The following is a 211,210-nucleotide window of genomic DNA, read 5'->3' on the forward strand; positions in this document are numbered from 1 at the left end:
CAATTCACACTGAAGCACAAGTAAATATATCCATCCATCCATCCATCATCTGTACCGCTTGTCCCCATGGGGGTCGCGGGCGGGCTGCAGCCTATCCCAGCCGTCATCGAGCAGTAGGCAGGGGACAACTTGAACCGATTGCCAGCCAATCACAGGGCACACAGAAACAAACAACAATTTGTACTCACACTTATGGGCAATTTGGAATGCTCAATCAGCCTCCCATACATGTCTTTGGGATGTGGGAGGAAACCGGAGTTCCCGGGGAAAACCCACGCAGGCACGGGGAGAACATGCAAACTCCACACAGGGAGGGCCGGAGGTGGAATCGATCCCATAACCTCTGAACTATGAGGAGGACGTGCTAACCAGTGTGCAGCCATGCCGTCACAAGTAAATAAGATATAATTTTGAGCCCTGCTTGCTGACCAGGGATGGGAAATCCAGGTCCAGAAAGTAACACCCTAACATAGTATGGCTTTAGCCACAGGTGCCTTTGCTCAACCGCCAGGTAAAGCAGCTAATTTATAAGCTCATCAGTGGCCTGAACTTCCCATATCTGATGGTGAAAATCAAGACTATTTTTAATTTTTACTCCAGCAGAAAGGGCAAGGCTAGAAGCGTGCTATATGACCAAAAAAATCTCATTTGATGTTTCTATTTCAGTCTATATTTGACAGAGTATTGCATGTCCATACGCCTGCTTTATGTGCATGAAGCAGAAAAGTCATGACCATTTTGCACCAATGCCATTCATTCATTTATGTGAGCTGCACTAAAAAAGATATTTGTTCCTCCCCTCATATCAGGTACAATCTCATTGAAGGTACGTCACCTTTATTCAATTATCATAACTATCCCTTATAAGTTGCATTCATGTCTTGAATAATTCATCATGCATAATACTGGTAACCCTGTTCAAATGATGATGGAAAATAAAAATTCAAAGCCTGCTCGTCATCCACCCGTTAATTCCCTGCGTGCATACATTTCTATGCTTCTATATGTAAGAAAAAATGAATACAGAAATCCCAAGCAATTGTTTTATCTATGAATGAAATAACTGTGTTCTGTAAAGGGTTATTATTCTGGCTGGTGAATGTGTCAAAGATAAAGGTTATTTTTGGAAAGGCAAATGAACACATGATGACTATTTTATTGGTTGGTTTGGCAGAAATGTCTGCTAGAAAGAATATTGGTTCCCGAATTTAGATTCCTCCAGTGGCCCGCAAGCTGTAGTTGTTCACAAAATAAATGGCAATAAATTATTATAATTATTATTATTAAAATGTGCCCCTCCCTGCCTCACCTTTGGGTTAACTCAAATCACCGACGTGATTGTGTTGTATAATCTTATAAATCCAAAAATAAAACGGGGGGGGGGGGGGGGGGGGGGGGGGAACCAAAGGGCCGTAATTGAGTGAAGTCCTACTTTTCCAAGAACAAAAGCAAAATTTAGTCATCCAAAGAATTTACAGGTGGCCAAATTGTTCATTTTTTTCTTTTGGTCTACATGTTGAAAGGGTACGTTTTAATTTATTTTAGTTGTATGTTGTGTATCAATGTTTTCACACATTCATTAGTGGTCAAAGTTGGAAAGGGTATATATAGTGTTCATTGGATTATTGCGAGGGCAAAACAGGCCTATAATAAGTAAAATCCGCGAAGTAGAGTTTGACATTTTTATTATTTTTTGGGGGGGAGGAGGTTTCCGCCTCTATTAAGCCATTTAACTGTACAGTATTCTTGGTTCGTCACTTCATTGTCAAACAAATAAATAAATAAATACATAAAAGTTGTTGATTAACCTGCAGATTTAAAATTGTGAATTACATTGTTCATTTTTTTGCATGTTGTATAGTTTCAAAAGGAGAAACTCAGCACGAAATGGATATGATATAGGTGCATGAAGATTCAGAGCGAAGCAAGGCAATCACATTGTTATTGTCTGTTGAAGGGCTGTTGAAGGTCAAAGCATGGCTGAGCAACATCTCTCCCCTCCCCGCTTTCAGACTAATGTCATTCAGACTCGTGTTCCTGTTGATGGACTATCGCCATTCTCTTTTCACTTTCCCGTCAGCCTGTGAGCAAGAACCAATTGGATCAATTCACCCTTCTCAGCCTTTGATCTGAAGCACGTATGCAGGCACTGATGAAAAAAGAAAACAAAAAAAAATGAATTGTTTTTATGAGGTATCACGGCATGCTATCAGTCAAATAAAATGACTCATTTTAATATCTCTGTGAGGAAAATAAGAGTTTAACGATGTGTCAGTGATATCATTTAATGTATTCAGCTTTAATAGTACACCTGAGACCAATTAGATGGTCACTGTCACAGCACATCATTCACTTAGGGTTCAAGAACATCCTACATTCTACCCTCACAAGACATGAATGGACTGCGCAAAATCATTATTGTGATTTTCATTCATCAGAAACCATCATTTTTGCGCTTAAACAAAAAGTGCTGTTACCGTTCTTCAACATGCAGAGTAAAATCTACAAGACCATAGCACAAAAGATATAAAAAAAATTCTGGAAGGTGCCCCTCAACAGTTAAAGGTCATCCATCAATCTGAAGCAGCATACGTGTAGAAGAATCTGACATACTGCAGCCACTGACAGCCAAAGATCCATCATGATTAAATGATCCCTGCATTTCTGGCAATATAAAATTGTCATTGAATCAATTGACCACAAGACCTTAGAGGGACAGGAATTGACCAAACTCATTTTTGCATCTTCGCTGCTGACTTGCAAAAACCCTTAAAAATACAACAAGAAAAATATTAAATGACAAAACAGATGATCTCAATTTCCTCTATGGGCAAGTCACTTAGGATCCTCGTTAATTAATCATATTGCGTGACAATGAGAGCTTTCCCTCAGGTGATGGACACATTTATCCACTCACACAGCCAACGGAAATGGCACTTTTTGAGCACTCCTCCATTTATGTACACTCCAAATGTATTCATCATTTTGCCATCAAGCAAACCCAACACCTATAAATTAAACGAAATACCAAAAGGGCTAACTGAACCGGAGCTTTTCAGATTTACGTGTTATTTCTTCCTTCTTCTTTATTTTTACTACAACTGATACATCTTCATTTTTGAATTGGACCCAAAAGAGCAAAAGTTCAAAAAAAAAAGGTGCAAGAAGATCCAATGGGTAAGCAGCACCTCTTTTCTTTCTTTTGCTCAGCAGCATCTCTTCTAAAGTTAACTGCTCTATAACAGACACTTTCATCAGTATTGAGTTGTGTTCTGTATTTCAACATGATCCAAGTGGACATGTGCTGTAAAGGAGAGCCACTCCCTAAGTGGATGCTAATGGTTCAAACGCAGACATGTAGCATTTTCTTAAGACGTGAATGTTTCATTTTCCTTCCTCTGTCTCTCAATTCACTTAAATTAATGGTTATACATGTCATAGATGCACGTTAAATGAGAGGGCTGCCAGTGGGTGAGTTTGAAAGCAAAAGAAGAACAAAAACCTAATGAATTGGCTTTGCTTAGTCTTCTGATGGGGAGAGTAATAAACAACATGCTTGAATCAAAGTCAAAGTCAAAGTCTGCTTTATTGTCAATTTCTTCACATGTCAAGACATACAAAGAGATCGAAATTTCGTTTCCTACTATCCCACGGTGACAAGACATAATACACATTCAAGTAAACAATACAATACAAAAAGTAAAAATAAGAAGGCACATACAATGAATAATAAGAGATATGAATAGAATGAATAAGAGCAACTTGGTGGAAATGGTGCAATTGTGCATACAGTAGACGGTCAGTATAATAGCGCAAAAGTACAGGAGGAAAAGTCCAAGCGGAGTAGTGCAAGGCAGCCGTAGTGGCCCAAAAGGCCAGGACGTCATGTAGCCGAGGGTGGAGGGGGGAGAGGGGGGAGAGAGTTCAGGATCCTAACGGCCTATGAAGCTGTTGGTGAGTCTGGTGGTGCGGGAGCGCAGGCTTCTGTACCTCTTCCCAGAGGGCAGTAGATCAAACAAAGTGTGAGCGGGGTGACTCACAATCGTGGTCGCCTTGCAGGTGAGATGGTAGGTGTATAAATATCCTTCAGGGAGGAATATAGAATAGATGAACAAGATTCTAAGAAGGAGCCATGACAAGAAAATGGGGTCAGTCGGGTCAGAACGTCTTCCAGAAAGATGCTCATGCTGTGTTCAGGTTGAACTCTGTGGGCCAGCAGGAGCACTCAACCAGTGCCTGGCTGATCTATAAGATGAATGATAAAATGAAAACCTTGGAAAGATAATAGACTTCTATTCTATGGTGGACGGATCAATGGTGGGTTGGTCAGAGCAGAGCAGAAAGGAGACATCCGCTACAGAAGGGTCACTTGCTTATCAATTATCTTGAATTGCGTAGGGCAAGCAGTCCGACGGCTTCAATTGCTGTCTTTTGCACACAGAATGGAAAACATAAGAAAAGGGGTTCTCTGCCCCCTTATGAAAGTTCATTTTTTTCCACACTGAGCGAGGGATGGAGGGTTGTTCTCTAGGACTGATTAGGGGTCTCGTCGAATTTCTCGAAGCTCTATAGAGGGGCAGAAGGGAAGTTGATCTGATTTTTAAAAAAATGCTGGTCAAGAGTATCAGAAACAAAACACAACAAGGCATTCATTGAAGGCAGACACTTCCACAATGCTGGAGCGAAAAGAGAAGAGGATTTTATTTCACCAGGAACTTTGTTCTAGTGTTATGGAAATGTACATTTAAAATAGTGAATTGAAGCTTTAGTGTGGTGAGGGCCTTTTCTTTCTTGTTTAGAAACACTTAAACTAAGCAGGATTTCTATGTGTGCGTGTGAAGGTCACTACAATTGTATTCGTCAAAGTGCACAGAAATCTGTTTGTCTGTGTTGTCCACACTGCTCATTCTCAACAGAAAGCTGCTCGTTCAACAAAATGTTCCCTTGTATGAGACATTGATTTCCTCTTGAATGGATCCCAATCTGTATTACAAAGACTGAATGGAGAAACACAAGAGGCAACTATGTAATCTCAAGAGGTGCGAAAGTATATACATATGACATAGAAAGTGGTCTGGGGGTGAACGGGCGACACCAAGAATGTCACAAGCAGCAAGAGGGGAAGTGTTCCCATGGCTACTGGCTGCTTTCTGTTATTTTCTCCCACCCGCTCAGTAATAATGGTTTGAAGAGGAGTTCTGGCTGGGTCCGGTATGGATGCTGGAACAGTAAGACCTGGTCCAGATGGTCTTTTCTCTAGTTTTGTGGTGAGCCCCAGGGTCTATGAGTAGATAAAGGGGCCCTGCTCCCGGCAACGATTTTTCATTGTGGACAGATTGCAGAACATAAACACAAAGTCGAACAAACAAGAAAGGTGTAATATACAAAGTTTGGTCACCATGAGCTCAGTAGTTATCATTTATGATCAATTCAATACCATCTGAATGTAAGGGGCATTCTTTGATTTACAGTCATAACTAGTAATTGTCTACTTTTTCTCAAACAATGGTAAAGTTTTCCACACGGGACATGAGGCTTTAGGAAGAAATGTTCCTTTGTCCAACTTTTCCACATCAACACACGTCCTGGAGCTTTTCCCAGCCCATGTTAAGCCTGAAAAGCTCCATGTGATACAATGAAATTCATCATCATAGCCTGCCTCTGACCAATTGGGCGTAAATGCTGCCTGCCAGCTGCTCCTCTCTTCAGACACCTCTCCATGTCAATGTAGCCTCTGAGCACCGCAGGTCTCTTGCGACCCAACCTTCGCCCCGCGGCTTCGCACTCATCTCCACTGACAGCTTGTTCCCACACTTCACTTGGTGGTCGTGTAGTAACAAGTTTCACGCATAGAATCACCCCAGTCACCAAGGCACCTTTCTCCTCTGTCATGACCTTTACTTTTTGATCAGAAAGATTTATTTGTTTATTTGTGGTCCGACTCGCTCATTGACTGTATTGGCCCGAATATAAGACGGTGTTTTTTGAATTAAAATGAGACTGAAAAAGTGGGGGGGTCGTCTTACATTTGGGGTCTAGACATTATACCCATTCACAATGCTAGATGGCGCCAGATATCTTTAAAGCGAATGCTGAACTTAACTCCCCAGGCCAAAGCGAACCCCTGTCACAAAGAAAAAAAATAAAAATAGCGGTAGTAGTTTGCATTATTTTATTGCAATCTTTTTCCTTATTCAGATTTGATTCAAGACTACAGTTACAGTTAGACTTCACTTTGATGGTTAATGCAGTTATTGCAATTTTGTTGTTTTATCACAGTAGATTGGTTTATTTACATTTAAAAAAACAGAAGCCATTCATCTCCAAATGTGATTGCACTTTAGTTTACATATTTAAATGTTCAGATATTAAGATGTGATAGACAGTATTTGCATGATTTGAATGAGGCAAAACCACATGCTTTTTCTCTTGAATATATTGTCATGATCATTTGTTTCAGATGCACTGTAATTATTTTCAGTATAAAAATTAAATTTGGTGTTCAAAAAGTCTTTTTTCAAACTTGAGTCTTGAAAAAGAGGGGGTCGTCTTATAATCACAGTCGTCTTATATTAGGGCCAATACGGTACTAAAGACAATAGTGAAAGCAGCATCACTAACAATAAGCACTATGTATGCCAAGTGCAGTGATTCAAGAAGGAAAGTCACAAACTCACATCCAAGCAGTAATTTACTTCAAATCATCCAAGTACAAAGAAAAGCTCTGGTCATATTTACAGTACAGTACGCTACTCTGCAAGTATTACTGATTGAGCCCCCAAAAACTGTCATACTAGGATACTGTTGATTAATGCTGAAAATGCTTTTGACTGTTTATATAGTTCTCCCCCCCATTAGACTAAAGACTAATGATTACGCCAACTTGATGACTTTGAAAGTTGAGCAGCTTGACTTTGGCCTTTAGATGCCATGTAGTTCTAAATGATGTGATAATGTACTTGTCATAAAAAGGACATAGACACTCTGATGGATTTTTTAATTATCATTTGAACATGTGTTCGAAAAATGCTTAAAGTACCACCACAGCAGCTAATTTCCTCAAAGTAAGCACATCTGCCATAAACTGTAATTAGTATAATTAGGATATTGAAGGAGAAATTGAGTGACCTGCCTGGACCATGTGACAATCCCAGGAACGACTTGCAACAGTGGCCACTTGTAATTACATCCATTATCTAAATGTGGGTGGCAAGGTCATAAATGGAAAAACATGCACACGTGCATTCACACTCACACAAACAAGGGAGTCTATTTCTTACTGCAGAAAGAAATTGGTTTTGTAAACCGACACAACAAACATTGTTCAGTATATCAAAAACAAAGAAATGTTTTGTGAGAGAAAAAATCACTCAGAGGTTATGGCAGATTTGCCCTTTTCCTTTACATTCAGCCATGTTGACCTTTAAAGACCATCACGGTTTAATGACAATCAGGGCACTTAACAGAAGAGCCCAATTTCAATGTAACCTTTTACCAAAGCTCTTTTTTTGAACTGATGAATCTCAAATGAAGACATTATCTCATCCTCATACAATTTACATTTCTATACTGCCACATAGACACACTGACTGGCAACTTGTGTGACATGATCCCTTTTTGATCATGATGATGATGATGATTATTATTATTGTTATTACTATTATTATTATTAGTAGTAGTAGTAGTAGTGGAAGTAGTAGTAGTAGTAGTAGTAAAGTCAAAGTCAGCTTTATTGTCAATTTCTCCACATGCCAAAGACACACAAAGAAACCGAAATTCCGTTCCCCCCTATCCCACGGTGACAAGACATGGCTCACAACAGACAAACAGTAAACAAGTATAACAAAAGCGTGCCGAATAAATAATGAATAAATAACACAACAATAAATAAATAAATAAATAATTAAGAGGAGCACAAAAAGAAAAAAACAAAAAAGAGCAAGTGCGCGTACAGCAGACATTCCCGAAAATAGTGCAACAGTGCCGCACGCTACGCAGAAGGGGGTAGCGAGTTCAGGGCCCTAACAGCCTGGAGGAAGAAGCTGTCGGCGAGTCTGGTGGTGCGGGAGCGCAGGCTCCTGTACCTCTTCCCAGAGGGCAGAAGGTCAAACAAAGAGTGAGCCGGGTGACTCACATCTCTGGCAATCGAGGTTGCCTTGCGGGTGAGATGGGAGGTGTAAATGTCCTTCAGGGAGGGAAGCGAAGCACCAATAATCTTACCAGCCGTATTCACTATGCGCTGCAGGGCCTTCAAGTTCTGTTCAGTGCAGTTACCACCCCAGACAGCGATGCAACTGGTGAGGACGCTCTCAATGGTGCCACGGTAGAATGTAGACAGGACTGCCTGAGGAGCACATGCACGCCTGAGCTTCCGCAGGAAGTACAGGCGGCGCTGAGCTTTCTTTGCCAGTGACGAGGTGTTCGCGGACCAGGAGAGGTCCTCACTGATGTGCACCCCCAGGAACTTGGTGCAGCTCACCCTCTCCACCACAGCACCGTCGATGATCAGCGGCAGGTGTGTTTTGTGACCCTTCCGGAAGTCAACAATGATTTCCTTGGTCTTACCGACGTTCAGCAGGAGGTTGTTGTCCCTGCACCACGTGGTCAGAAGGTCAACTTCTGACCTGTACCGAGTCTCGTCGCCCTTCGTGATGAGACCCACCAGAGTCGTGTCGTCAGCAAACTTCACTATGCGGTTGTCGCTGTAGGTCGCAGTGCAGTCATGCGTCAGCAGGGTGAAGAGCAATGGACTGAGCACGCAGCCCTGGGGGGCCCCTGTGCTCAGCGTGATGCTGGCGGAGATTTTGTCGCCAACACGCACCACCTGAGGCCTCTGACAGAGGAAGTCCAGTATCCAGTTGCAGAGGGAGGTACTGAGGCCAAGCTCGTCGAGTTTGGAGATGAGTCGCTGCGGCACAATGGTGTTGAAGGCAGAGCTGAAGTCCACAAACAGCAACCTCACATATGAGTCCTTTCTCTCCAGATGGGTGAGGGCCGAGTGGAGGGCAGAGCAGATGGCATCCTCAGAGGACCGCTTGGCACGGTACGCAAACTGGAAAGGGTCAATGGTGGGGGGGAGAACGGACTTGATGTGCTCCAAGACCAGCCGCTCAAAGCACTTCATGATGATGGGCGTCAGTGCCACAGGGCGGTAGTCATTGAAGCAGGACGGTGCAGGTTTCTTCGGCACAGGAACGATGGTGGCAGCCTTGAAACACGAGGGGACGATGGCCTGCTGCAGGGAAACGTTAAAGATGTCCGTGAAGACACCCGACAGCTCCCCAGCGCAGTCCTTCAGCGCTCGACCCGGGATGTTGTCAGGGCCCGCCGCCTTACGGGTGTCAATAGCGGCAAGCGCCCTCCTCACACCGTCGGCAGAGAGGCGCAGGGGCTGCTCGTGTGGGGGGGGAGTGGTCTTCAGCGGGCAAGTGCCGTTCTGGGCGTCGAAGCGAGCAAAGAAGCGGTTCAGATCGTTCAGCAGACGGACGTCGCCCTCACAGCTCCTCGGCGCGGGCTTGTAGTCCGTGATGGTCTGAATGCCCCGCCAAAGGCTACGTGCGTCCTTGCTGTCCTTGAAGTGGGTGGAGACCTTGCACGAGAACGCCTTCTTCGCTTCTGTGATGCCTCGGGACAGGTCGGCCCTCGCTGTCCTCAAGCCAGCCTCATATTAGTAGTAGTAGTACTACATATTAGTAGTAGTAGTACTACATATTAGTAGTATTAGTAGTTGTAGTAATATTAGGAGGTTAGGATCAACAGTTTACGCCGTACGTATGGTGTACAAAAGGTTAGTTGTAATTGGCCCTAACTTTTTTTCTTATAAGGGTTTTTCTCTTATAACTGCAACCTCATCATATAGGATTAGTTGGTGTAAGGCTATCTCTGCATTACTTTATATTTTTGTATTTCTTATTTATATTTATTATATATTTTTAGTTATTTATATTTTTTTACATATTGTTATTATCAGGTCACCACTAGAGGACAGCGCTGCTCTTTCATCATTACAGTAACCTTGAATTTCAGTTTTATAAAGCTTACTTTATAAAGCCAAGCAACTGTCAGTTGAGTGGCAGGTTAAACAAGTTAAACATGGAGGGAATATACACTGGCTTGAGGGCTTTCCTGTTGGTTTTTTATCGGCTGCAAGGGGAATAATGTTGAAAAATATACCTATGTATATGTGCTGTAACATTATAAACTGGCAAAGTGGACCAGACAGAAAGTAAAGTTGAGCGGTTCCTGCAGGTTTTGAAAAAGAATCCTTAAAATGTTTTGACTGTGCTGAAAGCAGGTGAGATTTTTGTTGACAGGCACGAATACTGAAGAAAAATCCTTTGGTGACACTCGATTTACTTAATTCGGACATTTACATTGATTGTGCATGATTAAAGTGTAAAAGTAATGCTTATCATTTGAATATTTTGGGGGGAAAATAGAGAATTATTTCAATTGGCTACATTTTAATCATATGCAACCGATAATTAAGGACCATATTTTCAGGAATTTAAGTAGCAGTTTTTGATCATAGTTTGGCCAGGGGTGCGACTTATACTCAGGAGTGACTTATGTGTGAAATAATTAACACATTATTACATCATTTCACGTCATTTTTACACTAAACCGCAAGTGGGCGCTCTAGGCCTGTGTTGATAATTGTGTTGATGATTCTGACGTAAGCGATGTACAAGAGGAAGCGGCGCATCTTCTACGCATCTTAGAGGAGTTGTTTAAAAGTGACACAGAAGATGAAGATTTATTGTATTTATTGATTTGGAGTGACATGAATGGTTTGGTAAACTTGTTTGCATGTTATTCATGCTATAGTTATCAGAATAACTCTTAATATGCTGTTAACATACCAGGCACGTTCTCAGTTCGTTATTTATGTGTCATGTAACTTTAGCATACCGTACAATTATTCATCCTGTTCCCTCAATTTTTATTTTAAATTACCTTTCAAGGTGACATGTCTGTTCTTGGTGTTGGATTTTATCAAATAAATTCCCCTCAAAAAATGCGACTTGTACTCCAGTGCGACTTATATGTGTATTTTCCTTCTTTATTCTGCATTTTATGTCTGGTGCGACTTGTACTCCGGAGCGACTTATAGTCCGGAAAATACGGTAACCTAGTAACTCACAGAGTGATGGAGTGTTTGACCAAGGATGAGAACATACTACAAAGTACTTCAACACATGCACAAATTGTCAGATAATAGTAACACATCAGTTCCAAACCTTTGTAATTTATTCATATACACTTACTTATTTTTTTCAGTGTTTGATTATCTGATGTTAGGACCTGCGGCCAGGGTGAAGCATCTACAACAAGATCGAAATTCTCTTGTTCAATATTGTCTATTACAGACCAATTTAGCACTGTGTATTTATATAATATTACTATACTATAACATTACAGGAAAGGTAAATTGTTCATTTTGCAAGGATGTTCGACTTGGATCAAAATAGTATGCTCAAATGTAGTTTCTACAATCAAATAATAAGGTAGTTTGGTAGTGCTTAGTTTTGACGAAAGGCTATCTTTCAAACATTTGTCATTCACTTTATTTTTTTAATTTTGTGGGGGAGGGACACAAAAATGTCACTGGTGAAATGACTCGCAAATGTGTACTCATTCCACAACTTAACATGTCTGTATTGTGAAACATGCTTGGTCTTTCTTTTTTTAACAGTGTAAAAAAAATTGATTGTGCAAATGAAATACACTATTAGAAAAAAAAAACGTTCTGGCGTATGACTTCTTTGTCGTGACAATTGGAAAGCAGTAATTTAAGTGAACAAGGGAATTCGAGGAACTCCCAGACAATGAAGTCATATTTTCAGAGAAAACATGCTACTTGAAGTGCTTGCGCAATGTCTTTCTCAAGGTCACCGTTTAGCCTGCCATTAAATTTTTCAACTCGATTTTTTTGGCCTGTGGTTAACAGTAATGCCATCCAACTAATGAATAGAACCAAATAAGAGAAACTAATTTGATCCTTTAAAAAGATTGCTTGCATCTGTTTTAGCAATCGGAGCACTCCTTAAATATCTCATCATGTCATCAATCACGCATTCATTCAAGTTTTGGTGACAAGCTACAACATTTTGACTGATGATATCCAATACATCATCAAATAGTCTTCCTTCAAAAATATCAGAGTGATTTTTATTGACATTCATTTAGAATTCATCACTATTACTGAGGATATACAACAAAATTTTCTGGATGGGACACTTTCCAACTTTCTTTCTTATACATTAACAATAGTTCTCGCTTTTTGCACGTTTTCATTCTCAAGAAGACAATGGAGAAACTAGAAAAGTAATTAGATCTTCAGAAACTGATTTCTTGTTGAAGTTCAACACTTGTTTTGTTAAACAATAGTTTATCAAATACTGTACAACAATTGCCTTAATATATTTTTGCTGCTTTGCATTAAGTACATTTTTGTGATGCTATGATTTTGCTGACCTGGTCTTGTTGCCCCACATTGCGTTTGACTCCCCAGAAAAGGAAGGCTTATTGTTTATTTGCAGTATAAAATTTGGCCCGTGACTTCAATCCAAATCTTATGTGATCTGTCGGCTATTTGAAGACGAATGAACTTTACATTTTGTTTTATGGATGTCATCAGCCACAACCACATTTTGTATCTGTAATCCAACAATGCTGTACTTTGCCAAAATGTTTGTTGCCCAACACTTGATTGCTGAAATGTTCTCAGATGATTTGAGCACTGTATAACATCTGTGAGAAAACATCTGGTTTTACAAACTGCCGCAGTTTTACAGCTCATAATGTGATGTTTCTTCACAGTGTTCAGTTTTGTGGTTATTTTAATTAAACGTCTCCTTGCTAACCCTGCTATGCCTTATAGGCACGACAGCAATTTTATAATTAATTAATTTTACATTATTCCTTAACAATGAAACAGTTAGTGTGAACAATTGCATTTTTTAAGCTAAATAATATAGCACAAGTTGTAATGCACCAATCCAAATTGTCCCTTGGTGTGATTGTGACTGGTGGTTTGTCTTTGTGTGCAGAAGATGGATGGATAGTTCAAATGCTATGGTAAGGTCAAAATCACAAAACATGGAGGTCTTACCATTTCCAAGTGGTTGAGTGAATTTTTTTCATAACTACATTTATCAAAATGACCTATTAATTTGGTGATTTTCATCTGAGTGTATTGAGTGATATGTTTCTGGCCAGGTATTAGAAAATGATGGGCTCTACCCCTAAGGGGCTTGATATGTATAAACAAGTAAATATGCAATACAATACAAAAAATACACAAAATAGATTACGCAAATTCTTGCTCAAATCAGAATGCTTGTATTTGAACTACTGAATATATATCTTGTATAGGCGGCACGGTGGCACACTGGTTAGCACGTCCGCACTGGTCAACACGTCCGCCTCACAGTTCAAAGGGTGCAGTTCGATTCCACCTCCGGCCCTCCCTGTGTGGTGTTTGCATGTTCTCCCCGTGCCTGCGTGGGCTTTCTCCGGGCACTCCAGTTTCCTCCCACATCCCAAAAACACGCATGGTAGGCTGATTGAGCACTCCAAATTGTCCGTAGGTGTGTTGTTCGTCTCTGTGCCCTGCGATTGGCTGGCAACCAGTTCAGGGTGTCCCCCACTCACTGCCTAATGACTGCTGGGATAGGCTCCAGCCCGCCCGCGCCGCCCGTGGGGACAAGCTGTACAGAAAATGGACGGCTGGATGGATGGATATTTTGTATATATTTATTTTCACATGATTTAGTGACAAAATAGCAGCTTTCAGCAGGTGTTGCAATTCCACACCACCATTCGTCGATTCCATATTGTCCAATTAATACTTCTCTGCTGGTGTCAGTCAAAAGTGAGAGTTGAAGGCAAAATATTGGACTTTATTAAAGTTTTACCCTGCATGTCTACGACATGTCATTGGATGAAAAGCCCATTACTTTACGTACCGGATATGACCAATAGCAAAGATCTGCCATGAGAAGTTAATTGCAGAGAAGAGTGTGAATGATTTATTTTAATCAAGAGTATAAACATCAGAGAGACAAGAAATATACTTGCAGGCAACATTCGTGGCTACGCCCACGTTTTTCAAAGTGCAGCCAGATTGACAACAATTTTCTTTCATTTTCACAAGGGGGAGATTTGGCTATCTTCCTTTCCTGGATCTCAAAAGAGCTTCCTGTCATTGAGTGACTCAACTGAATGAGGGGAAAGATTCCACTGGTTGGGGAATATATCTTTCTCACAGTAAAACTGCACTACAATATGGCCAAACTCAAATCACCTGAGGCTAATGAAAACTTTTGAAATTCCCCCAACTGTCCAAAGTTTGAGAAAAAAAAATATTTTATTCACAAGAACATTGAAAGCTTGAATCTATCTTTCACACCCTAAAATTCATGGTGCGTCTACTAACAGGAACACTGGAACTGACTCAAGAGCTCTAAAAACAGAAGAGTTGATTGGCCTGTTTTACAAACGTTAAGCAAAATACTGTGAACAACAATTCGTTTGGGGCTTGGGTATGCACAATGATCTCGACCTGACAATTTGTTGCGACAAACCCCACCACAATGAACCACAGGAATAAAAGTAGGCAATTTTTGTTGTTAGATGTTATTTTCTATTTTGGCCTATTGTTTGTTCTTCAAATCTTGTAATTGAAACTTTAGCATGTAGGTTAGTGGTAGAAAACAGTACGTTGTTATGTACAAAATGGGTCTTGGTCGTAGGATCGCAACTATGTTGTAAACCAGGGGTGTCAAACTAATTTTTTTCGTGGGCCGCATTGTAGTCATAGCTTCTTTCGTGAGGGCCATTATGACTGTCAACCCAAATAAATGTATGAGCACCTCATATTATATACAGTAAAAGCTACAAAACAAACTGACAAATAACTCGTTTTCAAATCAGACGAGTAAAAACTGGTCATATATTTAAAAAAAACAGATATTATTAAAAGTGAAGACAATTTGCAATTCTAGTAATGACACACGAATTTGATGCACAATTTGTCTTCGCGCGCCACATAAAATGATGTGGCGGGCTGTATCTGGCCCCGGGCCTTGAGTTTGACACCGGTGTTGTAAACCAACAACAGTCTTTCTTTTACTCTATTAAGCGGACAATGATTAAAATCATTTTAAATGTTTTGTGTTAAAGTGAGAATACTGTCTGACACAAGGCGCAAAGAATTAGAGATCATACTTTTATAGTATGTTTTTGAATTAAGTGATTTTCCTCATCATGAGATGCTCTTTTGCATGTCTTAACCAATGGGGCCTTCAGAGTGCTCCAGTTCTCTGTTCAAGAAAATTTGTAACCTCTTGGAGCATGTATCATCCATCTTCCAGGTCAGGCCCACATGTTTCTAATCTAGTACTTAATAGTGCATGTCTTCATGCTTTCACAGAGGTGAGGGAGCCAGCAAACTAACACGAAGGACATGCTCTAACCTCTGCATACCCTCTATAACATGGCAGCTGAGAAATATAGAGTACCCCTTACTGTTGCATCCAGGTGGTCATCTTATAGAATGTAGATTTGCACAATCTTGAAACCTTTTTCAAAGTTTTCAGAGCTGGCCAACATTATTCAACAGTGCTACTAGACCGCCATATACTATGACCATACACTTTGACCATACACTTTGAATCAGATAGACTGTATGACAAAAACATGCTACATGCAAAATATGTTCTCTTAATAACTTTCATTTCGAAAATAGAATTTTAAATGCACTTATGTAATGAAAAATAGCCACATACTGTAAGATTTTTCCAGTGTACAAAGCCTCTGTTGCTTAACAATTGCAATTCAAGAACAGTACAAAACTGCTGAACAAAAAAAACCACCATTAAGTGCAATAACGAATGTATATTTTTTTCTGAAAAATACACTCAAAATGTTTATATTACCAAGATAATATTTTTTCACAAAGCCTCTGTTGCTTAACAATTGCAATTCAAGAACAGTACAAAACTGCTGAACAAAAAAAAACACCATTAAGTGCAATAACGAATGTATATTTTTTTCTGAAAAATAGACTCAAAATTTTTATATTACCAAGATAATATTTTTTCACCCATGCACAAAGTTTTGCACTTTATTTTTGTGCTCAGCACAAAAACAAGGCCCGAAGTGTTAAATACTCTTTTCATTTTGCAATCGTTTTGCAATAGGTTCCAAAAAGCTTGGAAAGGAGGATGTTTACCACTGTGTTAAATTACTGTAGAAGATTTGTAGATGGAATTTTTTCTCATTCTTGCTTGATCTACAACCAGCATTAAGGATGCATTCACAGTTGTGCAAGCCATGTTATGGGCACAAACACCCCCCCATCCCATCCCAGATTCAGGCTTTGTAACCTTGATAACAGCCCAGATGGTCCTTTTGCTCGTCCGCTCGGGAAAACCCTCACTACACCAAGGATTTCTAAAAACAATTTGAAACTCGTCTGACCACAGCACACTTTTCAACTTTCTCAGTCCATCCCAGAGAAGATGGCAACATTTCTTGGTGTTGTTGATAGATGACTGTCACTTTGCAGGGTAGACTTTAAATTTGCATTTGCAGATATAGCGATGAACTGACAAACTGACAAAGTGTCCCTGAGTCCATGTGGCAACATATTTTATACCATGATGCCGATTTCTAACGCAGTGCCGCCCTAAGGATCGAAGGTCACAGGCATTCAGTGTTGGTTTTTGGCTTTCCTGTTTAGATTTCTCCAGATTGTCTGAAACCTTGTTTGCAATTGTACGTTGAGAAATGTTATTCTTGAATTGTTGGACCATTTGCCCATGCAATTATTCACAAAATGGGGAACTTTGCCCTATTCTTGCTTGCAAGCCTGAGAGCCTTTTAGTGATGTTCATTTTCTGCCTAATCATGGCACTCACATGTTTCCAGTTAACTGTGGAATGTTCCAAACAAGTGTTTCTAGGACATTCCTTAATCTTACCGGTCTTTTGTTGCCCCTGTTACAGCTTTTTGTTTTTGAGACATGTTTCAGGCATCAAATTCTATATTATTTGTACATCAGTTTGAATATTGTGTATCCTGCCTTTTTCTGGAAAAATATTTATTTTTCTTTGTGTCTTTATTTGAATTTTACACATGATCCCAAATTCATTGGAATTAGGCTTAATATATCAAAACAGTGAATGTAGCTTTTTGGAGATTTTTTTGAGCCACAGTCATATGCCCAATGGAGTATTTACGGTTCTCCCACTACTTTTACTGAAAGCATCTACTCTCTAATTTTGTGTATCATAGCACTGCAGCAGCAACTTTGCAGACAACAATTGCCTGGTAAACAAGCTGAAACATTTGATTATTAGATACCTACTGCAGTCTGACAATGTGCAGTCTGCCCTCCACCCTGTGGTTTACCTACTTAAATGATTACATCACTTCTCCACCACACATCATGCACCAACACATCTTTTAACTTGTCCCGCATTCAGACTGACACATTCAATTTTGTTATTGGCACCTGACTGTGAGTAATGGCACATGGTCTGGCATAAACATGCATTACAACAAACATATCTACAAGGCTGTGGTCTAACACTGCTTTTGTTGTCATAAGTCTGATTCAGCAACAATGAGAAAACATACATGAGTTCATAAGGGCTTTTCTTTCATTCAGGTCTACATAGATATTAAAATGAAGAAGGTCTGGTCAGGCACGACATTTGATAGGATGGAAAGACTTTTTGCTCCAATGGTTGCAGGAATTCTAAACAAGAGGGAAAAAGGTGCTTTATATGGACTACAGAATATTCTCACAGAAAAATACAGTAGGAACAATTACACTGTCCATGTGGTTACACAGTGTCTGAGCCTTCTAAAATTCTTCAGAGCAGTCAGAAGGAGGAGAACACGGTTAGCTAGAGAGCACTCAAAGTTGCTGTTGGTCAGTTTAATGACTCTAGCAGTTAAAGTATGCACAGCAGTCTCTGCTACTGTCATTAGGGGGCCGCCATGCATGGCAAGAGGGAGAAAGCTAACACTGCTTCCTCTAGGTCTGTTCAGGAAAATGGAGGAAAAAAACAAAAGGAGGTCTCAGAAAGGTGGAGGCTGAAACAATAAATTGTTCACAAGAATCATTAAAAAAATAATAATCAGTTACTGGTAGTCTACTTTATATTATATCGGTGGCGGAGGGCCAAAACTTTCAAAAGTTTTCATTTTGATGAATTTCACATTTTTTCCAAAATCCATTCTTTTGGTCAGTCCTGACATGTGGCTGTTGTTTTCACAAATTATTGACCAATCTTAAGAGAAGAAAATGATTTGCTTGAGTCTTGTTCATGATGTTTTTGGGTCTCCTGAAAAGTGATTTTGGAGAAAAGAGGATTCCACCGATCTCTAGACCATAATATAGTAATAATATAATAGCGCAAACTATATCAGAAGTAATTTCATTTTTGAACCAAATAAAGTAATTGGCAATTTAGTAATGGGGCTGGAGCATTAAACAAACAAACAAACAAACAAACAAACAAACAAACAAACAAACAAAAAACATTTACACAAGTGCCTTTTGTTGGATAGTAGAAGAATTATTCGGAAATCCACTAAGAAAAAGAAACCCCATAAATTACAGAGCAAAAAGTCCAAAAGTTGTGACAATAAACAAGTGGCACAGTATCACAGTAGCATCATGACTAACATTAAAATACCGTAATGTAGTTGGCTTAGGTGTTGATAAAAAAAAAAAAACAAGGCTGGTTTTATTCCTAAAACTGATGCTGAAACCACTGCAGCATTATGAAGACTAACATTTTGCTTAAATATGGAAGAAAAAAAAACTGGAATTAAATCACCATGTATACTATTCAAATTGTTGTACAATAAAAGTTTAAAAACAAAGTTTGTTGTAAATGCAAGTGTATTTAAAAGTCATAAATACAACTGAACTGTACTTAGGCAGGTATTCTTTTGCATCCATAAGGCCACTTTAAGTATTGCAAAGTGACTTATCTTAAAGGTGATGGGTTTACGTACACACAAAACATTACGAAAGCTTGAGTCTCAGTTTAAAAAGATGTGCTCACCGCAGAACATTTAGAAGAGCACTGCAAGTTGAAAATGAAAGTTAAAGTCAAAGGATTGCAAACATTAGTGTAGAAAATGAAATGTGCTGCAATTTAGCACTCTTTTGCAGATAAAATTTAGGCTTCATTTGCATGCAGAAAACTTTCAGTGCAACAAGTATTCTGCTGTATCATCACCAATTTATCGCCCGTAAACTGGCGATTTCAACTTTTCAGACAAAGTGAAGTACGTACTACATGCACAAGATTAAACATTGGATAGATTTACTAAAACTCAGTTTTCCAGATGGTGCTCTTCTCTTACTTAGCACTTTTTCTAACTTGAGAAGCAAAATTACAATTTTGTAAACCTCAAAGCTAAACTTGAACAAGCTGAGAACTGGAAAACTCGTGCTCTTTGCTCTCGTATACAATGAGGCCAACAAATTAATGTTGTGAAATAATATTAACAACATTGTATGCCTGGTGTTTATTTTTGACTAAATAATGTGAGCACACTAGTTGCATAAATGACTGCCTTATTTGGACAAATTTGACCAAGATGACAAATGCAAGTATCAATTTTACTCCAACCAGAAATTGTTACATGATAAAGTTGATTTCTAAAGCTATTGTGAAGATGTAATGCAAGGATATTGTGGCATATTGCCAAGAGAGGAAGGAGTGGTGCTACATGCAGAGCGGTATAAAAGAGACAGTGGAGGAGTGTGCTGAAACACACTGAAGAGGAGGAGAGACTTGCAATAGAGAGAGAAAAGAGGAACAAGAAAAGGAAATACCAGCCCACAAACAGGTAAGACAATGTCGCGTCCCAACTAATTGACTCCGAGAGGCTTATGTAATACTTTACTAAGATTTTTTACAGTACATATTCCTTGCACGAATGGGGAAATCATCCAAGGATCTCATCATTTCATAATATTGTAAATTTGTCTCACCTGCGTTAAATTGTATTTAAAAATCAATATATGCTTTTTGTTGGTGGCAGAGCTGCAACTAGTTCATTAAATGTCTAAAATGAGTACAGATGTGATGAAATGGACAGAGTTTATGTATTTATGATGCTTAAACACAAACTTTTGTATCTTAAGTGCTTCATAAGTGGATGCAGAAATGTTTGTGAGTCCCCCTGACAAATGGTGATGGCTAACACAGATGTGAAATTTGAGTGGGGGCTTCAGCAACGTCTTGTTTTTTTTTTCTTAATTTTTTTTTTTTGTCCCTGCCCTCCCCGTACAGATCTGAATCCATGCTCGAGCCATGTTCTAAATGTCAGAACGTTTGTACGATGAATGGAACTGGTTTTAATGTCGTTGTTTTTTTTCCCCCACCGGAGGTGACATTCTGCTGCTGGGCTCTGTCATTTTAGGGGTTCCTGGTATAAAACATTCACTACCAGAGGTTGAAAGTTTGATGGTCATATACAAAGGCAGAGGGTGACAATGCTATTGAGACTACTCCTTTTCATGGTGGGAATCAGCCAAGCCACAGTTTTTTCAGCAAAAGGTGAGTCATTCACATAACTCACTTGAAATTACAAAGTGAAGGCATCACGTTCACTTGTGGGAGCAGCACTTCATCACCAAACTGCCAGATTACACTTGTGTTTGCAAAACAAATACTTGCGTTCACGCTGACAACTTTGCCAAACATTTGACGATATGCAGGTTATCAAAAGATACCATTGATAACATTGTTAGCTAATGCTAATCTGTGTCAACATTGGGAATCTGCTTACTTTTTCTCTTTGACATGAACATTTTTGAGATTTTATACAATTTCTCATTAGATGACTAATATTACCGTATTTTCCGCACTATAAGGCGCACCAAATTATAAAGCGCACCTTCAATGAATGGCCCATTTTAAAACTTTGTCCATATATAAGGCGCACCGGATTATAAGGCGCACCTTCAATGAATGGCCCATTTTAAAACTTTGTCCATATATAAGATATATACATTTGACCCGCGGGTCGAACTTTGGACACGCCTGCTGTAGTGGGTCAATATTGGTCCATATATAAGGCGCACCTGATCATAAGGCGCACTATCGGCTTTTGAGAAAATTGGAGGTCTTTAGGTGCGCCTTATAGTGTGGAAAATACGGTAACAAAAATAGTACAAAAGTGTGGTCGGGATACAGATTAGCATAATAAATCACATCAAATTGACGGTGTCTTACAGCGCTATGGGGAAGGAAAGATTCTAGCACATCTATGACCCACTCTCACGGTAAGGTTTTTACACCCTACAAGTGTCTTTATGGTGAACTCTATCATTCCCATCAATGTGATTTCCGTGCTTGTTCAACGATCTATAGACAACTACGAATGGACCACATGGTTCAACGTGGACCATCCTGGAGGCCGTGGGGACTACGAGCAACTGGATGCCATTCGCTATTACTATCGGGCCCGTGTTTGTGAGACTCCCAGGGCGCTGGAGGCCAGAACTACCGATTGGGTCCCAGCTCGTGAAACTGGGGAGAAGGTGCATGCAGACCCAACTGTGGGCTTCTGGTGCCTCAATGAGGAGCAAGGTTCAGGACGGAACTGTTCCAACTATGCAGTCCGATTCCTTTGTCCTAAAGGTTTGTTCTCAATGCTACAGATCTTGATATCAAACCAATCTTTCACTTTGACTGGATGAATGTGTGATTGTTGAGTAATTGGTGTAACAGTTACTTTGTAGTGTAGTACAGCTAAAGCTCTATTTCTTATCAGGCAACAGCATAAACCTTCAGGATATTTGGAGTCCGTGGTCAGATTGGGATCCATGTCCTGCCCTCTGTGGTCAAGTGGGAGTCCAAATTCGCTCCAGAAGCTGTAGTTCTCACTCAATGCTTTGCAATGGCCCAAAGGTAGAAAGCAAAGAATGCAATGGACCACAGTGTCTGGAAGGTAAGATCGCATTGTTCGGTTAAAATAAATTGTTTATTTAACTATACCCAGAAAGTGAAAAATTCTCTCTGTTGGGTAATCTTCAACATTGGTCTGTAAAATGTTCAACAACATTCTTTTTTACGGTTCCCACAAGATTAATCCTACAATTCACTTTGGTTATCTCTTGACCAGTCGCTATAACACTCCGCATCTTGCAGATGTACATTATGTACCATCGTGAAAGCATTGCCGTTTTCAGTAATAGTTTTGTAATACAGCCTGGATTGTCAGAATTTGAGTATGATGGCAAATAGAAAATTATAACTGACTAATTGACTGTGGCAATTCTTCATTTCTTTCAGATTGCTCCCTACATTGTGCAATGGGAAAAGTGAATGCAGAGTGTGATGCATGCATGTGTGAAGAGCACATCTTGCTGGGCTCCGTTCGTGGTTCTGGAGGTCTTATTGCTAAGGGGGCTGCAATTCTTGGCTTGAAACTCCTCACCCTCACAGACCACAATGGACATTTCCGGATTCCCGGGGTCTGCCCAGATGGCAACACCACATTGACAATCAGACTGCAAGGCCACGCCACCCTGAGCGTTATTGTTCCGAAAAGCTCTGAGCGTACCACGGTCCTCAGCATACAGCTCAAAAGAACCGGTACAGTAAAAAAAATAATTTAAGTAACTCAAAAGTGAAGTGGGTGAAAGTTGATAGGGATGTTATTTTTTGACACATGTCAGAAAAGCTTCACGTGTTGAGCAACCCTGAGAGCAAGGCCAGGAGAGAAGGACAAACTGCTGCCTTCTGCTGTAATGTGGCTGGAACACCACAGCCAGACAAGTACCAATGGTAGGACTTGATATTTTAATTCAAATGTATGTGTACCATAACTATCACTGTCTTTTCAGGTTGTTTTTATTTTCTAATCTGTCCGTTTCATCTACAAAGGTTCCACAACAATAGCCATTTAGCAGGGAACTCTGAGAGCACCTTGGTTCTTAAAAACTTGCACCCCGAACAAGCTGGAGAGTACTACTGCCGGGCAAGTGGTGAATCGGGGACCATCAAGACCAAACCAGCCCTGCTCAAAGTCATTGGTATGTTACAGTTTACTTTTAGAATAAATCATTTATAATGAAAGGCCGCAATTTGTTGAGTTTATAAAAAAATAAAACAAATCTAATGAAATTGGAATTTCCTTTCTCCCTCAGGCAAAAATAGCCAATCATGCAATCCCAAGCCTGAATCTCATCTCATACGTCTTCCACATGACTGCTACCAAAACAGCACAAACTCATTCTACCACGATGTAGGCAAATGCCCCACCAGCAACTGTGTCGGGCAGTTGGACAATGGAATCAGATGTAACGACAAAGTGGCATACTGCTGCGGTGTGGCAAAGATGGAGGAAAGGCACCTAACGTGCCAAGGCTACCAACTACCCACCATGGTTGTTACTCAATGCGGCTGTCAGAAATGTGTTGACACCAAGGCTATTGTGCACGGGAGAGCTGTAGCCGCCGACAACGGCGAGCCAATGAGATTTGGCCACATCTTTATGAATGGCATAAGAATCAGCCGTACAGGCTACAAAGGTACATTCACCATCCACGTTCCTGCTGACACGGAGAGATTAGTCCTGACTTTTGTGGACAACATGAATAAATTCATTAACACCACAAAGGTACTCCCATTCAACACCAAAGGAGGTGCTGTTTACCATGAAATTAAGCTTACGCGTAAGAAGGTTCCTGTGACTATTAGCTCATTAGAAACCAACACACTTGAACTTGGGGAAAAAGAGGGACAGGAACCAATGGCTCACATTCAGATTCCTCCCAACTCCTTCTATAAGGAGAATGGTGAAGTCTTTGTGGGTGACGTGAATGCCAGCGTCACATTTCTTGACCCCAGAGATGTTTCGACAGCGGCTGCAGCGCAAAGTGATCTCAACTTTGTAGGGAGTGAAGGAGATACATTGCCACTGAGAACCTATGGGATGTTTTCAGTTGACTTCAGAGGTGGGGAAACCAACGAGCCGTTGAATGCAGGTGAGGTGAAGGTGTTCCTGGATTCTTCCCACGTTACGATGCCTGAACACCTTGGAACCATGAAGCTGTGGTCGCTCAACCCTGATACGGGCCTGTGGGAGGAGGAGGGAAGTTTGGAGGTTGAAAAAAAATCAAGAGGAAAAAGGGAAGAGAGAACTTTTCTGATCGGCAACATGGAGATCAGAGAGCGGCGACTTTTTAACCTGGACGTCCCAGAGAACCGGAGGTGTTATGTGAAAGTGAGGGCCTTCCGCAGCGAGCGTTTCATGCCCAGTGAACAGGTTGAGGGAGTTGTAGTGAGTCTCATAAACATGGAGCCCACGGCTGGCTACTCCACTAACCCTCGTGCTTGGGGACGTTTTGACAGCGTCATTACAGGTCCTAACGGTGCTTGCCTTCCTGCTTTCTGCGATGAGCAAAAGGCAGATGCCTACTTTGCTTATGTCATGGCCAACCTCGGAGGTGAAGAACTCGAGGCTGTCCATTCTAGTCCCAAACTCAATCCAAATCTCATCGGAGTGCCTCAGCCTTACCTAAACAGGCTGAACTACAGGCGCACTGATCACGACAACCCGAGACTCAAGAAGACGGCATTCAGCATTAACTTAGCAAAACCGAGTCCGAACACAGCTGAAGAGGCCAACGGACCTGTGTATGCATTTGAGAAATTGAAAGAATGTGAGGAGGCACCATTCAGCGCTGCACATTTCCGCTTCTCACGAGTAGAAGGAGATCGTTACGACTACAATACGGTGCCATTCAATGAGGATGACCCAATGAGCTGGACAGAGGACTACCTCAGTTGGTGGCCTAAGCCAATGGAATACCGTGCGTGCTATATCAAAGTTAAAATCAACAGTCCACACGAGATCAACGTACGGTCCCACAATATGGGGGGGACTCACCCAAAGACAGTGGGCCAGCTGTACGGTCTCCGAGATATCCGAAGTATCCGTGACATGGACCAAACGGCGGTGTCAGCCGTTTGCCTCGAATTCAAATGCAGTGGAATGTTGTACGATCAGGAACGCGTCGATCGCACATTGGTGAAGGTGATTCCGCAGGGTAGCTGTAAAAAAGATCATGTCAATCCACTCCTGCAGGAGTACCTGGTGAACCATCTACCACTAGCTGTTAACAATGACACAAATGAGTTCATCATGCTCGCACCTCTCGACCCTCTCGGTCATAACTACGGAATTTATACAGTAACAGATCAGGATCCACGCACAGCGAAAGAAATTGCTCTCGGACGCTGTTTTGACGGTACCTCTGATGGCACTTCTCGTGTAATGAAGAGCAATGAGGGCATCGCGTTGACGTTCACTTGTGGAGATCGCGAGGTGACCCGTCAAAGTGTCTTCCAGGTCCTACAGAACTCGCAAGGTCAGACAGTCGCTAGTGCGGGGAGAAATGAAGGGAGACAAAACCGCCGTCGGCAGAGAGCCAATGCTTTGCAAAACAGTCAAAGACGGAGCACCAGAGATCCCAAACGAAGAGGCACAAAGACCAGAAGCTAAACGTCACCGAGGGTCATTACCACTCAGGAGTCACAAATGCAAGTGTCCAACAATCTTGATTTGGTGCAAATATTAGACAATAATGTTTTATAAATTAGCTAAGTATGTAGCTACAAATGCTTAAGTGACTTTCTTGATGCCATTCAAGTTTATTCAATGTCATTATTATATGTGGTTACTGTATTTACTTGAAACTGTAAATATAATATTTATTACTATTAAATCATATTGCAAAAGGTTTGGGTTATTTTGGTGATTCCAGCAAGACATTTGTTTTGACCAGCGATTTATTAAATTAGATGATTAAAAAACACTGCAGCAGTCTGTCAACACAGTAGCCAATTACCCATGTAACATTGAAACTGGTCAAGAGCTAGAAAAAGGAGAAATAGCCCAGATGATAAGATACTGTGGGGGAGGACCCCTAAACCCCACACCATGTTCCTCATCACACTTGATACAAGCCTGCAGAAGTCGTAATTACATGTTATGCCATTTTGGCTGAGCCAACGCTTTCAAGGACTAGTATAGATCAACTTGGGAGAGCAAATTTCATTTGCACTGTACCAACAAGTAATAAATACTCTTGCCTGCAATTGTTTGAGAATATCCAGAGACGTGGCAAGACAATGGCTATCAGGTTTTTAAGCCCAAATTTACCTGTATATTTCATTAACCTTCCCTTCATTCTTTCAGCAAAGATAGTGTGCTTTCTGTAAATTTACATTCTCCACTTGTATGTCAGTTTCAGGCCCCCAGAATAAAACCTCTATAGTTCAAAGCATGAATAATGGGTTGAATAATTTGTATTTGGCAACCAGTTATAGATACTATATACTCATCTGGAAGAGAACCATCCTCAAGTGAGATCTAAAATATATACATGACATTCCGGTTTTAGAATTTGCATAGAACCTCCTGTTTCTATGTCACTACATGTATAACTGTAATACTGAGTCTGCTATTGGACAGTAGCAACATTCCATTGAAAATGAGCTCTGAAAACAGACAACAGCAGTTACATAGTATCCTCTCCCTTGAAGCAGGGTCACCCAACAGATAAAACTAAATTAATTGTGTGAGTCCAGGCTGTATGAAGAGAAAGAAAAGGCATTTCCATATGTGAGAACATAAAGAAAAAGTGAGACCGGATGCTTCCAGTACAGTCCCTGAAGTCACTGAAGCAAGATGAAGGGGGCAACACACAGTTCTGATCTTCCAGGATGGCACTGGACAGCATAAGGTAGAGCTGCAAAACCCGGGATTGGAAGGGGAACAGGACTATTGAATCGGAGCCTGTGTCACATGAAGTCCTCGTAGTCTTGAGCATAGCCGCCCTCAAAGCCGCCATAGTCCAGGTCATCTCGCATCTGTGCTTTCAAGCCACCACCAGGTACGACGCCTTTCTTCTTTTTTTTCCCTTTGTTTTGCTGCAACAAAAACAAGTTGAAGTCAATTATTGTCTCTCGTTGGAAGATTTGAGTACCTCGGACATATCTATCAGTGGCACATATCACGGGCCTTTCTCATAATGTAACATGGAACCTCCAAAACAGGCCATCATGGAAGTCTTGACATTTTTTACTTTAACCAAACATGAAAACATTTGGAACTGCCATCACCCAAGAAGACGAAATCTTAGTTTTAGCTTGTGCAAATTTAGCAGTACTATAGGCATGAAAATTTGACACTGAGATCATTCCCAACGGAAGCGTGTCCATGTTTAACAAATATTCGTGAACGAACAGAGGTTGCGATTCGACTGTTGAGACCTACACCACAATGATTTATTGAAAACATAGAAAAATAGTTATTCATGCCAGTAAATTTAATTGTTACTTGTTTAAGAAATTGGAACATAGTAAAGTGACTCGTGTTGTGGGGCTCGCTTGAGGGGGCACAAATGGTTTAACAGTGCCCCCTAGCAGTCACAGATCTGTATAATAATAAAACAAAAATTAAAAAAAAAGAGCAGTCGCAATTTTTTCTTACCTTTTCTTGTTTCTGTTTTTCACTAAGTAGAACTGAAAGGGAATTATTAACTTTTTTCAAATCCTCCACTTCCACTGCAAAAAACAACAAAAATGTGTTCCAAGTTAAATAGGTCTGAAAATCTGTTGATGGACAAGATTTTCAACATATTTCCACCTGAAACAAGGGCTTACATGAAATACAGAGCTCCCGAAACAATGAATCCAAGAAATTCGAATAATGCACGGATTTCTCAAACTGGGATATCTTTTCTTTCAGCAGTTTTTCAAACTCTGTGAATTCCTCTTTGGAAGATGGACACATTGCATCAATTCCAGCAACGGAAGAGCCGCCAACTCCTGAAAACAGAAACAGACCCACAGATGCAGTTGAAACAAATGATTTATATTCAAGCCATATTTGTAATTTTGTTGTTGAATGTATCTTCTGGCTGGTAATGTCAGAGCAAAGTATCAAAAATCGTCTCAGAGATAACAAAATGGGAGCTTGGAACGGGAAATACTTCAGGCTTACCGAAAGCATCCTTTGCTAACTCCAAGTCTGCATCTTCCTGAAGCTTCTGCACTTTTAACTTCTGTGCCAGTTGTTCTTCGGGGGTAAGTTCTTGCTAGAAAAACAGCGGGCACAAGATATCACTTCAGTGTTGTGTATAACAGTCATACACAAAAGCAAACAGAGAGGGAAAGAACTCACTTCCAATTCTTTTTCTTTTAACTCCTGCTGTTTTTTCTTTAAACGGTTTTCCCTTTCTTTGATCTTCTCACTCAATTTTTTCTTTTCGGAAACTTTTACCTCTGAAAACAGATATTCAAAAGAGTGATGAAAAATAGCGGGTGTCAGAACTGCCGAGGAATTTATATATATATATATGTATACCAGTCGTGTTCAGTTCTTTTTTCTCCTCCTCTTCTTCATCATCCCAGTTGTCCTGCAAAGAGAAAGAAAGTCAATTACCATCCTAAGAATTAGCAGGCTTCAAACTACGGCATTGAGCATATTAAAAGCAGTTGGAGTCAGTATCAACTACCAGCAAAATTGTTTAAGTCTTTAATTCCAAAATCACGCACAACCACATTAGGAAAACTTGGACAATCTAATTATTTGAAGTAAAAAGTATGATTGCCATGATTATTGAGAGTTTATTTGACCAGTACCAAAATATTACAAAATGAACAAGGTCTCAAAGTAAATTTTCACTCTTTCAAACATATTAGAAAATGCTTGTTTCGGCGTTACTAATTTTACTCCACTAGGGGAATGATTCTAGTAATAGAAGTTGGACGTGAAATCATCAGTTTCTTTCTTCAGGCACACATATGGCACAGAAAGATGAACAATTGAGGAGCCCCACAACGAGCAATTTCCCTGACACCATGGCAACATTCAGGTAAAAGCCACCTGCACAGTCGCAGCAACTCAAGCGCCACTTCCTAAAAATAAACGGGAAAGTTCTGGAGCTAACGTAAGATGTTGGATGAGTCATCAGAACTGATGATTTCATGTATCTTAACTGCTGCTGCTCGCGTTACCGAACTAGCACCGCACGATCCTTTCGTTCAGCAGTCTATACAAAAAGCACATGCTCAACATTATAGTTCATGACAACCAACTTTAGACATAGATATGTCCCTCCTTAAGACAACGTATTCGTTTATGCCCTGATAGCGTTGAAGTTACTCCGCATGATTTCAAGAGATAAACTGAAGCGAGGCTAGCCAGTATGATAGCAGGTCTGCTAGCCAACCGGATGGCCCAACAAGAGATTAGCTAGTTTGAATTATGTTAGATCAGGCCGAAAGACCGGGGTAACTATGACTAACTATAAAGATCTGCATTTTGCCATTCAGAACAGCTAGAGAGGTTGACAATATTTCTAATTGTGACGAGTAGCCAAGCACATAAGCGCATCGTTAGCTGCACTTGGCTTAAAACAGCAAGTCCCACATGTGGTAGCAGTCGGCTAACTTTAGCTTAACTGCGTGGGTAGCGATTGACTGTCACACTGAACCTGCGGTGAAAGGAGCCAGAATGGCCGGAGCGATAGTCCGATGGCACATTACACAGAGTGTTTGAAGCTCAACACAACGCTTTGGGGCGACCGCTGTCAAGTTCACCCACTTTGACATCGTCCTCTTCGTCTTCGCCTTCCCATTTGTCCAGTGGCGCCTTTTGATTCGGCTCTTGCGACTCGAAGGTTTCAGCGTCTGAAAAAATGACAGTAGAAAATGTGTAAGCGCCAGCCACATACGATTCGGGAGTTGGGTAACAAAGAAGCGATCGATGGGCTCGGTGTATCAAAGTGAATGACGAGTGAAAAATGGGGAGGTTGCTATCCGCTCCGAGTTAGTTCCTTACCCCAGTCCGCCATGTTGGCTGTGATGCTAAATGTTTGACAGGCAGGCAGGCCGGCTGCTCACTGCTGCAGCCCGCTGGTTACGTTCACTCCGCTCCCACTTTCTAACACGTCATCGAAATGAGCTCACTTGGTAATGTCGCCAGTCGCCACTTTCCAAGCGAGAGCCAAAATTCCAATCCTATTCATCACCGTCGCTTGTTTTCTGTCCTGTCTAAACGATAATGAAAGTAGATCACAGTTTCGTGTTACCCCAAAACAGACGAGACAGACTAGAGGACGTCAGAATAACGTCACACGTTGGTCGTACTTTTCTCATAAGTGTTTGTTTTATCTGTCAAAGAGAAGACAGTTTTTGTTCAACATTACTAAACCTTTAAAGTGGTTATTGCCCTCATAATTTACAATTTCCAACATTAATACTTGAGGACAACAGGAATATTGTTGGCAAACAGAATAACCTTTTCTTTATACCGAAAGCAGATGTCACCAACCCAGGTGATTTTTCTCTCCCAATTTTGACCAATAGATAGGGAATGGCTGAGAAATTAATGTACAAATATATTTTTCAAATAAAAAAGGGGCTTCGCTGGGTCGACAGGCTACACCACAGGTGTCAAACTCAAGGGCTGGGGCCAGATACGGCCCGCCACATCATTGTCAGTGGCCCGCAAAGACTAGTTGTGTATCTAATTCATGACTAAAATTGCTAATTGTCTTCACTTTAAAAAAAAAAAAAATCTTTTTAAAATATTTGCAAAGTTTCCACTAGTCTAATTTGAAAACGAGTTATTTGTCGGTCTGTTTTGTAGCTTATACTATACATAATATGAGGCGTTCATACATGTATTTGGCAGTCATAATGGCCCTCCGAAGGAAACTGTGACTACAATGCGGCCCATGACAAAAAATGAGCTTGACACACCTGGACTACACTAAACCCAGTGTAGCGCCGCCCCTGTACCAGCTTTTCTGATTATTGTTAGGGCCTGACAGTCCTAAACACTTCTAAAAGAACAAATTTAGTCAAATGACATTATAAATAGCTAATAGGTTATTATTCTTAATTAAAACACATTCATTCCCTAGTACGTATTTGTATGTCTTGGACTTTTTTTTTTCATGTGGGAGGTTAAAGGCGAGCCTGAGGTTTACTGGTATTGGATGAAGGTTCTGATGTTGATTTAGGTTACTGAACATGCTGACAATTTCTCAATAATCAGTGGTGATGCACAAGCCATATGTATTCACAAGAGACACATCTTTAAGGGACTGGTAGGAGTAAGACACAGTAGATAAAAGAGATGATAGAGATAAAAAAAATTAAATGTGAAGTTTAGTTTAGAACTCGCCTTTGTTTTCTATCCTTAAGTGCCCCTGAATAATCAAACCATCTATGCTAAAAGTAGAGTTTAATAAACCTGCTGTTCGAACCGATATTACTCGGGCACATCTAGTAGAACTGGCAAATGTGCAACTAGTTTATAATGTATATTCATTTATCCCATCTTATTTTACTTACTATAAGTCTGTTATGAAACAAATGGTGTTTGCCCCAGTCACACTTCCTTTCAATTGCAAACAGGGGCAACAAGGTTGTAATGAATTTGGACACTAACCTGCCACCAAAAATAAAACAATGCATTGATTTCAATTGAATTTTTATATTTAATTCAGTTTCAGCACATTATAGGAGTGTATAGATATTGTTTTAAACTTTAACGTAACATAAACATGGTATTGCATATAGTTCCCCAAAATAAAATTTTTGTCTGTAATGCTACATAAAATCTACAAGTTCTTGAATGTCTTTATTCATTGCTTTTTTTGTCTGTAATTCTTCATGAAATCTACAAGTTCTTGAATGCCTTTATTAGTTGCTTTTAAGAGTGTCGTTTCCCTGAGTAGACACAGTACAAAACATGACAGTCTTATTATTTGAAAGAAAATCAGAATGTTTTGTAGATTGATAATGATTTACGAATAAATACATTTAAAAACGACTGCATGGCATACACCTGGAATGATTTAAAATGAATTATTAGTGCTACTCAAACCTTACTGATATGTAGTAAGACACAAATGAACAAAATTGGTCTCTTTAAACAATGCAATTCAATGTCAGATATAAAACACATTACGCTATCGTTTGGTAAATTACTACAGTACTAATGATTTGTTCTTGAATACTTGAATACCTGTAACAAACCTATTCATGTTGATGGACTAAGCATACTTGTGCATTTAGCAGTTATACTTTTAGAAGTTTAAAGATACAAGCGGTAAGGTTTTGAATAATTTACATTCTACACAAAGACCTGATGGATCAGTATTAGAAAATCTTACTACCATGGGAGATATTGGAAGACATTTCTAACAACATTCAGTCTCTACTGGGCTTAAAGCGGGGCTAAAGAAATAATTTATTGATATATTTTAGAATATCAAAATAAAGGGCTTGTTACTGTTTTTTTTTTTCTTTCTTTTTTTAATTTTTTTTTCCTTGCCCTTCTGGGTATTAACATCAGGCCATGTCGTTAATTTTTGTCGCTCATGGGTATGTGAAGCCCTTTGAGACGTTTCTGTGGTGAAGGTTTATATAAATACATTTGAATTGACTTTGGTTGTGTGGGTGCCTCCTGATCCAGCAGGGAATAGCAATGTCACGAAGCAGAGAATGTCAACTCAGGCTGGACCATCAGTGCCATCAGCAGGCCCAGGATCAGGTACAGAGAGCTGGGACTCAGCGTCAGTCCCTGTGACCTCCCTAAAGGAGTACATTCAAATCATTGCAAATATTCACCTGTTAAATATCTTTGCATATTACTGAACATCTACTTTAATAGAGTGCCTAAACTTGATCAATGTGTTCCATTAATTGTCCAGCGATATTCCAGTATTGCACATCTTTTTAAGCAAACAGAAACATTGAATTCATGCACTGAAACTCATGAAACTCTGAATTATTATGGGTAATAGGGCATGATGACACACAGAAACGTACGAAAAAGTAGAACTAATACAGATGTGAGAGTGTCTTCACCTCTAAAGTCCACATGCCTGTCCTCCCAAGGCGTCAGCACCATAAAGAGAGCAGTTCTCTGAACATCTGACAGAGCCATGATTTGCTCCTCTGTTACTGCCGCAGCTTGCTCATGAGAGAACATACTGATCTGCCGCTGATGGAACACAACCTGCACGTGGTACACCGTGAGGACAACAAAACAGAAGATGGCGGGAAAAAGAAAAAAAAAAAACTTGGTGAAGACAGAACAGATAAAGACCTTGAGGTTAAAAGATAAATTTTGATTAAAAAATAAGTCAACTTACAGCAAACTTATCAGGTGGTATCATTGAGATAGCCATCGGTGTGATTCCTTCTATCTGCTCTTTCACCAAGGCCGACATGGCTATATCTTCGAGACCAGCTGTGAAAAGTAAGTGGAAACAAAGATTTAACTTCTTCACTGTCAGCCATTTTAGAGCATTTTGACATTTTCAAGAGCACAGGATACAGTGTTGTATGTTGATTTCATACACACCAAATGAAACAATAGACTCCCTCTTCTCTCCCTCAGAAAAAAAATGACAGTCTTTTTCTGTTCTTTCTTCAAGGTATACTGTTTGATAGATACTGTTTGTCCCAGTGGACTCACAAACAGTCCTGATGTCAGATCCAAAATGGAGAAATTTTAAATTCATAATGGTTGTTCGTCTCGGTGCCTTGCGATTAGCTGGCAACCAGTTGTGTGTCCCCTGCCTGCTGCCCGATGACGGCTGGGATTGGGTCTAGCACACCCGCAGCTCCCGTGGGGACAAACGGGACAGATGATAGATGGATTGTGGAGCAGTATCAGATGCTCGCTCACCCGCCCTCGTTGAAAATAGGAAATGAAGAACGATGTCTCTAAAGTGACAAATTTCTTTATAACACAGCAATTGGGTCCATCTGTGGTTTTGATGTATTTTTTTAAATGATGATGATAATGTATTATTTTTGATCAAATGTATTTTAAGAAAAACTGACAACCTATGACCCTAATGATGATAATGGTCGTTATTTATAAACATAATTACAAACCAGCAATATAATGATAATCCATTTCAGTAAGTTACTCAAGTAGAGCAAACACAGTTTGCTATAGAGTAATGAAAAATTTGGAATTAAGAGACAAATTGTTTAAGAGACACAGGAGGTGAATGCTCTATACCCGCCAAAACTCCAATTTCAATGAAGACCTCCATATCCCATGAACTGATGGGTCCAAAAGCCAGACTGTGGGTCAGCAGGCCTACCAGTGCTGACAGCTGTTCTTCTGAGCAGGACAGTTTGAGCTGACCCAGCCAGAGCACTGCCTTGCTGAAACCACCAGGGGGAGACACAGTCAATAAGTGATCTTGAAAATAATATAATATGTTTATTTGCTTACCTAAACTCAACAGCATTGAAAGAGCTAATTTCTGTTACTTTAGCTCCACACACCATGTAACCAATTGCCACCAGTGTGCTGGAGTCAAGTTGGCTGGGGTTCAGCTTGGTGGAGTTCAATGTTGTTGTGAACAATGCAATCAGCTAGGAAGAAAGAAAGCGTCATCACTCTTCTAACCATTTAAAATACAAATGTAAGGGATTTGCGTAAAGCCAACCAACACAGTTGCGATGATAAAGGTCAAGAGACATTGTGGCAAACCGAATAGTTTTCCTATTGCTGTAAAGGATGCTAAATTGGCTTGGAATGACAACTGAAAAATACACGACTTGTATGTGTTATTCACTTTTAGACTGAGAATCTTTGAACACCTGAAACTGGTGATTTTTAGGCCAACACAGGACCACACAATTGCAACAAATCATTCTTGAATAAAATTATTTATATTTTGTTACTTCCTACTCCTCCATTTGAAATAAATGTATTTTCTTACTTTATAAACACTGTAGAATACTATTTATTATTGTACCTTGTCTCTCAGTGATGGGGGGGGGGGGGGGGGTGAATAAGTCCATCCAGACTCAGTCTAGCTGGATGAATTTTTATCAAGGGCCACTTTGAACTTGCGGCTTCCCTTGGAAGGCCGTTATGACAGTGGCACCAATTATATCCGTTCATCCATCTACTGAAGTAAATGCATTCAAGCAATTACCTGTTTCTTGCTCCACTCACTGATGCCGCCCAAAGCAGCGATGCTGCTCTTTTCCGTCAGTCGGAGCATACGGATCTCCTCTGGTGACATTTCCAGGGTCAGTCGGCCCATCTGACTGATGACGGACTGGGAGAAGTTAGAAACTGGGCCAAACATCTTCATTCCATTTTATTTGGACAGCAAAAACAGACAGAATGCCAAACAACAGTTTTACTGCCCATTGCCGTGTACGAGATAAAACAAAAACGAAACAACATGGGATTCTTACTTGTTTGACTTTTTCGAAGAGTTGGCTGCGTTGATAAGATGCAAGGAGGGCATCATGGCCAATCAGCTCCAGACAGTTTGTGAAGGCTGATGGCGACATGCTTGTCAGGCTGCTAGTGGTCCAAGCAAAAGGAGCTGTTGTCCGCAATATCTCACAGGTGGGAACCATAGGAGCCGCTGCACAGAAAATAAAAATGCCAGATGTGATGGATGGATGTAATGCATAATCTATAGAACAATGTGTAGAATGATTTCATTTTTCAATGTTCATTCATTTGAAAAAAAACATGAAAAAGAAATTCTATTACATAAATGTACATTTTTTTATATTTTATTGTATGTCTATTAATCGTCAATTATATCACATAAGTCACGGCTCACATAAGTCACAGCTTTTTTGCTGAAGAAATTACTTTTAAGTTTGTATAATATAGACTCTTTGGGGCACTGTGGTGCTTGTGCTTAAAAAATTAATGCGGTTTGAATGTAAGTGGTTGCAATCTATTAGTTCACCACTGGATGACACTAAAATCGACATATCGTCCCTTTAACTAAGGTGCATTCAATTACAGTAAGTACATTGTTTTAAAATACGACAGGTTAGAGAACCAAACTGATGCTTACGTGACAGTGGATGTATCTTTAGGAAACCTAGAAAGAACTGAAGAACAAATTGCTGCTTTTCAGCAAACCGCCACTTCTCACTCTCATCTAAACAGTGACGACCCACGACCCCACGTTCCCACTGACGCTGGCTCATGAACAGCTTCTCAATACGGCCAACAGTCATCAAACCCTGTTGCAAGACAAAGATCAACATGGTGACGCACGGATGGTTTAAAGAATACCACCTGATCCTGACACCTCCTGGTCTAAAATTACAGGCTCTCTTTGTGTGATGGGTACTATCAAGTAACAATCTAAACACCTCACTGTGGATTTTAGACCTGATACAAGAATTGTGTTTCATGCAATTTCATTGAAGACCAAAGAGCTCTACTATTTTTTATAATTTTCTTTAACTGTCTATTATTTACAGCATTAAACTCACCAAAGAAATCTTCTGCAGTTGGTCTTGAGGAAGGAAAAATAGAAACCGGTCTATCTGACTGAGTGTAGTCTGATTCCAGGTCTCCATCGCAGGGCTGTGGGGGAAAAATAGACATATCACACTGCTCTGTAAACAGCCCGTCGTCCTGTAAATAACATTAAAAACTCCTTGATTGACTTGAATTCAATCTTGTTTATACCCAAAGACAGCATCTTCCAGCAGCATGCGTGCCATGATGTCCATCTTGCTGCTTCTGTAGCACAAGGTCTGGAGAAAATTTAGATTGTCCACAAAGAATGTGCGATCCAGCTGGACAAAAATCTCATCAGAAACAAACGTGGCCATAATGTCTAGAGAGCGGAACTCCTCCTCTGTGTACATTCCTGTGTACATGCCCTGTGAACACAATGAAATAAACACATAAGTGACCTGACTTTGTAATTTGAAAGAATCTACCTGGGAATGTACTAACCAACTTCTGCAGCATCCTATCCACAAGAAGCAACTGTGCTGTTTTTGACATTGTGAAAAATGGAACAGGGTCTTCAATAATCATTTTCCGCAAAGTGTCCATCATATTTGAAGAAAACTTTTTAATGGTGCTAACCCTGCAGAGAAACGACACAACTTAATATCTTTAGTTGTTGAATGACTTGAATGATGGGTTTTTTTTTTTCCCCTTGTCATGATACATCAGTGAATTTATCCATTCCGTTTTCGCCAGGGTCACAACTAAATGGAGTGTATCTCATCTGACTTTGACAAAGAGGCTGGCTACACGCTGGACTGGTCCACAGACAATCACAGGGCACATAGACAAAAGTAATCATAGTATATTCACACCTATGGACATCAAGAATCTTCAATCTAGCAGTAATATTTCTGGAACGTAAATTTAACTAGTTCTGCAACTTTGATAGAAAAAATATTTTAGGTATATTTACACATGGAAATCCAATTCAATACATGTGGGTACCTTCTTTTCGAGTAAAAATATTGCTCATGATTTCGAGTGTATACAACACTGACTCTGTCATGTTGTTTGTTGAAGCAATCAAAATATAGAAACTTATGATGCACTGCAGTTCAACAATTTTAGGTTCCCACTTACGGCATGGCCAGGGCAATCTCCACCCCCAAATCTTCAAGCAGCTCAGAAAAGAACTCAAATTGATAGAGCTCCTTAATCACACACCTTTTCTGCATAAGGGAGGAAACAGTCATTAAAGTGTATTCTCGATTGCATGAGGTCAGAAAACAGACGAGCCAAATTTCTTTGCAATTTTTCACAAGGTTTTACCAGTGAGGTGTGCAGAGGACTGGGCTGCTTTCTGAGGAGGGCCAAAATTTCCCTCACTGCTGCAGGTGATGTATCTGCCCTGATGTACCTCTTCAAGGCTTGGCAGCTCACGCCCTGTCCGAGCATCCCAAGACTCCTGATCATGTAAATGTCACAAACACACAAATATGATCTGTGAGTCTGAAAAATCCCAACACACTGGTCAAGATAACACAGCAATGAACTATTATACAATACAGTGTTATACACAGACAGTATAAGATGGTGTTCAAATGTAATTCTATTTTTTAAAATATACTTACAAAAAATCACTGTGAAGATTTGACTTTGAATTCAGCTCCGATTTCAGTATCGCTTTAGCCTAGGGAAAAAATATGAAAACATTTTATGGTGTGTTAGGTAATTGTGGCTACTTGCAATGACTTTCCATCATCACTCACTGTGATGAAAAACAATGAAAATTGGACTTTGTTGTTTCAGAGCAAGTCGATTTACAGCAACAGTGACATTACTTTGCAATTTATTAATTTAGTAACTATTGGACACACAATAGCTGATTTTGACAAATCTACTCGGGGCGTTATTAATATGGCCACATTTACTACGTCAAGCAATGCTGAAAGGAGTTGAGCTGTGTGAAACCTGCTGTGTGTTCCATGGTTTAGTGGATGCGCTGGAGATGTTGTTCATTAGTGGGCGAGCTCTGGGCAGTACACTAAGAAGTGGAGTGCAACAAAGCAGTGGCTCGACATCGTCCAACCAGTCGATCACCTCTGGAAAGCCCTGGTCAGAATAAAGGTAAAGCATAAAATGATGGATCCTGGTAACCTGTGCTGCAAAGTTGGCAAGGTCTGGCATAACAAAAGAAAAGAAAACTGCAGCAGTAGCCCGTCGTAAAGACTTTGGAACCAGAAGCTCACGGATATGTCTCATTTTACCCATAATTTGGTGGCAATGGCATTTGCTTGTGGTGGAGTGAGGCCTGCCGAGTGTTGCGCCATATCAGGTAGTGATGACAGCAGCCTGTCAGATGTCAGCATCAATAACGTCTCCGTCTTTACTCCCACGGCAATAGAGCCGAGATCCTGGAGGCGGCCTGGAGCGCTCAGCTTGACAGGGTAAGAGAGCATGGAGGTCAGGACAAAAGCACTGCAGCGCAAATTTTGCTAAGAAGTTTCATTTTGAGAAGACAAAAAAAAAAACTTACTGTGTCAATAGTTGACAGCTTGTCAACAATTATGGAAGCCTGCAATACATACAAAATGAAACATCAATAAAAAGTGAACATCTAGAGGTCTCAAAATATGCTACAACAAAATACTGTAGTGACTCGAGTTTTTTTACAACGGCAAAATTAAAAAAAAAAAAATTCTATTACACACAGGAAAACAAGAAAACCAATTGGTTTATCTTATCAGTAGTGTTTAAGTGCGCAAAGGTTTTGGGTGTAGAATAATTACATATTCTGCAAATGAGGCCAAAACAGCATCTGTGAGGCTGAGACAAGAGAACCAAGCCTCTTGAGGTCCAAGAACTGACATGCGCCTCATCCTGTAAAATCTCGACATTGTGTGCACCTCTTTACCTGTGCAGGAGTGAAAGACACTGCTTTGAGGCCAGGAAGTGCTTCAAGTAGCTGCGACGGGGAGAGGCCCTGCAGGAAAGTCGCTCCCAGGGAGGGCAGAAGGTGTGCAATGTCTGCCAGTCTTTTTGAACTGAGTGAGGATGGGCTCTTTAACTCAGTGCTGTTCAGTAACAGACTGGAGGTCTGCAAGGAGGACATGTGAAGGTCATTTCATTTCAAGAATGAAATCACGTTAATGAAACAAAATAATGAAGGCGGCTCAAATCCATGCGGCTGTTCCTTACGAAGTGACTCGGTAGGATGCGTCCGTCATGTGTGCAGTTCATGATGACATCCCAGATTACTCTGAAAGCCTGACTGCCTTGGTATGCCAGGAGGTCACTTGGCTCTGCTAGGCATGAGAGACTGCCCAGCCTAAAATCACAGACACAGTCAACAGCCCAATTGTGCTGGAGAATGTTCATATGAATACTTATTGGTTTGTGCAGTTGGTCGCCAATAAAAACCTCAAATGCAAGAATAAATATATTGTTAAATTAATGCCTTTCTTAAAATGTCGAGCATAATTGAACATGCCAATCTTGGTCGAAGAGTTTTGAATGAAGCTGTCCTTCAGGTGATGGATGGATGGATGGATGGATGGATGGGTGGATGGGTGGATGGGTGGATGGGTGGATGGGTGGATGGGTGGATGGATGGATGGATGGATGGATGGATGGATGGATGGATGGATGGATGGATGGATGGATGGATGGGTGGATGGGTGGATGGGTGGATGGGTGGATGGGTGGGTGGATGGATGGGTGGGTGGGTGGGATGGATGGATGGATGGATGGATGGATGGATGGATGGATGGATGGATGGATGGATGGATGGATGGATGGATGGATGGATGGATGGATGGATGGATGGATGGATGGATGGATGGATGGATGGATGGGTGGGGTGGATGGATGGATGGATGGATGGATGGATGGATGGATGGATGGATGGATGGATGGATGGATGGATGGATGGATGGATGGATGGATGGATGGATGGATGGATGGATGGATGGATGGATGGATGGATGGATGGATGGATGGATGGATGGACGGATGGATAATTAGATGCAAATAATATACCTCTTTAAGTGTTTGGTGAGTTTACAGTACACCACACGAAACATTTAAAATAAAACCCAACACAAAAGCAAGGTGTAGAAGTCATGGTTGATACACAAAATGTTGCAGTGGACTCTGCAGGATTGCCTGACCTGATGAAGTCGTGAGCAGTCAAGTTTTTGTAGGTGCCAATGATGCTCTGTGACACAAATTCCTGCTTCAAGGAAGTTAGGCTGTTTCTTTGCAATACATCCAGTCCATCCAATAACTACAGACAAACATAATGAAATAAAAATTAGAAACCACAGTTGTGCTTAACAGAGGACAATCCTTCACCAAGATAAATTCACAAGAAAATTAATGACATCTTTTGTTTTGTTTTAATGGTTACGTACTACATACCCATGTCCCACCACAAGGGTATGCATTTTGTCATAGGCTTGAAGCATTATTTGTGATAAACTTGAGGATAATTTCTGCAATGTAAACAACGGAACTACGGACAATTTAGAGTCTTACATTTTTCTTACACCCAACATTTTCAGGGGATTGGAGAAGAAGCTGGAGTACTGGGTGAAAACCCACACAAGCAGAGGGCGAACAAGAACATACAACTGCAACTTATATTTTGAAGTATACAGTATTCTAATGTGATGATATATTTAGAAATAAACTGCAAGCTCAATCAAGGGGAACACAAGGGTTGTGTAGTCTGTGACAGGTAAGTCTAGCCTGAGACAAATCCAAGTGACAGCATCAGGTTTCCCAGTGTGGTGTCGCAGATCAGAGGACTGTTACCTGAGCAGGTGAGAGGTGTTGGAAGTTGTGGAAGGGCAGGTAAGTTATCACATTTCCAGTGTCCCTGATGAGTGACTGATGAGCAGCGGTGATGTTGGAGGGTGGCAAAATTTTACTGTACCACAATCCAAAAGCTCGCTGCTGATCCGCAGACATATGGCCCAAGTTGTTGTTTATTGTTTCCCTCCTGTGAAAAAAAAAAAAACATATCAATGTGTACAACTATGAGACAGAAGTAGTTAAATTATTTTTTGGGGTGCATTCAGGTAAAAATCTGAAATTCTGAGCATCAAAATTCATCAACAACAACTACATCAACAAATAGGTGTAAACTGATATATATATATATATATATATATATATATATATATATATATATATATATATATATATATATATATATATATATTTTATCTTTGACTGACATTGTTAGACGAGTATAAATAACAATGTTGTGATTTACAGTTATGTCGAATAGTACAGATTCATGTGATAATATTTTAATATTGATATTTTGTTTATTTAGCTACATGGGGCAACTACAACCACAATAAAAAAAGATATTAATTGACATTACCAAAACAGATTTGAGGATTATCATCATTGCAAAACGCAAATACATTATAGCCTACATATGCCCCATGTATACGTAGGATCTCATCTGAACGTGCCTGTGCGCCGCTTACTGATGATTGGTGACGAACGTGACTGTGTTTACTAAATACAATAAGTAAACATTGCATCTCTTACACATTAGGGTTATTTTGCAGAGAGGGCAAACTGTAGATGTCAGTAGGACTGGCTGCCTTCAAAAGGGGAGCCAGCTCCGAAAACAGATTTACATCCTTTGCCAGATGGCTCTTGAATAGCACAGATGCCAGGGTGGACACGTAGTTATCTGTCAGCTGGGGTAACACAAGTAATGCCAGTTGTAAGTCGACAGAAGTGGGACATCATTTGTACTGATGAAACCAAGGAAGAAGGGGAACAATATAATCACCTTCAGTGTATGCTTATTTCTTGTATAGTATTGGAGGATCAGCCTGATGGTTGTGAAGTGCAAATCACTAAGCACTAACTTTAAGCTGGCCAATGGTATGTTGAAGTATTCCTACAAACACAAAAAGTAAGAAATATATATTTTAAAAAAAAGGAACAAATCATTCAAGATGTAGCTAGTACGTACCTTAATAATGAGATATTCATGACTGGTTCCATCCCGGGCCGTCTGCATCAAGTTAGTCAGTATTGTCTGTAAATAATCACAGCAAGAATTTTTTTGGGGTGATCTCACATATCATACTGTAAACCTAAAAGGTCAATGTGCTTCAATTTACATTGGCTTACTGTGTGAATGCTGTGTTTTTGTCACAAAAAGTTATTGTTTGTGACAAAGACAAAATTAAGTTGTAAAATGACACATTCATTTTGTAAAGAAAGAAAGAAAGAAAGAAAGAAAGAAAGAAAGAAAGAAAGAAAGAAAGAAAGAAAGAAAGAAAGAAAGAAAGAAAGAAAGAAAGAAAGAAAGAAAGAAAGAAAGAAAGAAAGAAAGAAAGAAAGAAAGAAAGAAAGAAAGAAAATCCAAATGAAATTGGGAAAAGCAACTCGAATCAAATCAAGGCTTGAGTGAGTTGTTACATCCTTGAAATTAACCTGTTAAGGGAATGGATAATCTTAATATACCTCAAATATGAAAGTGTATCCACCTTACCCCAAAACACTGCAGCAAGACCCTCTTTTTTTCAAAGTTGTTCTCCCCTTCAAGATAACGAACGACAGAGTCCAAGACGCTAATTCGGATGTTCTTGATGACATGGAGAGAAGTGTTCTGAATCTCTTCTATTGCTAGCAAGACCACAACAGAAGTGCTAACAGCTTGTTCCAACACCGCAGCTACAGATGGAGTCAGTAGATGCCCCATCCTGGATCTCAGACTGTCGGCCAAGCAGTGTATAATCAATCGCATGACCGTGTCCTGGCTTGCCCCTGGCTGGCAGACTGCGGTGACATTAACAGGACAGGTCCAATTGAAATGCTTCAATAATTCTTTGGCCAGACAAAGTTCCTCGGAGGTTTTGTTACTTATGGTCGTGTGGTTGGTGTATGTGGAGCACATGGCGCTCACCCACATGCTCGAGGGCTCATGTTCCAGCAGGAAGAGAAGGGCATGATTAGAGCAGATAGAAGAGACAAAGTGGAACTGATCATGCTCCCAGCAGAGGGTCAAAAGCACAGCATCTGGGAGGGCTACGCTCCAGGTGGTATACTGGCACTCCTCCGCAGGGTCGAATCCTGTTCCATCACTGTCTCCCTCCCCATCTTCACCTTGATTTGAATGGTTGGCACAATACTTAATCAACCAAGTGTTGTCTTGGTTAGTCATCAGGTTCTGAAGGACTGTCTCATCGGAGCAGACTTTGGAGGTGAAGTTTTTTGGGTCCCTTTCAGCGCAGAGAGCCAACTCAGTCATGTCAACAATGATCGGGTGAGTCCATTCGGAATACTTGCACACCTGAAGAATACAAAAGAAAAATTGTATCCGCTCATTGTAGTCCTACTGATTGAACGGATTGAGACAAATAAAATACACACCTGTGGTACACACTCTATATCCTCTGTTTCCTTGTCTGCGCACACAGTATTCAGCCATTTATTGTTGGGGTCCTGTAAGAGCTTTTCAAATAAAGTCACTTCACAGCAGACTTTCTTCTGAAAAGCAAGCTGGTCATACTGCCAACACAGTCCGACCACTGAATCATCCACCTGTCGATCCTTCCACGATTGGTAGTCGCACCAGTCCGAAATACGAACAGGTTGAGGAGCCATCGTGGGTGGAAAAATCAAAGCGGTGCTGCAATGATCCTCAAGCCAGGCATTGTCCTGATTACTTAAAAGGCGATTTAGGAAGGTTCTATTGGCGCAAACCTTCTCTGCAAAATCCATGGGCTCATTGCGTATGCACTGTGCCAAGACATCTGTTGTAATTTGCATGACATCTTCCCACTTGGAGTATTGACATGATAGCGGATCTGGGCCGCGAAATGGTGGTGGAAGTGACACAGTTGTGCAGATTGGCATGAACCTTGCATTTTCTGGATTGGAGAATAACAACATGAAGAAGCCAGTATGCTCACATATGAGTTTTGTAAGTCTTGGACTGTCTAGGCTAATACAGAACTCCAGCAAATTTGGCTGTACCGAAACCGTAGGTTGATCAATCCACTGCTGGTAGACACAAAACTGATCCACCAGGTAGCCGTGGTCTGCTGTGGAATTTGCACAGTAGCCATACAACCAACTGTTCATCTGGTCTGAGAGCAACTTCCTCAAGAGTAAGGCATCATTGCACACATGCTTCACAAACTCCTCCTGTTCGTTGTCGCTGCACAGAGATACAAGGACGCCATCCACCACCTGGTTTTCTAACCAGCTGGTATAGTTACACACGAGCTGCTGGAGGTTGGGGGCATTTCTGGCTTGTCGGGGAGGTGTGAGCGAGACGAGTGGGCTGCACTCAGATGACCTGCCGAGGAACGGGGACACCAGTGCTTGAATGACATAGCACGTATTGCTCCATAGCAGTTCGATCTGCCGGGTGTTGAGCAAACTGAGCGCCTGGCACAAGGAGAGCACGAATGTAGACGCTTGTTCTCTAGATCCATAGAGAATTTCACCACAAAGTGTATCGTTGAGCTCAGAAAATGTTTGCCGATCACATCGAAGCAGTATGTCATGACTATTATCAATGGCTGCCTCTGGGAGACCGCGTTCGAAGGAGGAAGAATTCTGACATTCTGGACCAGGATATGTGCACCCGGTCTGTTCTGGAGTCAGGAGGTTCTCCAGAAGGATATCAATAAATGAGTTGGTGAAGTACCAGCTCACGTTGTGGGTCATTCCCCTAAAAGAGACAGATTCAACAAATTCATTCGATCCAACAGCATACCATTGGTATGAGCTCTATTCTGGGAAATACGTGTTTGACTCTTGGACTGCTAATATATGAAAAAAGAAAAAAAAATCTTAAAATGCTGAAGAAAATTTCAATGCACACAAACTAAAAAGTGTTTTGTCAAATGTTCTCTCCATATTACATCTATATTTTGATTGTGTGTGTTTGTGTCAGCTGTATGTAGATTTTAGGGAAAATGCACTCATCACTTACCACATTATGAGTTGTTTGAGATCTCCTGAAGTCATGGAAAACAATGAAAAGGGATTAGCGATACATTTCATCAGAGAAAATATTGCTGAATTCAGACTGACATGTTACCTTGTTCGCAGCTTTCTCTTTCATTTACAGATGGAATTCTTACTCCCAACTGCAATGCTATTTTCACATAGTCCATCGGTACTTGGATTAACATCGCCATGATATTAGAGGTGTAAATAACAGCAGCATCCACCACACCACTTAATGCACTTATCAAAGTTGCAGACAGTGGCAAACTTTTAAAAATGCTTAAAAATGTCTGCTGGAAGCTGCTCCATGTTGTAGCAGCTGATTCTCCCGTCCTGAGATAGCCGCTCACCGTACTATGATCTGCATCTTCTGCATCACTCGGGGAAGAACATGTCTGCGATCTCAGAGATGATAAGAGTATCAGCAACGGTTTACCCAACTCCAAAGAAACTGACTTTGTGAGCTCTGCTTTCACTCCACAATCTTGTCTCTCGGATAAAATGCAAACTAAAGTTTTTGGAAGGTCATCCATGAGCCCTTCTCTTAGCAGTGGTTGGAAGATAGAATAGACATCCATCAAAACATGTGGATTGAAATCTGTGGAGGAAGTCTCTGTATTTGCGTTTTCTCCAGAAAAGTAATGAATCTGATTGATAAGTCTTTGGATGTCTGTTTCTGAACTAGTGGTCTGGCTCATTTTTCGTTGTACTAGTTGCGGTTGTGGACTCACTCGATTGGCATCACTTATGATCCCTGTGAAAAGATAAGGAAACACTCGTGTCAACTAAATTGATTGGGAACTCATGACTGATTTATTTCAGATGACACCACAAAAATGGAAGTCAAAGTTATAGTTGCATATAGAATGGAAATGTGTGAGGCACCTAGCACGGAATCACACTGTGTACTGTTCCCAATATTTTAGTTACCTTATACATGTGAGTCACAATTTTATATAGTTTTCATGATGCAGTTCAGTTCTAATCAAGTAGTGAAAATGACCCATTTAGTAACTTACAAATGCAATAAAGCTTAAGTCATATGCAGTTCAGAACCACACATATTAATATGCGAGACTTTAACCCATACGACTGACACTGAATTGTGAAGCCATTTTTTCCCATCAATCGTACACGGCAAGAACGTTTGTACTTACCTAATAGGATGTACACCGGGAAAGTAGCCCACATTGTTTGGGATTAACCAGCGACCCCCGACTCCACAAAAGACACTGAAAAGAACGTACTCAATTCCCGCTGCCGAATAATGAATGTTTATACAGTAACTATTCCGTCATGGTTAAGATGTGTGACTTCCATGATTCGGAAGTTACTCTCCTCTATATGATCCCGACCGTCCTACAAATCTACACCTGCTCTGGGAAATTGAAAACTGGTTGAAAAGGGGCGGGTGCGAAATAAGGGCCGTGAAACACAGGCCGGATTTGGGCAGTAAGACATTATGAAATATTAACGATTCAAGTTGTGTCGTGGGAAACCCGAGTCAGGAAACACCAGACTGGCTGCAGGGACTGATGTGACATGTGCCTCAAGGGAGTCTATCCATGAGGAGGAGGAGGACGAGTGGTGGTGGTTGATGAGGCACGTTCTTCCTCGCGTGTGCATTGTCATAGAACTCGTACTCATATTTAAGGGCATTTGACTGAAATGACAGGATGATAGTTCAGTTCCTCGGCAGAGAAGAAAGGGGACAAACAGCAATTTGCAGGATCAATGAGTAGCATGCACTTTCTTGAAGGAATACTCAAAGTTTTGTGATGACATTTCGCTTGCACTTAATTATGCTGAAGATATTGTGGTAGGCTTGCATTGGAAACGTCCAATTACGCAGGCTTCAAAATGCACCCGCTGTAAAATTAGGTTATTTTATTAGTTCACCGCTAGATGACACTAAATTCTAGACATTATACCTTTAAGTTCACAATTAAAAGCTAAAGTGCATTTTTAGTTCATCCTGAAAAACTAAAAAGCCCAATATGCAGACCGCCCTCCAGAACTTTCTCACATGGTCTCCAGGAAAAAAAAACAAGAACAATGAGGCTTTTAACTTTAAAACTTTGTTTCAGAAATTCAATGTAACTGTATATACACTTTACAATAGTACATAGCCTAGTGGCTAACAAAGATGTCTTAAACATTTAAATACATCTTCTGCACAAATAATTCTTACAAGTAAAGTAGCATAACATGAGATTGAAGGGTACGGGTGGGGGGGGATTATTACTTTTCAGAAGACTTTACTTTTAGCAGGAAAGTGCCTTGACTAAAATTTAACTCAGGACTTCTGCCACAAACCAAACTGTATCCTCTACATGCTAAGCTTAACAGTTTAGTGACATTGGGCTAAACTAAACAAATATTTTCAAGAGAAAATAAAACACTCCATCTGAAGTTAATCAATACAGTTTAAAAGCTGATATAATAAACATGCCTTTTTAAAATCCAAGATACAAAATATGTTTCCTTACTTTAAGGATAAAAAACACCAGGCTGGATGTATTATACCACACCAAGTGTACAATAAACTTGTAATGCACATGAAAAGGAGCTGGATGACACGCATTAAATGACTCTCCGAGTTCCTTCAGAAACAGCCGTGAGAACCATTCAAACTCACAGCCGTCACACAATCTCTCAGTGAGGTTTGCATACAAAACGTTGGCTTAAAGAATTGGTGGGAGATGTGGGCACCGGGGCGGCGGCTCAAAGTGCGTGTTCTTTTTCGCATTGTTCAAACCTTCACTTCACTCTCCAATGCTTCCATCTAGTTGTTCTAAAACTTGAGGATTTGTAAAGACACCTGCGACTTCCGCCCTTGCACAATTTACATTCAGTGTCTAGATGTCCACTCATCAGTACAAGTATACCTCATTTTGCTCTGCACCATTTGTCAGGTTATTTGTCGGTCTAAGCAATTCCCTAAAAAAGTGCCCCCGCCCCCAGCAATTTCCAAGTTATCTTTTTGCCGCCCCCTAAATTTTTCCGCCTTTGGGCGGGGGAGTGAGAGCGCTGGAATGGGCGGGAAAAAAAATGCTGAGGCGGAATTTTTCGATGATTTTGCCACCCCCTAGATTTTGCCACCCGAGGCAGTTGCCTAGCTCGCCTAAGTTGTACAAGAAACACAAGCTCAATCGAATTCCTGGAGCGCAAAAAACATACGACGCAAAAGGCAATAAGGGCCAGGTGCTGAACAGATGGCAACTGCCTCTGATATCTGCCTACCTGCAACAGCGGGATTTGCTTGGCCAGAGAAGAGCAAGATTCATCTGGCTCATCTAACACACTGGACACAAATGAATGCAAGTGCACAAATGTGCGGGAATGCCTGGTGCTCTGCAGGACTCTGTGGTCTGATTGTCTTTTTTTTTTTTTTTGTCTAACCATTAACTGAAAAATGCTACAAGCTGAGAAATGAATCGTATGGCACGATATAGCAACCCAGACCAAAGCTGTCAATTTGTGCCAGTAAAAATATAAAAGCACTTTGATACAAACCTTAAACAAAACATTGCCCAGTTATCACGATACATTGACAAGAAGTTGGATTAAGCAAATCACCGCCATGATGCACATTTGTCCTGTCTCATGAGCAAAAATAATAATAAAAAAAACGTTCAGCAAAAATCATTTCCGTGTACAAGCATACATAAAAGGTGCTCATCGAGACTGACCGAGAGAAAATATGTTGCTGGTGCCATATTGGCTGGTTCGAGGTTTTGACCAGATGTCGAGAGACACTGGCCGCGCTACATTGTCAGTATGCTATTGATAGCCATCAAATTTCACTTCACAACTGAAAGACACAGCCTGTGATTAAGACAGAATACTAGATTACAAGTAAAGGACAACACTGATTGACAAATCAAATACTGCAACATTAACTTGACACATCACTTCCAACATGAATGCCCTCAAGCCTTATGCAACGCAATGGATTCTACCAAATTTCCTAAAGGCGCTCTGCTGTGTCTACGATGAAGATAAAACCTTTAAGCCTCAGAGAAGAAAAATGTGCCGACATTCCTTAAAAAAAAAAAAAAAAAATTCTTACATTTATCGTTAACATTTTCGTGCCGCCTTTCAAAACACTTCAAAGGTGAAGCACTAATTACAAAACAGACATTGGTTTACCAAAACAAATAGAACAATACAACCTTGGTTCACCTACAGCGGAATGCATCAGATTGAACAGGCTACTAAATTTGCCAACCACTAGATAACAGACTTGGTGTGAGTGTGGCAAAGAGTAAACACAAATGCAGATTGATTTACAGGCCAGTCTTTCCTGTGTAGACTGGAGTGTCGATAGCTTCAGCACCAGGGGATGAATGGTTTGGGTTCAACGCCTCAGGTTTGAGTTCCTCTTAACAGGTGGTATTTGAGAGCCACAGAGAAAGCACCAAAACCTTGAAAAAGTGTGGAGATGATAGCCCACTCCACAGCTGAAGAGTCCGTCAAAAAGTGGACTGACTCAGACTTCAAAATGTCTTGTTGCATGTGTACGTTAAGAAAATTTCATCCAGTTCTTTTAAAAACAATTTTTCTTCTGAACAGATAGTGTTTTTTGAAGCAACAGTAGATTTTAAAAAACAAAACAAAAAATGAAGCGACGATAATTTTGTTTTAAGCGGCTTTTTACACACATGGATTTCAGTCCTTTCTTGTTAAGCCCCATCTGAGATGAGACAGTGCAGTTCAATCAGGTGGCAACATGTCATGAAGACGAAATCTCTCCCGTACATGTGGCCGCACATCCTCGTCCTGTTGAAGAAGTAGTAACACAGGTCAAGGCAAAACAGTTTTGCATAAAAACTCAAGTTCAAGCTTGCTGGTAGAGTCAATTAAAAAAAAAAAAAAAAAAAAAAGAAAGACATCCTACCATCTCAACCAGCTTCTCAAGGAAGGGCACCAACTTCAGCAGCTCGTTGTCATTCTTGTCCATGAACCAGCTCTCAATAGGAATTCCATTTGACAACTGTGTGGGAGTTACAAATTAAAAACTTCACTGTGTTTGTGTCATGTTTAATGCTGTGAAAAAATAAATGGGAAGTAGAATAGTTTCACATTTTGGGAAAAATGGATAAAACTAGTTAAAAGCCGTCACAATGTGTCTGATTCTAGTCTGCTTTCTGCATGATGGCATAAAAATCACCAATGTTTAAAGAACACGTACGTATATAGTCTATAGTTCAAAGACGACCGATGGGATTTCAAATCTGTGTGAAACAAAAGGCAATTTGATCTGCTTTTTTTGACAATGTCATCCTATTTGATGGTCAAACCATTAATTGGGGAATGGTGGATTAAGACCAAGCTCACAATTCCCTTACATGACCAAACAGCCAACTGTTGACTAAAAGGAGCTACTGTCACGACACCAAGGGACATTCTCAGATCAGCTTTTTTTAAAACTAGGATTCAGATCACATAATATCTTTCTGGTCACCTGATATGCAAAGGCTTGTGGTGAATTATCAATGATGATGGTCTTTGATAGATCTCTGCCAAGAATGTTGAGATCCTTGATGTAGTTTCCTTGGACACAGACACAATGCTCCCGAAACAACCTGTGTCTACAGTTCCCGTCAGGAATGACAGGAAAGAAGGATAAATTGACAAGGTCAGAGAATAATTCAGAAAACACAACCACATGCCTACTTACAATCATTATAACGAAGAAAGACCATACCTCACTAATTGCTTCTTGGGGTCTAAGATGTTGAGCAGTTTGTCCGCGTAAACCTTTTTAGATGCCGTAAAAAGGATGATCTAAAAAAAAAAAAAAAAAAGTGGTCAGGGGGCAAAACACCATTGTTTCAAATCCAATGAGGTAAGATGAAATAAGTAATAGTCGCGCTATAGTTACCTCATAGATTTGTGACATGCGTTCCAAAAACTCTCTAAAAAAAGGTCTCAAGCGCACATATACCTGTAAAGGAGAAAACAGTCACATGTGCAACATATACCTTAAATCTTATTGGTCAACATGATCATATTCTTGCTTTGTTTTTGAGAGTACCGTGGAGACTGACATATCAGCATCTTCCTAAAACCTACGGATTTTTTTTTTTCCCCGAGGGGGACAAAAAAAAAACTTGATTTGTTTTACTAAGAATGTAACTGATTTTACTGTAGCAATTTTAGCAAAGAAGGCCAGCATCAGGAGATGTTTAAGGCTTTTTTTTTAAAGAAGGTGGTGATATCTCAACATGAGTGACAAGTAAGCAGGCTATCCAAAGCTGTTTCTAAATGTGGATTCAGCCACCTCTCCTACAGGCCTAAATAGGGCATCAGTTACCTGGTAAATGACATCTTGAAAGAGTACAGGGAAGGTGAGGGCGGCATCCTCCAGCTCATTTAAACTGCAATGGACCAGCGTTTCATCCTTTAAGACATTGAATGAATGAATAAATAGCCTACATAAATCCATAGAGTCATTAAATCTTGCATCCTGGAACTGACCAGATCAAGGACCAGAGAGAATTCCGGTGTGCTACGGGTCTTTAATGGAAGGGCTGGTTTACGAGTGAGCTGCTCTTCTGTTAATGGAGGGACATGCTTGATGAAGAAATACCTATAAAAAGACACAAAAACGTGGTTCAGTTGACCATACAAAGTACTTCGACCACAGTACAGTTAAGGCAAGTCCAAAACAAAACAAAATATAAACCACAGAACTAGATTGCCTTTGAGGTATTGGAATATGCAATAGCAGAGATAAATAATGGCGTGGCTCCTTTCGACTTTTCCCCAAAGGGGTCGCCACAGCGAAACACCCGTTTTGTCCAGATGATTCGCATGAGAAGTGTTTAGAGGTCCTTAAATGTTGATGACTATAACTTGCACTCACGGGTCAAAGACTTCCCAGTCTTCATCATAGGATGCTTCTGGTGGTACTGCAGTAGCAGGAGGGTTCATGTATGTCAGATCTGGACTGGAGCCTGGAGCTGAGACCACAGCAAAAGTTGTTTATATTAAATGAGCGATCAACATACAAAAACAAAACACTGAATAACTCTGCATCTCTCTCTAAACACTAACAATGAATTTTGTTCATAAACACACTTTACATTGCTATGTGACCTACCAGTGAGGGGTGGAAGGTCATCAGTCTCTCCCTGCTCTGCTGTGTGGTATCCAGCAGGGATGTGAGGCGGTCGCAGAATTGGCAGCTGGGATACACTTGAGTAGATGTTAGTGGTGGTGCATTGTTCCTGTGTTGATGCCGCTGTTCTGGTGGGCGTTTCTACACTTTGTTCCATTTCCAGCTGCTTGACTATTTCCTCAGCTTCCAATGCCTGGTCTGGAGAGTCAGATCCCGTTGGGACTGCAGGGAGGGTGGGTAAGCATTTTAATACTTTAACCGGACAACAAGAAATAATGCTACAGTTCGGATGGCACAATGGTATTATCATAGGAAATGTTATTTAAAAAAAAACAAAAAAAAACAAAAAAACAAAGACTACCATTTTTAGCTGCTGAGAAGAAGTTGAAAACAGGAGAGAAGATGGTCCCAAGAAGAGTTGTCCTGGGAGGGCTTGTGGGCACTTCAGCAGCAGTTGTCTCCTCCAGACTGCCATTGGGCTTCTCCTTACTCCTGTCATGATTGGTCACTGCTGCAAAGCAATTGATATGATTCAAACAACATTAAACACATGACTATTAATTTTAGTAAAAAAAAAAAAGAAAAATAGTACAACTTTTCTCTGTGCCACTCACATCCGTTGACAGAACCTTTTCTGTCAATCCTAAGGGAAGTGTTTGTGTCTGGAGTTGAGGTGATCAGGTTGTTGTCCCCATCACAGTGGAGGCGGGCCTTCTTGGCTGGGCTCTCCTGCTGCACCTTAACACACCAACAAAGTCAGATTTCTTTTTTGTTTGTATTAAAAGAAAAGAGTCAAGAGAAAATGCATTATTATTGAAAACAAATATTCTCAATCAAATTATTCTTCTATGTGGTATTTTTTAATCACAATTATTAGCTTTTGCGTGTTAGAAAGAAATTGGTAAACTTATTGTACACAGTGAACCAGTATGGGACCATCCTCAGGCAGAGCTCAAGAATTTTAAATCAGAGACAATAATAATTGTGGGGAAAAAAAAAATCATTGTGGTGTCATCTTATTACATACATAAGTTGGTCTGTGACCATTAAATATATTTAGACTATTCAAATAATTGAATGATTTTTTTTCCATTAAAGTATATTAAAAAATGTTTAAAAACTATATATATTAAAAAAAAAAATTCCCCCTGATTACTATTTATTATTAAATTACATTGTTTATTTGGTGTTGTTTAATGATTAAAAACAACAATTAAGCAATATCACACTACATGGATTGATATAATCACCAACCTTCTTGAAAGTTTTGGAAGTGATTCACTAACAGGGTCAGTCAAAGTAAAAGCAGAAGCAAATGTCTTATTTTGATTCAACCCCCCAAATATCTAGTCTGTTTTCACGCAGGACTAGACGGGGATGTAGACAATTTAAATGGGCTGTAAACAACCACTTGACTGTTGTCGATCAATGAGATCACAGATTAGTCGTCAATTAAGATGACACTTGTCTAAAATCGTCCTTATTACCTTAACATTTCCTCTGATGAACTTTTTGATAGTTGAGAACAAGCCCCTGCCACCACTGGTAGGAGTATCCTCTTCCACCTCTGAATGCTTTCGCTTGCTCCGAGACGGGCGAGGAGCCAGACTGGGGATCGGCTGCTGAGACGCCTTACGCATTCTCAGCCTCATCGTTGTCAGAGTCACATGTAAAGCTGCTTCAGAAAGAAAACCACTTTCCGAGTCAAACAAGAAATGAGAACAATTTACAGAAGGAATGAACACAATTGAATGACTGTTTTAGCTGTCGAGGATAGTATATTTCATGATGCATGTAGTACTGTCCACACACAATTTGTCCATCCTCACTCTTTTATCTCTTTGATGCCCTTCATGTCTCCTTTACCAATATACAAATGAATAGAGCCAGAATCCCAATAAAGTCTCAATAAATTTAAGTCACAACGCCACTCTCGATTCACTGTGACCATCTCTTAACACCCTTACTATAAGAACTGTTGTACACAATACTCATCTGCATTAGCCAGATGAAAATACAGGGCGAAAAGATGCCCAGATGTGTGTAAAAAAATGCCCCACACATGGTAAATGCATGTTGCAATATAAAATGGTATTATATTTTATTAAAATACTACATTGGACTGAGATTGCACCTACTAAAAGCGGGCACCACCAACACAATACGGAAGGGGGGTGGGGGACGTATGGGGAAACATTAAGTCTGGTAGTTGTCACAGATTATGACGTTAATGATCAAAGTCAAAGTCAGCTTTATTGTCAATTTCTCCACATGCCAAAGACACACAAAGAAACCGAAATTTCGTTCCCCCCTATCCCACGGTGACAAGACATGGCTCACAACAGACAAACAGTAAACAAGTATAACAAAAGCGTGCTGAATAAATAATGAATAAATAACACAACAATAAATAAATAAACAATTAATTAAGAGGAGCGTAAAAACGCGTACAGCAGACATTCCCGAAAATAGCGCAACAGTGCCGCACGCTACGCAGAAGGGGGTAGCGAGTTCAGGGCCCTAACAGCCTGGAGAAAGAAGCTGTTGGCGAGTCTGGTGGTGCGGGAGCGCAGGCTCCTGTACCTCTTCCCAGAGGGCAGAAGGTCAAACAAGGAGTGAGCTGGGTGACTCACATCTCTGGCAATCGAGGTTGCCTTGCGGGCGAGATGGGAGGTGTAAATGTCCTTCAGGGAGGGGGGATCACTGTTTATATAGTGGTCGCTTCATTTTGCAAATGAAATTGAATACTCAGTGTGGTATTTGAAAAGAGGACTCTTGAAATGGCACCAATAGAGGATGCTTGGTGGTCATAGTATACAGCAAGTGGAATAAGAACCTGTATTATAGCTTTTAATGTATTTTTTAGAATAAATATTTGGTAGACTCAAGTTAAAAAAAAACCAAAACACTTAAGTAAATATGCCAATTTTAGATTAAACTGGAAGTTTTGACATCTTGGGTTGACTTCTCGTCTAAGTGTACTTTATTTTAATATGCCGCCAAACAGAAAGCTACCAAACTGCTTTTCAATGTTTCTGACATTCTATTATGTATGTACATTAAAAAAAAAAAAAACGGCTTAAGTTAGACAAATGCTTCTTTGACATTTAAAATAACCAAAACGAGAGGGCGTATCTGTGTATACTTTTGTGGGACTGGTTTGCCTTGCTGCAAACATCTGGATGTATTCAACATCCCATTTCACTTACATCACGGCAGCCGCAGCTGGCTTGACTTTCAGTGGTACACTAAAAACAGACCACAATAGATCTTACACCATATACATTGATGATTTCATATGGATTGGAAAGTTGTTTTAATTTAAACAGTACACATACTGTACATTGAATTTGTGATTTCAGCCATACCTGACTAACACACGGCAGACAACAATAGTAACCTTTTTTTTTTTTTAGGCCTGTGCACATGGAAAACTCAAGACTGGGAAGACAAATTGTAAGGGAAGCCCAACCTCTTGTGCTTGCGTAACAGCAGCAGACTGGAAATGTGTCTGGACATATCCAGAATAAGTAAACTTAGCAATTCATAACAAAACCTATCAAATACTGTAATAATAATAATAGTCATAATATTAATAATAAGTTATATAAATAGCAAATGGTATCTATCTATCTATCTATCTATCTATCTATCTATCTATCTATCTATCTATCTATCTATCTATCTATCTATCTATCTATCTTTTTTAAATACATAAACTGCATAAATTAGACATGAACTGACACTTTGACCAACCATAGCCACTCTTCAATTCTGTACTTGGTCTTTATGTGCAAAAGCCCTGTTGTATTTGCTGCTTTTGCTAAATTAACTTCCGATTTGTTCGAGGTCCCTGCATAAACACCAATAAGACTGCAGCTATCAATTTCGGATCATGCACCTCGCAAGGGTCCTGCACATTTGCACTGTTGCTAGGGGGAAGCAAGTGAGCGGGAAATAGAAAAATGCATGCTTCCAACAGACGTTAGCTACGGCGGTCGCGTGTCTCTAGGAATCCGGCGTGTCTCTAAAATGTATGCATCGACAAACCACCAAATCCCCACCCATAATCCCTTTTCACTCTTATTCCGATTGTCCAGCAAATCACCACAGTCGGTTTATTAAGGAACATATAACATTCAAAAGCTGAACGCGGGTGGGTTTACTTTCTTCGGCGCAACATGTAACTAACTCTGCGGTCAAGTTGAGACCAACTTGGAAGCGTTTACGAACAGGACGAGGGAATAACTTCAAACGAAGCCCTGAAGCAAAACAAGCTAATGTTCACCAGCTAAAAGCACGACCAAGACAATGCGTCATTACGAGTTCTACGAAATAAGACTAACTTGGCACTTGTCTGTGACAACTAGCGGTTTATATCCTTTTGTCAATTGCCATGTCGTTTGATTAGTGTGACAATTGTGGTTGAGGCTGTCAAACATGGAAGTCGTTGCTCCCGGTAACATCGGGTAAATTATCATAGCATCTCATTCACAAAAAAAAAAGACCGGATGGTTGTTTTATTCGGCAATCCAGGCAGGTATACTTGTGTTGTTTTAGTGAGCTACAAACATAAATGGTAAATATGCCTTCTCGCTGGCTAACTAACAGCCAAGTTCAGTCGTGGAATGCATCTGCTCGCTTTCCCTACAGCAAGTTACAAGACACATCTGCGGGTCGCGACAACTATGCGCCTTCACGTTATGTAAATGTTATTTTATGCTCTCGTGGGTGAAGCCAGTGACGTTGGGATTTAGTCACGGTAGCTCAAAATGAGTTGTATCCATGGAAGGCCGAAGTTAGCTTCTCGAAGCTGTTGCTTAGCTTAGCACAATTAGCATAGAGCCACCTTAGCTTCCTTGGGGGGGAAAGAACTGCTTCAGGCTAGCAGATGTGCACAGGCAGGAAAGGCAAATATTTTGGCTGTCGTCAGCCAACATTACATAAAACATGCGGCAAAAGGCAGATGGCTACTTACTTTGTGGCGTTGCTTGATTTTTCGAAATAAGCGCTCACGACCCGAATGCCATCATAGCGACTGACTTGTTTTCGGGTAGTGTGGCTGGATTTCTTATCTACTCAATGGCCGTTTCTGAAATGACACACCGTTGTTACCAGACGCCATTTCCCGCCTCTGCTCAGGCTCTGCGAGGTAAATACCCGTATGAACACAGACACGCCCCCTTACCTCTCAAACACAAGCCAGTCAGTCTGCAGTGGTGCCTGGAGCGCTTGCATCATCAAGGTTGCCTACTTAAGCACGATTTGACGAAAATATTGCTCCAAATGATATAAAATAGTGTTCCTGCAAAGTACAAATGGGATCAGTTAAGATGCAAATAGATGCAAAAGAAAAAAATAATAAGAGGTGCACATGATGTCAGAGCCTTGTCCAAACATTTTCCTCTGAGTGCTGCATACAAAAAAAATAGAAAGATGAAAGGGCCACTTTGATTTGTTTTTCAACTTATAAAAATGTAAAGCAAATTATACAAAGTGTTTGATGTAGTTATTTCTGGAAAAACTGTTACATCATTTCTGGTAAAGGTGATAAGGTAAATAAATAGCTGAGGATTTTATTTCGCGTCATTATTATGTTTTTGGGGTGGCCTGTGGCGCTGTAATTCATTTCAGTAGACCCCCTTTCCACATTATGAACCAAAATATGTGCAATCTGTATTAAGAAAACCATACTTACGGACAATCACAAGTTGGACCTTGACACAAGGCAGAATGTAGAGGAAAACATTTTTGTTTCTGAAAAAGAATTTTCCTCATTCTCCACATTGTTATGAAGAGAAATTATGATACTATTTAGTTGTAAATGTTTGTCTTTGGACAGCTAGAAAAGTTATAGCTCCCCCCTGCTTTTAGAACAGCTACAAAAAAGGTCCCCAGGCTGTAGTTTGGACACCACAAAATTAGGTACACAAACAGCATAGCTCAAACTATTGCTTCAAGTATTGCCACCGTTGCAAAATTAACTAAGCAACATTTACAGTATTTTTCTATGCTGAACCATTTTCAAGCTACAATTTTTCAAAACAGTGATATGAAAACTGAAAATTTTATTGAAAAAATGCACTTGTCACCTAAAGAGTTAATCCTCAGTAACATGGTTTGTTCATCATCATCATGGAGAGTCTAACAAGCATGAACAGTAATCATTTAGAGGGCCACTTGTGTGTTCACAAAAAAATGATTTAATAGACTGTAAGCAAAGTCCTTGGCATTTCAAATGCTATCCCACCACTGTAAACCTAAAACTGAAGAATCATTCTTGTAAGTGTCCAAAAATTGTGGTAGAGTCCAAATGTTAGAATAACCTCTTTGAAACATCTCAGCACGGCAAAAAAAAAAAAGTTCCACTGTCGGTGTAAACTATGCTATTTTAGATCACTCAGCTATGAACGGAGGAATTCAGTCCTACAGCAAAATAGTCGTCCAGGTATAGACCACTAGCCTAGATAGACTAGTGTCCTAGCCTAACTCCATTACCAATTCACACCAACTGATTATACTGTATATTCTTTTGTCTTATCCTGTGAAGTAACATTATTCAAATTCACCAGTAGTACTAATCTGTTTGTAGGGGTGGTCCATGGCACTAATGATGCAAGCTGTAAATTCGGAATCATTCTCATGTCCAAATAAGAAAGTCCTGATATTTGGATGAAATTTTACTGTACAAAATTCACATTCAGAGAATGTCGATGGCTTGATGTCGCTTTCCATAATCCACAGCCCGATCTCCTTGCATATCCCGATCATCATCATCTAGAACAAAAGGGCAAAAGAAATTAGAAATGTTTGAAGGAGGCATAACTGCACACAAAAATACTCCGATGCTGTAATTAAATAGGATTTCATATGGGGTGGGGGGGAATCAATCATTGTCAAATCAGTTATGTTGCATATGAACAATACACAAAACATGTAAATCAATCATAAACACTGGCAATAGTTCACATTTAGTTGTGTCCGAACAAAACAGATAAACTATGAAGGAAAGACAAATTAAAACAAAATGTGAAACAAAAAAATGATAATGGCTGTGAATTTCAATGTTTCAAATTCAAGGAGAACAGACATGCGCGCACCAAACAAGTGAACTACTTTTATCTAGTAGATGTGGCTCAGCTCAGACAGGTGTGATTGCTAAAAATGAAGCACAGGCAATAGATGGTGAGTGAATCACATTGACCAAAGTTCCTTCCTCGGTCTGGTTTCCTCAGTTGTCTTACGATCATTATTGTACTTTTTTTTTGTACTCATTCCGCATTGCGCATCTTCTTCGAGCCCAGAAATATGATGATGGATTCAAGGACCAAACTCATGGCAATGTGAGCTACTCTAAGCACAAACTGCTTGGAAAAAAATGCTACGGGGGAGGGAGGGTTGGCAGCAGAAGAGGAGTGGAGTGAGGAATGGTGAATACACATCTGGACAAGCAGTCCAGTCCCCCTGCCTGGCTCACCTTGAACGTCTTCCTCCCCACCATCACCATCCTCTTCCTCATTGTAGGCCAGCTCAGCCTGCTTGTCGGCTTCGTACTCACCCACATTGCCATCGTCCCCATTGTAGTCCGCTAGCTTAGAGCCATGTTGCGGATCTACTGGGGACTCGATCTCGTCAAAGAACCGGCCTGCAGGAGGCAGAGAAGGGGGCCTCATCAGGAAGGGAGAGAAATGAAGGCAAACAAAGGGATAGGAGTGGTTGAAATAGTGCAGAGGGGTTCAGGTGGTGAAGCGGAAAGGGGATGTGAATGGATATACAGTGGCTGATGAAAGAAGTGCTACTGAGCATTACAGTGACTTTTTTTTTGTCTTACATGAGATCTGCTTTTGCTTAACGCAGCCCTACGTTTGCATTTTATGGAATCAAATACTGTTTGTTGACTTGACTTTTGTCTTTAGAACAGCATGCTGCTCTGGAATAATTGCGTGCAATTCTGACAACAGACTGATACATTTACTGAAAGTGTATTATAAGAGTTTAGAACAGTGGTTCTTAACCTGGGTCCACTGCGAAGGTCCGAACACATCTGATTTATCGTGTAAATTCGTGATAACACATCTGAACTGTTCTCGCAAAGGCACACTGATTTCCAAGTATGTAATTTGTTGTGAGTTCATGCATTGTGTTGATTTTGGTGATGATCATGCACGGCTCATTTTGTGCACCAGTGAAAAACATCTATCTATGTCTTGAATTTGATTTCTTTTTTTTCCGCTAAAGAGGAGTTCGGTGAATGTGCACATAAAACTGGTGGGGTTCGGTACCTCCAACAAGGTTAAGAACCACTGGTCTAGAAGGTGATGACTCAACTCTGGCTTTTATTTAGGTATATACTGGTATACATGTACCAAGTAGAACTGTATCTACTTCGTCTTGCAATACATTCTGGAGACTGAAAAGTAATGCAGGGCCAGAGGACTAAATGGTGCTTTCCCCTTAGTGTTGGGGTGAAAAAAATACCACTATTATAGTTGATAAATATTACCTATATGTGATAGTATAAAATGTGATCATATCCGGCATGTTGTTGTTCAGGATTTTGGGGATATAAACATGTCAGCAGTAACATGTTTCCAACAAGTACACCCAAGCCATGAACTAAGAACAGTGGGGGAAAAAAATGATGATGGGAGGTGAATACAGTACAGGGTTTTAAGCAGGATACTGACATGTAAGGAAGGCAGAAGAAAATACTTTATAAAACAGGAAAGAGGAGGAAACTGGTTGCGGAGCAGAAGCCAGGAACTAGGAAAGGATCTTCTGGGTGGTGCCACGTGTCCCCTTCTTCAAAACCTGTCACCCCAGTCTGATCCGTATGGCTGAAGCATCATCGCTGAGAATCTTCACTTTGGGACTTTGAATCCATCATAATGATAGCTCATGAAAACGTTTTCTTTCTTTGATTTATGTCCCATGACAGAATATGTAACCAATTTGGAAATAACCCACAGGTTCCAAGATAAAGGGTACTAGAAGTTGCTTGAAGTCATAACTAAACATGTCATTTAGAGACCAACAGAAAAAGGACTGAAGACTCATTCGATTACCACTAAAGTGTCCAGCTAAATACTATGTCAACATAGTCTTGTACACACAAGTCATGTACTGTACTAGTGTAGAGCACTAGTACTTGGTGGAGTACAAAATAGACTGCAATGGGCAGTTTTCTATTCACACACCCGGCAGACATGACAGTAGCAGAGTGCAAAACCAACAATAATAGCTGTGCCACCATCCAATTATAGTGTTGCACTTGCTACCGCATCCATTCAAAAGCAAGTATTTAATAAAAGTGTCTTAGGTCATACTCACTTTGGTGATGGTGGAGTGCCCCTGCTGGAACTTGGTCTTTGTGATGTGGTTGGATGGGTTTGGGTACCTGGGCAGGGTTGGCAGGCAATGGAATCCCCTTCAACCGTTCACCTGCTGCTTTGACATCTGGGGCTGACAAGAAAGAAATTGATTTTCCTCGGATTTCCCAACACGTGCATATTATGGATTTTTTTCCCCTCTCTTCAAATGATTGTAATCATCAGTAATGGAACGGAGTGCATATTTTACCTCGAAGTTGTCTTTGCTGTTCACCCAGCTCATCTGCTTTGATATCTGACTTGTCTTCAAAAACGATTGGTTTATCTGCTAGGTTGATGACACCTGGGGCGGCAATCACAGCTGCTTGGCCTTCCCCTCTGTCCTGCTGGAGTCGGGGTTGGTCGAGCGACAAGCCAGGTACCCCTGGGCCATCAGCTGCCCCAATACCAGGTCCAGCGTCGACACCCACAACCGCATCGGGAGCTTCGAGACGCTTCAGAGTGATGGCTGGCTTCTTCAATTCTGTCAACAAATGACAAGGCACCCCGAGAACATCTAAGAAAATGGTACCGCATTGTCCAAACAAGAGACAATGATCCTGACAGCCTCTTTGTATTCCCATCTATCCAGTCAAGTCGCCTGTAAATTTATTTTTTTGTTTTATTTTGATAAGCATTTATTCAGACACTCGTGAATTACTTACCAAATTGTACTTCATCAAGTTTTCCCACCTCACTGTCTTCAATACCAGGCATGCCAGCATCACTGCCTGGCTTACCCATGACATCTGTCAAAGAATATGGAATAATGTCAGTTTATGTGAATATAAAAAAAATAAGTGGAGATTTGGGACAACCTAATCAATCCCGTTTTAATGAACACAACACAGTGCAGACTGGTGCTGAGGTATTCTTTTTACGGTTCATGATCACCACCTGGTTGGGAGTCTATATTGATGTTGGGAATTAAACATGAGACTACTGACTACCGCCTACAATTGACTCCCAATGAAATGCACCTACCCAAATGAAATGGTATTGATGGCACTGAAGCAGTTTTTTTTTCATTATTCATTTTTTCCCCATTAAAAGCACTAATAACACAATTTTCACATCATCATTCCTCACACAAAAGACAGGAGGTAATAAATATTCTTGTCTTGATAGCTTGTTGACTGTGGTGCATCTGAGTTTAGTATGCATTATAGTGTTGTTTTCCAATTTCCGAGATTTATTTAAGCTTACTTGCTATTTTACCAACAGTTCGCATTGACTCTATGCATTGACTCTATGCTAAATGTAACAGTTATCATCAGTACCTTTTAAATCTGGAGTGTCACGCCGGCGATTTGCCACTGTGTGGCGCTCTTCAGCCAGACCCAGAGCTCCCTCAGTATGTCTTCCCGCCACTACGCCTTTTTGACCGTCAATTGCATTCTAAAAAGTTAACAGAAAAAAACAATAGAAACACTATACAGCAAAAATACAATAAAATCACATTCTGCAATATATAGTAAAAGCTGGTGACACGTCGTTTAATTCACTATGAAATAAAGACAGATCATGTGAGAAAATACGAACCCGCCTCAGCTTTACAGCTTCCTCTTCTAGAGTCTTCTTTGATTCTTCATACTCACTTTTTAACTGTGCAATCTGACGTCCACACTGTAAACTATGCAGTACACATGCAAGGGTCAATTCAAAGATTATGCATGACGATAAATAACATCTAAATCTGATTAGAGTGGGGTTTTAATGAGAAAGCTGCATCCTAAACTGAAATAATGAAATAAATAACTTAATAAATGATCAGTGACAGTGGACTAATCTGACTGAACACTGCAGCATGATTTTTTTTTCCACTCTTAAAATGTACGCAAATGGTTTGAGGAGATTCATATTAGTACATTCATTACTGAGTTAATCTCGGATGATGTAAAATTTCTTAAGTCGTGCAGAAAACTGAAAGAAAGTTCAAAAGAAAGAAAGCAGAAATCATTGCCATACCTTTCATATTCCAGCTTTCTCTCCAAGGTGGTTCTATTCTTTTTAACTTCTCTTAGCTGATCTTCCTGTTTCATAAATTCTTGCTTCAAATCATTCAGTTGCTCTGTTACACACAAATAAATAATGGTTTTCAGTGGTTAATTCTAGAAATGGGCATTCCATCCCAGTTGTTGAATGTCACCGATGGAGGGACGAGGAAGTTATTTAAAAAAAGTTTTTGTTTTTTTTGTTGGTCTGTGTAATCTTCACTAACCAGGTCAAGTGCTGATTAACTTCTCAATTTGTAATGCTAACGTTCATTGGGGAATGCAAAGTGAACTGTGGTGTGGCGTGCGAGTTTGATTGCATGTTCACTTGCTTGTGAGGGTGTCACTCCCACCACATATACCAGACAAGAGATTGTTTAAATAAGGGGGGATAAGTACCACTTTGTTCACTTCCAAAACAACAATGGACAACATAGCAACCACACCTTAAGTCCTGCCCATCTCTGGTTAATTCATAGAACTGTATATAGTACCTGGAATAAGCAAGTCAGGTCATGTTTGATTGTGCCATTTTGCTAGACTTACCTTTCAGCCTTTGGATTTCGGTCATTTGGGCTGAGAGGTCACCCTGCATCTTAACCTTGAGAACACAGACAACAAAATGTAAAGAAAGCGCCTTGTGTACGACACTGGTTTTATTCCATTTTTTTATTATTGACTTATTTTAATCTTACATTTGTGGTGCTTTACACAGTACAGCTCAAAAGTCATGAGTTTTTTTCTATTGTTTAAGAATCACCATAGACAATCATGATGCCGTGGCACACTGGTGTACTATGAGAAATGGGATGCAGTAGGTACAAATTTTGCTTTATTTGTCAGAAAAATTATTATTTATTAATTACAAATATATATTCATCTATCTATGCCCCGACTGTATAGGATTCGGGACTACAGGTAGTTCTTTCAGGCAGAAGGAACGTCTAGCCTATGCGTGACCAAGTTAATTAATATTGTTGGTGTCAATGTTGCAAGGAATAATCCAACTAATATAATTGTGTGTGACACGACTACATTTTGTGTGCATAGGCCAGTGCTCAATTGAGTGTGCCGTTTACTTTACAGTGGAATAATTGCTGTCATTCAATTCATTTCTATTATGCAAAATGCCAATTGTAAGGTATGGTGAGCTATTTATGCATTTATTTGATAGCCTACTACAGCACTGAATTGTCCATTCATTAATTATGCTTGATTTTTTTACCAGTGCAAGAAATTCAGCACAGAATGACTGTTACTACCCAAGCAATTCTGGCTTCTACTATTGTGGAAAATGCTTACATGGGCATGGTGTCATAAAATATTACACGATAGTATATAATAGTACATATTTATACAATGGTATTACCGCTTTTCCTCAAGATGCAACCTCCACGCAGTAAGGCCGGAATCGAAATTGAACCTTCAACCTCTGCACCGTGCTAACCAGTGAACCACCGTGCCGCCCACCCCAAAATTATACTACTATAATTAGTTTTCAAACAGAACAAACTTATTTAAGGCTGTAAAAGGAGGGGCAAGTTTGTACTGTAACACTTGGGGTCCTTTTTTAAAATGAGATCTTCTTAGATATTTTAAGACACATGGGAACATTTTGGGAAATGATGCAGTGTGTCTTTTTCTAAACAAAGCACCCCACACCACATGAAGGCAAAATGACTAAATGTTTGAGCAGAGCAAGTGCGAATAAAGTTTTTCAGAGTACCGTATTTTCCGCACCATAAGGCGCTTTGGGTTAAAAAGGCGCAGACTCAATTTCTGGGAGATTTTCTGTACTTAATTCAAACATAGTGCATTATAGGGCACATGCATGCCATGACTTATGTTAAGAAAAAAAAAAAAAACATCACGGGAGCAAGGCAGTCAGTTCCGTTGCCTGGTAAGCATCTCTTAGTCGATGCCGTTTTAGAGGGTCCTAATGGTTTGCACAAACGATAGTATTTATTTATCAATGGCGGCAGGAGGTACGTACTTTACATTTATGTAAAGTCCGGTGATTGGTTTACCGCCCCGATCTACGTAAAACTTAATGTCCTCTGATTGGTTCATCGGGCCTACATATTACATACTCGTATATTATGGAAGTCACACAAAACAACTTTACAGATTTTGGAATTCGGTCCACACACAAGGCGCGCCTTCGATTTGAGAAAATTTAAGGCCTTTTAATGCGCCTTATGGTGCGGAAAATACGGTAAGTGTGAAATGTGACCAAATATGACAAATAAGTCATGAGACTTACTAAACTTAAGGCTCAGTGATAGGTGCCCCAACCTTTAACAAACGTACTGATACAACACCAACAAGGAAGTCCATGTCTCTGTTTGCTCATCCACCTGTTGGCAGTGTAAGGCGTGTTGGTGGAAAATCTTTGGATGGGTTCAGTGTCACTATACCTCAGAAGAGTTAATTTATCATTTGGAGGAGTAATTTACTCAGTACGGCTAATCGTTTGACATTGATGTGCTAACAGTTTGTAAGTCATCCAGTGTAATAATAATTTAAAAATAAAATCCTTTGGTCAAAAGCTGTAAAAACCAAAGGGTCACGCATACAGAAGGAGTACCATTGATGCATGCTATTGTACTCCTAGTTTATACACTGTCCAGCCTGAATAGAGTTTTAAATGTCATACAGAAAACGTGTGAAATAATCCTGCAAAAGCCAAAAACATTACATGATATTGATGGGATTGATTCTTTACTCAGCCTGTGAGGAGAACATTTTCTTGGGAAATAAACTAGACATAACAGGCCTTCTGTACAGATAGAAAATGTGGTCAAGGGAAATAAAGCATGGCTAAATAAAAACTTTGGTACAACTACGTGTACTTTAGTGCTGAATAAAACCGAATTGCACATGGGGGCTCCGGGACACTACCTTTTCGTCGGTGCACTTTTTGGCGAGCGCGTCTCGGGCCTGCAGCTTGCCCTCCATGACGCTGTAGTCTCCATCCTTCTTGTCCAGCTGCTTTCTGTGCGTGTCCACCTGCGCCATGAGCTCAGAGTTGCGCTTCTCCAATCGGCTCCTCGCCGCGTCCGTGCGCTTCACCCGCGACTGCACCTCCACCAACTCATCCAGTAAGCGGCCGTGCTTGCTGGATACGGTCCAGTAGTTGAACGCTAGTATGGCGATGATCGCCATGAGGAAGATGAGGATGAAGGACGGGAGGCGGCCTCCTCGTCGGTTTGCGCCGAAGCCGATCATGTCCGAATAGAAATTCTAACTGTCACTTCAGCTTTTGACCGTGTGCCTCAAAGAGAGTATTTCCCCGGCGTACGTGACATGCCGTGTGTATGCGGCAACCGTTCAGAAACACAAACCTCGCACGCAAATCATTAATGGCCAAGACTTCTCACATCTCTCATGCTTCCTTCTTCGTCTTCCTTCCGCATACTGGGCATCTTTCTTCAAGTCCGCCCAATGTCAGACCAAGAAGGACGTGGCCTAGCCCAGCTGGCAGGGTAACACTGCACAGTAGACGAGACGTGGAAGTGGATCTCTGCACTGCTCCGTGGCAGAAGCGCGAGGACGCGCAAATGATACAGCTAACTGGAGCTATATAGCATTAGCGGACGGTTAGATCTTTTCACCCAGATTAAAGAAGAAATCGCCCCAGTTATATTTCAGGGCTTTGATGCAAAAATTCAATACGAGTGTTGATTTTTTTCCGATTGCCAATCCACGTTAGCCCCCAAACCATTACACTGCAGTCCGACTCTCGAGACAGCTCCTTCATTAGCATCAAAACAATGCGTGGAAAAGCGAACAAAATCGGCGGCTATTCCTTGCAAAGTTTCGCGCGAAATTGATTTCGACCCGAGTTAATACAACCCGTCAAACCCACGCAAACCTTCAGAATAAGCGCCGAGATAGATCACTGCGCTGTCTTCCGACGTCTGATTACGGTCCAGTGTCGAGTTAGATGGAATAAACAGAACACAGTGCGCTCGCGGGAAATACTTTCAAAATAAAAGCTGTAATTGTGATTTGTGTGTTACGTGGCACGGAGTCTGCGTCGTTTCCGTTGAAACCAGACATTACAGAGATGTGCATGATTTAATATTACACGACCATTTTTATTGCATCACATACTTTTTCACGTACTTTGGTGGATGTAAATAAAGCTGTAAAGCTTGTTCGAACCAATTCTCTGTATTTTTCCAAGAACAATAAAACTGAATTCTAAAAAAAAAAAAGAATTAAAAGCCTCCTTTGTTTAGCAAAGTACTGTCTCTTGACAGCTGAAATCCAGATCCATTGGCATCAGAATGATGAAGAGAGAAAAACAGTTTCAGCTCATGATCCAGTGACAAAATTTTTGAAAGCAAGCCCAGTGCAATTTAACATCTTTCTGTTGTGATTGGTTGGCGACTCGACGTTTCTCAATGTATCAGTTGTTAAAAAGTTGCTGATCCTTTTTGCTTTGTCCTATTATTATAAGTTCATTCTGTCATAAGCCTGATTCCATAACGTATCGGTTGCTATGCAGTTGCCGTTTCCCTTATATCCTTTGTCCTGTTGTTATGTCAACCTTTATTCTATTTTACAGTATTTATATAAGCTCGGGTTACTCTGTGACAAAATGTCAGGGCATTGAGCTTTCTTCGCAAAGAATATCAAGCTTTCTTGAATGCCCAGCCCTGCTTTCTGTTGATACTTGATAAAGACTTTTCAACTTTTGTGTCATGTCTCCTTCTGGGCCCATATCCAGCTCCACGGGACACATTCATGGTTACAGATCTCAATAAAAAAATTCACCATGATGTCAATTTGACACTTCGACTGTCAAAAGCCATGTAGGGTGCAGTAAAGTGCCAATAGTAACAACGGGCATTAGTGGTGACATTTTATATGCAATGCTTGTCATCATTGACTTTGGCCAGGAAAACACAAAGCCATTATCTGAGCACAATAAACTACATTACCATAATTTTACAAAGTCTCAGCCCTTTATATTCTCCTAGCTGTTACTGCTTTGACATCAGATATAAGGCATCATATCAAGATAAGTATTATTCAAAGCTACATATTTGTGCCAATTTCATTTTTGACCAGGACGATATTTAAGAATACATGGTAGGCTGATTGAGCACTCCAAATCGCCCCTAGGTGTGAGTGCGTGTGTGGATGGTTGCTCGTCTCTGTGTGCCCTGTGATTGGCTGGCAACCGGTTCAGGGTGTCCCCCGCCTACTGCCGATGACTGTTGGGATAAACTCCAGCACGTCCGCAACCCCCGTGGGGACAAGCGGTATGGATAGCTGGATGGATAAATAAATACATAAATAAATATATAAATACAATGAAAAAAATCACTTGATCATTGATTTTTAATACCACACTATATTTACCATAATTTCAGGACTATAAGATTTCTTTTAAAACACCTGCGGTGTGGATTATTTATGAATAAAACGGGATTTTCTCCTAATTTTAGCTGGTGCGATTTATATTCGGGTGCATCTTATAGTCCAGAAATTACGGCATATTAATATAAAAAGATGTAAAATCCCATGTAAGTGATTTTGATATTGCAGATATTTCCATGACAGCAAAAAAAATATAAAAATAAAAATTTAGGTGACATAGCAGGAGGCAATGGAAAAAGCACCTGGAACTATTGTCTAAAATTTAGTAATTCACAAGATTTACAACTTTCAATGGAATAACAACAAGAATCAAAAGATACAAACTCATCTTTTATTGGAACACTGATAAGAAATATAACACTGAGGTAAGTTAAAATGTTTGTAATGTTTTTGAACCAGCGGCACCACAAAATATTCACCACCCCATCAGTAACAGTTCCACAAAATCTTCAAACATTGGCTCATTAAGCCCGTTCTCTCCAGTTCACAGTTGAATATTTTATATTTATAATATTCTTCCTGTTTTCACACAAGGACAAGAAAAATAGCAATACAGTCACACAATATCGTTTGTCTGCGAATGACAGATCCCAGCTTAGCGGCAATTCGTTTCATTTTGATGAAACTCAGTGTAAAAAAATCCCCTGAGGGAGAAACATTCTGTTTTCTGATGAGAAAAAAAGCCACTACAGACAGGCAGGCTCAGTTTGAGTTTGCTACTATTTCTGCTAATGACTGTGCACACACTCTTGTGGCTCCAGGAGATAAAGTTTGAGCCTCTTCCCCTTTTCTTACGCCACAGTCATACAGGGCAAACGTGACCTCACGATGCCAGACCGCTTATGAATTTCTACACAGCACAGTGTAGCTGCAACATGAGCACTTTGGAACGCCCTCATAGCTTAGACACGGGTCCTTGTGAAGATGCTGGTCAGAGAATAGTTTCCCTGCACTCAAGGCTTTGTTCAAATGAAGGCGAGTCCAGTGAATTGGTACAGGTGTCAGTAGTTGGAGGGAGACATTTGGGACGGCGCATGGAAGGGGAGGAACTCAAAGCACCGCAGCTTTGGAGGTGAAGATCTTCTTGATCACGTTTCCTGGGACTGCCACTGATGCACTGCGTCATCACCTGGGCACCGACATAGAAACATGAGCATGTTGCCGCGTAACAGAGAAACTTGAAATACAATGACCAACAAACCAGAAGTAATACTAATATTGACTTAATTTGTCCCGTGAGCCGTAAACAAGCTGTTAATTCACAACAATTATTTTGTCTCACTTTGTAATAAAGATTTTTTTTTTTTTTTTTTTAATTGTAGAGAAAAACTGGTTTTACAACGTGTAATTAAGCACACAATTGTGTAGGCATTGGTGACTGTTGCTCTCCTTGTTTTCATTGCACGTGCAGCGGCATGTCTCGACCTCAAATCTTGGCTTGCAACAACACAATGTTAAACATGTATCATAATTAAAAAACAACTTCTGTAAATGCACTTTTAAGTCACTGTATCTACCATGCTTTCGTCAGTATAAATACTGAGAAAATTCCAGAGTAAAGAGAATAAACCAACGAGAATATTAGTTGCAATTACCACACATAAACACAAACGCACACGGCTATAGAGAGCGAGAGAGAACCAAAAAGTTAAATTCACCTGATCTATGACATTGGCACTGAATATGGCCTCCTCCATGTGTTTCTCATCTGACTTGATGACACACTTGATGTTGTTGACAACTTGCTGCACTTCAGGAGGTAAATTGCAGCTTGAATGCTCCAGGAACTTGGCCACCAATATTTTCGTGTCTTTATACATTTTGAGGTCTGCCAGTGACTGTGGTCGTTCATGTGCTTGCAAAGCTCGTGTTTTAAGGTGGAGGTCTATTTTTTTGCTCTCCTTTGGCTGCTTCTTGGCAGATTTTGGTTTGCCTCCAATCCCTTCCGCTGAAATGCCCGATTGCTCTGGAGATGAGACAAATGATAACAGATGTGCATTGGGAAAGAAAAAAAAAATTGTAACAGTTTTCATCTTTGGTGCAGCTCAATTGTAAATCTACACATGGTGCGGATTAGTATGAAAAGGGCCTTGGTTTATTTCCATATACTGATTTTGACACAAACATACTGTATATAACAATGATTAGTTAATGCGCATTAAAATATGAAAGCGACATAGTGTAGCAGCACCCTTGCCATCCATGTGTCCATCCGTCCATCCAAACCCAACTGCCCGCCCGCCGAGCCCATCTGTCCGTCCATCCGTCCGTCCGTCCATCCATCCATCCATCCATCCATCCATCCATCCATCCATCCATCCATCCATCCATCCATCCATCCATCCATCCATCCATCCATCCATCCATCCATCCATCCATACACCTTACCTTGCTCTGGTGATGTACGAGTGGAATCCCCACCTGAAGCATTAATTGCAGAGGTGGAGACACAAGACTCTCCTGAAGAGGGAGACAAAGAGCAACATAAAATGTGAATTTAATACGTCCACTATAATTAGCTGGAGACAAACTATGTGTTTTGACAGTAACACGTGGGTGATATTGTTGAGATGCAGTTTTGAGGTGAAAAACAAATCTCTCTTACTTCCAGTAGTGGAGGAACAGGAGATGGGGTCACTGGTGGAACGGACAATACGTGCCAGCTTGCGGTACCTCCTGGCGGCGCGGAGCACTCGGGGCCTCTCTGCGGGTGAACGCCCACTTTGAGATGAGGTAGAGGGGGGCTGTGAAGTCGAGGAGGCGGACCAAACACTAAAGCACAACCGGGGGCCTCGTAGCCTGCTGGGAGGGGATGGAGAGGGAGAGGGAGCTAAGGGACTGATGGCTAATGTTCCCCCAGAGGACGCCACTGAGGTAGGGGAGCAAGGCTGCGGAGGTGGAGAGATAGCGACAGCCAGCGGGAGCTTCCGGCTCATCATTCGTGCTTTAATGAGGGAATGCGGAGATAATTTTGGAGGCTCTTCTGGTAAATGCTTGGCTGATGCAAGCTCATCACAAAGATGCATAGAGGGCCTACGTTCCTCATATGCACGTGAGTTGTCTGCAGAATCCTCTTGATCCAAATTGCTGTAGTTTTCGGAGGACCAGTCCGGGGAGCGTTCAAGGGACTCTTGGGTATGTGAGGACTCACTGAATCCAGTGTCACTGGGGCGAGCGTCCGTGTTAGACAAGCCATGATGGCAGCGTATGCGTGTACAAAGCTCAAGGCTGATGCAGCTTCCGTCGGTCGGTGCAGTGTGTTGCGTGCTGTATGGAGAGGAATCTGAGCCTTGGACTTCGAGGGAACACAAGTCCTCTGAGGAGCAAGTGTGGTCGTGATCAGCAACTTCTGACACCATCAGGGATGTGCTGTCTACAGAGGCTGTGACATACATGATCAGTAATAAGAGACAGACATATTTTTTTATTAAAGTGTTACCTTGAGTGCTGAGTCCTGCTGTTGTATTTCTGTCACATAAACTGGATTCAGTCGCCTGTTGTTCGATACTGGTGGTGACCTGTCAGGAGGAAATTATTAGCAGAATAACTTTGTTTTTAGTTTTGCTAACTGTTTTAGTGTGATCATTTTCCAATGTGCCTTTTTGGACGTGTGTAAGACCAGTTGAGAAAGAACCTTGGGTCTTGGATGTGGTCTTCAATAGCAAACAAAAACAGTAGGGGGCACTGTAAGACCACCATCGCGTCATGACGTTCTTTTTCATCTCAAGGATAATGGAATAACAAGCTTCTAATGAACACGCAAGATGGTAACAGACATGCTTCTTGTTCTCTAGAATTGTTATTCTTTTCTCATTTTAATCAGTATCTGAATTATAAACTGCTGCTATTTGCCGGAATCTGCAACTTATTTGCATTTAGCTATTCTATTTTGGTTGGGTTTTTTTTTGGATCAATTTTATATTTAGATTTGAGCGCAGTTAATCAACATTGAATTTCAGAGTTGATCACATGATAATTTGGAAATTGGAATGAGGCACAAAAAGAAAAGAAAGCACAGTGTGGCAGTCTTTAAGCTTGTATTTTTAGCTGTATAAAATGAATTCAGGGAAAGTGTTGCTTTCTAGGGAAAGTTCCTGAAAATGTTCCAAATTAGCAGCACAGAATGTTGAGCTTGACTTGCCTCAGAATAAGACTAAAGAATAAACTGGCGTCAAAAAGTGTACTGAATGGTTTAGTCTGTCTACAATTCCATACATTTTAAGATTTAGAAACAAACTGCCTTTGGTATTTTCTGTGGTATAGCACAAATCATTTTTTTAGTGTATTACCTATGAAAAAAAATGCGACTTATAGTCCGAAAAATACGGGACTTGAAAAATGGGCAGGGAACAAACATCGGATTGGCACTGCTCTCAACCAGCCAAGCAAAAAGCCTTTTGGGGAGGTAGTGACTGTTCTCACCTGGCTTGCAGGAGTCTGCCCCACCACAGACTCATATGGTGGGGGCAGGTCAGTTGGGTATAGTGTCCCGGGGCTGTTGATGGGCACCCCATAAATGGCACTAAAGGGAGAATGGGGGAAGTCCAGATGCAGGCCTCTGTATAGAACATAATGTCATATCATCTGACAGAGCAGACATTTTGGTCGCTAACAGCCAATCAGAATGAGCAACGTTTTACATACCGCAATCAATAGCACATAATGTGTTAAAGTCATATCTGAAAAGCACAATGACTCTTATTTCTTCACAATATATTTGCCTCTTTTATCTTAAATCTGTTCCGCTTTGTTTTTTGAATATGTTTTGCCTTTTCATTTGATGAAACCATGACTATGATTTGTTTCTGAAAAAAATACTTCAAGTGTTGCAAAAACTGTATTTACTACTTCTATGTCTATAAGAGTGAAATATAACAATGGCAGTCAAGTATAAATATTATATACCATGCCCAAATAAACTCAAGTGGACTAAGTTGTACATCAGCACATAGAGCATAAATGTTTTCGACAGGGTTATTTTCTTGAAAGGTAAGGATATTCATATAAATCAAAAAACACATTTACGACAGAGGTTGGGAGAAAAATTGAACTTCCCCTCCTTGAATGAGCAGCAGCCGCGACCGTCATACCGTATACCAGTGGTCGGGAACCTTTTTGGCGGACAGAGCCATACATGCCCAATTTTTTAGGCTAGATACAATTAAATGCATGCATTTTAATTAAGACCAACAATTTTTTTAGTGTACTATTGTATTATTTTTAATAACGTCACCAAAAGAGCCATATCTGGCTTGTGAGCCATAGGTTCCCGACGCCTGCCGTTATACCATACTGCATTTCGGGAAGCACCTTATAAGCAATAAAAATAATGGGATACTAATGAGAGGTCTTTTGTTTCTCACCTTTGTCCATCCATTGATGGAGTGCATGTGTACTCAGGGGGGTAGTAAGGCGGTGGGGGAATGGGAGGAATAAACTCATCAAAGTCCAGTGTTTGGTGGAGAATGGTTCCATGGGGAGTCATACAATCAGCATTTAGCTCTCTTGTTCGGTGCGGCATAAACTGAAATGCAACAAAAGAGACACGGTCTCGTTAAAGAAGGCCCTGTTTGTTATTTCAAACCATAAAGTCCCCACACCATCTCCCTCAGTTATTAAAGTTTATTTTGCTGTTGTTTCAGTGATGAAGCGCTGCCAAGCTGCAGTATGATTTCAACACATTTTTTTTTTAATACAATATTTGAAGTGCGGATGGAAAATGGCAAATATGGACTTTTTCAAGAGGTCAATTTCTCCGCAAACAGTCTGCATTTATGCTTTTCCCAGGATTGCCTTACGGTTAGGTGCAGTATCATTTGTTTTTCTGCACAGAATATCATTTTGTACCTATTTTATATCTGTGCAGTCAAATTAAATAACCATTTTTGGTGTGAAAATTAACTTGATCATGTTAATTTCCCTCATGGCGAGGGATATTAAGCAGTTGCTAATCGTTTTATTGCTCCACATAAAACGACAGGAAAGGTTTATCCTGAGAATAATGCAACTGCGTAGAACAAATGACGAAAGGTTGAAGCATTCTATGCACATTTTCATTCTACTGCAAGAGGACAGGACAGTGGTCCATGCGGCAGCTGTCATATGGCAAAAACTTAATTATCTCTTGCAGGCTTGGGGCAGACTATGGGAATCACATTGTGTAAGTCAATTCAAAGAAGATAGCGATCATTTTGCCGCTGAAAGCATAACGAAAAACGAAACAAAAACAAAACAAAAAAACCCCACCTCCCATTGCAATTGTCCACACTCACCATCTGCAGCACATCAGTAGAGACAATTTGCATGCAGCACATGGCTGTCGCGAGGGCACAAACAATAGTGGAGATGACGTTAAGGGCGCATACGCTGAACAGCAGCTCCTATGAGAGGGTACAGGAGGAGGAAATGATGAGATGATTGAAAAGGAAGAAGATAAAGTACGGATGTCAAATTAGCACAGGAAGCGTTCACTGTATCTGCAAAGCTATAAAGAGCAGTCAATGCAACAACAATACATAAGGTGTGCAGTATTTACAGAGTGGTTGGCCATTAGCAATGCAAAAATTTTGTTTAAATACTCTGACACAATACATTTTGAATGCCAAAAGAGTGAGTTAGAGAAACAATTGCTGAAAATTGAAAGTATGAGCATTATATAGTTCTTACAAGGACCTCCATAAACTTTAACTCAAAACTCGACTACAATGACAGTGCAAGGTCAAATGTAATAGTATAGTCTATTATATTGAAGGACTAAACTCATGAACAATTGCCATCATAGTCTAGCCAATGGGAAATGTGCCCAACTGCTAGGAGACTAAGGAGGACTCTCTGAAGCTTAAAATACATAGACCTTGAACCTTTAATAACCATTATATGAATGAATTTCCTGGTGGGCACCACAGAAAAAAACACCTGCATTGACATTGGCTCAAAGAATAGAATTTGCCTTGAGAAGACTGATAAAATAATCGAGTATGAAAAAAAAATCAGAATTAAAAAAAACATTGGAACAAACACTTCACTAATGTAAGGACATTATATACATGTAGAGCAATGTCTTTTCCCAACTAAGGGGGAAAGTGGAGCCTATGCATGGGTTTTGTGTAGCGCCTTCAAGGTCAGTAAACCATACAAATTGTAAAAAATTCATAACGATTGCAATAGTGATCACCTTTCTCAGCACGTCCATGGCTCTGAGCTCTCCGATCTGGCATGCATGCTATAATGTTGTCCATGCGTATGCTGTCCATAATGACACCATACAAAACAAACTGAAAAGTGTTACGGACATGATTACCACCCAGAGATGTCCTATAGTAAGACAATCAAGGGAGAGATTTTCACGAGGTCAAAAATCTGCTCTTTAACACACAAGTTATTGCAATGCTCCAGCTCAATGATGAATTACATCCCCAGTCCTGATTTTAAAGCTGTCATTGTTCTATGCACCAATTAGACCCACTAAGCTCTGCAAAGGGGAACCGGCTCTTGTGAAAGATATCATTAGTATCAGAAACATAACCGTCGTGCGTAATGGTGAACACTCAGGGGGAGCAGATCATGACAACTTCTGGTTTGACATAACTCAACAGCGCTGACTACTTTGACTCCTAATAAAGGTTTATTGCCCTGATTCTCATACCTCTTTGAATGAGGAATGTTCTCTATGATAAATGCACTTGCTCTTTCCCCTTTTCAAAAGCATGCTTCATCCTGAGGAGTCTTTTATTTGGTTATCAATGTTTTATAATCAATCAGGGTTATAAAAAGAATGGCTATGATTGCCGTTATACAATAACGGCACACTGGCAAATGTTGTATATCATTCTTGCTGGCTCAACAGTCGAAATAATCTTCCGAGATCATGCGCTTGCAGCCAAGCCAGACGAGTTATGTCCTACATGCTAAGAGGTTTGTCACTTGGGGAAAGAAAAATGCTGCTGCCATTCTTCACTTCCTCCCTAATTAATCTGCGACTGGAAACAGTACACACATGTTCCCATGTGGAATGTGTTGCACAACAACAGTTCTGTCATGAAAGAGAAAGTCAACCCCAAAATATTCTTGCTAAGAATATGTTCTTTGCAGCCCAGCAAGTCGAAAAACAATGTTTTAATTCATGATTTGTTTGTGGAATATGAATTAATCCAGTTTAGGGGGCAGCCATTTTGCGGGTGAATTTTGCTGCTTAACTCATCAGAAGGTCGTGTTTAGACTAGTGTGTGTGGGGGGAGGGCATGTGTAACATGATGAAATTTTTGCCTTGACTTCCCCTTTAACGGACTTGATACCTTTCCAAAGAAAATTATTTTGTGAGATTGGAGACCATTCCAGTACTTAAAGGACTAATCATCTACTAAATCTTGTCATGCAATATTGTGATAGCCATGTCCATTATGTGCGTACAGCAACATCCATGTTCTGCTCGGGCACAAATAAACATTGAAGAGGTTTGCATTGAGAAAATACATCCGTTCGTTGAAAGCATGTTGATTTCTATTGGTAAACCATTTTACATGGATGTAAACTATGCATCGTTGGAACCCTGAACACACACACACACACACACACACACACATACACACCTTGAGCCGTAAACGTATGGTATTGCAGTCCCTCAGTGGGTTAAGTTTCAGCGTTTCTCCGAGGTTGTTGCAGCTTGAACTCTGTTGCTGTAACTCACAGCAAACACACACTCCATCGCTGTCAAACTTGAGCTAGGATAAAAGGAGGAGAAAATGACAATTTAGCAATATGCCCATATCAGCCATGGTGGTCTACAAATATTGTGGCAGAGGGTGGGGTGTTGTGCTTAGTCTTTCGAATAGTAGAAAATCGTACTGCTGTTTTACATCGAAAGGGCAATTGCAAAGGGATATGTGTGTGTAACAAATGAGACACAGCGAATAATGAAATATGAGGAGCTACTCAGGGAGGCATTTAAGTCGAGCACACCTCTGCAATGTGTCCCAGATTGAGAAAGAGCAGGACATGAACCCAAAAAGAATGGGTTCATTAATTTGGGGAAAAGGGATTTTATTTTTCCTGACTTTAACCTTTGTGTTGTCTTAATTATGAACAATAGTCCATTACGTTTTTATTTCAATATATACCATACCCTGACAACAGATGGGACCAACATGGCTCCTCAAATTAATTCCATATCTTACCAATGGGAACCATTCATCCTGTTGAAATAGCATAAGCAAAAGCAGCCCTCTTGATAGCACTGGTACTGTTAGTGTGGCTCGGAGAATATACTATAGGGGAATCCATCACATAAAATGGTGTGTATTGTGTTGAAGATTATTTTGGCAATAGATTAGCACTGTAACCTTTCTACCTCTCTACCTGGATCCTTTTGTCAAGAGTAATAATTTTTTTTTCAGGCCCTCTTGTCATGCCAAGCGCAAGTCGAGCACAAAGCGCAGGCTAACAGTGAGTATGGGTAGAATTGTCTTTTTTTTTTGGTATTTTTGCAGACAGATGCAGGTTGCAAAGAGGGTGTTTGCGTTGTTGTGGGAGGAAAAACAGCTGATTTGTTTGGAATGCAATGGAAAGCACTTCCCTCATTCCCTTTAAATTCTTTAAATTTGAATTGATTTCAACTCTAATTCAGAAGGATTTATGCATGTCGTTGTCATATTTATGAATGGAAAACAACCACACACATCCATAGAGCACAGAATCTGTATGTGCCTTGATCAAATCCTTTAATATCGGCTTATACCATCTGCACCACAACTGAGACCTCCTTTTTGCTGGTCTAAATTCTAGTCTCCTTACTGCAACCAAACTGTCAGGTTACTTGTAATAGAAAACAGTCACGGTCCACCGGAAAGGCCGGGAAGGCGCAACGCCGACTGCCAAATTATCAATCACGGAGGACATGTTTTTTCTGCAGCGCAAAACTGAAGGCGTGGACCTGTCTAATGCCATCATTGTGGAATTTATACACCATGTTTTTTCTGGATGGGTCTTCTGGTCATACAAAACATGCGTGTCAGGTTCATTTTAGACCCAAAATTGGGTAGGTGTGAATTTTTCTGTAAATATTAGCTCAAAATGTGAATAAAGTCTTTGTTCTATGTCAACCGTTCTGTCTTGTCTGAGTGGTAAGCAGTTCAGAGCGTACTTCAGCTCTCACCCTCAAATAGAAGATGGATGAATAGATGGAAGTTGGAGAGTAGGCCCTGGAGCGGCCTCATGTGATCTTACCAGCTGACATTCTTCCAGCGAGTTGACCATTTGAGCATTCTGGCAGGAGAGAATGGAGCCTGCCAGGTTGAGCATCACGCAAACTGCTGACAACAACATAAAGAATGTGATCTGCAAGACACAGGAGGAACAAGGGAAAACAGAGGAAGGGAAAATGTCAAGCATCATGTCGTCTGCTATTTATTTCTTCTATCATGCTCCTGCCACAATTGGGACTGAACACCAAAGTGAACAAAAATATTTTTTCAGTTATATTCATGCGACTGATTGGCGGCAAAGAAAATGTGCAAAATTGCAGCTTCGCTACCTTCTTCAAAACCTTCATAAGATGCATTTACATAGCACCAGGAGATTGTTATAATTAATGTTATACATTTGGTGTTACATTCATCACTTCATTTCTATCTTTCACCCTGTTAATTAGTACTTCTCAAGCCTTTTCCTACCATGTTTGAAAGGTGTAGATTTGTGACCCAGTGAAATCCTTAATTTGTACTGAAGAGAAGCATCAGGCAGTTATCAAGCACACACACGCATGAATGCACGCACACACACACGCACACATGCAGAAAACTACTAGTATTTCTTAACAATGATAGAGCAGTTGAGCTCCCTTAACTTGTCTTAACACAGGGCAAAAGGCTTTTGTTTTTATTTCCAAGCTGACAGCCCAATGGATATAAATCGCTTGGACAGAAATGTGGCTGTTCAATTCAAGTATTTCAAATTACAAGTCAAGTGTAGCAGAATGAGTTTTTAAACTGACAGTGGACAGAGTTGTTAAAGTCAAAGTGCAACTCAGGTATGAGTGTATAAAGCGACAACTTTCTACTGTGAAAGTAAAACTGCGGCAAACAATTGTACCTGCAAATGTTAATGGACGTAAAGTTGTTAAGTGCACACAAGAAGAGAAAGAGAGCAAACTGGTGGAGGAAGTAAGTGGGTGAAGAATTTGACAGACGGATACAAGAGAAGTGCTTTTCACAGAAGCAGAGTCGGAAATCTGATTAGTAAAAAATAAAGTCTACTGGTTTTAGTCGAAGGTGAGAAGAGCTGATAAGACGAAATTTAACAAACAGGAAAAGAAAAAGAGGCCACTTCTTCATTATGGGTTTTGATTTATGCATTGGGGCAGCCATATTGGAGCAAAAATTATCTCAACACTCTTGGAGGCATCCATCCATCGATTTTCTAAGGTGCAGGTGAGTTGGAATCTGTCCCGACATTTGATTGATGTCCAATTTAAGATGTGTTTCCAAAGAGTTTTGGTTTGCATGATGTTCACTGGAACAATTTTGAGAGGTACAGCGTGCTTGACTCTGTTTTACCTGGAATGAGTTTTGGATTATGTTTCAGCGGAAAAAATACATGATATAAAGTCAGAAAATATATATTATATAATAACTTGGTACAGATTGCACGGATGAGGGTTTTTGTGTGACCTCTGGTAATGCAACCCTGCAGTGAGTACCCTTTTCCGCAGATGATTTTGGTTAATAATACATCAGCTTGATGGCCACAATTTCCGGATGATGTGATTACAAGGTTAAGGACAGTGAGACACGAGAGCCACAGAGACCTTCTAATATCTCCATCTTCAATGCTTAATGTCCGTATACAATTAGGGAAGAACCTATTTTAGAGGACAAACACATAAAAAATGTGTCTGGATAAAAATGAGTAACTCCTGTGCCATAAAAAGGACCAGTTATTAATATTTGACCGGTATGACTCAGAGGGACAAAGAGTCTGGACAATCCTTTCATCTGACACCCTATCATTGATATTTTACATTCCAGGTGATTTATTTGAAGTTGTGATGTTTTTTTTTATTTTTTATAACAAATATTGTCTATGACCGGTGGGATGACAAAATATGCTACATGTAGGAATAGTGTTTTAGAATTGAAATGGATCATATTTCACCTTTGTATATTTCAATTCAGATATTTGTGGAGAAACTAAATGCGAGTCAGTCTACCAAGAAATACTTTGTGCTAGACTGTATCAAGAGATTGAGCTTATGAGTAATAAAAGTAATAAGATTTCTTGATCCTCCCCAGATGGCTGCTATGAATCAAAAAGCCTGCAAGAGCGATTGTGCCAATGGAGAGAAAAAAAATCCAAAATGCTTGTCTCTTTTGGTATAATATATTATATTATTGAAGAAAACTCATTGATAAGCATTACCCTAACCTCTTGCCAAAACTGTTCGGCTAGGCTTCAGTTACAAATTTTACTCATCACTTTCATAACAAAAGCATGCAGTTTTTTCTCAACCTTCGTTTAAAGTCACTAATAAGCCCAATTGTGTATGCTTTGTTATTTAAGGTTGTAAAACAAAACATTTCAATGGGTTTATTGTCTAATTTTCTGTGTTGTTTTTGATGATCATTTTCAACTCCTGCTTTTACTGCCCTGCAACAAAGTGGACATATTCACCGATTCATTTTCATCAAGTTTCAGTAGGTAAACATAGCAGCTTCCTAAACAAATGATGAATGGGTGAATGAATGAACGAACAAATTAAATCATATTGAATAAATAAATAAATAAATAAATAAATAAATAAATAAATAAATAAAACTGTTTGAGGTCCTCTGAGCTTGTTACAATAAAACACGTTTGGACAGTTAATAAGTTCCATACTACTTTTGTCGATCGCATATACAACAATGGTAAAAATAATCCACAATAAATCATTGAGGTATGCAGACGAACAGTCCTCTCCTGGCCAATGTGACCTGAGGGTCACCTCCATATCCTCCATCCTTTTCTGTGCTGGGATGATTGTCACACATTGTGGCACACCAACGTCTTCTTCTCATTACAATGTATGATCACGTCATACCATTTAGCCGCTTGTCATTAATTACTGCAGAGCTGCACACTGCATGCCAAATGGGAAAATACACTTGAGGAGCGTGCGGTAGATTTACACTGCATGTCATCTTCACACCATTTAACACTCACGGCAGAGGACAACACACCACAATACAATCACTATTAATCTACATGACACCCACTCATAGATTACAGTCCAAGACCCAAGGTTCAGGTGTGTCATTGTGATTCTCCATATCTGTCACAGGATAAAATAATTTGGCTTTGGCAGTTTTGGTAGCTGTATCCATTTTACAGGACCAAACGGTGTTTTGGATTAGAAGGGTTTCAAATATACAATTATGAGGCATAAACATGTATGAGTTGTGATGTGTTTTGGAGTAGAATTTTAATCAATGTCACTTCAGAAAGTCAGATTAAAGATAAACATTTAGAGCTCACGCCAACAAAAAGGCTGTTACAAGTTTGCAACAAAAATAGACAATTGTATTTCTGCAATAATGTCTATTTTCCTTGCTCAAAGCCCGTTTCATGCATTGCCGCTGTTTATTTAAATCAGACAAAGTGAGCTATAAGATGTGAATGATCTCACTGCGTGATCTGGAATTTAGGAAAAATCTTTCAATTCACCAATAATGAATATGTACAAATTATGAAATGCAATGAAATTGGTGAGGACACATTTCCCATGTAACATGTTCTGTAATTTAAATAGTCAGTCTTACTGACATGGTCGGAGATGTTTTCACGTGATATTAATGTAGTAGTTTGTTGTGGTAGAGAAGAACAACGCATCATCCTGAGATCATGTGAGTGTTCTAAAATTTTGATTAATCTAGCAAACAGGCTAATAAAGCACAAAATTAGTGTTTACAAATAATGCGTACTGATTGAAACATGCATATTCTTACTATCATCCTTTAGTTTTTACGTCAAGTACAAGTTTAACGCAGGTGGGTCAGATTTAGATTTTATATTTTTAAACAAGAGCAAGAGCACATCAGTGTCTTCATGAAGCTCAACCACCTCATAAACTCAACAAGCCACGATTTAGTCTGCAGCAGCACTGTGACAGCACTCATTTCTTTCCAATTATCTCTTGTCCTCCAGAGACATGAGCAACGTTTTGCTGAAACTCCACATACAGCACTGCTCTGATTCAGAGCATCCTTGGCAAAGGACGGCTCGTGATGTTTGCCCACAATATAATCCATATGCAATTAAATACTCTAAAAAGCTTGAAATCAAATAAAATGCATTGGGAAAACAACCTGAAGGGTAGGCAAAAATCAGTAAAGAAAACAATGTGGCCCAGCACCCACTTTTACAAACACAAATCCAAGATTGCAACAGCTGGTTGTCATCGTTCTCCAGATAAGTGCTAACTTTCTGCCATATTTCCTCCCCCCATCCAGAGCCTTGGTGTATATTTATGTATCCAGGAGTGTGAGTGTGCGCGTTAAGGCATCATCAGCAGGATTAGCGTTAAACCGAGTCAAGTGACCTAAAGCTCAAATAAACAGCGTCACTGTTGATTCATGCTCCCAACGGCATAACCCAAGGGACATAACGACCTCCTTAGACTCTCTAATCCTGCTGGGGAAAAACGTTCTTTTAGGAAGATAGGACAATTGAAATCCAGGCATTTATGAACCCTAAATAAATTAAAGAGAAGACGAACGCACTGTTCTACGAGTTAAAATACGAGGAGAAACTTAAAAAGCTCCCCTACTTACTGATAAGTAAGCTTTACCCCCTAGTTCTAAAATGACCAATCATCATCAGGCCCGGAGTGTAACCGAATACGGCATTACATAATCAGGAAATTATTCTGCTACACTACAGTACAATACAGTACATTTAGAAGAAAAAAGAATTCACACTGTAATTTTAAAGAATGTGATGATATATATTTTTTGTTTTAAACAACAGAGGTACACATCAAGCACTAAGAGTTGCTAACATGGTCACTCTTTTAAAAAGAATATATCCAGTATATAGGCTAGATTTGTATATGACGCAGAAAAAGGAAATAAAACTACCGTGTAGTATATTTATTTCTGCCAGCTGTGAATATAGGCTTTGCATGGAGCACAATAGTTCTTGCTACACTACTATAGTAATAATAATTAGTGTAGCTTCTAGATTTATTACACACCTAACTTAAAAAAATGAACATACATATCTTGTTGGCTACATTTTAAATTAAATATTCATTACAGAAAATACCAGACAACACTGATATTTCTTATTAGGATTTTTGGCATTAGAGAATTCTCATCATTGAAAGTAATCATGTTACATTACTTTAATATACTGTAATGGTACTTGGATTACATTGCTGACAACATTTTTAACAAATAACTAATTGTATGTTATGCATTTCTGAAGTTATGCTCCAGTGTTCATCTTGCCTCCAACATTGCTGGGTGTGAAACAACTTGAACCCTTGACCTCAACCCATTGAAAGACCTTTGGGATTAACTAAAACATCGATGGTGGACAAGGAGGCCTTCACTCAGCTCCAAACATGAGTGACCTCTAACGTTCTTTGGGATGAATAGACAAAAAATCCCACATACACACTCCAATATCAATCACTGAGTATGAAGTAGTACATACGTATGCCTAATTTTTATTGCCGGCAGCATGGATTCAGTTCCCACGAGGTGACTGGTGCTGTGAGTGTTACGTAAATTGAAATTTTAATGGGAATCTTACAGAAGGAAAGCAAAAGCGTACTGCTATAGTTGCAAATGTGTGGAACAAGTTCAATATTCTCTTCCTGTAAATATGTGGCAAAGTTCATTATGGCAATCCTCTGAGATTGAAAACCCTTTTTTTGCGAATACCTGCAGTCTTAGCTCCTGTATTTATGAATAAAAACGCTTCAGGTGGAGATCTTAGCGTAGTTCCTAAATGTACTTTGCACGTGCTGATCTCCAGCATCCGCATGCCAGGTTGGCTGCACGACTCACTCTGTGGTGAATTTAAAGGGAATGAGGGGGGCCGCTACGATTGCCCAGGAGCTGGTTGCATTCCTTCCCACAACGGCGCAACCGCCCTCTTCACACCTGCATTTGTCTACCAAAATACTAAAAGAAACTCATACGCACAGTAAGACTGCACTTTGCACTACACTTCGGGCTCCAGATGTGTTTTTGCCGTTGAGTGACAGATGGGGAGAGGGAAATAGCAAACACTTTTAGATTGAGTGTATCCACCTTATTCCCGAGGGCTCTCATGGAGAAACGATTGTGTGCGTGTCTTCCTGTAAGACACTGGATGTTTAATTTTGGTATTTGATACAACGCTTTTTGTTTCATGGATTTGAATGGGCTCCACCCCACCCTCCTTTGCGAAACCATCATGAGCCCTTCACACAGCTCCCTCAAGTCTGAAGCAACAGAGTTTGGAAAGTAGCATGTACCTTGTTGCTGCCCCATTTTTATTTACGCTATGCATTGATCCCTCGCCACATCGCGCTTCACCTACTACAGCATCGCTATTTCGCGGGTTTATAAGTGTTATTTACTCTAAAGGTACCATACATCCACAGAACAGTGTGGGAATGGTTATTAAGGGAATGGGAAAGGTTTATGTAGTGTAAAAGTATTGGGGAGGGTTTAAAAGCCTTAATATTGTGTACTGGACCACAATGCAACGGGAGATTTATGCGCAACCATGACTCACATTGGTTGCATGATTGCATGATTTACAGCGGGTGTGTTAATCCTGAAGGTGGACACTTTTTCATTGTTTAACAAGGTAAACCACACCTATAGCAGTCAACAAGAAACACTACATTTGGTAAATTTCAATACAAAATCATGTAAATTCATAATTCATAAATAATATACTGTTTCTATTTCACGGATCTTTGTTTATTGCGGGTTCACTAAACATAACAATAAACGAGGGATCACTGTAGTATATATATAAAACATCGGTTTGGGTTCATACTGGAAGTCACAGCCCTAATTGACGCAAATGCTCATGAGGCGTACAAATAAATTGGATAGGTTTTGATGTGTAGTTATGTTGACAGCTTGTCAGACTGTATCTCCACTGGGGATGATGGATTAGTGCCTGTGGTTGAAGACATCATCTGGAAGTAACGCTCCACCCTTTTTTATTGGCAAATGAAAAACGAGTCCCAGTCTAGTGTGTATCACTTACAATATTTTTAATTTGATAACGTATTCAAGAAAGCAAAAAGCAGGGAAATAGCAGGAATCATCCAGAAAGGAAATACTCGTGCGTATGAGAGCTTGTTGAGTTGACCTCTGTGCCAGTGCTTATGTGTATCGATCAGAACAGATGGTGAAATGTGGTATCACCCTAAGGGTCAGAAGTTGATTAACCTCTACTTCTTAATATTTTCATCAGCCTCTGACCTCTACAGAACGCAAGCAAATAGACGTAAGGATTCTGTAATGAGAGGGGTTGTTCAAATGAACCTTGTCACAAACCACAGGAGAGTTGCATAGTTTTAAAAAAAATATTAGGCAATCTTATTCACATTAAAGTCAAAATTGGTATTTAATGATAATAACATCAATCATTGCATTGCTTTACACATCATTTGCTTGGCAAATTAAATGTTACATTGATTAAATTCAGAAAACGGAATCAATTACATTTATTAGATTAAAGTTTTCACAAGCCTTTCAGAGGACTTCATTCGGCCAGAAATGACAAAGGCCTACACATTGTATGTCTTCTCATCTTGATACCATCTCCTGCACTTGAAGCTACCAAATTATTCGGTCATCCTCATCTGTCAGGAATTGCAGGATCTGATAACTCTTACTTATCTGACCCCTCTTACTGAGTATTAAGTGGAGTCCCTTGAGGTTCAGTGAAAGAGCCGTTGCTTGCTCCTTTTCGCAACAAATTCCCTTTGCTTGATTTCCCCCATCCTTTCTGAATCGATGACAGTCAGGAAAAGAAACAAGGTAGACCTCTACCTGTCACTGTTTGCATGCTCTCAAACTTGTACTAACAAGACAGAGCTGCACTTTGTGTCCTCCTGAAGGTGATTGACCTCTCATAGACCTTTTCCTCCAATTTGACAACTCCGCAATGCAGGTTTCCTAAAATGTTTCCACTCTTGACCATCAACTGACCTGTATTAGCCTCATTTCTGGAGACCCCACATGACAGCAGGGGTCACCATGTTGTCAGTTGTCCGCCATTTTAGAAACCAGCCACCAGCAATTGTGATTACAAAGGCAGGTTGAGCAATCATTTGAAAATGTATACTTACTAAGATCCATTGAAATAATATTTCATTTTATTTTGACATGTTCCCATCTCATCTAATCACTGTTAATAATTATTGTCAGAAATTATTAACATGACCAGTGTTTGCACTTAGTTGAATATCATCAATAACATATCACATGGCAATTTGCAAATTGATTAGTTTAGCAACGTGCGTAAAACTGGTAGCTCTTTGCATTAATCTGAACAAAAGAAATCAATTTCAGTTTCACAAAGATTGGTGACCGCGGCTGTACAGTATCCATTATATTTTTCCCATGAAAGAACACCTAAACCTCCTAGTCCTTGTAATTTCCTGCCAGTATTACTCTGTCCACTCTATCTTTATTTTTTCATGCCCATGCTGAACGCTACATATATTTCTTTCCCCCAGCTCATCAACCAGATTCCCACAGACACAAAAAGAATGAAAGCTGATATTGCTGTAAAGTGGCGCCAACCTCACCTTCTATAATCTCATTCAGACGGCATCCGTATTATGTACATTTAAATATAATGAACAAAAAATAAGAAGGATTAGAAACTTTCAGTTTTAATTTCAGGGTTGAATGAAATGTAATGTAAGCTGTTATATTTGCTAAAACATTTTTCTGGTGCTGCCTAGATCATGCTGCTCTTGCGTTTTGGAGCTATCAGATAAGGAGGCCTAGCTAATTCATATTCTAATTAATACGGGGCTACATTTCCTGCTTCTTGTGCCTCAGGGGAGGACATCCTTCATGAGGCATTATGGTGAGCCAAAAGCTTTGCATTCACTCAGCCATGCTCTGTTACTCTCTGCCCCGGCTTCCACTGAAGCACCTCTCATGCTTTGGTCCAATTGTTTACCTGTTATTTTCTGACATTTTAACCAATACAGGTAGATTCCTATTAGTGAGGAATTACTGATAATCGTGTGTGTCCTGCAAAAAGGGGAAAACAATGGGATTCATCATGTTCCATACTTGTCACATCAGGGTCCCTTTCACTGTTCTTATATGACATGCATTCATTTGAAAAACAAATTAATTATTATATTTAAGGAACTTGTGCCTCTGCAGCAGAAAATGCACGAAAGCTTTTTCTCAATCTTTGAATTCAAGCACCAAGTGGAAGTATAAAGTTGCAAGCATATGATTAAATTCCAACTAGGACTGCAATTAGGAATCATAAGTGTACTTGTACACCAGCTGTTTGCTGAAAAATTAATATGTGTGTGTTTCTCTCTAGGAAACAAAGTATAGGACTGAACGACTCTTATGATGTCAAAGCAACGCATTTATATTTTACGTTTTAAATAGATGTTCCTGGTGCATAACAAGGGAATTCATCAGCCCCAATTTTTTGCACCTATTAATTAGACTTTTTTTTTTCTTTTTACTCACTTTGGCCGTGAGGTAACAAAAAAAAAAAATTGAATCAGTCTGGGTGAATCCTCAAAGCACTTTTATGTATGTCAAAAACATTTCTGCCCAACAATATTTTATATTCTATATATTATACATATTTTCATATTTATTTTCTAATGTGTGGACATGTGTGTGCATATGTTAGGTTTCATAGCCTAAAGAAAATACATTTAGGTTTGTCAGTAGTAATACTGGTAAGATCACGTGGAATTAGAATACCAGCATGCACAGCACAAACCTCCACCAAGGCTGAACTGCAAACAAAAGTGAAAGTGGCTGTGTTGTGAATACATTTACTTCATGCATGCTGCTCCTGTAAAATTCCTTCAAGGCTATACGATCTGTCTCACAAAATACCATGCACTGAACTGATTAAAATGTATTCCAGCATCCAGCCAATATGGCTCCCCGGTCCACACTTTATGACATAAATGATGCTGTTAGAAAATGCTGTCACTTGAACCAGACTGGGACAGACAGTAGAAATTGGTTTTTAACTTGCATTCTAATCAGGACAAATACATGTTTACTGACAGACAATCTTTCAGCACAATCATCCTCCCTACTGCCCTCCCACCGGAGCAGACCTTAAGCATTTACACAAATCTTTCTGAACATAAAGTAGCAATACATGTAAGTATTTATTTTATTCTCAAGAAAAGAAAAACAGTGGGAAATTGGGATCAATCATCATCTATGGGATGTAAAAACCAACTCATGGGATAGCTGTAAACAAATATTTTTGACACAAATAATCCATATTAGCAACACCCAATGCACAATTACAATGAAAAGCAACACATTTATAACTACACTACAAATAATTAAATCAAACATTTACAAAAAAGCCATTTTGCCGTCGTATTAACACTTTTGTTCTTGTGGTTATTTTGAGGGTCCATTCATTCAGCCCTAAATTCACATTCACATGAAACGTAATTTAGAGGGTTCTTATTCTCTGAGATCCTGCACAAAAAGCTATATTAGAGGCATAACACTATGCGATGAATCATTTGCCTTTTTTTTTCTTTTTTAGTGCAGAGAATCCAAAGCAAAAAGAAAGCAAAGCAAAGGTGGATCGTGTGTCATTTTACATAGACACCCAGATACCGCAATCAAATAATTCAATGCATGCCAAGTGGATGGTGACTTTACTGTCAATAAAGGCAGAGTTAATGAGTGCAGAGTGTTTAAACAGTCACCTGAAAAGAAAAAACAAAACGCAGCTAAATCCCTTTTTGTAAAAAGGTGACAGCGTATTCACTGAATGGATGTTTTTGACTGGTGAGAACCCACGCAAGGATGATGTTGAATGTAAAATGGTCTTTCAAATCCTGCCGAACGCATATGATTCTTGTATACATGTGGGAATTAACAGTTTGACGTTTCTTTACTTGGCTCGTGAGAGGATTCCAAGTGAGTGGTTGATTTGAACTTCTTGTTGGCAGTAACTACACACAATCACTCTGCAATGTGAATTGCTTGGAGATAGATGCCTAATTGCTCTGCTAATAAGAAATACCCCAAATTGTGTCCTACTGCTCATTCTGAACAGCCACTGAAGGAATCAAAATGATTGCAAATTACCAGCATTGATTATTATCTAATTAGTGTTGACAGTAATTAGTAAATAGATTGGTTTGCTTTTCTGGTCTTGCTCAAACCTAATTATTGTAAGTTAATAAAGGACATGACAGTAAAATATTGTGTGATGTTGGGAATTCTGCCAAATTGTTATCAATGGAGTTACTCACGGTCTTACTTGTGGAAAACCTGTACGGTAACTGGATTGATGGAAGGTCTAAGATTTGGATTGTGTACAAGTGCACAAGAACCATTCCATTTAGTATATATTATACTGTAACCCTGCTCATTTACTAGAAACCAAAACATACTGATTACTGTATTTTCCGCACTATAAGGAGCACCTAAAAACCTCAAATTTTCTCCAAAGCCGACAGTGCGCCTTATAATCAGGTGCGCCTTATATATGGACCAATGTTGAGCCACTACAGCAGGCGTGTCCAAAGTCCGGCCCGCGGGCCAAATGTATATAGCTTATATATGGACAAAGTTTCAAAATGGGCCATTCATTGAAAGTGCGACTTATAATCCGGTGCGCCTTATAGTGCAGAAAATACGGTAAATTTCATCCATGGCGGTGGTAATAACGGCCTTGATTCATCCAACAATTTGTTTATAGGAAATTGTTCGCGCTCAGCGTGTTAGCGAATTTCGTTGATGCGTTTTGCATTTGGTCGAGGCGCAACATTGGTGCACGTCGGTGAATTTCAGCTACGATCACAGAAATAGTGAAGTGAGGCTAAATTCACGTCTTGCTGGTTTCAAAACTGCAAGTTTACTCCTTTTAATGGTGATTTATTACTGAAGTTTCTTATGGCTCGGATGGAAAAAGACACTTTTATTAAGTCACTCAAGCATGTATCACAAACCTGTCGAAGTACCAGCGGCAGCTAAGATGCCCCCGCCACACTACCTTGCATACTTATTGGTGCATGCATGGCTGGATAGGACTCTGTAGGCCTACTCTTGACACACACAGACAGCCACAGAGAGAGCAGCAAGCGAGCATGCTACAGTCAATTCATTAGACTGTGAAATATGGCTGATAAAACTGCGTCCAAACCACAATTCCCTGGTTTAAGACAAGTGACCGCAGAGCTCTCATTCAGTTAACAAAAGACTACAAACTGCAGAAACAAGCCTTGAATGCCTCTATTTCCCCCAAATATTTCTCCCCATGACACCAAGCAAGTGAAGCTGTATAGAACCAAGTGACAAGAGAGCAGTGCTTATTTGCGCTGCTAAACAACAGCCGAGAAAAAAGCCATTATGATTGTGTCCGTATTGTTGAACACCTCTAATGAAAGCCCGTCTGCTGCATTTAATTGTATTATTGTTATTCACGCTTGCATTTATCCACCTGTGTCTCTTTTTTGACAGTCCAGGATAAATGTCAGCATTTGTATTTGTAAATATTTTAGAAATAGTTGCTGTGGCACCTATGCACTTGCCACATGGGCATAATATTTACCTTGCATGTGAAACTTATGTATGTATGTATGTATGTATGTATGTATGTATGTATGTATGTATGTATGTATGTATGTATGTATGTATGTATGTATGTATGTATGTATGTATGTATGTATGTATGTATGTATGTATGTATGTATGTATGTATGTATGTATGCATGCATGTACCCATGTATTTTCTGGGTTGAATAGCTTTCGGTTTGATTTTGTATCTGTGTTTACTATTGAGGAACTGTGCAGGTTACGCCATTGAAGGAAAACAATAGCTGACTTGTTTGCTTGGTTTTGTTTGCGTTGCAGTACTTGTGTGTCTTTAAAAAGAGACAGAATGATTATAATACAGATTACTTTCTGTTCTAGTGTTTCTACAAATTACATTTCTGAAAGAGGCTACAATAATGTTTTTTTCTCTGGAAAGTCACACTTATAAAGCACATCACAGCCACCTCGGCAGCTCTGAGTGCTTAAAAATCATTATGTAGTTTCTTCACCATATTACCAAGAATTTATAGGGGACTATAAATATTTAAGAACAGAATAATTATAAAGAAGACACAAATAAGAGATTCGAACAAAAATATGAAAACAGCATGTTTTAACTTTTTTTAACCTCTCCAGTACTATTGATGATGACAATGGTGGTGTTCAAAGCAAATTGTAGTATCTAAAATATAGTGCCTGTTTCTAGCTGCTATCATTCTACAAGTCGGTTATAATTTCAGCATTACACAGAAGGGCACTCAGTGGAGTGCAGCTCTTTTTTAGTCTATGTTAGGTGGCCAATAGCTGGCCCAGAGCATAACATGCGATGATGGGATGAGGGAACGGTTTCATTTATTGGAGAGCAAAAAGATAAAAGAGAAATAAAATATTGGAATGTAACGATTCGGATAATGTGTGTATGTGTGTGTGTTAAATGATATTATACTTTCTGATTCGAGTATGACTAGCCATGATCATTTGAATTCTTGGGTAGGCATAACATTATCTCTTGTACGTAGTATCTCAATTTATTTCTACACAATTCTGGCAAGAAAGTAGCAAACTAACCAATTCCAAATGGCATAGCATGGGAGAAAAAGAGAATGACATGGTGGTTTAGGATGCACAGGGGAAGTCGGTATTGCCATTCTGAGGCCACCATTGGGGCTACCAGGAGCCCAAAGCAATAAATTGGTCCACATTTAGCTGAGGCTGGCCCAGCTTCAATGTGGAACTGCAAACACACTCAAACTAATCCCTGCCTGTCACAGAGAGTGCAAGAAAGAGGCTTCCACAACCTGTCAAACTGGCCTTAATTTGGGTGATAATGTTTGGAATGATTTAATCATGAGAGTGCTTTAAAAGATGGCACTGTCATCTAGATTGTTGGTTATTGGTCACTGGACCATTTTGTTTCTCACATTGTATATCCTCCTTCATCTTGTAGTGCAATGTTTAACGTTGTCAGGGTCATAGGATGACGCACAAAATCTCATAAACCCTCACACTGCCATCACAACAGGGTTGCCAGGCCTCCTCCAGAAATATAGTCCCAAAGGAAAGTCTTTGGAGATGACTGCCAGTTATAAAGTATGTGTGTTGTGTGCAGGATTAACTACATCTTTGAAGATATATTTGTGTGTGCGTGCTGTTGTGACCACAGAGTGGGCTTTATGTGTTTGTATTTTTTCATGAGAAGTCATTCTGTTTGTGTGAAGCTTGTAAGAAAACAATGTACACTAATCCAAAACTGAATTTTCTTGCAAGAAGAAGGAGCGTGTGAAATTGTCTGTTTTATGTACAGCACTTTGTTACAGCTGTGATTGTTTAAGTCCTCTTGAATTAAAGAACAAATCAACCCCAAACCTTTATTTAGAATAATATGTTGTATGTGCTCCCACTAGTCTAAACATGCCATTCTGATTAATATTGCATATGTGGAATATGAGTTAAGGGGGAAAATTCACCAGCTTTTATCTCAGGAGGAGGCCATTTGAGTTTGAGTGGTCTCTGAACGCAGGTCTACTGAAGAACGCAAGTGAGAGGAAAAGGAAAGAAAAGAAACCTAGATACTAAAATGGAAATTTACAAACACAAAAGCGCCAGCCGGCTCATGGCTGAGCCAGGAGGCTCGACCTGGACCGTGTCACAATGCCCAGAGGTCGGCTTGTTAGAAAGATTAGCAGCAACGTATTTCCAGCGAGGACCCTTCAGCCGAGTGTGGCCATTTAAAACACCTTTCGGATAGGCGGCAGAGATGGTTCCCTATGCGTGGACTTCAGGGGAAATGTAATTCAAATCACCCCGTACCAATTTCATCTGATTATCTAACAACGTAGGAACAATTCAGATCCATTTAAATCTTGGTGCCAATTGATAGCTGTTTTTTTAGATTTTAAGCAATAGTTTTTTTGCAGTGATTTGCAATTGGGAAATTGTGATCTCTTCCTTCTGTGGTGTGTCAAATGTGTGTGATGTGTTAGTAAGTTTACCACACTTCTGTTCCAAAATACAGTTAAATCTCTTCAGTTTTTTTTTTTTCAGGGGTGAATTGTAGCACTGACATTATTTTTTAATACAGTTCCATCAACTGCCAACGTTGGGCTCGCTTTACCCTCCCTCTACGTAATGCTGGTGTGGATTAAATGATCCAATTTGACATTCGTGAAAAGGTCACTAAACATACATGAGCGTGAGCCTGTGAATACCATAGGAGACTGACTGTACTTTGCCTGACTAAACAAAAAACAGCTTTTCTATTCACTGTTCAACTAACAATGAGTGATGGCTGTCACTGGCCAACACAGCTGATGCGTGTGAACAGGACCGGTGTGTGTCTGTGTGTGTGCGTGCGTGTGTGGATGGGTGGTATAGCCATCTAAGCTTACCGACAACCGGATGTGTCTCTACTCCATTACAATGATCGTCAAACACAAACATTAGATTCTATTATTAAATTGTAAAACAAATATTCTCCCATCAGCACAACCGTTCTGAGAGTATTGTAATTGTTTTATTACTATTTATAAATGTCTGTGTCTTTTAAGCTATATCACTGCAGACTACACTTCACACGACATTTTTGTTTCCAAGCATCACTCAATTTACTTCAGCCACCCATTTTCTTTACATCTTATCCTGTTCAAAGATGTGGTTGGATTAAAGGTAATGCAAATCATAAGAATGTTAGCATCAGTATGAACAAGTCACCCAAAGTTACTTCTCGTTCTAAATTCACGAATGACAACTGTGAGAAACTCTATTAGTTAAGACAATCTGTCTATATGAAAGTCATTGAGCAGCCACATGTCAAAGACACAAGACTGAACACAATATGGAATATTTGGGTGAAAAAAGAATGCATTGATGATGTGACTCACTAGTGGCGACTATTCCAGGGTGTAGTCTGCCTTTCAGCCAAAATCAGCTGGAATAGGTCCCGGATCCCAATCACCAGGTACAGAAGAAGCAGTATAAAAAATAATTGGAAGGAATAGCCGAGCCAGAATCTACCATTGGCCACAACGCAATGTGAGAGACGTGTGGTCAGGGCAGCCTGGCCTCCCCGACATGTGAGGAGTGTAAAGAACAAAAACCTAATAATGATTACATTAGTGTATTTTCCATTTTTGTTCTCTGGTCTGTGTTTTACATTGATTTTCTTTTTCAACCCAATGATTTCATAATTTCCTGGGTGGGAGTCATTGCGCTCTTCATGCCTCAAGCAACGAGGCTCACATTAATGGACACAGTTATTGGTGTGTGCCCTCCCTCACACAAGACACATTGCTGTTGCTCTTTTATAACGCTAATATCTATGTTTTACCACACATGTACAGAATCGGTGTAAGGCCTTAAAAAGTTATACCTGCCAGACAAAGCCTGCCTGTCAGAACAGAAGATTATCATTGAGCAACCTTCACCAAAATGTACATGACATATTACCATAGAAACCAAAGGAAGAGGACAGGGGTGACACTGCCGCCAACAATGACACAGACTATTCTGGGAAATTGCTCATGCTTTATAAGGATAGAAAAGAAAGAGGATTTAACTGTGCTGCAATGAAATATGTGAATAGAATGTTTCTACTCTACTATCAAAATGGTGGGATATTGTCTTTGATGTGAGGAGCTGCTATGAATCAAATCTCTTCTCCAGTCTAATATTACACAAAGGCGAAGGAGGAAAGCTGAGGGGGAGGGAGACAGAAATGTGAGTGGAGAGGATCTGCTTAGCTGGGTGATAAAACTAAAGGCAGCGAGACTGGCAATCTGCAGAGAGAGCAAGGGGAGAGAGAGTGAAAGAAAGAAAAAGTGCAAAAGAAAGAGATACAGAGATGAGGAGGCTCAAGACAATGTGCTAAAGCTGCAGAAATCAGATGCGATTATTTATGGCATTACGAGAGCATGAAATAGAGTTGGAGGAGAGACTTTTTTGTGAAAATTACGGCACTATGAAAAGAATGACAGAATGCTCAAATATACATCTACTAAAGGCAACTGATCTCACACAGGGGAAGGGAATGTGGAGGTATTTAGACACAAAAATATTTTGAATCAAAGGGTGTCAACGGGCTTACCAATGATCTGTACGTGCTCTATTGAAGTGACTTCCTTATTGGATTTAACTTTGGACATTGACTTGACCTCCTACACCTCCCTTATTTTGGTGACTTAATCTTGACCGCAAGTGAAGCATCACAATAAAAGGCTCCCTCTTGTGAATCAGTCTGTGAGATTTTCTGTGCAGCATGGAGGCGTTCGGATAATACTCACCACCAGTGAGAGCGGCCTCTTCCATGACACCACGCCAATAAGCCCAGAGAGAAGAACCTGGAGGAAAGAGGACACAATAAATATTGAAATGGGCAAAAAGGAAAACACATAAAACCAAGGGTGAGCAGAACAAGAATACAGTCATATTTACCGTAAATTTCGGACTATTAGCCGCTACTTTTTGCTCAAGTTTTTAACCCTGCGGCTTGTAGTCCGGTGCGGCTTATCTATGGATTTTTTTTGTGATTTTTGTGATAACTTGATCACTTTTCAGCCCAACAGAGAGTGCCATCTATAGGAGTCCAAAAATACAACTGGCTCATGAAGCAAATTTGAAGATTTATTTTCGCATCTCTACTATAGTCATCTAATGTACTCGCTCATGTTATCAAAACGTGTTTATTATTTCAGAAATGGCAAAGCTGTTTTCTATCCTGCTTCATCTTCTATGAAAAGCCAGCACGTTTTTTTCATTTGACTCCTGTTTTGGCTCATGTCATTCAAGTTCTGTTTCTTGCTCCTTACCTGCACATTGCGCTTTTAAAAATTATCTGTAATGTGTCAGTCCTGCACGCTCATATTGACGTCACGAACAGTGTGAAAAAATAGCATGCAAATGTTTCATTCTGACGCAAACACACTGTTGGAGAGCTTCACAAATTTAAGATGTGATTAGACTATTGTGTATGTAAAATTAATGTTAACATATTCATCACCGCAAATGTCCAAATTACAATCGTTCTACAGAAACCACAACCCGTGAGGATAAATTAAAATGCAGTCTGACCACATCTAGTTATCTGGTTCATTCTTTAATGTTGTGACACTGACAGGGAAAAATAAATTTGATCAATATGATAAGCCAAGCCAGTCTTCTCCGGAGCCACAAAATGAATCAAATGAATATTTTCACAGACCCAGCAGAGTAGTTTTACGTTCGGTTTATTTACTGTAGAGTAGCAGTTTAAAGGGCAGTGAATAAGTAATATGAAGGGCCCTCAGAGGACAGCAACATAGGCCCATGCGTGTACTGTAGGCATATATAGGTAGGCGTTTATGTTTCTTGCTTAAGGGAGACCTGATGTATGAGCAGAATTCATGCGATGGATCTGGTTTCATCACTCACAAAAGGTTTTTCCCCTTACAATACATAACGGCGTAAATCACCAAAACCTGGTCTGCATGGTCTACTGAAGCATATTAAAAAAAGAGTTAATCACTTTATAAGTAGAACTGTAAACAATGAAAAACGTAACATGATTAAAAGTAAAGTTGCACTGACCTTGATAATCAGTAAGATCTGAAAATTGTTTTGCACCTGGACTGCAGAAAAGCTTTTAGCCTCTGAGGAATACTGTCAACAAGATAATGAATTAAAAGGATCTCAAAATGAGTCCTGCAAGGTGGGAGAGGGCACTTAACTACAACACTGCAATAAATAATTAGCCATTGAACTTCGTTATAAATACAGGACCATATTTTTTGTATCAAGACAATCTACAGTATGTCTTAAGATTGAAGTTAGATTCTATAACCATACTGACAACTGACAACAATTCTCTGCATCTGACACATCCTAGAGGAGCAGCGGGCAGCCTTTGTGCTCATGGGGAACTATATTTATATCTTTTGTTAGCACCTGGCTTCAAATTAACCTTGTGTGTTTTTGCTGTCAACACACACACACACACACACACACACACACACACACACACACACACACACACACACACACACACACACACACACACACACACACACACACACACACACACACACACACACACACACACGCACACACACACAATCGTGTGTTTCTGTGTGTATTTTACATTATATTACGACCGACCGACCAATTGACAGACCTACCTACCTACCTACTTACCTACCTACCTACTTACCTACCTACCTACTTACCTACCTACCTACCTACCTACCTACCTACCTACCTACCTACCTACCTACCTACCTACCTACCTACCTACCTACCTACCAATTTTTTATTTTTTTTTCAGTTGACAGTGAGTGGCAAAATGGCCGCACACTGAAATGGATAAAAATAGGTGTGTTTTGCTGCTAAGTTCATATTGCACAAATGCAACATTGATCACAATAATGTGTTTAAACTAGTTGGGCTGCATCAAAAAATTATTGTAAAGAAAATGTTTTAAATCACTTTTTAGCCACTCCCTGCACTAGGTAAATGTGTAGCAATATCAAATGTTCTCAGGTTTTGGCTACATTGGAAAAATACTCAAATGATATCAGTAAATATGTCAATCATAAGAGCATTGTTAAATGTAAACTAACATTAAAACTGACCATTAGTATCTTTGTGAAGGCAGCTGGTTACCTGACTTTGTGCCTGGAGCATACACGAATACTACTATTGAAAAGATCCCAGATGAAGGCGGGGAAAGAATGAGCGTTCCGAAGAATACACACAATCAATATTATATTATTATAATAATAGATTTATATGATTAATTATTAACAAATACATAAACGATACATCAGAACCGCAGAACTAAGCGAAATGACTCAAGCAGTAGGATGAACAGGACATTTCAATGAGGTCACTGTTATACCACTGTAATCATGTCCACCCATCTTGATCTTGTATAAATGTCATAACATTTAAACTCAATAACTTTTAACATGCTCAGAAAGTGATTGTTTTGGGATCAATTAGACCAGAGTGAAATGCAAAACTGCATCATGACTCACAAGCTACTTGGCATCCACTGACAAGAACGGGACTCAGTGGTGCCAAGCCAAATAATTCTAATTTGGATCACCACAAAATTGAACACCTTCATACATACTGTACCAACACTGTGAATGTGACTGAATTGTTGTGAGGATTCATGTACGAGGTGGAAAAATAAAAAATACAGTGGAAACAGCGTTTTTTTGGTTTGTTTTGAAAGCAGGTCGAAGTTTTTACATTTTACAGTAACAGAAAATAGTACTATGTTACTTTAATTAGCCAGTTTTGCTAATGGACTTCCTTCTAATCTAAACCAATCCATATCCGACAATGGAGACGCTATCAACAACAGCAAAGCCTAAGCAACCTTGATCCTATGCATGTTGCCAATCAAAGAAGCCATTACGGAGAGTGAGCCTTTAGAAAACGGGGCCCTCCTTAAACATCACCACAGCTACAATGGATGGAGAAGTGTGGTTGCCTTGGTTACCACATACTGGCCATTTGCCAGGATCGTAATGATTTCCCATCAACTGCTGCATTGACAGAAGCAACCAGGTACCATCTTTGGTTCAGATGCTTTTTGACGCTTCCGTTATCAGACACACGCACATTTCAACATACGCACACTAAAACACACCACCGCCATGTCATGAAAATAGATTTCAATGGAGCCAAAATAGGCTGATTACCTCCTGACACATTTCTGCAAGACTTCCTCCATAGAAACTATTAGACACCTGTTATTGCGTAATTCTCCTTTGTGTCTGAATGTGTAGTGTAACAACATCTGAGCGCTCACGTTTTACAGGTTCTGCCGCATTGCAAGCTTCGTCACTTCTGATATATTATGATGGGTTGCATTATGATTGGTTGGGATGCTACCTCCTGTGGAACGTACTCTGATGATTATAAATGTTGGTGAAAATAAATAACTGTTGTTTCCCGCTGTGATAAATGTTCCTCGGTAGACTGTCCCACTTTGTTAGCGCATCATAGAGCTGAGGGTTTACCATGTTGATTACAATTAATTACAGAAACCGCAACACATTCAATCGCACTTTTCCATTTGGGCACCCCAGGCCTACTGTATCAGCTAAATGCAAAACACCAGAGCAAACATTAGTGGCAACCCTTCCCTTACGGGCAAGACTGCTTTTTCTTAAAAACTGGCTGAAAGCTGAGCTAAAACTCCGATTGTTACCCCAAAGTCCAGTATATACACGTATCTATCGAGCACCTCCGTTGCCTACCTTTCAGGACACCTGTTATGTGGGAGACAAGATGCGTGTGAGGTTGCATGCGTGCACATCTGTTTTTTATGCGTGGGTGGCTTTGGGCTTTGTTTAGCTTGATTTTATTATGCACTGTAAAGCACTTTGTGTGGCATGTTAAGGTGTGAAAAGTGTTATCTAATCTAATTGATTGATTCTTTTTTAATTAAAAAGTGTTTCTTTTGTTCACTTATATGAATTTTGAAGTAAATAACTCAAAATATGCTTAGAAAACCATGATTTATTCAATCAAAATGAAATGAGATTACAATGCATCTATATTTGTTCAACAATGGCAAGTACACAAATAACTTTAAACAATAGCAGCTCAAAATGCAAAAGCTCCAAATGCATGTGCTCTTGCATGTGTGCATGTGTCTGTCTTAATATGACAAATAAGACAAACAAAGGTGAGCAGTCAGCTTTAAAGCCGGTGAAGCAATTTTAGCTGCGGCCTTGAAGTAACCTCTTCTGGCAGTGAATATGGTGAGCTCAATGTGTGTGTGTGTGTGTGTGTGTGTTGAAAAATGCTACAGTATTTTCATTAAAGGTATTGGCCGAGTGTATAAGCGTCAAGCATGCACGCAGTGGATGAAGCGGGAAGTGATTCAACGCCGCTTGTTTTCTTGAGCTCATGCTGACAGATTGAACAGACGAGAGCGTTTGGTTTCCTTGTGTTCTTGCTATTCAAACACAAGGGCCCCCATGCCCCAACATCCTCCTCCAACTGTAGTCCTATTTCTCACCACCCACCACCTGCTTCTGCTTTGGCTTCCTAAACCCTCCCCCACCTCGTATCAGCACTCTGCTTTGGATTCTGAGCCGCACCTCAGCGAAGTTGCCATGGAAACAGGGGGACAACAGCATGTTCGCTGCTCCTCCAAGGAGGCGTGGCATACCCATTGCTACTGTCTTTACATTCATCATACCTACATGTCCAAAAACCTGTGTCAAATATTGGTAAGAATCGGCACCTCCTTGTTGGGCACTTTCTAGCAAAGGATGAGGCACGCATCACTCTCGAGCAGTGATTCCCACCAGTGGGAAATTATGCATTTCATTGTTATGAAATTATTTATTAACTACGGATAATGCATCTTGTGCATCCATCTGTGTCGGCCATATGGGATGAAAAGCAGAACAATAAACCAATCTCATGTTCAACTAGATTAGAGATTGTCAAAAGGTGGTCCACGGTCCCTCTCATGGACCGTGGCAGGTGGTCTGCGAAATTGGAAATTGAAAATAATTGTAATGTTTTTTTAAAAATAAAATGGATTTATTATTTAGACATGTTTTATTTTCCAGATTCTTCTGTGTCTTCCTGGAGGTGTTTTCACCAAGTGTAGCAAATTTGAAGAGAGTACAAACCACCAACCAACACAGGGGAACCATCAAGCAAAATTACAGGGGGTACGAATTCTAATTACCCCCCCCCCCATTTTAAAACGGTTAACCCAAGACATGAACTGACTTTTTCTGTATCTTCCTGGGCATGTATTCACCGAGTGTAGCAAATTTGAACAAGTACTCCCGCCCCCCCAATCAAAGTTAGAGGGTGGTACTCATTCTAACAGAAGGCCTATTAGAATAAGTCAACCTGTGAAAATAAGTACCACCCTCCCATTTTCAGATTCTTAGCCATCAACTGTTTCTAGTCAAGGGTGATTCTTAGCCAACCAAATAGTCTTCCACAGAATGGCTTGGTTATAGAGTGATAAACTTTAATCTTGAAGGTGGTGCGTTCAATCCTCAAGTCAATTTAGACTATTCATTTTCCAGCTAATTCTGTGAATCATCCATTTGGAATATTATTGACACAAGATGATTGTTTCAAGTCAACTTTTTGTGACATTTTAATTTGTTGCTGTCATAAGTTTTTTTTTCAAATGGGTGTTGTTTTAAAAAAAAAAAAATCTGCTTCCTGACAATTTTTATGGTAGCTATTGTGACCCATTTGGGTGATTTACACAGGAGAACAGTGACATAACAGTTGAAGAAAATCAGTGGTCATTTTACGAGAGACAACACCTGACATACAAAAACTACCAAAGTCTTAGAATCAAATCCATCAAGTGCTCCTCTATATATTTTTAGAGCCTGTTTACAAAGAATAAAATACACTAGTGGCTCGGGAATACAACAGAACAAAAAAGTCATATGTTAATACAACTTGAAACTGTCATAGCACAAGAATATACCTTAAAAACATTTGTACAAATCACATTTGCAATCACCGCCTGCATGGACAATTCAAATGTAGTTAGTCTGTAGTTTCACAGGGAAGACAGCAGTACAATATGAACAAGCCATCTTGGGTGAGGCTTTGATTCCTTTTTTAAACTTAGCACTTACTTCAGCAAGTGCAGTATTTTTACTAAGATTCAATTGGTGATGGAGCCTCTATCCTTGGCATCTATTGGGTGAGTTGAGTCGGGGTCGAGGACTTTGCTCTCTTGATGCCGTGGTCATACTCTGTACTACCTTGAAAATTTTGCAGCATTCTCAAGTGTTATAAATGTTCCGATTTATACCGCCTTTCATTTTCTTTTCGTGTGATTTGCTGGCAACCCGTCGGCTGGGATTCGCTCCAACTCACTCTAATGAGCACAAGAAAATGGATGGATGGAAGGATGGATGGATGGAAAAATCTTTATCTCTACAGGAGGATAGTTAAGATAACTCTGGCTCGAATGTGCTGCCAAAGTGTTCGTGTTGGAGGTGAGAACAGAGCGGTTGGCAACAGTAAACAACACTCGCGTAAACATGTTGAGAAGAGAAACGATCTGACTGCCTGGGCTCGACGTGAGGGAGAGGTAATAGAGGAGAAGCTGTTTGGTAGCACTCCTGGTGCCTTGTCTTCACGATTGCATCACCACACACACACACACGCACATGCGCTTCCAATGTTCTGCAGTGACTCGTGTCACAAGAGTCACCTTTGATGCGGTTCTGCGTTTTCTTTGCAGAGATCAAGGTACCTCTCCTTGGTGGAGTTGTAATAACTACATCCCTAGGAAGATGTATCAAAGCTGAATTGAATCAGAATGTGAAGGTGCAAAGCCAAGAGCAGTTTTTTAGTTTTCCTCGAAGACGACATGAACTTTTATTACTGCTCAAGGAAGAAAGTCTTACAGTAAGAACAGAAAAGAAGAATAAATGAATCAGTAGACGTAAAAAGAAGTATTACTGGGGCTCATTGTTTTAATGCATGGTGCCAGTTTGCATACCCTCATATTAAAGTTGACAACTCTTCAGCTTTTATATCAAATTAAATTTCCATTAGATACGCCTTTTAGAAGATTGAAGCTTTTGTTTGAATCTGACATTCTGTCTTGTTAGGAAAGTTATTAGAAGACGTGAGAGACAGGAGTGCTTTGTTGCCAAGGTGGGTCCTATTGGTTATTCAACCAATAAAAATGACTAAGCTCGGTTCCATATTTGGACTTTTGTCTTGATTAGTTGTGACCCGAGACCTGACAACTGTCATTTTCAGTCAACAATGAGCGGCAAAATGGTCCGCCCAAAAGAGATAAAAACAGATGAATTTTGCTGCTTAACTCATATTCCACACATGCGATAACAATCAGAATGCCGTGTCTAGACTAGTGGGGGCACGGACAACATATTATTGTAAAGACATTTTTGAGGTTGACTTACCCCTTTAATTTCATCCGCAATTATATAAATGATATTCCAAGGAGATTCCTAACCAGCTTTGCCTTTCAGTCTGTTCATCACTGTGGCAGACAAAAAGAGGCTCCGACTACTAAAATTGCTCTTCACGAATGTCCCACTCTTACAGTCCACCAGAATTTTTGTCACTGTGAACTTTCACTATTCAATAGCACAGTCCTCCTAAATCATACATTTTATTTTGAAGTGACATCTACACTATGATTTGTATTCATCATTGTATATAGTCCAGACTCTCATTTGCATACAGTGGTGCATCGCTCACCAGAGTGGTCTCACAGAAAGAAGGCTATAGGACGGGAGGGACTAAGTCTTTTTGGTGCGTTACAACATATTTGACCCACTTATGTAAGGTTGAGGCTGGACACATAGACTTCAGCTTTCTGTGACTCAGAACACAATAATTGGTAGAAAATGGATGGACGTTTGAAGGAGCAAACGGGTGATCACAGGAAGTTCATGGTTTAATACTCAGTTAAAGAAGAAACGCATGATGGATACCTTTGGGCTCAAGTGATTGTAAATGGTGAGCAAAAGGTCACACACTTGAGCGGTGCGCTGCGGCAATACGGCCGCACATCCATCCTGGATATGACTGCAGTGGCACCGACAGCTGAATCAGGCATTCAGCCCACTGCTGACAGGACAATCCTGCCCCGCAGCCACACTCATCTGACTGCAACGCGTGGCAAGCGCACAGAGCGTTTGTGTGTGAGGAGGTGAGTTACTGCTTTGCTGGGTGTGTAAATGATATCCTCCTCATCATAAAAGACCTGGCTCTAAATCTGACCAGAATACCCTTCTTTTAAACAGAAGCTTTTGTTCATTATATAAAGTTACTGATGTAGAGTATAACTTTTTAGGCACTATTTTGGGCATGTTTTAGATATAGGATATACACAAAACAAATAAATGCTCAGAAATGTCATTAACAATCAAAAACGATGGAGGAAGATGCTGGTGATGTAACTTAGTGTCAGTAATTGATTAGCTTTTAAGTATCATAAATAAATGTCCTATCCAAACATTAAACAAAATCAGGACTGGTCCTCACTCTAATCTACTTTGTAAAAGGTTTAGGACAGACATCTGCTGTGAACTTTGTGAATGTTTCTTGAATAATTGCAACCTGTCAACGGCTCTCTCACACCACAACTTCGATTCAATTCTCCAATTCAAAAGAATAAAAATACCAAAGCGTCTCTCACAATTTACGTCATGAACTATTTCATTCTATAAAAGGTGTCGGCCTGAAGCTTCCCTTTAAGCGCTCTAATTTATCAGCCGCACACATATGGCATGATAAATCACAGGAAGGAAGTCTTACCCATGTTGTGTCACCAGCTTTGTTGGAGCATATTTTTTTTGCAGCGCCAGCTAATGATTGGACCAAGTGGGAAAAAAAGAGTTGACACTTCCGGAGACTTCGGCAACGAGGATTTTGGTCTCGCTAAAAGGGAAACACATCTAACAGTGAAGATTGTACGACGGAGTGGCAGCTGGCGTTTACTGGTGTGTATAACTATGATTAAAGTGACAAGCTTTGGTGCCACTGTGACTCTGCTTTAATCAGTTAACCAAGCTTTTATGGGCACAGCTGTGCCTGGTTTACATTTTATTTTCACAAAATTGCCAAGTCATAATGCAGTCGTTAGGAGTCATAGTCAGACTTAAAGAAATTTAAAAGAAAAATAAATAACTAAAAATAGCATCTTACTAATATTGCAAAAACAACATACAGTCCAAGAACAAGATTTTTCAAAAAAGCATTTTTAAAAAATCTTTCAAAGACATTCATTATAGGTATGTGGGAGGGTGCATAATTTTTAAACCTGTATTTAACACTACACTTTAACATTACACTTCACTTCTGTTGGCAGGTTATTCCATTTGCGTGCAGCATAATGGCCAATTGCTGCTTCACCGTGTTTGTTTTGAACTTTGGTTTCCACTAATTGACCAGAATCTGCAAACCTCAGAGCCCTACGAGGTTTATATAAAATTAGCATTTCTTAAATGTATTCAGGACCCAAACAAATAGACCAGGAGCAGAACCTGAAAGTCTATTGCTTGAACATGACTTACTTGTGCCACCATTTGGAAAGATGCATGTTTCGAATGTCATTCTCTGTAACAAATGAATGCATGCGTGAACAACCACACTCATGTATATTTATGAAGAGTTTCTCCCATACTAATTATTACCATGTGAAATCTAGGGACCTGCTCCCATTTTCTTAGATTCTCAAATAGGATGAAATGCTAGGGTTAAATTTGTTTATGTAAGTATTTGTTGTTGTACTGTAGGCTTACCACTTTTTTTTAAATTGACATCAGTTGAACTACTTTGCACCAAGGAGAAATACAAACACCTCAATTCGCCAAAGTAGCAGCACAAATCAATGTAAATTACTTTGGGAGAAAGCACTGCTTCACTGGTGGAGGATTTCCATTACTGCCCAACAATATTGGTCTTTGGGGACTATGCGGTCATTTTGGTTATTGATTAAGTCATAAGAAAAGATAGCATCAATGTGCATCAAGTTTAAATAATAACTTAAGGAAAGGAAAAGTCTTACTATCTTACTATCCATTTCACATCACTGTGTAAACCAATAAAATCCAAGATCAAATGCAAGAGCTGCACCTTTTTAGTTGAAGATTCCAGACATGAAGAACTTCACTGCATCATACTGAGTAGTATCAAAAACAGCTGAATGGGGTTTCCAAAATATTAGAGTGAAGTAAGACTGTCCATTCATGGATGTAAACAATTATTATGAATATTTGAAAAATCTTAATTTTGACCTTAATCCAAATATTGACCGCACGTAAACGGGGTCCCCGTCAATCCTGAGTATCTCTATGAAACCATTTTTTTATAAACACGTATATCAGATTGCAGCAATTTACCTTCAGTGACCTGTGAGTGTATATGAGCTCACATGTACAATTTGTTACTCTTACAACCCACCGACATATAGGTCAGGCTAGGAATATATGTAACATATTACTATTTAATAAAGGGATTATGTTTGTAATCCCAGCGGTTAGCAGCTCCACTGCAGCATGACCTTGTCATATCTGTGTGAAACCACGCATGTAAAGACTGCACAGTTCCAAGCTGCGGGGATCATCTGAGATAGACTGTCTATTGCAAAGTTCGCAGTGATTTATTTATATCTGAATTCAAGCAACACATTAAGAAGTATGTGAGAGTATCTCTTAACACTTGGCACAGAGTCTTTAATGAAATGCAAGTACCGTAAATGCCAAATGCAAAGGATCAATGCCCTGTGCAGCCATTTTTAAGACCCTTCTGCACCACCACAATGCTGAGTAAGAATAAAAAGACTGTGTTGTCGCTCATGAGAGAAGAAGGGCAACACGCTGCTGGGCTGTGTGAGGACATGTTAGTCTGCGAGCGCCATCATCGGCTGACCTTGACGGGTGTCACAGCAGGAGGTGTGAGCGTGTTATAAAGAAAGGACGAGAGTGACACATTCTGTCAACGCTTGTCACCATGTCCATGCATTTGTATCACACACATCTGGAAGATTTTGTCTTGGTTTAAAGAACAAATGCACAGCAGCACTCAGGAGAAGGGTTAACGTTGAGGGAGTGGCTAATTAATTCAAGCAATAAACAATCTAAAGGTGCACTAGATAGCACGCTTTAGTACTGATGTTAAAAGTTGATATCATTTTATACAGTAAACAATACACCACAAAGAGAATGTGCCAAATGCTGGGTTAAAAAAATCTATTTACATCTACTCATTAGTAATCATTAAATATACGGGAGATGCCTCATTTTACCAAGTACAGCCAAAATGGCAGCACATGTGCCAAAATGCGATGATTAAATTGCAAAAGAAAATCCAGACTGTCCGCTCACTGCAGCAAAATGAGGAGAAAGCAGTGACAAATAGAGGCAGAATAGGGCTTGTCACGTCTCCTGGGTGGAGCAGCTTGTCCATCAGTGCCACTTGCCATTCTTGCTTTCTTTGTTGAAATTCGCAATAAACCTCTCTGGGAAGATGGTGAGATGCACAAAACAGGTTTATTGTCACGGAAACATTTGAAAATAAGGCAAAATAGGAGGTGATTTTAAGAGTTGCTCACTAAATGGGGAGCCCCATGGAGGGTCACACGGGCAACAATAACAGAGCATTTTTTGCATGTCTTGGTGTGCAAGATTGTGTTGAGGATTTACATATCTTGGGGTTGTGTTTTTTTTAGGCTGGGGTGTTTCTTGTCTTAGTGCTTTGTTGTGACGCCAGTTCAAAGTCAATCTCTGCAACGAACTGAAACATGCTCTCATGTCAACTTTCAACCCACCAACCCGTAAATATGTACCATAAATATGTTTTAGAATGTTTTTTTAGAATGTGTCATTTCCATTATGTATTACATACCATATACTATATATATATATATATATATATATATATATATATATATATACACACACACATATATATATACATATATATATATACATATATATATATACACACATATATATATACATGTATATATATATACACACATATATATATACACCCGTCCTTCCATCCTTACATTATCTACTGCTTCATGTCATATTGTTAGTCTATTGCATTACTAGTGCAGTAATGCAAGACTGCATAGTGACATTAAATATGAGTAGTCATGTAAAAAAAAAAATATATGGGTAAGAGGATAGTTGGAGCTAAGTGTCATGAATCCGTCCAGTCTAATTTCCTTTTGGTCCAAACAAAAGAACAAGAAAGGGATTGTTTTGTGTGACTACAGACCTGAGTTGTCAAAATACATTTTTTTTCCTCCAGGAGCGACTAATAAGAAAATGTTCAGAGCAGCTTAAATTAATACACTACCCTCTGCAGAGTTAAAACCCTTTTACCATTTTTTTAAACTAGCTTTGATCTCATAAACGTTCTGCCTGTCTGTCATTTCAGCCCTGAAACATTTCTCATCACACTGATCTTTTTGTCCCATGAGTTCTTACTTGACTGCTTCATGTTGGACAGGGACATACTGAAGTGTAGATGTGTCACACTCACCTCCCTGAAATGATGCTGACAGGCCACTGAGACTCCGTCTGTGGTTACCATAGTAACCAGCTGTGATAACAGCCCAATCAAAGTCAATGTTGAATGTCAATACTGCTTCTGTTAAGCTTTTCATTGCATCAACATGGATCCATTTCCATTTGGGTTCACACCGACAAAAGCAAATTGGAGCTGTGGTGCGCAAAACATCATTACTGAATCGTGTCCAGTGAAGCTGGTGGATTTAGCAGTATTTGGGCCTTTTTTTTTTCACTCCCAACCTATTTACTGGTCTGCTTCAAATGTTATGGGAACATGAGGAACTGTCAAATAGAATATTTCAGAACGTTTGTTAACCATAGCTAGCAAGAGACTTTCACAAGGCTGCCTTGAAAGCAAGCAACACCACATTGCTTTGTGCTGCCAGATGACCCACCAAAAGGTTTCGATTTAGTTTTTCACATTCCTTCAAAAAGATCTAAATTAATACAGTGGGACCTGTGGGTTGAGTCGATATCATAAATTATTGCGCGGAGAAAATCGCGAGAATCTCTAGCAGCATGGCAGCCTCCTCTCAAGGGGCAGATTGGGAACCAAACATCCATCATGGGGTTTGTGGAAAACATTTTCTCACAGCGATGTGGAAAATGTTTGGTCAGATTGTCTTTGATTGGAAAGAATGGCTAGCCTCCTTCTAGACTACAGGCACACTATCCATTTCATTGTCAAAAGATCACATCTACACCATTAATCTGAACGTTTTATTTAGATAACAGGGAATCAGGAAAACAAGGAAGCCTAACAGATTGCAAGTCAAACAGCATCAGTCACCACAACGGTAGGCTATTTGGAAGACATTTACCAGGACCAAAGTCTCCTGAATTAATTAGTCCTCAGCCATCAACTGTCTGAATTTCCCCATCTATTTTTGAATCAACGTACCCATTGAAATGTAAATTATGCACACCGCTGGGTTTCCCTTTCAAACAGTTGACCTCACGTATAATCTTCTGTTCGACTGACACTTCACACATTCAAACTACAGTGGCAGAAAAAAAGGCTAAAAATCATTATTTAGGCCTTTTACCCTGTTTTTGTAACCACTCTGCCTTGGTCAAATGACAGAGAATGCTTCATTTACGGTATCCTTGGAGATCGCTTGTGCTTTTGCCACCAAGAAGTAAGTGTGAGGTCATGGTGAAATGTCCTGACATGATAACACAAGTCATATCTGTTGGTGTATAGGCCACCAAATAAAAATGAATGTTCTGTCGTAGTCCTGTGCAGATTGACATTATGGTACAATTAAGAACTCAACAAGAACGTTTAATCCCCACAAAAAACGTTCCTTGATAGGACAAGAAATTCAGAATCACATAATAAACGTTTAACCTAAAAGTGCTTGGTATCGGTATCAGATTTACTTGGTATCGATCCATACCAAACACTTTTTCTGTTTATTGTTGTTTTTTTACTTAAATATGGCCATTTAAAGTGTCATTTATTTTATTTTATTCCTATTTTCATGTTTTAAATATGTTTGAAATCAATCAATCAATCAGACATCGTACAGGTCTAGAATATAGACCGCCTTGATGAGCATAAAGAAAACTAACCCAATGTCTTAAAACCTTCTGCTCTGGTAGGGAATTATTTGTAATTGTGAGGGTAAGGTCTAATCCAACATGAGGCAACACAACCAAAACAATTTAAGATAAAATGTACGGTGCATTACAGGAAACTAACTTTTTCCTGGAGTGAGAGGAGGATGTAGCAGTGTGCTTCTAATGAAACATTTACTCAAAATCACATAACGCTGCAATAATTGCTGCACAGTTTGAAATTTGCATAAGTGCACTTACACACACACTTTGATGTGGAAGGTTCCTAGCTGTGATAATAAGCACTGTTGGGGGAATATTGATTGGTACAAGCAAGTGTAAAGACAGCATATTTGGTGTCTGTGCGCTGCAGCATTGTGATTGCGATAGAAACTTGTGCTGAATACAAAATGGTAGACTAGTAGGAATTAAATATAAAGAACATTATTTAGGGACGTAAACATGGTTTAATCCAAGATGTAACCTTAAGGTATATACTGTGTTAGCTCCAAAATTCTTGCATCAGAGCTTGAGAGAAGATCAAGCGTTAAGCCACCTTTGCTTTTTAGACTAAATCCTGCAAAGGCGTGACTTTGCAGCAACTGCGTAGGCTTTTACAAAATGACTTGGCATCCCACAATCAGATGTGTGGCATTGGTGCCAGCATCTAGGTGAACATTCATAACACTCGCTGGACGAGAACCCAGTGAGAGAAGTGAATGTTTAACAATTCGTATAGGCCAGACATGTCCAAAGTCTGGCCTGCGGGCCAAATCCGGCCCCCAGTCAGATTTCATACAGCCCGCAGCTTTGGTCTTATAATGTATTATTTATGGCCCACCTGCACTGTCAAACTGAATAAAATTTTTAAAAAAATCATGAAACTTGAAACTGTAATTCCTCCTATGACGAAAAGGTGGTAGCACCTCAACCCCGCTGATAAAGTGACCCCGCTGATAAAGTGAAGCAGCTCCAAGCTGAACTGGCATCACAACAGTGATTCTTCACACGGGGCTGTGAGTCAAAAGTAAATCAAAAGTAAATATTAATATTAAATATTACAAAGTGGCCATGTTAATACTGTTGATGTTATGAACCTGTAGACGTGACACAAGTCCCAAAGATCGTCGTCACACACACACACCTGGGTGTGGTGAAATTTGTCCTCTGCATTTAACCCATCCCCGTGTGATTTTGATCCATCCTCTGGGGGAGAGGGGAGCAGTGAGCAGCAGCAGTGCCGTGCTTTGGAATCATTTGGTGATCTAACCCCCCCAATTCCAACCCTTAATGCTGAGTGCCAAGCAAGGAGGCAATGGGTCCCATTGCTATAGTCTTTGGTATGACCCGGCCGAGGTTTGAACCCACAACCTTCCAGTCGCAGGGCAGACACTCTACCACTAGGTCACTGAGCTACTATTATATACTATTACTTTCTGAAAGCTATTGTAAATGACAAGAGCAAAATCCACGTTTTTAGTTTTAATAATAACAGACAACTTTGCATTACTTATAACTCCTGTTTAAAATGTTCATGAGGCAAAAATAATTTTAAACTCATGTAAATTTAAGGTATTTCATACAGTTTGTTCAATGTTGTGACTCTTCAGATATGAAGGAAAGGCAGAATTTGTGTTTTAAGAGTTGTTCACATCTGCCCGAGTGGCTTATAATAGGTTATTTTGTCATTCGAAAAGTAAAGGCAATTGTGACTATGAAATTTGTTTTATGACAGTGTGTATTTGCATGAAATTTTTGTAGTTAAAAAATTTCCGAAAAAACTATTGGCCCCTTCACTTTATCAAATCTGGCCCTCCTTGCAAAAGGTTTGGACACCCCTGGTATTCACACTGACAACAGCTCTGTTGCAGCTCTGATACTACTGACGGCAGATCATACCACTCAGCATCAGTGTCGTTTCTTCAAAAGAGAACATTTGCAGTTTTAAAAGGCTGCAGCACACATTATGCCTATAAAAGTGTAGATTCAAAGTGGGTGGGTGAGGCCTGGGAACCAACTGTAACCAAAAGAAATGGGAGGGACATAAAATACCAACTTAAAGAACTCATGGCCTAAATAATAGCTTCCTCGTTTCACACACAGCAGACACACCAACGGATTTCCCTTCAACCCCGGTCCTACAGGGCAGGATCAAAATCAGCAGACATTCCTCTTAGTTACTCCTCTCCCTTCCCAAAGTGTAAACCCATTCCGATCTTTCTATCTATCCAAATGCTTCTTGCATGCTATGCTATTTTGCCCCAAGACAGCTTTTAGCACTATTCTCTTACACCACAGGTGACAAACTCAAGGCCCGGGAGCCCAGATACGGCCCGCCACATCATTTTATGTGGCCCGCGAAGACAAATTGTGCATCAAATTTTTGTGTCATTACTAGAATTGCAAATTGTCTTCAATTTTAATAATATCTTTTTTTTAAAATATTTGACCAGTTTTTATTCGTCTGATTTGAAAACGAGTTATTTGTCAGTTTGTTTTGTAGCTTTTACTGTATGTAATATGAGGTGCTCATACATTTGGGTTGACAGTCATAATGGCACTCCGAAAGAAGCTATGACTACAATGCGGCCCGTGAAAAAAATGAGTTTGACACCCCTGTCTTACACCAACAACAAGGGACAATTTATTTTCTTCCCAAAGTGTGCAGCACACCACTATGGAAATAATATAAAGATAAAACCTTATTTTCCCTTTCACAAAACACAAAGTGGAGACCGACTAAAATAATATCATCATCATAATATCAAACTTTCACACAACTTGTGTGAACGTTTGTGTGTCCCAATGATTCTCAGCACTAGGTTGTCAGCTTCATGTGTCACTCAAGTTGGTGTCAATGAGGGAAAAAAAGATCTTGCTGCAATACCACAGTGGGGTGGCGCTGACTACATTAAAGGTGCCAAATCGGATCACTGCCAGACTTTGACGAGTATTGTGCGCGGGCGCGTGTGTGTGTGTGTGTGTGTGTGTGTGTGTGTGTGTGTTGAATGCCCAGCACCCCTGCTAATCTGGTGACCTTTTAGATACGATTACCAGCTGGTAGAGGAGAGACCTTTTGACCCGGATCGTTTAGCCGAAATGCTAATTTATTATGTCAGATCACACAGCTCACTGGACTCCAATATTGACACACATATTGCTTGAGCTGCGGAATTACATGTTGTTTTAATAACTCATTCTAAAACAAAATGACAGTGGAACCGACTTGTAATAAAAAAAGAGAAGGTTATAATAATGGTGGACCAGGACACCGCTAATGTTAAAATGAGCATTACTGGTGAGGGTTGTATGGGGTTCCCATTGCAAAAAAAAACAAGCTGTTTATCTCTTACATGCTGCTAAAATAAATTTTTAAAGTGTTTATTGACTTTAATGACTTTGCCCACAAATGCTTATTTATCCCCATCAATTTGTATTCGGCCACTGTGGCTTGAAGGTATTACAATTTGCGACAGTAAGAGGAGTCAGACAGCAAAGCATAATTGTTTTATCAATTTTTGAAAAAGCAGTATCTGTCTAGATTTAAGTTTGACAATTTCTGAAAAAGCACTATTCGTCTAGATTTAAGTTAGATTTTTTTCCAACGATGTTCGATATCACTATTTTTTTTCAGACTGATACCAGTACAAGTACTCAACTCTTATCAAGTAACCAAAAAACACTAGTATTATTTTGATACTTGAACTTTCTATTCAACCAATAACAAATCATTTTAAACAAAAACCTTCCATTTTGTTCTGACAAAAGGCATTTCATTCTGTCTGTAATAGAGAATGTAATTGCAAAATAAAACATAAATATCTCCAAAGTACAAAAAAAAAAAAAAAAGACAACTCCTTGAATTTTAATCTCTGTTCAAAATAAATTGAAGTCCAAAATATTTCGGGTTCAATTGTTGAGAATGACTCAATGAAATTGGCAATGGGTACAGTCCTAGCTTTATAATACACACATATACATGGTGAGTGAACAAATAAACACATTTTGGGAAAAATACAATAATAATGCTTTCTAAGCATGAATATAAACCTTAAACAAACATATACTTACAGAAAGTGCATCTTATTGGAAAAAGAGAGGATTGCCATGGATACATATTAGTATGGGCCGCCCCAATACCTTAGAATATAAAAAGGGCCTCATACATTTTTTAATTGAATAAATTATATCTTTAGAACATTTGACAAATACATTTTTATGTTTAGTGTATAAATTTCTGTTCTTGACACAAAAGCTGGATTTACACTGCATGTCAGGGCTAAATTTAATATCTGCAGTGTACCCAATTCAGCAAGCCCAGCATTTGAAACTGTACTGTCTACTCTGATGTCCCTCAATGAAGGCAGATTTCAATTTCCGACTGAAAAGAACGCGCGTTTGAACATTTAACTGCATCGTGGGCAGCACAGTGTTGTTAATTAGCACGTCTGCCGCAAAAATCTGAGGCTATGGGCTTAAGCCTAGCCTCTAACCGTCTTGTGTGGAGTTTGCCTGTGTGGGTTTTTCCACCCACCATCGATTGGTCGATTCTGCCTCACACCCAAAGTCCGCCGGGATATGGTCCACCTCACCTGCTCCCCCAATAAGGACAAGCGCTATAGAAAATGGATGGATAGATGATGTACAATGTCCTACAAGGCTGCGCCTGTCTTGATAAGAGCAGACTGACGGAGAATGCGTCTAAAGCTATCTATGTTTGAAGAGTTACAAAGCGATCAGCTGCACTATCCACATTGAATTGCCAAGACGTTTTGCTCCATACGTTAAAGTGCCATCAAACACAACTGCTAATCATAGAACAAAGAGCAGAGCAGCAATGCAGCGTCAGCTTTGTTCCACCTAGATGAAGTTAAGGCTTGTGCAATATTGCAGACGGAAGTCAAACACCTCAACAAAGGTGTGTGGAAGTGCTGATATCTGAGGTGGGCACATTATGACCTGTTGCAGCACGCCATTGAAAAGATGTTTTCATAAAGTCTTGTTTGAGGGACAATGAAGTGCATGTTTCTGTTGCTTCCAGATTGGATGAAAGACAAGTTGCTATTTGCTTTCGTGTGAAAAAGGGAGCATATTAGATGTAAACATCCTGAGTGTATGTACAAGAATAAAAAGACATTCTTTGACTGATAAGGTGACCAAAATGCTCACAAATGTGATCGTTTGACAGACTCTCACACAACCCTCCTCTCTCCATCCTGGCTTGGTTGTGCACACAGGAGGCTTAGCTTGACCCTGTGGCCTTTCCATTTCAACGATCTGCGTGCAGACCTGCAGGGCCGCCGGGCCGAGGCTGTTTGTAAAGAAGTGCAGCATCAAGCATTCTGCCCGACACATCCTGAACTGCAGCTGGGTCAGACTATCGCATGGCCACGCAACAAACAAAAGCATGCTTAGGAAAGAAAGAGGAGGCTTTACCGCAGGAGAGCTGTGATGGACTCGTGGACGAAATATGTGTCGCATTTGAAATATAAAACAATATCCCCCTCGCCCCCAAACTGTCATAGTCACTGACTAATGTTTTCATTCATCCCATTTGTTTGTTCTCTTCAGTTATAATCATGTTCCATAACTTTAATTGACTGGTCTTAACAATAATCAGCAGTTCTGATTGGGCACAATGTATTCAATTTATAAACTCTTCTTTTCATCAGGATTTGGCTTCATTCCACACCACAATTTCTAAATCATCAAATAGAAAAAGTCAAAAGATCAAAATCTGGTTTACACTGTTACCCATAATTATGCTTCCTCAAGGAAAATTGAATTCATACTTCATATTTTTGCTGCACACAACTCAAAGAATAATTACTCGTGCAGGTATGCCAAGAAAAATATCAGTGTGGAGAAGCGTGCAAACAATGCAGCAGCCTATGAAAAATAAAACAATAAAATGCATACCAGTAAATGTCATGTCTTAAAAAAATACCCAACATACGAATATCAATGCCTCGTCACCTCAGTATTAATGTTGCTCTGGCAAACTGAAAACTGATCATTTCAAATTTTCAGTGCGTGTGTGTGTGTGTTAACAAGAACAACCTGCATTTTCCATCATGCAAGTGCTCACTGGTAACACTGGAGTACAGTAGGGATACACTGGAGGGTCCTTGGGGTAATGAGAGGCAGCAGGCAGCATTCCTACTTATTATGGAAAGATGCTGCGGGAAAGTGAATTATTGCTGCAGAGCGACGCCTTAAGCGCTTATTCTCTGACATCATCGCACACCGCTTTAAATACACTAGTGAGGTCACCGCAAAAAAAAAAAAAAAAAAAATGCCACAGGGTCACGAAAAGAATGAAAGCTGACGCAAAGCCTGCTGACTGAAGGGGTTGCCATGAATCCACTTGATCAATATTCACATGTGAGTGAGATGGCTTGTATCTGAGGAGCCTTAGTTGACAGATGGGGATTAATGGCTACATTAACACAACACAATACACAGTGGGGGAAATGCCTCTCTGACCGTGTCAATCACAGCTGAGCATTATTAAAAATGCAACTATCAATAAAACATGCATCGATGGTGGAGGTGGACATATGCTCTGACCATGACGGATCAAATGAGCCTTGTGGGGGAAGCATGTGACTGCTTAACCCATTGCTGCATTCTGATGAATGAGCCCAATCTAAATTATTGCAGCCAAACATTCCCAGTGGCCTAGTGTTGAAAAGACAAACTGCTATGGATAAAAAGTTGGCTCGAGTTGTCTGAGTAATTTATGCAAAACATCATGGCTAGCTAACATCGCACTATTCATCTCTCATCGTCAAAATGAGCATGTCTGTGCCAAGGAATCCAAACAAAAGATAAATTCCCTCAATGAACATACTTCAAATCCTGCAACTTCTGTTTTTGAAGCAGCTTGCCTGTTGAAATATAATTTATGCCCGGAATGCTGTCTTTCTTCCTAGCAATTTATACAATTTACATGTAACATCTCCTGAGCAAACTAATGTCTTCTGCAGTTAGTACCATAAATTTCGGGAAATGGACATAGTTCTCATCCTTTTTGGCTCTGACGGCATCTTCCACAGTTTCCACGTCAAACATTCCAACTGTGGCGAGAATAATATCATCATTAATATTTGCCGAATCACTCCGCGTTGGTCAGATGATGAAAGTTTAGTTTACATGTGATGTCACTTGAGCTATTGATCCTCATAATAAACGCTCCCTCAGCCTGTCTGACAATCAGCATGTCTGCATTCAAGAGCTTCATTTTCAACCACCAGCAGCATATTTCATCAGAACTCGGCCTTGTGCAGGATAAATTGGTGTTACCAACTGTACATGCTGCAGGGAATGGAGGTAATGAAGCAGATCATTATTAATGATTCTTCTGCTGAACAATGATGGCAGCACCCAGACACTAAACAGTCAAAGAGAGACAATATAAGACATTTAAGACATACATTTGAGAGCGTGAACCTTCCACGCAAATAAAATGTCATGATCTATGTACATGTAATAATGATCAATGATGTGTGAAGAAATAAAGTGGATCAATCAATCAATCACAATGAAAATATTTGTTAAGAACCCACGGCCTAGAAATGAACCTTTAAAAACAGCATCTTTACTTTTCTTTTGATGTTACGACAATTCTAGTTCAAACAATGCCACAGCTTGAAAATATCTGTCACGTGAGCTGGCACAGCCAAACTCTCACTGCTGCACAAACATCTCAGTACTTCTAATCATTGGTGTTCCAGTCTAGTCCAACAATGTTTTCCGTCTCGCTCTTTTTCTCGAGGCTGGCTATCAACCCACAACTCCGCTCGGACAGCCGTCACTTCCGGTCGATGTCAGGTGGTGATAAAGGGTGATTCGGTACCAGGCTCATCCGACAGACGCGTTTCTGTGCTGTGTCTGGCAAGCAGGTTCACCTGAGAGCTTTTGGCTGTGAAATGACTCTGCCCTGCTGGCTTTGGCCCATGAACGACATGGCGAGCCAAAGGACTTCTGCAGCTGTCAGCAGCTGACATGCGGAACAAATTACCATCAGCATCTCCATAAATTAACTCCGAAATGATCCAAACATATGCACTGCCTCTGTCTAGTTTTCTCTAATAGGGTTAAAGTAAAGTCCAGAATTTGTTGCTGGCTTTTTCTCAGTGTCCAATGATGCACTGTGGTGTAGGGCTGTCACTACAAAATATTTTTAGAATCAATTATTTTGTTTATTAATCCATAGATTAAAGGAATAATCAGATATAATTTTTTTTAAATGAATGTGTATTGCAGATTTGTTTTTCTCCATCTACTGTTGGTCATCGTGTATCGTTTAGTAATAGAAACAACTAAATAAAGATTCAACAATATCGCCCAAGAAAGATTAATGTTGTACTCACCGAACTGATTAAGTTACTGGTGCAGTTTTCTGAAGTAAAAGCCATTTGAAAATGTTTTGATTCAAACACAAAATATAATCTGTTTCTTTTCATGTATTACTACAAGATTAATGAAACATTTCTGTTGAGAGACTGACCTGAGGGGACTTGGATAGTGTTTCGATTACTTGAATATTAAAATTGTCAATTAAGTCAATTACTTGTCGATTAATCGTTTTGGCAGCTCCACTATGGTGACACTTTTATCCAGTTACTAGGTGTTGAGTAATTTGGTTGTTGAGCTCACATTTTTTGGACTAGCAACATTGGTGAGTGTATTTTTTTCATCGATAGGAGGCAATTTTAGAAAAAAATGCAAAATTTACAATTGCTGTAATAATTTTTGAAATGCAAAAAACACACTCCCGACGTTGGACAAATTTTCTTGCAGACACACACAAAGACTGTGTAGAAAGTCTGTGCAGGTTAAAAAAGTATTGTTGATTTTTGGCCATTCTGTGCGCCATGTTTCAGCACAGAGCATCATCAGATTCTGCACTAATCTGCCCATGTATGTTTGTGTGGGATACAAAGCACTGCAAAGGGGATTGTTGGGACTTGTCGGAAAGCTCGGCAGCTCATGGTCCATAAAGGATCAGACATGGTGTTCATCTGGCTATTTATTTAACAGCTTTAAACCATAAAGCAATCCTCTTTTCAAAATGGATTCCGGCCAAATATCACAAGTCAAATTTATAATCAAATGCCTACCACCTTATATTGACATTACTATGAAGCGCATTTGTCTGCAGTGGCTGTTAATGTTGTCAACACAAGTACACATAGTTTAACGGGTTTGTTGAGAAGCATTTTGTCACTGCTAGTTAGTCTGTAGGAGGACGCATCAATTTCTATTTCTAGGACATAGTGTCAAACTCAAGGCCCGGGGGCCAGTTATGGCCCGCCACATCATTTTATGTGGCCCACGAAGACAAATTGTGCATCAAATTTGTGTGTCATTACGAGAATTGCAAATTGTCTTCACTTTTAATAATATCTTTTTTTTAAATATTTGACCAGTTTTTACTTATCTGATTTGAAAAGGATTTTTTTGTCAGTTTGTTTTTTAGCTTTTACTGTATGTAATATGAGGTGCTCATACATTTGGGTTGACAGTCATAAAGGCCCTCCGAAAGAAGCTATGACTACAATGAGTTTGACACCCCTGTTCTAGGAGGTAAAGTGACACATACACACAAACACGCGCTCACGTACATCAACTTGCTCATTAGCTTAGTTCAGCCACATGTCAAGACGAACCACTCAGATCTAAGAGGGACAATTGTTAACTTGTGTTGAAGGGTGGACATTGTGGAGTGCAGTGCTGTGACTAAACTACCGCTGGAGAACAGCATCACAGTCTGCAGCTTGACAATAACACAGACCCTCACCCAGGGTCCAATAGCACCTCACACCACAAACATGCATATTTGGAGGAGACATGCCATGACCAGACTGACAAACATGCATCCCAACAAGCAGTTGTTGGGACATAAACTTGAGTCGGCTCCTCAGGTTTGTCAAATAAACTCCAAGCACCCCTCCTGAATGCATCTTGGCCTTTGCACTCTGACCCCTGTGGCTACTTCCTATTCCCTTGTAACTGTACCCTCCCGCACACATGTGGCTAGGAGCACATCCTCACACACAAACACAGATGGCCCTGATGGCACCAAGGAGACCCTTACTCTCTCCCCCTCCTCATGCACTTCGGCCCAGTGCCTCTATAATTAATGGTGTGGCCCTGCACAGGGTCTCTGGCAGCAAATCAAGGAAATGTGCGCTCATAAATACAAAAAAACACCATGAAAATTTAACATGGAAAAACACAGACATTCTATTCTAAAAGGAGCCCATTTATAATCTGTTTAGCATTTACATTATATGTCAATATGTGTGTGGTTCATTTGAACCAGTGAACATTTTAAAAATGTTTTTACAGTATACTTAAGTGCTATAGTGTGGGGGAAAGCTCACAACCTATTAAGAGCAAACACTTTTAGGAATGGATGGATCCACAAATGGTAATTTTACATTCACACTTGTGAAATGTTGCAGTCAAAATGGCAAGCAATAACAGATTGGAAGATGAAGTCCTTCAGTTAAATGGCCCTCAAGTGTTACAACTTGGAGTAGCACATTTCTTGGTGGGGAAATAGTGCAGTCAAATTTTGGGGTCACACAACAACCAGTTCAGAACATTCAAATGTTACTTGATATTTTTTACAAACTAGAACAACTTTTGTTTTTTTAAATTTCCATTATTTAGAAATTTAAATAAATAACAGGGTGACCAGCCTTGAACTGCGTTCGTCCTTAGAGGTTCTAAGAATCTATACAGAAAAGAAGCAGTATGTCATCACCGGTGCAAACTAAGCGTCCAATGAGATGATGATGCAGTCTGATGTCATTCCTATTGTGTTTACAGCCATATTTATGTGATATTGGAAGATTGCTATGATGTCATCCACTGTGCTACTTTCTTTGCCCTTTCAGTGATCTCTCCCCACACTCAAGTAATTTTTTTTCAAGGAGTTGCTATTTTTTTTGTGCAAAGTTGTAAGAGTGCTGCATTGTAAGTGCTATTGTAATATTTATTCAGTGGCATTGACACCATGCCCAATGTATCAGAACAATTCTCTTCCACAATATGGCAAATTAGTGTATCAATTTTTTTTGTGGTGTACCTTAATTGGCTACATTAGATCAATAAAGGTTGGGAAATTGTACACAAAAAATCTTGATGAAATACAGCAATTTTTAAGGACTTAAGGAAGGAGGAGGGAAAAAAGATGTACTCACGGAAAAACCAGCCCAAAAAGGGCAAGAGTGTCGCACCCTGGGAGATGTGGTTAGAGCGAGAGCTGCGAAGCTGACGGCCAGGATGAGGCTTCCCAGGACCATCTGAGAGACCCCGAGGGCCAGCATGATCCGGGTCCGAGTCCGGTATTCCCTCAGACGAGAGAGGCTGCGGGACAGCGACGCCGGGCTGAGGGAGCCCTGGCCGCCGATGACCGCCCGGGGCAACGCGTTCACCGGCATTGTCCTTAAATAAAAGGTGCAATGCAAAGGTCGGGCGAGCAAGAAAGAGAGGAGAAGAAATCCCACAACACAATTAGGTGAACGGGGAGAGTGGAGGTCAAAGCACGATGTGGTTGCTCTCCACCAATTGAGATGCTCTCCAATTAGCGTCGAGCTGCCGTGAGTGGGAGGAAAGAAGAGGCGAGAGGATCGAGTGGAATCAGCACCAGCTGCGTAGCGTTACATTCGAAATCCAAAAGAGGGTTCCATCAAATTCCTTCTTAGCTCTGACGAACAAGCCATTCCTCGTTAGAAAAGTCACCGAAGGCGCACCACAGAACCAACCTTGCACCATTGTCACGTTGCCATGCTGAAGATAATAGATGCGTGGATTCAAAACACGGTGCAGCGTGGACACCATCCAGCGTATCCAGCGTATCGAATGCTGTCGTAGAATATCCGCAATTGAGCCTTTGGTGCGCAGTTGTTGGAAATGTGCCACAGTGCGTCTGTGCGCATGCAGCAGTGGGAGCAAGGCTGACTTACTACTGTGGTGACGGAGGAGGGAGGGAAGGGGCGTTCGGAAGTCATGTGTGTGCGAAGAGGTGCTGCTGGTGCAGCATGAGAGCTTTTATTCCCGGCGGATGAAGTTAGGGAGCATTTTTGGAAACAAAGAGAAGAATATGGGCCGTTTGAATCCTGCTGTGATGGGAACAAATCTACAGGCTATATTGTGCAAATTATCTATCTATCTATCTATCTATCTATCTATCTATCTATCTATCTATCTATCTATCTATCTATCTATCTATCTATCTATCTATCTATCTATCTATCTATCTATCTATCTATCTATCTATCTATCTATCTATCTATCTATCTATCTATCTATCTATCTATCTATCTATCTATCTATCTATCTATCTATCTATCTATCTATCCTAACACACACACACACACACACACACACACCAACACGTGATTTTAAAAACTGATTTTCAGGTTTAAAATTGGACCGATCCAATTTTTTGCAATAAAACAACCCAATTTGTTGGGTTGTTTTGTGCAAAACAAAACTGGATGGGTTGTTTTTAATCCAATATTTTCAAGGGTGTATGTTTGTATATGTACACCCTTAAAAATGCAGCATTTTCAAGGGTGTATGTATGTAGATGTACACCCTTAAAAATCCTAGCGGTGCGTGTCATGAATGCAGTAATGTAGAGTGTGAGCGTGGTGACCCCAAGTGGAAAAAATAATACCTGCACCTCATATACACATACTGGGATTGTGTACATAGATTTCAAATGCAAAATAAATATACGGTCGCTGCTTTGTAGAGTTTGTATGTCTTGGGCATGGTCTGGCACTCAAACCTCACGCAATAAACATTGCTGTACATTATTACTACTAGTGCTGTGCATCACCATCAGAAGGCGCTTCTACTTCTACTCTATTAAATTTAAACGAAATTCTTTGTCATGTTCAGCAGAGGGCGTCATTCATTTATTCTTAAAAGAGTAGAAAGGGTCATAGACTGCCATTTGCGCTAAAATATTTACGTGCCTTGCATGCACGCTTTTGAGATGAGGCTATTTTCCCATCCAGATTTCTGACACAACTAGAAATTTGTGTCCAACCATCAGCAAGGCATGATTCTTATAATTCCCAAAATGTGCAATCTTCATGATTAGAAAATACATAATACTTAATATGTGAAAGCAACTTGCAATAGAGTGGTTCTCAGAAAGTGTGGTCCAGTTTGCTGGTCTAAGTCATATGTAAGCGCATATCTAAGTGAAAATAAAAAGTAGGAAATATCTCTGTGAAATATTTCATAACTTTGTTGCAGGCTGGATTTTGAAATTATCTGGTGGCCGTAATAGTGAGCTCAGTACAATCTGCGGGTAAGATTCCATGAAGGTCACTGTCGGTCGACGGGCACTATGAAGGTGGGCAGGAAAGATCACCATTGCATTTTAATGCTCTGGTCCGAGACAAAAGATCGCTTTAAAAATTGATTTGCAGGAATGCAGGATTCTTACATTTCAATTCACAATGAGAAGCGGTTTGGCTAATGAATGAAGTTCAGAGATTACCGACGCCGTCTCGTGGCCACAATTGTGAATTGCGTGTTGAGGCACCAATGGGAGGGCGGAGCACCTAAACAATTGGTGCATACAGTTACACTGCAACAAAAAATGAAGCTTTGCAAATATTGTGCAAGCAAATCAAGGTGAATCTTTAAAAAATGCCAAGTTAACTGGAGCTAAATATAGCTGCTTAATGCTGGAAGTGACATCTTATTTTAGATCAATAAAATGTTTCACTTTGTAAGAAAGAGAGGGACACCTTTGCCAAACGTTACTTTAAAATGATTTTATTTATTAATACAGTGGTATACTTAAAATTGTGTTGCAGAGGAGGAAAATAATAATAATGAAATCAGCCACACGTGAAGAGCTATTATCCGATTAAAGCTGTGTTAAGTCTAAAAATAAGATGGTACTGGTGTGCCATATATCAGTAATTGTCTATTAGTACAAAAATACATTTAAGGGCACACAATACAGCATCCAGTAGTGAAAGGAACATTTTGGGAGTACAACTTTTGTTTTGAAGAAAGAAAAAAAAATTCAGCCCAAACACTTTCCTGATCCTTAAGTAGCCATAAAAAGACAATTTCCGATGGTAATTGAACGAGAATATGTTGGTAGAAAAGATGTCATGTAGTATACTGTCGGGTTCAACATTTCAAGGCTCGAGGGTATAATCCAGAATACAAAGATGATCATATTTCCTTGTTACTCTTCCACTTTTTAAAATGTTTTCGCTACATTTTATACAAAAAGAAAGAATAAAAAAAAGTTCATTTACAAACAAAAGAACCAAGGCAATATGCTAGCATTATTTACAGTCACTCTTCATCTTCTTGTGTTTGTTGTTGTAAGTAATGCATAGGAGATAAAACCAACATACATTTGTTATCCAATCACAACCATTACTGTGTGCTGAATCCGAGTTTGCTTATACACTGGATTAACAAGAACGGCAAACCAAACAACACGAGACAGTTACTCATCATAAATTATTGTTTCCTTCATGAAAAGAAGTGAATGAGCTCCAGATAAGGCATCACTGCTTATTGTGTTTGAATGCAAGAGTGCAAAAAGAGACGACTGGAAACAAATGTGAGGAAGCAACGAAGGAGGCCACTGGACCTGAGTAGAACGACATGCATAGATCTCCCTCAGGCTGGAAGGAGTGAGAACAACTCAAGCTACAAGGTCTCACCGGAAGAAAAGGCGCAACAGAGGAAGAATAAAGGTTAAAGTGTGCTCCTTGGCTTTTAGATCCAGCTGACCTGCAAACTCCTTCGACTGCCTCGTCTGAGACTCAAACTTTCACCACATTCCCTCAAAGTGGAAGAATATGGATACATATTATATTCAGTCACCTCAACTGAAAAGTAATAGGAGGTTGAATTCAGGACAAAAATGCATTATACATTTTATCTAGACTACTATATATACTGTATGCATATATAGCATAAATACACCGACACAGGTTTGTAAAATATGTTCGCTGGTGGCGCAAATTGGAAAACAATTCATCCATGTATACGTATATAAAAACTTTATTGTACTGTATGTATAGATAGCAATAATCTTCAGTGGGGGTGGGGCGGGGTAGGGGGGGCATGCATCAGTGGTTTTACTTCATCAAGACTTCATTTGATGGCAAAAGTTTGTTTCTTCAGCGCCTGGCCGTAAACAGCACTGACTGGATCTTCACGTCACCGTCGGGAATTGGAGAGTGCAGCTGTCAATGTGTATGTGTCCATGTTTATCCACTATGGATGCATATTTTGTAACATCACACCTGCTGCCCCCTTACTTAAAAGTGGTCGATGAGCACAGAAACACAGTTGGCTCCCACCAGGTAGTTGGGGTCTCCAGGGAGAGACTTGTTCTGCCAGTTTTTTGGGTCACCTGAGAGGAATGGGAACAAATGGAGCAGATGGTGAGTTATAAGAGTCTTTTAGGATCTATTAAGCTCTAATGGCTATATAAGCACTCCCTCTTCGGAGTTGGTTGTATGGAACAATAACTGTAGAATGAATCCATCAACTACTCAAGTGGAGCTGCAGAGCCTGATTGCATCTCCTGCCTGCCAGCCATATTTGGAGAGTACAAGACAGTGGCTCACATCCAAACACTGGAGACACTCGAGAATAGGCAAATCATTTCATCTTTAATGAATGTCCCCCCCCAGCCTCTTGTTGACTCAAAATTCAACCTCAGTCACGATGACGACGGCGTACCGCAGTGTCAAGTCATCCTGAATTATCTGTAGCCTATTTCTGGAAAAGCATTTCTGAGTGAACCGTTTTGCATTTCTGCCTCATTCGTTACCTAACAGTGGTGCTTATTATCATAATAACCACAACTAGTTCTCAGCGGCTGTGTTAAACAACGGGAAATAAAAAAGAAAAACATGACCACATCTAAATGACAACGTGACATAGTGTTGAACTACTGAGAGATTCGCTGCTCATGCACAATGTCCCCACTCTCCTAAAGTTCACCAGTTTTACATGGCCTGGGAAAAAAAAAAAGCGTGATCAGACAATAAGGCACAAGGAGGAGCATCCATTAGTCGCAGAGCGCTGTAAAGAAGGGCAAGAATAGTGGGGACACGATGTAAGAGGAAAGTCACAGAGGGGACACGAGCAGGCTGGAGAGTGGCCTTGCCTTGCAATAAGAGGATTAGCACGCAGCCTGATAATCCTTCTCCTATTCAGCGCAACAACAGAGCAAAGCAGCATCTCATTCATTCTCATTCTTAAAATGAGGCTAATTAACTGCTAATCCTAACAACGGCCAAAATTACCACTCTTCGTGAAGTAACTCTGATTTCTTTGCAGGAGTTGAGCTTTTTACTTTGCTATAATTTGGCTTCTGCACACTGCGTTTCTAATGAACTACAGGTCTTTATTTATGGATATTTGTAGCTCCTGGAAAGGTAAATGACAGACTATTAAAAAAAAAAAGGGTTTTGGAAACAAGCACAAAAAAATTGACATTCAAGGGAGGAATTTCCAAACCCTATCTTACCTTATCTATGCATCGCGACATATATCCTATCCTACAACAACTATTAATTTTCTGTATCGTTTATCCTCATTAGGGCCAAGGGAGGAATGGTCGTCAAATTTAATTAAGAGAACTATAAAGGGAGGTCTTATGGCCAGGATTTGGGTGGCTGTGTGAGAGGAAAGAAACAAGAACATGCAGTTTTTATATCACAAACACACACACATGCTCGCATGCACATACACATACACATACAATATATTAGGGAGTATCAAGTACCGATACCAGCCTTATTTCAAGGTTCTGGCCACCTTCTTGTGACAGTTTTATGATCACGAATTAGAAGACTAAAAATTGGTCATTAAATTAATGCAATTTTCAGAAGAATTGCTGCATTGGCATATATAGGTCTTTCTTTGAAACTTCATTGTCAATACATCATTGTTTTCTGGTGAAAATGTTTTATTTATCAAAAGTCTATACTATCATTGGTATCGGTCTGAGAAAGTGGTATTGAGTATCCATTTATAATGTATGTGTGTGCATGTAGGTATAATAAAAGTCAAGTCAATTTGCTCCTGCATGCATATATATTAGGAAAATAAGTGAGGTTGATTGATATTTAAGCCCATAAAAATAAGTAGACCTACTAATTAGCTTCATTACAATAAAAAATAAAAGGATTTGACATAAAACCAATGATTAGTAAATGACTTGCAATATGAAGAATGAAAACGGACTTTGATGTGACAAAGATAGGCAAGTTGGCAATTAGAGAAAATGAGTGATAAAAAGTGAAATGGATTCAACTAAAGCCATAATGATACTGTATGTAAATGAAAGGCAAGATTTATTTCCCCGTAGACTGATTCTTTTTCCAAAATCTCACAAAACATTGGTGAGAAAAATACAAATAATAATAATCACAACTAAGGGGAAATGATTCAAGTGACCCCAACAGTCAAATAGTCACAGAGCCAGCCCAAACGACCCCAGAAGAACTGAGAGAACACAGCATACCCGACGAGGAGTCGGAGGATTTTAGAGCAAAAGACCAACCATCAGGGGTCATTGACGCACAGTGAGGTAAGCGCAGCTCCACAGGCTTCAAAAACTTGAGGCCGTGAGGTCCACACATCACCAGAGGGCTCAGCAAAGTCTCCCCTGGAAATGACAGAGGAGAAAAAAACCAATAACTCATTTTTAACAATTATTATCTAATAATTCAGACATCAGAAGATAAATGTTCACTTATTGAACTGAACAGAAAGGTAAAAACAGTTTGCACCACCCAAATGATTGACATCTACAAATTAGATTGAATGAAATTCTGCTGGTATTTTAAAATGATCCCACACATGCATACATTCATATAAGCATTACAAATGTATGAGTACAGGGGTAACTCATGGAATGACAAAAGGTGATCAAATATTTTACAACAGACTGCTTATATGACAAAGGACAATGCAATGATGAACAGAAACAAAGAGCGCAAGAGTGACTACAATCTTTTTCATTTTGTGACAATGCTACCTTTCTCCTTGTCAAGCGGAGGCAGGATGCTGTTATCTCGGCAGACCTTGAAGTAGATCTCCTGCTCTATGCCTTCAGGAATGGCACCCTGAGGGATAATGATGCTGACGCCCGTCTCGATGGAGCTCAGGACACCACCGTTGCTGTTGAAGATACCCCGGGCAGTCGCAACCACAGTGTGGCCCTCATCCTCATCGTCGTCATCCTCCAGGGCAGTGGGGCTGGAAGGCAGAAACATTTGTCTCCAATGGAATACATTTGATTCCATCAACGAATGATGTGATTGGTTACCTCACGGGAATGGCCTTGGGAACAGCGTTGACATTGTTGTGCTGATACTTAGAGCGATGGTCCATTGTACGAGTGAATGTATCTAGGCCACTGTCATGGTCTGCGTTGTGGGACTGGGAGGGCTTTGCTGGGCTTGCACTTTGACCCTGTTCAAAACCAAAGTGCTCCATTATGTACTTCACCCATACCGGATATTAACGATGGGTAAATGAAGCTTCAAAATGATTCATGAACCTGTTGTTGTGTTTACTTAGACCTCTAGATGGCACTTTCTGTTCACCGAAGAGCTGAAAGCTCACCGACTTGCCATTCCTTAAAACCCTCACTTTAAACCAACATTGCCATCTAGAGAAGTCAAAGAATACAACTGGTTCATGAAGCTTCATTTTCCCATCACTACCGGATAGTACATAAACTTTTTCCTGAACAAATACAGCTACCTGTAAAAGACATTATTTCTAAAAATAAAATACACATTTTAGCAAGGGGTAAAGCAAAGGAGAAACATTCACATTCACACTGAGTGGTAATTGAAGCTGTACTGCAGTTTGATGGGTGAGCAGACATTCCACTGAAGTCACTTGAACTTTCTACACACTAACAACATTAGTCACACATTTTGAAAGGCTGCTTACCTTTGAGGCCATATCTGGCTTGTCATTGGGCAGAAGGTTGTGGTTGAATTTGGGACTGTCGAACTTGCGTTCAAAAGGCCTGGCAGACGCTGTGTAGGGTTTGGGCAAATAGCGGTTGTAGCTTGATGCTGGTGGAGCCCCGCTGCTGGTGAAAGTTTTCAGAAGCTTTTCACTTGTGCCATTCACTGGAGACTTCTCAGGAAAACCTTTGTGAGGCAGCAAGTTGCTATGGACAGTGTCCTCTCTGGAAGGAGGCTTGGCTGAGGAACAGTTATTAGAGTTACTCTCATTACCCATTTGAATATGCTGAAACACGTGTGTGTGTTTTATATGAAACTGGCAGGATGTGTCATACCTTCAGTTAAGGGCTTGGGAAATGTGGCTGGTGGCAAAGTTGGTGTCAACTGGGGTACTGGTTCATATCTTTTCTCTGCTGTACTTGGTTTCTCCACTGATTCTGTTCTGTAAACATATAGAGAAAACCATCAAATTAAAGAAAACTCAATGAACATTCAACTTGGACATAAAAATGGAGATTGAAAGTGAAATGGATATCTGAGTGATGGATTCCGAACCCTGCTATAAAATAGCTTCCAGAAATGTGATGTAAAAGTTAGACTGTAAAAAAAACATTACCAAGAACAAAAAGACAAAACTCAACAAATAACTAGCAAGGGTTGGATTTTTTTTTTTTGCACGTTATGCGTCATTAAAATTTGAGAAATCCCAGTCTAATTTGTATATACTCGTGACATTGCCAGTAAATCTGGTGTGATGGGTAAAAGCTTTTGAACAAATGGGGTCAAAATCACAATGCTCCCTTGAAAATTACCTGGAGAAGTTGTGCGTTGTTTGTGCTTGAGTTTGAGGTTTGGCAGGGCCAGTCTGAAGTCTGTCAAAGTAAGAGAGCTGTTTCCTATAGTAGTCTTCATCCTCATCTGGGTCATAATGGTTGGCACGCACAATGTCATCAGCCGCTTTGGACTGAGGCTTCTGAGGCTCTGGGACTCTAAGTGGGTAAACAATGCAAAGAATATTACAAAGAATGCAAGGAATTCAATTAAAATGAGTCAAGTTGGGCATAGTAATTAAAGGTCTTTCAAGTATTACCCTGAAATCTCAGCGTGCCAAAGCATGAAAAACAAAGCTTACCTAAAGCTCTTTTCTGAGTCCAGGTTGCTCAAAGAATTAGCTTTTGGGATGATTCCCCCTGCTTTCAAGGGCAAATCTGCAGCCTAAATTAGCAACACAAAAGGCCATACGTGTCACATGTACGTATATTTGATACAGTAGATGTTCCCAATGAATAGAAAGAAAGCCACAAAAAGTTTACCTTGTTTGCAGATGGATCCACCGTATCTCTGGCTCGGTCCACAGACACCGAACGTTTGTTTTCAAACATCTTGACTCTCGTTAGAACAGACTGTGGTTGCATGGCAGGGTCATCCTCGCGTATCTCTTTTCTGGCAGTGTCGGGCTTTGAAATGTCTGTAGTGGAAAATGAGTTGACCTCCACTTTTGGAGGCGATGTGGGGCTAGTGTCAGAGTTTACAGGAGCTGCGTCATACGGCTGAGGTTTGTAGCCTTTTACGTGCTGTGTTGGTCCCTGGTTGTAGGAAGGCCGTTGGCCGCTGGGAGAGCGGACAGCCGGAGAGTGTTGAGAATCTTGGTTGTAGTGGAGGTCTGGAGAAAGCGGTGGGGGGTCATCGTAACGGGCGGGCCCAGGAACTGTGGGTTTACCATAGCGAGGCCGTCCGTCGAATCCCTGCTGAGGCTCATCGAAACGGAGCGGAGGGGTGTACTGAGACTCGGGGCCATCGCTGTATGGCAAGCGTGGATCGTAGCCCTGTGAGTCGGCAGTCGAGTGTGTGTGGACGTAAGGGTTCCACTGTTGCTGGTCGTAGAGAGGCACACTGTTCTCAAAGGGCGGAGAGTCATAGTTTCTATACTTTGGTTCTACGTAACCACTTCCACTGTTGACATCAAACCGACTTGGTGGGTGGTCATAATCTCTGTATGGTTGCTGATCAGGGTGGTATCCCTGTTGAGGGTTATAATTCCCAGGTTTCAATCCAGGACCGGGTCTCCCTGTGCTGTCTGGGCTATAGGGAGCCTTTTGAAACATCTACAAATACACAACAAAGAATACGGTTAGCGGCATCACAGAATCCACCGAAGTACTACACAATTCATTATAATATGAAAGGATGCAGTAAATGAAAATATTAAAAGTATTTTCTGAAATTAATGACAGAAGGAGGAAAAAATTGGGGAAAGACCTGCAATAGAGAAACTGAGAGGGAGGGGTTACTTGTCAGATAATGTATTAAAACAGAAATCACTGTCCTTTCAAATTAAGCACTTACTGAAGGCAATTGAAATTATATAGCAAACCAAATACTGTAGTACATAACAATGGGATACATTTTTAGCCAAAACCTTTCCAGATTGACACTGTATTATATATAGTATTTGTAGTTGTTATAGACCAGCCTGGCTTGATATTGCAATTATTTGATATAATTTGGGAAAATGACACCCACTGTTTTACAATAACATTTAACATAACTTGCACATAAGAAAATGCACACATTTCAAAGCCTGGTATTTAAGAAGCAACTGTTAATTTTCCAGCCAAATCTGAAATCTCTCACCCAAGCTTTTAATATACGATTGTTGCACTAAACACTAAAATTGCAGATGCAGCGGTTGGAAAATCAACGGCTACTTTTACAAAATCAATGGCTCTGCTTTATCAGCATTAGGAAAATACAGCACAGAGATCTACTTCTAGTGGCCATGCAAAGAGGGTCAACAACAGTGAGTGCTGTGAGACATTCGCTACGTCATCTAACACTCATTGTTGCTTAAACAGCATTTGCGTACACATGCACAAATGTAAACGCACGCACGTTCACACACAAAATTCAAAGTCTTCTGTGCAGCACGGTGGTCAGCGGACATGCAAGGGGGCGGGTCACACAGTAGAGACAGATAAGCGTGGCGGCAGGAAGTAGGCAGGTAGACAGGCAGCAGCAGCAGCATCAGCACAGGCGGTCAGTTGGGTCATATCGAGCTGAGCTGGACCCAGTCACGGAGCATCCAGAGGCAGGTCAGTGGGATACCTTTGCTTCTGAACTGGCCAGTCCAGACTGTCTTGGTTCTGATGTGACACTCTCAGGGGCTAGCTCAGGCGTGGGCCTCTTTAGTGAGCCAGCCTCTGGGTTGGGGCTTGGTAGCCTGTGGTGAGCTCCAGGAGGCTCGCCGGGGCTCGGGCCCCCTACAGTTTTTACGGCAGGGGTCACTGTCTCAGCCAGGGGCTCAGGGAGCTGGGGGTTGCTAGGGATGGCAGTGGCTTCTGCTTTCTGTGAAGTGGTTCAAAAATGTTTAATAACACGTGCTGACACTACTGTGCAGTGCAAACTAGTGTTAGTGTTGTCATGGCCTCTCTATAAGCTAGCTTGCTCCTAGTTTGTGCTTTACGGTTTACACTGATTCCAACAGCCAATCACCTTGCCTCCACACTTAGTTGTAGCCATGGTTAGGAATTAGGACACATTTTCAATTTTCGAATACACTAAGCTTGGCTTTAATTCTATGGTAACAATACAGTAACGTATCCTTGTCCCTTTTTATACTTACTTAACAGATACTGTAATGACAAACGCTTTGATTTGGGGAATCTGTGATAAATACATTTCACAGCAACGTTCGAGTTACACATTTTTTTTTTTTCCCAACATGCACACAATACTTTCTGGTATCAACACAGTCCCAACCACAAGTGTAACAAGAGTAGGAAGTGCACATAGGTGAGTACTGTTACAGACAATTGGACAAATATAGGCTTGTTTTCCTAGTGAGATCAGTAACAGTCATATACACGTGGGACAACTCTTGGTAATACAGAATACAAGAGGAAAAGTGCATATTAGGCTCTAAGGTTCTAAAATGTAACACACACACAAAGATTAGTCAACACGCACACACGAAAAGGTTAAATGACTATTGTGGTGGTAATAGATTTTGTGTAATATCTTTTTGTAGTATGGTGATAAATACCTGACCTCCAAAGATTTGACTTTCACACTGATATTGCATTGGAACAATAAAAGCACACAATAACTGTAAAAATAAACAGGAGCCTTCAATAGCGCCTCCAGAACACCCTTCGTACGCACACCACGTCCTCCAGACAACAGGGAAGACGCACAGCTCTCAGAAACGCTACCTGCTGCGGCGCCGGGGCCTTGAAACCAGCCGGGTCGATGCGGTTCAGGGGGTCCGACTGCAACGCGTGCTGGTAGCCGGGGTAGCCAGGTGGTTCCTGGATGACGGGCGGGTCCTCGCGGACAGGCTCAGAGGAGCGGGTGATGGCGGGCCCCGTCGGAGGACCCACATCGTCATTCAGCGTTTCGTCCAGCTCCTGGTCGGTGTAGGCTCCGCCCTCCGTGTCCGTGTCCTCGTAGTCAGAGGTGTGGCGGCTGTCGGTGCTGTACATGGAATACTCACTGCCCGGTGCCGACAGGTAGGACAGACGGTCATCATGGATATCGAGACCATCCTCTGCTGCCCCGTCAGCCTGTGACACATTGAACAAAAGAGAAATGGTACACTTGCTGTAAGATCACTTTATATGAATGCAGGTTTTGAATCTTCTTCCCACCATTAAAAGACACATTTTGTGTTATCACTGTATTTCCAATGCGGTGTGAAAATGACAATTCTTGATGAACCATAGCGTGCTGCACGGTCACCTCCTGAACTGTATTGCTTGTTGAAAACATGGCTTGTATGTGCTTTACCTTGCCCTCTGAAACCCACACCAGCTGGTTTTGCTGCTGCTGAATTATTTCCTTGAGTGCTCCAAACCATCCATCGTTCATGTTGTTCAAGTTTATAGTTGCTGAACACACAAAAAGCAGCAGAGGCAAAAAATTCATTTCATTTCAAATCTACGGATTCTTCAAAAGCCTGGGCAGGGCAGGACACGTGCTTTGGCAGGAAAAGCAAATGCTAGAGGAAGTCAAAAAGAGCAGCAAGCTGCAAGTGTCGTGATGACACACAGCAGCCCATGAAATGTACATAAATTTACTCCTGTAAAATGTTACAATTTCCCCTCCCTTTGAAGAACACATTATTAATATTTCCCCAGAGGAACTCACTAGTGAAAAGATGGTGATTGTTCTTCCTCAATTTTAGGGCTCGTTCATAGAGTTTCCTGGCACTCTTCCGAGACTCTGGGCAGAGTCTGGTTCTCATGTTCTTAACACCTTGCTTTGTGTCAGGGTTGAGAAACACCACAATGGGATACCACTGCGCGTAGTTCAAGCGGTCCACTGCATTTGGAGTGATGTCCAGCACGGCATGCTTGTCCTTATAAAAACATCAAATCAATAACAATATTTTCGGACATATTTTTCTATTTTCAAAATACGTACATGAGAGTCTCTTGAAATTGAACTAGCAGTCTAAGAGAGCTCTTAAAATTACAGTTCACCTATTCACGTCTAGTTAGTGTATTCCACTAGAGGGCAGCAGTGAAATGCTAATAATAGAGCAATCAAATGTCATTGACTGGTTTTAGATCAGGACGCTCTCTCACCCGATCAATTATCTGTTTGATGGTGTGCAGGCGAATGATGCCAGAGCTTTTGTGGTCAGTTCCGGCATCCCTTGGTTCACTTTCTGTAAAAGGCAAAGAGACACTGTAACCATGTCACATCAACACAAAAGATAAACAGTCAAGGCAGGCAGTGCCCATATTAGTCATCCTTGTGGCATGCGGTTGTCGACTCCCATAAAAAGAACTGTAAAATACAGAACAATCATCTCTGTACAGGAGAGGACAAGTGTTTATGAAAACAGATGTCAAGACAAAATAAGGATGGCAGCCAATTCATGCAATAGCCATTAGATGTTTTGGATAGATGAATGAAAATGACAAATGGTTTGTAGTGACTTGTGTACGTGCAAATGCAAATAAGGTGAACGAAAAATCCAGTAGTGTGTTTTGTGAGAAACACTGCTATGAAATAAAGAAGCAGGAGGGTCATTTGGCATTAATGACAATACATAGTCACTGTAAACTGCAGAAATGCGTCGTTTATGATTCACATAAGAAATTATGTTCTGCCTGGAAACACAAGGTACTAAAAGGGTGGTTTTCTCATGACGACGCTAAGTATACTGACTCATAAAACACGGTACATAAAAGATTTTTAATAAACTATGGAGCTCTAATAGGGTCTTTGACTATTACTACACAACCACTTTACAAAAGAGAAGTCAGATATTCTACAGATATTCAAAAAAACACCTCTAATGGTGCATAAATAATGGTGAGATGCCTCTTTCTTAGCTCAAAACACACTGACGTAAGATTCTGATTTCAGTGTGTGTGTGACCTCAGAGATCCTTAGACATCACAGCGCCATTTGAAGTGTCACAATAGCTGAACTGATATACCGGTGGATGAAGCAAAATGGATGTGGAATCTTTTTTAATGTATGTTGAACTGCTGTCAAATAACTTGTTTCCTTTTAGTGGTGAGATTGTGCCAAAAACAAAAGTAAATTAGTCTAATTCCAAATATTTTTAGCTCAACTCGATAGCCATCATCAATTAGTAAACGGAGGGTGTGTATTATTTTGTGACATCTAGTGTTGAATTAATAGAATCCAATTACCTAAATTCAAAGCGCAGGCATTTTGAAGCACGCGCACTACGGTGCCACCGAAAGAACATATGTCGCAAGCCTACCACAATGTCTTCAGCAGAGGTGCAAGCAAAATGTCATCACAAATGATGTCTAGTATTCTCATAAGTGATGAACTAAGCGCATTGCATTTGTTACTTGCTGCAGTCACTGATTCAGAAAGTTTTGGGATTCGCTGTGTTTGTCCCCTACGACAATTGGTAGCAGAAAAATGGCGGCAATGTCAGCGTCCTGTACGGTATGTAATGAAATTAGAGATTACTAGACCAACAATGATATAGATGTATGTTTATGTGGTAGAACATTGATTTAACTGAAATTGATAGTGGGTTTTTAAAACATTAATAAGTTAGATTTGCATGGATTAGATTTGAAATGTAACTGTGTGGTTGCAAAACTGATGTATCTTGCAAGTCCCATGGCATATTAAGATGCAACTACCCTTTCACATGAGAATGCCACTCCATTTCCCCCCAAATATTCTTGCAATTAGGTTAATGCAACTTCAGTAACAATATTACAAGTGCAAATCCATCCATCTTGCCAATTTTGTGTCGTGCCACACAATAGCTAAACCCTAAGAGGAACGGTAGAAAACTGATGCATATGAGTGAAATATCTTTGTTTGGTTTGTAATGTTTGGTCATGGCGAATCATCGGCAGGTGGAGAGAGGCCCAGGAGACCTCTTAAAGGAGCTTTAGAACTATACCTCAGCTCATACAGTCTTCAAGATTGTAAGTTAAGGTAATATGAGCTACTAGTTAGTGTATTACGTTTTGTTAGTGGCACGTTTCCCGCAATTATTGTTTTACCAAGTTCCTAAACGAATTGATGGTGTCCTACAGATCTAAAAGCAAGCAATCCATTTACGAAATGCTTGCTGATTAATTATCGGCCATTCTTTAAATCAAATAAAACAAAAGTAAGTTGATGCACTCAATGACATACTTTCTCCTCCTTGTTGTTGCTGTGTTTCTGAAAAGAAAATACAGTTACACAAAGATCACTAGAGTTACGAAGACACAAATCAAGAAATGGAATCATTTCTTATAGCGGTTTGAGTTAGGTATGGTTCTAGCTTTGCTCACTTGGAAGTCAAAGCACACAAATTTTTATGACACGTATCAAAAACATTACACGTTAAAAGGGGTGAGGATGCTTACTTATGTTGTTTTAAATGTTGAAAAAATGACAGCTACACGTGAGAAAAAACAATGAATAAAAAGATGCCACAAAAACAAGACCTGGTGATGACCACAGGGTTAAAACATGAGGGGAAAAAAAAAATTCTGTAAAGAATATGATCAACGTCGAGATAGTAATTGACAGTATAGGAATAATTAGTGTTCCTGTTCAAAAGTGAAGTCTAACAAAAGTACATTACAAGTATATTTGGTGTAATGGTTTGGAGTAACTATCTTTCTCCTCCACCGATCTTAAAAATCAAAAAGTCATTTATCAGTAATTTGTTTGTAACCCTAATTAATTGACTTAAGTCAACTAGTAAATACAGCAGTGTTAAAAAAATCTGGAGCATTTAGTCAGAATCTTGACAATGAGAGAGCTCTGAAAACAAGGGCAATGACCCAACACTGATTTCAACATCTGTTCCATGCAAGGTGATTCACAAAATACATTTGAGCACAAGCTCAGATTTTAAGAATAAATCTCTTACACTGTACACTTTAAGAGGCGAAAAGGGGGACTGGTTGTTGATCACTTACTTGCTAATTCAAAGATATCAGGCTCCTCTCTGGCCAGCTTTTCCCTTGCAACATCTGCTATTGGCCCAAAGATGACCACTGGCCTCAAGAATCCAGCTGTTTTTAAACAAGACATGAAAATTATGTCAATAGCTAATTAGATGAACCGAGAATTTTGTTATACATTTAGGTATGAATTAAAAAAAATAGACACCAAAATAAAATAGTGACATTCATCTGGTTGAAACATCACAAGCAATTCTAATACCAAGAAATGTGAATATTAATATTAAATGCTTTGACCTCTACTTACCTTCCCTTAGTACCACCCTCTCATAAGCAGGGAACTTAGTCTGAACTGGCTGTGCTGATAAGTCCTCCCTGCTCTTCCGCAAATTCCTCTTTGAGCTTCGCAAGCCACGGAATCGCCAGAAATCTGCTCTGTCACCCCCTGGTGTTTTGGGAAGGGTGTACTGTACACTGGACAGCTGCTCAGCCCTGAAGCAAAGAACAGTAGGCTCCGTTGTCATGATTTGAAAATCATAACTAGCTAAACTAGACTTTATTCTACATTTCAAGGTAATTCTACTGTACATCTGAAAAACTAGAATGACCAGTAACTGCAACACTTCACGTAAAATGTATATATATGGATAGATATTTTTGGAGCAAGGGTCTCCAACCTTTTTTTCACCGCGGACCGGTTCATACATTTGGTGAATCTCCAAATATTCAGCGAGTGTGTGTGAGTGTGTGTGTGGGGGGTAATGTTACAACAATGACCGCGAGTCCAATTTTTTCCCCCTTCAATATTGAATGGCTTTTTAGCCTTGCGGTTTAGCTTATGACACTCACAAGGAACTTATATTTGTTGACTAATTAGTTTTGCAGGCATCACTGACTCAATGGCGAGCCGCTTGTCGTCTGTGGGAACCACCTGTCGTTGAAAATCCATATTTCAAGCGGGTCTTCTGGTATTCTCAGCAACTTTTTATTTCTTGGGCATAGGCTCTTGTACTGACACCGCACTGGGCCATTTCCAGATTGCAAACAAATGTTTCATATACATCTGTTCATTTTGCTTATTTGTTTAGCTTATGGATTCAATATTGGCTTCACACGACAGAGACAACTTGACAATCGTCAAGAGTGAATCAGACATGGATGCAATGGAGAGAATCCTGCCACGTTTCAAAATAAAATATTTTTCAGCCTCGGATAACAAAAAAAAATATTAACTTATTATCTTTTTCTTTCATTTGGTTGTGAATCTACTGGTTTAGAACACAGGCATCCAACAAATCAACTGTGTTATGTTCATGTTTCACTAAGTTCTTGTCAATATCTGCAGGCATGACTAACCTGTTTGAAGTTTTGAATACATAAAAACAACCTACATACTAACAAAACAAGTGCAAAGACTGCAAGTGTCTCAGATTAACCTAAGGTGTGATCTGAGACTTACCTGTTCTTGTTGGGTATGATGCCCCTCTCTACCTCCTGATGGTTCTTGCCAATGCGAATAGCAAGCCAGGAGCCTAATTTGCCATTGTAGAGGGTGTCTACCACTCGGAACACCTCGCCCTTGTTAAAGCTCAAGCCATATGGGGACTCTTTTTCGTATTCAAAATGGGTGCGAATGTAGAAGGAGTCGCCCACGTCTGACTCCACTATTCTCCGATACACTGGTGATAAAACAAAATGACATTGTGAAATTATTTTAGTATGCTGGAACAGATGGCTTATGTGTTTCAAGTACTAATAACTCACCATCTTTCTTCTTCTGAGCAAGGATTGTAACTTCCTCTCCCTTTGGGAGATCAAGCAGAAACAGCACTGCCTCTTCTCTAATTATATTGGCAAAGTCTACATTGTTCACCTACAGGTACAAAAACATAAAGTAGTTGTCTAGCACCGTAATCATTCTTAACAAATAAAATAGTTCATTTTCTTATTGTCTTCTTAATTGGACATTTCATTGATGTTTTTTTGTTCCCCTATAGTGGATGAAGGAAAATCTACAGAAAAACAGTTTTTAAAAATGATAATTATTTCAAAAGTCTATCTATTTAAATAAATGTTTGGACTGTTTTGCATCATAGGAAAAGAGTGCTAAATTGGAAACCTGTTTGTCATCAGAAGCTATCAAATCCTCCCCTACGACTAAGCTGCCTCCCCCTCACGTCCCGCTGCCCTCCCAAACACAATAAGTGATGTTTATTGACTCTGCTTGAGGGCCAGCAAAGGAAGCAGAAACACATGGGCTGAATCAGTGAACTTCTGAACGACACCTTTATCCTTCCCAGAAACAGGACGACTTGATGTCTTTATCTCCGGTAAAACACCAGGAACAAAAAAGCAACAATTCGAAGATGGAAAACAATGTCCTGGAAGTCTTTACATGTTTGTGCAGCACAATGGGAAGAACATGCGCAAACACAGAAAGTTATCTGTGCAGGTGGCGGGGAACAAAAAACATTGCATATCCAGCTAATATAGGCGTTCATAAACAATTATATGAGCTTCAATTATAGTCCAAAATGTCCAATATGGCAGCATATAAGGTATGTCATTATTTTGATAATTAATGGGATTAATCCTTTTTCAGGTAATCAGATGCCATTGATATTTGCACTTTTATTGGTTATACACACTGACTGATTAAATGCTAGAAAAGGAGACCCGTTTGTTCCTTTAATACGATGCATTTGCCAGACAGAGACTTTCCCTAATACACTATTATCGGACTACATTTTCGAGAATGTTCTAATGGATTTATGATTTCTTATGTCCAATATTTTCATTGCTTTGACAAGCCACTGAATTATTTCATGCTTTTTAGCATTACAAAATTTGTGCGAAAAATGTTGACTTAAATTCTGCAAGCATAATCATTTGGAACTTATTGCAGGTTGTACAAACAGTGCATTTGAGAACTGAATTCAATGGCGTCATCCAGTCAACTGGCGCTCAGTCAAACAGAATAACTGCTCAAGAGGTCAGAGCGCAAGAAACACTCCTATTGTTTGTTCATATTGGACACAAGGGGAGCCTAACACAAGGCACAGCTAGGCAATGACTCACAAACTGACAGATCAAGTGCATTGTACTCTTTTCCCAGTACCATTGTAGTGATGGAGTCCAGTGGATTCATTAAAGTTTGTGTAGGCTGCTACCACTTGCTAACCACCAGCTGTTACTCCCACTATGATACAATTTTGAAAAGGAATTTGACTAATGATACTTTCCAGAGACCTTAAATGTGAAACATAGACAACGATTCAGCTTCATGAATGAATGAATCATGCTTCTATGTAAGACAGTCCTACTCAGCTCAGAGACAGATGGCTGGAGGATTTTCTTTTTCCTGGAACATTTCTGACTTGTTGTTCAGTCCAGGACAGTGTTAAGAATGTTGTTAAAAAGACAGTAGCACCACTACTTTCTGTTCTAAATGTTTCAACTCGAACGTAATTCATTCAAGTGACTGCAATGCCCCCCCCAACCTGAAACCATGTTAAAATAGTAATATCAACTTAGTTCAATGATTTTTGCCCTAAGTAAATTTAATGTCAGCATGTGTGCATGTGCATGATAAGAGATTGTTGAAGTGCTTAGTACCCTGAGAATCTGGTCCCCTTCTTCCAGTCCTTCCTTAGCTGCAGGACTGTCCTCCAAAACTCCGGCTACAAAAATTCCAACATCATTTCCTCCAGCCAGCCGAAGTCCGACACTCTCACCCTTTTTGAACTTGACCAGTTTCATACTTGGCCTAAAATAGAAAATTGATGGTCAGATGGTACTTGGCAAAAAATGTGCATACATTAGAAAAGAGAACACGCACGCTTAAATTTGCTCTGATAGAATTATCATTACTCATCCATTAGGCAAGGGCTGGTTACCCGTTTGATAATTTACCGTGGTTTAAAAAGGCAAATTTTCAATAACTGGTAAACGGTAGTGAGCTTTTTTTTTTTTTTTTTTAAGAGGACTCCATAGGATTGCTGTATACCCCAGTAAACCCCCCCCTCCCAAAAAAGAAACAACAATTATTTTTCTATTAGTATTTTGCCATCATAATGCTATATTTTTTTCCACATTTATTTATTTATAATCTCGGAAGACGGTTGCTGATTCCAGGCTTGACTGAGCTTTGTGTGAGCAGAGAGGATATTGACCTGAGGATACTGTCATCATGAGCGGCGCTGGGCACAGGTGCATCAGAGGGGCTGACTGGCAGGTCCACATCAGGCTGGCCAGGCTGTGCATACACAGGCTTTGGTTCTGCCAAAATATAATCAAGAGTAACCTTCATTAACAGCCTTCATTGAGATGCTCTAAACCAGTGCTTATTATTTTCTGTTATGCCACCCCAGGAACAAGAAAATATTTCACACCCTTCCACCTTTCATCGACTATAAATAGTATTTATTTGTCTATAAAATTGTAATAAGTACACTTCTGCATAAATTGTATCCTAGTAATTAACATGTTCCCTTGCTGACAGGTTTCATGTCCTCCCGCCCCCTCCCCTTCTTTGCCAACGACAACACAGGCTTGAAGATAAAAGAGGGAAAAAAAACTATGTACCAGGCAGCGGAGGTAACTGACTGTCATCTCTGGAGCTGGTTTGGTCACTGGCCTGAGACAAGACACCATCATCAGCGCTTTTGACTGGCATGGACATAACAACCGGTGGTTTAGATCGCTCCTCATCTCGACTTCGATGGCTGAAAGAAACAAAAGGTCCCAATTACATGACTGAAATCTCAACAGCAGAATAACAATTGGAAGTTTCTTGACGTTTCTTAAAGGGTTGAATTTGGTAAATATACGTATATATAATTCAATCGCAATAGCAGAATCAACAAGACAGAATCTGTTCTCTTAACATAAATGTGGTTAAAAGTGAATGATTACTGGTAGAATGAAAAGGTATTTTCTTTGTACAAAGCATAGCAATAGCAGAATCAGCAAGACAGAATCTGTTCTCTTAACATAAATGTGGTTAAAAGTGAATGATTACTGGTAGAATGAAAAGGTATTTTCTTTGTACAAAGCATCAGAAAATAACCCACTCCCCCAAAACAAAGGACAAGTCAACTTCATTCAATTTTCTATTCATCGTGGAAAGAACAAACAAGGTTGGACTGTACGTATGTCCGTGTATGTATTAGAAGAGAGAGGTGGGCGGCGCTGGAGGGGGTTGGGAAGAGTGTGAGGCCTACAGAGAATGGGCTGTGCTACTTAAAACAATAGTTAAATTCCAATCTCATCACATGACTGCATGCAGGAACACAGCACTGGAACTGTACTAAGAGCCCAAAAGAACTTTGAAGAGGCAGACTAAACCACAAGCTACAATGAAACCACTATTTTAATGTGATACTGACACAATTATATTATTGTTTTATATTTTTGTGTCTTTTACACCCAAGAATGCCACTCTTAAGCTATTTAAGACATCCTTTCCTCTGACCTCAACTAATTTTACACTGACCTGTGCATATTTCTTTTACATCAGAGTCAAGATCAACCACAACAAAAGTGTACATTATTACAACACAATTTCTTTTGGAGAAAAAGCGCACAAATGTATCCACTGCGTGTAATGCTTGTATGATTGAAAAACATGGCAAAAGATGGACAGTGAGAGCTGTGGCTTGAATTATTTCACATGATCAGTACAATGCAACATATTTATTGAAGGAAAGCTTAATACCAAACAGCGTGTTTTTAAGAACACTTAGTTTAAATAAGAAAATAATAGATAGAAATAATACATTTGTACTGTTAGCAAAATTCAAAAAAAATTAAATGAAAAAAAGCTAATTACGGTACTCACACATATGTCTGGGTAAACTGCACCATGACACTAAAGTGGCTCTGGAATGGAAGTCCGTGAGAAGCACGATTGCTCCTACTCCCAAAATAAACCCATGCCCAATAGGAGATACTCTGTGTGGATGGGAGTTTTAAATAATTTGGCCCATTCAATAACACTGAAGATGTTTTGTCCAAAGGAAGAGAATGCATCTAAGCCCTGCAGCCAATCAGGTTAAGCAAACCATCTGTTCTCCGGCAAAGCACTGTGGGAAGTATGTCAAATTCCTTTTATCCGACTGTAACGGAGAGATAATAAAACATTCTCTTACATCACAATTTAGTGACAAGCATATTGTTATTCCCTCTTCCACCGCTTCAGCCATAAAAACATGAAAACTGGAATAAACTAAGACTCTGATTACATACAAACGACGGCTTGCTTCTAGAGTTAAGAATTCTATGGTATGTTATACTTACGGACATGCGATTTGTGACCATAACTTTATATATTGCAGTTTTAGCTCACTATTACAAATGTTTTCTTGCTATTTCTCTTCCTTCTAAGTTAGACCAGTCAAAAAATTTGAAGGAAAATTTGTTTTACAAATACAAAGACCATGAACAATAGAAAACTCATCGCCCCAAAAATTGCAATGAGAGGCGTAACCCCCCAAAAACTCAAACTCTACTTGCAGATTTTCTCTGCAGATTTTGTCTATTACGAGCTATTTTTAGAATGTAATTCTCACAATAAACAAGGGACGACTGTCAATAAAACATATATTTATATGAAAATAAATAAAGGTTACATAAACAATGTAATTTAAAAAATGATGCATATGATAAATGATGTACCACTCTCAATAAATTAAACATTGTAATTTAAAAAATCATGCATATAATATCGGCTGAATATATTGTCATGGATTAGTATCACGTGAGTATAGCATCAAAGGAAAATCAAACCGAGCACCGGTCGACCACCATTCTGCCCGCAAGTTCAACAATTTGACTCAATACAATGAACTGTCAAACTACACTCAGCTGGTCCATGTCGGTTATTGACCTCTTGCTCTCTCGCACTCTTTTCTCATCCAGTGAGGCAAGGTGACTTCGACAGAATGTATTTGCAGTTTAGAAGCACATATCACAGATGAAAAGTTTCTAGCATGTTGATAAATCACTGCTACTGGGACATTTAAAAAGGATCTATGTCCTTTTCAATGTTCAACTACGATTTACTCTGTCTTCCATTAGGAAGTACTCAGCATTGGACTAGCAGTTCAGGCAACAAAGTGGACAGGACTCCCTTGATAAAAAACTTGTTTGACATAAACAGCCATTTTTTAATCAAAATGCTACAGGCCTCTTTGTCCCAAATAAGTCACCAGCCCCAAAAAAAAAACTGGGAAAAAAAACACTTCCTGCATGCTTAGTATTGGATTCAAGTCATAATGAGTTTGACTATTTTCACACTAACTCCTGAAGAATACTGTATTGTCAACTGTGACTATAAACTGGCAACTGACTGTCTTGTTCAAGCCAGGTGGTGCATGGCTGCTTAACAAAAATGACAAGCCAGTTTCTCTCCCCAGTTTTGTTTTCCCATCTTCCCCAAAGCCGCCAAGAGCTGTGCCAACAAGATGTTTAATCTGTTGTTTTTCACTATGAGTTTTAAATGCTCGGTGCCAAACAATCTGATTTAAAGGTAATGATCTGATAGGTAATAAAATCTCTTGGCAAGCGCATCATTCTTTCTAGAGTATTTATCTTGTAAGCTCACCCGTGCAACCAATAATTTACATTACGTTAGTAAAGGTTATGAAAACTGTCTTGGCAAGATTAATGAGTTGAACAGAAGATGTTTATACATGTCACTGACAACAATTCAAAGTGTTTGGTTGGTTTTATGTTGGTTGAAATGGTTTTGCGGTTTAGTCAATCACTTTCAAACACAGCAGGCAAGTAAACAAGAAGATGGGTCAATACCTCTTCCCTCGCTTAACCTTAGTCTGGGGAAGGCATATAAAAACACATTGACGACTCCTGGGGGAGTTTGATGGTTTATGCATGCATCTAGTGATTTTTGCATGAGTGGTGGGTAGTTGGCACCTAACATGTAGGAGTGACGAAGTATTTATATGAGTGTGGATGTATCACAGAGCGTGGGTGTATCACAGAGCGTGGGTGTGACAGATCGGTTTAAATCAATAGTTGGCCTATGATTACTCCCTTACCTGCCATTGGTGATCTGCCGAGGTGAGAGTCGGAGATGGTCCGATGGCTCATTCTTGTCAGGTGAGCGTGAGCGTCCCCGGCCACGGGATCGATTGGAATGGTCTGATGTCAGTGAATGTATTTCTGAAATGTCTGTGAAAGTCAAAACAGATTTTTATTGTAGTCAAGTGTTGAGGAAGTCCAATAGCAAGACATACACCTTTTATATAAAATAGTAAGTCTATTGCAAAAAAACAAAAACAAAACACAGATACATCTAATTAGTCCCATGTAGCATCCTTCAAGCCTGTTATCTCACCATCTCTATCGGAGTTATTGGCTGACGGAATGCTGTCATCTAGGTCAGGAATGCTCAGGAGCGTGGCTCTGTCATCTCTCTGAACAACCATTTTTAGCTTGCCCTTTGAGCGCTCAATCAGTTTCTTGGCATCTATCAGTGATAGGTTCTCAGTAACTGTCCCATTGATCTGGTGAAGGGAAATGGATGGATGATCATTAAGAAATAGCATAATCATGTGCAACATTTACATTGAGTGACCACATAGTAATTATTATAAAAAAGAATTGGAAAAGTTTCACCCGGACACCATGGCCTGCATGATAACATATCAAACATGAGAGCTGTATCTGTAAATTATCTTTTGTAAAGGGTACTAATACTTAGCTTTGATTGAAGCTTAGAGGCAATATCTTGGTAATTAAAGCTATGAGGTTGCAGCACTGTACGACATAATGAAAAATTAAACATGTTAATTAAAATTGTGCATTATTATCTTTCTAAAAACTAACTATTTGATACAGCTCTTGCATATTACACAATAATTAAAGTAATAATTTAAAAAATATATATAACCAGCAACATACAACTCAACATACTACTTTCACATATTACAAATTATAAACAGCAAACCATCCCCACAACCACATGCAACCAAGCATGCTCGAGAGCATGAAATTGACTAATAGTGGAGTAATAATTGAATAATAGTGGTGGTACCCTATTAAACACAATAGAACGTTTATAATAAAGTAATCTTATTTAATCCACTAGAAATGTGAGTCAAAGTTTTCCTATTCACAACAACACTCCAAAATTATAGGACACGATTTCAAGTCGCATTTGGAGCCATCAATATTTCCATGACAAACTCATGCAGTCAAGTTGGCTATATTTCAAACCATTTAATTACTTTTTGTCTCCTCAAACAATCGCTTCAGGTGTTAGGACGCTCCAGTCAAACTGAACAGGTACTGAACTACTATTGACTTGATTGAATATTGACTACTAGTGACTTGATTCAATACCAACTCAAGATAGATGGGTGCAAATCGGTGCCAGGCGAGCATAATGATTGATATTTAATACGAAAGATATTTGGTGGAGGGGTGGGGGGGGGGGGATTCTGATGTGTTTGCATGATAATTAAGTACTGGCATCACTGTAAAAGCCGCAACACCTCATTGATCACAATAGCACAATGTTTAGTTTTACCATATCAAAAATGAAGACTAGCAAACAAAATCAGCTTCTGTCACCATTAATAACACTACCAATCTTTTACACCAAATGTCATGCAAATGCTCTTTATCTTCTTACCTTTAGAACTACGTCTCCCTCCTGGATGTTTCCATCCCTGGCAGCAAGGCTCTCAGGCGAAATGTCCTTCACAAAGATGTGGCTGGCTAATCGCAGTCCATATTCTGCTTTCGGAGTTGAGATACAGAGCAATCAAACCAGCAGCGGCATTTTTTTTTTTCTACAGATAATCATTCAGACTAAACTCTGAATGCTCAGTAAAGCTGCTTTATTGTATATTACTACAATATAGGTCAATTTAGTTGCTTTGCAACGTGCAAATTGTGTGTATGCTCACCTTCATGTTTCCGTGACTTGACAAGTGTGACCTTGGAAGGCCTGCTGGGAGCAGAGGAGGCTTGCGAACGTCGATCAGAGCGTGGTGAGACGCTCCTTTCCCGCGAGGCACTGTGATCCCGTCTTCCACTGCTGCTACGTTCACGATCGTGTCGCCGACTACTGCTCGTGCCTCCACTTGCGCCAGCATAGGCACTTTGGTCAGCACGACCACGGTGATGCTCATAGCCATCTTCCTCATCGCTTTCCCCTTCCTCATGCTCTGACATGGTCTCCCTGTCCCCTGGCCGAGAAACAGGGATCTGTACTTTCCTTTTCCTCCGAATAGTCTGAGAAATAAAAAATGGCAGTCTTAAGGCACAAAAAGTGGCTACTTTTTACACGAGCATCGAAGTGAAAAGGCACACCATCACCATGACGGTACAGAGAGGATTTATTCATACTGATTTTTTTGAAGAGGCACTTTTAATTGAATCACAAACAACATGCCGACATTATTGTCAATGAAAAAGCAGAAACTGTTTCGCTGTCGGTGAAGAATACAAAGAGAGGAAACGGTGGGTGAGAAAGAAGTGACTATGACTAAAGACCTCAGTTTTTTTTTTTTTAATACATTATTTGGAAATTTTCCCAGAATGCAAATGAGGACTAAAAGGCTTCTGGTTAAAATTTTGGTTGACCTTTGTGCATTGTTTTTTAGAGTGCCAATTATTTCTGATTGCATGTGGAGTCGTATCATAACTAACTGCAGACCATTAGCAACTATTGAGAACTAGTTGCAGAACGACTGAACAATTATATCACGTTGCGGTGACTCAACACGTACGACAGTATAAAAAGGTTGAAGCAAGCAGCATACAAAACAAACATTCAATGTTTACATCATACTTACTATCTTTGCATTTTTGCCACTCTTGCGCAGTTGTTGTACAGCATACGCATGCTCCACATTGTCCATAGACACTGCATTAACCATAACCACTCGGTCATTTTCTCTGAAATATCAAACATGAAGATAATTAACACAGGGAGTGAGTGACATGTAAGTATGCTGAGGGAGCCTTGTGGAAACTTACTGCAGCAAACCCTCTGCTGGACCTCCTTTTAAAACATCAGATATCACAATGGACGTCTCCCCACTTTGAAAATGTGGGTTGTCTCGTCCACCTGAGATGGCAATGCCAAACCCAAACCCAGCAGCCTGCAGAGGCAAATTTAGATCACAATGTACAAATATGGCATATTATGTTCTTAAAATGTGTATTGTTTAAAAAGCCCATTTAAATCTTGTATTTAGGCAAACAAAAAAAAAAAAAGGAAGCCAAATAAGTTTGGAGAACACGTTTCCACCTGCAACGGACAGCTCTACAGAAGCAGGCCATGTGAAGTAAACTTGCACCCACAAAATCAGCAGAGCCAGAGGGCTAGCAACCGCGGCCAACAATGAGCTGCTCCTTTAGCCTCACTAAAGCTTCTACTAATTAGATTGCAACAACCGGGCCAGTCTAGACAGGCACTCCAGTCAAGTTGGTCCCGGGGCACAACCAGGTCAACTAAAAAATATTTTATCGCTCACTTTTGGACACAACTATGTTCATTCTTGCTGTAAATGTTCAAGATGCTTACTCGATTTGTTATTAATTCAATGTACTAAAACAGTGATTCAATGACTTAGCTGGGTCTTTTATGTAAATTGTTATTTCTTTTAATAACCACATTTTGGGGACATTGTAATACTGTCAAATTCAAGGTAAGACATTAAGAAAGGCTGTTTTCTGTTCTAGCATGACTGTGCTCCAGTCCAAAAAGCAAGTCCCATTAATGTATACTTGGATGAGCTTGGTGTGAAAGATCTTGGCTGGCCTACACAAAGCGCACTGACCTCAGCCCCACCCAACACTGAACAAGAAAGGAGATGGTAAGCCTGGCCCACTCAGCCAATATCCATGACTTCACAAATGTTCTTTTCGTTGAACAATAAAACATATAAAACATTCCCAGAAATGCATGGAAAATATCTCCGCACGTTTAAAAGGTGTTAGAGTACAAAAAAGAGGACTGACTCCATATTTTCTGTTGGTCTAATATGCCTCGCTGATCAGTGGTTCAAACTCATTTTGTCTATTAGGATTCGGACTTGTACTATAGTGACAAGAGTTGACGTTAAAAGAAATCTGATCATGCCACACATCTTCCTCTTTGCTTTGAGCAGGAAGGAAGGGAAAAGAAGTAGATAGGAAGTGGATGCTGATGTCTTTCTTCCTTTAGTTTGGTTTCCTGCCATCTGGGCTCCTTGACTATTGTTCCAGCACCATACATCCTGCTCCTACAGCTGCTCCTCTCAGTTCAAGAAAAGCAGACATAGGATTGGGTACAGTACATGGAGCAATGTAGAGGGAGATGTTTCGAACAAATGAGGACAACTTTGCAATTAGGACAAGATAAAGAGAGGGAGTGGGGAAAGACAATGGAGAAGAAATGGCTAAATGAATTATAGGGCTGTAAACACCTACCCTGTGAAGGGTCACTGTGTGCTGTTCCCATATGACCGTTTCCTCCATTGCTGCACTCTGAAAGGGAAAAAAATAAAACGTTAATTATACTATACATTAGTCCATGATTTAAGTCTTGTCGTTTAAACCAAACGTCGTTTATATCCAAACCCAAACATTGTTTATCTTAATGGAGGATTGAGAATCAAGACATTAATAAAAAAGTAAAGTCATAGGAAGAGAGGCAATGTCTTGCTTTATTGGCATGACTTGTGGGTCCGCAAGTCCTCATGTGAAAAGATTATGAATGACATTAAATGTGAGTAAAGCGCTACTAAAGATCGCGTGAGATATGAAATGTGCACAAATTATTCTTGGCTGGGTCATACAAGAGAGCTGAAGCAAAGATTGGTTAATTTCGCAACTCGTCTGTCACGGTGGATTAACTAACGCTACATGAGCGTCCATCCACTCGGTTGCGTCAACTGTCAACCAAGTTTTCCATATGACTGCATGTTTCTTTTGCTTATTCGGAAAGTTCAGAGTTCAGAAAAGAGTCGTTCTAACTTCAAGGGTCTTTGCTTGGACTCAGATCATCGGTCTGAAACTAGCTTTTTTTAACAGAGTGGCAGTGGCTTGCCTAAATTGTTCACATTCAGCTGATGCAGCCCCGCCATTGTCAGATGTTTTTGCCTGTAGGGCGTGAGGTTACAGCTGTCTGTGGCAGAGAGCTGAGCCCAATCCAACATGGCAATAAAAAGAAAAGACAAACGCCACCATGCATGGCAGAGTGCACATTAACTTCCACTTCCATAATCAGGCCTCCAAAACAACACACAGCATGCTATAGTAGAACAATTGGATCTATCATCAGCAGCTGCCTATTCACTACTGTCATTTTCTTTTATTAATAGTGTTTGGTTGCAAATGGCAGTGGGCAACAGAAGGAAGTTAAACTGAGCATGTATATGAAATGTATATTTATATGAAAAATTCCTAGCCAACAACAGTGCCATTGGGGCTGCACTTGACCAAAGTTCCTGAAATTAATGATGTAAGAAAAGACACACTCTATTCCTAATTTAGTCACAGATCAGCTATTTAAGCAAAGTTTTGCAAGACGACTACACTGGTAAACAGCTAATTGTAATCAGATAGCTTTATGTATCCCTTAACATATTTTTGATGCAGATTTTAAAAAATCACAGGTTTTTTTGTTCTTGTGCATTGGATTTTTGAGATATTTTCTTTTTTTTTTTTTAAGTTTGGCATATGCACAACACAGATATTACCATAAGTGGCACCTGTTGCGAAATTTAACCCTTAATTAATTCATAAATATGATTAAATTCTAACACTATATTACATATTATTATTATTGCACTTACTGTACATCTTGAGTTATGGTGCTTTTACTCACTCATCATTTCAGTCATCCGCAACAATGAATCAGTTGGCCCCATCCTATTGAAAACACAGTTAACCCTTTGACCCTAATTTCCATGGCAGCTCTGTGTGGATGTTATTTATGTCCATAATTGGCACACAGCTTGGGCATCCCCCAAAACTATCCACCCCTCTCGAGAACCCCTCCACTGTCTGCCTCTACAACTCTCACAGTAATGCTGCTATTGTTCGAAAAGTTCTGACCCATTTAGCCACTGCTCCCACTGACATTCCCAAACACTTCTATTTCTCTCAAGTGTTTTGCCATATAATCAGCCATCCGTTCACCCATATCTAACTGTCGAGGCCCACATGAGAAACAACAGGGTGATGGGTCATGGAGAACAGAGAACTTGAACGGTGACTTGTTTGGCAGAACGGTATGAAGAGGAACATCACATTTAATGTCTCACGGTGAAGCGTTGTAAGATGCCTCAAAGTGCATGCAGTTCGGTTTACCTGTCTTGTAAGAGTCACAGGTGCTCAACTCCAATTGCAAAAATGCACTTTGGAGAAATATATTAATTCTATTGCTCATTATAAACAAGATCAAAGGGGTAGAAGGTAAAAAATAATGTTCATATAGCATAAATTAATTAAAAAAAATTGGGAGGACTTTCTCCAAGACGATTAACAGAACAGGTAAGGGTGGAGCTTATCCAGTTTTTAGTAATTCATCCACAAGGCCAGTTAGGGTTAGGGCTCAATACCCATCCCTCATCATGGATCAGTGAGTTTATCAATGAGTGAAAATCTACAGATACATTGTGATTTAGTTAATTCTGAATAATAATTGTGTTTTCACCATCGAGGACCAGGAGAAACAGCTGGTTGAAACCAACCATGTTTTAGCAAACCTTCCACAGAACTCAGAGCAAAACTAATCATCTGCTACAACACTCAATGTTCATTGCTCAAAATTTGCATTCATATTCTATGTTCAATCCTATCCTGTAGCAATTGTGCACAACTCTGCTGACATCAGCAGGAGTGCTGTTGCTTCGGTTTGAATGCACTTGCAGTCCGAAGAGAAATTACAGACGTGCAACTCATCCGATACGCATTATTCTGCTAAATCACAATCACGTTAAGTCATTCAAAACATTCAGAGTTATCAGCACACAGAAGTTAGAATGTCAATAAGTCTTTAAAAAATGGAAGCCATTTTAACTCTTACATTCAAGATTCAAAAATGTGTTTTTGAACACGCCTGTCTTAGATGTGTTGGAATATTTACTGAGACTATATTTTACGCCATTGAGATTATAATAATAATTCTTCACTGCACTCTGAAATGACCATTATATGCTGGTGGATTGGTTGTAAAGTATCAGGATGGAAAGCTAACGAAAGATGTAAATAAGGCAAATGAGTATTTTAGCACTTACATTCATAAACATGACAAATTCTGCTATCTCACAATGTATCAGTTTATATAAAAGCACCTATTTTGTTATTGGAACATTGTGGGTCACTGTAGCAAAAATAAAAAACACAAAATATGCTTGTCTCGTTTTTGATGTAAATAAAACCAAAAATACTAACGAGACAAAGGACAAAGTTCTTTTAAGTGACACAATAGTGTAGTGTGAAACAATAGCGTACTTGATGTTGCCCAAACTAATGGCAGCCTAGTGTATTTATACTTCCATATTAGTCAGGCTTCAACTATGGCCAGCAGGGCCGGGGGGCTGGGAAACAAAGAACAGCAATCAAACCACACATGACTGTGTACGTGTACACAGACACACACACGCACACAAACACACACACACACACACAAGGCATAATGTACAGGGTCTCTTTGTTCAAGCCTGCCTTGGCCTGGCCTCGCCTGATACACAGTCTGATACAGATAATAAGAAGTCACTCCAACTCTTCAAAGGCTAATCCACTCATTTTGGCCATACTGATGAAGTGAGTGGAAGATTAGTGATGATATGGACAACAATAATGTGCTGAAGAGAGCCATGAAAATTTTTGGAATGCAGTATACGACTCCACTGTAACACCCGCAAAATGGCGTCGCTAAAGTCAACTAACTTGAAAGCACTCAAACGGCAAAATTGATTGACGATTTTGCTTTCACATCAAAGCAATTTTATATTAAAATCAAATTGAAAGGTGGCAACATCCTAATATCTAAATAGCCCGTTACTCACCTATCTTGCATCTTCTTTGCTGAACCACAGGACTGATTCAAAATAGCAGGAAAACTTAAATAGAGATCAATAAAAATCATTAAGCACATCGCTCTTTTTTTTGCATTTTTCAATATTGACTAGGATCCGACCATGCGTCTTCTAGAGAAGGACAAGAAAGTGGTAAAGCCTTTCCAATGCTTTAGATCAGTGTTCCTGCACTCCTTGACAGCCCGAGGCAGGATGTAAGCGAGAACAGCCACAGCACCCACAGGAAAACACGCAGTTTCCTGTTTGCAGGAAATCGCTTCAACTTCCACTGAAAAGTTTAAAATTCCTCCTTATATAGCTCAACTAATCTCATGGCCTCATCACTTCAAGCAGCTTCAGCAGTCTTTTCCACCATATAGAAATCTTAAACTTCTGCAGAATAGTCAAGTAAAGTATACATACAAAACGTGGGCAGGGGGAGTATCATAATTTTCATTTTTAGACTGACAACTACAACAAGAACTGCCACCCTTCATCAGCTTTGGAGGGAGGGAATGCCAGTATGCCACATTTACAATACAGACAAGAAAGAAACTCATTGTATCATGATCTGTATAACTGTATCCAACTGAATTAAATTGTTCTGCTTTAAAATCAAACCGTCCTTGACTTGTATTGCACCACGTATGTATTGAAATATCTGTCGAATCTTCTTTTAAAGGACTGATGCACAACCCTAATTTAAGTAATAACCCTAATATATAGTCCTAGGGATGTAAGAAGGTTAGACAGACTTTACGATTAGTGATCGGCCAGGCTGATTATCGGCGCCGATATTCGGCATTTTACCGATTATCGGCATTGCCCTTTTTTACTAACCCTGCGGCTAATAATTGATCATTTAAAATTGGGTCAGGGGTGAATAATTTCCGCTCTGGCTGTACAGTAGTTACATTAAGCATAGTTAATGTTGCATCTTAGTTTTGAATGATAAAGTCTTTCTTATCACATGTTGTTAAAACATAACATTTTAATTTAGATACTTTCACGTTCACTTTTACTTTCAGTTAACTTTATAGGAGATGCTGCACTTAGTAAACTTTAAGCATAAAAAAAGGACAGATCCAGCGATATGCAAATCTATGGGTGCAGAACTGCAATTATGAGAGGCACACTGGGGTGGGAAAAAGAGAATACCGTCAGCGCAGTCACAATAAGCACACAAGGCGTTAACAATAAATCATGACATCGTTCCTCTCTAGTATGCCATTCTTTGTGTTCAGTAACCAACACAGACTATCATATCGAAAGCTCGGATGGACAGAGGCCATTTTTAGAGCAGGTTTTGTGACTGCGATGTGGTATAGAGGACAGCCAGAACTGTGCATACACATGAATGAGTAGATGAGGGCAAAACGCCAATAGGCAGATGACAATGATGATGATGGTGATGATGTGGCTAAGTACTGATGCAGTGTTGTGCTGGCATGATTTAATATGCTTGAGTTAATTAGTCTCAAAGAGCAACTCTACTCTGTTATATATCTCTATGAAAAGCACCACAAGGAGCCCCTTCAGCAGAACAAACACATTTACACACCTCTGACTGAAAACTATCTGATAAAGATTTGCTGCTGGAGTGGTGAGGCTAGGAATAAAATACAAAACCTATAATCCAGGCTTTTGGATTAAAACGTTAATCTGAGCCATGCTTTCCTCTGAAGACTATTGCTGCTGCTGCTGTCTCATGACAGCAGACGCGGGGAAATAAATAGAAGGATGGATGGACTGAGGGCTTGCTGGATGCAAAACGGGAGACCACTGTCATGTCTGTGTATCCGATTCTCACTGTACATTGCCACATTCAGGAAGACGTGTCTCAGTCGCAGCTGCATGCCAACCATTTGAGAAGGAACATATTTTTCTCACCCTCAAGTACAGCTGGGTCATATGGTTTCAAATACAATATCCATTTTTACTCCTACAATCATTTGCATACCCAATTTCAATTGAGCATTCACCCTTCGCCTTTAGAAAAAGCAAATGACATTATTCAGAAAGGGTTAGATTGTCCCCCCACCCTTCTTTATGTCTCCTGATGTTAAACAAGGTATGAATGACTTCTTTGTTTTTTTTTTCAAAGCATTCGCTTATGTCAATTTTCACACAAAAAAAAAACAGAAATAAATATTTGTTTCGTACTGTTAAAAGCGTAAAGGCGTAAAAGCGATCTTTATTATGTAGCATTGTAAATGTTGAGCAATTGAACATAAAATGAAGGACCAAACTGCCTGCTTCTGCTGGTTCAAATGTAAGAGTAGGTGTATTGCGGCACTCCTCACATTCTTTCCTCATTTAGTGACCTTGGAAAAAAATGTATCCTGGACACAATATATTGGGTCCAAGGTTTCTGATAATAAAGCACTGCTTTTGGTCCTTATAAATTAGGCATGTCTGACAACGGTGAGTAAGCACAACTGTGATTGCCTTAAACACTGCCATCTCTTGATTCAATGTTCTCTACTTTCTCAAGACAATGCTAAATTAGACCAAATAATGACAGTTTTGATTAGATAATTTTGACTTTGCATGGTAAACAATTGATTAAAGACTTCTAAATGGGGGAATAAAATTCTAAGTATATAGAATAAATAATGTTGCTTTTATTTTTGAAATATCTACTGGCCCATAAAACCAGCATCAGTGAACTTTGGATGCCCCTAAACGGTCATGTTAATGTAGAAAGTTGTGTGTATCCTGTTAAATGTATCGTGAAAAACTATTTTAAGAAGGATTTTTCATCATTTACCTGCTTGCAAATTTTAATCCAGAATTGTTCCGTCTTCGCATAAAAAAAAAAAAACTTTTTTGATAACTTTCCAGATGTAAGTATGGCTAGTTCTTTTCTTTTCATTGACCTAATTAGGGGTGGTCATTGCAATTCATTGATTACTTAATTGCTCGGAATGTGGTTGATTGTGTGGAATCGATTGTTGATTAATTGTGTCCCGTCGCAGTTAAACCAAAGTGCGTAAAGCACTCGGAAATAATTTCGGCTGCTTAATTTTACGATAGTCATCTTTCATGCATCAATTACGCCTGTGACCTCCATGGTGCAATTAGATCCTAGCTGTGTTTCATTTACCAAGTGAGTGACCAGAATCACCCGTGTTTGACTTTGGAGAAATACTTAAAATGCAATTCCCACTCAAAATGTATATTTTATTTATTATAATGAATAAATACAACGCTTAACGTTAGCTTGTCCGCTAATGTCAGTACTTCACAGTTTCATTTCAAATTCAAGCCGCAATAAATGTCAGATACAGTAACAGCCAGTGAGATGTTCAATATTTACTCATTTTCATTTCATTTCATTTGCACATTCAGAAATATGCATTTGAACCACAAAGGTTGAGTGAAAATGATAATACAAATATTCAATCGCAAGCATCTGCTTGGTACATGGCACCAGTGATCCAATTGTGATCACAACACATGCAAGAAACCACTTTCCGAGTTTTAGGATAGCCATTGCTCAATAACAATTGAGACCCAACCACCCATATTCATATTGCGTTTTACAACTGTATTCATAATTTCACACGTACCACTGAAAATAGACAAGCGTGCAGTCTTTGATGCCAAAATAAGGAGTGAGACGTGAAAAGTCGTGGAAAGAGGGCCTTTACAAGGCAACTCGTTCTCAAAAAGTTAAACGGTTATTAACGTGTCAAAGTGCACATGACAACTTGGATATTTATTTATTTGATGTATACAAGAAGGATTTAAACTGAGGCACATTCCATCTTCAGTGTTCTGTACAACCGGATAAAATTTACCACCACACGTTGAAAAGTTGGCCGCATTTATGAGTATATTGGCCACACTTTAGTCTTAGCCAGGTTGTCAAGATACTCGAGCAATTCTATACAATAGTCACTCAAATCAATAGTGTGTGTTGTGGCGTGAAGCCAGAATGATGCAAAACCAAAGCATATCTGAAACACTAAACTACAATGTGTGCAAATCTTTAAACATGAATGGCATGTATTCAATAATAATATATGAGATCCACCAGAAGACACTGTTAAAGGATCGTACACAAAATGTAATATTTTGGTGCAAAACCTTTGAAGGCAATAAAAATGATTACTGTAGCTCTCAGACTATTGAACCCGTTGACAGCTATTCTGACCCACTGCGCGTGATCAAACGCCTTTGGTTCTTTCAAGCTTGATAGATTGTCTTCTCAGACTTCATAATTAAGATTGTTCTCCTGTACAAATGTTCAATAGGATACACACTAGATCAAGGCTCTTAGTCCATTTTTTTTTCTTTTGAGCAAATCTTGGGTATTTTTAGCTTAGGTCATGGCCTGCAGCTGAGAACAAGCTTTCTGACACTGCAAAGCACATTATGCTACAGAATGCCTTGATGAAGTTGTCTTCATATTTTAGTGTACCCCACCCATATGCAAGACACCCTGAGCAAAATGTAGCAAAGCATATACACAACTAACCTATTTGATGTAACAGTAAGCAGTGTTCGATCTTTTGAGCTCATGCAAAAGCAAAATTGTTGGTACCCTAACAACATGGAAAACGGTCATTGAAATAAATTTGAAATTTGATGGACCTGAAAATTGCCAAAATATCAAAAAAATAAGCAACATCTAATTTTTCAGTTAATAAATTCTATGACTTTGATCAATTTCAGGTCATTTCAGTGACCATTGATTTTTTTTTCCCTATTTTTTTTGCCATTCATTCATGCATACATTATGCTCATTTACTATGGAAACTTCATTTTATAGTAGTAGAAACTAAGGGCAAACCCAGAATTATAACCAGGCCCAGAAATGAAACCTTTGTATTCATCTTATCTACACGTACACACAGTATTTCCCCGCCACCCCACACACAGGCCTCCAAACTGTCTCTCTTTCACATGGACACACACAAATACACACACACAGGCAAACACACACTTTGGAATGTGTAGATAAGGAGACATGGGCCAACTCTGCCAGTTTCTCATTAAAAAAAGGCCTCCTTCACCTTTTGCGTTCTTCATTCTTTGGATGTTTCATTCCAATTTCACTCAGTATACATTTGCAAGAGTGCATTTACTGGATGTTGAAGGGCTTATTCTTATAAGAATTATTATTATAATAAAATACACTATATTGAATGTAGGCAGTGCTTTCAAATCAAACTGTAGCAGTGACTGACAATACTGAAATTAAAGTGCTTAGTCAGAAAGGGGACTCTGTCAGCTTCAACTTTAGTAGATGAGCAAAAATTAGCTACAAACATATGTCTTGATGGATTGTCATGACAAAAGCAGTATTTGAATCACCAAACCGGCAGCCATTTTGAAATGTTTGATGTGGAATACAGTACAATAACAAGATTCCATTCAATTTTCAAGTTGCACGTCATCTTACAAACGTACAAATCTGAACCAATAGTTGACAGTCACATGGCAGCATGAAACTAGAGGCCAAGCCCACTCAACGGCATTCCCAAGCCCTCTGGGTACTTTGTTACAATAGACATGTTGTGGGGCACAATCTATAGTGAATTAATGAGTTACTGTTTGACAGGCCTTTTTCCCAAGCACTTAAATAGCAACGTAATTAGACATTCCCAAAGAGCTGATTGGGGATAGGAAGGGGGCGCTTGCATTCTTCATACAGCAAAGACGAGTGTCAAACAAAGTCATTATAAAGAGCAGACAAAATGTTGGGAATGTACAATGGCGGCTCTCATTATTTTGGACTATCGAGAACTGAGTGAGCATATTGTACACAGCAGAACCTCGGTTTGAGCCAGAGTGTGCAAAATTTGGTGATACTTTTGCATTTAAAGAAAAGTAAGAGTAATGGTAATTATAACAGGTGCAACAAAAAGAATTTAAATCAATAAAACGATTCAAATTTTAAGATATGAGTGGATCAAATCGAACAGAATCAAACTGTCAAACCCTTTAAAAGCTATATTCAGATATGTAGAAGATCTATTCTGATATGGATTAAATTAATCTTTGATTGGAAGCGTATTTAAAGGAAATGCCACATTGACTGTAAACTAAGTTAATTCATATTGTAAAATGACAAGAAACTCATTGCATCATACCCTCTTCGTACGGAGCCGTACCATATCAAACCGTTAATCCTACCGAGTCGAACCAAATCAAATCATTCCATTTTAAAATAAAATCTCCTCGCACCCGTATATCGGATATACATCAAACATTCTTTTAATTGAAGGGATGGACACCCGTAATAGTTTTTCGTTTAGGAACAGGCTGATGATCCATTCCCTCCCTTATTAGAGTGAACAAAGAGAAACCAGAAACAGTGTGGGTGTGTTGTGTAAAGGCATGAAGAGCAACAAGCCTTGGGATGAATCTGTTCCATCCTCTTTCTCTCTTCTCTAACCAGCTGAGGCGTGGCAAACCCAAATCACCCCCCATGAATCAGCAGAATCTCTCTTGTTATCTGTCTCACACCCACATGCGCGCACACACACACATGCACTCACACACACTAAACAGCCAGTGTCAAATCCCTTATGCCTGTAATAGGACTGATAAATCCCTGCAGAGACCTACCCTGCCCTGCACTGCCCCGCACCGCCCTGCCCTGCCAAAAAGGCCAGCTTGGAGTGTCCTAGCTTTGCAAAAACGGGTGTCTGATGTGGAACAACGAAACTACCAAGACAGCTTATGTAATATTTCCACAAAGCTTTTGAGCAGCAGAGTGAAAATCAATGAATTATACATTGCCACCCCTTTTCTGATTTAAATTAAAACATACATAAGTACTCAGGTTATGCAATGCAAGGAACTCGGGCCTTTCTAAATTAATCACAACTTTTGTTAATTTTTCTGATTAATACTGTGTTTGTGGAATATGAGTTACGGCGCAAGATTAACCCGCTTTTGTCCATTTTAGGAGGCGGCCATTTTGCCACTTGCTGTCGACTGAAAATGAGATCCCAGTTGCCAGGTTTCAGGTCACAACCAATCACAACTCGGCTTCAGAAAACTGCTGAGTAGTATAGGGCTAGACGATTGATCATCTTAATAGCGTATGAAAGTGAACAGCATACCACTCGATCAGCACAGCTAAACGAGCATGACTTATTTTCAGAAGTTACAGTATTTTGACATAAAAATTCCTCACCCTTGTTTGTATGACTACCTCTAAACGTGGAATAAATTAAGGCATTATGCAAGGCATGTCCTCAAAAACAGGCAACACAACAATCCTGTTGAATCATTTGAATAAGAACCACCCAGGTGATGAAATGAGTTTGCACAGCCTCCTCACGTTGCATAACAAGTTTGGTTGCTATTAACTAGCCGTTCCATACACATGACCAAATCAGCGATCAAATGTGTCATTTTTGATCATGAAAACTTAAAAGTAGCAATGAAGTGACTGCAGTGTGTAACATGGTAGTGGTAGTAGTAGCAGAAGTGATGACATAATGTACTAACATTCACACACAGACACACACACGCGCACGCACACGCACACACACAACCAAACACGCACAGCACACATGCACGCACACAGACGCGCACTCTAATAAATATTCTGACTACTACTGAAATTACTACTAAATAGTGTGTAGATAATTTGCAAAATGTATCAAATGTAAAATTAGTAAATTGGTGATTATTTGTAAATACGCATATTGTTTTACATTTTCATTGTTGTTGGTATTTTATGGAAGAAATGGGGTGTCACAAAGGCAAACATTTTTAGCATCATAGTACATTGTTGTCTATTAAACTATATTCCGTGAGCCTTTAAAAATCAGTCGGAATGCTTTAAATCGGCTGGAACCAAAGAGTTGATAACTGTGGTACAAATCCAACGTCATACTGTAGCCTCCGCCTAAAGCATGCAGAATGACAGGGTCGTGGTTTATTTGATGATTTTCTTTTTTTTTTTTAGGAAAATTTTACTGAGTGCAACATTTGAGATTGATGAGGTGTCTATCAGAATACATACTGATATTAAATTATTGCCCAGCCATACAAAGAGCACTAATACAGTGATTATAGCAGAAAAAGTGTTTACGAGAGAGGGTAAATATGACTACGATTATATTTGCAGCTGCCATCTTATTATCTGTATTCATACCACTGGTGTGACAAATCAGATAATTTATGCGGTACTACAGTGTCAAGAAACACTTAACACTGAATTCAGAATTAGATCAAAATGGATGACAACAGCTGAACAAGTAAAAAAAAAAAAAAAAAACTGGCACCCCAATAAAAGAAATTCCCTCTAGATGTTGTTTTCAATAAGGGGAATAAAATCATCTATAGTTACAGTTTACATCTGCCCACCTTGAGGCGCAAGACAGGATTCCGACCATAGCGTATGGTCAAATAGGTTGAAATTGTAAGGTCAGTTACAGTTCTGTATGAATGTGTATCCTAATTGGAAAGTCAAACCCTAATGCGGTTTGTGTTTCCACCACAGGGTGTTTTCTGTGGATAGCCGTACGCTGCATCAGCTATGTAAACAGTGTGACATCATACCAGCAGGACACTGTGTAGCTCAAGTGAAACAAAAGGCAAATATAGAAGTATATATCCAGCATTTAGTGTTTGTACAGCTTCCCATTGAGTTGTTTTTATACAAAGACATGTCTTCTATAAGATAACACAGTCTTCCCCTCTCAATTCCTGGTGTTACACAAATATATATATATATATATATATATATATATATATATATATATATATATTTTAATCAACAAAACGCAGATTAACTACCTTCAACCCCAACGGAAGGGTACAAATAGTGGTGAGGTACCAATCTGTTTTTCAGGTACACCTTCATGACTTTTGATAAGAGAAATTCACAAAGATGCTTCCAGGAATCAAATTCAAATGAAAAGATAAGAAAATCTTTCAAAGCCATTTTCAGAAGAGAAATGAGTACCAAGAGTAACAAAGTTTGCACAAAACTGAGACACAAACAACGAATGGAGCACTAACTAGACAATCGCTTCTCAATGTTCTCTTTTATCACTGGCCACATCTGCTGTGATTCTGACCTAGAACAAAAATATGCTATGCTCTGTTCCTCCTTGCACTTGGTCTTCTAATTACGTTTACCCTCCTTCAGTGATGTAAATGGTGAAGCGTAATCATCAAAGCTGTTTTTGCCTCACTATGCAACACTAATTAATACCGCATTCAAATGCATATCCCACTCATTTCAGTCAAGTCTTTTTAAAACAGACTAGTGGGTTCAATGATGTTCTAAATAACAGTAGCTCTCTTTTTGCATCCATGACAGTAAACAGGAATGGATTGAGGCCAATAGTAAAAGGCCAGTACTGATTCCAGTATTGTTTAAAAAAAAAAAAAATGTAAAGGTTATAAAATGAGTTTAAGAAATTAGAACATTATTAGTGTTTACAACTTAGCTTGGGCAATAGACCTTACAAAATATTCATTATTATTCACTGCGTGAAATTAATTTAAAGCTATGCCCAAATAAGGACTGCTCTTAATGGGAAACTTTCTTTTTGTCTACAACTGACATTATAGTTTGATGAACTCCGAAATAGGAAATATGATTCAGAGGTTTGGTACAAGGTGCAACTAGCAAGGCCCTGCGCTTTCCTGCCATTGTCACAGTGGAGAAACACACAAACACAAATCTTAAACTTGTGCCACCAGAAAATCACGACTCGAAAGGACATTTCTTGAGTAAAAAGCATCACAGCTTTTTATTACAATTAAATACTAACTACCTAAATGTAGCGTGTGACTCAAAGTACTCAACTGCCAATCCATCACGAGTCATGAGGCAGAAGTAAATGTTTGGATGTTGAAAGACAAACCATAGCACAGACGTATTTGATCCACAGATGATTTCTCAAAGTGACAATGCATGATGGAGTTGCCACGAAATTGAGTGAGGGAGGGCATGTCTGCATGCAGCCTTGGATGCCTGTATTATATATCTCCATTGCCTTGGCACTGTCTGCTAATCATGCAGTGACGTCTGGGCCGAGGTCACCGTGTGTGAGGAAGATGGGGAGGAGGAAAAGAGAGAAGAAAAAAAAATCTTCTGAAACTCCCTCATTAACATTTAAGTGATTTAAGTGTAGTGATTCAAGGTGAATGAAGCGCTGATGTAGGCAGGTAAGTAAGTAGGTTGGCACGACTATTTCAGCCCAAAGGTATACATTCTGAACCGCTTCATGATTGTGCTAATTTGACCAGCACTATTCAAAATAGCTAAGAAAAAAAACGTCTACAGCGGAGCTCCAGACTGCCCCTACATGGTGGCATTTTGCCTGTGAGTTTTAACACAGTGCATGGAAATTTGTCATCCATGTGCCCGGTAAATCTGCTGGTTTTTTAAAAATTATTTTTCATTGCTGACAAACTCGACAAACTTCAATCCATTCATCAAAGTAAAAAAAATTAAAGAAGTCACTATATAGTGTGGCCTGTACATTTTCTACTTGCTCCCTTAAAATGTCAGGTTAGGGGCCACTGTAGACCTAGTAAAAAAAAAAAAAAGTCAGTCTGGTGCCCTGTCTACAGTATACGTATATATTTTACAAACCGCAGAAGGAGAAATCTGAATAGCATAATCTCTGACCTATTACAATCGGAAGTTCTACACTGAGCCAACATGTGCACACCACGTCACTGCATTACAGTTGACAGAGCTGGTTTCGTCGAACAAGAACAACTGCCCAAACCTGAATTTCACCACCTCTAATAGACAAACACAGCACATTCCTCACTTGTCAAAAATGAAAAAAGAAATCTACATACTGCAGGATACTATTGAACACACACACACACACACACACACACACACACACACACACACGACACACACGACACACACACACACAGCTGTAATAAGAGGATTGACCCACTTGAAAATACACTCAACGGTCTGTTTACAATACTGTATTTCCTTTAACTAATGTAGTCTAAAATCGATAGACAGTATAGTTACACCGTGCAACTGTGACAGTATAAGATTAAAAAAAAAAAAAGTGACAACAGGACAGTTCCAAAGAAGTTCTGCTGCCTGTAAACTGACCCAATTCCCAAATGATTCAGATGCTAGATGCAAGACAGTATAAATATCACTGCAGTTGGGCAAAATCCTTGCATCTCTACAAGTATCACTTTGCAGGAAACCACAAATAATGATAATAATGATGAAAATACTACTACTACCACTAATAATAATAATAATAATAATAAAAAATAAAGCAATAAAACCCAAATAATAATAATAATAATAGCAGACCCTTGTAAGGACTTACTAATAGTGGAAATTTGGGGGAAAGAAACATGTTATTGAACAATTTTGGACGTAGGAGGTTGGTGCCAGACACGAAGGATATGTACTGTATTGCATAAATATAGAAAATACCCTTTGTTCTGAATGTTTGTTGGGTATGTTCTGAAGTTCCAAAAGATAAAAAGATCAAAGAGTTGACAAAAGAATAAAAAAATTGCTTCGGGTCACTACAAGAAACACATCAAAAGGGGCCTTCATGTCCCCATTTGAGATTAAGAACATAGATAGGGTCTTGAGTTTATAATTAATGTTACTTATTTGGAATTCAGGGAAACAAGTGTCTATTTTCATCTGGCAAAAACAATCGTCACACATAAAAAGCGTACACATTATGCTTAACCACCAGAAATATCCTCTTTAACCTTGAAACTTCGAATAAAGTACTGTGCTGCATTCATAAGGATGCCCTGTCTCTGGTGTAATCTATTATGACGTCAGGGGCACTTGCAATCAACAGGTTGTCTTTGGAGATGCCTCATGGGCCACAGCATGCTTGTTGTATCAGTAAACAGATGCATTCTTATCAACTAGAACAATGAGTACAAAGTCAGATTTAGAAAGGAGAAGAGGACGCCTGGTTACAAGATATGCTACTATGTGTAGATTTCAAAAATAACCTTGAGCTCCAAACACAACCACCATTGTGCCTGGCGTCACTTTTACAACCAACGAGCGAACTTTTACTATAGCCACGCAAACAAAAAAAATACAGCGATACTTCCCAATGGTGCTAATTTGAGCGATTCATGTTGAAAGGACACGATCACTTGACCATTTTTTTTTCCACAGCAGAAACCCACCTTATTTGACGCTTTGGAGGACATTTTCCTCTCCTGTTCGGCTCCCAAAGTGACAGCTTAAACCGCGCTGCTGCCTTTGTTTTGATAGTCACTTGGCCGAATGCAATATTTCCCTCCAGTTGAAAAGTCGCCCAGCTGCCGCCACGCCGGGCCGCTGTGTTATTTCACTTTATCCAGGAAACATGTCACGGAAAGCCGTGAGGAAAGTCCAAAGTTCATTATCTTATCGTCGGTGCCTAAATTGTTAACGTCATTCCAGTCAGGTACCGAGGCAGAAAACGCCGCGCGCGCACGCGAATCTACACACAAAGGCGTGACTAAGGTCAGTTTGTGTGGATGTCTCGTTGCTAGTGTCCACCCCTGGATGAAAAGTTGGGAAGAAAAGGCATCACTGCGACGGTGTACAGCAATGGCAGGCGGGGTGAACCTCTCCCTGCCTTGGCTCTGTGAGCAACTGCCGTGTCTAGGCTGCGCGGAACAAACCATTGCACAAACACAGGGGTGCTAAGAATCGGAAGCAACGACGAAGCGACCAGTAACGCCATCACCCAAAAACAACACACTACATTTCTTTGGATTTAATATGTATCTCTATTTTGCTCTCTGATTATGCGTGAGATGTTTTTGTTACTCTGTACATTTTTAAAGATTCGATCATTGTCCACCCCCGTTGTCTCGTGGAATACATAGTCCGGGATACAATGAGGAGAAGCGACGCCGCTGTCCCTGCTGATGCTGAATGCTCACTTTCTATGTAGTGATGCGAGTTTTATGTTGTTGCTAGACGAGGACATTTGCATCTGGTCTGCAGGGGAAAAGAAATCCCGAAAAAACGAAAAGGAATATATGAATGATGAAGAATGTTAGTGCTGTTGCAGTACAGATGTGTTGGCTAAGCATTCTGGGACAGCATGTCTTAATTGTGTACTACAGAAACAACAAACTAATTCCTCAGACAAAAAGAGAAAATGGGCAGGATTGTTTGTGGCTGATAAGTCATCTCACAGGAGACCACAAAAGCCATTCAAGTCAAGTTCATGACTTCCTAAACCTAGCCCCACCCTCAGGATACAGCAAACCCAGCATTGTTTCACAGTTTACACTTGTTGTAGCAAACGAAATATACATAATGAAATAATAATAATGCTATAAAAGTTGGAATGTCAGAAATGACAATGCTGTGTGATAATATATGGCAATTACGTACATGTAATTTCCAGCATTTATAGTCTTAAAATATAGACACACCCTGGCTTTTCCCAAACAAATTCAGCAATCGCGTTCTCTAAATCAGGCTTTTCTGATGATTATTTCCTCTGCCTCGTTTCCTAAACAGAAGAAAGGAGGGCTCAGTGTAGGTGGTCTCGAGGTTAATTCCCACCAGACGTAATCCTTCAAGGCTAAATAAAATACGACCAGTCAGAAGTAGCAGATTTGTCCTCAGGTCTCGCAGGCAAAAAAAGACCAGGTCACACCAGGAGGAGGATAAACCCAAACGAAGCACTCCAAAACTTGCTTCAAACACTCTAAAATAGACTAAAAGTGAATTTCCTTCCACCCAAATTAGCACTTGGTAAAATAAGCCACACACAAACAGGATACATACTAGTACTGATGCAAGTCGCTCGCTCCTTCTGAAACTCCTTAAGCGTCTGTCAGGATCAAGCAGTGCGGACAGCAGGATGTTTAACATAATTATCCGACTAAATAAGCTATTCTTTAAAATTATAACAGAACCCTTCCTTTTCTCCTTGCCTCTAATCCACACCTGAGATTGTGTCTCAGATGTTCTGAAAGAGAGAGGGATGTCATTAATGACACTTCACCGGCATCAAAGTTATCTTTGTCTCATATGTTTGTATCGCTGCTCTTTTCTCTGAGTGTTATAGTACGTGTCGTTGCATCTCTCTCTCACTCTCAACAAACACACACACAACACAAAAAACTCGGGTAGGCTCAAAGCCCAGGTGCGCTCATGGAAGAGTAGGCACGTGTAAATCAGGCGACCATGCAGGCCTACATTTAGTTGGAACACATCACAGGCTTCACACACTCCAGCTACTTCAGCAGAGAAAAGGCACCCTAACACTGTGCAGCTGCCCACACGATGAAAAAAAAAAAAGCCTCAGTGCAAACCAGTTGTTTTGAGTGAAAGTTCTGAGGTAGATGATGTTTTATTATCTCCATCTGTCTTGAATTTGGGGTCTGAGAGGGAGTGTGTGATCCTTCCATATGCCCTGTTGACTCAGGGCCGTCCTGCAGGTCCAGCAGAGGGTTTTGTTTCTTCACTCTAATTGAAACCTTCTGGAGACCACATGAGGTTTTTATCAATCTTTCACAGTACTGCAGAACAGGTAAACAGTGGTTAAACTCACAATGCATTCAAATGACCTGCTCCTAAATGTCAATCTAAATGTGAGCACATATCGTGATTCTGGCACATCTTAAAGTTATAGATACTAATAGTACTGAAATGTCATTTCACTGCTAAGTTGTTGTTTTTTTTTACTGTAGATTAGTATCACATGGCAGGATTTGCAGATGCCTCTCAAATTCACCTCCATCCTTCCAGGTCAATATTGTTAAGGCTTTTGTGGGAATCCAAACATTAAACACAAACCAGATTTTGTCCTAGAAAGGGCAGACTTCACATTTTAAAGCCACAGACATGAACCGAGTCGATGGATTCACACCTATACTAAACATGTATGCCCGTGATGTAATCATTAAACAACACAAAAATAATATCTTACACCCCCCCTTACATTAGACATAGACTGTAGGAAAACACCAATGACTTGTTATATAAGAAAGTGGCTAATGTGTCATGCGCTACATTTTTATTCATGACAATAACAAAGGTCAAAGAGGTACTACACCTCATTTATCATTTGACACTCGACGTTTGTTTCCAGCTGGACAGGAACTTACTTCCACATTCATAAATGCTTCATTCATCACCAAAAGTGTGACTAAAACATCCCCTATGACATTAAAAATTTCGATGTAGTAGCATTTGAACAATTGCTAACTTTTAATGTTTTCCCCTGAGCCATTTTAGACTGCACTATGATTCTGAACTCAATTTCTTTCCGCAGCACCTCAAAGCTTAAGCTTTCTCTTGTATATTTCACCCCACCTAATTCATGCTATCAATTGAGTAACTTTCCACCAACAGAGTTCGACTAGTGGTAACAATGATGAACATTTTGAATAACAAGGAAATGTGCCCGTATAAATTATAATGCAAACACCTGTTTACATACATACAATTGGCATGATGTAATCTATAAATCAAAATTCAAACAAAACAACATCCAAACCACTTAGCCAGGGGACAGTGTGTATGCAAGTTTACCAGCAAATACCTAAAGGACAGTTCATCCTTTTCCTGTCATTGTTAACCTATTTGCACACAATGGTAACCTAACTAAAGATAACAAAAAGTTACTGCCCCCTGTTTTACTCATCAAAGTGAATGCAGGGGCAGCGTTGTGCCAGTGTGTTTTCCAGCTTGTTGTGCAAAGAAAAAAGATGCATCACGTCACACTTTTCCTTATATTCTATTTGACTAGCAGCAACATCTGACAAACCAGGGTAAAAACAACCATCTGACAAACAAGGCACTTATTTTTTTACATGTTTTTGGGTGTAAGACAATATGAGAGAAAGTTTCCAGCTATAACAGAGATGTGTTAAATATCTTGTACCAGGTTGCACTTATATGTGATTTTTATCATCAAATTACAACAAGGTGACCCAGGCAACAGGTGGGTGTATGAGAATGTCCTGTTGGCAAGCAAGAGTTTGTTTTTTCCCCTCAGCAGTCAGGGCTGCAGCAAGCATGAGTAACATGTTTGGAGGTCTTGAGTTCATAATCAACATTCATTGCAACTTTATGTACTGTTTCCACATGACTTGTTGAAAAGGGATGAAGTAATTCTGCTTATCTCGTCCCGTCCCAATTCCAACCAAGGATTTACAATGCCTGACATAAAAAAATCTTTGCAAACACAAATGCATATTTTTCTCTGCAAATACTTCTTTCACACTTGCATCAGTCTTGTTTTCACCGTCAAGACAGACATTTAAATTATTAATAAGACATGAAAAAATATAGTTGCGACATTGAAAGCTGTGAAGACCCCCCCCCCCTCTAAAAAAAAAACCAAAAAAAAACAGTGACATCAGTAACAACCTACTGAGGGTAGAAGTGATGGCAATGAACAACAACAAAAGTCGAAGAGATTATTGGGGCCTGAATGCAAAGCGCTACGTGTGGCAGAAAACGTACACAGCTCATTACCCTGAACACACCCATATGGTGGTGGCAACTGTGGGATGCTCTTCTTCAGCAAGGATAGGGAAGCTGAACTGATGGATGGAGCAAAACACAAGCTAAGGAAACCCAGTTGATGCTGCAAAACACTTGAGATTGGCAAGGAATGTAGACAGCTAACCCATCAAAGGTTAAGATTAAAAAAATATCCATGTGTTAGAATGGCCCAGTCAAAGTCCAGACATAAATCCCATTGAGCATCCGTGCCAAGACTTGAAATTTGCTGTTCACACGTGGTCTCCACCTATTCTGTCTGTGCTTAAGCTTTTTTGCAAGGGAACAAAAGCAACATATGATAATTTACTTTTTGCCCAAGTGGTTCAAGCATATAACCATGATTTTAAATTCTAAGGTCATTAAGTTTGTGGGTGTCAAAGTGTTAACATGCAGATTATTAGTGTGTGTTCAAATCCTGCTGTAAAGGCAATAAATACAAGTCCCACTCAGTTCTGTTCAACAGCTGCAGCTCAAGTTAGTCAGTGGTGACGCCAAACAGTGGCCACCGAGGTACCATTTGACACAAATTATAAGTGGCATGTAATTGAATTTCATGGAAGAGCAAAGATTTAAAAGTCTAATGCGGGAGCAACTGCAGACTGCCACGAACTGGGAACATAATCTATCAGTGTACAGATTGAAACCTTAAAATTCACTGTTACACTTACTTGTGTAATGAGCTGAGGGTTTACTAAAGGGAACCGGGAGAAGAATATGCACCGACCATAAGTAGTACATATTTGTATTGCTTTCTAACAGCGGAGTGAGGATTTAGTGTGAAATGAAATGAAGGCTAATTCTGTTTGATATAATAAAGCAACAATAAAAACAAGAGCTGTACTGTTGACACATCAAAGCTGAAACATTTTTAGAACAAAGCAGTTATGTATGAAATTTGTCCTGATTTTGTAGGTTTCAGAAAAATAGAAATGCATCATGAATCATGTTGTCTCTTTGTTTAACTGTGTCATTCAGCGTGACAACAGCATGAAACAGCGTACTTTAGGTATTGACTAGTGTTCCTTGCGTCCTTGCTTAAATCGAAACATTAGGATCATTCATTGCAAAATAAAATCTGTGGTTAGAAAATAAACAAACAAAAAGGACAGAAGACAGATTAAGCATGTAGCCAGGAAAGCAGGAACCCAAATAAGATAAGAGCCTTATTATTAATTTATTAAAGCTAGGGAGAAGAAGAAAATAGACACAGCAAGAGCTGGCGGTGAAAAGTTCACTGCACTAAAAGTCTGAAAACTGGACTGAGAATGAAAAGTGTTGCAAAGAAAGACAAAGAGAAGCCAGGTGGGCAGAGTGACTGCTGAACTACACGAAAAGGCAACCATAGAGTCTCAATGAATGAAGGAATGTTTCAAGTCCAGTGAGGTCAGCGTTGGCCTGAATAAAGGACCTCCCATCCGAGTGACTCTTGCCTTGGTACTGCCTGTTACTGCTGCATTCCAACACCATGAAGCACACAAGGCAAACAGGGGAAAACAGTGGGAGCTTCTCTCTGAGTGACGCAGTTGCAGCCACTTCATGCCCAAAGTCAGGTTGAAGATGTGTCTGTCACATACAAAATCTGCAATAATTCTCTAAAATCAATGGAATGAATACCTAAAGCAAAATATGAAGATGTATGCGCATATGATGCATCTCCATCTCTCTCTGTTGGACTACTAACAGAGCATTTGCATTGTTTTTGCAGTCATGGTGATCTCCTTCAAATCAGCGCCCTCAACAGCCACTTAACCGATTCCGAGTATGACATCATATGCTGCACCGATGAAGGCACAGAGTGTTTTTGGTAACACAAGAAGGAGAAGCGTTGGAGGATGGTAATGGGAGCTAGCGAGTTAGAGAAGCGTACGGGGACACGGCAGCCACGGGCCCCGCTTGGAGCCTGGTGGTGATGAGATGCGATGGGACCCGACCGTGCAGAAGCTCCGGCCTGTGTTAGCTGACTAATCCTCTAGCCGTCCAGTGCCAGTATCTAGACTCATCAGCTTTGGTGTTCTCTTGTCAAGACACATTTTTATAACGTCCCGCTGGTCATTTCTAGCTGCTAATGCCCAACACAACAGCCCCTAATGCCAAATGATTACGCAGTGCTGTTTTAGCACATTTGTCGCCTGAAAAGAAAGAAAGAGCCACAAGGCAGTGATGGGCTGACTCCCTGCTCAAAGGACCAGCTTGATGAACTCAGCAGAAAGGGAGTGGACCTAAAAGCCACTCTAAGCCACCTCTCCTGGGGTGGGCACTGTGGGGGCCTGAGCTGGGTGGCTCGTGGCCGAACTGGGCGCTGGGCAGTGATTCGCAGTGCCCTCTTGTACAGTCTATAGACAGATATTGTGCACTCATACGTGAGGAGAGAAACAATGTGCACATCCGGATCGATCTGGCATACCAAGTGACGGGATGGAAAGGTTAGGCTGAAACAGCAGTTGGGAGGGAGTTAGTTATGGGCAATGTCACACAGGGAGGTCATTTTGAGCTAATGACACAATTAGAACTATATATATTCCGCTTAAAATAACATGCGGCCCGACTAGTCGAAACACAGTGTTATGAGCAGAAAATGCACAGAACAGACTTTGGTGCTGTCTGTAACTGCATCCCTGCAAATGTTAACGTCCCAGTGCCTCCATTGCTCATCAAAGCAGCATAAAGGACCTGTTTAATTGAGCAAGCCAACAGCAGTGATAACTGGATGTACTATCCTCTCTTCTCTTCTTCAATGTAGCAATATAGCAATAATAATAACAATAATAATAATAATAATAATAACAACACCAACAACAATAATAGTGCTAATAATAATAATCCAATCAATAGCATAGTAGTACAAACTAGATAAAAAAAATCTGAATTCAAAGGCTTTATTTGCCCTTGCCTGACTACAAACAGGGAACAGATGTTATCTACTGTTTGCCCACCGCTCTCACCTGAGCTCCCTGCAGTCAATAAGTACTGCTCGCCTAACCATGTGACTTGTACAGTAAACACAATATGGAAACACTCCCACTGGGACAAGAACTCTAGGGAACACACAGTGCAAAACCAGTCATGGTTGTAAAGCCAACTTACATATGGCTGTATTAAACAACTGAGGAAAAAAAGCAGAAGGCTTGTTGTAATCAAGAGCTACTATACAATTCAGAAAAACCGAGATAGGGAACTACTTGAAGTAATTATATAGAATGCAAACACTGATTGGAAAAATATATTCTAACACTCACACAACAGACGTTCCCTGTGGCCACGGCAGGCCCAATCACAACATTTTGGCATTTTTTCCCGGTCTTGTGAAGTTTTCTCATGGTTTATCATGGTATCGATGACAGACTGTAGTGGGACAGGTGCTGCTGACTCCTGGAGGCTCAAAGGTGCACTAAATGTCAACCTTGGGTTTACCGCGGATGGCAGTACACTTTTTGCCCCTCATGTTCTTAGTTTTCGGTCAACAATTAATTCATTACAATCTATTGTAGCAAAATATGCAAAAGAACCTGTTATTCTCATACACACTGCAGACTTGCACCTATGGATTTTCACTATCACTAACCCACACACTATGTTGCGGCAGGCATCGTAGGTACATTAAATGCAAAGTACTATAGTTGTAAATTATTGAAATATTCGGACTTAATATTTGGACAACAAGCAACATATTACATTTAACACATTTCACGCTCATCACTGTCCATCTTGTTTATTCCACTTATATGAAAAAAAAAAAAATTATATATATGTTATCTCACTGTTTATTGGTGGTGGGGGGGCATTATCCAGACCACAGCCACAAGGATGTGAGTCATTGCGTTGTCATGCTGTTAGTCAGTATGTACTCTGCAAGAGCAGCAGTCACATGGGAAGGTCACAATGTATGACACACACAAGGACTCTGCAAAATAACACAATTTATGACTAGATTATATCTGAATCACAGCCATTAACCATGCTGTACAAAGGGCTGACAGAGTACCTAATCATTGAATGCTCTGTCTATGATTTATGTTTTCTTTTGCTTTTTTTTTTTTTTTTTTTAAATAAGCAATTGCTATTTAAATGTATGTTATTTAAATATTTTTTCCTCTGTATTAAAGTCTTCTAAACTGCTATGTTTTCAATAAAGAGAAGTATGCTCTGCCTTCAGCCGATTCTATTTTTGGATACATCTGCAGCCACGGTAGAGAGGCACTTCACAAACCTCACAAGCATTTTAAGACATGCAGCCAGGACATCAGTCTGTCTGTGATATTTGTTCCAAAAAAACACAGCAAAAAAATGTTAATATCCTGGCACATATCTCAGTTGATGACTGCATACGTTAGAAACTGGTTGTACAGTTATTGTCTCATTATATTGATCACCTGGAATACAGACAATGATTCAAAACAGTCTGCACGGAAAGCACATCCGATCCATCACCTGCTGGTTTGATTGATAATAATAATTAGATTTGGACAGTTTAAAAATGGCAAAGACATGACTAGCATTTTAAAAAGGAAGATGTTTTTGTCTGAACGTCTACCTTCAGAATTACAAAACATTTAGACACGAGCACCATGAATAAAAGATCTTTCCGTGGACGCCAACAACTGAGAGATAAAAACAGGCGTGGATTCAGTCAACTCGATAAAATATTGGAACTGCAGCTCGTCACTGTCTGATTATAAGCACGCCTCTGCATTTATCGCACATGTGCATATGATTTAAAAGATTCTGCTTCCAGCTATTTCACCCCACAGAGTTGCTTCTACCTGTGTGTGAATCAAAATCCCGCTGCATGCATGAAAAACGTGCAACCCAGCACATTTGCTCGTGTGATTAAATGTGTCTTGAGCTTCAATATGGACTGAAAGCAGATCCAAACGGGGTGTGACATCTCTGAAGGCCGCAAGATCATCTACATGACGCTGCCACTGATGGGACAGAAGACATTGATTTAAAAAGCAGAAAATAGACTCCGATGTGTTGTGGTTGGGTCACAGGCATGCACCTTGGTTCTATTTTGAGGACAAGGCAGCGGAAAACGACATCTACGTTTCAAACAGAAGAGACTGAAGTCATCCTAACAGCAGCTGACCTTGTGCCCCCTTCCTCCCTTCATCCTCTCTTGCTGTGATAACAGAGACATTCCTGAGCTCGTTCCCTGCCTCGCCATAGGCCTCTCCCTTAATTCCGCTAGAGTGTGTGGAATGCTGAACAGAGCGGTCAGGGGGATGAGGAGGAAATGAAGAACATGAAAAAAACTGAGCTCTGAAACATTTCTTGATGTTGAACACCGGGTGCACGCAGCAGGGCGAATTCATGCAATGGCATGCACACAAGCTCACAATCAGACAAGACAGACGTAAACTGTGTTAACTGATCAAGATGTAGCTCTGTAGTTGGTACATGTTTGTAAAACACAGCAATTATGACAATTTAGCAGGGAAGCATTTGATTACAGTGGAACCTTTAATGGCGAATTCTCCTGATAGTTCATTATGGGATCCAAACAAAATGTTTGGGAAAGATATGTCTCTGAAGTTGTTTACTTATACTTGAGTATGAAAGTGAACATTACATTCATCTACATTGCGCTGGTCAAAGTAGAGCATTGCTTTTCTGTTTCATAATGCTGGACTTCCTTTGGGCTCTGAATTTATATTTGATGTAGGCATGCCACTAATAAACACTTAAGAATCCAGTTGACTGTGGAATTAACTGCTGATTTAGTCGTAGTTAGGTCAAATCCTTACTGAAATACATAAAATGGATTTAGCAAGTACCCATAGTCTTAAAACATGCATATAGTAGACCGAGTGACAGCTCCAAATTGTCCGTGAGTGCGGATGGTTGTTCGTCTATATGTGCCCTGTGATTGGCTAGCGACCGGTTCAAGGTGTACCCATCCTAACAGCAAAAGACTGCTGGAATAGGCTCCACCGTGCCCGTGACCCTCGTGAGGCTAAGAAAGCGCTTAAGAAAATGGATGAATGGACTACTTTCTAGAAGATTTGTCCCAGGAAATCAGTTTTGGTTGCACCAGAGAGGCTATCTCTGTTATGACTGTGAAGCCTCTCTCATGTACTGCCGAGAATCACTCAAACAGAAAATGAGCAACATGAGAACATTCCAGAAAGTCAGACGCTGGCCTGTTCGGGCTCGGTCAACTTCCAACAAAAAGAGAAACATAGAACAAAGGGAAAAGCAGAGCTGCCAAAGGGCAGGTGAGTAGAGCAGTGGAGTGAATAAATGGGAAGATAAAAGAGAAATTCAATCTTTAAAAAAATATTCTCATCTGAGTTTAGGCAGACCGTTCAGCTGTAAAAGATGAAGGGCATAACATATAAAAAAGAAGGATATATCGCACTGCAATATCATAAATCAACATGCCGCCGTGTTTGTGGAAATCAATCCTCTCCCACTGGTTGCCATTTTATTTACGAGCCACCATTAGGGACAAACCATCAGCGGTGATGATAAATGATTTTCTGAAAAGAGAGGTGGAACCTGACATGAGAGTGTTCAGCAGCTTGGTACAATTTGTCTCACACAATCAAATTCCTGTCTAGTATCAGTGCCCACCTGCTTGTCCGTTTGCCAGACCATTTTATTAAAAGAAAACAAACTGAAGAAATCAAATGGATATGGGGAAATATGACGACAGCTACTGCTAATCTGCTTGAAACGTCACAAAGAGTTTGAGGGAGCTTCCACTAAAACCCCATCTAATGTGACGACAATGACCTCCACAGTTTTAAGACATCTGAATTTGTTCCTTTATGAAGATAAAAATGCTTGGAAAGACAATCAAGGAAGTAACAATTGAACTATACAATGACATTCATTTATTTCATTGTAGTTTGCATTTGTGTGAAACTGCACATCTTTCTCATGGAACTAAATGAGGTATCCATAATATTAGAAAAAAGTCTCCGGATGACGCAATTAAGCATTTGTATGCCTCTTAAAACTACAATTAATTTAATAAACCGATTACCTCTTGGACAGTGTCTCATTAGCAATTGACGTTTTATTTAATGTGATCAATCAGTGAGCAATGCTCTGAAATGAAAACACATCATTTTAAATAGCACTAAGAGGAAATTCAACTTTTAGGGAGAGGTAAAAGGTTCAGGGGGGAAATAAGAGTCTAAGTTGCAGAAAAGTGTTTTGGGTGTCCAAGAAGCTGAAAGAGGGGAGGCAGTGAGCCATGGATGACAAAATCCCCATCACCTGACTGATCAGGCATTCCACTCCACCGCAACTCTCACTCCCAATAAAATAGTTCTAACTTGACACCATTCCATAAATATGATATGAGCAGGACTGCTGGGAAGTTACTTCAGGAGCGCAAAAACAAAACATCACAGCATGTTGTCTTTTTTACTGTGTGGCGTGCGCGTCAAGAAATGTCCAAAGAATGAATTCTTCTGTTGTTACATGACTCCATGCAGGTGTTTTTTCTTTCTTACCCTTTATAGTTCAGCATGAATTAAGAAAGAAGGGTTTAAGATACATACTCATAATCATATACAGTAGCATTTAGTACATTAAATAGGATGTCGTTGCGCTGAAGCATTTTGAACAATAAACATCTTGACAATCAATGGTGGGTTGGACCAATGATACCTCATGGTTCTTATAGTTTCATCTTACCATGACATTTTGTACGTGATATTACTTTTCCCCCCTAAAAAATAAAGAAATGAACATTGGTTACTAAACAGTAATCAAATAAAGAAATGGTTTTGTAATAACTTTAATGAAAACAACACTTTTATTCGATTATTCAATTAATCGATGAAATAATCAACTCGATTCTAAAATTATTTGATAGTGAGAGCCCTAGATTATATACTTTCACTATTTTAGAACCATTTTGAACAAAGTGTACAAAAACAAACCAAGGTCCTTAAAAGGTTGTTTGTATGAACTTGGGAACAACTGAGAGGACTGGCCTCAACTTCATCAAATGGGATGAACAAGAATAGAGATGGACACTGGGTTATCGGGCTCAATACCTTTGTTAATTTCTATCCAAATATTTGGTGATATACAGTATATATTGTCGATATTGGGTGTTGTGTTTAGTGTGTTAGCCAGTAACACCAAAGCCCAGACGAATCAGTATCCATCTCTCTCCTCGTCCCTGTCCAACCCTCTGATGATACACATATCTGCCACTCTGCTTGATAGCGAGATCCCCAGCGGGCCGTTCTGGAACGTCAATTTCGGTTAATTAAATTTTCCTGACTCCGCTCTGCTCATGAAGTCCCTGAGGGAGACACAATTGTACAGGCGTCTGCAGACGATCTGTCACAGGTTTATGCCTGAAGTGAAACATCTATCTTTATCTTGTAAAACATCTTTGAGTGTCCCAAAAAGGGCTATTGGAATTGAATGTATTATTATTATTTTATTATTATTATTATTATTATTATTAATAATAGTAGTAGTAGTAGTAGTAGTAGTAGTAGGAGTAGTAGTAGGAGTAATAGCAGTATCATTATAATCATCATCATCATTGTTATATTATTATGATTATTATTACAAATTCAATTCTTGTGTTTGCTTATTGAGACTATTCGTGTAAACGTGGTCACATGAATAATCAACATAATCCAAATTATGTCAAATGTAGCTGAGATTCCTAAAATTGACAAACAGATTCAAATAAATATCCTGTGTAGGTCTATCCTCCTTCTGTAAAGTAACAGACATGATATAAAACGACTGATACAAATGTGTACCACTTCTTAGCTAATATTGTCACTGTTGCAAAGAAAAACTGCGCTTCGTTCTCTGCGGCGATTAACATTGGGGAGATGAGTCCTCGCCTCTCTGACACAGTATAGAGATAGTTAGTGGGGAACTCTGCCCTCTGCAGGAAAAAATCTGCTATTGTTTGTTTTTGCACGAGCATCACTCTCTCCATTGGATTCTGTCACAGAAGAAACACTTTTTATTGGCCATCTTTATTGAATTAGAAGCCAGAATTATGTGTGGGCACATGTATGTATGTAATTCCAAAAATTTAAGTGATAGATACTAAATATGCAGACGAGACACCATTCTATTAATTGTATGGAACCCTATTTCAATTTAAGCAATAGTGAATAACTGCAAATGCCAAACCAAAGTAGACAGTAAAAATCAAAGGGAAATGCATAAATGAATATAAATTATTTTAGTTTCATGCATCAAAGGTTCTATGTTAAGAATATGCTCACATAAAAAACAAAGAAGTAAATAATTTGTTCTGTGAGAGTGCAGAATTGCAGAGCCACGAAATACAGTAAGTGGTGAGCACATCTACCTCACAGTTTTGAGGTTCTAGGTTCAAGTCTTGGCATGGGTCTTTTTTTATGTGAGGTTTGCATGTTCACCTTATGATTGTCAGCATCTTCCCACTTTCCATTACTTGGCCCATTTTTACCGCAGTCTGCTATGGACCATATGAGCTGGTAAATTTCGAGGTGGAAATGTCCTACAATAGCATAAGCATTGTAAAAATGAATATATTATGGAATATTCTAGCTATAATTCCTTGCTTCTATATCTTAATTCTGCATTGCGGGGACCCCCCCCCCAATTCCATTGTGATCAAATTATGCATTTGTAACGAAATGATCGCTGACCTTTGGACATACAGCTTTTATAATAATAATATTAATAATAATAATAATAATAATAATAATAATAATAATAATTACACAGGGAGGTCTGGAGGTGGAATCAAAACTGTAACCTCCAAACTGTGAGGCGGGTGTGCCAACTAGTGCCACACAATTAATAAAATATCAATATAAATATAAAAAACCCATTTTCTGAACGGCTTCTTCTTTTAATTAACATATGCTGGCTGCTTCGGCTGCGGTTTGTGCTCTCTGTCCTGCCCCAGTTAGGTGACACCCAAACTGAAAATGGCTGTCTGGATTCCACACCAACCAACTGGGACAAGATCTGAGGTGGACCACCTCCTCGAAGGCCTTGCCATGACAACTGAGGGCATCTTCCTGCAGCTCTTTATTATGACTTTGGACATCTACTTTACTTTTTCTTTGGATTGTTTTTATATTGTGTGTTCAACATTGCCCACTCGGCATCCATTGCGGCCTGGTCATCTCTGAAGGGGGATCCTACTATCTGCGGTCCCTTCTCAAGGTTTCTCATTTTTCCCCAGTTGGGGTTTTGTACGTTTTTTCCTTGCCCTCCGTTAAGATCAGGGGATGCAATTGAAAATTTGTAATTGTAAAAGAGTAATTGTCCACTGTGCCCATGTGATGCCCTTTGAGACATGTTTGTGATTAAGGGCGATATAAATAAAATTGACTTGACATGACTCATGGTCACGGGGCGTGCTAGAGCCTATCCCAGCTGACTTTGGGCAGTAGGCGGGGGACACCCTAAAGTGGTCACCAGCCAATCGCTAGACGAACAACCACTCACACTCGCACTCACACCTAAGGGCAACTTGGGATTGTTCATTCATCTGAGCAAGCATGTTTTGAGGATGTGGGAGGAAACCGGAGTACCCGAAGGAAACCCACACAGGCACATGACAACAAAACAAGTAGATCTATTCTTGAAGCTAAAGCATCCAGAAATCTACTCAATTTGAAAACTACACATAGAAAGTTCAAGAATCAAACCCAAAGCCTCAGACGTGTGAAGCAGAAGAACTAAACCTAATTTCACTGTGTTGCCCAAAACAAGCAATTTGCATAAATCTATTTTATGGCTGCACGTATACTATGACCTTTAGGGGTTAGTTTCATCCCTGCACTGTGGAGGTCAGTCAAAAAGAATGCTGAGTCATTTCCTGTGAATCAAAAACAAGTCTGCACACTTCTTCACTCCAGTTCACTTGCTAAATTACAGAGAGGGCAATTTCAGTAATAATTGGACATGGCGTCAGGTCATCAACAGAATAACGGTTGGGTGATATTCCCAACAACAAGAAGTACTTATTGATTATTCTCTTTTATTACAGTCTAAATTACAAACTCCACAAAGGGGTCAAAACTCAAATCAAGTATCCCATATCCAATGGGCTCACTGTTATTTTATTGGCAGGCTCAGGAGGTTAGCTTTGGCAGAAATGTGTCAGAATATGAATGAATTTCCCTGTCTAGCTTTAAAACTGGCCTTGAAACACATTTTTAATCTTTTGCTTATTTATTGTGTTTTATTGCGTTTATTTACACTACTACATTATTGTTTTAACTGTCGATTGGTTTTACATGGCTAATTTTTACTTTATATATCATCCTTGTGAAAAGATGTTGTTGTTTTTAACTGCTCCATAAATAATGTTGGGTTAAGTCTATAACTGGTCTAAATGTGAAATTAGGTTCCATCTTTGTCATTAGGGGGCAGAGGCCAACTTTGCCTTGTTTATTAAAGCTGTTGCATGGAGGAGGCCATCAAAACTGTGAGGAGCAGATCCCTCAGCAGGTAGCACGCTGAAATAGCAACCTTGATCCTAATGCTGCACAGCACAGCCCCTGGCTTGTGACGACTCCATCCTGAGAGCCCTCGTCCCAGAACAAGAAGTTGCACGCACACACACACACGCATCCATCCGCTCTGATTAACCCATTTCCTTCTGGGCTTTTTTTTCCCCCTTCTATTTTTTTTCATCACTCGCTTTACTTTGCAAAGACAGACAATAGAACGTGAGATTGCAGGTTGGCAAGACAACTTCCTCAAGGGATGTCTCATTTTACAAAGTTTTGTATTCTGGTGGTCAATTTAGATGAGAGAGGACGAGGGAACACCAGAAGAGCCCCTCGGTGATGTGGTGCATTGGAACTCTAGACATGACCTCCACACATCCAAAAGGAAGCAGAGATCTCAACATAATCAGATACCTTCCTTCTCCTTCACATCAATGTGATTCACATCATGTTTATACTGTACACCAGTACAGTAGGCTAATACAGACTTACACAAGCAGATGGCTTCCAAAGTAGCTTGTTTAAATGAATGAATGAATGAATGAATGAATGAATGAATGAATGAATGAATGAATGAATGAATGAATGAATCTGGGGGGCAGCTCAGTGTCGCACTTGTTCGCATGTCCGCCTCACAGTTCGGATATTATAGGGTCGATTCCAGCTCCGGTCTTCCTGTGTGGAGTTTGCATGTTCTCCCCGTGCCTGCGTGGGTTTCCTCTGGCTACTCCAGTTTCCTACCACATTCCAAAAACATGCATGGTAGGTTGATTGAGAACTTTAAATTTTCTGTAGGTGTGATTGTGAGTGCCAATAGTTGTCTCTGTGTGCTCCGCGATTGGCTGGCAACCTGTTCAGGGTGTCTCCCGCTTACGGCCTGAATTCAGCTGGGTCTCTTGTGAGAAGTAGCGGTACAGAAAATGGATGGCTGGCTACATTTGGATTTACCAAAAATATTACAGCTCATGTTGATACTCTCAGTGAGGTATTATCTAAGAATATATTGTTTTATTTGTACATTTTTTGCCCTCCAAGTGACTCCATGACATTTATACAATTTGTCTGTATGAAAACATCATAAATAGAAATCTTTCTGGAATTATTTAGTGCTGTTTTACATAACCTTAAGCCAATTTATTTTGAGGAGCATACTTTGCATATGCCACTGTATATCATCTCACACTGTAGCAGCTGTGATGCACAGCAGATCATTTGAAACACTTAAAGAAAAGCTGAAAATAGTTTGATGGTTAAATATGCACTGCTGCATTATATTTGGCAGTGAGGCTTGTGTCCTACATTACTCTTTCTTTAGGAACCCTGCGGCTATGACACATAAACGTACATGCCATTATGGGAAAAGGGTTCATTTAGGTTGTCTATTACAGAAATCCATCCATTTCCCTACAGTTTGTACAATTTAAGATTGCAGGTGAGATGATGACGATATAACGTAATATGCATGTTTTGGGGATGTGGGGAGAAAGCTGGAGTACTCGAATACTGGTCGGTTTACAATCACTAGATTAACATTTCTTAGTCAAAAGACATTTCTCATATTACAAATATATTCACCAAAGTAGAAAAACAAATAATGGAACTATATTCTAAGACAACAGGACATCTTTTAATGAGACAACTTTATACAGCACATAAACTTACATGCCTAAGGCTCTGGCACGATAAACGAAGAAGGCAGCTGAACAAAATAATTACATTAAACACAAAAGACAGCCAGTGAAGACCAAGGGGAATTGTGAATGCCATTCCAGTGCAATTCGGCTGCAGACTACAAGGTGTTGTCATTGCTTTTAAGAGCATTCCATTATTCATTGCAAAACATTTCTGCTTTGAGACCTGTGCTTGAATCGCAACTGCGGCCAAGATACAGATGACAAGATAACTCAAAGGTGCAGTGACATAAAAATGTCATCGACACCGAAGGTCGGAAGTCAGACGACACAGTCACATGACTAAAAAAAAAAAACTCCTGTTGCAAAACGGAAAGAAATAATAGGGCAAATGCATTTATGTTTTGTTTTTCTTGTTTGTTTTTGTCAGTTTCTTGTTTTGCACCATTGATTTTAGGAAGACATAAGAGATTGGACTTGAACACAAAAGGTCATGTTTAACCAGGTGTAGTGTGTTATGTCAATGATATAGAACTGTCGCATTGTGGAGATTGTGGCCACATCCACAACTGCAGTATTTATTTTTCAATAAATCTTACATTCTTCGTTTTGTATCCTGCCCCATCCTTTCATTCATTAGCTAATCATTCTCCCTGCATACGCTCTGCCTTCCTACTCTTCTTCAGTCTCCTGTCAAGAAATGCTGACCTGCTAACTCTGAAACATGACCAATCAATAGTATGCAGAGGACAAACGACCACATGTGAAGACACATTTCCTGCAATGTATGCAGGCCACTTTAGTCATTCCCATAACAGGCAACCCAAGAGTGATTGATTAATTTAATTTTATGAGAACTCTTCCATGTGACCCTGTGTTAAATAAGCCCATCTTACTTACAGGCTGTTGTGCGTGTCATAGATCATGGACATCATCTATGTTTAGAAGCAAAATTGATTTCTTCCTGCCCTTTCTGCCCGACATTAAAGATGCACAGTGGTGCCAGATGATCTAACACGAGGGCAGGGAGCGTGTCATTATGCAGAGCACTCTGTGTCTTTAAACAGCTAATAAATCACTGCAAACTGAAAGCCGTAGGGAGCCTGAGCCAAAGCCTATAGATTTGCTGCTGGTTAATGTGAGATGCAATTAATGAGAGATATTCTGTGGCTGCTGGTGATGGAAGGCATAAAGTCACAGTCTGCACAAACGATCAAATATGATGACATGAAAAAGTCTACTGACAAGGAAAGTGAAGAAGAAGGCTGCCTCACTTCAGGCTTTTTTTCGTTCCTTGGGTAATTTTTATCCGCGTTAATTTGTGCCGTCATAAGGGATTACAAAATGTGATTGAAATGTATATATATATATATATATATATATATATATATATAGAGAGAGAGAGAGAGAGAGAGAGAGAGAGGTTTTTTTCCTTTTTTGGGGGGGATTTGAAAAAAAAGAAGCCTGGTTTTGCAGACCCCTGAGATATCCATTACTGTAATGTAGAGGAATTTCATTCAAATTAATTTTTGTAATTTAATTTTTGTTAAGACAGTAGAATATACTGTATATAATGTAATGCATTTCAGATTATTCATTTGTTTTTTTAATTTAATACAATTTAATTAAAAAAAATGAATATGTCTCAATTTACCATTTGACTTACAAACAGTCTCCTGGAACCCATTTTGTTTGTAAGTTGAGGACTGCCTATAGTATTATGTGTTGAGGTCACTTTGTACAAATACTGTACATGTGAACCTCTTATAAGTAAACCACTGTAAGTTTTGTAATGTCACATTATTTCTCAAGAAATCATTATGGTAGATAAGGCATAAATATGTATGCAATGAGCAATTTAAAAAAAAACACTCGTGCTTCTTGACTGTTAAATTCAAATGTGACTTGAACTGATTGTAATGAAATTCACACATCACAAGAGAACCTTCAGTTCATTTACATCTGACCTTTTTAATGGTGACTTCACGTGAATGACAATGTTGCTCTAAACAGCCTGACATATCCACTAACTAGTTTGAGCAACAATAAAAATGTTACAAACGTAAATATATTATACCATCTTCCATTATGCAATTTTTGCCCCAGCACTGGTAATTAACAAATCTTTTTTTTTCTTCAATGCCTGTGTTAATGAATACAAGGATAATTAAAAGTTCTTGAACATAAATGACTATTTTAATGTTGAAATGGAATTATTGTTTTCCATTATTTATCAAATGAGCTGTCAAATGTAAAAAGGAAGCACATAGAAATTATTTTATATCGTTATTTCCTTGGACTCAACATTGATTTTAGTTGCTGAATGTTCTTACAGAAGCCCAGTGAACTGCCTCACATTTTGACACTAAATGGTCTCCATTCATTTGAATGGCAGGTGGTCTAATATGTTTGGTAAGCACTTTATGTGTTAAATTGTAAACATGTTCATCAAAAGACTGAAAGCAGCAAATCTTAAATTGCATGTTTATGATCCTGTTAGAGTGTAGCAAAGTAACACATATTTTTTAATTCTCTGAGCTTGAGGGATATCAGGTACATAGGCTAAAGAATTATTTATGTATTTGAGCTGTACAGCTGGTAAACTTGAAAAATTATCGGGGTCCAAAAGTGAACAATATTAAAATATATCAGCAAGGAATGCTTGAGGAAAAATAGTCTCCACTGGAAACATTCTGAAAAATCCTTTCTAATTTTCCATGAGGAGCAAATCTCTATGGTCCAGAGTGAAGCGCACGTTGGCACACAGTGTGGATTAGATGGCAAATAAAAGAGTCTGTATTAAATAATTAAGATGTAAAATCCCTGATGATTTCACTCAATTTTACTCTTCAGTCTCTCCTCGCAGCCTTCGCAGTGCTTTCTTATTTCACAAAATAGCTGCAAGTAAAAAAAGAAAAAGAAAACACTGCATCATGAAGTAGATCATTTCTTCAATCTATTATTCATGCCAAAGTCTTCTACCCAAAGTCCTTGTGGTGTGTTAGTGGAAGGCAGGAAAAAGGAAGCTAATGGATCTGGGTAACATGTTCTAAACAGTCGATAGTGCTGCAATCTCAGTGGGATGAAATAGATACGAAAGCTTTTTTTAGCCTGCATTTTCTCTATTCTGTATGGACAACAGGGAAACGAAGTTGGCAGGTAGTCACACAGTCATGTCATCTCTGTGGAAAACAACACATCATATTCTATTTGATCTGTTGGTAATACTATATGTTCCTGCAAGGAAAGGAAACATGGATGAAAAGACAGGAAGAAGGGAGGTTGACTTTGGAGCGAAATTGGCAGGTTGTCTTGAGGCTATGTTTGAAGGCAGTCCTTGCTGAAGGATAGTCCTAAAAGATAAAACTGTGAATTCTCATTTGCCGAATCTGGCTCGTCTTCAGTGAGGCCTGCCAACTGCAGGTCTGCAGTATTCACATCAGAGTATGAAATGGGTTATACACCGAAGGGAGGGCAGAATAGGGAAAATAAACTCTATACCAGAACACAAAATCCACAGATAGTGTGAGAAAAATGTGCCTATATTAATCTCAACGTGTCAACCCAAGTTTTAATCACCCCCCTCCTGCTTGCCACTTTATTAAAACTCATTCAAACAATTAAATTTGTAAGACACATTTTCAGCTGTAATACCTGCTAGTTGTAAAATACCTGTATGCTACGTTTTACACACAACGATCAATTCCTATCAATCTATCCCAGTGATTCCCAATCACTGTGCTAGTGTGCCGTGACAGGTCATCAGGTATGCCACAAGCAATTATCCAATTTCACTTAATTGGTCTGAAAATCATTTAGGTATTACAGTGTACTTACTACCTTTGTCCATTTACCCATGCCAAGTGACATGCAGTGACAAGGCAGAACAATTAAATGCTCTTCCTCTAGGTGGCAGAAGGTACATAATTAACTTGTCAGTCCACTTTTGTGATATATATATATATATAAACACACACACACACACACACACACACACACACACACACACACACACACACACACACACACACACACACACACACACACACACACACACACACACACAGCGAGAGAGAGAGAATGCCAAGTACAAGGGAGCACCTGGTTGATAGTTCTAGAAATAAATCAATAGCATGAAATAAATAAACACGCATTTTCCATTGCTAAAATGCACCGAGCAGATCTGCTTCTTCAATAATATCATTTGGTCATTGAAACAATAGACTATACACAAGAGGACAAGACATACAGAGCAGCAATAGCGCAGTAAATAAAGCACATAACTGGGCAAGAATAAAGCCAATGTAGGGTTATGCATTATTTGGGAATTTAAAAAATAGCAGTTTAAAATGGAATTTGCCTTAACTTGTTATTAATATGATTTTTTTTTACACCACTAATATAAATTTGTTTTTAGTCCCCACCCCCAAGCAAAAACTCCACCAGCTACAACTACTCAATTGACCTTTTCACCCCTGCTTACTAAAGAGTGTGACATAAACTACAAGCCTCACAAACAAATAAATTGCAGCAGTGAACATTTAAGTGGCATTGGAAAAACACAAAACTCAACTCTATTTTTAGCCCTTTTGAGATTATAAAACGATTTGTGTGTGAGTTTTTACACTCCAGTTGACAACTGATAGTTGACTTTACTTTACTATAGTGCTATACTAAAAAAAAATCAATCAATGGCCACTTGAAATGGACTAAATTTTCATATTTTAGTTGAATAAAAAAAATCTGAAGTGTAACCCCTAATGCATCCGCCAGTATTTGAATACGTAAGTATCACATCACTTAGGGCGTCAGTGCTGTATCACCTCGGAGCTTGACCATGACTCGTCCCCTGCCTCCCTTTGCCGTAGATCTTCTTCCGTCCACTTTTGACCCCCTTTCACATCACTGAACGCAAAATTGCATTTACTTGTGTTGACTGCAAAAGCTGCCTCTTAAACATGGTCACAACAAGTCTGACTCGTCCACTGACAACCAGCCGGCTCCACATAAAGACAACCAACACTACTGAACACAAGCCAGCACACACGTACACACACACTGCCAACACAAAGAGGAGGAACAGGCGAGAATATTGAAACAACACATCGTGAAGGTTTATAAAGGCATAAATCTACAGAGTGGTTGAAAGACATTCATTACTTTGCAGGAGAGATATACAGTATCCTAATGTCTTATGTGGTACAGAGCCACCAGAAAAAGCCTCAGCAGGCTTACATGAGTCGCTATTTGGCATGGTTCTTTTTTTTTGGGGGGGGAGGGGGTAAAACCGTTGGTGGCTTTCCCAGAATGACTCGTCACAGACAAACACACAGGCACACACTCATACACTAACACGAGCACATGTCATCATGAATTGACTGGTGGAGAGGGCTCAATGGACGATCCCAGAGTTGGTCAGGCTTTTCAGCGTCAAGCAGCTTATCCAATCACATATCAGATTAATACTTTTTTATGAGAGTAAGCCAGTCATAGAGAGAGGCATATGGAATGTGTTGTGTGCTCATCTGAAAGCCGAAGAAACATTGCATAACCAAAGGTCATTGTGTCATGCATGCATGTGTGTGTTTGGCATGACTATAACGAGTGTAGATGAAAAATCAGTTCAGTGGTGAACAAGATATTTTAAATTTAATGTGCATGTCATGTCAAAGCTGTGATTCTGTAACCTGCATTTTACGTTGTAGAGCAGACTGGCCTGGTACGTAAGGTCCAGACAAATATGAGTGACGGCAAGGTTGATCAAAATAATTGCATCCTGCCATTTATTTTAATTTCACAATTGCAGAACAAATACTTGGAACATCAAATGGTTAATTTATACAATCATTGAAAATGTTTAACACTTTAAGAGGGGGGCAATAAGCAAAACAGTCAGGTGGTTGTCAGATTTTTCCCACTGATGTCCACGAGTATTTATTTAAGGAATTTTCAGAATACTCCAAATATTTTTTTTCTGAGCTATTCTTTCTTCTCCCTTTTTGTTCTAAATTAGCTGCATGTCCTGTTGAAAGACCTGCAAACACTCAACATCCCATTCCGCTCCAGAATAGCCTTAAGATTTTTTTTACAATCAGGACAGGTTCAAGAAACCTTGTGTTACATTTAACAAAACAGCCCCAGAACACTCTTGAGTGAGTCTGCTGTTTGTTTCACAGAATGTACAGTGTTCTTTTTATATTTACTGTATATTCATTTATACAATAAATACAAAATGTTTATGGAGCATTATAATGATGGGATATAGTTGTGTTTAAAGTCCTATAATACAACTGTAAAATATCCTTGTGTTTGTTTTACGCTGTTGATGAATATGTGCATTCCTACTTACGTTCGAGTCAAGCAGATCAATGCTGTCTAGGCTCTTGCTGCGGTGAATGCGACCCTTGATTCGACGCAAGGAAGGTTTCCCCTGACTTACGGGCAAAGAGAGGGTGGACGTGGCAGGCATGGCCATAGCACCAGCACCCCCAGTAGCACCTATAGGCCCATCTGAAGACTCGGCAACACCGGTGGGTGACGTCTCTCCGTCTGGCGGCGTTACCCTGTGAGAGAAAGAGAATGATGTTGACCGTGTTTTCTGCTATGTTGATATTTGTTCGTTTGAATTCCCAGGGTCAAATCAGTAGTGCAGAACAAACGCAAAACAGAACTGACTCTTACATATTTGGACCTAGATTCATCACAGTTCTCAGTACCGCAACTTAAATCTTTAGAGCAAACTGCTTGCCAGCAGTAAGTGATGCGTAGTAAAGAGAAAAACAGAGCACTGCCTTGGGGATCAAAGTAAGACAACTTGATGTCTTTTAAAGGACAAGTTCTCCTGTTGGGTGTGGTGACAGTCAAGCAAGTGTGAGTAATTGGGCTGAATGTCAGCGGGGTAGCCTGCAGATGGATACAAGGTATGGAATGTCCACTTGACTTCTATTATTAGGCCACAATGCTTTATAATTACAGGGAACCTGGTGTTGCGGTGAAAAATAACACATTTACACTTTTGGCCTACATTAGCAAACCTTGGTTTAGGTCAGTAGAAAAGGGACTTTAATTAGTTTGCTACTGAGTTTTTTTTTGTTATTTTAAATGCAATTATGATATCAGGAGTAAAGCCACTTCATGAGAATTCACGTGCACCAACTGAGCATTATCCCCACATTTGCCCAATCAAACACAAGAGCTGCTATTATAACGTCAGGCTAAGCAAATGGTTCTTAACCTGGGTTTAATCAAACCCCATGGATTCGGTGAGTCAGGGTAAAAGTGGAGGTGAGGACACACACTTGGTGATAACTCATCGGAACAACTATGCTCTCAGCCTTTTGGATTCAATCTATTTTTGCAGGTAGTCCTTTCTGAGGATGATGGACATGAAGGCAAAGAAAAGGAACAGACTTAGTTCCATACCAAACTAGAGGGGTTCGGTACTGTCAAGAAGGTTATGAACAACTGGGTGAAGCATTATAATTTAGGTAGCAGTTTACTGCGTTAAAAATACAATGACGATTGACTGAACTCTCAGACTCGCTATTGAAAAGAGCACAGTGAATTTAATTACCACTTTCTTGGAGATAAGATTTTATTATTGTCACGGGCATACTGGAGCCTAACCTAACTGACTCTGGGTAGAAGGCAGGGGACACCCTGAACTGGTTGCCAGCCAATTTTTGAAAAATAGGTGGATCCATATTAGGTGTCAAACCCTGAGTATGCAGAGGTCCACTATATTAGTTACCTTTTTATTTTTGCATTTACTGTGTAATAAAACGTTTTGAGAGTACCGCATTTTCCACACTATAAGGCGCACCGGATTATAAGGCGCACCTTCAATGAATGGCCCATTTTAAAACTTTGTCCATATATGAGATATATACATTTGGCCTGCGGGCTGGACTTTGGACACGCTTGCTGTCGTGGCTCAATATTGGTCCATATATAAGGCGCACCTGATTATAAGGCGCACTGTCGGCTTTTGAGAAAATTTGAGGTTTTTAGGTTCACCTTATAGTGCGGAAAATACAGTATGCATATTTGGTATAGAATTGTCAGATCTTCAGTGTGCATGAGAGCCCTGATATTGCAACTATTGAGAGTGACAGATGAAAGTAGAACATGCACGCTTACTTGTGGGTGGTCTCTGAATCATTAATTGCAAGTGATGCTGGTTTTTGGGGCAATATATTGAGTCATGTCATGTCAGTGCAGTAAGAATTTAATAGCACTTTTTTTGCGAGGGGGGAATGCAAACACTCACGAAACTCCTGGCACACTCACTGTGTCCCCAAAGCAACCTCTTCAGTGAAAACAACAAAGCACACATCTTGCGGTCCAGAAATAGAGAAATAACAAGAAACATTGACAGCAGTGAAAAGTAGTTCATGAATGTTGCATGCGACTTCAGCCCAAAATAGAGTATTTCTCTCCTGTCCCGGATTAAACAGGTCAGAAACAAACTTCATCAATCGCACAGAATTACGGAAATGTGCACATGTAAATGTCCAACAGCATTGAAATCATGATCAACTAAAGACTTGAATGTAAAATAAGTATTGCTGTACAGCACCATTCAAAGCTAACGCCTGAAGTCTGCCATCACATGACCCTCAAATTTTAAAATCACATTTTCTAAAAACCCCTAAAAGGGCAATGAATTCTGCGTTTGATGTTTCTATAGCTCACAGTTGTCTCTTTTAGATGCCACCTCAGCTCACTAGGTAAAGAATTAGGGGAGTACCTGGGTTACTTGCTTTTTAGACTTCTATGATAACACTTTATTATGACAGATGTTCACATGGAGAGCACTTTACTTTAGTGCGAGCTACAAGGATAGCACCAGTGTGTCATACAGATTAGGACACACAGACACACACATATGTGTGAGTTTTCCACTGCAATACACTATGATGATCATACATCAAAAATAGCTCCACTGAAGTAGCTCACTTTGTCCGACTTTACACACTCAGCAGCCAAAAGCGAAAGTTTGAGCATTAAGACAACAAAGATGAAACAAAAGAAGACAGGTGGATTAAAGCATGAGGGAACATGAGGCTGCAAGGCGAAATAAAGACACGAGGGATAAAGCAAATGACCATAATGCAAAGCGACAAAGGACAGAGGGACACAGTCAGCGTATGGCTCTGAGTGCTTCGTAATGTCTGACTCTCTGGCCTGAAGTGATGGGGACTGTTGAACATGCATCATTTGTGCTCACGGGCCCCACTTCCACGTGGACCTGCTTGATTCAGACAACCTTGCAGAAACCCCCTTCAAACACTTTGGCCTTGTGAAAGGAAAGAGAACTTTTGCCAAGATTGGTAAGATCAAGGTTTGCATAACATTACACATTGGCCTTCCATTTCATATTCTACGCCTATTCCAGGAGAGGCAGTAAACTTTGAATGGTTGCCAACCTTTTGCACCGCATGTACAGTACAGACACTTATTCACCAGTTTTGTGAAGCTGAGCCTAGATTGGTTGTGACCTGAGACCTGGCAACTGTGATGTCATTTTCAGTTAACAGCAAGTGGACAAAGGGTCATCCCCTGAGATTGATTAGAAGAGGTGAATTTTGCTGCTTAACACGTGAACAAATCAGAATGTCATGCTTAGACTAATGGGGCCACATACAACGTAGTATTGTAAAGAATTCTTTTGAGTTGACTCCCTCTTTAAAATTATTTGCATAGTATTGTAAAAGTCACTCTACAAAGCCAACAGCTTCCAATTATAATTATTAGCTCAAGTAGACTTGAGGCTGATCTTACGAATAATATTGAGTCTGTGAACAAACTTGTCTAGACGTTTTCAAGTTTAAAAAACATTTTTAGGCCACATTATTGCAAAAACGTAGATAAGTCAATGTGACCACATATTGAGCTCCTGAATGGAAGAACAGTATAGATTTCTATAGATTTTTTTACACGTCATTTATTTGAAGTATTTTACCCATTCAAAATGGAATGGAATGAGGTATAAACAATTTATGCAGACTGGTAACAGCATCAGGAAATGAACCATAAAATCAAGGAAACATTAAACAGCCTGTTAGTTACGAGTCAAGAGCGTGTAAGCCCATTTAGAGCCACCTGGGGAGAGGCGAACGGGAAAAAGACGGGGGATGAAGTCTGTTTGGGCCAGACAGGGCTGACAGATGGAGAGCGCAGATTAGGCATATAGTCATTCTGTCAAAAAAGGCGGGACAAAAGTGCTATCTGACCCCTGCACCAAGGAAGATAAACAATGTTTTTCATACAGTTAGATTTCTGAACAAATAAATGGTGTCAGGACGTGAACACATTACTCCTGCACAATGATGCTGCTAACGCATTGACTAAGTAACACACATTTTCCAGTCATGATTAATCTAATGCATTTTTTCCAGTCAAGTAATAAGACTAGCCACTCTTCATATATCACAAAACAATATAATGCAGAATTCTTTAATTTTAAGGCGACATCAAGATTTCAATGAGTAGCACCTTTTACTGCTAAAGGTGAATAGGAATTGACAAGATTTAAAAGGGGAAGTCAACCCCTAAAATTTCCCAATGGTCCCTAAATTGAATTAGTTATATTTATAAAATTTATAAAATAAAATTTATATATATTTATAAATTTATAATGGAATTACTTGATTTGGAGTCCCCCAGTTCCCTACCACAACGGCGCAGAGTGGTACAAAACGCCCTATTTTATTAGCAATAGTTAAGCAAATATACCAAAGAAATGATCCATGCACACAGACTGTACTTTGCACAAATATATTTTAATTTACCGTGTTTTCCGCGCTATAAGGCGCACCTAAAAACCACCAATTTTCTCAAAAGCCGACAGTGTGCCTTATAATCAGGTGCACCTTATATATGGACCAATATTGAGCCACTACAGCAGGCGTGTCCAAAGTCCGGCCCGTGGGCCAAATGTATATATCTTATATATGGACAAAGTTTTAAAATGGGCCATTCATTGAAGGTGCGCCTTATAATCCGGTGCGCCTTATATATGGACAAAGTTTTAAAATGGGCCATTCATTGAAGGTGCGCCTTATAGTGCGGAAAATACGATACAGCGAATTTACTACAGAATCTTACTTTATTTTATAACAATTGTAAAATACCGTAAATTATTCATCCATAGCCTGTAAATTAACAGTTGAATCAGTCCGTTAACAACAACTATAGCTAACGCTAATTTCAACATAATATAATGGATTGCTGTACATTTCTGATGTTACAAGAGTATCCTGCTGTTTTTTGGTTTTGCATTGTACTTACAATGTCTCTAATGTGACAGTAAACAGATTAAACTGCTGTCAGATGACTTCTATGAACTGGACTTCTGCTATATCCTTTTCAACTCGACACAAATCCACCAAGCAAAGGACAAAAAAATAAAATAATAAATGTCATCTCTGTCAGGCAGAAGTGGAGCCCCTCTGCTGTGTCCTTCTCGATTTGAGGGACGGCAGTGATGTATTTCCTCTAGTCAGCTCCCTGTGAGCCATCATGTCAGTCGTGAGACACCACAGGTCAAGAACGCGTGACTCGCAGATTCTAAAAGTCATTGCTGCTCTGCTCTCTGATGGGGCGACGTGAGTCTCTGATGGGGCCCTCACTCCATTCAATGCCTTCTGCCGAAGTTACGTATTACTTCACCCTACATAAAACCATACTGGACTCTACACTGACAATCAGTGCCGAATGAAGTCTGCTGTAATCAATGTTTTCATGTGCCCTTGGGTGACATCGGATAAAACAGATGAATTAAGCAAGTGTTTGCAATTATTTGTATCAATGGTCGAGCCTGGAGCAGTACAGTGGAGACAGGGGCCATTTACACAGCTTATTTAGGAATGTTTACGAACCTCAGTAAAGCATTTCAACAGTGGATGGAACTTTGCATGCTAATGGTGCTACACTAACAGCAACTGACTTCATTATGCAATCAAAACTATTTCTAACTGTGACCTCTGAAACTGCAGTAGTTTTTTTTCTTCTAGTTGTTTACTACATACTTGTTTGCAAAAGGGGATTCTTGTCTTATCTTCAATGCCTGGTCAAAGCAACATGTTCATATTTTATCAAGCACCCAACTACCCTATGAACCATCACCACATAAAAATAAATAAATAAATAAATAAATAAATAAATAAATAAATAAATAAATAAATAAATAAATAAATAAATAACTGCGGTTAACTGGCTGCATCTGATTGGGTGGAAAAGAAATAATATGGCGTAGCACTATTCAGCACAATTCAACAGATCCAGCTGAGAATCTGCTTTGCAGTGTAAAAATAATGTTATCAACTGAGGATATTTTTAGCCTGAAAATATAGAGATGCTAAAAAGAAGTATAGTTTTGGGAGACATGCACCAAAGTAAACTCTTTCAATGTTAGGAACGTTACCCTATTACCAAAACACAGACACACCTCTAAAAAAATACATCCGCATGGACCTACTCCCATGCGATGCTCAGAGAGCGGGCGGTTGTAAGGGGGTGAGCCGGGAGTCATTTAAACCTTTGTTAATCTGTTCCCTTTAGTGACATAAACCATTTGAGAGGAGATTACAAACATTCTGCCTAAAGTAAGAACATGCGAGTTCCTGATGAAGGGAAACACCAACACACACAAACGTGCGTAAACCTACACTTTGCCAAAATAAACTAAGAAGTGTGATTTCCAAAGCAGCAGGATGATTAGTTCGGGGAAAAAACTGGGGCATAATGGAAGACTAATCTACCTTTATACAAGAACGAATTATATTTGCACAAGCAGGATGGAGCAAATTTCGGGGAGGGGGATAATGACTGTCCCATACACGTGTAAATTTGCAACTCAGAGGTTGCGATGAAATGTACACAAATACCAAGCTTCCCCAACCCACTCATAATACAAGCAAGAACAAATCCAAGCAAAAATAAATGTGAAATATATAAACCTCTCACAGGATTTCCCGAAGAGCTGGGTGGAGATATAAAGAGAAGAGGGAATAGAAAAAATACATTTCTGCACGTTTTTTTTTTTTTTAATGCAAACTTGTGATTATCATGACAGGCCAACCCCAGACTCGGACTCCTGCTGAGGTAACTAATACGCATCGTTGTCAGTTTGTGTCGGATTACGCTTCGGGGCCTCCTTGAGTGGAACTGGGTGAGAGGAGGGGGAGGACGGGAGTCGTGTGTGTGTGTGTGTGTGTGTGTGTGTGTGTGTATGTGTGTATGTGTGTTCTTTCAGAGAGGGAGGATGTCGGGTCAAGAGACGGAGAGGGCAGACTTGTGTGCACGTTGTGTGCAAGTGTTGTGGGGAAGAAGGGATCTGACTTTATGCATCATTAAGCAGGTGGACTGGGAACACCGGGCAAAGCTGTCACTCTAAGTGGGAAGCAGACGAGACATCTGGTCAATGATACGAGAACATTCACCCACGTGTTGGGAAGAGCTGTGGACAGTTTATAGAGACGTCAACAAGCTAATCACTATTTATAGATGATCTCAAAGTAATTACATATTACATATCTTATTTAGCATGAGTTCTTTGAGGAAGACTACTTTGCATGCCAAATTTGCACATCTTCCATTGTTAGGGCATGAGTGGGGAGGTACTAAAATTGCTTCTTCTCATTCAGAATGCAGGGAACATTCTGTTGATCTACAGCACAGGTGTCAAAGTCAAGGCCCGGGGGCCAAATATGGCCCACCACATCATTTTAGGTGGCCCACGAAGACAAATTGTGCATCGAATTCATATGTCAATTCTAAAATTTCAGATTGTTTTCACTTAAAAAATAGAGATATTGATAGCAATTTTTTAATCACCATTCATTTTTTGAAATATTTTTTATTTTTAAATATTTGATTTGATTTCAATATTTCATTTTTAAATATTTGAACAGTTTTTATTAGTCTCTGTTTGAAAACTAGTTATTCATCAGTTTGTTGTGTAGCCTGTACTATAAATACAATATGAGACGTTCATACATTTATTTGGGTTGAAGATTTTAATGGCCCTTTGAAGCAAACTATGACTATGATGCGGCCCGCGACAAAAAAAAGTTTGACACACATGATCTACAGCATAGATTGTTTTGTGGTGTAACTATAATCTCAGTCAGAGCTCAAGATGCGTTTAGTTGGATTAAAGAGTATCAGACGGTCAATGGATGGGCAGATTTCAAGGTGCAGGAGGTTCTTTTCAGGGCTGGTACTGTCGAAGGTTTTAGTCAGATGCACATGAGGAAATTATGCTGATGCTTCTTGTTGTGTTGTATAGCCTCTAATTAAGAATCAAGACTCACATATCCATGAAAATTGCTGGCAGTAACTGGCAGTTATCGTTATTATGAAGAGATGTCAACATTGCAGCAATTTGTAATCGGCATTTGTGGGAATAGGTTGCGTTTTGGATATTTTCATACTCGGGTATGAATCTGTTTGTTATGTTCTTTGGTAATTTTTGTTATTGTTTATTTTACCACGAGTGTTATAACACTAATAATGCAGATGAAACCGTTCCTTTTCGACAAAGATTTGGATGCATTGTGGTTGTAGCAATTTGGTTTTATCATTTGAGTCTCTATGGCATGTGTGGATCTGTCCCTTTAAATGTTAATGGTCCCACCCACATGGGCATCACATGCTATGAACCAGCATATCGTCCATTGACAACATTAATAACAGAATCTGATTTTATTTTTGAATCCTCCATTGCATAAAAATAATAAATACGGGCACCAGAATGGGTTAACCATAATGCAGCCGTTTCTGAAGCGCACCATTAAAAGATATGATTAGCAGAAAAAAAAACTTTATAACACATTTCAACACTGACAATATTTAGCAGGAATTTCACATTTGAAATGTAATTACCTGTAATAGTTCTGTGGGTTGCGGTTTATTTAACATGCACACGAGGCGAGCAAAGAAACATATTCACACGGGATCTCGGATGTAATCGATTTTTCAAGATCGGCATTCTCTCAAGGTGCCGTGTCTAGATATTGATTGTACGTGCCTCAGAGGTCAGAGAATAGGCGGACAACAACACACGTGACTTGCAGGAACATCTCTCTACTTGCCATGCTCAAACTAATGGTGATAAAACTTGGTGGGTTACGCTTCCCTGTGTGTGTGACCCTGGACTTCACTGCGAATAAAAATGGACATGACATGCAAGTAGATACACAGGATGACTTTGTGAGGCGTGCGCAGTGAAGGCACACCATAGATCAGCTTCTCATGGTTAAAGTAGCTGTCTGAGGCAATACAGTAATCCACTTTTAATGGTCGTGCCCCTTCCCCCACCATGATGTAATGGCCACAGACATACCGCCGCGCCACTCTTAAAGGGAGAAGCGTCAAAACCAAGTCACCACTATGTCCTTTGCATCCCATTTGACAGCAGTCGCATGAGCTAAGAAGTGAAAGCCTTTCTCTTGTGTGACTAAGTTGGGGGCATATTACCCCGAGTCAGTGATTCCCAACCATGGTGCCACGAGACCCTCCTGTGTGGTGATAGATCATCAGGTGTGCCATGAGAAATGATTACTTAATTTGTGCCCCAAATTTTTGTTTATTAATAATAAATATTAATTACAAATATTTCGTCAAAGGGCCACTGGATTGGTTATGTCTCCAGGAAGAAAAATTGTATATACATGATAAAATGACATTAATATGAATTTTAATATGTTTAATTTGGTAATGATTTTTTTAAAATGTTATATATTAGCGTATATGTGTTTTTCCTTAACAGAACAACTTTAGATGTGTCACTGAGGGATACACTCCTAGCCTAACATGAGCTCTTCTGAAAAACTTGGATTATTCCAAAAGTCACATGGAAGTTGAATCATTCAGATCGTGTGCATGCAGGGCTTGACATTAACGCCTGCCAACCTTCCAAATCTGGGTGAATTTCACCTGTGGCAGCTGACTGCACCATTCTGACTCGCCACTTTGGCAGGTTGTATTTCAAATAAAAGCATAAACTGAGATTGGTTGACTGGTCACAAAATCATTGAAACTTATTTCATAGTCAATGTCACTGTTTTATTTTGTACTTTACTAGTAGTGGTGTTATAGTATACGTATGTAGAGTATATCAGCTCTTTGTGAGCAAATTGAGACGAGATCATCGTTGTTTCTGTATTTTTGTTGGGTGTCTACTAGGGAGAGTCTTCTTATGTGAAATTGGTGCTAAAAATGTTTACTCTTGCTGTTCACTTTTAAGTTGTAATATAAACTGAAGGCGGACATGTCACGGATCGGGTGGAGCAGGGCGACCAAATGCAGCTTGGACCAGGGTTTATTGGAGAAAACAAACTAACAGACTCGGCAAACTGACATCACTTAACAAAACAATAACTTGACTGACTGACCAGGACATGACGACAGAAGGACGGTACGACAACAATGATCCGACGGGGAGTGAGGGGCAGACAGGACTTAAATACACGACAGGTAACAAGAGGCAGGTGAGAATGATCACACCAGTCATGGGCACACAGGAGGGGAGGGGTGAGCACACAAGCACACGGACAGAAACTAAGACAATATGCACATAATAAAACAACCGGGGACGAGACGTGACAAGACATTGCTTAAAAGCACTTTGAACTCATCGGATAATAAGAGCAAGCAGGTCCTTAGCCCAAGCCGGAATATGTGAATCGAATTAAAACACAAACGGCCTGGTTTGCTTAAAGGGAGTCATTTCTGCAAATGCACAGCACATTAGATGTGAATATGCGTACAAACATGCGCATCTATTGCATGAGGTGCCCAAATTAGCACCATTTGCATCGGGAAAGAGAGAGGCACCGCATCTGACCAATCAGAGGGAATGCTGCGACCTGCATTTGCAAAGCGAGACTTAACACGTGGTGTACAAATGATAGCTTGAATCTGGATCACAAACAAACCAATAGACAAAAAGGGAAAGCTCAAGCTTCACTTGAATGTTTATAACTTATTGAAATAAAAGTTGTTGGCTCTCCTACCTGTGACTCATGGAATCTACCTCCCTCCTCTGTCGGGACTGAAGATTGATTATTATTATTATTAATAATAATATCAAACTATACTCTATCCAATGTCTGGATTACCCTCCACATTGCAGTGACTGTCCTTGTTTCAGTTGCCTCTTTTGAGTGGAGCTTTTCAACAATGAAGCTGATTAAGACTTAGGCCTACCTCCGCTCCGCTCATCAATGGCACAAGAGCACTTAAGTGGCGTGGTAATCATAAGTCTTAATTATGACTTTGCATAATTTTTGTCATATGATGACCCTAATGAACTACATAAAAGAAAATGCAGAAGTGTTCCTCTGTAAATGGCACGCTTGCATATTCACTTTAGAATTAGTATATCTGTTTGCTATCTTTGTTTAATATTTATGTCATTATTGCAGTTGTTAGCTGTTTCACTCTTAATTAATAAAGGGTGTCAAATGGCATGTTATGGTATGGTCTGTTTGTATCAATGATATATTTATGAATGGGAGTATAAAATTTTGCTTGGGGCCCCAGTTTTGCCAGCGCTGCCCTGCAAGTGGCTGTTGTGACAGATCTCCGGTGATGCGGAGGGAACCACCTTAAATACTGCCCTATACTGAACTGTGTGAATGAGCCAGCCTAAGAACAAAGATAGGGTAATAGAATATTAAATCTTTGAGTGAGTCCATTTTTGTGAGCACCAGCAAAAAATTCGTTCTTCCACTTCATGTTGCTCTGCTGTTTTGCGCCATCTTTGAATGGGAATTGTTATGCAAGAGAGAGTTTTTGCACAGTATGTGGTTTTTTTTTTTCCTTCGTAGCCTTTGTAGTTGAGGAGCTGTTCTTTCATATGCAAAGTATTAAAATATATTAAGATACTTATCTGGACATTGGCTCAGTAAAAAAATAGACATATGGGCATGTTTTTTTGGTCCTTATTTAATCCTTTGTTGCCCCCACCAGTAGTGCTGCTGAAACTGTGGCCACTACCAAGATGCCAATTCCTGTCCTAACTTGAAAATATTGTATTTCCATTTTGATGTATTTGCTGAGCTGGAATTAAGAATGTGACTGACCTACATCCCGACTCAACTTTCTCACCTCCCTCCTACTCTCAACTCCACACACAACTGAACAATCATTAAATTAGTCTTAATTTAAATACTTCCACAACAAAGAACTTCCTGAATCCTTTGAAAAAAAATAGTTAGTCTTCGTCTGGAATAGAAAACAAAGATAATAGAATTTCAAATCAAACAATTTGTCAAGTCAAACAATAGCTTGAAAGGATTACACAATTACTAAAATAGCTATTGATTAATATCATAACTGTATAGTTCTCAATAAATCAATGAATCCGAGCGAATGCAAATGCATATTTGGAATGTCACTGTGATCATTACTCCAGTATTGACATATTTTAACATAATTCAAGGGGAGTTGCTATTTCACTGTCATTAGGGCTGCCATGCAAAATTCCAGAATAGGCACATAATTTTCGCTGAAAGAGAATCAGTTATGTATGTGGAGATGATGAGATCCAGCAGGGAGGGGTGCTGTTGCAAACCCAATTTCACCCACAGAAAAACATGGTTCTTTGCTCAACCACAAACTCATAGGGCTGTTTGCAAGATGCTAGCATCTGATGATGTTGATGATGAGTGTTCATGATGATGATTTATTTGCAACACACCATACAGAAAAATGGATGAGAACGTGTCTGTGTGCGCGCGTACGAGAATGCGTGCGTGCGTACGAGAGTGCGTGCGTGCGGCTGATATTGTTTATGTACCATTAAAGCAGACAACTGGTCAAATGGAGTGGAAAATCATACACGCAAAATGAGTGAAGCCTTCAGCAAGAGACTCCAACATGCACAGGAAGCTACTGAATAAGTAATTAGGAGTGCGGGGTGCCCCCTCCCCCTTTTTTTTTTTTTAAATAGTACAAATCAAAGACACATAGATCAAATTGTTTTAAATGGAAAACTGCAGGTGGGTTTTAAATGAGTTGAACAGCGACTGTGACAACACCTGCCCGTATTGTGCGCTTGTATGAAAACTAACGCGTGATCATATCATGCAAAATGTGCACACGTATACACACCGGGCTAAATGTGTAGTATGTCTCGTGCACCGGCGCGGATGTTTTTGTATCTACTCCAGTACAGCCAGCCACTTCCGCCAACAGCTGCTCGTGTTCAGCTGCAACTTTGACGCCTTCCGTGAGCACAACACTTTAAGAGGCTCAGATGAAAGCTATTTTTCTCCACACCCAAGAAGCCACACACACGGCCGCTTCCATGCACACGCACAAATAAACCTACTATGGTGTATACATCCATCTCCAACGCCCCGAACTCACCACAGCTGTCTCTTGGTGGGGAGGCAGTCTTTGTTGGAGGCTGTCACTCCCATGGCCATCTGCATCACCGTGATGTATTTCTGGTACTTCATCTTCAGGTTCCGTCTCTCTACTTTGGAGCGCTACTTCGAGGAATCCGCGCCCCGCTCAAGCGCGGCGCAGGTGAGCGTGCGTTCAAATGTCTCCAAAGGTCCCTCGACATCGACCGCGCGTCCAGCGGCATCAACGGCGCCATTTCCCGTGGGAGCAGTCCCCGGGGAGCCGGAGGAAAGGTACCACGCCGCCGCCACCCTGCATGTCTGCTCGCTGCCCCTCTAATCTCATTAGAGCTCAGAATAGATTGGCTAATCCATTCAATTTTAGGCAGGACCGACTCATTGTTGTGGCACGCCCGGGAGCGGCCACTTGTTCCTCTTTGTCCACCCTCTGTTTTGTTTAGTTTGATGCTCTCAGAAAGAGCAAGGAGGAGAGGATGCGGCGGCAGCGGCAGCATCCATGTGTCTGTGAGGTAGGTGGAGGAGTGCGCGCAAGAGGAGGAGAAGGAGGAGGGGAGAGGGAGAGATGAAATGGTTTAGGAGAGGGGTGTTATAACCTACTCGCCATGAGAGAAAATCACAGCAACGATGGATGGACGGACGCCTGTTTTATGTTTAAAGAAGCAGGATCAGCACGTGAAAAAGATAGAGAACAGCATTCGAGATGGAAGCGATAACAGTAAACATAATGTAAACAGAAAGGTGTTTTTATTGTTGTCTATTTTAAGGAATGGCATATCTAAAATGAAAGCACAACTCTTATTTATACGTGATCTGTTTCTTGTGAGTATGTTCGTATGTATTTAAAAACGTGGTCATCTTCTTTCATCGACAACATTATTACAACTCAAAATTGACATGGTAAAGGAAATATAGTAATGTTCAGAAATCAGTTAAGGGGCCACTTTGAGTGTGGGTGCTTACCCTGATGCAGCCCGCGGCTCACCTTTTGCTAACCTCTGATCTAAGTGAAACTCCCCAGCATGATGTGTGTTGTTGCTGAGAAGCTCAAATGTAAGGTGAGATCACGCCCCACTGTCCCTTTATATAAATATTTACAGGGACACATAAACAACGTGAAGGTTGAAAGAACTGCTATATATACACCCGGAGGCGTGTTGAGATTGCCCATGCACCCGAAAAAGTAAATGCAGATAATGGAGAATGAACAGCACAATGCAAAGGGAAAAAGTCAGAGAGCAAAAGCGGCTAATACTGGCAAGGCAAACATAGGGAAGCAGCTGGTGGGGAAGGTCAGACTAGCTGCTCTCAGCACTGCTTGATCTTGGCAACACAGCATTCACCCAAAAGCACACCACCAAACACCTTTTTCAAAGTCATTTGACTTACCAAAAAGCCTGAATCAGACAGAAGTAACCATGATGCTGGAGCGAGAATCAAAGTGAAAGGTTTCAGGTTAGATCCCCTATTCACCCTGTCAGCGTATCCTTGATTCAAAATCAGCAACCTATATTGCTGCTCATTACCATAGAAATTTCTTGTTTGCTTTACTTCCACACTATTGTCATCAAAATCACTCTCCACATTGAGAGATCAAATGTTCAAACTCATGTTGAAATTGTGACTGATTGGGAAGTGAACTCACATTACCTGCATTAAAGTCAAGCGAGTGTCACTGCTCTAATATTTTCTGTAATTAGTTCAAACCAGACAGGGGTGGTATATGAAAACAACTAGGATGGGGTTATACAATTGGATAAGAGGGGTTATAAATGAAAAAAATCAGTTGTGTTTATTATGTCCATTCTTATGTCTCTTGTCTGTGTTTTCTTCCTTACAATTTAGCTTTCAAATGCAATGTTGTTGCATTTGCAAGAAAAAAAACACAGAGAACGTGTTTCATCATAAAAAATTCCACACTGTTAAACTTTTGCATTTCAATCACAGGCGAGACACTTAGTATTCAAGCCTGTGATTTATTTATTCATTTATTTTTTATTTCTATTTTTTTATTTGTTTATTTATTCATTCGCTCGTTCATTTGCTTGTTCGTTCGTGTGTTCGATTTGTTTATTTGTTTAAAATACTTTCTCATTTTGAATTTTTGTCTTGCCCTAGGACACAACCACTCGAGACTCAGACAGAGCTGAGTTCGAATAGCCAACCCTCCCGTTCTACTGCCTAAGCCACGGCCACCAGAACCATTGATTTCATCAGCTATATCATAAGCATATTATGAGTTGTTACAACATTCAGGTATGAAGTTGCGAATATCCGCCACCAAGCAATGCCAGTACTTGGCAGTGTCGGTATGTTGCACAAGTTCACTCACTGAGATCAATTTTTTCATGTCTCAGGCTGGTTGGATAAGAGGATAAGTGGTTCATAAAATGGATGGATGTTTTGCGGTTTCAATTGATATTCAAATCAGGTTTTTTAATTGTACTAAAAAAAAGGTCAAATTGATAAGGTTGTATTTTTGTGACGAGTGTGTGCCATGGGTCATCAACTCTCCTTCATTAAAAACTGCACAGGGAGTCTCTTCCATCTCCTGCATTGTCCCAGAAATTAATGGCTTGCTTACTCAAAGCCCAGCTGTATGTTATTGTGTTGGTGGAAGGAGATCTGGAGAAGACAATCGGATTGGTTGGAGAGTGAGATTTCCCCCTGGAGTAGCAATGTGTTGAAGTCCCCCCACCCCGCGCTACCACCCTCATCATAAATTACAGCACCCTGGTCCCTGGCCACGATTAATCACATGACCACAGGAGCCAGATTAAATTCGTAGCCTTGGACCGTTCCTCTGTCTCACTCTCTCTCGACCTCCTCTGTCAAGTGGGAAAAATACAAGTAGGAAGCACAAGCACACACTAGGAAAGAAAATATCAGCAGTAGGTTATAAACACAGTAGTGTAATTTGTCTGTATGTCACACTATCCACCTGGTTACCTGTCACGACAAGCTCTGACTTTTTTAAATAGAATGGGTCCTGCAGCTCAGCTCTCCAATGGGAAAACTCAATCGCCTCGAGGTTGTACATTTCAGGCAATAATATGCCACTAAAATAAATCCAAGAGGAGAGCATTTTATTTATATTACGCACGTGCGCAACAAAAGTTTTATTTCAAGGAACTTCCTACATTAAGCAAGTCAAAAATCACACTGCTTATAGATATAGATAAGAAAACCAATCCCACATTAGCAAGCCCTTGGTGATAAAGGAAGGGGAAAAAATCCTTCTAAGGAGAAAAACTGTAACAGAAATTTGAATAAGTTATTGGTAAAAATTAATTAAATTATACAGACAGTAGAAATATAATTATAATTAAATATAATCAAATTATACAGACAGTGGACAACCTTCTGAATAAAATGAATGTTTCAGTTATTAAATTGAAGTGTAAAAGCGATCTATAATTGAATCTATGGTCATTTGAAATGCAAGGCTATCTAATAATACACTGCATCCTAGTAAACCAATTAAAGCAAGAGTATATTGCAAATGTTATGGTGTGTTTTAATTATGTCTTTGTTTACTGAATAAAGGAAATAAATTTGGGATGTGCATATAAATGTCATGGCTGTAGCCACTAATCACCCCTAGTGTGTTTTAACTGCTAGGCCGAGGTGACACAAGAGACAAATGACTGATGTTAGAACATCAAGCTGATAGGTTGAATAAAAACCTCCGCGTAAAATCCATCTGAGACTTACCAGTAAACCATGATGGTAAGAAGGCACACGGGGATTCTACAGAGGATGCTTCATGAAGCCAACCGAACGCAATGCAATATGTAAATGAAACAGTTTTCAAAGTGCATCTGCCTGCTGGTACTTCTTAAGAATCGCTTGCGAAATGCATATGACGACAAACTGAAAATAAACACGCAATGTTTGCTGTTTTCCCCCCTTTGCGCTTTATTGTTGAGACTCTGGGTTCAAGCTCGGGTCAAAGATGCAGAGACAGACACGCGAGTCAAAATGTGCTGCAGGCCTGATAGTTTTGTCTTCGGAGTCAAAGGCGATTTGGAAACAGCAGCCGTATCTTAATGTTGCTCAGCATCACATACGTAATAACTGGAATGAAGGCGTGAGTATTTGGAGGATTGTGTGGAGGACTATTTGCAATAATCCTGGACACTAAATGATTGCTGTTAGTATTTGGACAATGATTTATAGTTTTGCAACAAGGCTGCATACAAAGGGTTTTATTTTCATGCCCAGTGCAAATCTAGTGTGAGCCGTGGTGTAAATCTGTGCAGGGGCGGGCCAGACTGGGTTTTGGTGTTTTTGCAGATGCATGCAAGATTGGTACAGGTAAAAACAGGCATCTTTCTGTTTTGTGGGTGTCGACACAGCTGAGTTGTGTCGCCTTCAATCAAAATGGCTGCTCTCATTCCCTTTAAAATGGACTCACCAAAATCGCGAAATGCCCTTAGAATTGACAAATATTGAGCTCATATTGTTTGCATGGGGGAAGAAAGTGTATGTAAAGTATACACACACTAATATTTAGACAAAAGACTGCAAAGAACACGCAAGATTATTGCCCAAGGGTAATCCAATACTTAAGGAATCATGTTCTCTGTATTACTATATTTAACCTTTGTTTTTTTTTCCAAATCAAATATGGTATAATTAGGTTAGGGCAGTGGTCCCCAACCCCCGGTCAGCGGACCCGTATTGGTTCGTGGACAACTTGATACCAGGATAGAATAGATAAAATAGAATAAATAACTTGCATTATTTCCATTTCATTTATCTGAGTCTGGATTATCTTTTATTTTGAAAATGGACTGGATTCTCTTCTACACTTTGGTGACCTGAACATAACATGACTCATGTTACTATGTTGTTGGCCTGATGTTATGAGGACATTTCTTGAGCGTCCGTGAAGTTTGTGCTTCCAAACAGCAGGGTGGGACACCAAGCAGCTTTCTGCCCTCCCGCTGTCACCTTTATTAGCAGTCTGCCAGGCTGAGTGTCATATTTACCTCAGAGTTGCTGAGGTAAATGTCAAATGAGGCCATGAGGGCATTAGAAAGGCACCGTTTACAGTAAACACAAATCAGTAATAGATTTATATCACATTGGTGTTTTATGTAATTTTGTGACATAAAAAAACGAATTTGAAAATGTGGTTCTCACAAATCACGGCTAAGCAACACAAGAGTCGTCTTTTTAAATATGAGAAGGGCATTTTTTTTCTTTTGTCAAATATTAAAGTTTTAAATTAAATTTAGAAAAGGATAGTATCAGCGGTGGCAAACTCATTTTTATCTCTGGCTGCATCGTAATCACAGTTTCGTTCGGAGGGCCATTATGAACATCAATGCCATACAGTATAGACTACACAACAAACTGATAAATAACAAGTTTGGAAATAAGAGTCAAGTAAAAATGATTCCAATATTTTAAAAAGATTAATGGTAATAAGAGTTGATAGCAATACCTCTATTTTTTAAAAGTGAAGAAAATTTGTCATTTTAATATTGACACATGAAATTGATGCTCAATTTGCCACAGACCATGATGTGGTGGAACGTATCTGGCCCACGGGCCTTGAGTTTGACACCCATGATCTAGTTACTTCCAAAACACAATATAAATTGTGTAGACTTTTAAACTTATTTTAAAGGGGAAGTCAACCCTCAAATTGTCTTTGTCATATGTCCTGTGCAGCCCAACTAGTCAAAACAAAGAGGTCTGGTTAATGTTTGAATTGTGGATACAAATTGTGGCTATGCTTCATCTGTGCAAGCCCGTGTATTGTCATGTGACTGCCTGGCTCCATATGATTGGTGAAATAGAGTTAAACATCACTCACTGTTACATTTGGATCATCATATAGACTCAGAAGAGAGAAGTTGTTGGCGTTTTGCTATTTGTAGCATCGAGTAGCACTATGAATGTTGCAGATAAATATTTACATATTGACTGTATAGGATGTCACTGCTCATCGACTCACAGAGATCAAAATAGAGCCATCTGTGTATGCCTGTACGACATTTATGTAAGCTCAGAGTGTGCCATTTTGCAATGCTGCTTCAGTATGTTCACCTTTAATTGTTCTACTAAATTAAATACGGAAATTCTGGAGATACTTTAACTAACCTTGTATTACCCTCAAAGCGGTTGCTAAATAATAAGTGAAAGAAAATAATGGTATGAGTCAAAACATGAGTCAATATAACTAGCTGTTTTATTCTGTTAGTCAGCCAATTAATGTAGCGAACATACAAAGGGGTTGAGTCACAGCGAGCCTGCTCAGCTTGCATGAGAACTGTGTGTGTGTGTGTGTGTGTGTGTGTGTGTGTTGCTTTACTCGTGTGTGATGTACTGTTTACTGAATAAGAAATCGTTTCGAGCCTACACAGTTGAGGGAAGAAAGTTTTTTAGGTCAAGAGGTATGACAGCAAGAAGCACACTATTACATCAATGGCAAACTACTTGAAAGTATCATATTCACTGCAAGCAATTCATTTTGAATGAGTCGTCTTTAGTTGTGTTATTATAACATCCAGTCATCCATCCATTTTCTGTACCACTTGCTCTCACAAGGGTCACGGACCTCCTAGCCCCTATCTAGTTGGCCAAAGGAAGTAGGCGGGGAACACCGTGAACTTGTCAGCCAATCGCAGAGCACACATTGACAAAGCATTTGCGCTCACACTCACGCCTACGGGCAATTTGGAGTAATCAATCGGCCTACCGTGCCTGTTTTTGGAATGTGGGGGAACCCGGAGAAAACACACGCAAGCACGGGGAGAACATGCAAACTCCACACAGGAAGGCCGGAGCTGGAATCAACAACAAAAAACAACTACTAAACACTTGGTAGTTGGAAGAAAAGACACCCACAAATTTATAATTCAGAAAGTCACACACTGCTGTGGGATGGTGTAGTGTCAGTTTAATAGCTTTCATAAATTACTGACGTTCTGTATTTGCCTAACTTCACACATTATACAACTTTTTCTTGTATATTTATCGTATTGAATTCAATTGAATATTAATGGAAAATAGCGAATCTTTCAAATGAATGAACACTAACAAATCGAAATATTCTACACACCTTTTAATTCACATTCCATTAACAAAATATTAATCAGAATATAGTTATTTGATTAGAGGGATTGCCCTTGTGAATCCAACTTCAATCAGCATTCATGGCTTCAACCCAACAACCCTGATACCAGCTATCTAACTTTTTCATGTCCTGAGGGAATCATTCACCCTGCTCTTCACTCTTTGCGCCCAGGAAACTGATCCATAAGTAATGCAATTTGACGTATCTGAGGTTTCTGAATGCAGTCATGAGTTTAACGTAGTTGCTGGTTGCCAGGAAAGTTCTTCATGACCAGAGTGAAAGCCTTCCATGTTTCCAGTTACACTTGGTTTTCAAAGTTTTCAAATCCATGGTCTCTACTAAATGATATATTTGAGGACTCCAGCGTCCAACTCCTCTATCGTCAGTGTTTGAAATTTATTGGCTGGTTGTCGCTGTATAGCAAAAAATATTTCCGAGATTGCTTTCTACTGTCAGTGAACAGTCCCCCATCTTTAGGTTTATTCTGTGCCACTCCAAGCTGGTGGGTAAGATGCGTAAGATCTGTTCAGACCACCACATCCTTTGCTTCCAAGTCCCCAGGTTGAAAATGCCTGCTATAAAAAAGAAAAAACACCCATACATGTAAAAAAGAGAGATTGCCAAAGTTCAAAAAG

At 39.8% G+C, this 211,210-nt stretch overlaps 7 protein-coding genes and 1 long non-coding RNA gene across 27 annotated transcripts; 2 read left to right on the forward strand and 6 right to left on the reverse strand.

Moving 5' to 3' along the window:
• Positions 1 to 19,782: 19,782 nt before the first annotated feature.
• Positions 19,783 to 25,789, forward strand: cilp (cartilage intermediate layer protein, nucleotide pyrophosphohydrolase). 3 transcript variants are annotated; one of them, XM_088371441.1, is made up of 9 exons: positions 19,783 to 19,881; positions 20,458 to 20,594; positions 21,275 to 21,322; positions 21,411 to 21,680; positions 21,814 to 21,990; positions 22,335 to 22,637; positions 22,721 to 22,829; positions 22,929 to 23,077; positions 23,192 to 25,789. In XM_088371441.1, exons 2-9 carry the CDS (start codon positions 20,531 to 20,533, stop codon positions 25,549 to 25,551), a joined length of 3,480 nt encoding a protein of 1,159 aa, XP_088227567.1. In that variant the 5' UTR covers positions 19,783 to 19,881; positions 20,458 to 20,530; the 3' UTR covers positions 25,552 to 25,789. The 3 variants fall into 3 exon arrangements, with proteins under 3 accessions (XP_088227567.1, XP_088227566.1, XP_088227568.1); XM_088371440.1 differs by having other exon boundaries at positions 19,800 to 19,881; positions 20,425 to 20,594; XM_088371442.1 differs by having other exon boundaries at positions 19,809 to 19,880; positions 20,422 to 20,594.
• A 31-nt stretch (positions 25,790 to 25,820) lies between these two features.
• On the reverse strand, positions 25,821 to 30,135 carry eif3jb (eukaryotic translation initiation factor 3, subunit Jb). The gene is made up of 8 exons (XM_088371443.1): positions 29,899 to 30,135; positions 29,662 to 29,747; positions 28,420 to 28,471; positions 28,237 to 28,337; positions 28,057 to 28,150; positions 27,717 to 27,881; positions 27,544 to 27,617; positions 25,821 to 26,981 (listed from the first exon to the last, which is right to left on the reverse strand). Exons 1-8 carry the CDS (start codon positions 29,909 to 29,911, stop codon positions 26,853 to 26,855), a joined length of 714 nt encoding a protein of 237 aa, XP_088227569.1. The 5' UTR covers positions 29,912 to 30,135; the 3' UTR covers positions 25,821 to 26,852.
• Positions 28,817 to 34,714, forward strand: LOC148400282 (uncharacterized). Of its 3 annotated transcripts, none has more exons than XR_015857584.1 (4): positions 28,817 to 28,930; positions 32,548 to 32,622; positions 33,045 to 33,333; positions 33,512 to 34,714. It is a non-coding gene; the product is annotated as an uncharacterized LOC148400282 (long non-coding RNA). The 3 variants fall into 3 exon arrangements; XR_015857585.1 differs by having other exon boundaries at positions 28,821 to 28,930; positions 32,545 to 32,622; positions 32,970 to 33,333; XR_015857583.1 differs by having other exon boundaries at positions 28,821 to 28,930; positions 32,545 to 32,622.
• strc1 (stereocilin 1) lies at positions 31,035 to 46,515 on the reverse strand. Its single transcript, XM_088371439.1, has 29 exons — positions 46,482 to 46,515; positions 45,416 to 46,078; positions 45,308 to 45,332; positions 43,735 to 45,043; positions 42,854 to 43,654; positions 42,329 to 42,394; positions 42,143 to 42,253; positions 41,893 to 42,047; positions 41,143 to 41,329; positions 40,497 to 40,612; positions 39,526 to 39,655; positions 39,242 to 39,424; positions 38,864 to 38,902; positions 38,595 to 38,765; positions 38,299 to 38,439; positions 37,959 to 38,017; positions 37,657 to 37,792; positions 37,468 to 37,556; positions 36,829 to 36,964; positions 36,556 to 36,752; positions 36,357 to 36,450; positions 35,930 to 36,101; positions 35,307 to 35,482; positions 35,039 to 35,194; positions 34,327 to 34,469; positions 34,108 to 34,256; positions 33,227 to 33,324; positions 32,940 to 33,090; positions 31,035 to 32,663 (listed from the first exon to the last, which is right to left on the reverse strand). The coding sequence occupies exons 1-29, from the start codon at positions 46,513 to 46,515 to the stop codon at positions 32,560 to 32,562; spliced, it is 5,991 nt and encodes a 1,996-aa protein (XP_088227565.1). The 3' UTR covers positions 31,035 to 32,559.
• Positions 46,516 to 47,386: 871 nt separating this feature from the next.
• On the reverse strand, positions 47,387 to 57,741 carry ctdspl2b (CTD (carboxy-terminal domain, RNA polymerase II, polypeptide A) small phosphatase like 2b). Of its 4 annotated transcripts, none has more exons than XM_088371087.1 (14): positions 57,639 to 57,741; positions 57,429 to 57,542; positions 53,938 to 54,125; positions 53,065 to 53,188; positions 52,812 to 52,961; positions 52,433 to 52,672; positions 52,196 to 52,292; positions 51,808 to 51,919; positions 51,644 to 51,730; positions 51,212 to 51,274; positions 51,035 to 51,114; positions 50,792 to 50,918; positions 50,225 to 50,320; positions 47,387 to 50,106 (listed from the first exon to the last, which is right to left on the reverse strand). In XM_088371087.1, the coding sequence occupies exons 3-14, from the start codon at positions 54,100 to 54,102 to the stop codon at positions 50,041 to 50,043; spliced, it is 1,407 nt and encodes a 468-aa protein (XP_088227213.1). In that variant the 5' UTR covers positions 54,103 to 54,125; positions 57,429 to 57,542; positions 57,639 to 57,741; the 3' UTR covers positions 47,387 to 50,040. The 4 variants fall into 4 exon arrangements, with proteins under 4 accessions (XP_088227213.1, XP_088227212.1, XP_088227211.1 ...); XM_088371086.1 differs by having other exon boundaries at positions 53,938 to 54,128; XM_088371085.1 differs by lacking the exon at positions 57,639 to 57,741 and having other exon boundaries at positions 57,429 to 57,598.
• A 760-nt stretch (positions 57,742 to 58,501) lies between these two features.
• golm2 (golgi membrane protein 2) lies at positions 58,502 to 67,766 on the reverse strand. 2 transcript variants are annotated; one of them, XM_088371083.1, is made up of 10 exons: positions 66,714 to 67,766; positions 64,359 to 64,413; positions 63,787 to 63,889; positions 63,361 to 63,451; positions 63,099 to 63,216; positions 62,484 to 62,567; positions 62,030 to 62,302; positions 61,781 to 61,912; positions 59,928 to 60,095; positions 58,502 to 59,227 (listed from the first exon to the last, which is right to left on the reverse strand). In XM_088371083.1, the coding sequence occupies exons 1-10, from the start codon at positions 67,038 to 67,040 to the stop codon at positions 59,151 to 59,153; spliced, it is 1,428 nt and encodes a 475-aa protein (XP_088227209.1). In that variant the 5' UTR covers positions 67,041 to 67,766; the 3' UTR covers positions 58,502 to 59,150. The 2 variants fall into 2 exon arrangements, with proteins under 2 accessions (XP_088227209.1, XP_088227210.1); XM_088371084.1 differs by lacking the exon at positions 59,928 to 60,095 and having other exon boundaries at positions 66,714 to 67,764.
• A 1,749-nt stretch (positions 67,767 to 69,515) lies between these two features.
• Positions 69,516 to 123,109, reverse strand: entrep2 (endosomal transmembrane epsin interactor 2). Of its 2 annotated transcripts, XM_088372072.1 has the most exons (13): positions 122,874 to 123,109; positions 122,310 to 122,553; positions 96,760 to 96,816; positions 79,425 to 79,535; positions 77,792 to 77,923; positions 75,476 to 75,583; positions 74,567 to 74,727; positions 73,626 to 73,761; positions 72,643 to 72,721; positions 71,809 to 72,585; positions 71,592 to 71,663; positions 70,862 to 71,169; positions 69,516 to 70,332 (listed from the first exon to the last, which is right to left on the reverse strand). In XM_088372072.1, the coding sequence occupies exons 2-13, from the start codon at positions 122,547 to 122,549 to the stop codon at positions 70,135 to 70,137; spliced, it is 2,379 nt and encodes a 792-aa protein (XP_088228198.1). In that variant the 5' UTR covers positions 122,550 to 122,553; positions 122,874 to 123,109; the 3' UTR covers positions 69,516 to 70,134. The 2 variants fall into 2 exon arrangements, with proteins under 2 accessions (XP_088228198.1, XP_088228197.1); XM_088372071.1 differs by having other exon boundaries at positions 122,310 to 123,109.
• Positions 123,110 to 124,892: 1,783 nt separating this feature from the next.
• On the reverse strand, positions 124,893 to 203,775 carry tjp1a (tight junction protein 1a). 11 transcript variants are annotated; one of them, XM_088370637.1, is made up of 31 exons: positions 203,490 to 203,775; positions 190,459 to 190,672; positions 150,959 to 151,015; positions 149,522 to 149,646; positions 149,338 to 149,440; positions 148,447 to 148,774; positions 148,170 to 148,276; positions 146,871 to 147,039; positions 146,572 to 146,704; positions 143,099 to 143,238; positions 142,687 to 142,792; positions 142,130 to 142,280; positions 140,279 to 140,387; positions 139,974 to 140,193; positions 138,822 to 139,006; positions 138,530 to 138,625; positions 137,754 to 137,780; positions 135,692 to 135,774; positions 135,252 to 135,462; positions 134,892 to 134,992; positions 134,318 to 134,668; positions 133,212 to 133,451; positions 131,420 to 132,211; positions 131,239 to 131,321; positions 130,919 to 131,095; positions 130,442 to 130,548; positions 130,087 to 130,346; positions 129,452 to 129,597; positions 129,161 to 129,381; positions 128,645 to 128,788; positions 124,893 to 126,520 (listed from the first exon to the last, which is right to left on the reverse strand). In XM_088370637.1, the coding sequence occupies exons 1-31, from the start codon at positions 203,579 to 203,581 to the stop codon at positions 126,426 to 126,428; spliced, it is 5,373 nt and encodes a 1,790-aa protein (XP_088226763.1). In that variant the 5' UTR covers positions 203,582 to 203,775; the 3' UTR covers positions 124,893 to 126,425. The 11 variants fall into 11 exon arrangements, with proteins under 11 accessions (XP_088226763.1, XP_088226769.1, XP_088226764.1 ...); XM_088370643.1 differs by having other exon boundaries at positions 128,705 to 128,788; positions 203,490 to 203,773; XM_088370638.1 differs by having other exon boundaries at positions 148,170 to 148,273; positions 203,490 to 203,765.
• Positions 203,776 to 211,210: the final 7,435 nt, after the last annotated feature.

Source organism: Syngnathus floridae, chromosome 3, assembly GCF_059516105.1.
Source record: "Syngnathus floridae isolate MCC-2025c chromosome 3, RoL_Sflo_1.0, whole genome shotgun sequence".
Taxonomy (NCBI): Eukaryota; Metazoa; Chordata; class Actinopteri; order Syngnathiformes; family Syngnathidae; genus Syngnathus; species Syngnathus floridae.

Bases quoted from the DNA above. Each gene is read 5' to 3' on its own strand.
- cilp (XM_088371441.1), top strand. From the start codon at position 20,531: ATGCTATTGAGACTACTCCTTTTCATGGTGGGAATCAGCCAAGCCACA. The intron at 21,991-22,334 runs GTAAGATCGCAT...CATTTCTTTCAG, and splicing joins TGGACCACAGTGTCTGGAAG to ATTGCTCCCTACATTGTGCA. The intron at 22,638-22,720 runs GTACAGTAAAAA...GACACATGTCAG, and splicing joins CATACAGCTCAAAAGAACCG to AAAAGCTTCACGTGTTGAGC.
- eif3jb (XM_088371443.1), bottom strand. The intron at 28,151-28,236 runs GTGAGTTCTTTC...CTGTTTTTCTAG, and splicing joins TAAAAGAAAAAGAATTGGAA to CAAGAACTTACCCCCGAAGA. The intron at 27,618-27,716 runs GTAAGCCCTTGT...TGTTTTTTGCAG, and splicing joins TCGGGAGCTCTGTATTTCAT to TGGAAGTGGAGGATTTGAAA.
- strc1 (XM_088371439.1), bottom strand. From the start codon at position 46,515: ATGTGGGCTACTTTCCCGGTGTACATCCTATTAG. The intron at 37,793-37,958 runs GTAAGTATATTT...TTACATGATCAG, and splicing joins AATCTTCACAGTGATTTTTT to GAGTCTTGGGATGCTCGGAC. The intron at 34,257-34,326 runs GTAAGCAAATAA...TGGTGGTTTCAG, and splicing joins TTCAATGCTGTTGAGTTTAG to CAAGGCAGTGCTCTGGCTGG.
- ctdspl2b (XM_088371087.1), bottom strand. From the start codon at position 54,102: ATGAGGCTGAGAATGCGTAAGGCGTCTCAGCAGCCGATCCCCAGTCTG. The intron at 53,189-53,937 runs GTAATAAGGACG...TGGTGTGTTAAG, and splicing joins TCATCAGAGGAAATGTTAAG to GTGCAGCAGGAGAGCCCAGC. The intron at 52,293-52,432 runs GTAGGTCACATA...CTGTGGTCTCAG, and splicing joins TGACCTTCCACCCCTCACTG to CTCCAGGCTCCAGTCCAGAT.
- golm2 (XM_088371083.1), bottom strand. From the start codon at position 67,040: ATGATCGGCTTCGGCGCAAACCGACGAGGAGGCCGCCTCCCGTCCTTC. The intron at 63,452-63,786 runs GTATGGCAATGA...TGTACTGCATAG, and splicing joins AGAAAGCTGGAATATGAAAG to TTTACAGTGTGGACGTCAGA. The intron at 62,568-63,098 runs GTACTGATGATA...ATTCTTTGACAG, and splicing joins TGACACTCCAGATTTAAAAG to ATGTCATGGGTAAGCCAGGC.
- entrep2 (XM_088372072.1), bottom strand. From the start codon at position 122,549: ATGCCGGTGAACGCGTTGCCCCGGGCGGTCATCGGCGGCCAGGGCTCC. The intron at 75,584-77,791 runs GTGTGTATGTGT...ACCCTCTCATAG, and splicing joins CCATACGTTTACGGCTCAAG to GAGCTGCTGTTCAGCGTATG. The intron at 74,728-75,475 runs GTGAGTGTGGAC...GTTGCATTTCAG, and splicing joins CTACTGATGTGCTGCAGATG to TTTATGCCGCACCGAACAAG.
- tjp1a (XM_088370637.1), bottom strand. From the start codon at position 203,581: ATGAAGTACCAGAAATACATCACGGTGATGCAGATGGCCATGGGAGTG. The intron at 135,775-137,753 runs GTATGTCATTGA...TGCCTTTTACAG, and splicing joins GCAACAACAAGGAGGAGAAA to AAAGTGAACCAAGGGATGCC. The intron at 130,347-130,441 runs GTATGACACATC...ACTGTTCCTCAG, and splicing joins TCCCAAGCCCTTAACTGAAG to CCAAGCCTCCTTCCAGAGAG.